Source organism: Manis javanica, chromosome 16 (assembly GCF_040802235.1).
Source record: "Manis javanica isolate MJ-LG chromosome 16, MJ_LKY, whole genome shotgun sequence".
Lineage (NCBI taxonomy): Eukaryota > Metazoa > Chordata > Mammalia > Pholidota > Manidae > Manis > Manis javanica.
Window position 1 is genome coordinate 34,937,019 of NC_133171.1, and position 247,637 is coordinate 35,184,655.

At 39.2% G+C, this 247,637-nt stretch overlaps 2 protein-coding genes, 1 long non-coding RNA gene, 1 other non-coding gene and 1 pseudogene across 6 annotated transcripts; 4 read left to right on the plus strand and 1 right to left on the minus strand.

The window, feature by feature from the left end:
• Positions 1-9,803: 9,803 nt before the first annotated feature.
• On the minus strand, positions 9,804-9,905 carry LOC118968386 (U6 spliceosomal RNA). The gene has a single exon (XR_005056022.1). It is a non-coding gene; the product is annotated as a U6 spliceosomal RNA (small nuclear RNA).
• Positions 9,906-24,955: 15,050 nt separating this feature from the next.
• Positions 24,956-197,419, plus strand: COL21A1 (collagen type XXI alpha 1 chain). Of its 3 annotated transcripts, XM_073225228.1 has the most exons (32): positions 24,956-25,084; positions 64,229-64,342; positions 66,603-66,699; positions 83,784-83,908; positions 87,178-87,729; positions 105,052-105,220; positions 105,312-105,528; positions 106,986-107,159; positions 108,257-108,334; positions 110,059-110,067; positions 110,360-110,443; positions 116,755-116,817; positions 128,452-128,505; positions 128,597-128,650; positions 139,185-139,238; positions 139,722-139,773; positions 140,806-140,861; positions 140,985-141,038; positions 158,071-158,124; positions 175,534-175,578; positions 177,624-177,677; positions 179,364-179,417; positions 182,233-182,286; positions 183,874-183,945; positions 185,574-185,609; positions 189,201-189,245; positions 192,085-192,117; positions 192,711-192,857; positions 192,947-193,001; positions 193,481-193,681; positions 194,462-194,539; positions 196,180-197,419. In XM_073225228.1, exons 4-32 carry the CDS (start codon positions 83,821-83,823, stop codon positions 196,365-196,367), a joined length of 2,874 nt encoding a protein of 957 aa, XP_073081329.1. In that variant the 5' UTR covers positions 24,956-25,084; positions 64,229-64,342; positions 66,603-66,699; positions 83,784-83,820; the 3' UTR covers positions 196,368-197,419. The 3 variants fall into 3 exon arrangements, with proteins under 3 accessions (XP_073081329.1, XP_073081328.1, XP_073081330.1); XM_073225227.1 differs by lacking the exons at positions 24,956-25,084; positions 64,229-64,342; positions 66,603-66,699; ... (5 more) ...; positions 108,257-108,334; positions 110,059-110,067 and having other exon boundaries at positions 110,113-110,443; positions 116,755-116,809; XM_073225229.1 differs by lacking the exons at positions 24,956-25,084; positions 64,229-64,342; positions 66,603-66,699; ... (13 more) ...; positions 140,806-140,861; positions 140,985-141,038 and having other exon boundaries at positions 158,076-158,124; positions 192,713-192,857.
• Positions 139,785-140,799, plus strand: LOC108395434 (large ribosomal subunit protein eL34-like; annotated as a pseudogene).
• On the plus strand, positions 158,131-165,432 carry LOC140846914 (uncharacterized). Its single transcript, XR_012126423.1, has 2 exons — positions 158,131-164,394; positions 164,993-165,432. It is a non-coding gene; the product is annotated as an uncharacterized lncRNA (long non-coding RNA).
• An 18,047-nt stretch (positions 197,420-215,466) lies between the features above and the next one.
• On the plus strand, positions 215,467-232,942 carry LOC140846857 (anthrax toxin receptor-like). Its single transcript, XM_073224953.1, has 14 exons — positions 215,467-216,902; positions 218,060-218,131; positions 219,323-219,404; positions 219,517-219,550; positions 220,547-220,626; positions 220,709-220,777; positions 221,151-221,231; positions 221,319-221,379; positions 225,589-225,681; positions 226,809-226,878; positions 227,427-227,517; positions 229,027-229,130; positions 229,713-229,892; positions 232,811-232,942. Exons 1-14 carry the CDS (start codon positions 216,727-216,729, stop codon positions 232,812-232,814), a joined length of 1,197 nt encoding a protein of 398 aa, XP_073081054.1. The 5' UTR covers positions 215,467-216,726; the 3' UTR covers positions 232,815-232,942.
• Positions 232,943-247,637: the final 14,695 nt, after the last annotated feature.

A 247,637-nucleotide genomic window follows, 5' to 3' on the forward strand; every position in this document is an offset into this window, starting at 1 on the left:
CAGTGCCTCTCTCTCCTTATATATTTTCTGTCTGGTTGATCTGTTCTTTGGAATTAGTGGTGTGTTGAAGTCTTCTAAAATGAATGCATTGCATTCTATTACCCCCTTTAATTCTGTTAATATTTGTTGCACATATTTGGGTGCTTCTATGTTGGGTACATAGATATTTATAATGGCTATATCCTCTTGTTGGACTGACCCCTTTATCATTATATAATGTCCTTCTTTGTCTCTTGTTCCTTTCTTTGTTTTGAAGTCTATTTTTTCTGATACAAGTAGTGCAATTCCTGCTTTTTTCTCCCTATTGTTTGCATGAAATATCTTTTTCCATCCCTTCACTTTTAGTCTGTGTATGTCCTTAGGTTTGAAGTGAGTCTCTTGTAGGCAGCATATAGATGGGTCTTGTTTTTTCATCCATTCTGTAACTCTGTGTCTTTTGTTGGTGCATTCAGTCCATTCACTTTTAGGGTGATTATCGATAGGCATGTACTTATTGCCATTGTAGCCTTTGGATTTGTGGTTACCAAAGGTTCAAGGGCAGCTTCTTTACTATCTACCAGTCTAACTTAACTCACTTATTATGCTATTATAAACACAATCTGAATATTCTTTTTTTTCTCCCTTCATTTTCTTCCTCCTCCACTCTTTATATGTTGGGTGTCATATTCTTTACTCTTTGTGTATCCCTTGACTGACATTGTGGGTAGCCGATTTAATTTTGTGTTTGGTTAGTAATTAATGGGTCCACTTCCTTTACTGTGCTTTTGTTTTCTCTGGTGACAGCTATTTATCCTCAGGAGCACTTCCATCTGGAGCAGTCCCTTTAAAATACACTTTAGAGATGGTTTGTGGGAGGTAAATTCCCTCAACTTTTGCTTATCTGGAAATTCTTTAATCCCTCCTTCAAATTTAAATGATAATCTTGCTGGAGACAGTATTCTTGGTTCCAGGCCCTTCTGTTTCATTGCACTAAATATATCATGCCACTCCCTTCTGGCCTGTAAGGTTTCTGCTGAGAAGTCTGATGATAGCCTGATGGGTTTTCCTTTGTATGTGATCTTTTTTCTCTCTCTGCTGCTTTTAATACTCTGTCTTTATCCTTGATCTTTGCCATTTTAATTACTATATGTCTTGGTGTTATCTTCTTTGGGTCCCTTGTGCTGGGACATCTGTGCACCTCCATGGCCTGAGAGACAATCTCCTTCCCCAGATTGGGAAAGTTTTCAGCAATTATTTATTCAAAGACACTTTCTATCCCTTTTCCTCTCTCTTCTTCTGGTACCCCTATAATGTGAATATTGTTCTGTTTGGATTGGTCACACAATTCTCTTAATATTCTCTCATTCCTTGAGATTTTTTTCTCTCTCTTTGCTTCAGCTTCTTTGTATTCCTGTTCTCTGAGCCCTCTTTCTGGTGTTTGAGGATATAGATTGAACAAGGTTCTTCTGCCTTTTCATAATCCTGGGGTGATGGCAGCTATCGCAGACATGCGGCGCTGGTTCCTACCCGAAGGAGAGCTCTTTCCTGCTTCCCAGCCACAGTGCCTGTCTCCGGTGTCAGGGTCACTGAGCCATGCTCAGGGAGCAGCCTTGGCATTAAGCCCCTAAGTTGCCCTAGGTAGGGCTGCCCTCCTGCTGGCCTGTGGCAATGGCAGGGGTCACAGGCAAGCTATGCCAGTGCTTGCCAGGAGGACAGAGCTCTTTCTTGCTTCCCAGCCACAGTACCTGGTGAGGCTGCCCCAGCTGGCCTGGAGTGATGGTGGGGGCAGCAGGTTTTCATGCAGGTGCCAGCCGGGAGGAAGGAGAGGCAGGCTGCTTATCGTGGTGGGGGGCCTGGGGGCTGTGTTGCCAGCCAGGGAGATGGAGCACCTGAAGCTCTGGAAAGTTCCCAACCTGCTGGGCTGCGTGTGCCAGGACAATTTTGTCCATCTGTTCCTTTCCCTGAGCAGCAAGCTCTGTGTAATCCTTGTCCCTTTAGCAGCCCTTTCACTGTTGGGAAGTGCTTCAAAGTGTTTGCCTTTCTTTTGTCCCAGAGCAGCTGGTTGTGAGAACCTGTTCTTCACAAGCAGCTGGAATTTCAGTCTCTGACTTTGCTTTTCAACTCCTCTCACCTCCAGAGCCCCTTGCAGTGTGGGTTTGTGCTCCTGGAGTAGATCTCCAGGGCTGGGTATTTAGCAGTCCTGGGCTTCTACTCTCTCCCCTGTTTCTCTTCCTCCTGCTGGTGAGCTGGGGTGGGGGGAGTGCTTGGGTCCTGCCAGGTTGCAGCTTTGTTACTTCACCCTTTTCCATGAGATGTTCTCTTTTCCCAGATGTATGCTGCCTGGTGCAATCTTATTTCTGGTCACCCTTTTAGGATTAGTTGCATTAGCTGTATTTTCATATTATAGGTGGTTTTGGGAGGAGATTTCTGCCTCAGTTCTCACACTGCCATCTTTTTTCCCCTCTCTCATCTCCAGCACTTGTTTATGTAACAGATGTTTTTGAGCTGGTCTTTGGACTCACCTTGCAGTGGGGGTGGGGGAGTACCATTGTCTGTCCTTGGATCAGGCCTTTGTGGCAGGTGTGGGGAGGAAGGAAGGGAAAGAGACACTGTCTCCTCCTCAGTTGCCCCTTACAGTCCTGGAGCTGTGGGTTCCTCCTTTTTTTTTTGGACAAACACTAACTACCCTCTGGTGACTCATGTACAAAAGACACCCAAATTCTGGCTCCTCATGGAGAACTTGCCTGCATTCTGTTACCTCTACTGATTCTCTAGTTAGCATCTGTGCTGGGCATTCCACTCTAGAGCCTCCTGTGCCTCGGTTTCCCATTAAGAGTTGTGGGACATCCACTTAGCCCATGACAAGCTCCCACTTTCTTGTTCTCTCCAAGCAGCTTGTGGACTATTTCGCTCCCAGCCCTGTCTTTGTCTTGCTGTCTCCCTCCGACTCTATTCTCCCCTTGCTCAAATGAGCACATTGAGTGGTACGAGACCTCCGTGTAAGCAGACATCCACTGGGGAATGAGATGCCCGTCTCCCCTTTGTGTAGGCACCTCAAATCTCTGAGTGGTTCTTTTATAGTCTCTCCCTTACTGGATTGTGAATGGTACCTTCCCTTTCCTGTAGGTGGAGATGGGAAAAGACCTCATCAACAACTAGTGATGACTCCTGGGCAACAAGCAAGCCCCCAGTCAATACCCTGTTTCAGTATCATGGGTTTGGTTAATGGTGAAGATGAAAGAAATAGATTAGAAATGTTTAGGAGATAATATTAATAGGACTCAGTTATTAGATTATTAGATTAGGTATTAGGAGTAAAGGAGAAAGGGATTTATCATCTAGAGAGAAGGAGAACATCAGAGAAGGATCAGGTTGGGGGAGTCAGGAATCACAAATTTGGTTTTTGATATTGATGAGTTCTAGGTGCTGGCATACAGATGGAAATATCACATTGGCAATTAGTCACATGTCTTCAGCCAGATTTTGAAGCAGATATAAAATTGTGAGTCACGTCAATAGAATCTTGGAAGAAAGTATAGAATGAAAAGAAGAGTGTGTCTAGGATTGATTGTTGAGGAATTTGACATTTCATTGGTGGGTGGATAGGAATAAGCATTCCAAGGAGATTGAGAAGCAGCAGCCATAGTAGCAGGAAAACCAAGAGCTGGTTTCTAAGGTGGACAAGATGCTTAAGTCTGAGAGAGGTGGGGGTTTAAGGAGTAAGTGGCAGAAGGGTGACTTGTGGCTATACTATTTATGTTGCTCCTACTGATGTCGGAGGACATTAACCAAATGGAAATGCAAGGGCAAATGGAAGCAGGATGAAACCATTGTGGATTTATATGGAATGTTCATGTGGCTAAATAAAGATTCATTTCATGCTTCCCATGTGTGTTTAAATCAGTTCCAGAGAGACTTCATTTATCATAAAGACAATGCTCTATGTATCACAAGGAAAACATTATAAACTGAAAAGCTGTCCCAGAAAGTTTAATTTTATTCTTTATAGATTTTTAAAATGTGTGTGTGTGTGTGTGTGTGTGTGTGTATGAGTGATTCTCTTTCTAAAGCCAATGTTATTAAATGTTCTTCTAAAATTTCTTATAGTATCTCTTAGGCTTTGTGCTGGGTTAATGAATATCAGGAAAAGGTTAAAATAACTGCCTGAATTGTATGAAGCTTATTGTAAAGAGAATGTTAAGCAGCTGTTTTCCATTTCTCCTGATAGAAAACAAGAACAGCTTCATCTCCAGCCATGGAGACTTGGGTAACAACAAAGAGGAACTTTTGCCTAGAGCAGAATGAATAATGGGTGGTTCCTGGAGTACAGAATAAAATATTGCTTAAGTGAACCATGATTTGGGAATATTCTGGGGCATGCTCTTGGCTTCCCTGGCTGTGGGCACTGCTACAAGTAGGGCTGTCTTTTGGAATAGGCACAGTTCTTAATTTCTCTCCAACTTCAGCATCTTGTCCTTGAAGATGGCAAAATGTCCACAATTTGATACCAATGTACTTTTTAAGTCTTACTTGCCACCACACCCCTATTTCAACCTTCCATTTCACTAAAATTGTGGTCTCCAAATGTGGCGTTTTTGCCACTGGGTCAGGCTTTTCTCTAAATCTTTGGAAAATCTAGCTCAGATGTCACTACTGCCATGGAACCTTCCAGAGCACTCTGGTAAAATATAATCTGTCCTTCCTATTGATTTCTTTATCCTTTCTTGAAATACCACTTATTTAAACCCAAACCCAAATATTCATTCGATAAATATTTATTGTCTACTATGTGTCAGACAGTATTTGTGACAGGTGCTGGGGATGGAGCAGTTCTTGCTTTTATGGAGTTTCCGTTCTTGTGGCAGCGTAGTGGAGACCACATGTTTGGGGGCCAGTTTTTCTAGGTATGCATCCTGGTTATGTTTCTTTCCCGTTGTCTAGGTAACTTTTATACTTCTGGGCATTAGTTCCTTCATCTGAAAATGAAGTAAATCACCACCACCTGAACCAGGTGTTTTGGATTCGGTTGGCCCATCATTCTGGAACCATGTCTTTGCTTTCTTTTCTAGTTGAAGCAGTCCTTGGAACAGCGTGCCTTGTTCTCTTGGGCATGAAGCCAGACTGTGGCCACTACCACAGCCCTGGGGCCTGCAGAGTGGCTGCTTCTATTCTCACTGGAGATGGGATGGACTCTTCAGAGATGTCATAGTACTTCTCCGCCTCTCTCAGAATCTCTTGATTTCCTGTGAGCACCCAGCTTGCGCAAAGCTGTGGTCAGCTCTGTATCCCAGTCCCTCCTGCATGTTCCTCTTCTTCCCTGACCCGCTGCCCTCTTCTCGCCCTCCTGCCTCCCTGGCCTTGCCCGTGTAATACAGGGCTGGCGTCTGTGCCCTCGGTTCAGGCTGTGCTTCCAAGGGAGCTTGGACTAACACACGACTTGACTGGCTTATGGTGAGGATCTAATGGGAAGTACTCAGAATGGTACCTGGCATAGAGTAGATAATAAATCATAGCTATTATTGTTGTGGGAAAAGTAAATGAGAGCACAGAAGAGGGCCTTGGTTGAGGAAGGGAGGGGTATTTAAGGATCCTCAGAAGAAGTTCTGTCTAAACTGAGACCTGAAGGTTGTGTAGCCAAGTAGGATTTGGCGGTGAGGTGCATTTGTAATGAGTATACCAGGCAGAAGGAGCATTTGAAAGCCTGAGGTTAGAAAAGAGCCTAGGTCTGAGGAATTGGATAAAATCCATCTCTACTGTATCTGGTTGTGGTTACTTGTATACATGTGTTTAGCAGTGATAATAAAAACATCCCACTTCCTCATATTCCCCAGTTCTCTTGCAGTTCTGGATAATGAAATATGAAGGAAGTAATGTGTCATTTCTGAGCTGAGGCAGGGTAAGGATCCATATTTTTCCTCTGCTACCGAGATCAGAGACCACAGGTTCCACATGGATGGAACTCAACAAGGTAAAGCTGCTGTCATCCAATTCCCTAAGCTCCTCCCTAGGCCGGGCAGAGGCTCCTGCTGGCCCTTCTGGAGTAAGAGCAATGAATAATCCTTTGCTGATTTAAACCCACCAGAACTTTGGGGTTAGCTCGTTACTGCAGCATAACCTAGCTTATCCGAATACAGTGGCTGATCTTCCAGATCACAATGCTACCTTCTGGATCAGGGCCACACCTATGGTGAGGTAAGACAGGTGCCTTTGGTACACAATTGAAGAAGGTCCTCACGTTCAGGCTTGTGCAAGGCACATTATAACCAAAGTGGACTGTGTGGGAGGAAGAATGGAGGGACTCGAGGCCTGAGAGCTTATGGCTTCAAAGACCATCACAGATCTTTGGACTGTAGTAGAACTATAGTCAGCTCCTTATTTGCTACAAAATAAGGCAAGGGAATTTCAAGAAAACCAAAAGCCAGCAGGATTCATTTAGACACTGAAAACTTGCTTTTATTATTTCAAATGTATTCTCAAAAGGGGATTCTTTGAGAAGAAAATTATCTTCCATTTCCACTTTCTAAAACTAACACTACCTCACAGTTTTCATTGAATGATTTCCACCTAAGACTTTCTTGTGAGTTAAGTCCATCGTTATAGAAGAACCACTCTATCTGGTTTAGAGTCATTTGTTGAGAGTGAATAAAAAATAATTTAGCTTAGACTAAATTTCTGAATAACATTCTCCTGTTAAACCAGCTTCATTCTGTGATTCCAACTCTCTTTTTAGCACGAATTTGAAGCATGTTGTGTGTGTGTGTGTGCTCATGGCGGGGTCACGCCTACTGGGTTAGAATCCAAATGTTACTGTGAGAAAGAATGTCATGCTCTTGCTCCTTGATAAAGAGGCTTATCTGAAAATGCCTGGAATGAATCCAGGATATTGTATTGTGGCTTGGAAACCAACCAAAATGCTGAACTGGGCATGTGTTTCTCTAGGCTCTCATTATAAGGGGTACATATTAACTATTTGAAATAATTGGGTTTGTGAAAGCTTTCCTAAGCTGCAACAATATTCTATTCTGCATCCTTTGCAGACTGGCTGTAAAGATTTGCCTTTTGGGAATTGTACATGTTTTTCTGAGAGGCTATTAACTGAATTAAAGGTTAATGCATAACTGTCCCTGGTGATTGGATATTTGCAAGACACTGCCAGAAGAGAAACAATGAGATGCATTCAGAGAAGACTGTGTATTGAATGTGCTCAGTTCTTAGAAAAATAAATGCAGGAACATCTAATCTCATCACAGTTGGATATGTATGTTTTTGCAGATGGAATGCAATTTTCTAAAAATGTCAGCTGTGTGTGTCTCATAAATACTGAAAACATATGCTAATTTTGGGCAGCAACCAAGCGCAGCTATGGTGCTTTTACTTTAAATTTAAATACACAATTGGGAAGTGAGCACCCAGCAATGAGGGGAATGTACTAGAGTGAGAGCGCATGTGGCATGGAGTCAGAGATTGACAGAAAGAAGAGCAAGTGGTGAAAGAGGGAGTTGAAGGTACTCAGCAGTCTAAGCAGAGATGCAAATGGCAGCTGTGCTAAAGCAGCCAGAGAACACAGCGGAACCCAGGCCAGGATGGATTGAATTCAGAGTCTGAGACCATCACGCTCTGATGCACAATGATTTGAGGGGTGCTAGGGCACGTTATGTCCCACTGCCCTCCTTTCCAAACCAGCTCTTGTGTGTGCGCTCTGGTCTCACTGCAGACGGGATGGACTCTGGTCAGGTTGGGGTATTCCCAGGAGTACTCTTTGGGAACCCTGCTTCTGCTGGGTGTTTTGGACATTTTTGTGTTCCTATTAAAACAAAGGGGCTGGGGTGCCAGTGGAGGTAGGCTGCAAATAACTTTGGGACACACATGAATTGAACAAAATTCAATGTGTGTCTTTACTTTTGCACTTTGCAAAGCCTTAATTATATATGCTAATATGAATTATGAGTTTCAAAAATGGAATATTGTATGCATTATCTTTCAGAATGATCCAAACACGTCTTTTTTTTTTTACCCTTGCAATATCTCACAGGACAAGTGTTTGTGAAATGTGCATGGGAAATGCTGACTTGGATGCCTGAGATCTGCCCATTAGCTAATTATTCAATAGAATTAAGATATTAAGATTCCAAGCCTCCTTTTAAAATAAATGCGAAGATATTTCTGGAAGTCCTACGGAGTGAGCCATTATCTGGTATACACACCACTGCCCTACTGCAGCAAGGTACAGGTTGCTTGTTAACGACCCTTGAGCCAGTAACAGGTGAATTAGAGGTCATGTGTGGGCTTTGAATGAGGTGCATGCATATGAGCTTTGCATGGCAAGCCTCTGAGGTTAGAGGGAAGTATCTGAGATGCTCAGCTGGGTGCAGGTAAGGTGAAGGAGTTGGAGGTGTTATGCCAGCACAGGAGAGCTGGGTCAGCCTGTACTTCCTAAGTAGCTAGGGAGAGGCTGAAGGGTGCACACGGCTGGCTGGGAGGGAAAATGTAAAGCAGACAGACTATGACTTGGGGGCTTAGCTCATAAGTATTTAATTTTAAAAACTATATGCCTCTGAAAATAAACTGTTAGCTACTGTTCTTAAAAACGGTGTTGTTTAAAAGTTATTGCTAAAAAATAGTGTGAGTTTTGTCAAGAATATCGGCAAGTCCAAAGTTTCTGAGTAATGTCTAAAGAATGAGAAAGAAATGAATCATTTCAGCCAAAAAAAGTTGTCATAAAGTATCACTTTTAATCATAAAATAACATACATATTGTAGAAAATTTTTAAAAATACAAAAAATGAGGAATAAAAGAAAAATCGTATATGTATATTTTCCATAAGACCTCAGTCTAAGAATAACTACTATAAAATTTTAGCATATCACTCAGTGTCCCCTTCCTCTCCCCACTCCCTTCCCTCTCACCTTTCTCCTCAAACTGTAATTTTATTTTTATTTTTATTTTTTGTTATCATTAATCTACAATTACATGAGGAACATTGTGCTTACTAGGCTCCCCCCTTCACCAAGTCGCCCCCACATACCCCATTAGTCACTGTCCATCAGCGTAGTAAGATACTATAAAATCACTACTTGTCTTCTCTGTGTTGCACAGCCCTCCCCGTGACCCCCACATTATACATGCTGATCGTAAGGCCCCCTTTCTTCTTCCTGCACCTTATCCCTCCCTTCCCTTTCCCTTTGGTAACTGTTAGTCCATTCTTGGGTTCTGTGATTCTGCTGCTATTTTGTTCCTTCAGTTTTTGCTTTGTTCTTATGCTCCACATATGAGTGAAATCATTTGGTATTTCTCTTTCTCTGCCTGGCTTATTTCACTGAGCATAATACCCTCTAGCTCCATCCATGTTGTTGCAAATGGTAGGATCTGTTTTTTTCTTATGGCTGAATAATATTCCATTGTGTATATGTACCACATCTTCTTTATCCATTCACCTACTGATGGACACTTAGGTTGCTTCCATTTCTTGGCCAGTAAATAGTGCTGCGATAAACATAGGGGTGCATCTGTCTTTTTCAAACTGGAGTGCTGCATTCTTAGGGTAAATTCCTAGAAGTGGAATTCCTGGGTCAAATGGTATTTCTATTTTGAACTTTTTGAGGACCCTCCATACTGCTTTCCACAATGGTTGAACTAATTTACATTCCCACCAGCAGTGTAGGAGGGTTTCCCTTTCTCCACAACCTCGCCAACATTTGTTGTTGTTTGTCTTTTGGATGGTGGCCATCCTTACTGGTGTGAGGTGATATCTCATTGTGGTTTTAATTTGCTTTTCTCTAATGACTAGCGATGTGGAGCATCTTTTCATGTGTCTGTTGGCCATAAAAATATGGAATGCTTCATGAATTTGCATGTCATCCTTGCACAGGGGCCATGCTAATCTTCTCTGTATTGTTCCATTTTAGTATGTTTGCTGCTGAAGCGAGCACAAACTGTGTAATTTTCACTGATACTAATAATGAACATAAAATTTTAATAATCATATAATTTAATTCAGGGATTGGCAAATCTGTCCCACTACCTGTTTTTGTAAAACCTGTGAGCAAAAATGGATTTTATATTTTTAAATTGTTGAAAAGAATCAAAACAATATTTCATGAAACTTGAAAATCATATAGATTCATATTTCAGTGTCCATATATAAAGTTGTACTGGAAGCCAGCCACACCCATTCATTTGCTGTTATCTGTGCTGCTCTCACACCACAGCGGCAAAGGAGCAGTTGTGACAGAGACAGTATGGTGTGCAAAGTCCCCTGAAATATCTACCATTTGGGCCTTTACAGAAAATATTTGCTGACCTCTGATTTAATGAATTTTAGAGCTTTTGCCCATTATAAATACAGTTTTAACTTATCTTTACACATATATCTTTGCCTACCTTTCTAATTATTCTATTTGGGTATTTCCTGAAAAACAGAATTATTGTGTCAAAGGGTATATGCATATTTTAAGGCCCCATGTTCTACTTCCACCAGAAGCATACAACAGCTAGTTTGGCAATATGATCTCGATAGTATCCTGCCTTAAGTTATTTTAAGTTTAATAATAAAACAGAGTATTAATCAAGTCCAACTTTGCTAGTAATGGGGACTTGCTGGAGAAGTTTCTCATGCTTTATCATTGTTATCTCTCCTTTCAATATAGCCTCAAATCTTGCAGCTTCTCTTAATACATCCTGTTGTGAGACCTCACAAAATTTGATTACTCCTCAGTCATTATAAATAGGAGTGTTTAATAGAGAAATATCTCCATTTATTATGGGAAATAGAAGACATCTCAGTGTCTGTACCTGATTCTGTGTAAATCTGAGATTAGGGCTCCTTCCCCAACTACATGAATTTCTTTATTTTGAATGGATTGATTTTTAGATTCCATGTTACCAAGTCTAACTGAACCTGTCCGCCCACACTCATTTCTCCTTCAGCTGGTAAATGTATTTGCCTCTTGAAGAGTGAAACATTGTTAGTTTCATTCCCACGTGGGACTAAGAAGGATATAGATGTGGCCCTTGAAGAGGGCCTAGTAACCCTCATTTTAATGTCACTTGGTTGAAGGAGTGGGGGAACAGATATTTAGGCTTCAAGATCGTAAGTCTAGATTTTACTCCTCCTTAACGTGGAACTCTGTGTTATGGAGGACAGTTTTGAATCTTTTCTCACTTGAAGCTTTACTTTTGACACTGCCTAGAAGTTATACCTTGTGGCCTTCATTCTGCGTATTTGCTTATTAAGCTTTCAAAGATCTAATTTGACACTAATTTAAAACTGTTCAATTTTTTTATTCATGGGGAAAATATTTTTTTTATGAAAGAAATTTCTGCTGACACAAAACAGATTTTCACCTAGAATGAAAGTGCAGGAATTAAGATACAGTCCATTAGCATTTGAAGGGAAAATACAGTGTTGTTTGTGAGATAAGTACTTTACAACGCTGCTCACATCCCTATGTCCACCAGACATAAAGGGGCTGGATCTGAAGTCCTATCAGTCACTCTTGGATCAAGTTTCCAGGTTCCTCATGAAGAGCAGGGTGAGAGTAACTGGCGCTGAAAAGTGTTAGGGGACCATTGAATGGCCTTTAATAATTTTAGCCTGGTCTTGGGCTAGTCGTCATGCAGAGAACCTCATCCTTTTATTCAGCAGCTATTTAATGGGTTAAAGTCCCTACAAAAAAATACTGAAGAGCCTCTTAACTTTTCCTTAAGAAAAAAAATTGAAAAATTCATAGAGAGACTCTAGAAGTATCTTCTTACATCCTTAGTATCCATCTACTCCCAGATGAGAATGTTGGGTGGGGATCTTTCCGCCGAGCCAAGCAGCCCTCCTAGAATTGTCCCAGACATCATCCTCTGCAGACCATGCCTCTCAGAGACCAGCTGTGGTGAGAGGACCCTTTTAAAATCTTGTTTCTTTCAGGTTCATTGTGGTTTTCTTGAATTCAGGCCTGCAGGCTTCATCAGACTTGAGTTCCTAGATGGCAGAGGAGGAAGCCAGAGCCCTCCTGTCCACAGAGTCTAGCCGGGGACTGCCACAGCCGAGGGACTGCTCCTTTTGAATAACTTGGCATCTTTGAAAGGCTGGAGTGCAGCCAGCCAAAGCCTTCCTCCCGCCCTTTGCTGCTCTAGGGGCTTCCCAAGCATGCTTCTAGCCAGGGAAAAACCTTGACAAAGGGAGAGCGAGGTATTTGTCTCCTGGTCCTTACAACAGGATGTCATGCAGGCAGGTGGCCAAATTCATGATGTCAGATTCTGGAGGTAGCATCTACCTCTAGGGGTCTCACATTTGGATCTATTAGTTTCACCTGTGAAGTGCACTGTTCAGTGCATGAAGTTAGACTAGGACAAAATCCACACAATGCTAAGTATACATTCATTCTCTCTTTTAAGATCAATGATCAATCTAGCAGGTTACTAGAAAAACTTTATACCCAGAATTGAAAGAGAAGGTGAAGGATGTAGAAAACAGTTTATTCAATTAGTTATAATTTGCAGAACATGGGAAGAAGGAAAAAATGCTGATTATAATGTCTGATTGTAACTATGACTTGACTGTCCCCACGGAGGATCAAGCATTTTGGAGCTGGAAAGGGACAACAGATAGTTCCATCTACCATTGTAAATTTTCATATGACATCTGATGAAATATCTCTTAAATCTGGCCAAAGTGACTTTTGTTTAAAGAGTATTTGGAATTAAACAGAATTAAAATATATGGGAATGAGTGCTAAGTCATTTACCTGGGTAAAAATGCAAGTTGGAAAATAAGTGACTAATTATGGTAGGAAAAAAATCTAGGTATGGTCTGTAAATTGTGAAGCCGAACAATATAGGGTTGTTTTTCTTTTTTAAAGCAAGAAGCATACTGTGGGATGTCTTCTTCAAGTGGCCATCACTGATAATTTCCTGTGCAAATTATTATTAGTACTCTGTTTCCAACTTTTGACTGTAACTCCATAAAGAACCAGTACTGAATATATGCTTTCACTTTAGATAGAACATTCCAATCACAAATGAATTAACAAAGCATTTGTCTTCCAGTTACTTTTGAAGATGCCTGTGTATAAGTGACTTCAACCTGAGGCCAATCACCTCTTAGCTTCCCTCTTCACTGGGATAACCTCAATGAAGCATCTCTTGAAGAGTTTTGTAGGAAGAGCCCTAAAAATAAATAATTGTTACAGCTGGTGAAGAATAGGGTATTTTCTCATTTCTATGTTATGGTTTAAATCTGAGGAAAGTTGAATTTGCCTTTTAGTCCTAAGATAAAAATACAAGAAATGTGACCCAAACTTTGGAGAACATGAATTCATTCAGTGTTCTCTTGACCAGAAGAACTTGGGACTCTGAAACTGAGGAAGAGAGAAGCTATGAAATTAAAGAATTATCTCCAAACTTTCTGACTGTGCTTTTGGGTATATTTGTAATTTTGTTTTCCTTTTTGGCTTCATTCTTGGACATGGTCTTTGTTAGGAAGGTGTAGGCTTATGTGGTCCTTGGAGTTCAAGATCTAAGAAAAACTAAAAAACCAATCTTCACCTCTCTTCCAAAGTCCTAGAGAGACCTCTAACTGGCCCAATTTGGGTCCTATGTACATCCCAAAAGCAGCTGCGTGGACCAGGCACTCTGCAGGTTGAGGGGTCCGGTGATGTTATTATGGGGGCCCAAACCAAGGACCATTAGAATCACTGCTGCAACATCACAGGACTCTGGATTTAGTCATCCAACTGGAGGTGTGTGTACAATCCAAGGATGTAGGTGTTGGAAAGAGCAGGAGGCGGCCCCTCAGGTAGGCTCTAAAGAAGTCCTAAGGAAATGGTATCGCTTTCCTTTCTCTGCAGTGGCTGGTTTATTTTGTTCTTCCCACCCAGCACTCATGCCTCCTTTTTATGGTATTAGCACTCTGACTTCCTTTGAGGATTCCTCTTCACCACTGTGGGCAGTTTCAGCAGGCTAGTACAGTTAGATGCCTTGTTCTCTCCTAATCTAAGGGGTTGGTAGGTGACCCAACCTAGACCAATGAAACTCACCATCCTTACAGATTGAGTAGAACGATATATAGAAGAGAAAAAAAATGTAGCTCAGTTTTACCACTGGCGGTGTCCTTTTAAGAATGCTAAGTAGTTCCTGCTTCCTCTGTAGCTTTACCTGATTTCTCTTTTCTTAAATATGTTTCTCCAACCCTTCTGTGAACTATTCATATATTTACAAAGGATTCATTTTCTTTGTGGATTACAAATAGTTTCTGTGCTTGCAACCAAGGAGTGCTAACTGATATAGAGATCAGGGCCAGAAAGAAATAGGGTGCTACAAATCACAGTGCTTAACATGTAAAATAATCTAGGCAAGGGAGGATGGAGGGCAGAAAAGACGCCTCCGTTCAGGGCTGGGAAGTTGGCCATTATTATTGTGCAATAGGAGAAAGCTTGTCAAAGTGTAGCCTGTAGTAACTTGGGGCTTAGACAATTTGAGTCTCTCAGAGATACAGTAGGAAAATGTGAAGGTATTGATGTTTTTGGCTACAACTTGCAGCCTTTAGTAGGACCCCAGAAAAAAACTGATGCACTTAAGCTGAAATACATTTTGAAAACAGGGAAAGTTAAAAAAAGATAGAGCCTTTCTAGAGATACTGATTGCCACCTACAAAAGGAGACGGCATAAAGCCTGGTACACTGGAGCCTCAGATAGTTGGAAAAGCCAAATTCTCTGCTAGTGATAAAGTTAGTGTGAGTGAGTGTAGGAGGGTGGGAACCATAGAAGATGATAAAATTGCTTCCTGGAAGAAGCCAATTCGCCAGGATCCTTGGATGTACTGCTTGTTATGCAAAGGTGATAATGACATTCACCCCAAAGATTCAGTGAGGTTAGAGTTTGGAGCAAAGGTCAGACTGGGCAAGACTCTCCACTCTATATCCCTATTCATAATCATTTTAATAGAGCCTAGGGAAATGAGCAGAACATTCTGGAAACCAGAATCCTCAAGTAGATGTCTAGATTCAAGGACAATGACTGTACAAGACATTAGCCTGAATTTCTAGCTTCTGGAATTGACCAGAAATGTCCTAGGTTTTAAAAGAAATTGTCTTCCAGATAGACCTTAATCTTGGCAAAAATGTCCTATGTTCATTGGTCCAAGGAGAGCCTCCTGGGGGGCAGAATTCAGGGCTCCCAGGAGGCTGAGCAGGATACCCACTCCTCTTTCAAGGAACAGCCTTGGCTATTTCTGTTTATCAGGATATACTATGGACAACAGTGGTGGGTGATGTGTATTGTTTATCCCCCTTTCAAGGGAGGGGTCTTTACTGTATTACTTGTTCTTTTCTCCAATATTGATATTGGCTAATTTGATCTTTTAACTATGGGTTGCTGGACCATCTAAACCTGACCAAGAAAAATGCCTGTTTTGCATTTGGAGCGGAATGCTGTAATCTGATGAGGCTTTGGGCTGTCTCCCCTGGGGAAAAGATTGCATTTGGAAGCTGGGCAGCAAAAAGTGTAAGTGTGGTGAACATTTGTAGGTTTTTGGTATCCCCATTGCTCAGGTGTGTTTCCTCTTTTTAAAAGGTTAACAGAGCCCTGATTACATTTGAAGAACCCCCATCTCTTCTAGTCTGCGGGCTCAGGGTGGGGCTCCAAGGATGGAGCATGTGACAGCCTCCCCAGGCAGCGCCCTGGCTGACCCTCGCACAGGAACTGCTTCCAGGTTGGCCAAGTAGTCAAGCAACTTCCTCCTGATCTTGGGAATATCTTAAATCCACTTGGCATATGAAGGAGTGCTACTGGGTAGAAATGACTTTATGGTCATTTTGATAAGATTTGATTGTCACCTGGCATCCTACGGTCAGCTATTTCCCCACTACCAGCTTTGGGCCTGTCAGACCTGCCCTCTTGTAGCTGAAGGAGTGGGCATGTAACCCAAGCCGGGCTAAAGGAACTCTCTCTGGACTTTGGATCTTGGGTTGAATGCTTCAAGGACAGAAAACCAGATGTACTCCAGTCTTGCAAGTTGTGGTGCCTTTTACAAGACTGATGAGCTATATCTGCTGCACAGACTCTGGTCGTACTGATTTTGTCCACGTTTGGTTCTCCAGGCTTCTGATCAGTTCCACTATCATTCCAGTATATTTCTTTGCTGCCATCCAGAGATGGTTTCTGCGGTTTGCAGCTCCAAGACCACCAGGTAACTGGCTTTTCCTCTTTCCAGACTGCCTACTATACTTTTGTAACTTCTTATTCCCTTCACATATGCTGTTGATTTGCATTTCAGTTGTATTTCATTTACATGGCATTACTGAAGGAAAGGGTGAGGCCATAATAAGGCTGGCTTGGGACTGCCTGCAATCTTAGAGATTGCATTGGCGAACTGCCTGCTTTTATAAATGGTACTTATTTTAGGGTGATTTTAGCTACTTATGATGGAGAGCGGGGGCTTGTTTTTGTTCACAACTATGTCCCAAAATTCTAGTCTGGTGACTCGAATAACATCAATGCAATCAGGACACATTGGTGCTATTCATTGTATATACATTGATGTTATTCTCCCTTGATCTTGTCATATTTTAAGAGCAATAGAAAATCATGTGAATGTTTTAATCAGGGGAGGATCATGACAAAGTCTGGTCATAAGCAATTGGATGAATGGTGGTACCCTTGGGAAAGATAGGGAATGCAGAGAGGCAGAGCAAGTGTTTTTAGGAGGGGAACAGAAAGATAATAAACTCAGATTTGACATATTTTACTTGAAGTGCCTTTCATTCATACAAGGGAAGACGTCCAGTGGACTGTTGGGATACTGGTCAAAAGTTAGAGGGAGAAACCTGGGTTGGAGATGTATACATGGGAAAAGACAAAGGGCTTTAGCTTTTTTGTAGGGTCAGAGGGTCATGCTTTAAAAATCTGGAAAGTTATGGAACATCTTCCCAGAAAATTAGTGTGTCTGTGTGTGTGTGTGTGCATACTGTGGAAATTCTAAGAATTGACAGACTCCTCCAAGGGTCAGACGTGGATCCCAGGTTAGGAGTGAAGCTCTGGAAATGGACAACATGGTGTAAGGAGAGTTCACTGGGAGAAGAAAAACTTATGGTTGGGCACCTAGGGGTGGGCAAAAAGAAAAGAAACCTGTAGCAGAGATTGACAGGTAGGCAAAATACTAATAAAGGATAGGGGAAGAAAGCATTTCAAGAAGGACAGGGTAAGGGCCCATTAGACAAAAACCACTGAGAGATTAAGAAAGAACTAACAGGCAGCCTTTGTAATAGTAACTATAATAACCTAGGAAGGGGCTTCTGTAAACTACAGAGCCCTAGGCCCCATCACCAGCATACTGAATCAGAATCTGGTCTGGTAAAATATCCCAGTCCACTGAATATAGGAGATTGTTAGCAAATTTGGCTGGAACAGTTTTAGGAAGTGGTAGGAATGGAAATGAGTTGGGATAGGAGAGTCCGAGTAGGTTCAAATAAGCTATAGAAGAGGAAGGGGTTTAAAATACCAGAAGAGATGGAACCAGCAATAGGTATGGTACTTAAGGAGACAGAAAGAGGGGTGAGACAGTGAGGGGCCCCCTTTATTTATTTATCATTTATTTATTTATTTAGATTTTAATTCATTTCATTATCATTAATCTAAAATTACATGAAGAACATTATGGTTACTAGTCTCCCCCCTTCACCAAGTCCCCCCCAACCCCCATTACAGTCACTGTCCATCAGCATAGTAAGATGCTATAGACTCACTACTTGTCTTCTCTGTGTTGCACAGCCCTCCCCGTGCCCCCCACCCCCACATTATACATGCTAATCGTAAGGCCCCCTTTCTTTTTCCATGTCCTTATCTTTCCCTTCCCACCCATCCTCCCCAGTCCCTTTCCCTTTGGTAACCGTTAGTCCACTCTTGGGTTCTGTGCTTCTGCTGCTCTTTTTGTTCCTTCAGTTTTTGCTTTGTTCTTATGCTCCACAGATGAGTGAAATCATTTGGTACTTGTCGTTCCCCACCTGGCTTATTTCACTGAGCACAATACCCTCTAGCTCCATCCATGTCGTTGCAAATGGTAGGATTTGTTTTCTTCTTATGGCTGAGTAATATTCTATTGTGTATATGTACCACATCTTCTTTATCCATTCATCTACCGATGGACATTTAGGTTGCTTCCAATTCTTGGCTATTGTAAATAGTGCTGCGATAAACATAGGGGTGCATCTGTCTTTCTCAAGCTTGATTGCTGCGTTCTTAGGGTAAATTCCTAGGAGTGGAATTCCTGGGTCAAATGGTAGGTCTGTTTTGAGCATTTTCATGAACCTCCATACTGCTTTCCACAATGGTTGAACTAATTTACGTTCCCACCAGCAGTGTAGGAGGGTTCCCCTTTCTCCACAGCCTCGCCAACATTTGTTGTTGTTTGTCTTTTGGATGGTGGCCATCCTTACTGGTGTGAGATGATATCTCATTGTGGTTTTAATTTGCATTTCTCTGATGACAAGTGATGAGGAGCATCTTTTCATGTGCCTGTTGGTGGCCATCTGAATTTCTTCTTAGGAGAACTGTCTGTTCAGCTCCTCTGCCCATTTTTTAACTGGATTATTTGCTTTTCGTTTGTTGAGGTGCATGAGCTCATTGTATATTTTGGATGTCAACCCTTTATCGGATCAGTCATTTATGAATATATTCTCCCATACTGTAGGGTACCTTTTTGTTTTATTGATGGTGTCCTTTGCTGTACAGAAACTTTTCAGCTTGATATAGTCCCACCTGTTCATTTTTGCTTTTGTTTCCCTTGCCTGGGGAGATATGTTCATGAAGAAGTTGCTCCTGTTTATGTCCAAGAGATTTTTGCCTATTTTTTTTTCTAAGAGTTTCATGGTTTCATGACTTACATTCAGGTTTTTGATCCATTTCGAATTTACTTTTGTTTATGGGGTTAGACAGTGATACAGTTTCATTCTCTTACATGTAGCTGTCCAGTTTTGCCAACACCATCTGTTGAAGAGACTGTCATTTCCCCATTGTATGTCCACGGCTCCTTTATCATATATTAATTGACCATATATGTTTGGGTTAATATCTGGGGTCTCTATTCTGTTCCACTGGTCTGTGGCTCTGTTCTTGTGCCAGTACCAAATTGTCTTGATTACTGTGGCTTTGTAGTAGAGCTTGAAGCTGGGGAATGATACCCCCCACACACACTTTATTCTTCCTTCTCAGGATTGCTTTGGCTATTCGGGGTCTTTGGTGTTTCCATATGAATTTTTGAACTATTTGTTCTAGTTCGTTGAAGAATGTTGTTGATAATTTGATAGGGATTGCATTAAATCTGTATATTGTTTTGGGCAGGATAGCCACTTTGACTATATTAATTCTTCCTAGCCAGGAGCATGGGATGAGTTTCCATTTGTTAGTGACCTCTTTAATTTCTCTTAAGAGTGTCTTATAGTTTTCAGGGTATAGGTCTTTCATTTCCTTGGTAAGGTTTATTCCTAAGTATTTTATTCTTTTTGATGCAATTGTGAATGGAATTGTTTTCCTGATTTCTCTTTTCATTAGTTCATTGTTAGTGTATAGGAAAGCCACAGATTTCTGTGTGTTAATTTTGTATCCTGCAACTTTGCTGTATTCTGATATCAGTTCTAGTAGTTTTGGAATGGAGTCTTTAGGGTTTTTGGAGTGGAGTCTTTAGGTATCATGTCATCTGCAAATAGTGACAGTTTAACTTCTTCTTTACCAATCTGGATTCCTTGTATTTCTTTGTTTTGTCTGATTGCCATGGCTAGGACCTCCAGTACTATGTTAAATAACAGTGGGGAGAGTGGGCATCCCTGTCTGGTTCCCAATCTCAGAGGAAATGCTTTCAGCTTCTCACTGTTCAGTATAATGCTGGCTGTGGGTTTATCATATATGGCCTTTATTATGTTGAGGTACTTGCCCTCTATTCCCATTTTGCTGAGAGTTTTTATCATGAATGGATGTTGAATTTTGTCAAATGCTTTTCCAGCATCTATGGAGATGATCATGTGGTTTTTGTCTTTCTTTTTGTTGATGTGGTGGATGATGTTGATGGATTTTCAAATGTGTACCATCCTTGCATCCCTGGGATGAATCCCACTTGGTCATGGTGTATGATCTTTTTGATATACTGTTGAATTCTGTTTGGTAATATTTTGTTGAGTATTTTTGCATCTACATTCATCAGGGATATTGGTCTGTAGTTTTCTTTGTTGGTGGGGTCTTTGCCTGGTTTGGGTATTAGGGTGATGTTGGCTTCATAGAATGAGTTTGGGAGTATTCCCTCCTCTTCTATTTTTTGGAAAACTTTAAGGAGAATGGGTATTATGTCTTCTCTGTATGTCTGATAAAATTCTGAGGTAAATCCATTTGGCCCGGGGGTTCTTTTCTTGGGTAGTTTTTTGATTACCACTTCAATTTCTTTGCTGGTAATTGGTTTGTTTAGATTTTGTGTTTCTTCCTTGGTCAGTCTTGGAAGGTTGTATTTTTCTAGGAAGTTGTCCATTTCTTCTAGGTTTTCCAGCTTGTTAGCATATAGGTTTTCATAGTATTCTCTAATAATTCTTTGTATTTCTGTTGGGTCTGTTGTGATGTTTCCTTTCTCGTTTCTGATTCTGTAGATGTGTGTTGATTCTCTTTTTCTCTTAATAAGTCTGGCTAGAGGCTTACCTATTTTGTTTATTTTCTCAAAGAACCAGCTCTTGGTTTCACTGATTTTTTCTATTGTTTTATTCTTCTCAATTTTGTTTTTTTCTTCTCTGATCTTTATTCTGTCCCTCCTTCCGCTGACTTTAGGTGTTATTTGTTCTTCTTTTTCCAATTTTGATAATTGTGATGTTAGACTATACATTTGGGTTTGTTCTTCCTTCTTTAAATATGCCTGGTTTGCTATATACTTTCCTCTTAAGATTGCTTTTGCTGCATCCCACAGAAGTTGGGGCTTTGTGTTGTTGTTGTCATTTATTTCCATATATTGCTGGATCTCCATTTTAATTTGGTCATTGATCCATTGACTATTTAGGAGCGTGTTGTTAAGCCTCCATGTGTTTGTGAGCCTTTTTGCTTTCTTTGCACAATTTATTTCTAGTTTTATACCTCTCTGGTCTGAAAAGTTGGTTGGTAGAATTTCAATCTTTTTGAATTTACTGAGGCTCTTTTTGTAGCCTAGTATGTGGTCTATTCTGGAGAATGCTCCATGTGCACTTGAGAAGAATGTGTATCCTGTTACTTTTGGGTGTAGAGTTCTATAGATGTCTATTAGGTCCATCTGTTCTAGTGTGTTGTTCAATGCCTGTGTGTCCTTACTTATTTTCTGTCTGGTGGATCTGTCCTTTGGAGTGAGTGGTGTGTTGAAGTCTCCTAAAATGAATGCATTGCATTCTATTTCCTCCTTTAATTCTGTTAGTATTTGTTTCACATATATTGGTGCTCCTGTGTTGGGTACATATATATTTATAATGGTTATATCCTCTTGTTGGACTGAGCCCTTTATCATTATGTAATGCCCTTCATTATCTCTTGTTACTTTCTTTGTTTTGAAGTCTATTTTGTCTGATACTAGTACTGCAAAACCTGCTTTTTTCTCCCTATTGTTTGCATGAAATATCTTTTTCCATCCCTTGACTTTTAGTCTGTGTATGTCTTTGGGGTTGAGGTGAGTCTCTTGTAAGCAGCATATAGATGGGTCTTGTTTTTTTATCCATTCAGTGACTGTATGTCTTTTGATTGGTGCATTCAGTCCATTTACATTTAGGGTGATTATCGACAGGTATGTACTTATTGCCATTTCAGGCTTTAGATTCGTGGTTACCGAAGGTTCCAGGTTACTTTCCTTACTATCTAAGAGTCTAACTTAACTCACTTAGTATGCTGTTACAAACACAATCTAAAGGTTCTTCTCTATTTCCCTTTTCTTTTTCCTCCTCCTTCATTCTTTATATATTAGGTGTCAAATTCTGTGCTTTCTGTCTATCCCTTGATTGACTTTGGGGATCGTTAATTTAATTTTGCATTTGCTTCGTAATTAGCTGTTCTACTTTCTTTACTGTGGTTTTATTACCTCTGGTGACAGCTATTCCACCTTAGGAACACTTCCATATATAGCAGTCCCTCCAAAATAGACTGCAGAGATGGTTTGTGGGAGGTAAATTCTCTCAGCTTTTGCTTATCTGGAAATTCTTTAATCCCTCCTTCAAATTTAAATCATAATCTTGCTGGATAAAGTAATCTTGGTTCCAGGCCCTTCTGCTTCATGACATTAAATACATCATGCCACTCCCTTCTGGCCTGTAAGGTTTCTGCTGAGAAGTCTGATGTTAGCCTGATGGGCTTTCCTTTGTATGTGATCTTATTTCTGCCTCTGGCTGCTTTTAACAGTCTGTCCTTATCCTTGATCTTTCCCATTTTAATTACTATGTGTCTTGCTATTGTCTTACTTGGGTCCCTTGTGTAAGGGGATCTGTGGATCTCCATGGCCTGAGAGACTATCTCCTTCCCCAGACTGGGGAAGTTTTCAGCAACTACCTCCTCAAAGACACTTTCTATCCCTTTCTCTCTCTCTTCTTCTTCTGGTATCCCTATAATGCGAATATTGTTCCGCTTGGATTGGTCACACAGTTCTTTTAATATTCTTTCATTCTTAGAGATCCTTTTTTCTCTCTGTACCTCAGCTTCTTTGTATTCCTCTTCTCTAGTTTCTATTTCATTTATTGTCTCCTCCACTGTATCCAACCTGCTTTTAATACCCTCCATCGTGCTCATCAATGATTGGATCTCCAACCTGAATTCATTCCTGAGTTCTTGGATGTCTTTCTGTACCTCCATTAGAATGTTGATGATTTTTATTTTGAACTCCCTTTCAGGAAGAGTCACGAGGTCTATATCATATAAATCTTTCTTGGGAGTTGTATTAATAATTTTACTCTGGACAAGGTTCCTTTCCTGTTTTATGTTTGTATATGGCGCCCTCTATAGTGTCCAGAAGCTCTATACTGGAGCTGCTGAGCCCCTGAAGCAATGTCGGGGGTCGCAGGGGAGCGGTACTGGTGCCTGGGGGGAGGAAAGAGCTGTTCTCCACCTCGTGGCTGCTGTGCCTGTCTCTACTGCCTGAGCCAGTGGGCTGGGTACACAGGTATAAGTTTTTGTCCCAGAGCAGCCAGATATGGATCCCTGCTTTCCATAAGCAGCTGGAATCCCAGTCTCCCCAGGAACTCTGCCTGTATTAACTTTCCAACCTGGTATTCATGCAAGTCTCATGAAAGCACCATGAAATGTAGGTTTGTGCTCCCAGCGCAGATCTCCAGAGCTAGGTATTCAGCAGTCCCAGGCCTTCCCCTCCCTCCCTGCTCCGTTTCTCTTCCTTCAGCCGGTGAGCTGGGGTGGGTGAGGGGCTCAGTCCCACGGAGCCACAGCTCTGGTACATCACCCCCCCCCCCCCCCCCCGTTCAGTTCACTGAGGTCTGCCCTTTTCTCCAGGTGTGTGCAGTCTGACGCTGTCCTCTTTCCTGTTGCTCTCTCAGGATTAGTTGCGCCAATTATATTTTCTAATTGTATCCAGTTTTAGGAGGAAGCCTTTGAGTCTCCTCTCACTCTGCCATCTTTAATCTGTCTGAAGGTCCCCTTTTCTATTTGAATAGATGAGCAGCCCAATCAGCTGGGTGTAGCTTTGGCAGACTTTGATTTCCTTTGTAAAGAGGCCATTTGCTGAGAGGCTGGGAGGTAGTCTCTTCATTAATAAAAATATGAGGATATTGCTATCCATGTCTTCACATCAGAAAATCATTATTGTATTTTCATTGATATGACCCATGGAGAAATATACTACATGACAATGGACTATAACATGGAAGTATGAATGAAAGGAATGCAGGAAATGATCCTCCCACAATATTTGTTTCTGATCTGAATTCGGTAAGATTGAGTATTGAAGGAAAGCATTTCTTTGTGAAGGTTCTCCCCTGGGGAGAAGTTAATTCAACATCCATTCAGCTGATATTTATTGAGCACCTACTATGTTCCAGGTATTGTTCTAGATGCAGATGTTAAAGCTGGGAACAAGACCAGTTCTTTGTCCTCATAGAGCTTACTTTGACACGATGCAAAACAAAAAAAGCAATGAAGAAATAATACAATTTCAAGTACTGAAAAGTGATCTGTTGAAAATAAAGAGGGGTTAGAGGATGGGAATGGTTGTAGGGGGTTCCAGTTGGATGGGGTGTGCAGAAGGGACTCTCTGGAAGTGACATTTGAGACCCCAGGGAAGAGAAGTAGACAATTATGATAAGATCTGGGGCAGAGCCTTGGAGGCAAAAAAAAAAAAGGGCAAGTGAGAGGACAACACACTAATGGGTGTAAGGGAGGGAAAGCAGGCCATGCGAGGGGAGGGGTGAGGAAGCAGAGGGACAAGGGGGGGTCAGTGAAAGAGTAGGCCAGGGGCCAAAGCAGGCCAGGGGCCAGAGCGCACCAGGCTGCTAAGCACAGGAGGGTCCACTTCCTGGCTGCTGTGTGCGTAATGGACTGAAAGGGGCAGAGCGAGAGCATCCCTTTGCTGCCATGAGGCAGTTACCTCCGTCCAGGGCGGCCCTGTAACTTATGTTCTCAAAGGCAACTGCCTTCCCGACTACTTGACAGTGACCTCCCTCAGGTTTTCTGGCAGCTTCCACTTCAGGTCAAAGGCAGGCACCTGCCGGGGTTGGGCAGAACGCAGGGATGAGCCCGGCCCCGGCCCTCGCCAGCCCCGCGCGCTGGCCCTTCCCCGCGGAGCCCCATCGGCCCTGCTGCCCGCTGCGCCCCGCTCGCCTCTCCGCAGCCGCGGTCGGCCGGGCCTCGCAGGATCGGACCCCGCACGTCTCCAGCCGGGCGCCCCCCGCGCTCGCCCCCGCGGCCCTCCGTCCCGCCTCCGCCGCCGGGGGCGCGGCCGGGGAGAACGTCTCGGGGCTCCGCCCCCCGGGCTCCGCGCGCCCGCCGCTGGGCCGCCCCTCCGCCGAGGGCCCCACAGCCGCTCCAGCCCGCCTTTCGTCCGGGGTGCGGCTGGTCGCTGCGGGGACGCCCGGAGCCCCGGGGGCGCGCGCCGCGGGCGGCGGCCGGAGCCCCACCTGGACGCCGCGCCAGGTAAGGGGCCGCCGCCCGCGCTCCGGTCCTGCCCTCCGGGGCTGCGCTTGGGCGTTTGGGGTCCGGGTCGGCGAGACCGGGGGGTGAACCCCGCGGGCGGGCTGGAGGCTGGGACACAGGGTTTGTCCTGCAGAATTCCTGGGAGGGTCGCCGGCCGCTGGGAGTGTTCGGCCCCCGAGAATGAATAAGGTGCGGCGGTTACCCCTGCGCTCACCTGGGTTCTCGGAAGGGCTGCGGCTTCCGCAGGGGGAGGGTTCGCGGGGGGGGCGGGGGGGGCCGTGGGCTGCTGCTCAGCAGGCAACCTTGGGGGGCGGGGGCCGGGCTTTAAAAAACTTCATGCCGGAGCAGCACCCCAGACCAGTTCAATCAGTCTCGGGAGGGGAACCTCGGGCATCAGTCTGAAAAGACCCACACCTGTTCTCAGGTGACTCCCACGCGGAGTAGCTGGGGAACCAGGGAGGTCCCTGGCCGGCCGCGTGGGCACGCCCGGGAGCTTTGAGAAGCGCGGACTCCAGCCGGGCTGGAACTCGGGGGGTGGGGCCGCCTTCTGTTAACGAGCCCTCCAGGTGACGTTAGTGTTTGCTCACTTTTGAGAAATATTGAGCTCAGTGAAGGTAGGAAAAACGCCTGCGAATTCTCCTCCATAGGAGGAGGAGGAAACAGACCTCTTTTCAGAAAATCATAGGAATTCACCAGTAGGATTTTACGCATATTAAATAATATGTACTGTATATATGTGTGTGTGTGTGTAAAATAATAATACTGTGGGCTTTGGGGGATCCTATAAAAGACAGATTTACCATGAATCTTTGGCTCCCAGTGAGATGATCCCAGGTCATCCTTGTCGCCCCACATCAGGACCCTTTTTTTTTTTTTTTTTTTTTAAAGCAACTGAAGCTTTAAGGGATTCATGCCAGTTCCCCAGAGTGGAAGGAGAATCAGCATTGCATGTCTCTGAGTTATGTGAAGTGGCCCTTTCTTTCTTGTGATAGAGATAGAGACTTCAAATTTTTAGCTAAAAAAAATTCCAGCTGTTTCTAAGATATTAGTACAGAAAAAGAACAACCTGGCAAATAGGCTTAAGTGGATTAGAAAATTCGATATTGGATAAGAAAAGCTAAAACAGGCATGACCCCAGCCCAAGCACATGTGTGCTGTGATGAACATAATGCCGACTGTAACAAGACTTTCCAGAGAATGTTGATTTCCCTTGCTGCTAGTTTCTGTGCCAATTTGTGATGGAGGTACATAGACTTGTTAGGCGACAGGTACTAAGCTGTGTTGAGAGAACTGAGAGATAGTAAGCAGTGGGGAGGAGCAGAAAGTAAAGTCTCAAGCCTCAGGTTCAAGACCTGCTCTTCTGCTTCTCCATCCTCATGTATAGTTGCATAATTTCTCCAAACCTCACTTTCCTTGTCTGTAAAATGGGGACTGCAGTAGTACAATGCATATTTTATAATTCTCACATTGTTGTCAGGGTTAAATAAGATAATGCCTCTAAAGTGTCTAGCATAGTAAATGTTTGTTAGCTTAGAATGTGCACACACCACACACAAACTAAAAACAAAACACAAACCTAAATCCCCAAACACCTTGAAATGAAAAATGTATTGATAACACAGTTAGATTTTGTATTTCCGTGGCAACCTCATTATTAGAATTTAGTTTTTACTCTTTACCAGAATGTTAACATATGACCACCCTCAAATTATCTTTGAAACTTTATTGCATGTTTTATATGGAACTTTCTGGAAAAAATTTTTTTAGTAGATTAGTTTCAAGGCAATAGCCTGGTATTTATTTATGTACTCACTGCTTATGGTGAAGGATCTAACCATCTGGTGGCACTTATAATCTATTAGCATACACATTTAAGTAGGCTTAAAATGGATATCTCCAGAATATCATTCCTTATTTTAAAAAAAAGTTCGAATGGTAAGAGAGCATCTGAAAGAGCATGCTGTGAATTAGAAGAGAACCAGTTGAGAAGTACTTTCGAAATTTCTTAGGTTCTTGAGAGAGAGAATAAAATGAAACCTTATTGGTTACATCAAGGCTTATTCAAGACAATGTAAGAGAAGAGAAAATGAGGACACAGAGCAAGGACAGGCCTAAACTGGCAAAATGATTAGGTGAGGTAATTTAAGAGTCCTGTTCGTCTTTAACTGCAATAATTTCAAAATGCTTCTAATCACATACACAAGAGCAATTCCTTCCACATTATTTGATTTGAACTGATCTGGATGGTCCTCCTAGGACCAAATAGTTCTAGTGAAAAAATATGTATGGTATTCTAAAAAGGATGCCAAAGGATTCTGTACTTTGAAATTAGTCTTGATTGTCTTTTAATTTCAGTGATAAATTGAATATTAGATTTCTAAGATAGAGGGTCTTTTTTGACTCTTGATTCCTTAAGTAAAAGAAGTGGTACCCCCACCTATTAATGATCTTATGTGACTTCTAGATGACTAAACATAAGGCAATTTCCATTATAAAAGCATCTCGGGAAATCAGGTGTTTCTCAGGATACTTTTGAAATTTCCATTTAATGTTAGTAACAATGTAATTGGAATTTAATGTTATTACATTAAGTTGCAATTACAATTTAATATAAAAAGGGTTTCTCTCTGGCTCACTGTATGAAGTGAATCTTAGCTGCAGGGATGCAAAGGAAATATCAGAGGCAAAAATCTTGATGGGAAAAATGAAAACATGCAGTAATCGAATTATGTGTTCTGGATAATTTAACTGAAGAGTTATGAGGGTCAGTGATGTCTCAGTTCAGAGGGACAGGATGTGACAGCACTGCTTGCAGTGAGGGACCAATTATGAATGATCAGTATTGCAAAGTTTCACAGTGATTTTTGATTCTTCACTTGTAGGCCTGGAGCAGAGACTATCCAGTGAAGGAACCTTAATTGCACTGGCTCACCTAGGTTTTGATAGAGTTACCTGGCTTTCATTTAGGTTCATTTTGAGGACCCTCTTTGTTCCAAAGTGGATGGTTTTACTATTAAGGTCAATCTGGAAAGTCTTGTGATTAACACATATCACAGGAAATGGATACATGTTCTTATTTTGTGTTATTATCTTCTGATTTTATTTCTCAGCATGCAATACTAATTCTGTAGCTTGATTTTTTGTCATTCTTGTGAGAAACAAAGTTGAAACGTTCATTTCTGGTAGGTGGTCCAATCTCAAAGAATCAGCCATGAAGGCCGAGTCCCCAGCTTTCTTCATCTCATGGTGAAGGACACACACTCTTAGACTTTCTAGCCTTGAATCCTGACTCTGTCACTTACTAATTGTTTGAACTTGGACAAGTTACATAACCTTGCCTCTGTTTCCTTACAAGTAAAATTCGGGTAATGGTACCTACTTCTGTGGGGTTGTTGTGCAGAGTAAGTGGATTAACATATATAAAGTTCTTTTAATGGTACTTCGCTGATAGTAAATGCTTAATAAGAATTTGTTATTATTTTACCTTAGACATTGATGAATGGTTTAAGCTGAAGTCTCTTTTCTGTTTTCTCCTCTGAAAATTGCATCCTAAAAAAGAAGTAGTAATTTATGTTCATTTGATGGTTTTTCTGTTTTAGCTAGTGGGAGAATTTGTTTCAGAATAAGTGAACTATGTCAAGTTTCAGAAAATAATACAACATTTTGAACTTCAAGAATCACTGCTTTAACCAACTGGCTTCCATACTTAACTGCATGTTGGAATCACCTGAGAACAATTTTTTTTTAATGTTATGTTATTTTTTATTTTTTTTTATTTTGGTATCGTTAATCTGCAATTACATGAAGAACATTGTGTTTACTAGGCTCCCCCCTTCACCAAGTCCCCCCACTGAGAACAGTTTTTTTAAGAATGCTGATGTCCAAGCTGATTAAAAATGAATGTTTATTAATAAATTAAAATCAATTTATTATGAAAAGGGGTAAAGTGATCATATCCTTTATAAAGAGAGGTCCTGTAACATTACACAGTAACCATATCCATGGGATTACTATGTACTGATAGAATTTTTAGAATGGTGAGGGGTATTAGAATTTGTCCTGTATTAATGGGGAAACAGAAGCTTGTAGACATCATTGACTGGGGGCTCAGGAATGGTGGTGGCACTAGATAACAACTCAGGTTTCCTGTGTTCCTACTGTGCACAATTTTTCATTCAACTACCTTGTCTTCTGAAAAAATCAGCTAATGTGACAAAAGCACATACTTTAAAATAAAGTGCTATTGGAATACTATAGATCTGCCTGTCCCATTTAACCAAATTTGATTGCAGGGTTATTTATTCAAAAGATTTCCTTAATGAAAATGATGTTGATGTCCAGGAAATTAATCTATAGCCATCAGTTGTGGAAAGGTTATTTTTTTTTCCCCACTAGATTCGTGTTTACTAATGATTCAACTTAGTATTCTTCTTGTTGTTTCTTTGGCATTTTGGTTTTTACTAATGAAAAACTAGGATATCTTTGAAAATTTCAGGAAACACTGACAATTTTCTCAAGTCCAAATTTGGTAACCTTCTGGGAATCCTGCCAGTTGCTTGTGTTTGATTCAGTGTTTAGTTTTGTTTGACTTGTCTTGTTTTGATCTGGTCAGTTTAGCCATGATTGCAATGTTATGGTACCCATCAGCTGTTTGTTTTTACAGTTATTGGTGTCAAGAAGTGAAGATTATGTACCAAGAAAAATTTTCTTTTTAAATTCAAAGTAAAAAGAAGTTCTAGTGAAGATTGAGTTTTATAGAACGTTTGTTCTGTAAATATTCTTTGGAAATTTCATTTTTAATTTTTTTTATTATATATCAGGTAAATAAAAACAAATTGAACATAGGTACTTTATATTTATGGTAGCTTTCAAATCCATAGGTTTCAATGACTGAAACAACTTATGAAATACGTACTTTTAAAAATTCTAAATCTTGTTGTATCTATGTATTTTGCTACTTTATTAGGAAGAGAGTGTTTGATTCCACCTCATGGGAAGTGTCTAGGGTTGTGTTTTCCAGGAGTAATAGAATTTTCTAGGACTAGATAGAATATTAAAGATAAGACAGGGTGGACCATTCTTTGTAAGTGTTCAGCCATTCACCAAATAGTGATTAAGTGCCTACCAAGTGCTTTGACATCCTAAGGGGATTCAGAGAAGTTGTTAAATTCAGTTTAGTGAGTCTATTAATAGCCGATAGGCAGTCTTCTTTTTTTAAATGGAAAACCCCTTCAATTTATTATATAAAAATATCATTTTGTAAGTATCTCTAAGCAAAAAAATGTGTAAGGCAAAAGTAGTTCTCACTTAAATTTAGAAAAACCAACAAGCATAGCGTGATGTGCCAGCTTCTTCTCAAACCATTTTTGATTCTCATTTGACCTAATACCTGCCATGTATCCGTCTTTAGGAAGGGTTGAATATGATTTGAAGGAGTATCTTGGCAAGAAGTGGAAAGGTTATCCCAGAAGGAAGTGCTGTGGAGATGGTAAACACGCCAAGATCTGAGGACACTGGCGACTGTGCTACTTCTCTGTAGAAACTCACTCTTTCCTTTTGGCGATTTGCCATTTCATCATTTTACACCTCCCTCACTTTCCTCTCCCGGTTCAAATCATTTGTGAGCTGGCACCTCAGGGCTAAGGTTTGACATGAGTGAGAGTGAATTAGCTTTAAGGAACAGGGATGACATGGTAACTGCCTTAACTAGAACAGTATAGGCAGAATTCCTACATGGGTCCCTTTGGACTGAGGAGGGAGCAAGAATAAAAGGAGAAGATGGGATTCAGAGGCCTTGAAGGGAATTAGTGGCACAAGGAATCCAATTCAAGCTCTTGTATATTTAGTGGCAGCAAGTGTGTAAATGTGTAGTTTAAGCAAGTAGGTACCTACTGTTTATGTTTCTATAGTGCCATCTAAATAATAGTAGTAATATTATTATATATATAATATATATGTCAAGTGCTAAACGTGATACATAGTATATATAATATATATGTAATACATAATATATATGTCAAGTGCTAAACAAATAGACCCTCATTATTTCCCATAAGGCTCTGGACAGTGAAATGGGAAACTTGGTTTCTCATTTCAGCCTTGCTTGAAAGTTGGTAGCTCTACAGTAAGGGAGAGCTGGGCAGGTGTGATTAAAGTCATCTTCTGTTTTGCTTATTGTATCTTTTTCTTTTTCTTGGTTGAAGGCACCATTTCAGGCCATCATGGAAAATATAAAGAGTTGCAGCTTAGAGCATCTGTATGTAGAGTTTAAATCAATGTGGAGTAGCATCCTTTGGAGATTAGTCTACTGAGAAATGTACAATGAATTCCTAAAATTCCTATTAACATACTTCTTGAATTTTTACTGAAGATGGACATTACTGTAAATGAGGAATGATGAAATAAGTAACAGACCATTTAATTTCAAGAAAATTGTGAATTCATTTTCGTGATGCCTAAACAAATTTTTTTTTTTGGCTTCCTTGTGGGAATTACATAAAAAATGTTTATTCATCTTTTCAATCCTTGAAAAAGTTTTTTTCCAGATTCTGAATTATGAGCTTTGTGAGGGAAATCATGTTTATATGAATAATCGAATTATATTTTTAAGCTCTAAATTGCATGTTTCTCAAAGTATTAACAGTTTTGTGTGGTAGGATGATATTTCCATGCCTGCTTTTATTTGTTTTCTCTATTTGCTTTTAATTCACAAGCATTATTTTTATAATGCAATATTGAATGCATAACTACATGCTTTGTAGATGGAAACATTTGAAATTGAAAATTTGAAATTCCATCCAAATGAGAACTAATGACATTACAGTGTGACTATGTTCCTATAATTCATAATGTACATACTGTGCCAGAGGTGCTCTTAAATATCAGACACATTAATTAAAGATAGTAAAGTCTGGCTAAAAGGATGCAGGAACTATTTTTTTAAAGCAGAAAATCAGTTTATTACTCATTATGAATTCCAGAAAAATATTATATGCTCTAATACACTGAGGCCATGTAAGATAATAGCTAAGATTGTGGGTGTTGTGTAGCCATGGTCCTGGCCCTTAGCTCTTCTGTAGCCTTGTGCATGGTAACTAACCTTTTGAGGCTTAATTTTCCAATCTGTCAAGTGAGGATAATAGGGTCTACTTCACAGTGTGGGCAGGAAGGTTAAAGTGAATAAAGCAGATAAAGACTTTCACATAGTGCCTGGTAGGTAAAAAGTATTCAAGTTAACTCAAATTCATTATTATCTTAAGTGTGATATTCTCCCTACTTACAAGTTTTTTCACACTTGTGATTTGGATATTATCTTTTGGAAAGTGTGTTACTTCTTTAGATGAGAACATCCTCCATACCATCTGGGTCATGGGAAAGAGGCAAATCCAGATATTCACCATTATCCATGTCGTGCCGGGGGAGAAGAAAGCGCAGATGCAGGGGAAGGATCTCCTCCTGAAGCCGGGTGTGCACTGGCAGCAATAATGGAGGCTTTTGGGAGCAACTTCAATGTGGATGCTGGAGTCCTAGAGGCCGTCACCCTGTCAACAGCCCAGTCTCAGGGGGTCACAGTGGTTGCTGGTTGGGACCGAGGGCCTTCTCAAGTCTTGCTGGCGGCCGCAGGTAGCTTGTCACGACCTCTAGGTTTAGCGATTGTACATCTCTTTGTTCAAGGCCGTAGTTAGTCCACATCACAACTTTGTGAGAATTAGAAGAAAGCCTTTTCCCTGGGCCGGGCAGCCTCGGGTCTCAGTGTCCATTCGCTTCCTCAGCCAGATGGCCCTGGGGCTGCTGCAGCCAGGACTTTTGTCCATCTGTTGAGGACAAGAATTAATTCATCATTGAGCAAATATGTAGTCAGCTCCTTCTGTAGATTAAACTAGATCCTACAGATGCAGCAATAAATAAGACATGATCCCTGTCCTCAAGGACTCATAATCTCTTAGCAAATTTCCTCATAGATGCTCTGGATGTTGGAACACCACAAACCTCCTTACCGTATTCTGTTGCTGCTCAGTGTAGAGGCTTTAGGGAGGTTAGTGAGCCTGTGTTCATATGTTAATTGCTCCCAAACCCACTAATCTGAAGGTTTATTATTATGCTCTGCGGTTGGATTTCTGTTCTCTTCAAAACTGTGGTGAGTTCTACATATATAATGTACATTGGTAAGTTTCTACAAAATATTTAAGTGAGCATGTAGTCTATGAAGCCAAAAACTAAACCAAACAAATAACTGTGATGAATTGAATTGAGTTGATTGAGGACTTGACAGAAAGAAGTTATGCAGGCACTGGGAAAATCAGAATCAATTGTTTTTAGATTATACATGTCAGAACCCTGGAAAAAAGTGTGGCTATTTTTGATGTCTGGTTAGTTCTAAATTAGCTCATTAAATGAAAAGTCCGTTACTGATAGAAGATAGAGCCATTTGTGCATCCCAGGACTTTTATGTGTTTCTGTAACTGTGCCTCTACATATTTTTAATTTTTTTGCTGGATAGTGTAATTTCACACTGGACGTTTTTTGGCCAGACCTATTGCATTATTAAATGCTAAGCTTGAGTAATGCAATGAGTTTGTGCATTTTAAATGTTTCTACATCATCCTGGATACACCTGCCAAGTTGAATTCCAAATTTTCCTTCTAGTAACCTGCCATGTTTTTGAGCTTTGGACCTAAAACAGCCTACGTAATATTAGAGGAGCAATTATAATTTCACTTTTTCAAACTTGATTTGAATATTAATTACTCAAATTTAAAAATAAATGGATGTATGCTTTCCATTTTATTTCCTCTTCTGGTTTACCCCCAAAGATGAGCATTTATCATAAAGTGATGCAGAAGAAATTTTTTCCTATTCCTGTTTTTTCATTATTTTAATATTGCCAATCCTTAGACAAGGCCCTTCTCTTTTACCCAAGACAGTGTCCTCAAGAAATCCACTTACATGGAACTTGCAGTGTTTCCCAACTGTAATGAGGGCGTAGCTCTGCCTCTCCAGAGTGCAAGACTTTGCTACTATTTATTACTCTAGACTCTAGAGAGTTTCCGATTTTAGCTTTTTTTTCCTTCAAAATTTTTCTTCTCTTGGGCTTTCTCAGCCATCTATGGATATATTCTAGGATAAAAGGGGAAGGGAAGAGGGCATATTTTATTATCTGCAAAATCTTCAAGAATGGGTGTCAGTGTCTGTAACCATTATTCTCATGAGAAAGTTGGGAAGTTTTAAATGGAAAACTACAGGAATTTTCATAGGTAAAGGTAGGGGGACACAGGAACTCCCAAGGAAGCCATTACTGTGTTTTGCATCACTTTCACAAAGAGGTGTAATTATAAAAACATTGAATATGTGCTATATGAATAAAAAGAGGAGTGATGACCCAGCAAATTTAACTTAGGTGGCAACCAGGGTGCCTAGTAGACTGGAGGTTAGGATGACCTCAGGTTGCTTATGATATAGTTGGGAGATAGGCTATTTCAATTATAATTTTTAGGAAGCAAAAGTAAGACTCTAATTGGGCTCCAAATGGTTTAATACTGAAGATAGACACTGTGGAAGGGAGGGTCTGTTTTTGTCATGATTTGCTTCACAGAAGAGGTAGGGCTTGAATTTGCTTCTTGAAGCATGATTCAGTTTGGACACACACTCTAGCAAGCATAAATTATAGGAATGGGAATTATCTTACAAATAATTGTTTATAATAAAAATATTGTTTGCACCAATAACACTTGATACCTGGACCTCTGGTGAATAGCATACCTAAGGAGCACACTCTCCAGTGCCCAACACCTCCAGTGATGGGAACTTTCAGGTTTAGGGACATCCCCACTTATTAAGAACCTTTAACTTAACTGAAAACTTCTTCCCTGGAGTTTCCAGGCATTGGTCCTAATATTGTATTCTGGGACTGACAGTGCCAAGTTTAATTTCTTTTCCATGTGGCAGTCTTGCCAGTATTTGAAGACAAGGGGAAGATCATATTCAAATACCACTTCTTTTTTGCAATGGTTTGGAGTTAATCTCCAGTCTGGTCAGTCTCCTCTGGACACAAAGATTTTTCATTCTTTTTGACCACTGGTTGCTGATAGATAGGGTATAGCCTTGTCCTTTTTCTCCCTCTAGCCCAACAGCAACCAGTTGTTGGCAGCCAGGTCACAATAATGACTTCAGTTTACCATTATCGAAAACATTTCAGTCTACTTAGACCTCCTGCTCTTAAGCCACCTGATTCCTACTGAGAAGTCGAGAATCCAGAATTTGGATCCCAGGACTTTTATGTGTTTCTTTTGAATTTTGTCTTGTTGCAGTTGGCCCATTGTTTATCCAGGTGGAATCTTTTAAAATCCAAAGTCTTTCATTCAATCAGAAATCTTTCTTAGCTTTCCTTTGTCTAAAACTTTGATTTGCCAGGCCATCACTGCCCTCACCCAAATTACCATTAGCCATTGAACTAGGTAAGGCAAATGGCAGGATTCCAAACCCTTTCACTAGAAACGTCTTACCAGGTGGGCATAAGGTGTTACTCTCCATTGGGGAGCCGTTCAGTCAGTTGTGTATTAAGTTTACATTTATCTGTTTTCATTTTTGAAATATCGTGAGTACAGTATTCTCCTGATGTCAGCCCAGTACTCCCTTAAAAGAAGTACAGGTCAGTAAGATTTCTGCCTTGCACTTAAGGGTTTTATGTGAGTTTTTTTAAATTAAAGTATCATTGATGTACAGTCTTATGAAGGTTTCACATGAACAACATTGTGGTTTCAACATTCACCCATATTATCAAGTCCTTACCCTCCACCCCATTGCAGTCACTGTCTATCAGTGTAGTAAGATGCTGTAGAGTCATTACTTGTCTTCTCCATGCCATACTGCCTTCTCTATACCTACCTATATTGTGATTGTGAATTGTAGTGACCCTTAATCCCTTTCTCACTCCCCACCCGTTCTCCTCGCCCCCTTCCCTTTGGTAACCACTAGTCCCTTCTTGGAGTCTGTGAGTCTGCTGCTATTTTGTTCCTTCAGTGTTGCTTTGTTTTTATGCTCCACAAATGAGTGAAATCATTTGGTACTTGTATTTCTCCACCTGGCTTATATCACTGAGCATAATACCCTCTAGCTCCATCCGTGTTGTTGCAAATGGTAGGATTTGTTTTGTTTTTATGGCCAAATAATATTCCATTGTGTATATGTACCACATCTTCTTTATCCATTCATCTACTGATGGACACTTAGGTTGCTTCCATATCTTGCTATTGTAAATACTGTTGTGGTAAACATAGGGGTGCATGTGTCTTTTTGAATCTGGGGACTTGTTTTCTTTGGGTAAATTCCTAGGAGTAGAATTACTGGGTCAAATGCCATTTCTGTTTTCAGTGTTTTGAGGAACCTCCATGTTGCTTTCTGCAATGGTTGGACCAACTTATATTCCCACGAACAGTGTAGGAGAGTTCCCGTTTCTCCGCATCCTCGCCAGCATTTTTTGTTTCTTGTCTGTTGGATATTGGCTATCCTAACTGGTGTGAGGTGATTTATGTGAGTTTCTTATAAGCAGAATATGGGTGGATTTAACAAAAGCACAATCTGAAATATTTGAACTCTGAATAGTAAATTTAACCCATTAAACTTTATTATGATTGCTAATACATTTGGATTTTTTCTTTGCATTTTATTTGACTTTTTGTTTTTATCATGCTTTCTTGTTCTTTCTTGTGATTATTACTATTAGTTTTCTGTGTTTGGAATTAAATTTGCTTCGTTTTCTTCCCCTACCAGTTATCTCTGGAAATGACATGCCTATTTACATAATATTAGTTGCCATTATATGTCTGTGTATCAATTACAACCTATGTTTTTCCACTAATAGCTAGTTGGTATCTACCTCTCCCGCCCACATAATTTATTTATCCTATAACCCCTTACCCATTTCCCAGTTTGAGAGCTTGTATTTTATTTCTTAAATGTTATTAACTTTTTTCAGTAACAATTTTAGGTGAAAGTTTATTTTGGGGGAATGGTTAGGGCACAGTGGCAAATTCTGTTGATTTAAAAAAAATTTCTATTCCACAACTAGCTCTTAGTTTTGTTTATTTTCTAGTAATGTTTTTTGCAGCTACTGAGTAGATAGTAAACATTTGAGTTCTTTAATGTTCAAATGCTCAAAATGCCCAAAAATGACTTTCTTTGGTTCCATATTTTCCTGCAAAACTTTGAAAATTTTGATGCATTGTCTTTTAGCTTTACTTTTGTGATAAGAAGTCTATAAACAATCTGAATTTTATTTCTTTTTAGGTATTCGCTTCCATCCCCACCTCCTCAACCACCCACATAGAAACTTAGGAATTTTTGCTTTGTCTTTTGAATTATAATTTTTCACCAATATGTGTCTAGAAGATCTTTTCCTCCCACAATTTGGTACTTATGACCCCTTTCAATCTGAAGATTCAAATTTTTATTTAGCTCTGAAAGCATTCTTCTATTATTTCTTCATATGCCTCTTTATTTTTTCCTTCTGAAAGAGTCTTTTTTAAATTTTTGTAGAATTTGTGTCATTTTGCATTGTGCTGGTAGCATTCTTCAACTTTATTTTCCATCTACTTCCCTCTTCTCATATGTATCTCTGAATATATTAATTACATTTAAGTTAGTTATCTTTTTACTATTATTAACTCTGTTTCTATGGGTATTAGTTACTCTCTTTGCTGAGTTTGTGGTCTTCCTCTGTGATGCTGGTTTTTATTGAATATTTGTTCACATCTTTGTGTTTGCAATTTCATGTTTACAACTATATGGATTTTTTTTTCCTGTTTACTATAGCTTGCCCTTAATAAGTGCGGAGTAGGGCAATGTACTAGTGTCATACCTTCTGGACTTGGCTACTTGTTCCTCTTGGGTTTTGCTAGTATGGGACCTACCTGAGGCCTCTTTGCCAGTCATGTCTCAGAGCCTGTCTATACTCATGCTTCCCATGAATATAAATAGAAGAGAGTTGCCTACTATCCAAAAGGCCATTATTCTTCCTCAGTCGTGCAAAGAGCTTTTTGCTAAGCCTAAGAAGCATTTACCTCTGTCAGGGAACTTTTCCACTTTCTGCTCTGAGAATCCTTTTTCTCCAGGTCCGAGTGATACTGTTCCTCTGACCTTCCCGGCAACATATGCCGTGGAATTGTGAAGCGATCATGTTCAGTGTTAATCTGGTGATATTCGAAAGCACCTGTAATTGTGGAAAGGAACAAAAGTCATTTTGGTGCCTTCTTTATTAATTTGGCTATGAAGTGAATATTTTGGACCAAGTGTTATGTTATGTGGATAGCCATAATTGCTCTTTGGGGCCTGGGGTAATATGGCTTTAGGGATCTTGTTTGCAATTTCTTCTGAACGGCATTTGGATCATGTAGGAAAATAAGAGCATCTCCTTTTGGATAGAGTCTGACATATTGTTATTCTGAGACTGCACTTGGCACTTGAAAGAGAAATGTCAGTTTTTCAGCATGAACGAAGTCCAGTGCAGCTGTTTCTGCTTTAGACCATTGAATTTGAAAAACTGTTTAAGAGACAGTAACCAACTTTGGAGTGAGCAATGAGTTATGAAAGTTTCCCATCTCATGAGTTCCTTGCATTGTGGATGGCAGATTTGATAATGATATTATCCTGAGTTGGTGTAGCATGATCCCTTTTAGAGCTCCTTTCTGCAACAAGTTTTATAAATATTTAATGACAATGTCACCTCTTACAATTCAGTGTCTTTATCATATTAGTCTCATCCAGCAGGGATTTGAAAATATCATTTTAAACATCACACAATGTGATCATTTGCCAAGGTGTGAACCAAGATATTTACAAACTAAAATATTTTCTAGTTCTCTTGGGTTGACTTTTTCCAGGAAAGTATTTAATTAATTACTCAGTTTGAAGTATAGTATTGCCAATTTCCAGAATGCCAGGCATAGCTTTGTTTAAATATAAGAATAAAACACATTCCACTGCCAAATTGTACATTTTCCCCCAACTCTCTACCATGTAAGGATATCAGTACTAGTTCTCAGTCACCATCCCTGTTGGCAGATACTCAAAACCTGACTGTGCTATTTATTTGCTCACATTTGTGTGTGTGTGTGTGTGTGTGTGTGTGAGAACACTGTAAAATAGTGTAAGAAACCCCACCTTTTACGATTCAGAACTATACTGCAGGCATTCAGTTGGATTTGTGTAGTAGTGTTTGTCATTTGTTTAGAAGGAGGAGCATTGTAAAGGGATTATTTTTTGAGAGTTTAGCAATAAAAACAAAAGGCCATCACCAAAAGAGAATGATCAGGATGATACTGTGCATGTCTTTGGAGCTCTCTGAATGTAATAGAAATGTTATAGATATGATAATTTTTATTATAAAATGTTAATTTATGGAAAATTTGTAATGCATCAGATCTAGTTTCGAATAATGGAAAGAAATGACTTTTTTGGTTGTTTTAAAAAGCTAATTGCTAATCTTATATATAATGTAATGAATAACTAGGTGATTTATTTCAGAAAATAGAACTGCAGCTGATTTGAAATGGAAGAGATCCTCTAGCTCACTCATTTCCTCACCCACTGGTTTTATAGAGGAGATACTGAAGTCCACCCAGGCTTGTTTTCTTGTCCAGATGGCCACAGTGTCAGTGGCCCTGCTGGGCCTGGGACAAAGATGGTCCAGCTGCCACTACAATCCTCTTTTCCCCACATCTAGCTGAATAAGTCCAGGAAGGAACTGAATGTTGTGACTCATCACTTTTAAGCAAGTTACTGTTACTGCACTGAATATAATGCTTCCTTAATTAACAAATGCAGGATGTTCACCATTTTCCATACCACTTTTTTATATGGTAAAAAAAATTGCATAGTGGTTTATTTTTGAGGATGCTCTTTTCATTTCTATTCTTTTAAACACAGTTAGTCATGTTTATTTGGTTCCCTTGAATGTCAGGATGGTAGATTTTATTAGTTCGCACTGACTCCCCCACTGCCCCCCGGGAAACCTCTTGGGCATACGTAGGAAGGGGTAGTGGAGCCATTTGGGAGGTAAAAAAAGATTCGTACTGCATGAGGCATTCTGTTGTTCTTGGCTCTTCAGCAAGCATTTTCCTTGTAGAAACAAAAGGCTGGCTTTTGATCTGGCAGTGCTGTGAAGGGTAGGTACGAAAATGCATTGCCGTATACTTGGGGGAAGGGTGGAAAACGCTGAAGTTGATTGAAAGTCTTGCATTTTATTAAGTGCTTAGAAACATTTCCCATGGATGATAGCAAATAAAGGTTAAGATGAAATTCATTTTGGCAAGGAGAAATTTGAAATTGATTTATAAAATATTGTACTTTTCCCATGAACACACACACAGAAGATGCACATTTCAAATTTGTATTTTCTTAGTTGAATATCAAAAGATAGGATATTGAAAATTGGGAATATTTAGTTTGTGACAAAGAGATGCAACTTGGGAATATTTAGTTTGTGACAGAGATGCAACTGGTATTTTGCAGTTTTGAAATGTGTGTTCTTCCCTTAAACATCAAAGCATAAGTAAACCTGATAAAAATCATCCATGACAATGTTTTAGAAGTTAATAGCAATACAAAAATAAAAAAAAATTATCGTCATTCACCTTGCTCAAGAATGCCATTTAAGTTAATAGAAGAATTATACAGATTCCTAACAAACCAATAGAATGAGGCTCTAGAATTAAGGAAAATATTTTGAAGCTTGAAATTGTTTAGTTTAAGAACTCTTTTAATACTTGGTAGGCGCTAAATATATGTCACTTCATGATATTTCTTTATTGATTTATTATTGAGGGAGCATTTTATTCAAGCAGGAGTAAAAATTGGACTCAGTTCTTTGAGATCGATTCCACAGAGGAAGATCAAGTTTTCCTGTCCTTCAGGTAGTCATAGGACATTGGATTAGAAAGGCCCAGGATAGAATGTATCTGGCTTAGTTATAGCTCCTATAGAATAATGGCTTTCAAACTTGTTTTACAGGAAGATATTTTACATTGTGACACATCTGTATTTATTGGGTAGATGTATATCAAATATTGTTTCATGATACATATCTACTTTTTCTAAAAACATTATATTCTGAATTTCCCCTTCCATTCCATTCTATTAAAAAACACTAGTTATGACCCACTAAATTGATTTCACAATCTACTGATCAATGATGGTTTGCAGTTTGAACAACACTGCCATAAACATCCCCTCTGTAGTATTTTTTGGTGGTGGTGGGGGGGTGATGAATTTAAATTTATGTTGATTGTTATCAGCTCTGCCAAATACATTTCAGGCACATGTAGGTTTCCATTTCCTGGCCCCATATTAGTTCTGGCCTATGAGTTCAGTGGAAATTGATACACATTTCTGGAATGGAACAAATAATTGCTAGTTTAAGAGTCTAAAGCTGTTTACCTCTGCCATAGCAAGTGGCCGTGCTCCTCAGAATGGGTCCTAAAATGAAGAATGAGGTGCAGAGCCCCTAATCAGTCCATAGTGGATATTTAATACAAGCAAAAGAGAAACCTTTGCCATTACAAGTCACAATTTTTCAATATATTTCTCCTCAGCATAGCCAAATCTCCCCTGGTTGATAGAGGATAAGCTGGTGGTGGGAGAGCCTCCTTTTGAAATATTAACTTTGCCTAAAAACATACAAATTTGAATATAAATTTAGAATATCTGATTTTAAAACAATATGTGTTTTTCATGGAAAAATTTGGAAAATATGAGAAAACAAAAATTACATATTTGTACTGCTGTTCCTGGAGACAACAATGTTTAACATTTCCATGAAAGATATATATTTTTACACGATTAGCTTACTGTCTAGTTTTGTGTTTTTCTTCTTCTCTTACTGTTTTTTTTTTAACATCATTAAATATTCTTTGAATACAGGAATTTCATGCCTCTGGAGTGCTCTGTCATTTAGATGACCCAGCATTTATTTAGTTATTTTTGTACTGCTAGGCATTTCAGTTTTGTTCAATACAAAGAGTTTTAATGGACTAAAATCTCAGTTCTTGGCACTCAAAAGCAAGTAGTAAGCCAGAGCAGAATCCACATTCCCTCATTCTGCTCAGCATCAGTTGCATCTGCCCATTACCCCATTCCTGGCACATAGTGGGTCCAAATATTCAGCTGTCAAGTAAACAATTCCATATGTCCACACCTCCTGGGGAGCTTAGACTTAATCTTCTAAAAACTAAAAAGCATTTTATTTCCTCCTCTCCATCCCTCAGCAAACACTTTTCCTTGTCCTTCTGGGTTCTTTCTCTCTGGCAAGGACACTGCCATCCCCTAGATGCATGAGCCAGGGACTGGGGTCACTCTCAGTTCTCCCCTCTACACTCTGATCAAACTTAGCCTGTTTTAACTTGTCTTTCTCAACTCTCCCTCCCTCCATCCTGCATCAGGCTTGTACTGTCTCTCAGTGGCCTTTCTGTTCTGTGCATCATTCTCTGTTTGCTACCATAACGAGCTTTCTAAAATGTGAACCAGAATTATGTCACTTCTTGCTTAAAATCCCTCTGCAGAATCCTAGAATGAGCTTGAAAGACAAAGTCTATTCTTCCTCATTTGATTTGAAAGGCCCTTTATGATTTGTTTCGGGAGCACCCTCCCTGTCATATTCATTCACTCCTCTCACTGTCTGTATGGATTGAGTTGTATCTCCTCCAAATTCATGTGTTGAAGCCCTAACCTGTATGTGGAGATAGGGCCTATAAGGAGATAATTAAGGTTGAAAGAGATCAGAAAGATGGGGCTGTGATATGATAGGATTAATGTACTTATAAGAAGAGGCAGCAGAGAGCTTGCAGCCTCAACCACCCAATCCGCACACCGAGAGGCGGCCTAGTGCGGACCCCCAGCCAGCAGGTGGCAGCCTGCCAACAGAGCCGTCTCGCCAGAAACCTACCATGCTGACTGCAAGTCTCCAGACTGTGAGAAAATAAATGTCTGTATTTTAAGCCAACAAGTCTGTGGACTTTTGTCATGGCGGCCTGAGCTGAGACACTGCCCCCACCCTCCACTGGTATTTCACTCCAGAAGTCTTTACTTCAAAAACGCTGTTTCACTGAGCGCATCTTGCTCTTTAATGTTTCCAGGGATAATCAGGTAATGGCTTCCTATCCTTCTCAGGTGACCTACATGCAAATCCCTGGTTCTCCTTCAAGTCACAGGCCGGGCTCTGCCTCTTCTCGGAAAGCTTTCCTGTCTCCTCTCTGCCATGTGGATTTAGGTATTCATTTTTCTGAGCTTCCCTTGCACACACCTCCATTAAACCTCTTCTCTTCTATAGTAACTGCATATTTGATGTCTTTCTACTGAATTCCGCATTGCTTGAGGCCATTTACTATGTTTTTGTCCTTGTATCCCCAGTGCTTAGGACATTGGCTGAAAAATAGTAGGTGGTGATAATATTGTTGAGTGAATAGACAAATAATAGTGGTAAAATAGTTATTTATCTCACTTATATCTCTTGAACAGTTCTTCCTCTCTTATAATCCAAATACCCACACTTCATGTTTTCTTCTTATCAAAGCCAGCTGTCAAGACAGAATTTGAAATTCAGTTATACTGAAGTATAAATAACTGATGACAGTTTATGTCTCCTAAGGGAATTTCTGTTTTAACAGGGAGATAATTCTCAATTTAAAGAGATCCTTTGTGGCATTTCAGGCTTACCAAGCATAAGGAATCGTTTTAATTGGGGGTGGGGGTGGGGTTAAAGAAGTTTTCCATCTCCAAATTCATACCCCTTAGGTTCTAAGGGTGAGACTGAGCCTGTTACCTGCTGGCTCACAGAATGAACTGACATGTCAGATCGCACAGCAAATTCATTTTGCTTTAATTACACAGCACAGATCGTAGGAAATTCTCATACGGTAAACCTTTGCACATAAGACACGCATCTGCCAAGAACTGTGGTTTCTTGGTATATCCCAGTGACTCTGAGTCAAGGTCACAAAACCAACATTGCAGACTTTTGGTGGTTTGGAATTGCATTTTGTGTTTAGTTATTGAGGAAGTTGCTCTCTCTGCTTCCTTGAAGACCCTCCATGTCACTGTTATGGACTCGGCAGAGCACTTGGATGATTCCGTTAGAAATCCATGTGCTTGTTTGTGGGCTTCCCCTACTGAAGCCATCCCACAGGGATGAGAGCTTGTGGACTTAAAAAAAAAGAAAGAAAAACCCACAGAAAGTGTTCCCCAGTTTTCCTCAGTGACCCATTTTCATGTCTGATACTCATACGAACCTAAGTCCTGCTGGATTTGGTTTTGTCACCTTGTTCTGTTCTCTGCAGAATGAGGCACATCTGATTTTCATTTAAACTGAAGAAACCAAGCAGTGCATCATTTGCTTAAAAGCAAAGCAAACTCAAGAGCATCTCAGAAATAATTCAAGTTAGATTAAGTCAGGAAAACGGTGTTTTCTGAACACAGTGTGACTCAAAGCAGACTTGCTAGTTAGACTGAAGCCTGACATTTTGGAGGGGTGTTTATATTCTCACCATCCCCAATGAATTTTTGTTCTGAAAAGCCAGACCACATTAATGTAATTGAGGAACTTGTTTGTTTTGTATTCTGTTTTAATTCAGTGTTTTTTTTCAGAAAGCAGTGAAAACATTTCATGGTGGTAATCTTTTCCCTCCAGGATTGTGAAGGAGAGGGACAAATACCTCTTGAGAAGTGGAATAATTTAGTAGATGGATCCATGTAAATTAAATGATAAGGGACATTTGGTAAAAAATTACCTTTCTCTAGTTTCTAGAAAGGAACAATATAACATTCTTATCTTCTAGGTAAGAAAATCAAAATGACTTATCTTAGTATAGACTTGATTGTACAAGCTACCTGGTTGGGGATTCAATTATGCCTGATAGCTTCAGTATTTTTCTGTTCAGTGAATGGATTAACTAATGGTGGGCATTTCTCATGTAGAGTTTAAAAAGTAGAATTCAAGACATGTGGATTCTTTAAACAATTCTGTTTCCTATTTGTTATGTTGTTGGGAAGAATATTTAAAATAAGGTGAAAAAAGAGATCACAAAATAGACATAATATTGTAGCATTTATGAATATATACATCTTAAAATGATAAGATGCTCTGTTAAAGATTAATATTGAAAAATTAAAGGCCATGAATACACTTAAAATTTTTGTGTCTGATTCCTGTTAGTGACACGTCCTTGCCATTTGAAGTCCTTTTCTTTAAATTTATTTTTTTTTGTGCTAAAGCCCTCACCAGATTCTTTATGATGTGAATTGTTTCCTTTCATTGAGTACCTGAAAACAGCACCTTCTTTGGCCAGGAACAAGATGGAAATTCATCCAGGTCGCAACCTTTGGGCTGCCCGATGCCAGGTCTGTGCTGAGTAGTTTTTGATCGCCATCATTCTCCCAATTGCCGAAGTTGAGCAAAGAATTTAGTTACATAGAGCTTTCTTGTTTCTTTCCTGATGATCCAGTAGCAATCATTAAAAGTGAAGCTCTGTAAAGTGTTTCAAAAATTTTGAGTCATTTGCCTCCCTTAGCAGCAGGTGTTCTGAATCTGTGACTGTCATTTGATCTAGTGGTTAGGTAGTTTCTTGGTAGCTCATGATCTCAAAATTATTTAAAGAAATGACTGTTTACTACAGAAGTTGTTTGCTTTAATAGAAGTCTTATTGTAATTGCATAATGTTAAAGGGAAATGGAATATCTTAACGGTTTTGTGGGGGAAGGAATTTAAATTGTGGCTCTGAAGGAGTCAGTGATGTTTAAACTAATTCAGCAGGTAGTGTGATCATTTTTAGAATTTTGAGAAAGGGGAATCTCTTTCTGATTTCTTTCCCCTGGAGGGTCAGGATTTTGTCTTTGTTTCTTTATTGACTTAAGTATTTGTTTTATGTTACAATTTTACACAGCATGGTATCTTACTCAAGAGCCATGGTCTTTTTCCTTGTCAGTTTAGAGAGTTAGGAAAAATGACTAATGTGATTTGATTCATTGGCTGTGAGAGTGAAAGCAGTACTTTTTGTTAAATACATTTAAAAAATGGGTTTACATAGAATGTGATACTGTCCAACTAATAATATTTTAACACAGTTATCCAAATGAAATCTAACTTGTCATTGTTTTCACCAAATGTTCATATTGATGTGTGTTTTTCTAGTAAGGGACTTGGTAAAACAGAACAATGTCAAGAAAACAATAGCACATACTGTCACTACCTTTATATTTTGATTCAGCTGCTGATTCTTAGAAACATAATCCATTTTCTTGGATATTAAATATAATTTTTTGTATGTCTCCTATGTTCCAAAGAGATTGAGACTTACATAGTAGCCACTTATTGAATGAAATAAGATATGTAGATATCAGAATGGAAAATACTAAAATAATCAGTATTTTAAAAAAATTGTGTCACAATTAAAAGTATAGACTGTAAAACACGCTTTTGCTGAGGAAAACTGTACATTTACATGATGAATGATGTTTAGTTCTACATAGTAACTTTACTTCTTCATTTAACATTACTGGAATTACTGTGTATCTACTGTGTTTATGCCAGTAACTGTAAAGGGTCTGAGACTTTACCTGACCTGTGCTCTAACAAGTTAGTCGGCCATGGTTTTAGCCCGACAGACAGGAGACTCTTGGGTAAGACCCCAAGGACTTTATTACTGACAACACGGCAGACAGCATGAAATTCATATTTGCCTGGGTTCCTCTTGTGCCTGGTCTTATGAAGGTGATGTGCGGGATGCAGGTGGATGCTGCATTTACAGGGGGTTATGTCAAGCTGAGGAACTCTTGGGTTTCAGAAATCCCTTTTATAAAAAGAGTTCTAGCAAACTTCTCCAACCTTGTTCTGAAGGAAGAAATCATTTTTATTTTACTGGTCAGGAAATAAATCTGCTCTCATCCCAGGAGGGAGACACAACCTCCCAAGGCTCGTTTGGCAGATCTCCCAGCATCCTTGGAAATAGTCTGGAACAAAAGTTGACTCAAGAGGCACAGAAACACCATGTGGAATTTTCCTCCAACACTTTGCAGTTGAAAAATCAATTAAAATAAAAATTTTAATATATTTTGGATGTCAGTTCAATTAGTTCTTTTCAGATGGAACCATTTTTGGTGATTGTCAAGGGGAACCATGGTACATTTTGCTGCTCTGGCAATAGCTAATAATATCACATTCTTGAGCATCTTTAATTTAAAGGGAGTTTGCCATGCATGAATTATGCAAATACAATTTTACATTATTAACTTTTTAAAAAAATAGCTTTTGAAATTAGAATTATTCCTTCACCTATGAGAAATGAATATAATAACTATACTTACCAGAAACCATTTACTGGTGGCCTCCAAAATTTTAATGTAACAGATATAAAAAAGACATAAACCTAGGACCTAAGTTCTTAGAAAAATTTGACATTTTTAATTTTTAAAGTTTAATGATTTAGTTATTTAGAAAAGCAAAGAAATTAGTGTTTCTCTGAGGCATGTTATAGAGTGAAGAATATTGGTTATGGTACCAAAGGAAAGCATGAATAAGGACATGAAATAAGAACATACGGGACTTTTCCTTTATATTGCCTTCATGGGAGACACTTTAACTTGCCAGTGGAAAGGGAAAGAAAAAGACAGTAATTCCAGAAGCAAAGAATATAGAAAAAAACCTGTTACTTTCTACTGATGTTTCTGTCAGTCACTGTCATCCTTTCTTCAAGTAAACACAACTAATACATGGACTGATTGTCATGGAAAGTAATATTGGTAGGACTCCTGTTTCTTCCGCAAGCGGCTAGCCCAATCCTAGCTTAGCCAGGGATGCAATGGTTTTTTAATTTTGAGTAGACCAAGGACACTTTTCCCTCAGTGTATATATACCTTCGTAGCATTTAATAAAAAACAAATACATGAACCACTGCATGAGATCTTTGGTAAGCAAGCAGAATGTAAAGTGGAGGAAAAAATAAAGGGACTAGACTTAGTCTACCACCTGTCAGTGCTAAAGTCACCAAGTAGGCTTTGTTTTTTTGAACCTTAGAGTTCTGACCTGTATGATCCACTTTGAAATTCACCCAACACCTCCCTCACAGTCCCTTTATTAAAGAATATGAGCTTTCAGTGAATGAAAATATATATCTGATTGATAATCACATGAAAATCCTGTAGGCTGAAAGGCAGAGAATCTTTTTGTACATGATTTTTTCTGAGCCTTAAATATAACCACATGAATTTTCTTTTTAGTGCTATTCTACTCATTTAAATGAATGATTTGTCTTTTAATGGGAAATCTGCATTTCATCATGGAGATGGATTACATGCCTTAAACTGTACTCCCTAGAGAAGCAGTAGCTCTTTTGCATTTTGTTCTTTGAATGTACTAAAGACTCAGATTATTATTATTATTATTATAGCAATTTCATCCTAGGCATGAGATCTTAGAACTTTTCAGATGTATGGATTGAGAAACATGAAAAATATAACCACTATTATCATGTGAGTAAGTGAAGTTTAAGAAAAGTCCTCATAGGCAACATTATTATAATGTTTTACAATTATCTGTCTGTGAACACAAAATAAAATGGAAAGAAAGCACTTTCAGTTTTAAAAGCACTCTGTTGTTGGTGGTGGCCAAAGAACAAAAAGCAAATGCAAGCCATGAAATTGTTTGGTAGGTTTCCTTATTTGCTCTTAAATTATTATATTTTTGGAAATATCTGATCTGCTGTTTCACAGACATTTGATTATGAAGTAGAAGCTAAACCCCAGAAACACTGGTAGTAAAAGAATAGTGCCTTTGTCAGGTTTGAAATAGAAGAGCTAACCAACAAATTCAAGTCCAATTAGTATTTTAAACAAAGGGATACTTTTTATCTTACTGCCTTATCTTTGGGCAAAGGACTTTGAACGTCTGGCTGATTCCTAGTATGAAATCTAAGACTTAACAAAGTTCAAATGCAGCTTCATTCATTAGGGTCTTCTAATTGCCAGTCCTTGAGGCAAGCCTTTATTGACTAAATCGGTGATTTTTCAGTGGAGTCAATTTTTTTCCCCAGTCATGTCTGGAAACATTTTTTGTTATCACAACTGGAATGGGATATTTTTAGTGTCTAGTGGGTAGAGCCCAAGGGTGTTAGAAACATCCCATAATGCACCAGAAAGACCCCTGTGATAAAGACTTATCTGGTCCCAAATGTCAGTAGTTGAGAAACCCTGAGCAATACACAATAGTGTATTTCATGCAAAAGAATAATTAACAAGTGGCAGATTTTTGCTTCAAGGCCAGCATTGAATTGTGTAGTCGAAACAGGAATCATACGGCCCTAGAGGGACTTGGCTAAACCTTCTGGCTCTGTTTTGTGTAACCAGCTTCCTTTAAATCTCTGGGTCTCACTATGCTATTTGTAAAGTTGAATTAAAGGTGTAGTTGCTTCTTCAAGGGCTTGTGGGATTAAATGAAATTATGTAATTGCTTAATCCATTGCCTGTTTCATACAGGGTCTCAATAAAAGTTAGCTATTATTCAGGGTGCTGTCAAGAACCTTGTAGCAATGAAAACAATAAAGATTGATGGTTTGTTGTGGAGGTAGCAAGTTTCTTGTTCTTGGATAAGTTCAAGCAGGGTGTGGACAACATTGTGTGTTCCTTCTGACTATAGTAAGTATTTAAATGGCATTCTATCTTTCTTAATTATACAGAACCTAAAATGATTGATGGTTTTGCTTGGGTCTTCAGTAACTAAGAAATTTTAGTTAAGGTTGACATCAAGTAAGCATAGATAGTGCTGATATCAGTCATTAATAAACTTGCTTTGTAATTTGGTACTAAGACATTGACTCTAACTTTTTTGCATATGTGTCCCCTTAGTTCCCTCTGCTAATCAGTTCTATCTTCTTGGACTCCTCCAGACATTTTCTGTGTTCTCGCAGCACCAAAGTTCTTTGCACATCCACTGTGTGTCCATTGCCTAATACAAGTCATGGGGGCTATTTATCTCTCCATCTAACATGACATTTTTTGAGCATCCCCTGTCTACCAGATGCCATACAATGTGCTGTGCATGTATTATATCATTTGGCAGGCAGGCAGACAGTAAATGTTGAATAAGTGAACAAATATATTAACAATAAAAGCAATATTAATTGAGCCCTTACTATGTATTACATAGTAAACAGTTAATAAAAATCAAACAAAAATATATCTTCAGTCGATCCCCTGAAAGCTCTTAATTTTGTTGGAGAAGCAGGATGTATTTATAATGAGCTTCTTTCTCAGTTAAGTGCTTTGATTAAAATTTGATTACTTTATCTTCATAATATTTCAGTGCTTATCAGCCATTCAAACAATATTAGATATTCAGTACATTAGGTATTCAATGTTAGCTCAAAAAAATGAATAAAGTGCCATTCAGCAGGTAGACAATAAAATACACATCGTAACAAAAGTTGCAATTTTAATTGTTATGAAATGTAATTTATTCTGAGCTATCACAGAGGATAGATATGCTTCATTAAAGCAATAGAGGTTTTATTGCAATTTTTGCTAATTACATTTTTATGAACCAAATCAGATTTCTTTAAATATTTTTAATTTGTAATATCTTTCATCACTTTGCATTACTCTGCTTACAAAAGATGACTTTTCAATGCAAAATTTTTAAGATAAAAAGTATTCAATGGCAACAACCTCCTTTCTCTAGAATAATTTTTTCTCGAAGAGTAAAGTGTCAGGTTTATGATCCTGGCACTAACCTTATCACTGATTTAGTCAGTCACTCATAGTACTTAAATCAGTACTTAACACTGGTTTTATTTTGTGTCTTCCTGCTTTGTGTGGACAGCTGGACACACTAAAATTTTGTCTGAGAGAATGATACCACTTTAGCTCTCATTCTAAAAATAACACTATTCCAAGACTCGAAAACAAGTATAAACAAGTATACCAGGTCAAATAACCCAAACAGATGTGTTCAATATTTTGTGATAATTCAATGTAAAGAGAGGAGACATAATACTTCAAGAATTAAAAGGCATTTCAAGAAGTTATGAAACAACCCCTATTTCATACAAGGAAAATAGAAATTATTTTAAAATGGTGCTCATGTGATAGAAACTACTGGGTGTTTTCTCTGCGATTGAAATGAACAGGGGGCACATTTTATTTCCAAGAGGGAGCTGTTACCTTGTAGATCTACAGCAATAATGACCCATGTGGTGATTTTATAACATAGTTAAGGAAAAGCTTTCAGTTTGGAGAAGTGTTGGGAAAGTACTAAGAACAAGATGAGAACTTTCATGAAGTTATTCTGATGTTTTTCTTATAGTTTCTTTTTTACAGTGAACTACTTTTATGCCTGAAGTAATGTTGGAGAACAGTTAGATTACTGGATATTCATCTAATGCATTTTCTCTGTACTTTGAAAATAAGTCACCTCAGAAAAGTTTGGGTACCTTCTAATATTTTTATACCAAGCTAGTATTCTATCAGTATTTTTAATGCATTCATCTTTAAAGAAAAAGGTGCTGAATTGTATTCATATAATTTATAGGACAGATCAAGGAATGAGTATCTTCTCATTTGGGGACACAGAATATTTAATACTTTGTATAGTGTGTCACAATATGGAAAACTCTTGAACTTTTGTTGTCACATTTAGCCCTCATGACAGATGTGAGTAGAATTGGCCTCCCATCTCTGTGTATATATTGGGGGCCCTCAGTAATCAGAGAGGCCCAGTGACCAGGAGGATCACATATCTGATGCTTTGGTAGTGCCAGGACTGGAGCCGGATGATTCTGCTCAGTGTCCAGGAATGGGTGGCATTTTCTTAAGGTGCCTTTGGATCATGGATGTGGATAGACACCTTTGCGTTCAAGCCATGGGCTGACCCCTCTGGGCTGGTTCTAGAGCAATACCATTAAACCTTCCCCTGGTTAAGGGAGGCCATATGGTATATTGGGGAGGACACTGTTTTGGGAACCAGTGGGCCTAGGTTTTGATAGTGGCTCTGTCACTGTATTTAATATTGGTAGACTACATAACCCCATTGATCTCCAGCTTATCTGTTAACGAAATCGGGTCAGAAGGGCTTTCAGTTTGGTTTATTTTAAGGGCCATTCCTTTTCTTTTTCTCTTTCTAGGGAGTTTCTTGTTTGTTAAATGAATTTAATGAATAATCTTCTCAGTCTTTGAAAAAAGTCAACCCTTCATGGTCACTGCTGTTCATTGTCCACAGTTGGTCTGGGTAACCACAGTTCAAACCTGGTGGTTAACTGAGAGAAAGAAAGCCTTGACTTCATTTGTAGTTGGGCTTCAGATGACCCAGCAGGGGGACCCCACCAAATGGATCCTCATCATTTGCTGGTCCAATTATCTAGATAGAGGACACCATTCAGTGAAACTCATATATTGTCCAATCATAGAAATTTTACTTTAAACCCTCAATCACACTTCTATCATATTTGAAAGCATTCATCTCTAACACTATTTCTTCTTATTTTCAAACGGTACATTTTATAATTAGCACTTAAATGCCGCACCTTAAAAAGTTCCTTAAAAATATGGACTGCTATATTTTTATAAGAACTCACACATTTGGAGAACATGTGTACCACTTAATATATGTATGCTTAATATAGGAAATACTGGTATGTTGTTTTGGAATATGTAATTAGGACTCACCTTCTAAATATGCAAATTAATTTTATCATGTACTTAATTTTCAGAAAGAAAAGACTAATTATCTCTTTATTTTAAAAATATAAAAGAGATTGAGGCAAAGATCTCAAATTTTTTTCAGTGTTTTATTTAAAAATGCAAACTGTGGAAAAGCCTGTTTTAGCCCTCATGTGTTATGTTTTGGCCTGGGTAAAAAGATGTGTCAAGAAAATATAACCCTAAGTCTATACAGGTGGTTAGGGATGGGAATTGAACTGAAATATTCCCTTAGAGGCGGTGAAGAATGCTGACCTGGCATTGGCTATGTGCAGCTATAGAGCTTTGCATCTGTGTGAGGTTGACTGTAATCTTCATCTGTTGACGGTTCCAGTGGGAATTATTTGGATAACAGAAAATAGAATAAAAAGAGAGAGAATGGGATTCTAAGTGCCTCTCTGAGTCATCCTAATGTGCACTGGGTTTTAAAAGATATCTTTGGCCAAAGGAAATTTATGTGTGTGTGAGCAAGGGATGAATATCTTTTTGCTGTTTTTATATTTGGTTGTATGACCTTTTGGCTCTATTTGGTTTACAATTTTAAAGCTAAAATATGAATTTTCTTAAACTATTCCCCAAATAATAATGTTGGTCTTCTCTGTGGGGTTGGGTGGTATCTGGGCTGGCCTGGTTTGCTGGTTGGAGCATGGCCTCTAGTGTGGCAGAAGGTCCCATGTGGCCACTGTTCCACAGGCACATTCTTTACACTTTGTCCTAGCCAACCATTCCACTGATCTGTGACCCCCAAAGAAGTCATCTCAGAATGAAGATAATTAGCATAAATCTATCACCATTGTGAATAACAACAACTGAATGTCTTACCAGTGCTGGGTGAGCCATCGAAATATCTACCTGACAACCTAGACCATGCAGAGCCTGGCGGGGCTTAGGGGATCAGTAGTTCTAAACTCTACCTTCTAGGAACTCACGGCTAGTCAGGCAACTAGGAGATAAACACATATACATGAATATATATTAGCTTACAGGAAAGTGATACAAGCCTGCTTAAAATTTTCAGATAATGCACAATGAATATTCAGGAAAAGGGAGTTCTTTTCAACTACAGCAATCTGTTGTTTTTTCTACACACATTTTTGAAAATCTAGGTCTTAAAAAATTTGAGAAGGAATGAGGAAATATTACCTGTTGGGTTCTTACAGTGGGTTGGAGACTTTACAAGGTGCTTTTTTTGATGCCATTTCATTTAGGATTCACGACAATCCTTCAAGGTACATAGGGTAGATTTATTCCTGATTTTAGAGAGGAGTGTGAGATACAGAGAGACTAAGAATATTGTTTTAAGTCACACAGAAAATAATAGATTAAGAATTCAAACCTGTTCTAATTGAAAGCCTGTATTTTTCCACTATGTCATGGTTTCTAGCAGTAAATTCAGGGACTTGTATTATTCCAATATATATATTTGTACTTTTATTATATATGTATGCTCCCTGAACTAACATACATATATCACTGTGTAAATTCTGAAATTTATATAGATGATATATTATTTATTTCCTTCTGGAACTTTATTGTTTTCACTTAACATTATATTGGTACACATAAATCTACAACATCCATGTGTATTGAAATAGCCTGGGTTTATTTATTCATCCTCTTATTGATAGAAATTTAGTCTATTTCCATTTTTTCCCCAGTTACAAATAATACTGCAGATACATATAGATTATATACGTATTGCCTGAGATAGAATCATGATATTATAGGATATGCTTTTTGCAACTTTACTAAACATCTAAATTGCTCTTCACAATGGCTGTACCAGTATATTCTCTCCTTAGGAGCATGAATTCCTATTTTACTAAATCCTCTTTAACTTTTGTTGTTAATGTATTTTTGGGGGTATGAATGGTATTTTACTTTAGTTTATATTTTCCTATTATGAAGATTGTTCATATTTTCATGTTGGACATCTAGGATGCTTATTTAAGTTTCTTGTTTATAATCTTCACCCAGTGTCCTATTGGATTATTTATATTTTTTCTTATTTAACATAGGCTTTCTTTATATATCCAGGGTACCAATCTTTGGTTAGACATATACACGGTAAATACTTTATTCCAGATTAGGTCTGTTTTTTTAACTTCATGATGCCTTTTGTTATGAAAATATCCATTTCCTCCTTACCCAATGTTAGATATCCTATATATATTCTAAAAGTTTTAAAGTTTTGCTTTCCACATTAAGGTCTTTGATCCATCTGTACTTGGCTTTAGTATATGGTGTGAATGAATAGCAGCACAATTGTATCCATATTTCTTCTCCCTTATATGATTATCAATTTTCACAACACATTTATTCATTAGTTCAGCTTTTCACAATTCATATATAATGCCATTTCTCTCTTATAACAAATTCCCATATATAGATGGGTTTGTTTCTGTGACTTTATTCAGACCCATTGTTCTAGTCTAAACTTTTGTTAGTACTAAATTTTTATAGTTACTATAGTTTTTCAATAAATTTTATATCTTGTAGTTTAATTTCATTCCTCATTTTTCTTCCTCAAAATAGTCTTGGCTAATTTTGGCCTGGTTTTCTTCCATTTGAATTTCGTGTTCATCTTACAAAGTTTTCATACTTACACTCAAAACATCTGGGTTTTTATGAGAGTTACATTTAATATACAGATTAATTTGAGGGAAAATCTGTCACTTTTCTGATACTCATCTTGTAATATGAATGCACCTATTTTTCCATATATTTAGAACTTTTTTGTCCTACAATTGTGATTTTGTCCTATTCACTTTAGACATGCCCTTATTTTTATTGCCATTGTGAATAATATCTTCAAAAATATATTAAAAAATTTTTATTGCTAGAATAAGAGGATGGTATTTGATTTTTAAAAGCTTAGTTTTATATGCAACAGCATTGCTGATATGTTATTTTTATGTAGGTTTTAAATTTAAATTTTTCCTAATAATACAATTTCATTTCCTTCTTAAACCTATAATTTAGGTTATCTTATTTTCTTAGATAATATCTATTACAGTGCTAAATAGAAGGGATTGTAGGCATCCTTGTATTATTTCTGGCTTTATTAAAATAAAAATTCTAACGTTTCATTATAAACTATTATGTTCACTAAAAGTTTTTGGTTTTATCATACTAAAAAGAACTTGCCTTTTTCTTTTGAAATAATGAATGGGTGTTTCATATTTCAAAATAATGAGTGTTGAAATTATCAAATGTTTCTTCTGCTTCTATTTCAGTGATATGGGTGGAGTGTGTATGAGATGATAAAGCCACAGCCTGTAACTGTGACAATAGATATAGAATAGAATCTTGAGTGTTTTGTTATTAGTTGTGAGGGAGGATGGACAGAAAACAGCTTTGGGAAGGCACTTATGGTTCTCATTTAGGATACTTGGGTAAATTGTACAGTCATTATTTGAATACGGAATAAAAAGAGAATAGCAATTTTTTAGGAGTAGATTTTGAGGTCACTTCGAGATTTGTTGAAACTGAGATGTAGGTTGGCTATTTTAAAGTTGATGTTCATCAGATCTGTTGGATATAATTATTTAAAACGGACTCTTGAATGAAAGAGTTAAGTATGCTCTGGAGATAAGAATTTGTGATTCAGTGGTATCTAAGTAGTAGTCACAACTCTAGGGGAGGGTGAGGTTTCCCAGTAAAAATTTGCGGCATAATGAAAGTTGAGGCTCTGGCTAAGCCTCAGGAACCTAAACACACACAGGACAGAAGGAGGGTCTCTCAGAGAGTCTGAAATAAGTCACACCCAGGAAGAGTGGTGTCAAGGAAGACTTAGTGAGAAAGTTTCAATTTAAAAGGCGTCTGTATGAGTCAAATGCTGGGAAGTTAAGAAAAAGTTGTAACTAGTGCATCCCCGGCACGTGGAGATCATTCGGAGCGGCTTCAATAGAGTGCTGGAGTCAGATCCTGGATGGCAGGGGGATGAAGCATTAGCAGGAGGTGAGCAAATGCAGGAAAGCAATGAAGACTGGCCATGAAGGGAAGAGAAAGGACGAAGCAAGGAAATGAGTCAAGGGAAGAAGAGCCTTTGAGAACCGAAATGTAAGTTTCCCAGTTTTGGAATTGTCATATGGATAAAGCGCAGGTGGTTGAACTTCAGTTAAGAACGAGAGTGAATGGTAGGATCTGTTTTCTTCTTATGGCTGAGTAATATTCCATTCTGTATATGTACCGTATCTTCTTTATCCATTCATCTACTGATGGACACCTTGGTTGCTTCCATATCTTGGCTATTGTAAATAGTGCTGTGATAAAAATAGGGGTGCATATGTCTTTTTCAAACTGGAGTGCTGCATTCTTAGCATAAATTCCTAGAAATGGAATTCCTGGGTCAAATGGTGTTTCTATTTTGAGCATTTTGAGGAACCTCCATAACATGGATGGAGCTAGAGGGTATTATGCTCAGTGAAATAAGCCAGGCGGAGAAAGGCAAGTACCAAATGATTTCACTCATATGTGGAGTATAAGAACAAAGGAAAACTGAAGGAACAAAATAGCAGCAGAATCACAGAACCCAAGAATGGACTAATAGTTACCAAAGGGAAAGGGACTGGGGAGGATGGGTGGGAAGGGAGGGATAAGGGTGGGAAAAAAGAAAGGGGGCATTACGATTAGCATGTATAGTGTGTGTGGGGGGCACGGGGAGGGCTGTGCAACACAGAAGACAAGTAGTGATTTTACAGCATCTTACTACACTGATGGACAGTGACTGTGAAGGGGTATGTGGGGGGACTTGGTGAAGGGGGGAACCTAGTAAACATAATGTTCTTCATTTAATTGTAGATTAATGGTACCAAAAAAAAAAGGTATATTGAAGCCCTAACTCCCTCCCCCCCCAAAAAAAATAAAAATGAGAGTGAGTGAGCCCTTGGATATGGTCCAGAGCTGATCAAGATTGCATGAATGGACCGTTCTCAGTCAGAGTTGATTGTTCAGGTATGTTTGCCGTACTTTGGCTCTTCATTTTTATTGTGTCTAAAAGCATGGGGTCATGCAAAAGAAATTCATAGGAAGCAATTTCAAGGGCTGGAGCCAATCCATTGTTAGAACACTGAGGTCCTTAAATAAGGGTAAAACCTTTAATAAATGTGAACTGTGGAACAAAATATTTTAAAAATCGTTACTATAAAGCATAAATATTTTGATGTTTTATTTGTAGCCTAACAAACATATGCTAATGATTAAATGGATCTCTAATTTGGAAAAAATTCATCGAAATGAAACAAAAAAAATAGCCTTGACTGTTTGGGATAGGATATTGAGTCTGTTTTGGTTATCATGATTCAGTAAAAGCTATTAAACCCACAGACTCTGCTAGTCTGTAACAGAGGAAGTCCTTGTCCCTGTTCTTGCTCCAACGTTAGAATCAGAGAACAACCGTATTCTAGATTCTGTTTGTTCTGGCACAATTTAGTTCATTGGATTTGTTTCCAATTTAAATGCTGTCTTTGCCAGGTGAAGTTGGTAATGATTAAAGAAACTTAAAAAGATGTCTTTAATCCAGTGAGATGCTTTCCATGTATTTAGATATTATTTGAGAATTACTTCTTGATAGGATGGGTAAATTTTTTCAGTGGCCAAATTTATTTTTGCAGTTGAAATTAACCAAAATTACCAACTTAAGTTGGGCTGCAACAAAGCAGTTAAGCTTTCCACGGAAACATGATTTCATCCCATCTATGAAACCCATTTTGTTTTTTTCTCCTTTATCATGGAACTTGAATCTCTGCAATGTTTTTCCTGTGATTCCTGCTCCAAGAAAAAGAAAACAGGTTTCCAATTAGATATTCATATTTTTCCCATTAAAGTTTATTTCCAAGAGACATTTTCTTTTACGGAGATAAACAATGGCCATAGCCTAAACTCTCTCCTGTTAAGTTACTATGCATTTTTGTTATTTGTTTTTAAATACTTTGGTCAACCTCCAGTCACAATTACTCCAAGCTATGTTAAAATTACTTCATACTTCTAATATTCTTAATACATGGTGTCTAGCTGATTAAAAAATCTTCAATGAAAGAGCCATGACATTCTTCTTTATTTTTGTTTTCTCCTCATGCCTATCCCAAACCCTGATACAGATGGTTTTCAATAAATGTTCATGGAGTCAATGAAGCAGGAAATATTTAAGTGACTTCTGTGGGCTTAGCATCATAAAGGGCTCTGTGACGTACAAAAGATATAGATAAGATACTTTGCTGTTTATAATTAGGGATCTTGGGAGGATGAAGAATGAAATGTAAGTATGCCAGAGCTTTCTTTACTCTCATTTAATCTTTATATCAGTCCTAGAGGGACTGTGCATCATACTGGTTTTTCAGATGAAGTAACTGTGGCTAACAAGGTTTGAGAACTTGTTCAGGCTAGTGATTGGTGGCCTAGGGTTTGAATACCAGCCCTGCGTTGACAAGCACACTTAACTAATTAGAGAGAGAATTCTTCTGCACATAAAACAGTGAAGTAGTAGAAGTCATTGGTTATAAGGAGTTCAGACAAGGAAAGTTTATGTGGATGAGAGTAATCATGGCTAATACAAATGAAGGCATCTTTTATTTTACTACAAGATGAACTCTATACAGTATACTTAATGAACGCTATGCTTTGGCATTTTATCTACTGGAATAAAATCTTAGCTCTTAGACGTGTTTCTTAAATGTCTACCATGTGTTTTTTAAAAAAGCAGGCTATGCAATGACACTTCAGTTTTAGAAAAAGAATACATACAAGTAGATTGATTTTACTGATTATCATATATTCACAGAATCTCAGACTGGCCAACCCTTCCTTCTAGAAACGGAAACCAAGTCCCAGAGAGTAGCCCCAAATGATTTTTTTTCTTTCTCTCTTGCTTAAATTCATATGATAGCAGAATCAAGGTACCAGCACCAAATGTAAAATTCTTTAAGCCACATAATGCTTTCACTCATTGATTTGTAGCACACATATGTGTACCTATGGATAAAAATAATTTTAGTAATTTTTGAGTGTATGTCATTTGTTTTCTCATGCTTCAATAAGCTGCTATAGAAATTTCTTGCTGTGGAAACCATGCACTTCTCATTCTTGTACAAAATATTCTTAGAGATCATGGCGAACTGTACGTACAAAAATGAATCAGGTCATAGTGATGGTTTGTATCTAACCTTTGGCTATTTTTTTGTGTCTCTTCCTTGGTAATATTTTGCTTCTCTGTCAACGACTCCAAATTTTAATTTTTTCTTACATCTTCTCTTGGGTTCCACGTGAGTGCCATGTGTTTTTATTTCTCATGATTAGTTGTTTTCCTTGAATGGGGAAAATTATCAATTCAGAAACATAATTATACTCATTATGCTGCTTAGATGTTGTCTTTATTGATGTGTCATTAGTCTTACAAATTTATATTTTCTCCTGTGAACTTAGACTACCTTAGAGTAGGAACAATTATTGTATTTGTAGCAAAATTATGCTGTAAAATCAGTTATTAAGTAGTTTGTGTTCACTACAGGAATATTATTATTTTGGGGGGAGGCTCTGTTCCTGATTAGCAAATAACATCAAGTAATATGTCAGTGGTTATTTCTCAATAGCAGTCATAGAGCCATGATAATTCAAATTAGAAAAATAATGATCTGAAGCTTTAAAAATAATTAAAGCACCCAGTATATGTCAGTTATATGAGACCCAAGGTACCATAAATCATTTCCAGGAAATCCTCTCATGTATCATAGCTACTGTTAAGAAATGTTAATGAAATGCTTATGAAATGCATGTAAATGAATTAATTTGCCCTTTTAGAACTCAGAATGGTTTAGGAGTGAATTATTCAGGTTAGACCAAGTCTCTGAAACTCTCCAGGAGGTCCTGAATTGGCCCCATCCTCTTCTCCAGTGCCCACTTGACAGTTTCACAAATTTTAGAACTCATCAAATGAAGTTAGAAAAATCAGAAAACTACTCATATAATATATGGTTCAAATTGCTGAGTAGAGGCATAAACATTGGGTTTTGATAAAAGTGGTACAGATTTTGATATTTTATTAATTAGGCAACTTTAAATTAGTTTAATTTGAAACTAGGAAATGTGAAACAGGGCAGCTTAATGAAGAAAAACAGGTAATTTGAATTTTTAGAGAATGGCCCAGTGGAACAGCATTTGTTAAAAAGGAGAAGTAGTGTCACTAATTATTTTGCATTATTATCATTATGCATATCACATGTAAGGTATATTCACCCCCTCCCCAATTTGGTTAGTTATTCTAGAATAGAAACACTGCAAACCAGGTAAGTATGTTTTTTTGAATGGAAAAAAGTTATTCAGTATATTGCTTCCTTTGCTGCCATGGCTGGGTGTTGGCATCACTATTGTCTGTGAGTGTACTGCTGCCATTAAGCCTCATGTAGGAACTTGTGACATATTTTTAGTAAACCCTGACCATTAAAAAGATTTAAAGTAAGAAAAAGACAAGACAAATTTGGTTTACTATTCATCTTAGAAAACATGTAGGATAGAAAGTTTGTGTTCTGGATACAAATTCTTGGTTGATCATACTTGTTACAAATATTTTTCTTCCATTGTGTGACTACTTTTATTATTTTTATTCCTTTTCTTCTTTGAATACTTACAAAGCTGATACAAACAGCACCACCATGCTACTGTCATACCCAGTGAATTTTTTAAAGTGGTGAATATCATCTGACATCCAGTCCATGTTCAGTGTTCTCTGATTGTCTCAAAAATACCTCTGTGGAGTTTGTTTAAGTCAGGATCCCCCAAAAGGTCCACAGTTGCATTTAATTGCTATGTCTCTTAAGTCCCCTTACTTCTGTTTTCATGCCATTTATTTATTAGTTCTACAATTTTTCCCTTTCTATATTTCACTGATTTCATCCTCGTGGTGTCACTTAACACATTCCCAAATTTCTTATAGCTGAGGTAGATATGAAGGCTTGAGTAAATGCAGATTTTACTTTTGGCCAAAGTAATTCATAAATGGAAATGTGCTTCTCCTAGTATGTCATGCTAGGAGGAACATGTGTTTTATTCTACTTTACTGATGCTAAGGTGAATGAGTGGGTTCAGTTGTGTTGAAGCCTAGTGTACGTGTCCTAACTTCCTCTCTAACCTTCCCTCTAATAATATTAGCAGCACTGGTGATCCTTGCCTAGATCCATTGTTCCATTAGGGGTTGCAAAATTTGATTTTCTAATTCGGTTATTCTTCTGGCATATGTTAACTTTTGCCTCATCAACAGTTTTATTATACTGGAATCTCTTCCTAAGTAGGATAAAGGCTTCACTCCGTTTCTTTATTTGCCCCTAGCAATCTCCAGAGGTGACCCCTGGTGTTTTGTTATATTTATCATTATGAGCTCATAGGTTTAGTAAATTGTTACACTTAAATCCATTGTAGTCATTTTAATGATCGAATGCATTCGTCTTTAGCCAACAGGAGCCCCTCAGCTTAGCTCTTGGGTCCTTTTGCTCTAGTCCCAGTGGCTTTTGAGACTTCCCTTTTTTTTAGAATGGTAAGATTTCTCCATCTCCTGTCCTCAAGATCTGGAATCTGCTATTTTCCCCAAAGAGCCCTAGTTTCCTTTTAGTGGGAAATGATATTTAGAAATCACAGTTGGGGTGCTAGGGTTGTTTATTGATGATTTTATCCATATCACTTGAACATGCATTGCTCATTTCCACCCATTTCCTTTCACCCTGACACCTCTTTTGTCTATGCTATTTATTTTGGCTTTATTGTCCTGGATGGCTGTTTGACTTTGCATGTGCTTACATTTTGTTTTCTACATAGGCAAGCAAGGCACATCGAGAACCAGCACTCACATCTCATGGGTTGTTATGCAGCACTTAGTTTGGTGTGTCATGGATAGATTAGAAGGTTAGGTGTCTGGGGAGCAATTTGACTTTGACTTAGATGTTTAAAATTTTATTTGGGAATTGATGTCTTTACACTTATGGTGCTTTATCATCCGCATGAGAGCTAAGGAAAAAGAAATAAAAATTAGGCTACTATATGTTAATATAAAAGGAATTCAGAGATAGAAAAAGGGCTACATTTGTAAGCAAAGCTTAAAATTACCAACAGAATCCCATGGCCTGATTCCAGTGGGTTTGCTGGCACAGGTGACTAAAATGAACTGTGCTACATGTTCCTTGGATAGCTTTTACTGGTCTCGTTTTGAATTACTACACAGACATGTATATTCCTTTGTGGCTTGAAGTTTAGAAGCCGCTATGGCCAGATGGGATTTTAAGCCACTTCACCAAACTACAAGATAACCTAGTTACTGCAGTTCACGTTGTCTTGTGTGGCTAGAATGGAGCTTCACCACTTAGTCATACAAAGGAGTCAGGAAAGCAGTCACCCACTGTGCAGTGTGAAAGCAAACTCTGCAATATGTCAAACAAGAGCTTCTTTGGATCCATTAGCCTCTGTCTAAGATGGAGCTTTACCTGTCTGCCTACCATACTAGATGGTGGTTTGGAGAAACATGGGGACAAATGTCAGTTGGTTACTTACCCATAAACTGTTCTGTACAGTCCAGGTGGCATTGACTGATTCATTACATATTTTGGGGAACTTGATTTGACCTATGGAATTCCAGAAGTTCTGACTGTAGTTCTGTTGTTTTAGTAACTCAAACCAAACTCTACATCATTCTTAATTCTTTCACTGGTTTGCCAGCATTTTGCCCTTCTAAATTCTGTCTCAACTGATACTTCCTTCTGCTACTGTAATGTCAGGAATATAGAACACAATAGATGTGTGTGTATATGTGTGTGTGTGCGTGTGTAAAAGTGTGGGGACCAGAATTTCATTTTCCACACCTTTTCCTGTTTTATAATTTAGTTCAAAGACAGAGCCTATAAATAAGCATGAGTGATGGTGTCTCACGAGAGGACTATTTTTATTTTTCAGGTTTATTTGAAGGTTTTATAGCCAAGCACAACAATGAGATTTTAAGATGGCATCTTTCCACACTGTCTCTCATTTTGAAAGCTCTTATTACTTTCCTGGCAATTCCTCTCGCTGATCCCCATGCCTTGACCATGGGTCCACTGGAAGAAATATTAATTTTAAGGAGACAAGGAGTTTGCTTTCATTTGGATCTACTATTCTCAGAAATTTAAGCACAAGTATTTACTTTGATTTTAATAAAATATTAGAGACAATGACAGTGGAATAGGATACAACACCTAAAAGTAGGGAAATGGAAGAGATATGAAAAGTAAAAGAGGGTAATGATTGATCAGTTTATCTCTCCTGCTTTTTCTGAGAAGTAGTTCTTAAAATTTTATAGAGCCTTTTGATTTTGAAAGTTGGATAATCTCCTTAATGTGAAAACCTGATTGTGATTCACCCACGCTTAAAACCTCCCTATTGGATTCACTTTGCATTTAGGGAAAATGGTTCTGAATTTAACATACTCCATGTGGTCCCTGCTACATTACCTGTGGTCCTGCCATTCTTCGTTTTCCATGTGTAACTAGCCACATTTACTCCATCCACAGAAGGGTAAGTTTGTCCACAGTTTAGGTGAGTGTCTGCTCCAATGGCATCTTTTCAGAGGTCTTCTCTGACCTCCAAAGCTAAAGGAGCCCTTCCTCTCTCCCTGCCCCAAGTTATCCGCTACTGTTTTCATTTCTTTGGAGCATTTACCACTCTCTGAAATTATCTCATTTATTTAGTCACTGGAACCTAAGGTACATAAAAGCGTATTTCTTATCTAGTTTGGTCACTTCTGAATTCCCAGCATCTGAAAATATGTCTCATAAGGGGCTCTTGATATGTTTTTTTTAAGATAGTGGAAAGAGTTCTGGAGTGAGAGAACCTGAGTTTAAGTTTGGGGTCTGTTGCTTATTACAATGCATTTGACAGGCAAGCCATATTACCTAAGTAAGCCTATTTTCCTCAACACTTCCCAAGATTAAATGAAGTAGTATTGTCTCAAGCACTGGAAACTCTACATTTTCATGCTCACAGTAATTCCGTGAGGTCAGATCATCATTATTTCTATACTTGAAGATTACAGATCACCAGTTTCACCTTTCTTTCTTTTTTCTTTTGAATATTAGAACACTGTAAGGAAGGTATAAAATTATATTAGTTAGTGGCAGTGTTAAATCTATAACTTGGTGCATAGCTAGCCTAGGGTATATTCCACTTTAACAGGTGAGCTTGGTTTAAATTCCTACATTCTCTTAAATGTAGTTGCCTCTGTTATCCAGTAGAAACTATCTATATAGAATTAAAAAGTTAAGTTTTTCCAAAACAATTTTCCATGTTTAAATGTGGCATATATTCCGATGTTCTTTAAAGGCCCATTCACTAGACATGAGGCAAGTGACTGTGGACTTTAAGCATCATCTGGGAGCTTGTTAGAAATGAAGAATCTTAGGCTTCAAACCAAACCTACTGAATCAGAATCTGTATTTTAACAAGAACATTAAGTGATTTGTACGCATGTTAACGTTTGAGAAGTGGGGATGCTAAAGGTCTCCACCACTCTTTGAGCAGCAAATCCTTAGAAATTTTTGCGTGTAGAGATTCTCTTGAGTTAATGCTTTCCTATTCGATGTTGCTAATTCTCGACCTGGGAACTAGGAACCATAGGATCCTTAGGAGGCTCTTTTGCTTTTTGTTTCCTTATTTTTTCATTGCCTTATACCAACATTTCTAGAATTTTGATGTACTATGATATACTAGCCTAGGGGGAGCTTTTTTTCTTTTTTAAATGTGTGGTCCCTTGCCCTACAGTCTGAAGCTGTCGGGTAGGGCTGCAGCTAGGCCATCCATGTGTTTAACAAGCTACCCAGGTAACTGACGTAAATGCTAAAACTGGATATGCCTCAGTTTATATGCATTATATTAGGCATATGTCCAATGAACAGCTATAAAACAGAGTTATGAAACATAGCTTCAGTGGTTAGATAACATGGCAGTAACATGTATTTAATGTCTTTTCCATTTCATCTATTTAATAGTTGCCAATCTAGAATGTAGTAAAGTTAAGACATTTAACTTCAGCCCAGTAATTCTGAAGGAATTAGATACTACATAGAAATAATGAGGATGTTTTTGGTAGGGGAACAGAACAACTTAATTTTGAGGCTTTGGGGGAGGAAGTTAGCCAACATTTATTAGTACACATTGTTGCCATAAACAGCACATCCTGGTGATGACTCACCAAAAATGTCTCACTGACAGTTTTTGACCTTTACAGCTCTTTGTCCAGAGGGGCCAGCCTACTTTGCAAAATGGCAGTGATGGTATTGGACTGATTGTTTTTCATTGAGGTGTAATTTACATGCAACTCCTTATATAGTTGTCCAGCCTTCAGTTAAATGGCCCAGACTGAGTATCATCACTGAAAATGTAGGATCTTTCTAATCACCCAGCAAGGTTACTTGTGTTACTTTCCAGTTGATTTCTTCCATCAAAGGCAAATATTTCCTGATTTCTAACACCATAGATTAGTTTTGTGTTTTGCGACTTCTTATAACTGGACTCATGCTCTATGTATTATTTTGTGTTTGGCTTCTTTCCTTTAATAGAATGTATTTAAAAGTGATTCATGTTGTTGAGTATAGCAGTAATTTATTATTTTTTTGTTGCTGTCTGTTATCCCATTATATGACTATACTACACAGCTTGTTTATAATAGAATGGTCTGTTGATAGAATTTGGATTTTTAGTTTGGGACAATCTAGTTTGGAACAAAACTGCTATCAGTATCATTAAACTCTATTTGTGTGTATATTTTCATTTCTTTTAGGTTAAATACCTAAATAAAGAATTGCTGTTTAACATTATAAGAAACTAAGTAACAGTTCTCTAAAGTGGTCACATCATTTTTCACTCCCATCATTAAGGTATGAGTTCTGTTTCTCTACAAGCCTCATAAACATTTGATATTGTCAATCTTAATTTTAGCCATTTTAGTGTATGAAAAGACATTTTATTGTGGTTTTAACATACGTTTCTCTGACTAATGATGATACAGTTTAATGCTTATTGGCCATTTCTGTATCTTCTTATTTAATGTGTCTGTTAAAGACTTTCACCCATTAAAAAAAAATTGGATTGTTTTCCTTTTTATTGTTGATTTCTAGGAGGTTTTTTTTTAGCCAAGAAATGATTTTTAAAAATGTTTTTTTTTTATTGTGGTATAATTGACATAATATCTTATCAGTTTCAGGTGTACATCATAGTGATTCAATATTTTTATAAATTATGAAATAATCCCCTGGTAAGACTAGTTACTATGCAAAGTTATTACAATATTATTAACCATATTCCCTATGCTGTCCATTTCATCCCATGACTTACTTATCTTATAACTGGAAGTTTGTACCCCTTCATTCCCCCCACCCCCCACCTATTTCTCCAGCACCCAACTCCTCCCCTCTCTGGTAACCAACAATTTGTTTCCTTATCTATGCGTCTGTTTCTATTGTATTTTGTTTGTTTGTTTTGTCTTTTGAATTCCACATATAGGTGAAATCATACAGTATTTGTCTTTCTCTGACCTCACTTAGCAGGATATTCTCTAGGTCCATCCATGATGTTGCAAATGGCAAGATTTCATTCTTTTTTATGACTGAGTAATACTGTAGGAGTTTAAATATGTATACATTTTGGATATGAGTCATTTCTTACAGTATTTTTTTCTGAATATTGGCTTGTACTCTTAACGGTGTCTTTTGAGGAAAAGAAATGTTTAATTTTGGTGAAAGATAATGTGTCCATTTAAAAAATTGCTACTGGTTTTTGTGTTGTAAGAAAATTTGCCTACCCATAAATTGTGAAGATATTCTCTTACGTTTTCTTCAGGAAGTCTTATAGGTTTAGCTTTTATATTTAGATCTATGCTTCATCTAATTTTGTATGTGGGATGAGATGGGGTCAAGGTTCATTTTATTCTGTTTATTCAGTTGATCCAGTATCATTTATTGAAGACTTTCCTGTCCTATTCAGTTCAATCATTTGTATTGGAGATCGAATGACCAAGTAATAGACCATGGTCTATTTCTGAACTCTATTGTGTTCCATTCTGTATGTTTATTCCTACACCAATAGCACACTTTCTTGGTTGCTATAGCTTAATAAAGGTAAAAATCAGACAGTGTAAATTCTCCAATTTAGTTCTTCTTAAGGTTGTTCTTTATTCAAGGTTATTCATCATTTAGGATTGTTTTTCTGACTCAAAACCACTTGCATTTTACATACATTTTAGAATAAGTTTCTTAATTTCTTTTAAAAATCTGGAATTTTGATTGACATTGAATCTGTAGGTCAATTTGAGAAGGATGGCCATGTAACCAGTACTGAGTCTTTTAATCCATTAATATAGAGCTTTCCAATTTTTTCGCTTCCTTTAATTTCTCTCAACAGTGTTTTAGTATACAGGTCTTTCACATTTTTCATTAGCTTTGTGTCTAGGTTTGTGATGCTTTTGATACTATTGAATGTTACATTCCACACCACGCCCAGTTTTGCTGCTGGTATATAGGTTCACTTTTTTTTTTTTTTTAAGATTTTACAAAACTCTGTATTACTCGTGTAGGAAATCGTCTTGCTTGTCAGTGAATTGATGGTATACAAATTGATCTTCTGTAAATCTGCTGATAGGCAGACATGAAAGATCAGGTTTATCATCATTTTCTGAGTTGATAATGCATTCGCCTCGGAATGGCTCTGGCAACACACAGCATGGAGCAATCTTGCTGGACAGGATAGATTGATTAGAGCAGGTGTAGTTCATAAGCTGGCTCTATAAAATATAAAAGGGAGCAGTTACTTTTGATAACTTCATTCTGAACTTAAGTATTTTTATTGTTATTGGTGGAAAACCAGAGAAAAACCTGGCATCTTATATTGTTTTATCCTTGGATAAACTGAAAGATCAAAACAGCAATTTATAGTAACTCATTCTAATAAGGAAAGCTTCTCTACTTGATCTTACACAACTATTATGAGCTCTTGTAACATCTCTTAAAGAACTTAAGGGGAGATGCACTGTTATTGTTTCCATGTTAGCCCAACAAAATACCAGTGAAGAGTTTTGTGGTCTGGCTATTGTTGTTACTGTTTTAGGATCCCAGTTTAGGAACCATTTGTTTCTGTCATTTACTATAAATATTACTATTATATTAATGTGGGGACCCAGGCCAGACCTCCCCAAGATGTGCAGCAATGGCATATTGGTCACTTTGAATTAAAACAACTGGAGAAACAGCAGAAGCAAGAGGGATAGTCTGCCCCTCCTAAAACCAGAGAACAAATCCCTGGAGAGTAAAAAATCCTCCCTTCACCTGGAAGGCAGAAGGCATTCTTATCACCTGAGAGGGAATTCAGAGTCTAGAAGTCCACATAAACCAATCTTGCTGCTTTTGTACCCACGTATTACCCCAGCCCAAGTGCTGTTTAGAATTCCTTCCTAATTTAAGATCCCAAACATAAGTCTTCTCAGTTCCTCACAGATTTATTGTTGTTTTTGTCTAAAATGTATGAAAACTTCCTGCCTTGGTCATTTCTTTAGGTGCCAGTGTCATTATTGGGCCTCCCTTCTGTTTGCAGGAGGTTAAAATTTGTTTTTTTCTCCTGTTAATATGTCTCAGGTCAAATTGATTCTTAGACCACTGAGAAGAACTTTAAAGCATAGAGGAAAATTCTTCCTCTCCAATACTACAACACTTACATATTTTACTGAATTATTATGCAAATATACACACAAATATGCTCTACTCAGGTAGAGAGTTAGGTAACAAGCAACAGTAATAATACATTATAAAAGAATTTGTAAGAGAAGTGCATATATGATATTTTGGAAGTAAAAGGAGTCTGGCAATCCAGGTTGGATGGAGGTCAGAGTGAAAATCCTGAGCAATTTAAGTTTAGAAGGACAAATAAAAGTTAGTTGTAAACAGAAGAAGAGGAAGAGCATTGTTGAATCATTCATCTTTATATATAAACAATCTTAGACGTGAGAGAACACGACATATTTGGGAAACAGTATATAGAATATTTAGAGGTTACTGAGAAAATTTAGTCAAGAAATGATGAGGCTGGCCAAATGAGTGGTTGGGTAAACTTCTGAGGCAGAATGGACAAGATTTTAATTTTTTTTTTTGAGAGGGCATCTCTCATATTTATTGATCAAATGGTTGTTAACAACAATAAAATTCTGTATAGGGGGGTCAGTGCTCAATGCACAATCATTAATCCATCTCAAGCCTAGTTCTCGTCAGTCTCCAATCTTCTGAAGCATAACGAACAAGTTCTTACATGGTGAACGAATTCTTACACAGTGAATAAGTTCTTACATGGTGAACAGTACAAGGGCAGTCATCACAGAAACTTTCGGTTTTAATCACACATTATGAACTATAAACAATCAGGTCAAATATGAATATTCATTTGATTTTTATACTTGATTTATATGTGGATCCCACATTTCTCCCTTTATTATTATTATTATTTTTAATAAACTGCTGAAGTGGTAGGTAGATGCAAGATAAAGGTAGAAAACATAGTTTAGTGTTGTAAGAGAGCAATTGTAGATGATCAGGTGTGTGCCTGTAGACTGTGTGCTAATCCAAGCTAGACAAGGGCAATAAAACATCCATGGGTGCAGAAGCTTTCTCTCAACACTAGGGGTGGTAAGGTTCTAAGCTTCACCACTGTTGTTTCCCAATTTCTCACCTGATGGCCCCCCTGTGACTGTGCCTGTCTTAGGTTGTTCCTCCCTTGAGGAATCTTACCCGTCTCTGGCTAACCAGTCATCTTCCAGGGCCATACAGGGAAATGTAAAGTTGGTAAGTAAGAGAGAAGCCATATTGTTTGAAAAGGTTAGCTTTTTACTTCTTTGCAGATTTATGCCCTGTGGCTTCTATGCCCAGCACTTGTCTCGAGGTATCTTTACCACCTGGAGGAATTATGATACTCGGTAAATTCAGTATGAGGCACAAATTCCATTTAAGGGTTGTAATTAGGAAGGAAAAAGAAAAGCTATAGAAGTAGCATATGGAAGAAAACATGGGAGGATTGATTATTTCTTTGACATATCTTCTTATAGAGTACCTTAAGTATGTATAGGTTTTAAACTACTAACTAACTTGCACACATATTAACATAATAGGAATATGGTGACATAAAGCAAATCTATAATTACCAGCCATCTCCAGTGAAGCCAAGACAACCATTTAGGCACCCTAGGCATTTGTGAAAATTAGTCTATGATATGATGGATATTGTCCAACTGTACTTGAACAATCTGAGAGAAATCAGACAAATTAAAGCAGCCCATTTCTGGAATCTGTTCACATCCCATATGTTCTTTTAACCGTAGATAGTCTATAGTCATAAGATTTTGGAGCACTACAACTTGTACCCCTCCCAACTCCTGGTTGAGTTCCAACAGTACAGATCCAGTCAAATTCGTTGTCTCACTGTATGCACATGCCAGCCTAGACATCTCCCTCCTCATTCCAATGGCAAGTCCAGGAAACGGTGGGGTGGACGCAGCCACAACCACAGCATCGCCCGGATCCCTGTGGAGGCTTTTTGATGATCATCCCCCGGCACGAGTCCTCCAGAGAGTGCTGATGCCGGAAGCTCCTCCTCATATCGTATCTTAGTTCATTTTCTGGGTAGCCAAGCTAGGCCTTGATCTTCTGCATAGAAACAAACAGACCCTCTGCCCACACTTTGACATGCCCTTTATACCACTGTGTAGAACTCATTGGAGGTCAGCACACAGGAACTGCTTTTTTTTTTTTTTTTTATTAAGAGAAAGGAATATTATCAGAAGAGAGTACCTCCATAGCTGATCATCTGACACCCTTTAAGTGATCAACATTAAGGGTATTTAAAGCATGCGTTAATATTTGATTTACCAATTGTTTTATCCTATCAAGGAGTAATCCCCCTTTTCTTTCTTTCTTTCTTTCTTTCTTTCTTTCTTTCTTTCTTTCTTTCTTTCTTTCTTTCTTTCTTTCTTTCTTTCTTTCTTTCTTCCTCCTTCCTTCCTTCCTTCCTTCCTTCCTTCCTTCCTTCCTTCCTTCCTTCCTTCCTTCCTTCCTTCCTTCCTTCCTTCCTTCCTTCCTTCCTTCCTTCCTCCATCCTTCCTTCCTTCCTTCCTTCCTTCCTTCCTTCCTTCCTTTCTTTCTTTCTTTCTTTCTTTCTTTTCTTTCTTTCCTTTCTTATCTTTAATCTACACTTACATGAAGAATACTATGTTTACTATGCTCTCCCCTATATCAGGTCCCCCCTAAAAACCACATTATGGTCACTGTCCATCAGCATAGCAAAATGTAGAATCACTACTTGTCCTCTCTGTGTTGTGCAGCCCTCCCTCCCCTTTCTCCACACCCCGATGCATGCTAATCTTAATACCCCCCTTCTTCTTCCCCCCTCCTTATCCCTCCCTGCCCACCCATCCTCCCCAGTTCCTTTCCCTTTGGTACCTGTTAGTCCATTTTTGGGTTCTGTAATTCCGCTGCTATTTTGTTCCTTCAGTTTTTCCTTTGTTCTTATACTCCTCAGATGAGTGAAATCATTTGGTATTTCTCTTTCTCCGCTTGGCTTATTTCACTGAGCATAATACTCTCCAGCTCCATCCATGTTGCTGCAAATGGTAGGATTTTCCCTCTTCTTATGGCTGAGTAGTATTCCATTGTGTATATGTACCACATCTTCTTTATCCATTCATCTACCGATGGACATTTAGGTTGCTTCTAATTCTTGGCTATTGTAAATAGTGCTGCGATAAACATAGGGGTGCATCTGTCTTTCTCAAGCTTGATTGCTGCGTTCTTAGGGTAAATTCCTAGGAGTGGAATTCCTGGGTCAAATGGTAGGTCTGTTTTGAGCATTTTCATGAACCTCCATACTGCTTTCCACAATGGTTGAACTAATTTACATTCCCACCAGCAGTGTAGGAGGGTTCCCCTTTCTCCACAGCCTCGCCAACATTTGTTGTTGTTTGTCTTTTGGATGGCAGCTATCCTTACTGGTGTGAGGTTTTAATTGCATTGTAGTTTTAATTTGTAGTTTTAATTTGCATTTCTCTGATAATTAGCGATGTAGAGCATCTTTTCATGTGTCTCTTGGCCATCTGTATTTCTTTTTTAGAGAACTGTTCAGTTCCTCTGCCCATTTTTTAATTGGGTTCTTTGTTTTTTGTTTGTTGAGATGTGTGAGCTCTTTATATATTCTGGACGTCAAGCCTTTATTGGATCTGTCATTTTCAAATATATTCTCCCATACTGTAGGGTTCCTTTTTGTTCTATTGATGGTATCTTTCACTGTACAGAAGCTTTTCAGCTTAATGTAGTCCCACTTGCTCATTTTTGCTGTTGTTTTCCTTGTCCGGGGAGATATGTTCAAGAAGAGGTCACTCATGTTTATGTCTAAGAGGTTTTTGCCTATGTTTTTTTCCAAGAGTTTAATGTTTTCATGACTTACATTCAGGTCTTTGATCCATTTTGAGTTTACCTTTGTATATGGGGTTAGACAATGGTCCAGTTTCATTCTCCTACATGTAGCTGTCCAGTTTTGCCAGCACCATCTGTTGAAGAGACTGTCATTTTGCCATTGTATGTCCATGGCTCCTTTATCAAATATTAATTGACCATATATGTTTGGGTTAATGTCTGGAGTCTCTAATCTGTTCCACTGGTCTGTGGCTCTGTTCTTGTGCCAGTACCAAATTGTCTTGATTACTATGGCTTTGTAGTAGAGCTTGAAGTTGGGAAGTGAGATCCCCCTACTTTATTGTTCTTTCTCAGAATTGCTTTGGCTATTCGGGGTCGTTGGTGTTTTCATATGAATTTTTGAATTATTTGTTCCAATTCATTGAAGAATGTTGCTGGTAATTTGATAGGGATTGCATCAAATCTGTATATTGCTTTAGGCAGGATGGCCATTTTGACGATATTAATTCTTCCTAGCTATTAGCAGGGGATGAGTTTCCATTTGTTAGTGTCCCCTTTAATTTCTCTTAAGAGTGACTTGTAGTTTTCAGAGTATAAGTCTTTCACTTCTTCGGTTAGGTTTATTCCTAGGTATTTTATTCTTTTTGATGCAATTGTGAATGGAATTGTTTTCCTGATTTCTCTTTCTATTGGTTCATTGTTAGTGTATAGGAAAGCTACAGATTTCTGTGTGTTAATTTTGTATCCTGCAACTTTGCTGTATTCCAATATCAGTTCTAGTAGTTTTGGAGTGGAGTCTTTAGGGATTTTTATGTACAGTATCATATCATCTGCAAATAGTGACAGTTTAACTTCTTCTTTACCAGTCTGGATTCCTTGTATTTCTTTGTTTTGTCTGATTGCCGTGGCTAGGACCTCCAGTACTATGTTAAATAACAGTGGGGAGAGTGGGCATCCCTGTCTGGTTCCCGATCTCAGAGGAAATGCTTTCAGCTTCTCACTGTTCAGTATAAAGCTGGCTGTGGGTTTATCATATATGGCCTTTATTATGTTGAGGTACTTGCTCTCTATTCCCATTTTGCTGAGAGTTTTTATCATGAATGGATGTTTAATTTTGTCAAATGCTTTTTCAGCATCTATGGAGATGATCATGTGGTTTTTGTCTTTCTTTTTGTTGATGTGGTGGATGATGTTGATGGATTTTCGAATGTGTACCATCCTTGCATCCCTGGGATGAATCCCACTTGGTCATGCTGTATGATCCTTTTGATATGCTGTTGAATTCTGTTTGGTAATATTTTGTTCAGTATTTTTGCATCTACATTCATCAGGGATATTGGTCTGTAATTTTCTTTTTTGGTGGGGTCGTTGCCTGGTTTTGGTATTAGGGTGATGTTGGCTTCATAGAATGAGTTTGGGAGTATTCTCTCCTCTTCTATTTTTTGGAACACTTTAAGGAGAATGGGTATTATGTCTTCTCTGTGTGTCTGATAAAATTCCAAGGTAAATCCGTCTGGCCCCGGGGTTTTGTTCTTGGGTAGTTTTTTGATTACCGTTTCAATTTCTTTGCTCGTAATTGGTTTGTTTAACTTTTGTGTTTCTTCCTTGGTCAGTGTTGGGAGATTGTATTTTTCTAGGAAGTTGTCCATTTCTTCTAGGTTTTCCAGCTTGTTGGCATATAGGTTTTCATAGTAGTCTTTAATAATTCTTTGTATTTCTGTGGGGTCTGTTGTGATTTTTCCATTCTCATTTCTGATGCTGTTGATTTGTGTTGATTCTCTTTTTCTCTTAATAAGTTGGGCTAGAGGCTTATCTATTTTGTTTATTTTCTCAAAGAACCAGCTCTTGGTTTCGTTGATTTTTGCTATTGTTTTATTCTTGTCAATTTTGTTTATTTCTTCTCTGATCTTTATTATGTCCCTCCTTCTGCTGACTTTAGGCCTCATTTGTTCTTCTTTTTCCAGTTTCAATAGTTGTGATCTTAGACTATTCATTTGGGATTGTTCTTTCTTCTTCAGGTGTGCCTGGATCGCTATATACTTCCCTTTTAAGACTGCTTTCGCTGCATCCCACAGAAGTTGGGGCTTTGTGTTGTTGTTGTCATTAGTTTCTATATATTCCTTGATCTCTGTTTTGATTTGTTCATTGATCCATCGATTATTTAGAAGCATGTTGTTAAGCCTACATGTGTTTGTGAGCCTTTTTGTTTTCTTTGTAAAATTTATTTCTAGTTTTATACCTTTGTGATCTGAAAAATTGGTTGGTAGAATTTCAGTATTTTGGAATTTACTGAGGCTCTTTTTGTGAGCTAGTATGTGGTCTATTCTGGAGAATGTTCCATGTGCACTTGAGAAGAATGTATATCCTGTTGCTTTTGGATGTAGAGTTCTATAGATATCTGTTAGGCCCATCTGTTCTAGTGTGTTGTTCAATGCCTGTGTGTCCTTACTTATTTTCTGCCTGGTGGATCTATCCTTTGGGGTGAGTGGTGTGTTGAAGTCTCCTAAAATGAATGCATTGCAGTCTATTTCCCTCTTTAGTTCTGTTAGTATTTGTTTCACAAATGCTGGTGCTCCTGTGTTGGGTGCATATATATTTAGAATGGTTATATCCTCTTGTTGGGCTGAGCCCTTTATCATTATGTAGTGTCCTTCTTTATTTCTTGTTACTTTCTTGGTTTTGAAGTCTATTTTGTCTGATATTAGTACTGCAACCCCTGCTTTCTTCTCACTGTTGTTTGCCTGAAATATGTTTTTCCATCCTTTGACTTTTAGTCTGTGCTTGTCTTTGTGTTTGAGGTGAGTTTCTTGTAAGCAGCATATAGATGGGTCTTGTATTTTAATCTATTCAATTACTCTGTGTCTTTTGATTGGTGCATTAAGTCGATTTACATTTAGGGTGACTATTGAGAGATATGTACTTATTGTCATTGCAGGCTTTAGATTCGTGGTTACCAAAGGTTCAAGGTTAGCTTCTTTAGTATCTTACTGCCTAACTTAGCTCGCTTATTGAGCTGTTATATACACTGTCTGGAGATTCTTTTCTTCTCTCCCTTCTTATTCCTCCTCCTCCATTCTTCATATGTTGTATGTTTTGTTCTGTGCTCTTTTTAGGAGTGCTCCCATCTAGAGCAGTCCCTGTAAGATGCCCTGTAGAGGTGGTTTGTGGGAAACAAAATCCCTCAGCTTTTGCTTGTCTGGAAATTATTTAATCCCGCCATCATATTTAAATGATAGTCATGCTGGATACAGTATCCTTGGTTCAAGGCCCTTCTGTTTCATTGCATTAAATATATCATGCCATTCTCTTCTGGCCTGTAGGGTGTCTGTTGAGAAGTCTGATGTTAGCCTGATGGGTTTTCCTTTATAGGTGACCTTTTTCTCTCTAGCTGCCTTTAAAACTCTTTCCTTGTCCTTGATCCTTGCCATTTTAATTATTATGTGTCTTGGTGTTGTCCTCCTTGGATCCTTTCTGTTGGGGGTTCTGTGTATTTCCGTGGTCTGTTCGATTATTTCCTCCCCCAGTTTGGGGAAGTTTTCAGCAATTATTTCTTCAAAGAGACTTTCTATCCCTTTTCCTCTTTCTTCTTCTTCTGGTACCCCTGTAATATGAATATTATTCCTTTTGGATTGGTCAAATAGTTATCTTAGTGTTGTTTCATTCCTGGAGATCCTTTTATCTCTCTCTATGTCAGCTTCTATACGTTCCTGTTCTCTGGTTTCTATTCCTTCAATGGCCTCTTGCATCTTATCCATTCTGCTTATAAATCCTTCCAGGGATTGTTTCACTTCTGTGATCTCCTTCCTGACATCTGTGATCTCCCTCCAGACTTCATCCCATTCCTCTTGCATTTTTCTCTGCATCTCATCGCATTGCTCTTGCATTTTTCTCTGCATCTCTGTCATCATGTTCATGATTTTTATTTTGAATTCTTTTTCAGGAGGACTGGTTAGGTCTGTCTCCTTCTCAGGTGTTGTCTCTGTGATCTTTGTCTGCCTGTAGTTTTGCCTTTTCATGGTGATAGAGATAGTTTGCAGAGCTGGTACGAGTGACAGCTGGGAGAGCTTTCCTTCTTGTTGGTTTGTGGCCTTCCTCTCCTGGGAGAATAGCGACCTCTAGTGGCCTATGCTTGGCAGCTGTGCGCAGACAGTGCTTCTGCTACCTGCCCTTTTGCTTTGGAGTTTATCTCCGCTGTTGCTCTGGGCGTGGCCTGGCTGGTGCTGCTCCTCCAAAATGGTGGAGCCCCATTGGAGGGGGAGCGGCTGGGAGGCTATTTATCTCCGTAAGGGGCCTCTGTGCTCCCTGTTGCCCAGGGGGTTAGAGTGCCCAGAGATCCCCAGATTCCCTGCCTCTGGGCCAAGTGTCCTGTCCTGCCCCTTTAAGACTTCCAAAAAGCACTCTCCAAACCAAAACAACAACAGCAACAACGAAAGAGGGAAAAAAAAAAAGGAAAAAACGCGCGATTTTCTTTGTCCTCAGGCGCCGGTCTCAGGCACCCGCTTACCAGTCTTGCTGCCTGTTTCCCTAGTATTGGGGTCCCTGTTCCTTTAAGGCTTCCAAAAAGCACTCGCCAAAAAAAAAAATAGGGGGAAACGCGCGATATTGTTTGTCCTCAGGCGCTGGTCTCAGTCACCCGCTCACAGGTCTTGCTGCCCTGTTTCCCTAGTATTATTGTCCCTGTCCCTTTAAGGCTTCAAAAAGCACTCACCAAGAAAAGAAAAAAGGAAAAACGCGCAATTTTCTTTGTCCTCAGGCGCCGGTCTCAGGCACCCGCTCACCAGTCTTACTGCCCTGTTTCCCTGGTATTGGGGTCCCTGTCCCTTTAAGGCTTCCTAAAAGCACTCACCAAAAAAAAAAAAAAACAAAAAAACCACTCCGATTTCTTTCCACCCGCCGGGAGCCAGCGGGAGGGGTGCTTGGGTCCTGCCGGGCTGGGGCTTGTATCTTACCCCTTTCACGAGGTGCTGGGTTATTGCAGGTGTGGATGTGGTCTGGATGTTGTCCTGTGTCCTCTGGTCTCTATTTTAGGAAGAGTTGTCTTTGTTATATTTTCATAATTCTATGTGGTTTTGGGAGGAGAGTTCCGCTGGTCTACTCACGCCGCCATCCTGGCTCTGCCCTAGGTGCACTGTTTAAAAACACTTTAACCTAGTGCCTTGAGGCCTTGCTAAATTTATTTATTAGTCCTGGCATTTTGATGTATTTCCAAAGTTTCAAATGTAGGTTATCATGTTGTCTGCAAAGAACTGCAGTTTTATTTGTCATCTTTGTATCTTTTATTTATTAATTTAAAAAATTTAATTTTGTTTAAGTGAAGCATAGTTGACCTACATATTAGTTTCAAGTGTACAACACAGTATTTCAACATTTATATAGATGTTATGAAATGCTCACCATGTAAGCATAATTGCCATTTCTCATCATACGAAGTTATTACAATATTTACTGTGTTGCCTATACTCTACTTATCATTTCCATGACTTATTTATTTTATAACTGTATGTTTGTACCTCTCAATCCCCCTCACCTATTTTGTTTATCCCCCATCCTCTTCCCCTTGGGAACCACCAATTCTCTGTATTTATAAATTTGTTTCTGTTTTGTTTGTTCAGTTGTTTTATAAATGAAATCATATAGTATTTGTCTTTCTCTGACTTATTTCACTTAGTATAATACCCTATGTTGTTGCAAATGACAAGAATTCATTATTTTCTATGGCTGAGTAATATTTCATTGAATATATGTATCACATCTTCTTTATGCATTCATTTATTGATGGACACTTAGATTGCTTCCATATCCTGGCTATTGTAAATAATGCTGCAATGAATGTAGGGGTGCATATATTTTTTTGAGACAGTATTTTCTTTAGGTAAATACCCAGAAGTAGAATTGCTAGGTCATATGGTATTTCTGTTTTTTAATTTTTTGAGGAACCCCTCCATACTGTTTTGTACAGTGCCTCACCAATTTATATTCCCATCAGTAGCCGAAGAGGGTTCCTTTTCCTCCACATCCTTGCCAATATTTGTTATTTCTTGTCTTCTTGATACTAGCCATTCTGCTAGATGTGAGGTAATATCTTGTTGGGGTTTTGATTTGCATTTCCTGATGATGAGTGATGGTGAGCCTCTTTTCATGTATCTGTTGGTCATCTGTATATCTTCTTTGGAAAAATATTCAGGCCCTCTGCCCACTTTTAAACTGAATTGTTTTTTTTTTTTCACTGTTGAGTTGTATGAGTTCTTTTTATACTTTGGATATTAAACCCTTATTGGACATATCATTTGTAAATATCTTTATTCAGCAGGTTGCTTTTTCATTTTCTGGATGGTTTCCTTCACTGTGCAAAAAATTTTTAGTTTGCTATAGTTCCAAATGTTTATTTTTGCTTTTGTTGCCCTTGTTTAAGGAGATGGATCCAAAAAAATACTCCTAAGTCTGATGTCTGAGTGTTTACTGACTGTGTTTTCTTTTAGGAGAGTTTTATGCTTTCAGGTCTTCCATTTAGGTCTTTCATCAATTTTGAGTTTTTTTTCTTTCTATGGTATAAGAAAGCAGTTCAGTTTCAATCTTTTCCATGGCCTGTTTTCCTAACACCATTTATTGAAGAGATTGTCTTTTGTTGCCTCCTTTGTCATGGATTAATTGACAAAATAAGCTTGGATTTGTTTTTAGGCTATCTATTGTTTCATTGATCTGTGTATCTGTTCTTGCTAGTACCATACTGTTTTGATTACTATAGCTTTGTGGTATAGTTCAAAATCCGGGATTGTGATACTTCCACATTTGTTCGTCTTTCTAAAGATTGCTTTGGCTATTTGGGGTCTTTTGTGGTTCCATACAAATTGTAGGATTATTTGTTCTAGTTCTGTCAAAAGTGTTATTGGTAGTTTGATATGGATTGCACTGAATTTGTAGATTGCTTTGGGTAGTATGGCCATTCTAAGAATATTAATTCTTCCAATCCACAATTGTGGTATATCTTTCCATTTGTTTGTGTCTTGGTTTCTTTCATGAATATCTTATAGTTTTCAAAGTACAGGTATATCTTTTATTTTTCATTTTGAATATGGCATTGGCTAGGACTCCCTGTATATTTTTGAATAGATGTGATATGAGTATATCCTCAACTTCTTACTGATTTTGGGGAGTAAGTGTTCAGTCTTTCACCATTCATTGGATGTTAGCTGTAGATTTTTCATAGATGGCATTCATCACATTGAAGTTCCCTTTAATTCTTTAAAAAATTTTGTTAAATACATTGCTACATAAAGTGAGATGTTCTTCTGACTTATCTTTTTTAGTCTGTTAGTATGGTAAATTATATTGGTTGAGTTTTGAATGTTAAATCAGCCTTGCATCTCTGAGATAAATGTCACTTGGTCATGATCTTTTTTTCTGTATTGCTACATTTGATTTGTTAATATTTCATTGTGGATTTTACATCCTTGTTCATGAAGAGGGGTAGACTGGCTAGTTCATGAAGAATAAATTATAGTTTTCTTATAATATCTTTGGTTTTCTATTATGGTTATATTGGTGTCACACTAAAGGTTGGGGAGATCTCACTCTTCAATTTTCATTTAATTTCACTTATTAAAGACTTTGATTACTATCATTTTCTTCCCCTTACATTTTTGGTAAAAATTAGTGATGAAAGGATCTGGACCTGGAATTTTCTTTGTGAGAAATTTTTTGGTTAAAAATTCAATTACCTTAATTTCAATTTAGACTAGTTTCAGTAAGTAGTGTGTGTATTCTAGGACTTTGTCCATTTCATCTGTCTTCTTGTTATATTTTTAATGTTTGTAGGATCTTAATGGCATTCTCTATTTCAGTATTGACAGGTAGTTTATGTTTTCTGTCTTATATCTTGATTATTATTGCTAGGATTTGTAAGTACATTCATTTGTTCAAATAATTATTGTTTTAGTTTTTAATTTTGTATTTCATTGATTATTTTGTTTTTACTTAATGGATTTAGTTTGCTGTACTTTCTCCAGCTTTTTAATGTGGAAGCTTAGGCATTATTTTTCATTGTTCCTCTTTTCTAATGTGATTTTTAAGCTAAGCTTTTTAAGGAGTACTTTAGTTGACTCAAAATTTTGACTTTTTAAAAAAATTATTGAGCTGTTTTAAATATTTTTTAATTTTGCCTCTGATTTCTTTTTTTTAAACCCATAGATTATTTAAAATTATGTTACTTAACTTACAAGTATTTTGGGATTTTCTTTCTATTTGAATTTAACACAATTTAGGTCAAAGAACAGAAACTAATCTGTGTAATTACATTTCTTTGGATTTGGGGCTTGGATTTTTCTCCAGCATGTGGTCTATTTTTGTGAGTATTCATATGCATTACAAAAGAATGTTTATTTTTAGGTTGAGTCTTGTACAAATATCAACTAGGTAAAGCTGGTTGGTAGTGATTTTAAAACCTCTGTACTATTACTAATTTTTGTCTAATTCAGTAACTACTGAAAACCAGATGTTAAAATCTCACTTTATGACTTGAATTTGTCTGTTTCTTTGTTTAGTTTTTTTTTTTTGATTTTTTGTTTCATGTATTCTGAAAAGCTTTATTATTAGATATCTACACATTTGGGATTTTTATATCTTTCTGATCTGTTAATCTTTTCATTACTATGAAATTTACATCTGAAGTTCTTATTCTTGTCCCTCTGTATGTAATATTTTTCTTTTCTGTGGCTAGTTTTAAGTATTTTCTCTTTTATTTGATTTTCAACTGATTGAGTATGATATACTTAGTGTGACTTACTTTGTGTCTTACTTGGGGTTTGTTCAACTTCTTTGATCTAATTGTTGGTAGCTTTTGTCAATTTAGAAGATTCTTGGCTATTGTATTTTCAAATATTTCTTAATTCACCTTCTTGATTCCATCTGAAAGCCAGTTACTTGTTTGCTAAATCACTTGGTACTGCTCTGTAGATTTTAGATGCTCTGCTCCTTTTGTCATGCCGTCCTTCTCACTTTGGGTTTCATTTTGGATAATTTCTACTGAATTTTTAAGTATACTGTTCTTTTGCTCTCATGTATGCATTGCATACATTCTTCTTTGGTATGTTTTTTATTGCAAGAATTTTAGTTTATATCTTTTTCATAGTTTCCGTCTGTCTTCTGATCTTTCATAGTTTTATAGTTTTCTATCTTACTCATTAGATCCTTTAACATATTTATCATGGCCTTTTTACAAACCCCATTAGATATTTGTGATATTTAGATCATCCCTGAGTCTGCTTAAGCTGGATGCTTTTTCCCCTGGCCAGAAATTAAATTTACTTACTTCTCCCATCTCGGGAAACCCATGGGATATTCCTTTCAGCTTGTCAGTATGAACCAGCCTTTTACATTTCTGACTTCTATTTTTTCTCTTGTTCTTCCTTTGGTTTTCTACTTTTTGAGATCTCTCTCTCCGTTATAGTGAAGGACTGGAGTGCCTTGGAGAGGGACATCTTGCAGTTCTCTGGCTTCTTCCTCAGACTTTAGCAAGCCAGGGATTTGTATTTGAAGAGTTCCTAAGTACCTGAATAGCGGGAGAAGTATCTCTCTAGGCAGTTTTGTACTGCTCTCAACTTCCTCTGTATTTCATATCTCCTCCGTGCATTCAGTTAAGGCTCATGGGAAAGAACTGCTGGTTGGGGGTATACTTGCTCTGTGGCTAGGGGCCCTCAGGATTCTAATTTGTCACACTAGCTTTGACTGGTTTCTCCCATGCCTTGGCAAATTCCTCCTCCTGAGGAGGAGTCCCCTTCTGCTATGGACAAAAGCAGCCCTAAATCTTCTCTATCTTATAAAGCATTAATAACTTCTGGAATGTGTTCCGTTTAAGTTTCTTTAAATTCTGTCTTTTCCACTAGGCTTAAAAAGACTATAGTTTTATAATTTATCTGGCATGTTCTCATTGTTGGGAGTGGAAAGTCTCTTGCAACTTTCCACATTCTACCTAGAAGTGGAATCCTTGGACTAACTTAGAAGACATATAACTGAATGTTTATGAATCAAATAAGATGGATCTTAATGTTTATAATTACATGCCAATAAAATAATTAAATCCTATCACTCAGCTTAATTATATAAATATTTTTACTAGATACCCTTTGTGTGTTCCTTAAATGCTAATCTGTATTTAAAAGAAGAATGTTTGCTACCACTGAGATAATGAAAAGAATCTGATAAGGCTCTAGATCTATGCTAAAAGGAGGAATCCTAGTAAATATTTTGAGCAAAGTCCAATGTGTTGGAAAAGTTTATACTTTTCCAAGATAATTATGAATTAAAAGACTTAATAGTTTTCCTTAGTTCCTGTTCATTGTCCTCTTGCATTAATATGTTAAAATGTGGTTATTTTGGACATATAAATTAATTCAAAGGATAGTAAAAACTAACTGTATTCCAGCTAGGTATCGTAATTAAAAACTTCAAACTTCTAATGACTAGGTGTTTGTCTTTATCTTTCTAATATATTTAACTTTCCTGTTTTTCTTTTTCCTATTTAGGAATCCTAAACCCAAAATACTATAAAGAAACAGGAACATGGCTCACCGTATTCCATTTCTTTGGATAGTTTTGGTTCTGCTTCTTCAGAATTCCGTACTAGCTGAAGATGGGGAAATAAGATCAAGTAAGAACTGTTATCATTGTCCCTTTTTGTTATCAATGAATTGCTTGTGGAAATCAAATTAGGGGCACTCAAGCAAGGGCCTTAAGGATCTTATTCTTATTGTCTTTATGCTATAATTCCCTAAAATAAATGAATGGCTACGTTACATATTAACTGAGAGGAAAAGCTTCTATAAGATGTAATTTTGAGAAAATTCTATGGTAATTGTTTTTTAACCCATCAGGCTTTGGAATAAACAGTCTGTCCATTTATGAGTTTTGTGATATGGAGATAAAGAAAGTACCTACTTCATAGGATGGTTTGATATCAGGCCCATCCTATAAGATTATCTCAGAAAGATAATGAGATAATGCATGTAAATGAGATAATGAATATAAATGGTTTTGTACAGTGACATCTCTTTAATGGTGACTATTATTCTGAATGCCTATAGGACAGCTTATATTAGAGAACCTGAACTATATTAATTATAGTTCTGCCACACAATCATCATTTGTAGATATCATACTTCTTTTTAAAAAGTTTGCATATATTTGTATTTTAAAGTTAATAAATTAATTATGGACTCTGTAACAGTTAAATCAGATGGTTTGACAACTTGATTCAACCTGGCTTAAAGTTTATTAAAACAATAATATTTATGTTTCTATGACACTTTTATACTTTAATCCATCCAAGGACTATGGAAGGTAGATACTCTTTTCTCTGTTTTTTGAATGAGAAGATTTCCCAAATTTAAGGGTCTTATGTAGTGTTATATAGTTGGTTAGAGATTTGAACTACGGTTTTGATCTTTAGTCCCTTCCTTCTCTGTGGCACTGGTGATTCATCTCGCCGAGAAGGAGGTCTTTTGGAGTGGTATTTTGTCTAGGGTTTATAAGTGGCAGTATTTGCTTTTGTACCCATGCTCTTGGCTAACCTTGCAGTTATGAAATATATGCTCCGTGGCTCTGGAAAGGGGTAGGAAGGGCAAGAATAACCTTATAAGAGTTTGTAACCACTGACTCAACTTGTACACAAACACCAGCAGGTTCAGGCAGTAATGAGTTTCTTAGTATTTAGGAAAGGCAACATTGAAGAGCTCTGCAAACACAATTTTCCTGTTCTTTTGTCTCTCCCACAAAACCCCAGTAAAAGCATAACCTTGCAATCCCAGTCCAGCTTCCAAAAATAACAGAACTGCATTCCTTTCATTTAGAAAATTTGCTTCTGGGTAGAGTTCCATTTCTGCTGGCCCTACCTTAAACCCTGGTGGTGGTCATTGGAATAGTGTCCCTTGTGCCCTTCTGTACTTCAGCATCACCTATTACATAGCACCTTGGGAGTAACATCATAATCACAGTTACATTTTTGAGACAAATGCATTTTGTGGCAGTTTGGTTTTTTTTGGTAACTTCTTGGCTCTTACATATGTTCAATGGACAGTTGTTTATTTTTGCTGGTTTCTGTGACAGATGAGTTGAATAACTGTAAAATTGAGGCCTCTTTATGTAAGCCTGGTCATCATCCAGATACATAAGCAGACAAAAATAGGGAAAAGAATAGAAAGGGAAAGAAGAGGACAGGAGACTGTTTTGATTAACTCATAGATTGATAGATTTACTCCTAATGCGATGCAGAAATACTGTCACTAAACAATTTTTTTCTCCAGTACCATCCTGTGCAATTATGATATCTCATTTGCAATATATACAGAAAATAAATCGTCCTTGTTATAATTTTAAATTGGGCATCTGATCACTACTGAAGGGAGACCACTAAAATGAGTAAAAACACAAGACTTAGAATTGCTATCATATTACCTTGCCTCTTCCCATCTTCTTCTAACTCAACGTCTTCAGGGACATGTGATCCTTATCATATGGGCCATAAACAGTAGTATTTTTCTGCGTTGAGTGCAGAAGTTAAAGATGGTGGCAAGTACAACTGTTCCTCCTTGTAAACCCTATTGGCTATATCAAATTATTGGGATTACCCAGACCAACCAGTCTGTCTTTTAGGCTATGTCTGTCTCTCATCTCTGGACCTTTGCACTTGCTGTTCCCTCCGATTAGAAAGTCCTCCCCTTCTGCCGGCTGACGCTCTCCTTTCAGATCTTAGGTTGCCTATCAGGTTTCCCACAACTGACTTGGCACAGTGAAGTCGCTACTCCTTAAATGTTCTCGTAATACTTTGTACTTTCCCTAAACAGCCAGTTGTCTGTCTTACTAGACTTTGACCTTTTTGAGGTAGCTTAGGTATCTTTGAAGCCAGTATTTAGTGTGGTACCAGGCACAGAGCAGGTATTCAATATACATATACTGAAAAATAAATATGGTTAGAAGCATTTTGTGTACTGTGGAAAAGAGTTAGATTTTTTTCTTTTTCTTTCCACAAGTGCTTCGAACTTGTTCAGGTATAACTTGCACCAAAGATGTTTTTTTTTTTTCCTTCAATAAAACTCTAAGATATGCTGATCATACATGTTTCCTGGTGTCTTAAAACAAGAATATTTATCTCTATGGAGAAAGAAAGGAAGTTTTAAACCTTGAACATGCATTTATTCAGCACAAGCTAATGTTTTGACTACATGATTGGCTAAAGATAAGAGATCAGATCTTTAAAAACTCATGTGTGTGTAAGAGTGACTGCTTTGGTGAGGTTGACTCATTTAACTTTTATCAACTACATCAAAGAATTTTATTAGCTAGTTGAGTCTTGAAGTTGGCAAAAGTATAATTCCTCTCCCTCATTCATTGGTTTATATATATTTTCATAATATTTATAAAACTAAAACATTTCATAGATAACTTAGAAGAATAATTTAGTATATAACTGAAAATCATACATTTATTACTTTCATTTGTGTGCTTTCATTTATTCAGTGGAAAAAACAGAATAAAATGTTGCTTTATGGTAATATCTGCCCCAACAAAGAGATATTTACATATCATATTCATATGCAGATGGACTTTTTATTCCCTACTTTTAAAGCGGAATCATTAATCCTTAAAAGAAGACAAGAAAATATAAAAAAATCAGCAAAAACTAATAGTCCTCTTTTATAAAGAATTTTCATGAGGTAGACAGTGTATGTCACTTAACCTTCATAGAGCTCCTATGAAGTGGTTACTGTTACCTTTTTCTTTTTTAAAAATTTTAGCTTTATTGAGATACAGTCGACATATGAAATTGTGAGATATTTAAAGTGAAGTCATGGTGATCAGAGACACAAATCTTCTTGCCTTTTTTACAGCCGATTTGCTCTGATGGTTTTCTTTCTCACGTAGGTTGTCGTACTGCTCCAACAGATTTAGTTTTCATTTTGGACGGCTCTTACAGCGTCGGCCCAGAAAACTTTGAAATAGTGAAAAAGTGGCTTGTCAATATTACAAAGAACTTTGACATAGGACCGAAGTTTATTCAGGTTGGCGTGGTCCAGTATAGTGACTATCCTGTACTGGAGATTCCCCTGGGAAGCCACGATTCGGGAGAGAATTTGATGGCGGCAGTGGAATCCATCCACTACCTAGGAGGAAATACAAGGACCGGGAAGGCCATCCAGTTTGCACTCGATTACCTTTTTGCCAAGTCCTCCCGATTTCTGACCAAGATAGCAGTAGTGCTCACGGACGGTAAGTCCCAAGATGAAGTCAAGGATGCCGCAGAAGCAGCAAGGGAAAGTCAAATAACGTTATTTGCCATTGGCGTTGGTTCAGAAACAGAAGATGCAGAACTGAGAGCAATCGCCAATAAGCCTTCTTCTACTTACGTGTTTTATGTGGAAGACTATATTGCAATATCCAAAATAAGGGAGGTGATGAAGCAGAAACTCTGTGAAGGTAAGCCTTTCTAGAATTTGGAAATAAATAATTGCACTTTCTTATATTTTGGTATGACCTGTTCATTTGCTCTAGTGCACATAGTTTTGTTCAATGTCAAATTACTTACGTCGTATGTATGCTGAGGACACATTTTTGTGTTATATTTATTCTGGATAAATTTTGTTTTTGAAGACAATTCCTTTCTTATGACATCTACAGTTGGAAAATACAATATTTCATTGTATTTGTCATTTGTCCTTAGAATTACATGTCTATTGTAGAAATGGTAGAAAAAAGATACAGAAAGAGTAAAAAATATATGTAAACCACACATGATCATGTCATTCCTGTTAGTGAGTTTCTGTCTTTTTCATTCCAGTCTTTTTCTTTTTTAACTTCAGTGTGTGTGAGAGTTTATTCATATGCCCAAATAAGGATAATATTGTATATATAATTTTATACTCCATTTCCATATTATTATATATTCTATTTTTATGTGTATAATTATTATACACTATGAACATGTTAGCAGACAATCTCCTAAGATACTTCATTTAATAATTTCTCTATTTTTGTATGTTTAGTTCATTTCTAAGTTTTTTTAATATAAGTAACAATGAATATTCTTGTACATAATTCTGAATGGAAATTTCTCATTTCTTCAAGAAAACAAAGGTCAAATTACTAACATTTTTAAAGCTCTGGAAAATGTTAAAAATTAAAAATTATACTTACACTTAAACTCCTACCAGGACTTGAGAGAACATTTGAAAATATAACATTTAACGATCAATTAATTATGTTTATATCATTCCATAAAATGTAACTTAATGTTCATGATAACTCCATGGTATGGGAAAGTTCCAATTTTTGGAAAGCATTAACCTTATTGGGGTTTAAATATGCTTATAATCAGATTATTTTGGGAGAGAGTAATTTATTTTCATATCTTTATTTTTCATATTATAGGCATTTAATTATACCATGTACCTAAAAAAAATAATGAAAATTGGAAAGGCTTTGCTTTAATTTACCTACAAAAGTCCAGAAATAGGTTGGTTCACATTCGACAGAAAATTTTCAAATCATTGTGGCTTAGAAAACAAATTAATTACCTTTTTCTTCTTCATATTTTTTGGGGAATATGGTAGAGAAAGATATTTAAAATTTTTCTAGATTATTTATTAAAGAAGTACAGGAAAGTAAGACTTTTCTTTGATCAAAGTTTTTAAAACGTCCTATAGTAAGCATAAATTGTCACCACAGTTACTCCTTTTATGAGTCTCCAGCAGTAAGACTGGGTTGACTTTGGTCATTTTGAACAGGCCAGAGGGATTTAGATTTTTTTCCAGTTTTACTGAGGAATAATTGACATGTATAAATGTTTAGTATGTCGTCAGATGAGGTAGAATTCTTCAGTTTTGAAGGTAGGTATATTTCATTATTAAAATTAGGCTTTTCATGGTAAAATTGTAGTTACCACCCATTTTTATCCTAAAATATAAATTTGATTAAATATGTCTGTTCTGTATTTGCTTCAGAGACTTTTTCTGTAAATAAATATTTAGGTAAATGCATTATCTCTATTTAAATAATGTGATTGTACATGAAAGAGTAACTGTGCCTAAAAGGAGTAAAAAAAGCCTTTCAGCTAAAATGTACAATCTGTAAAAGAAAAACAAATCAGGTTTGCCAAATATTCTTCATCCACACTCAAAAAAGAATGTAAGTAATGTCTGTGTCTATTCAGTTCACATGTGTGCTGTACAATAGCTATCTTTTAAAACATAGTTTTTGAAATTGTACATATGGAATATATGGACTTTTTTGCACTTGACTTTATAAGATTAATGCACTAAATTAATGCATTCTACATTACAGCAGCCTCAAACCATGTAATTTTTCTTTAAATCCTGTGGCTAACTGACTTTTTTGGGGCACAAATAATTAACATCTACTTTGAGGGGCTTAGCATATAAGATTACCATCTCCTCATACAGCTAATTTTTTATACTCTGCTATGGGTGAGCCACAACACACAAAACTATTTGCCTCTTTGTTCCACATGGGTTAGTTCATCTCTATGAATGTCTTGGTTTTTTTCTTTTTTTAAAAAATTGTAAAAAATACTGATCTACCCTATTAATACATTTTAAGTGTACAGTACAGTATTGTTAACTAAAAGTACAGTGTTGTATTGTAGCTATCTAGAACTTTTTCACAATGCATTACTGAAAAACTCTATGTCTATTGAACAGTGACACCTATTTTCCCCTTCCCCTCAACCCAGGCAACCACCAATCTACTTCCTGTTTCTATAAATTTTACTACTTTAGGTACTTCATAAAAATGGAATCCTGCAGTATTTTTCCTTCTGTGACTGGCTGTTGGGATTTTGATAGTGATTCAATTGAATCTGTAGATCATTTTGGGTGAAATGGTCATTTTCACAATATTGTGTTTTCTAGTTTATGGGCATGAGATGTCTTTTCAGTTGTTTGTGATTTTAATTTCTTTTAGCAATGTGCTGTAGTTTTCATCATTCAAGTGTTTCATCTCCTTGGTTTAAATTTATTCCTTAGTATTTTATTAGTTTTGATGTTCTGGCTCGTACTTCCAATGCTATGTTGAATGGAAGTGGTAAGAGTGTGTGTCTTTTGTCTTGTTCCTGATCTTAGGGGAAAAAATTTCAGTTTTTCACCACTGAGTATGAAGTTAGCAGTTGGCTTTTCATATATGGCCTTTATAATGGCCTATATAGCCACTTTGTTGAGAGTTTTTTTTTTTTTTTTTGAGAGGGCATCTCTCATATTTATTGATCAAATGGTTGTTAACAACAATAAAATTCAGTATAGGGGGGTCAATGCTCAATGTACAATCATTAATCCATCTCAAGCCTAATTCTCGTCAGTCTCCAATCTTCTGAAGCATAACGAACAAGTTCTTACATGGTGAACGAATTCTTACAGAGTGAATAAATTCTTACATGGTGAACAGTACAAGGGCATTCATCACAGAAACTTTCGGTTTTGATCATGCAATATGACCTATAAACCATCAGGTCAAATATGAATATTCATTTGATTTTTGTACTTGATTTATATGTTGATCCCACATTTCTCCTATTATTATTATTATTTTTATTTTTAATAAAATGCTGAAGTGGTAGGTAGATGCAAGATAAAGGTAGAAAACATAGTTTAGTGCTGTAAGAAGGCAAATGTAGATGATCAGATGATCAGGTGTGTGCCTATGGACTAAGTATTAATCCAGGCTAGACAAGGGCAGCAAGACATCCACGGATGCAGAAGATTTCTCTCAAAGCAGGGGGGGTGAGGTTCTGAGCCTCACCTCTGTTGATCCCCAAATTCTCACCTGATGGCCCCCCTGCGACTGTGCCTGTCTTAGGTTGTTCCTCCCTTGAGGAATCTTACCCGTCTCTGGCTAACCAGTCATCTTCCGGGGCCATACAGGGAAATGTAAAGTTGGTAAGTGAGAGAGAAGCCATATTGTTTGCAAAGGTTAGCTTTTTACTTCTTTGCAGATTTATGCCCTGTGGCTTCTATGCCCAGCACTTGTCTCGAGGTATCTTTACCACCTGGAGGAATTATGATACTCGGTAAATTCGATATGAGGCACGAATTCTATTTAAGGTTTGTAATTAGGAAGGAAGAAGAAAAGCTATAGATGTAGTATATGAAGGAAACTTGGGAGGATTGATTATTTCTTTGACATATCTTCTTGTATAGTACCTTAAGTATGTATAGGTTTTAAACTACTAACTAATTTGCACACACATATTAACATAATAGGAATACGGTGACATAAACAAAGCAAATCTATAATTACCAGCCATCTCCAGTGAAGCCAAGAAAACCATTTAGGCACCCTAGGCATTTGTGAAAATTTATCTATGATATGATGGATATTTTCCAACTGTACTTGAACCATCAGACAAATTAAAGCAGCCCATTTCTGGGATCTGTTCACATCCCATGTTCTTTTAACCATAGATAGTCTATAGTCATGAGATTTTGGGGTGCTACAACTTGCACCCCTCCCAACTCCTGGTTGAGTTCCAACAGTACAGATCCAGTCAAATTCGTTGTCTCACTGTATGCACATGCCAGCCTAGACATCTCCCTCCTCCTTCTTATGGCAAGTCCAGGAGACGGTGGGCTGGATGCAGCCACAACCGCAGCATCGTCCGGATCCCTGTGGAGGCTTTTTGATGATCATCCCCCGGCACGAGTCCTCCAGAGAGTGCTGATGCCGGAAGCTCCTCCTCATATCGTATCTTAGTTCATTTTCTGGGTATCCAAGCTAGGCCTTGATCTTCTGCGTAGAAACAAACAGACCCTTTGCCCACACTTTGACATGCCCTCTATACCACTGTGCAGAACTCATTGGAGGTCAGCACACAGTAACTGCTTTTTTTTTTTTTTTTTTTTAATTAAGAGAAAGGAATATTATCAGAAAAGAGTACCTCCATAGCTGATCATCTGACACCCTTTAAGTGATCAACATTAAGGATATTTAAAGCATGCGTTGATCTTCGATTTACCAATAGTTTTATCCTGTTAAGGAGTAATCCCCCTTTTCTTTCTTTCTTTCTTTTTTTTTTTAAATTTTTAATCTACACTTACCTGAAGAATACTATGTTTACTATGCTCTCCCCTATATCATGTCCCCCCTAACAACCACATTACGGTTACTGTCCATCAGCTTAGCAAAATGTGGTAGAGTCACTACTTGTCCTCTCTGTGTTGTGCAGCCCACCCTCCCCTTTCTCCCTCCCCCCCATGCATGCTAATCTTAATACCCCCCTTCTTCTTCCCCCCCCTTATCCCTCCCTGCCCACCCATCCTCCCCAGTTCCTTTCCCTTTGGTACCTGTTAGTCCATTTTTGGGTTCTGTAATTCTGCTGCTGTTTTGTTCCTTCAGTTTTTCCTTTGTTCCTATACTCCTCAGATGAGTGAAGTCATTTGGTATTTCTCTTTCTCCGCTTGGCTTATTTCACTGAGCATAATACTCTCCAGCTCCATCCATGTTGCTGCAAATGGTTGGATTTTTCCACTTCTTATGGCTGAGTAGTATTCCATTGTGTATATGTACCACATCTTCTTTATCCATTCATCTACAGATGGACATTTAGGTTGCTTCCAATTCTTGGCTATTGTAAATAGTGCTGCGATAAACATAGGACTGCATCTGTCTTTCTCAAACTTGATTGCTGCGTTCTTAGGGTAAATTCCTAGGAGTGGAATTCCTGGGTCAAATGGTAGGTCTGTTTTGAGCATTTTGATGCACCTCCATACTGCTTTCCACAATGGTTGAACTAATTTACATTCCCACCAGCAGTGTAGGAGGGTTCCCCTTTCTCCACAGCCTCGCCAACATTTGTTGTTGTTTGTCTTTTGGATGGCAGCTATCCTTACTGGTGTGAGGTGATACCTCATTGTAGTTTTAATTTGCATTTCTCTGATAATTAGCGATGTGGAGCATCTTTTCATGTGTCTCTTGGCCATCTGTATTTCTTTTTTGGAGAACTGTCTGTTCAGTTCCTCTGCCCATTTTTTAATTGGGTTATTTGTTTTTTGTTTGTTGAGGCATGTGAGCTCTTTATATATTCTGGACGTCAAGCCTTTATCAGATCTGTCATTTTCAAATATATTCTCCCATACTGTAGGGTTCCTTTTTGTTCTATTGATGGTGTCTTTCGCTGTACAGAAGCTTTTCAGCTTAATGTAGTCCCACTTGCTCATTTTTGCTGTTGTTTTCCTTGCCTGGGGAGATATGTTCAAGAAGAGATCACTCATGTTTATGTCTAAGAGGTTTTTGCCTATGTTTTTTTCCAAGAGTTTAATGGTTTCGTGACTTACATTCAGGTCTTTGATCCATTTTGAGTTTACCTTTGTATATGGGGTTAGACAATGGTCCAGTTTCATTCTCCTACATGTAGCTGTCCAGTTTTGCCAGCACCATCTGTTGAAGAGACTGTCATTTTGCCATTGTATGTCCGTGGCTCCTTTATCAAATATTAATTGACCATATATGTTTGGGTTAATTTCTGGGGTCTCTAATCTGTTCCACTGGTCTGTGGCTCTGTTCTTGTGCCAGTACCAAATTGTCTTGATTACTATGGCTTTGTAGTAGAGCTTGAAGTTGGGGAGTGAGATCCCCCCTACTTTATTCTTCTTTTTCAGGATTGCTTTGGCTATTCGGGGTCTTTGGTGTTTCCATATGAATTTTTGAATTATTTGTTCCAATTCATTGAAGAATGTTGCTGGTAATTTGAGAGGGATTGCATCAAATTTGTATATTGCTTTCGGCAGGATGGCCATTTTGACGATATTAATTCTTCCTAGCCATGAGCATGGGATGAGTTTCCATTTATTAGTGTCCCCTTTAATTTCTCTTAAGAGTGACTTGTAGTTTTCAGAGTATAAGTCTTTCACTTCCTTGGTTAGGTTTATTCCTAGGTATTTTATTCTTTTTGATGCAATGGTGAATGGAATTGTTTTCCTGATTTCTCTTTCTATTGATTCGTTGTTAGTGTATAGGAAAGCTACAGATTTCTGTGTGTTGATTTTGTATCCTGCAACTTTGCTGTATTCCGATATCAGTTCTAGTAGTTTTGGAGTGGAGTCTTTAGGGTTTTTTATGTACAGTATCATATCATCTGCAAATAGTGACAGTTTAACTTCTTCTTTACCAATCTGGATTCCTTGTATTTCTTTGTTTTGTCTGGTTGCCGTGGCTAGGACCTCCAGTACTATGTTAAATAACAGTGGGGAGAGTGGGCATCCCTGTCTGGTTCCCGATCTCAGTGGAAATGCTTTCAGCTTCTCGCTGTTGAGTATAATGCTGGCTGTGGGTTTATCATATATGGCCTTTATTATGTTGAGGTACTTGCCCTCTATTCCCATTTTGCTGAGAGTTTTTATCATGAATGGATGTTGAATTTTGTCAAATGCTTTTTCAGCATCTATGGAGATGATCATGTGGTTTTTGTCTTTCTTTTTGTTGATGTGGTGGATGATGTTGATGGATTTTCGAATGTTGTACCATCCTTGCATCCCTGGGATGAACCCCACTTGGTCATGGTGTATGATCCTTTTGATATACTGTTGAATTCTGTTTGCTAATATTTTATTGAGTATTTTTGCATCTACATTCATCAGGGATATTGGTCTGTAATTTTCTTTTTTGGTGGGGTCTTTTCCTGGTTTTGGTATTAGGGTGATGTTGGCTTCATAGAATGAGTTTGGGAGTATTCCCTCTTCTTCTATTTTGTGGAACACTTTAAGGAGAATGGGTATTATGTCTTCTCTGTGTGTCTGATAAAATTCCGAGGTAAATCCGTCCGGCCCTGGGGTTTTGTTCTTGGGTAGTTTTTTGATTACTGTTTCAATTTCTTTGCTTGTAATTGGTTTGTTTAACTTTTGTGTTTCTTCCTTGGTCAGTCTTGGGAGGTTGTATTTTTCTAGGAAGTTGTCCATTTCTTCTAGGTTTTCCAGCTTGTTGGCATATAGGTTTTCATAGTAGTCTTTAATAATTCTTTGTATTTCTGTGGAGTCTGTCATGATTTTTCCATTCTCATTTCTGATTATGTTGATTTGTGTTGACTCTCTTTTTCTCTTAATAAGTTGGGCTAGAGGCTTATCTATTTTGTTTATTTTCTCAAAGAACCAGCTCTTGGTTTCGTTGATTTTTGCTATTGTTTTATTCTTCTCAATTTTGTTTATTTCTTCTCTGATCTTTATTATGTCCCTCCTTCTGCTGACTTTAGGCCTCATTTGTTCTTCTTTTTCCAGTTTTAATAATTGTGATGTTAGACTATTCATTTGGGATTGTTCTTCCTTCTTCAAGTGTGCCTGGATTGCTATATACTTTCCTCTTAAGACTGCTTTCGCTGCATCCCACAGAAGTTGGGGCTTAGTGTTGTTGTTGTCATTTGTTTCTATATATTCCTTGATCTCTATTTTGATTTGTTCATTGATCCATTGATTATTTAGTAGCATGTTGTGAAGCCTCCATGTGTTTGTGAGCCTTTTTGTTTTCTTTGTAGAATTTATTTCTACTTTCATACCTTTGTGGTCTGAAAAATTGGTTGGTAGAATTTCAATATTGTGGAATTTACTGAGGCTCTTTTTGTGGGCTAGTATGTGGTCTATTCTGGAGAATGTTCCATGTGCACTTGAGAAGAATGTATATCCTGTTGCTTTTGGATGTAAAGTTCTATAGATGTCTATTAGGTCCATCTGTTCTAGTGTGTTGTTCAGTGCCTGTGTGTCTTTACTTATTTTCTGCCCGGTGGATCTATCCTTTGGGGTGAGTGGTGTGTTGAAGTCTCCTACAATGAATGCATTGCAGTCTATTTCCCTCTTTAGTTCTGTTAGTATTTGCTTCACATATGCTGGTGCTCCTGTATTGGGTGCATATATATTTAGAATGGTTATATCCTCTTGTTGGACTAAGCCCTTTATCATTATGTAGTGGCCTTCTTTATCTCTTGTTACTTTCTTTGTTTTGAAGTCTATTTTGTCTGATATTAGTACTGCAACCCCTGCTTTCTTCTCACTGTTGTTTGCCTGAAATATGTTTTTCCATCCCTTGACTTTTAGTCTATGCTTATCTTTGGGTTTAAGGTGAGTTTCTTGTAAGCAGCATATAGATGGGTCTTGCTTTTTTATCCATTCTATTACTCTATGTCTTTTGATTGGTGCATTAAGTCCATTTACATTTAGGGTGACTATTGAAAGATATGTACTTATTGCCATTGCAGGCTTTAGATTCGTGGTTACCAAAGGTTCAAGGTTAGCTTCTTTAGTATCTTCCTGCCTAACTTAGCTCGCTTATTGAGCTGTTATATACACTGTCTGGAGAGTCTTTTCTTCTCTCCCTTCTTATTCCTCCTCCTCCATTCTTCATATGTTGTGTGTTTTGTTCTGTGCTCTTTTTAGGGGTGCTCCCATCTAGAGCAGTCCCTGTAGGATGCCCTGTAGAGGTGGTTTGTGGGAAGCAAATTCCCTCAGCTTTTGCTTGTCTGGGAATTGTTTGATCCCACCATCATATTTAAATGATAGTCGTGCTGGATACAGTATCCTTGGTTCAAGGCCCTTCTGTTTCATTGCATTAAGTATATCATGCCATTCTCTTCTGGCCTGTAGGGTTTCTGTTGAGAAGTCTGCTGTTAGCCTGATTGGTTTTCCTTTATAGGTGACCTTTTTCTCTCTAGCTGCCTTTAAAACTCTTTCCTTGTCCTTGATCCTTGCCATTTTAATTATTATGTGTCTTGGTGTTGTCCTCCTTGGATCCTTTCTGTTGGGGGTTCTGTATAATTCCATGGTCTGTTCGGTTATTTCCTCCCCCAGTTTGGGGAAGTTTTCAGCAATTATTTCTTCAAAGACACTTTCTATCCCTTTTCCTCTTTCTTCCTCTTCTGGTATCCCTATAATACGAATGTTTTTCCTTTTGTATTGGTCACATATTTCTCTTAGTGTTGTTTCATTCCTGGAGATCCTTTTATCTCTCTCTATGTCAGCTTCTATACGTTCCTGTTCTCTGGCTTCTATTCTTTCAATGGCCTCTTGCATCTTATCCATTCTGCTTATAAATCCTTCCAGGGATTGTTTCACTTCTGTGATCTCTTTCCTGACATCTGTGATCTCCTTCCGGACTTCATCCCACTGCTCTTGCATTTTTCTCTGCATCTCATCCCATTGCTCTTGCATTTTTTTCTGCATCTCTGTCAGCATGTTCATGATTTTTATTTTGAATTCTTTTTCAGGAGGACTAGTTAGGTCTGTCTCCTTCTCAGGTGTTGTCTCTGTGATCTTTGTCTGCCTGTAGTTTTGCCTTTTCATGGTGATAGAGATAGTTTGCAGAGCTGGTACAAGTGACCGCTGGAAGAGCTTCCCTTCTTGTTGGTTTGTAGCCTTTTCCTGGGAGAATAGCGACCTCTAGTGGCTTGTGCTGGGCAGCTGTGCGCAGACAGGGCTTCTGCTTCCTGCCCAGTTGCTTTGGGGTTTATCTCCGCTGTTGCTGTGGGCTTGGCCTGGCTGGGGCTGTTCCTCCAAAATGGTGGAGCCCCGTTGGAGGGGGAGCAGCCAGGAGACTATTTATCTCCGTAAGGGGCCTCTGTGCTCCCTGCTGCCCAGGGGGTTAGAGTGCCCAGAGATCCCCAGATTCCCTGCTTCTGGTCTAAGTGACCTGTCCTGCCCCTTTAAGATTTCCAAAAAGCACTCTCCAAACCAAAACAACAACAGCAACAATGAGAGAGGGAACAGAAAGAAAGAGAAAAAAAAAAAGGAAAAAAAAGGAAAAACAAGCGATTTTTTTTTTTTTTTTGTCCTCAGGTGCCGGTCCCAGGCACCCGCTCACTGGTCCTGCTGCCCTGTCTCCCTAGCACCAGGGTCCCTGTCCTTTCAAGGCTTCCAAAAAGCACCCACCCACCGGTCCCGCAGGGAAGGAACGCTCAATATTCTTTGTCCTCAGGCACTGGTCCCACGCACCCGCTCACCAGTCCCGCCGCCCTGCCTCCCTAGCACCGGGATCCCTGTCCCTTCAAGGCTTCCAAAAAGCACTCGGCAAAAAGAGAGAAAAAAAGGGGAAAAACGCGCGATTTCTTCCGTCCTCAGGTGCTGGTCTCAGGCACCCACCCACCGGTCCCACAGGGAAAAATGCGGGATATTCTTTGTCCTCAGGTGCCGGTCCCAGGCACCCGCTCACCAGTCCCGCCGCCCTGCCTCCCTAGCACCGGGGTCCCTGTCCCTTTTAGGCTTCCAAAAAGCACTCGCAGAAAAGAGAAAAAAAAAAGGGGAAAAACGCGCGATTTCCTCTGTCCTCAAGTGCCGGTCTCAGGCACCCGCCCACCGGTCCCGCAGGGAAAAACGGGGGATATTCTTTGTCCTCAGGCGCCGGTCCCAGCCACCCGCTCACCAGTCCCGCCACCGTGCCTCCCTAGCACTGGGGTCCCCGTCCCTTCAAGGCTTCCAAAAAGCGCTCGCCAAAAAGAGAAAAAAAAAAAAAGGGGAAAAACGCGCGACCTCCTCCGTCCTCAGGCACCGGTCTCAGGCACCCGCCCCCAGGTCTCGCAGGGAGAAACGCGGGATATTCTTTGTCCTCCGGCGCCGTTCCCAGGCACCTCCTCACCGGTCCTGCCACCCTGCCTCCCCAGCAATGGGGGCCCGTCCCTCTAAGGCTTCCAAAAAGCGCTCGCCAAAAAAAAAAAAAAAAAAAAAAACCGCTCCGGTTTCTCTCCACCCGCCGGGAGCCGGGGGGAGGGGCGCTCGGGTCCCGCCGGGCTGGGGCTTGTATCTTACCCCCTTCACAAGGCGCTGGGTTCTTGCAGGTGTGGATGTGGTCTGGATGTTGTCCTGTGTCCTGTGGTCTCTATTTTAGGAAGATTTTTCTTTGTTATATTTTCATAGCTCTATGTGTTTTTGGGAGGAGATTTCCACTGCTCTACTCACGCCGCCATCTTGGCTCCGCCCTCTTCTTTTCTGTTGAGAGTTTTTATCATGAAAGTGTGTTGAATTTTGTCAAATGCTTTTTCTGCATCTGTTGAGATGATCATATGACTCTTTATCCCTAATTATCTTCATTTGGGATATCATATTGATTGATTTCATAACTGAACCATTCTTGATTCCCAAGGATAAATCCCACTTGGTCCTAGTGTATGATCCTTTTTATCCTTTTGAAATGCTGTTGAATGCTAGCATTTTGTGGAGGATTTTTGCATGTGTGTTCATCAGGAATAGTGGCCAGTAGTTTTCTTTCCTGGTAGTGTCTTTTTCTGGATTTGATACCAGGGTGCTGCTGGCTCATAAAGAGTTTAGAAGTATTCAGTTTTTTTTAGAAGAATTTGAGAAGGATTGACATTAATTCTTAAAATGTTTGGTAGAATTCACCACTGTGGAGAATTGGTCCTGAGCTTTTCTTTGTTGGGAGGTTTTTGATTACTGGTTCAGCATCCTTACAGATGTGTTCAGATTTTCTGTTTCTTCATGATTCAGTCTTGGTGGGTCATATATTTTGGACATGTATCCAATTCTTCTAGCTTATCAGATTTGTTGGTGTATAATTATGATCTCTTATGGTCCTTTGTGTATCTGTGGCATCAGTTGTAATGTCTCCTCTTTCATTCCTAATTTTATTTGAATTTTCTTCCTTTTTTTTCTTAATTTAGATAAGGATTTGTCAGTTCTGTTGATCTTTAAAAAAAAAACCCAACTCTTATCTTAATTTTACCATTTTTTTTTGTTTCACTATGCTCTACTTCATTTATTTCTACTCTAATGTTAATTTTTGCCTCCTTTACACTAATTTTGGGCTTAGTTTGTTCTTTTTTGTGATTCCTTGACACATAAGGTTCAGTAGTCTGAGATCTTTACTCTTTTAATGTAAATGTTTATCACTGTAAACTTCCATCTTAGTACTGCTTTTGCTGCATTCCGTAAGTTTTGGTATGTCATATTTTGGTTTTTGTTTCTCTCAAGATATTTTCTATTTTGGTTTTTGATATTTCTATTCTGATATTTTCCCTTCTGGTTTCTTCTTTGATTCAGCAGTTGTTCAGGAGCATGTTGTTAATTCCCACACATTGGTGAATTTTCCAGTTTTCTTCCCCTGCTATTAATTTCTAGTTTCATTCCACTGTGGTTGGAAAATAAACTCAACATTTTCATTCATTTATCATTTTGTGTATATACGCTTTATAGATAATTTCTTTGTGGTTACCATGGGAGTTACATAAAGCATCACACTGTTATATAACAATTTCTTTTAAGCTGATAACAGTGTACCTTCAATCACATAAAAATAGTCGACATTTTTGTTTCTTCCTGCCCCCCCTCACACTTTATTGATGTCACCAGTTACATCCTCTTATACTTTTACAATTATGATTACTGTTTATACATTTGTCTTTAACTTCTATATCAGAATTAAAAGTGATTTGCATATCACCCTTACTGTTTTACTGTTCTCATAAACTGGGCCCGTGTGAACAGTTTCTTAATTAGAGGCTGATGGGTTATTTTTCAAGAGCTCATAATCTCACTCCCTTTGATGTCTGCCTGCAGCATTTATATTCTCTTGTTCTTTAGCTACAAGTTTCCCTGCTCTCCCTTGTTCTCCGTGGCCACCAGGTATCCATGCTTGTTCCTTGTCATCATCCTGGGCCAAGACTGATATCATTCCCTCAGTCAGCCCTTTGAAAAGCTGGGATGCTGGATACATCCTCCATTCTTTTCTCTTCCTCCTGTGGTCCTCAAGGTTTGTGTTTTTTCCCGATCATGCTGAGCCATGCCATCCACAACATGCCACCCACCATTCTTCTTTCTTCTCTGCAGTGCCCAGGCATCGGCATAGTTCCAGTTCCTTTAGTGCCTCCAGATGAAGTGAGGTAGACACCGGTCTCTTGGGCAGCCCTCTGAAAAGCTGGAGCATTGAATACATCACTGTTCTCTTCCCGCCTCCCGAGGAAGAATGCCACAAGCCAGGGCATTCTCTTCTGGCACTTATTTGTTCAGGCTTGGAGGAGGGATAGAAATGAATGAAAATGTTGAGTGATGTGGGTAAAGTGAAATTATTCTTATTACCTGTTCAAATGTGACTGTTCTTGACTCTGTGCTCACCTGGCATACCTCAACTTGCTAAGTGGAATTTGGAGGGCTCATAAAGGTATTTTTGTCCATATATTATTGTTAAATCAGTGTTTCATTGGGAGAATGTGGGCTGGGATTTCCTATTTCACCATTTTGCTGATGTTATTCGTTCTGTTCCTTTTTTGAGTCAACCAGGCATGGGTTTGGTGCAACAGAATTAAGAGGGTGAAAGTCATTTCCCTTGGTGTCCTAGAAGATACCTTCCTCAGGTGTCTTGAAAGGCTTCCACCAGCCTGTGGCTTGAAGTGCTGGGTCTCAGGACCCACATTTTGATTCAGGTGTGTTGAATTTCCCTGTGTGCAAGTAGTGGGTAGTTAACAGGCTCTAGAAAATTGCCTGTATATTCTTACTGTTTCATTTTCCATGTTCCTGTTTCCATGTCCCATTTTGACTTTTAGATGAAGTGGTATATTTATGTATTTCTTAAAAGAGTATATGGTGTTGACTTGCTCAAGAGGGGCAAAGCCTGAAGGTCAGGAGGCTACTATCTGAGCAACAATACATGACTTCTGGAGAAGAGTGACATGCAGACAATCTGGCAATGTAGAAGTGGATTGAATAGGATGGAATAAGCGAGGTAGATAAGATATAACATGTTCATTAGTGCTCCTGTGACATTAACTTATAATTAGAAAGGTGTAGCTGGACACATTTTATTGCCCTACTTAGACTTAAGATATATAGTTTTCATGCCCCTGTCCTTGGCAGGATTTTAAATAAAACTCATGTTGTATGCTCTCAGTAAGGCTGAATTATACTAATAAATAAGCCCTGAGATTTAACAGAAAAGTATTTTTGGACTGCATTGCTTAAAATAAACGGAGTAATCTGTACTCATCCCAGAAAGCATTCCTATTGCAAATACTCTCTGAACCTAGGGGAGCAAAATGTAATTATAACTGTGTAGTCTGTGTAGAAAACCATTTGTAAACTTAAATCTGTGGATTTTTTTTGTCCTTGCTCCTGCATGCACCCCTTTAACTAACTCGGTTTATCTCAGTTGTTCTACTTACCAGTTGTAGGTGTTCTGGCAAGTTCCCAACTGAATCTCTCTTAGCATTTGATATTCCTGGTACTTATAATTCTAACTTTCAAGTTCCAATTTTTATTTTCAGTTTCTTTTCTCCTCTCAGAATGTGCTTGTATACATATTCATCTATTTCTTTTTCCTACAGAATGGAGAAGTTAATTATTTACCTCTGTTTCCCCGGAAGTTTGTACAAAAATTGTTGATTAATAAACAAAGTAGCATTTTACATATGGAAACTTTCTTTTACCTGTTTCTCATAGCTAGGTAAAATGCAAACATACAAATTTTATTTGAGCATCTTAACTACATTTTTCTTCTCAGTTCCCATGTGTAGGGATATCTTATTGTTCTCCTTGTAGGTGAGCAAATTGGGAAGAAAAATTGTTCCTTCAAGAAATTAGAATTTTTAAATACATTTTTCCCTAATAAGATGTGCCAGGTAGTAATGAAAACACAGCTACATTGTGACTATTAATTTATACTCCTCATTTCAGAAATGTGCTACACTGTTTCCTCTAAAATTTGGGGGATTAGAATATAGTGTAGAGGATTTTATTTAGAAAAAGAACACAATATTGGCTTTATTTGCCACTTGGTGTGCCATTTCGGAGTTACAAGGCACTTTCACATACATCATCATTTTTGATCTTCAGACAAACCCCGTGAGGATCATTATTTTTGCTTCACAGAGGAGAGTCCAGAGGTTCATGAAAGGTTAAGAGAAAGGCTTAAGTTCTTGTCTAAGTCTGGACTTTTCATCCAACAGCTTATAACTTATCTTCTGTAAAGCAAATCAAAGCAGCAATTCAAATATGAATATTCTTATGATGGAATGTGTAACATTTTCTTCTCAGAAACATCTTTCTTTTGCAGCTTTAAATCAATTGCATTTGAAGTGAGGCATCATAGATTGTTCCATATACCTCCCCGTACTTCCCCCACCACCAAAATAAGAATGTGCATCCTAATGACAGGGAAGATTAATTTTATTCATTGATTTATGATTCAAAATGTTACATGTGGTGTTATTGACAGCTCTTACCCTGTTTCTCATGTCTTCACGTGGAGGGACCTCGGGAGACAAACTCCTCCCCTCGCTCTCTCCCCACCTTTTTTCACTCCTTACCACTGAATGAGGAGATATATTTCGGATTAGTAGGTTTGATCAAAGTAGCTGTTTATGGTTGGCAAAGTGTCTTTGGCTTCCTCTCCTTTGGATCACTGGGTCTGTGGAGCTGGTATGTTCTGGTTCCTCTCTAGACCATGTGTGAGCTTAGTGGCTTAGTGGGTAGGCCTTGCTCCTGAGGTGGGGTGGAGAACAAACCAACCCTGCATTGCTGGGAGGCTGTGGTTAATTATGGTGTGCAGTTCATGGAAGTCACTGAATCACAAATCTAACCAGCATCTTCTGTTTGCCTGAGTCCTATATTTCCCCATCAGTTACCTCCAAGCTTACCAGCGGAAGAAGGGTGTAATTGACTGGGTCCCTTCAAAACTCAGCATCTTAAGACCTGAAGTGAGAAATATCCCTCCATTCCTAGGAATTTATCTAGTTTCATTTATATCAACCCTTTATTTCCAATATTCTGTGGTACAAATGATGATTGTATGTGTTGAGCTAATGAAATCCATTTCATGACTTTTTATTGTGTTATAAATACATGTTTTGTAAGAGAGTGATTATCTTAAAGTACACGTAGTGGAATTTTTGTTTTATTCTCTTAGCTACTTTATAAAATATAAGCAGTCATGTTCGGTCTGTATGTTTTTTAAGGGTCTTGGAAAAATCTGAAATATTGCAACATTTCTGTAGTATAACAGCTTAGTAACATTTCAGCCATATAAATTTTTCCATATAATTTGAGACACAAGTTTCCCAGGGAAGTTAAAGCATGTTATATTCTTATAATTTATATAGATATGGATGACTGTATAATGGAAAACTTAATGATTCTTCTTAAGAAAAGTCTTATTTATAAATATGTTTAATATAATAATAATATGATTAATCATGGATGAGATAATAGGCCCATTTGAAGAACTTCTTTGACAGAAAGGACCCACAGTTAAGCTTTTTTCCAGAGTGATAGAACCAATATTTGAGCTGTAAAATTATAAACTGCTAGAATTGGAAAGAATATCAAGAACAACACATATTTTTTTATCCTTCTAATTCTGGGAATGCTAGAAAGGAATCTTAGAGTTCATCTCCTAGGTCCAAGAAATTCAAGAGAGTTATCCAAAGTCATGTGACTAATAGCAAATCCTGGATAAGAATCATGAATCCTGTCCCAGTGTTCTCCTTCCCCCCAGGTATTAGGTTGCTTCACATTCAGTATTGTGAATTATAAGCTTCAGCAGAGTGTTACCCTTAAAGCAATCCATTAACAAATGTTCTTCTTACATTTCTTTTTTATTTTTAGGGACAATAAAGACGAGACTTCACTTTCAATTGTCAAAAACACTCCCTACCTGTTGTGTCAGAAAATACATTTACATACATTCGTATACATTTGCATGCATATATAGATTTTATGATTCTCACGTTCCCTAGTATTTCTCCCTCGATTTTCTTTTGTTGTTGAAACAAGCCACAATTAGTCAACTTTTACTGCTTTTGCTTTTGCTTTATAGAATCTGTCTGCCCAACACGAATTCCAGTGGCAGCTCGCGATGAGAAAGGGTTTGATATTCTTTTAGGCTTGGGTGTAAAGAAAAAGGTTAAGAAAAGAATCCAGCTTTCACCAATAAAGATAAAAGGATATGAAGTTACATCAAAAGTTGATTTATCAGAATTCACAAGGTAAATGTTATGTATTGGTACAGTCTTTTTTTAATATGTCTGTAGACGTGTTGAGAATTTTTTAAGCTTACACGTGTTCTTCTTTTTCTAGCAATGTTTTCCCAGAAGGTCTTCCTCCATCATATGTATTTGTCTCCACTCAGAGATTTAAGGTCAAGAAAATGTGGGATTTATGGAGAATTTTAACCATTGATGGAAGGCCACAAATAGCAGTTACCTTAAATGGCGTGGATAAAGTGTTATTATTTACAACAACCAGCATAATTAATGGCTCACAAGTGGTCACCTTTGCTGACCCTCAAGTTAAGGTAAAGATGCTCAAGTATGATAATGGTGTTAATGGGGAAATCACCATCAGGTTTGTGTGTGTTGGGGGAAGAAAGCCGTAATTTTAACTTGACTTAAAAGATAGGGACTTCATATTTTAATGTTGCTTAACTGACAAGGACGGACAATTGTTTTTTAGTCCATATTGGGATTAAGGATGGAGGGAACTAAACATTTTCAGTGCCTACTACTAGGTGCCAGGAACATTTAATTATAATAACCACCCATGGAAGAAGCTGTTGCTCTCATTTCACAGATGGAAAACCAAGGTTCAAGTATATTACGTTCCTCTCAAAGTAACAAAATTAGTAAGTGATGACATTAGAAATTGAATTTAGTTCTGGACAGTTTTAATGTCCATGTTGGTCTGATTTGCACTGCCATGTCATACAATATATTGAGATAATAGACATATTTGTGAGAACATTAAATACAGGTAGATAATGGGTCAAAGTTCACATTTGTTAAGAGGACATTTTATTTCCCCAAAAGGAGCATATATTTAATAAAATTGATGAACTAAAAATAGTGGTTTTTGAAGTCAAATGTTCAGAATATAGATAGAACAATGAAAACAATCATATTTTGGTCATTACTGTAATTATAGTCAAATAGCATATTATATAATTTAGGAAATACATAAGGTTATATATGAAATCATGCATTTATGCAACTGAGGGAAGAGAAGGGGATAAAGACAATTGTTATGGTTTACAAAATGAAGATACTATTATTATCCAGGGGAAATTGGGAGAAGGAGAAAAATTGGTATATTGTTAATTCTATCAGGCTGATTATGAAATGTACTGGTAGAATTATTCTAGCCAGTATTAGAATTATAGGTCCCATATATAGGAAAGAGGTCCAGACATTCATGTAGATGTGGGAGTTATTCCACAGAAGTAATAATTGACCTGTAGGAATGGATGAGATGGTCAATGGGAAGAATGAGAAAGATCCAGGACAGATTTGGGGAATGATCTCACATGAGGGCAGGTTGAGGAATAGAAAATAGAGAATGAAATTGAAAGAAGAAATAGAAGCAGAGAAATAGAGAATGAGTTGAAGATGATCAAGATGGTTGGAGTCATGCAAGGTGAGTGAGAATATCAAGCAGGATAGGCGATAGGGTTCAAAGCTGCAACGAAGTGAATAGGATGAGGAATGAGAGAGGCCACTTGGATTCAGAAATTAGGAACTTATTTGTGAGGAGGTTGTTTCAGGAAATGGTTTGATACAACTTTTATACATAATGGAAACTCCACTAGGGATTTAATAAAATATTGGTGAGTAGCATTTGAGGCCCAGGTTGGGTCAGGGTGAATTAGTATCTGATTCACCCAGTCTGTGTGATGTGGATTTATGGCGGGGGCAAAGGAATGGGAACAAATAGAACATTTTTAGGAATTTATGTCTATTCCGTGCTTTCTTCCTCTAGACATTATTTGATGAAGGCTGGCATCAAATTCGCCTTTTAGTAACAGAACAAGATATAACTCTGTATATTGATGATCGACAAGTTGAAAACAAGCCCTTACATCCAGTTTTAGGCATCTTCATCAATGGCCAAACACAAATTGGAAAATACTCTGGGAAAGAAGAAACTGTTCAGGTAGATAAAGAATGATTTGCTTTTTGCATTACATAAGATGGACTTTTGCTGTCCTTTGTGATAATATTTATCATGTTTAACTGTAGTTAGCTTAATTGTGAATTTCTTTAAGATAGATACTTAATCAAAAGGTAATCAGTTCATTAGCAAAATTTGTGTTTGTGTGTGTGTGTATGAAAATGCACAATTGATCAGTTTTATAAGAATTCTTAGAAATTTTCTTTGTTCCCTTGAGTTCAGGATATGGTTTTACATTCTTATGAAACATTAATTTCATATTCTGAGGAGATGTGTAGATTAAATAATGAATTTGGAAAAGAGGAAACGATTACAGCTGTGAGTGGGAGTTACAGAAATTTCTTTGCAGCTGTGAGAATAAAATAAATGCATGTCAGAGTTCTTCATAAACAAAACTGTGCGTTTTTGGATATCTCTGTAAACTAGAGTATCTATGTGTGAGTTGAGAAATGTGTATGTAACATACAGCCATTTCTTGAAAAATCATTGATTTGAAAAGGTGTGTCTTGCCCATTCTGTTTCTATGAAGGGAAGACTCGGTGACATTCAAATGTGTGGTCACCTGGATGGTTGCCTTAGATTAATGTAACATGTCAAATTGTAGTGAATGTTTAAATAGTAACAGGTGCTGGGTCTGCTCATCACAAAATATTGCATGATGGTTTCTAAACGTCCAAAACTAAAGATGGCCTCTTGAGCCCCACTCTATGCAATCAGGAATTCGCGGAGATTTAGGATAAACGCAGAAAGCCTGGGAAAACTTTTTAAGTGGCCTAGAAAATGCTCTCTAGACTGACTTCTAATACAGGGATACTGAAAAAGCTCCATTGGGTTCCCAAAGGAAACTGGAGGTTTCTTTTGGGTGCTGGGGAAGGTTTTTTTTAGAAGTTATGTTGCATCATACCTTTATGCTACATGTTAGGTATTCAAATTTTGTATTTTTATTGTTTTAGCTCAATGCTGTGATCTAAACCTTAGACCATTGTTAAACATAGTGGCTACTTCTGTGTATCTGAGTTACTCTTATAAAACTGTTAGCTTGTGCCTCAAATTTAACTCAGTTGGTTTTATGTTCCTAGTTTGATGTCCAAAAGTTGCGAATCTACTGTGACCCAGAACAGAACAACCGAGAGACAGCGTGTGAGATCCCCGGATTTGTGAGTAGGATGAATTATTTTTCCCCAGGTGTTGCTTTATTCAGTACTTCCAAAGCAATAAATAAAAAGAGATAATATGCTTAAATTACTGTATAGTTAGTTTCTTATTCATTAATGCAAATAAAGTTACATTGATTAAAACATCTTTTGGAGTTCAAAATTGAAATAAAATTATAATGTATCCCTGTGCAAATGTGAAAGACGGCAAGAACTGTGGTTTTTCCACATTATCTTGGGTTGTGATTGTTCCAGTACTTGAGTGAAGCAAGGCTAGACTTTCCCTAGAAAAACACAGGATTCTTTGAATATCCAGGGTGTAAACTACATTTCTATACATAATTTATGTGTGGATAGAACACTTCATATAATTTTGAAGAGTGGAAGATGATTCGTTTTCCTGTTCACCAGCATGTTTTCTCAAATCGTAATGAGTATATAGTTTTCTTTCTGTTGTTCTTACCTAAGTAAGATGTTCTTATAGTTCTAGGATATAAGCAGCTTTCTATTTATGTAGCTATTTTCATTATTGTGTTAGGAGGAAAAAACATTATATGCTAAAGTGTCACAGAGTCTGATTATATATGTGTGTGAGAGTGTGTTTGTGTGTATGTGTATAATCAATCTCTTTTCCCCTGTGCAAAAAAGAGTATATATTGTTGCTAAAGGAAATAAGGCTGAATGTTGTAAAACTTTTTGACAGTGTGGATTCCCAGGGATATTTGAGCCCTACATGGTTCATATTTGAGCTCTTGTTCTGGTTCTTTCCATTTGTATAGTCATGCTGTCATCATCTGCTTTCTTCTGATCAAACTGAATAACTTGTGAATCCACATGTTCTAAAAACTTGAAGACATAGAGCAACGCTTTTAAGGGATCTAGGATAGTGTCAAAGATGCAACCTTTTAGCAGTCGTTCATTCTGAGTTTTCTAGATAGGTGATTGTTTAAGTATTATGACTATTAGATACTTGGTAATTTGGAATATAAATCTTGCTTAAAAAGAATAAGTTACTATATTTTGGGAGGACATTGTATATGCTTTATTTTGATATTTCTGTGACAACATTTGACCATTACTATTCTCCCATATAATAAAAGACAGCATTGGATTATAGATTTTGAGTTCTCACATCCACTTTTTTGGTCTTTTTATGTCTCCTTCCTTACTCTCAGGTGTGACTTCACGTAGCTTGTTTACCTTTTGCTTCTTCATTTCCACCATCTCATTTTCTGATCTAATTTGTTATTGTTTGGAAAGATTATTAACCTATGTAAAATTGTGTATTTTTTAGTAAGAAATAGATTGTTTAGTGCGAAGCTCTCCTTAAGTAAAGAGCATAAAGTTTAAGGCTAATGGTTTGTGACTTGCTTAGATGCATTTTGGCTTTATTCTCTGATTCTTACATGTTCAAGTGAGCATGCAGATCCCACCTTGAGGTATTTTTGTTCGTGCATGGCCATTCTATCCACAGCTTTGGCATTTTAATTTTCTCCTTCCGCTCTTCCTTGTTGTGAATTTCCTTCCTTTTATCTTACTATAAATATAGTGCTCATCAATATAAGTGAGTAATTTTTTTAGCCTCATTGCAAGCAAATGTTTTAGTTCTTGCTGGTTTTGATACTTATATCTTGAATCTGGACAATGAAATATCTGTAAATTAGGAAGATGGTTTAGAAATTTAATTAAAAATGTGCTTAAAAACACATCTGTTATTTTTCTTTCAGAATGGTGAGGTAGGCCTGGATACTATTATTCTCCTAAGGTAATATTTACATTGTGGGACTGTTTAGCTTGCTTCTATCAACTGTAAGTATGTTAGACAAATGGAATCCATTGTTATGTAATTGGAGAGCACAGTATTCATAGATTTTTGTGATTTGGAATTTCTTATTGCACTGGCCTAAATAAATTGGAAAGTAAATATAAGATATCTTTACTATTTCACACAAACATAAGGACACGTACACATACACATACATAAAAGTACATCTGCCCATGTGGTTTATTTTCATTTTGTTTTTATAGTGCCTCAATGGTCCCAGTGATGTAGGTTCAACTCCAGCTCCCTGTATTTGTCCTCCGGGAAAACCAGGACTACAAGGCCCCAAAGTGAGTGAAAATTAACGCTCTATTTGTTAAAACGCACAAACAAGAGCTAAGCAAATGCACAGATTTCCTAATCACCTTTGACCCTGATCAAATTTCAACCCGATGCCTTAGAACTGTATAAACCAGAGTTTTAGTGATATTTTAAAAAAGTGTACCTACCTCATAACAGCCTTTGAACCTGAAGTTGATACTCCGTGCTCACAGTAGAGTAAAAGAGCATTGCCAGTCTGCTTGCTTGTTGGTTTGTTTTTCCCAAATAATGCTGCTAGGTCCCAAGAATGGTACCTCCTTACAACCTGGTAAAAAAAAAAAAAAAAACGGAGAAAGGGCATCGGTTAAAATATGTTCTAAATTCTTAAATGTCTAAATTATTACTTTGTGAGAATGATTTTCATATAGAAAAATGAAGTAAAGAATTTAAAATTGATTTAAATGTTTTGTTTGTCTAATTCTAAAAATAGAGGCATATATATATATATATACATATATTTCACTCAATCGTGTGATAAGTACTTTTGAGGAGTATATTCTTGTAGTCATTTTCATATATACGCATGTTCCATGTGCAGACGTCTATTTGTGGATATGTATATATATTATTTGTGTGAATGTGTATAAACATTTACTTAGTTGTGGACATATTTTTATGTGATTGGAACTATGATGTGCATATTATTTCATAACCCATTACTTTTTATATGATAAAATATTCTGAATATGTTCCTATGCTTTTAAATATGAATGAGTTTTTAAGTAAGTTGATAACTATTGTGGCAACAGTTAGACATGTCCTAGGCTGTGAGACTGAGATGTTAAGTGGTTTGTCTGCTGTAGACAAATCTTGTTCATTTAATATTATTTGAAACTATCACCTAAAAGAATAGTGTCTAATTTGAAAGCAAGAGTAACTCCTTAGCCATAGAGTGTTTATGTGTATTGATCATCTATTACTTGAGATGATCATGGTAATTTTTGTTAAGTATGAATTGTAATGTTCATTTAGATGAAATTTTCTCACTGTGGAAATCACCATGACTAAAAAAGTTTAGTTTTTGGACTGCTGATCTCAGAGAATTTAATTCTTATCTTTTGTGCAGGTTTGTCTCATCCATTTTCATGCAATAGTTAATGATGCACTTTGAGCCTAGCTGTTAAAATCAAGAAAAATGAAATTTAAGAAGTAAAAGTATACATTTAATATTTCATTTAAAGTAAATCTATTTGGCTTGGATTTTAATGCCAATATATATAATCAATTTACTATTGTAAATTCTTTTTAGATTGTATTTAGGGAAGTTAATCCAAGTTTTCTTTAAAGTAACTACATGTTATTTAGGCTTCCTTGACCTAGAGCAGAAGTACCTGTAAGGTGCTCTGGGAGAATATACCTTGTTAGACAACTTGGTGTGACCTACCAGCAGACTTCTTTCAAAAATGTATTTATATAGTTTATTCAACTTGGAACATTGTACATAAAAGTGATTTGAACTACAAGAGATAGAATGTGGAAATCAGGGTCCCGTAATGTCTGACCTTGCAAAGCTCGGAGTGCCTTTCTAACTCTTATTGAGGTTCAGGCCACCCCCTGATCTCCAAAGGTCTTTCTCCTTTTGGGAGGCACCAGATGCCTTTAATGTTTTCTGATTGTTCATTAGTGAGTGGTCCATTAGGTGTCTTATAGAGTGACACAATTTTTATTCACATATGTTTCTACAGCAAATTTTTAGCAGCCCCTTTCTCTTATCTGGAAAAACCTCTGATTTCAATATTTCCATGTTTCATGTGTTCTTCATTTTCATTCTCTGTTCTTAGTCATAATCTTGCCCTGTTGCCACCTACTTCTTTAAGTGAAATTGCAGTTTCCACCATTCTTCAAGTTGGCATGCCTTCTTGGTCTGCTTTCCATTTAATTCAGAAAATCTGGCAGGAAGATGGGAACACACACACACTCTTCCATCCTCTTAGGGCTCTTTTCCCCTGGAGGTGGTTCTTTACCCACATGAGGGACCTGGATGTGAAAAATAGAATCCCTAGCAACCCTCCGAGTTGTACTCCCTTTAGAGAATTTCTGGCTTAGAAAATTGATAGGGTTTTAATTAAAACAACAGACCAGCCCTAAAACAGATGAGGTGATTTTACTATACATCCAGCTGAGGCTTCCTGGCCATTTTTGTTGGATGCTCTGCAAAGTGTTGCAGATTTCTGTTAGACTCACCTGCCAAGCACAGATCTAGTCATTCTATTAGCCAGAAATAGAGTTCTAAGTGACAGTTGAGTCATGCGACTGAAACAGAGGGGAAATTCTGTGTGGATTGGTAGGTAAGTGCTTATTCTAAGACAAAGTCATCTGTTTTAGGTTCTCTAAATTTTCCCCCAAAATATGACAACCGTATTGCAAAACCAAGTCAAATGAATTATGGTATTGCACACTTAGACTTATCATGGTATTTTATGATAACTCTTCAGTTAGCATAGAAAAATATATCTGTCACTGGACTGTGAGCCCCTTAAAGAGTAGCTTATTCATTTTGTATCCCTACCATCAAAGATAAGGAGTGATTAAATTAATGAATCTGTTAGAATAATTTCTATATACAAGCATTTTACAATGGACGTTAATACAAACTAAATTCTCCTTTAGACTTCTGGTGTCTAACACAGTGCTTTAATAGGAATAATTTTCTATTTAATGAATTATAAAAATCATTGAAAAAATAAGATTCATCCTTGCCTCCGTTAATCTATATTGAATATCTTTGTTTTTTATATGAAAGAGCCAGGCAATCCCCAGTTTACAAACAGCTCCTTTTCAGAAAACCTATACATGCCCATGGCTGCTGCTTCCCCCGCTTCATTAGCCACAGGAACATCTGTGGGGGAAAAACTCCCCACATTTGATTTAAGCTTATATGTTAGATCTGTTAGTTCAGAATAAATGGAAAGAAAGCTTTTTTTAAAAATTTTTTTGGAAGAAACTATTTCTGACCAACTCCTTTTCTCTGAAATACCACGCTCTCTACAACCATGTCCCTGTTGACATTCTTTGTTTCCCTCTAATGTTGCCACTGATGTAGAGATTTATTTGAATTATCAAAGCCTTTGGAAAATTTCAGGGGCCACTGGACATTCACATTTTTATGGTAATTTTTCCAGACGAAGTGGATCCTTTCTAGCCCAAGAGTGAGTGTTTGAGTTTTGAGGGAGGGGAGAGGTTGGTTTTAGAGACTGAAATAGGTCTTAGGTCAGATGCTCCAGACGAGGCCAGATGGTAGCATGAAGGCCCAAGGAGTTGGAGAAGAGGCCTTGGAAACATGGGATTTGTTTTAGATGAGCAACTGAAACTATTAGCTTCCGTCTGCAAGCACACTGTTTAATTATTCATATTTGCTCTGCTTGAGAGGCCATATTCAGAGATATTTTAGCTTAGTCCATCACATTTCCACTCCTGTCAACAACTCAAAAATCCTGTGGCACAAACTCAGTTCAACATAAGTATTGCTTTTCAGCTGAATACATTTTTTGAAATTCAAAATGTGCAAGTGTTCAACTAAATTAGAAGAAAGTGGACTGGGAATTTAGTCACAGTGGTACAATAATAAGTCATATATCTAATGTATTTGGAAGTGTTTTTCATGTTAAATTTGCTAACAGTCCCAGGTGTGGTTCTGATCAATATACACATTTGAATGTGGACGGGGATAGTAGTGTTTAGGAGCATGGGCTCCTGGGACTGAATTGGCTGAATTCGAGTCTGATCTCAACTGCAGCTGTGTGACCTTGATCAAGTTAACCTAATCTTCCAGGGCCTCAGTTTTCCTTTATATAAAATGGGCATAACAAAATTACCTGCTTCATGGGATTATTATGAGGATTAAGTGATATAGTATATGTAAATCTCTTAGAACTGTGCTTAGCATATAATAAACATTTGAAGACTGGGTGTCAGCTTTTCTCACAGTATTCAAATTGAATTTTTGTTCTAATTGCCCTTCTCTCCAAAGTTAGGGTTTTACTATATTTTTCTGTTTTTATGAAATCAACACCAAACATGCCTGAGTTTTTGCAAATAGTAGGGCAATCATCAAAATAACCAGGAAAATTGACTAGCCATCATTGAATCTGCAAAAGAGATCATTTTCCCTCTTGGGGCTATTGACCATTGTTAAGGGTCTTAGGAAAAGTCATATTGGTTCTATCTTGTGGGTGATTTTTTTTTCCCTTGGAAACTTAGTTTTGATTCATTTAAAATGTTACTGTTAAGTGTGTTTTGTACTTTTACACGGCATAAAAAACACAAATCCATTTCTTTTTGTGCCAAAGGTTTATTTCTGCCTCATCACAGAAGTGGTGAAACCCTCACAGATCCTTCTGAGGTCCTAGATTTTGATGATAATTTCTATTTTGTAAATAAAGGGGTCATCAACAGACATTTTATTTGAAATAAATCAATCAGCAAATAATTCCTGAATACCCAGCATTGTCCAAAATGAAAAAGAGGAAACTATCGACCCTGTTTCCTAGGAGTCTTAATCTAAACGATAAATGAAGACTAATCAAGGAAAAACTCTAAGAGAATTCTAGTTATGTACACGCAATCAGTGATGTAAGAACTGCCATAGCATTTCAGTACAGAAAGACTTCAGGAGAAAATGGAGCCCTGAGGATGGTGCAGTGATAGAACATTTTGTCGTATTGATTGTTAAGTGGAAAGGGAAGAAAAACTCCTTTCCAGGGGAAATAAATGATAGAAGGTGTTGAAAGGCAGTGAATCCAATCTGGGCACAGATAAAGAAGGATGCCAGGGAGGCTAGGGATTCGTCAGGACCCTCTCAGAAGAAGAAGAGAAAAGCTCTGACTCCTTAGAGAACCAGAGCATTGCTCCCTAAGGCCCCACTAGCACGGAAATCCTTGGACCAGAATTATATCTAGACAGATTATGTCTCTTCAGCAAGACATCACATGTTTCAGCATTAGTTTTCTCCCTGCATTTAGAGCTATTCTTTCTCTATTTATTTTTTAAAAAATGACATTTCCCTTCTTCCCAGCCTTTCCTCATGCTAAGCCTCTTAGACAGCCCCTAAATGGGAAGCCCATCCCTTTTTCACTGGCTTCTTAATTGAGTTCACATAGTTCTTTCCATTTTTCCTGTTATGTTTCAGGAACAAGTCTCGCTCGCCAGTAGCCTGAAGTAGTATTACAGACCAGCCAATTTGTTACTCTGAAAGTACGCTTGGCCTTGGTGTTTAGTTAACGTATCATCACTGGGATCTTGTGCGAATGATTCCTTGATGTGAATTTGTGAAGAATTGGTGAACTGAAATCAGGTGACTCTGTGTAGGAGTTTACTGATACTGATGGCCAGGACTTCATGCCCCACATGGACCTCATGGACTCAGGGATAGGGAGATGAATATGATATTATTTTTGAGGGATTTCTTAGATTTAAATTATAAAACATCCTAAAAAAATGTTGCTTTCATTGCTTTTTTCATGGGTGGTGACCCTCTGATGGTCACTACTGGCCATTGGACAACATACCAGAGTTCCCTAGAATGTGCCTGGGATCATTGCCGTGTTGTACAGAATTATGTTCTTTGAAGATCTCTGGTTTGAAGGGCAAAGGCCATTTCTTCATTTCTTGGGTATTACGTGTGCTCAAGGGCTGTGAGTGTTGGGCAGAGTTGTTTGGCTTGGACGTCCCTCTCATGAAAATATTTGAACTTTAGAATTTTAACATTATATTAAAATGAGATTATAAATGCAGGCAAAGACACACATTGACTGGATTGAAAGTAATGACTGTGGTGCAGCTTTAAACTTAACTCCTATGTGTAAGATCACATGGCCTGTGGGCAGTTTTTTGCAATAAATAATTATGAATTGACTGCATCATAAGTCATTGATATCTGTAGTGTACCATTTAGAGCAGAATTCAGTCTGTAACTTATGAGTGTAGTATTGCTGTCACTGAAGCTGTATTTGCTATGACACTGCAAGGTTTGTTCAGAACTCTGAAAATTATCCTGCCGTAAATATTTTGCTGTGATATTTTGCATCACTGAAAAGAACTTTATTTGTTACACCTGGTATGGTCACAGAAATAAATCATTGTAGGTTTTTCATAATAAAAAGCATGTATTTGTTAAGCTAGACATCTAAAATATGACACTTTTCAACCCCATTTTGGGACTTTTGTTTGTTCGCTTTTAGTATACAAAAAGCTGCCAATAAGGAGTTGGCTTGAACCTTGATGGCTCTTGACTGCACCAGTGTGGTTGATTGTTTTGTACTGAGTTTTTTTTCCTCTACAGGGTGAACCTGGACGGCCTGGGAACCCTGGCTACCCTGGACAACCTGGTCAAGATGGTAAGCCTGTGAGTACTGAAAGCTTAGTCATCTCCAGTACTGGGATTATAGTGTCAAAGTAAAAATTTCACTGGGCAAAGTTAAACAGGCAAGGAAGATTTTATTCAAGACGATTGTAATGGGAGAGAGACTGAACTTCAGTCAGCCGAAACAAAGGGAGGGAGGGTTCTTCAGTGCTGGAATGAGCTAACGGGAAAGTACAGGAAGGCTTGAAGGGGAAGGTTGATCGATAACTGATGGAGCAAACTGAGTTATTCTGAGTTTGGCAAATATTTTCTTCTGTCATGAGGCCCTCTCTGTTTGTTAACTGGCACCCACCAAGGTTAGGTTCTTACCCTCACACAGAGACTGGGGCGCCTGGGTGCATATTTTCCTTAATGATTACATTTCAAAGGTATGGCTCCCAGGTCCGTGAAAAGGACATTCCTGGGTTGTAAAATGGCCAGGAGACTTTTTAAAAGATTTATATCTCCAAGGGGCAGAGAAGGAATTTAGAATTGCAAATGTTCTAAAGTAAATGCTCTAGGAAAAGGGAAGGTAGGGACCCAGAGTTAGGAATAAGGCTGTCTAAATAAGTCTTCTTTAAAGCATTTTAGGCAAATGTTTACAGGTAAGTCACCTGTCGGCATGTTTATAAAAGTAATTAAACATTAAGAATTAGCTCTTGAATGTTAAAGAATAATTGTCATCCAGTAAGGTACTTCCTAAGAGAGTTTCTAAATCATGCAACATTAACTCTTGCCATAAAGGATGGGGAGGTTTGTATTATGAGACAATAATGTTCAAGGAATGAAAGAAACACAGGACTAACATTAAACTGCCAATACCCCAAACATCAGGATAGAGGAGGAGCTTATTAAGTCCTTGAGAGAGGTTTGCTGAGAAATTTAATGCAAAAAACATAAGCAAGTTTGAAAAAGATAGTGATGTGCTGGGGCCTTTTATACCAGTGTTGCATGGGAAGTGATCAGATATACACAGGTGAGCCTCTCTAAAGAGAGGGTGTCAGCTCTTGTTACCTGGAGAGGTGACAGTATGGTGGCAGCTGGAGCTGCAGAGTGCTGAGGCTCCTGGCTGTTCAGGGCAGTCCGTGTTCAGCTTACCCAGCAGGCTTCTTTCTGGGTGTGATGGCCGTCCGTTCAGGGATTTTGAGGAAGGGATTGACTTCATCTGGCATACTGTTTAGAAGGATATATATGAATATTATGTGGAGAGTAAATTATATGGGGCAGGAGTGGGAGCAGAAAGCCACGTGGGAGGTGGTCTGAACATTCTAAGTGGACTGGGGCAATGTGGTGAAAGGGAAGGGAAGAGGTCAGATTCTAGATTCTTTTTTATTGTAAAGCTGATGAGAATTGCTGTCAAACTAGATGTGAGGGTGAGAAAAAGAGTCAGAGGACACTCAGAGGACCTTAGCTTGAGCAATGGGGTGGATTGTGGAGCCATTAACTTAGCTGGGCAACCCTGGGAGATGTGAGGTTTGAGGGGGAAATGGAGAATGCATTTGTGGACATGCTGAAGGTGTCTCCTTGGATATTAGAGGTAGGAAATTGGAGCTCAAAAATAAGAAAGAAAATACACAGTTGGGACTCTTTAGCAATGGATGTATACAGAGCTACCAGAAAGGATGAGGTCATTCAGCAAAAGTCAGTGCAGGTACATGGAGCAGAGGTCGGGCAGTGGACTGGGCTGAGGGCTTTGTTACAGAGGGGACGAGTAGGACTCACTCCAGGAGGCTGAGAAGGATGGTGACTGTGCAGGGGGAACCCTAGGGGAGTGTGGCATCCCAGAGGTCGAGTGAAGAAAACGTCTCAAGAAGGGAGTGATCAGTTGTGTCTCTGTTGCTCAGAGGTTGAGAAAAATGAGATTTATGCCTAGACCCCTGGATTTGCTGTATGGCTGTATGTAACTGAGGACCTTGATTCATGTGGTTTTGGGAATGGTGGGTACAAAAGCTGGATTACAATGGGTTCAGGAGAGAATGGGAGATAAACGGTGGCAGTCAGTGTAGATGCTTCTTCTGAGGGATATAAGGGGATCAGAGAAGTGGAGCAGTTATATGGGGTAAAGGAGAGTTTTTTAAAATATGGGGGGTGTTATAGCATGTTTTTATGATGAAATAGAGGCAGAAGGTGGAATTGATGATTTAGGAAATAGGGATATTCGCAGGAAGAAAACCCTTAGGTATGTAGGAGGGCATTGGTTCTGGTCACAAGATGAGAGTTTGGCCTGGTTAAGAGTATGGATAGTTAGGCCTTTATATGGAAATAGAGGGCCAAGCTGGTAAGCACAGAAACAACTAGGTAGTGTATATCGGGACAGAGGGTGAGAAATGTATCATCAGACTGTTTCTATTTGAGTTGAATAAAATGAATAGATTCTAATCTAACATCCCCCTTTTTGTGCTTATCCTTAACCCCCGTTACATGCCAGCATTTTCTCGAGTTTCTCTTATAAACCATCCTTTTCTCACTATCACTTAATGTTTCATTCCCTGACTGCAACTCCTTACGGCCCCTGAAGGGGACCCATGTGAGCTCTGCCCTACTCACACTGGGTGGGATGAGCTGCACAGATGTGAGCCCTCCACTTCCTGGAGACCCCTTCCCTGCGATGTTCTCTTTCTGTTACTGGCAGTGGCGGCACCGCCCCAGCTCCAAAGCCAATACACACCACACGCTGAAGTGTCATCTGCCGACACCTGGCAGTGACATGGGGTCCCCGACAGCACTCCTGAATTGTTTAGGCTGTTGTTTTTTTCAGTGGTCAAAAGTCCTGGGAAATATTTGGAGGTGAGTGCTGAACAGGCTCTCCACAGGCTATCAGCTCTAGTTGATTGTTTTTCTTTGTAAGTATGTTGGTGTGAATGAGATACTGGAAATGGGTTCTATAATTAGCCCGATAAAATAATTATGGATATTACTCTGTGACTCTTATTTAAGCTATAAGAGACGTATTGTCTCTCTCATTTGGTACATGTATGTGTTTTTGGTATATGTGTATGATTTTATGTTGAGATAGAGCCATCTAGCATCTGATGTAAGGTGCTAGATGGTCTTAGATGATATGCGTTATTAGAGAAAAAAATAAACCATTTATGGTAGACAGAATAATGTCCGCACCCAAGCTCTAAGAGCTATGAATATGTTACCTTACATGACAAAAGGGACTTGGCGCATATGATTCAATTAGGGATCCTGAGATGCAGGAATTATCTCGGTTTATCTGAGTGGCCCAGGGCAATCACAAAGGGCCTTACAAGAGGAAAGGGGGAGTATCAGGCTCAGAAGGAAACACCATGATAGAAGCGGAGATCTGAGCGAGATGCCACGAGCCAGGGAATCTAGGCAGCCTCCAGAGCTGGAGAGGGGAAGAAACAGACTCTTCCCTGGAACCTCTAGAAGGAATGCAGTCCTTCTGACACCATGAGTTTATCTCCCTAAGACCCGTTTTGGACTTCTGACCTCCAGAACTGTGAGTTTGTGTTGTTTTAAGCCACTATGTTTGGGGTAATTTGTTAGAGCAGCAATAGGAAACTGATACACTAACCCAAATCCTATTTACCCAAACGTAAGACTATTTTTGTAAATAACCCTTTCCCCCTCCCCCACCTCTTTCTGCAGAAACATGAGGTTGGGTGGCCAGGCAGGAAGAGAAAGTGAGCCTGGGAGCCAGAACAGCTGAGGGTCATTAGCGTGTGTCCAGGGCCAGCGCAGTGGGAGTGGGAAGGTGTGGGTGGAGCCTCTGGCTGGCGATTGAAGCCATCTGGAGCAAGGAAACTTGGATGGAGTAATATGAGGGGAATTCTGCTTTGTTTGGAACTGGTTCTGTGCAACCCCCCCCTTAATAAGCAATTTGAATCTCTTTCCCATTATAACCAGGCCAAGTCAAGTAAAGCTTTAAATGGGGAAATTATTCCACTCTGGAGAAATACTAATTTTCATAAGGAAAATACCTTCACCCCAAATTAAAGAGCTGTTTTTCAAATCTTTCCCCTCCTTTCTCATTTCTCTATCAGTTAAATAACTTCTGTCAGCCCAGTATCTGAAGATACTCCTATTTTACTATTTTTTCATTATCAGACGAGAGGCAGGGGGGAAAAAAGTACTTTTCTGAAACTGAAGCTCTAGCTGGCTTCTGGAGAGAGCTGGGGCTCTTTTGCCCTTTGCCTTGTTTTTCCAAGTTGCTTTACTTTCATGGGCCTCAGTTTGTTTACCTGGAAAATGAGAAGATGATGCCCGATGAGGCCAGGTTCTCACCAAAGCTGATTTGCTAAGATTCCGTGAAGGCCGTCATACTTGCCAAGAGAGAATGGTGAGCTAGACTCAGCTGTGGGCTTCTGGAGATGATTTTCCATATGAATGACCTTAGGAAGTGCTTCAGAAGGACTGATGGCCACTCCGACCAATAGACAAAAGAGTGGATTGGCCCTTGGGTTACACGCAGTGATGCAGCGCCCCCCTCTGTCCTCGCTGCCCGCAGTGTGCCACTGAGTGGTCTAGAGGTTCCAAAAAGGGGCCAACTTTCTATGGAGGGTAAAACCTTGGTATAAAAGGGATCGGCATCTGTGAAGGGGCTGCCTAAAGGGCTGGTACAATTTTTTGGCATAATTAGTAAATATATCATGTCTGTATTAAGAAAGACAACTGTCTTACTTTTGGATTGTTGGGTCTGGTTTAAGATACGACACTTTAGGAATATGTAGGATGTGGAATTCACTCAGAAGAGAGCAACCAGGAGAGAGTAAGAACTCAGAAGGCAGTGGGAAAGGATTTACAGAACGTACGTGCAATTCAAATGAGACGCTGTTGTAAAATCCTCAAGACCGATGGTAGAGAATAGGAGGAGAGGAAGGGAAACCAGCTCTTAGGCTTGCAGGGGGTGAGCACTTAGCAGTAGAGCGTGGGACCATGGGACAGGTGTCTCTGGTTTCCTTCTTTCAGACTCTTAGCCGAATACGGTGCCAACTGTGGACTCAACAGCCTAAGAACTGTGGGAATCTGGGGGCTGAGTGCCATGAAGATTAAAGGCCCGAACAAGAGGAGACATTAGAATAAAAGCCAAAGGAATGACAATTGGAAAAGAGAAGTCCAAGAGGCAGTCTAATTATAAAGTGCATGAAAAAAAAACCATCCTTCTGGAGAGAAAAGTTTCAGCCTGAACTCTCACTTCACCTCAGTCTGAGCTCCTTAGCGAAAAGTTTTATTATCTCACTGCCTCCTACTCCTGTAACACGCACGCGCACGCGCGCACACACACGCGCACACGCACACACGCACACGCACACACACACACACACTCTCTCTCTCTCACACACACACACACACGCATACACACACACACACACTCTCTCACACACGCACACACACACACACACACACACTCTCTCTCACACACACACGCACACACACACACTCTCTCTCTCACACACACACACACACACACACTCTCTCTCACACACACACACACACACACAAACACTCTCTCTCTCACACACACACCCACTCTCTCTCACACACACACACACACACACACTCTCTCACACACACACACACACACACACACACTCTCTCTCTCTCACACACACGCACACACACACACACACACTCTCTCTCTCTCACACACACACACACACACACACACACACACTCTCTCTCTCTCTCTCTCTCTCTCTCTCTCTCTCTCTCACACACACACACACTCTTACCCCTCATGAGAGGCTCACTGATAAACTAAAATATGGGCCATTTATGGCGGATGAACCGCCCTACACTTGAGCAGTTGATCTTCCTTTTCTGTAATCATGTTATTTAACAGCTATCTCTTCTGTAAAGCTTTCCTAGACAGTGCTTAGTTGACTAAATCCTTTTTCTCCAACACACCTCTTATGGAAACCTCACATATGGATTTTTCCATGTTTTTCTCATGTGTCTCTTACATAGGTTAGTTACATTTTATATGTCAGAGATAGTAAAGAACAGTAACAATAATGCGTCTGTATACATTATATATGTACTAATGTTATTTGTATATTAAATTCTTCAAGGAATTGTTTGGTGGCACCTCGAGCATTTGTGATTTTAAAGTCATGCTTCTAATGGGTCTTCTCTTGATGATCATCTGTATGAATGCAGGGCTGTTTCTACTATTATTTTCAGAGCCTTTAGTAGTAGTGAATGGTTGGGCTCAATAACTATTTGTGTGCTTATTTATTCATTCTTTCATCCTCTCTTCTATCTACTTTCTGCTGGATAGTCGTTGTGTTCCTGGCAGTCTTCTAGGCTAAGGAAATACACAATGAACAAAATAGACAAAAATGCTTGCCGTTTTGAAGCTCACATTCCACTGGGGAGAAAGGGATAAAAAAATCCACAATAATGAAAAAAAAACTAAATAATAATTTTAAAATAAATAATTAATAAATATTAGATGGTAAATATAGCAGGACTGCAAACGCAGGAAGAAGGTTCATTACTGGTCACTTACTGTTGAGTGAAGCATAATTACTAGACATTTAGGTTGGGAAGTAAGAACTATTAAAAGAGTATCTGTTACCTTTAAAAACTGTGCATTCTCCTTTGGAAATAAACTCAGTGCAACTTTAAGCATAACCTTACTTAGGGAAGGAATCAGTTGACCTAAGTTAAATTAAATTCTGTGAATCTAAGAACTGAGTTGTATCTGCAGAGACTGTCAAAGGTAGGCCATATTTTTCTTTCGTGTGCTTTGCTCAAGGCAAATTCTTATAGGAAAGTGGATGAGGTTGCTTTGTATATTCACCACCCATCCACTTTAACTTGAGGGAGGCTTATATTTAGATTAAATGTCATTTACAGCAAATGTAGTTCACTTCATTTTGAAGTAGAAATTCTTGTTTTCCCACCAAGCATTTAACTTCTCCTTGTCAAATATAAATAGTTTATCTTAGTCCCTAAAAATAATTTTAAAAATTTTGTGCTACTTCTTATTTTACAATCAGTTAAACTGTGCTTTCCCCCAGAGTCCCTCTCTCAGTCAGTGATATCATCAGCCATCCTATTGCACGACCCGATTCCTCACCTGTAATCCATCATCACCTTGAATGGAGGCATGTTCTGCCTACCATTCTCTGCCCTCTTCAAGGACCTCTCACATGTCTTCATGCTTTTCCTTGTCCTTTGTAATCTAACCTCCACAGTGTAACAAGTGAGTTTTTCAAAGCTCAAGTGTAATTATGTGACCCCCTCTTTTACTGGCTTGGATTAAGATCAACATTCTTCATAAGACTCAAAAGCTGGCCATGTAACCTCCGGTGTACCATTCCTTTCTAGTTTTGCCAGTCTTCCCTAGCTCACTCTCTTCTTTGTGGATATGGCTCATGCACTCGAGTATTTAAAGGAAACCAATTACTCTATCCTCTCCACTACTTAAAAAAAATCTATATATTTAGATAGGTAGAATATTTCATGGTATGATTAGAGTTGGGTTCAGAAGAGATTGTGACCCTTGCACATGTGATGATTTTATTTCCTTAATTTCCATTTCAGTGCTATATACATCTTTCCTGGAGCATTGTAGCTATGAATCATGGAAGAAAGTTAAATGGATTCTCTATTCTTCAACCCTACAATTTGGCAATGGGAATATTTTTTCCCTAAAAAATGACTCATTTACAAAGAGACTTTCTGTGAACATGGAAAAGACAAATACTGTCAGAAATCTTGCAGAAGAGGGTAGGGTGGATATTTGGTCCTAATTATTGCCAAATGTCAAAATTAAGTTAAACAGTATTAATCAGAATTCACATGAAAGTTATGGTTCTACAGGAAAACACAAAAACTTGTATATTCAGAAAAATAAAAGCTCAGTAAGCTATATGAAAAGCTTATCATTTTTCCTGTTTCAGGGCATTTTTATTGTCTTAGTGTACCCTGCTATGAGTCAACCAATGTTTTATATTTTGCTCCTCTTGGAAATTGGAATATTCCTCCCTGTTAACCTTTATTTTCCTGATTTTTTAATCCAGAATTTGTTTTTCCAAATTTCATCCAATTTCTTCTGGTGATTTGCCCTGGGAACCCCCAGCTTGGATGTGATTTTGGTTTTCTTTATTTTGTTACTAATTGTGCTTCCATTAGCTTCTAAAGTGATCTCTGAATTTCTTTATGCAAGTAAGTTTTCAAGAATTCATTTCATTGTAAGTTACTCACAACAATAAAACCTGGTTTTCATATTGTGGGAAGCATTTATTATTCCTGTACTGAAGTTCTTCCAAAGACACAAACAAACAGGGCCGTTTTAAAATACACTGAAGCATTGTTCACACGTTCCGCATTAAATCTGAATGAGTGATGAAAAAGGGTTAAATCACTGTGATGGTCACTGGACTCGCTCATGCTCTACTGGTGGCTCTTCAGAAGTGTTCTCATGGTTTTGTACAGTCTTCACTGAGTCTGAAGAGAAGAAAGGAACATTTATTGAGTTCCTAACATCTTCCAGACGTTTCAGACGTTTTCATCTTTGACTCCATTTGTTTCTTTTCAGAAGTGAAGTGGGTATTATTATCCTGGTTAATGTAAGAATCAAGGTTAGCTGGGCAAAGTGACTTAGCCAAAATCCTGTAGAAAGTAAAGGGAGGAACACAAATTCAGCCCAAGATCTTGCAATTTCAAAATTCATTGTCTTTCCACTTTTACTATGTTGCCGCCCAGGATTTGGGAATTTGATCACTGCCTGAGGTCACATTATGAGTCAGAGGTGAACTGGGAACACAAGCCTGGGGTATCTCCACGTTGCTTTAATCCATTAAAATGCAGTGTGTCTTCTCTCACAAATGCATCACACTAACTTCCTCGCAGAGGAGAGACCGCATGGCAGCTTTTGGACTTCTACAAGAGATTAATTTTCTGATAAAAGTAATAAAGCATATATGACATATAGCTTAGCTTTTGAAAATATATGAAAGAAAATTAATTTATTAAACTGTACTTTGCAGATGACTAACTGTTTTGATGGGTAGCCAATCTCCATGGTAACTTTCTTTTGAGGAATTTTATGAGCATTCCTTTCCTCTGGGCACTGAGAATTCTAAACAATTAAAACTAGTCTGGCAAAATGGGGTCTTGGAATCTGATTCACTGTTTTAGAATCACAAGATGTGATCTATCATGAAACATCTTCAGACGGTGTTTCCATTGGCTCGGTTAGCTTACTAGCTATGTAACTTTGGGTAAGTTACCTGAACTTCTGTACCTTAGTTTCCTCATCTGAAAATGTGGAAAATGTAGAACCTACCTTAAAGGGGTGTTGTAAGGATGAAGTGACTTAGCAGAGGTGAAGAAATTTATCTGGAACATGGTAAGTGCTATATAAATCATTGCTCTTATTATTTCTTTCTGTTGTACATCATGTAAGACTATCCAAAGAATGCATACAGGGTTTTAAAGAATCTGAGGACATCCTAGTATACTTATAAATATATATGTATTTATACTTATACATTTATAAATAGCCTAGTTCTGTTTAGGCTTGTGCTAGTAGTGCCAGAATTGAAATCCAGTTGCAGGCTGGTTGAGGGATTCTAAAGTGGTTGAGGGAAGGCTATTCAGTGATAATTAGAGTGGTAGAGATATAAGTCTGAACAAACTCTGAGGAGATTAACTTCTTTTTCTTGACTGATCTTGAGAACACAAACCACATGGTATTGCTAAAAGTTTCAGTTTACTCCTGGAAGCAGCACCAATGTAATGTGGGTCCTTGGAGAAAGAGATTTTTCACATTTGTGTGCAGTGTGGATGACCTGAAAATAAATTCATCCAGTATTTGATTAACAAAAAATGTGTCAAATGTTCTGTTCAATGCTAGAAATACAGAAGTGCATTAGACCTGGTCCTTTATTTCAAGGGGACACATAATCCAATGAGACAGAGATGGTGCCAGCGCAGAGAGCCTAAGATGTGTTTGAAAACTGCAGGCTGTTTTGTTTGAAGTATGGAAAGATTAGTTATGCGATTGATTCACTGATGAAGTAAAATACTGAAGGATTGGACGAAGGGACTTGAGAAAAATTTGAGTCTGAGAAATCCTGGAGAATGTGTAATGATATGTATGTACTCTGTGAGGAACTGGATGGGGTAGAGGGAAAGGATATAATGGTTGGTGATAGAAATTATATAGTCATCACCATATGGAAGTAACAGCATTTTACACAATAAGTAATGCAGGTGCGTGTAAAAGGAGAAAAAGCTAGCACTGCTCTTTCTGAGACAAACGTCATGATTATTGTTGTTAGATCTAGCAAAGACTAGCGAAAGGAATATTTGAAAGTGGGAGTGGAAAAGCAGGGATTTTGATATCACTAAAGTTGCAGCTAAAAATGCACTTACCAATGAGTGGGTAAATACAAAGATGGGTGAAGACAACCATGGAAAGCCACATGGAAGTGAAGCTTTTGGATTTAAGAATGAAAATGTAATTGGCAGCATTTATAAGACCTGTTGACAACAGAAAGCTGTACCCAAGCAGTAAGATCTGAGAAAGGTGGAAACTGAGCAGAGAGTGGGAGAAAGATGACATCTGAATGAGAGGCAAATGTGTTTGCAGGTGCCAGGTGGTTAAATCAACAGGACATTGACCCTGAGGGATCTGGGTAAATGTTCAAGGCCTGGAAATTTGGTTTGGAGTTTAGTCGCCATGTGCTCAGTGAAGAATGAACATTTTGTCTCTGTCTGAAAAAGTTGTGCTGTTTTTACCAAGGGTCCAATTCCTGGAGGGATGTGTGAAAAACAGTGGAGCTGAAAGTGACCCTCACCTCAGGGTTGAGAGGTGGGAAGGACACGATATGGAACATTTATGCGGTTAACACCAGCTTTCCAAAATAAGTGATCCAAAGGCTGTTATGGATTTAATCTGAAAAATAACATTTATCAAGGCTTTAATTTATTTCAGGGATTAATTTAGGTGGCCACTAATCAGGTAGTTAAAGACTGCATTACACTTGGCTAATCCTCTAATCTTAAAGTGTTCTTCCCTTGAAAGTGTTGAATACATTTCTAATGAGCAGAACATTCTTCCAAGGTGCTGAGAACATTGGCTCTGTGTTTCCATCCCAAAGCCTTCCTTTTCTTTTTCTAACATTTTAAATTTGAACTAGTTTTAACTTACAGAGAAGTTGCAAAAATAGTGCATAGCTCCCTTATATCATCTATCTAATTTTTTCTAAAGTCAGCTTCTCATAAAACTACAGATATAAAAAAAACAAGCAGTTAACATTGGCATCAGTTAACTAAACTACAAACTATTCAGATTTTACCAATTTCTGCACTAATGTCCTTTTTTCTGGTCCAGCGTCCTATCTGGGACCTCACATGGCAGCTTTTACTTATCTTTTGTGACCTTTCCTGGTCCCAAAGCCCTCCTTTTAGTGGAAGCATTTCTGGATATTTTTATTAACCTAGAGATATTTAGTGCCTTCTTCCTAAACACTGAAGGATCTGAATTCCTTATTAAGCATTTGACAAGTTTGTTATTTTGGTTTCTGAAACAGTTTTGCTAAGTGAAGTCTTGAGTGTAAGAAACTTGAGACAGGAGTGAGTCCTGAAATGGAGGGCTGTTCTTTGTTAATGTGATGCAATATTAATTATTTCTTGTTTGCTTTTCTTTAGGGATATCAGGGAATTACAGGATCACCAGGTGTTCCAGGATCCACAGGAATACAAGTATGTGATCCATTTATACACATTTTGGAAATAACCGTTTCTAGTGAACAAAAAACTTAATTAACCAAATTTTGTTCTGTGGTTAATTTAGGGAGCTCAAGGACCACCAGGTTACAAAGGAGAACCAGGGAGAGATGGTGAAAAGGTAAATGCACACAAACAAAACTGCATCCAGTCTTTTGTGTCCCTCATTGAAGACAAAGGACGTTACCTGTGTTGACTCCCATTCAATAGTGCTCACTTTGGTGAATTCCAGGATTTGTGGGCTCAGAAGTTTGTCAGTGGCCATTGGCTAATAAAGCTCACAGAAGGCTTTTATCACTGGAATATCACCAGATGACCACTGTCAGATGGAACAGGTATTAGCATTGTCCCGGGGCCCAGTTCTCTCCCTGTGGTTAAGGTCTGCAGGGAGCTTCCTTCTTAGAAGGGAGAAAATTAGGTGAATGGGGTGTGTTCCCATATTAGCCACAGACAGCCCCGTACCCACATGTTCATCTCCATGTTATGCACCTATTTGGCAGGTGGCCTGCTGGCTTAGCCTTACTGGATTTTCCCTTCAGGGCTTCAGTGGGTACAGACAACATTTGTACTGCTGACTCTGTTTTTACAACTGAGATTTGGTAAACTTCCTACTGAAGTACATTTTCTTTAAGTATGTTTAGTGTGTTAGTACCTGTCCATGGATTTCATTAAGGCCTACCAGCCCTGGCAGCTGGTCCACATCCAAGACGCCCATTTGTATTTGCACAGAACCAGTGTTGATTTGTTAGCTTAATTCCTAAAGCACAGTCTTAAAGTTCTTAGAAGGCATTTTGCTGTTTGCTCCTGATAAAAACCTGTACTAATTTTCTACCTACAATCCTTGCAAAACTATTCCTTTTTAAAATAATGTGCACTGCATTCCTATCTGAGAAACACTGATCTGAACTATATCCATTTTATGGTTTTATGGTTGCTCATGTTGGATGCAGAAAATTGTAGCTGCTAACTTGCTATCACTGGATGGACAGATCTCTAGCAGATCTCAACGTGGATATGCCACTTTCAAGCTATTTGACCTTGAGTGCCTTAACGTCTATGAATCTTATTTTCTTCATTGACACAATGGGAATGTCTATATAGGTTTATTGTGAGGCTTACATGAGAGAATATATGAGTAATACTTACATGGCTCCTGGTACAGGGTTTTTCTTAAATGGATGTTGTTCAAGCAGCACAGTTGATCTTGGGACGTAGCATGATATGGGCGGGCATATATATGTCAGGGGCAGGACCTGGGCGAGAGTGGTCGTCAGGGCAAAAAGGAGGGTTAGTGACTGGCAAAGAAGCAGATGGAATAGGTCAGTACAGCATTATGATGTGGGGACAGTTAGACAAGGTAGAGCAGCAGTAATCGTCAATTAATTCCTGAAGTGGTGTAAAATCCTATTGGTCTGCTGAGTGGCCCTGAGCCTCTATGAATTTTTTATGCACCAAACAATCTCTGTTTATTTTGAATGATGGGGGTGCATCTCAAGGGATGATGGAGAGCAGGCCAGGCCCACATGAATGAGAGATGTCTGATATTTTTGTGCTCTGGGGCCGTCGTGAGAGACAGCCTGACTTCCTTCAGGTTAATGAGGGATTCTCCAGTGAAGGACACCTGTTCTGAGCAGACCATGTGCTAGGTCCCTCATCTACGTTCTAATCTATAGGATCATTGCTGTTCCTTTGCATTCTCACAAATAGGCCCATGTTGGGGTGGTGACGATGTATGAAAGTATGCATGGATCAATGAATATATCTCTGAATGGGTAAATGAATAAACTTATTTTTTGTTTTACTTGGGTTTTAGAGACCAAATGTAAAAAAGGCTTTTTATTTTTCACCTTAAAAGAATTGGAGTAAAGTGCTTATTCAAAAATAAAAGAATAACAATAATTTTGTAAGTCACATCTTAACCTAACTGCTCTATCATTTTCTGTCTGTACAACAGAAGTGTGTGAATTTTACAAAGCCATGCCTTCTGTTGAATAAGATGAAGAAGCTGTATGTTTAGGTAAAGGTCTCTGTTCTCATTCAGTTGGTTGTTTTCTGAAATTCATTTTTGGGCATAAATGGATCTGACAGAGCCACATGGTCTTAAAGTCACCGTGTGCTCCCATCTAAGTTCCCTCATATTCTCTGTGACTTCCGAGAGTTCTTTGTCTAGAATTGCAATAATTTACTGAGCTAAAGACTTTTCCTTGGTTCTTCCTGTGTCATACTGCTTCTTACTGAAATGGGAAGGTTAAAAAATATACCCTGAAATGGCCCTGACCTGTGGCAGTGCCCAATCTTTTTTCTGAGGCATCAGAACAGTGGCCCTTGGGAGAGCTTTCCACACAGTACAATTCTCCATTAGGGTATTTTCCCAGCATGATTTCCACTTTGTGGGTTTCCTCTGAAAATTCCCATAGTAGGAGTTACCACATAATTAAAAAAATATGTTCTTTCTTGTGGACTTTAACATTTTTTCCTCACATATCAGAAAATAAAACCTGTACAGATTATGCAGGGTTTTTCATTTTTTCCCTGAATTTACAAAATTAAAAGGAGCACATATCCATCAAATGGTCTTCAATTGGTAACTCATTTTACATGGTTTAAAGCTATTCTTTGGAATCTAAGAAATAAGCTTGAAGTACTTTAAGTACTTTAAAACACATCCTCAACTTTAAAGAAACCTAATATATTTAAATCATGTGAGAAATAGATTTTGTTAAAATTTGTATTAGGATGCTTTGGTTAGTTGACAAGTATTTGTAGACTTTCAAGTTTGAGTATGAAACTTTTTTATGGCATATTTAATTCTGGACACACAGGAAGTATTAATAATATAAATATTCTAACCTATCCAGACTTTACATGAACTTATCCTGTGGTTTTACTGGGCTTAAGAAATAAAATACATTAACTGTATCTAAGGTGTCATTATGGAACAAATTATACGTTTTTGTTTAATTTCTTCATTAGGTCATTTAACATTTGAATTGTCCTTCAAGGCCTCGCTTTCCCATTGTCCTAGCGTGCATAGATGAGTGTCGTGTGATGGGCGAGGCTTCCTTACTTCCATTCTTTGTGCCTCCAAGTTGTTCCAGTGGTTTCTATATATAGTCCGTCATAATCAGGGAACTCCAGTATATCCATGTTGAGACGACGGTAATAAAGGACCAAGCTAAAAGGGTTATTAGGGAATAATGTTAAAACCAAGTCTGTTAGTGATTTTACTTTTTGCAGTGTTCCTAAGACAAAAAAGGGAAAGATTTGAAAAAATTAAAGCCAATAGTGACATACGAGGGGGAAATAGTTAGAATTGACTTAGTAAGGTTGCCTTTTCCTTCTTTGTCAAAAAGGGAGTGTGATCTACTTTTGTGGCTTTCTGATAGTACAGAAAACAAAGGCCCAAACAGTTGTGTGTGCGTGTGTGTGTGTGTGTGTCGGTGGGGGTGGCCAGGCGGGTGGGGAAAAAAGGAGGTGAGGGGCTTAGCGCAGTTACAGGTCACAGGCCGGGCTCTGGATTCATACTGCTGAACTCCCTAGTCATGCTTCTTCATCTCTTTAAACTTGGTTTTTAAAATCTGAAAAGTGAGCGTTATAGTATTTCTTCAAAGCCTTGTGATTAAGATTAAATAAGGCTACAAGTTAAAATAATTTTATGCTTGGTCAAAATTAAACATTTACAATAAATCAGTGATGATGATGATGGTAATGAGGACAGTTTGCTTCCTGGGACTACCATCCTGCTGATGACCTAAAGTAAAAGTTTCGGAAATACCTTTGGTTTCTCCTTTGTTATTTCTCTAAATGTTGAAGTGCTCTCTCTGAAGCAGCCAGACAGGAATTCCCCACACTTCTAATTATATCTACCTTCATACCTGTGTGTATATATCCATATTCCACGCTCTGTCCTGTTAATGTGGATGAACTGTCCAAATAGGTTGCCCACCCCCCTGGTGCGCTGGATCCCAGTATTCTCCATTACTTTGTGTTATTAATTAGCCTTTCTCATCTGTGTCATTAGTGCTTTTTCTTTTTTAGTCAAATCTTCCCAATAGTGCAAAGGATGACCCATCTGAAACCAGCCAAGCTAAACCCCGCTTCCTCACCCATGTCGCCTCCTCTAGCCACCACCCCACTTCCTCCTCCCGTCGCAGGGTGTTTTGCTTTACGCCCTCTGCACTTTCTCACTTACTTCTCTTTGACCCACTCTGTAGGGCTCCCAGCCGGACCTGCTGCTGCGTATTTGGATCACCGATGTCTACCATCTTTGAAATCCAGTGGACGGAGTTTTCCAATGATCTCCGTTTATCTCCTTATATGTCCCAGCAGCACTTGGCACAACTAACTATCCTCTTCTGGGAACTTTTCTTCTCTTGGCTTCTGGGACGCCCCATGTTCCTAGATTTTCTCTTGCCTTCACTGGTTACCTTTTCACAGCCTTGTTGTCTTCCCCGATTCTATCCATTCTCTAAACGTTGGGGTGTGGCACGGTTCTTTCCTGTGCCCCTCCCTTCCTTAATAGAGTCTCTTACTATTATTTATATTTATATGTAATTTATGTAATTATATATGCATAATTGTATGATTTATAATTATATAAATTTATATGACTGTATTCAATATACATATTGGTAATAAGTATAAGTGACTAATATATTGATATAATTAATGTTAGAATTAGTATAATAAATAAAAATATAATTAGAATACACAGACATATGCACTGTTTTCCACTAAAATATTTTCTTCATCTGAATCTGGAGAAACTGGAATTGTTCTTACAACCAGGATTATCAGAAAATCTTTACTTTTTATGAAAGAGATGATACCACATTTGCCTTCTTCTTTACATCCTTTCCTCAGAGGCTTTTCTTCCCAAGCAGCATGAGTGTGCTTATCGTAATACTCTGTGAATTCAGGCTTTGTTGCGTGTCCTGCCTGTATATTTGGTGCTGCCCTGTACATGCTCAGGTTTTTACTACTTCTCTGGATACTTTTGCCAAGTCTTGATTGTTTTCCTGATCTTTCAACCCCTTTCTTTTTAAGGCTCTCAAATGAATTCAGCATCTCAGTTTACTATAAAGGATCATGAATTCCATGTCCCACCTAAATTATTGGCTGCGATGCCTTTTTCTGTCCTGTTTTCTTTTTCTCTACAGGTGTCATCGGGAAACTTTAATGACTTTTACTGATTTTTATCGATATTTTGTTGGATCTGAACTCCACCTCATCTTCACTTTGAATGCACTCTGTTCTGCGGTCACTGAGAAGCCATGGCAGTGACTGTGTAGTCGGGGCTTAGGAATCTACCTTTTTCTAGGCTGGAGGAGTCCAGTGGTGATCTCCACACTGAAGAGGAGTTTCCGTGAATGTGTTAAAGAGAGGAAACATTTTGGTAGGTTGAAACAGTTCCTAGCAAGTCCTTATTGTCTGGGCTTCAGGAGGAGGTAGCGTTTGTTCTTATCTGAGAGGAGAGAGAACAACCAATATTTGTAAGGCTTTGGACGTATTGGCTGTTTGAAGGATTTTACTGTTGCATGTACATTTTTCTGTTGCATTTTTGGACACATTTTACATTGGTTTTATACATAGGCATTCTTTTCCACATGCAACTCTCACAAAGAGTCCTATGAGGTTGGTAGAATTAGTGATATTATGCCCATTTTACAGTAATTATGGAGTAAATTATCCCTACTTTACCATTTGGAAAACTGAGAAATGAACTTGAAGCATTTGTCTGATGTTGTTCAAGGATCAGGGGTTTGAAATAAGGTTTTGATCTCAGTCTGGCTTTCTTTTCCCCATATTTGTCTGTTTTGGCCCAAACAGTGTTTGACAGTGTGATTTGTTCTTGTTCCACTCTATTGCCTGCTCTGGGAGAGGATCCCAAATGCCTGTCAGTAGCCAAATAGGAGGAGGAGGGAGCTGGATGGACAAGTTCAGGTGTGTGGTGGTGCAGGAGAGCAGATTCAGTCTGCATCTCTCTCCAGGGAAGGGGTGGTGCCGTCTAGAGCACAGATCATCACACTTTTAAACTGCAAAATCTTTGCAGTGTAAGACTTTTGGGCATGCAGTCCCATATCTATGTATGAACTATATGTTTATGCTACTGAACAAAACAGTGTGTGCATTTAAAACACATACACACTGAGAAATTTAAAAAATATTAGTTTTCATATTCTCTTACTATTCAAATAAATAGTCATGACCTGACTTTGGGGACTGTGACTCTAGATCAACTTATGGTGTGGACAGGCTCCTCAAAGGCATATTCATCATTCAAAAGTGTTGGACGTAGCCTGTGGGAAGTGGAACCATTTTATGGTAAATTCTAGATTCTCTTTGATTAGAATTTGTGGTCAGTTTGGATGCAAACAGGAGTGCAACTGCTTAAAGTAATTGTTTCCATTGAAATTTTCCTGGAGGGCTCAAGTGTTTGCCATACTTTACAAAATGAAAATATTTTATATGTTCAACAAATAATCATTGATCACAAGTCAGGCGTTAGTTAGGCATCAACTAGATATGGATAGTGTAGGCTGTGAGGCCAGCACAAACAAATCCCAAATGCCTGTGGCTTAAAACAAAAAAGATTTATTGCTTGTCAAACCACACATTTATTAGTAGCAGTGAGGGATCCCCCATCCTCCTCCCACAGAGACTCAGGCTAACAGGAGATTCACCATCTAGTTTATAACTAATTGTTGTAGCAGGTGCACGGAGAATCAAACAGTGGCTCTTAAACCACTGCCCTTCACCTTTAATTAGCCAGAGCAAATTTTGTTAACCACCTCTACTTCAAGAGTCAGGGAAGTGTGGTTCCCCTATATGCTTGGAAGTAGAAAGAATCTGGATATGGATAAATAGGAGTATATCTACTAAAAAAAAATAAGAAGGAATCAAGAATAAATTATTTTTCCTCAAAGAGGTCGGTATCTAATAAAACACATGACACATACAAAGTAACTGTATGTCAAGATAATCAACATTAAGTGCCAATGAAGAGAGTTGAGTTTAGAGGAAAGTTGAAATTTCAAAAAGCCTTCATGAAAGAAACTGTAAAGAGAAGGCTGATCATAGCTACTCACTATAGGGGCTGCTTTTGCCTAGTTTAAGAAATCTCTTAGGAACGCTGTGGTTCTTTATTGTCCTTTTGGGTTTTTCTTTGGTGTATTATCAACAAGACTGTAATGAACATCTCTGTATATATTTCTCAGTCAGTCATTCTGGGTGTATCTATAGGAAAACTATTCAGAAGTGGAATTGGTGGTAAGGGTTCAAAGGGTTAAATTCAGTTAAACTTTGATACAAATCACCTATTTTTACCTCCCAGAAAATTTGTACTCCCCCAACAACTATGTGAAAATATCTTTCCTTACACTCTTATCAGCACTGGTTTTCATTATATTTTTCCAATTTTCACCTGTGTAAGTTTAAAATGGTACTTACTGGTTTGATTTGCGTTTCTTTATTGGTCAGTGAAGTACCTTGTGATTTTTGGACACTGTTACTCTCGGTAACCTGTTTCTTACTCAAATCCTTTTTCATCTACTGGGCTGTTCTTTCTAAAAATTGTTTTATATACATGTCATAAATTATATGAAAATGTATCTCCTGGCTTCTATTACATGTTTTGACTTTGTTTTTGGAATTATAGCCATACAGAAAAAAAAATACATATATGTATGTATTTTTTTTCTTTTTTTATCCTATGCTTGTGGAAAGGTTCCACATTCTAACATATTGAATATAATTACTCCTGATTTTATTTTTAGAATTTTATTATTTTCTGTTTTAACCTTTAGAATTTTGATATTTGGAGTAAAGTTAGATGAGCATTCATATTTTTTCCTCTTTTCCTAAACGGATAGCCAGTTGCCACAACAATGTTTATGGAATATCACTTTTTTCTCCATTTACTTGAAAAATCAGTTTTGTTGCTAACTTTCCATTTTCATCTGGGTCTAGTATTTTGGCTTTCCATTCTGTTCCATTTATTTGTCTACATCCTCTCCACTGCCAAATTGTTTTAATTGTTGTCACTTCATAATATGATTTAATATTGGCAGGGCTAGTCCTTCCTCATTATTCTTTATAATCAAAATTTTCCTGGCTGTTCTTGCATGCTTATTTTTCCAGATAAAGCTGAGTATCTTTTCCTCAATTTCTTAGAAATTCCTATTCATCCTTTAATTAGGATTCTTTTGAATTTATAGGTTAATTTTAGAAACATTAACATAATTTCAATACTGAGCTTTCCTCTTCAAGATTATAATTTATCTTTATTTATTTTTTTCAATCTTTAAATTCAGTGGTTTTTTTTCTATTAGTCCACAACCTTGTTTTTTATCTAGGAAATTTGATCTCTTTATTCCAGTTTTAAATGGAACTTCTTTAATATATTAGACCCACCTTGATTGGTTCAAGACTCTGGTGTAAGTCTTGAAAGTCTCTTTCACCCAAAAAGGGGAGAGGCAGGAAGGAACTAGCAGTCCCCCCAAATAGCTGCTCAACCCACTCTGCCAGCGCAGCTGCTACAGCTGGACCGGCTCCTCTTCCCAGAGTCCCACTGTAGTAGGAGCCTTGAGAAAAGTGTAAACCACTGTCAATGCCCTGGGTGGCATGTGAAGTCCTTCCCTTTGATCCCAAGGGGAGCTCACTAGCATCCCCCTGGGTAAGGAGGGAGAATTAAGCCTGTCCTTTTTTTTTAAATTAAACTATCATTGAAATACAATCTTATAAAGGTTTCACATGAGCAACATTGTGGTTTCAACATTCACCCTTATTATCAAGTCCTCATCCCCCACTGCTGTCACTGTCTATCAGTGTAGTAAGATGCTGTAGAGTCACTGCTTGTCTTCTCTGTACTGTACTGCCTTCCCGGTGATGCCCCTATATTATGTGTGCTAATCATAATGCCTTTTAATCCCCTTCTCCCTCCCTCCCTCCCACCTGCCCCACCTCCTTCCTTTTGGTAACCACTAGTCTCTTGGCGTCTGTGATTCTGCTGCTGTTCTGTTCCTTCAGTTTTGCTTTGTTGTTATACTCCACAAATGAGTGAAGTCATTTGGTACTTGTCTTTCTCCAACCGGTTTATTTCACTGAGCATAATACCCTCTAGCTCCATCCATGCAACATGTTGCTGCAGATGCTACCCACTACTTTTAAACTTTGGACATAACTTGGCTAAGTATGTGTTTGGGTCATACTTTCTTCTGTCCTGTCTTTTGTGGATACTGTCTTAGTATCCCCCAACCATTTTGCTCACTGCATTTCTCTACACTCTTCTCTCTTCTGCCACTTAACTGCTGTATGTTAACATAGGTGCCATACCTTCTTTATTTTTACTTAAAAATCTTGTTTATGCATGTGAGGGTAACAGTCCAGATTTTAAATGCTTTTGTCGCATTGTGGGTGAGTACTCCTGGTCTTCTCGCTTCACCTGAGATCCGCTTGTCATCTCCAGTAAAGTAGATTTTGAAGAGTATGTCTTCTATAAATGTAGAATGAGAGGCAGAGAATGAAGTTGTGGCTGGGACGTCACTCAGCCTGAATAGAGAATCCTGATTTGCGCCTTTCTGCTGTAGTGTTACCAAGGATTCATTGCCCCCCTAAATTCCCTTACCAGGAGTGAAATCTTAGTCTACCCTGGCCTTCAACTGATTATCTCATATCAGTCTTCCAAAGAGTCAGCTCATATTGTCCCCTTTTAATCTATTTTCTCTCTGTAGGAACTGTTACCAGTCCCTCCTGCCCCAAGAGATGGGGAGAAAGTAAATGCAAAAGGTAGTTTTGGTTCTTGTATTAGAGGGTCCACATGATAAGGGAAAGATGCCTCTTGGTCACCCCTACATCCTATTTTTTTCTTTTATCCTCTGTTTGGCTAAATTGTTTAATTTGGGAGTTAATAAGTTGTAGAATGACTATAGTGGGTCTTCTCTATCTCTCTCTCTGCTTTTCTGTCACACACACACACACACACACACACACACAGATTGTTTTTTACTCTTTCTTGGAAAATTGAGGTAGTTAAAAGGAAGCTATTGCTCTTGAGAAAGACTTTTCATTCTAAGCCAACAAAATACTATTCCTGTTGAGGCTGGAAACAAAGAGATCCTAGAATGTAGCAGTGTAAATGAGAAAGAAAGTTATTTTTCTCATTTAATCAGTTCTCTACGTACTCATTCAGGGACTCACATTTTCCCTCTTGCTCTAGTGTCCCTTGGAGTGTCGTTCTGTTCTACATAGTCCAGGCTGCATAGCTAGTTACCATCTTATCTGCCTGCTAATCCGATGGGAAGGAGGGAAGAGAAGTCATAGCACTGTCATTAATGATGTGAAAGTTACACGGCATCGTCCCCCACACATTCTGCGAGCAAGAGCTTAGTTATGTGACCATGAGTTGCTGAAGAAGAGCCTGGGAATTATAGTGTCTGTACTTCTATATGTGAATTCTCAATTACATAAGTGAATAGGTTAAAGACATTTTTGGATAAAGTCTTGGAGTGTTGTCTTGGGGTTTTAACATTGATATGCATTCAACTCTACAGACTTATTTCCAGTGGATTTTGACAAGGGTGAGATTGAAGAATATAAGATGATGTATTTTTAGGCTGACATGTGTTTTCTTTACTTAATTTCAGTTTTATTTTCAGGGTGACCGTGGACTTCCCGGTTTTCCTGGGCTTCATGGAATGCCAGGAACAAAGGTTGGAGAAACATGGTCTCTTAAAATTCAGCAATACTATATTCTGTTTCAAATTGAAAGTACTTTATGTTTCAAATATGTTATAAATAAATACTTATAAATAAATTAAAGCATATTAAAGTAAGTGATTAGGTTATGTTAGTATCATAGTTTATATTTACATAATGCTTTTACAAATTTCCTTTTAAATTTTCATAAATCTGACAGTATTTTAAAAATTGATGAGTAAATTTGACTACATAGAAATTCTCTTAACTATAATTCCTGTACTATAGGCCCTGCCCTGTTATAATATCTGCTGTCCTTATTTTTCTTTATAAAGCCTAGAAAATAGGACTTTTGTAAACGAACTTTGAATTATTTTATTCTATTTATTTTAATATTGGTAGTATTAAACTTTGTTGTTAGTAATTAGTGCTATTTTTCCTTTGCAAGGGGCATATTCATATTTCTCTAAACTTCAATCTTTGTATTTTGTCTTTAGGGTGAAATAGGCCCCAAAGGAGATAAAGGATCACCTGGATTTTATGGCAAAAAGGGAAGTATGGATCACAAAACATTACATTGAGCTTTCAATGTAATGGAAATAGAAAACTTGAATTTCAGTCCCAACCCAGCATTATAGCAATTACCTTTGTTTACTTTTCTCAAGGGGTTTATTCAGAACAATGAAAAAAATGGAAAAATAACCAGGAACTGTTATGTATGGTATTCTATAAGAATATGTTGTATTATTAATTATTCTGAATTTTAAAAAGATTTACAAAGATTCTCTGGGAGTGGTAGCTGCTTAACAGGATGTTCACAATGTTACGAGCCTTCTTTCTATTTCTTCATGTTGAAGGAACATCATATTCTCCATATATTTAAAATACTCATTGCTTTTTAAAATTTTGCCAAGTTGTGTTTTTTCTTTGTTAGATATTTGTAATAATTCTGAATCCATCCATATTGTGAATAACTTATATCCACTGGTCTGGTAAAATAATGTTTCGCCAAAAGTTTCAAATCCAATATAAACTATAGTTCCATGAATTCTGTCACTATATATTGAAGTTAACTTACTTTCCTAGTTAAGTTGGAGTTGGAATTCTAAAACATTATTGTACCTCGTCCTTGGGTAGTGCGTAAAGGCATTCCAAATGGTCCAGCATGTGTCACACCATGGTAGGCTATCTCACCTTACAGCCTCTAATAAAACTAGGCTCTCCTGAACCCTGGTACTAGAACTGTTTACCTTTATACCTAGAAGGTTGGGAAAACACCAAAATCCACATGTGGCATGTACTTAGGCCAACTCTGAGGAGTTCCTGCCATGACCTAAAGTTCTTATGACATTGTCTAAAATGAAAAATATATGTCAGCAGGGTCAGTGGTGGTTCCATGTGTGCTAAATGTGTCTGTGTCGGGGTCAAGAGAGCTCTCCTTACTGAGGTGCACAAAATATTTGTGAAAGTGTTAAAGGGACAAGCACAGAGTCAGAAATCTAAATAAAATATGAAGATTTCCTGAGTAATAAGCAAAATGTGATTGTAAGAATTGTTTTTTTAAGTGTTCGTTTTTAATACAGGGTGCAAAAGGTGAAAAGGGGAATGCTGGTTTTCCTGGCCTTCCTGGACATGCTGTAAGTTTGATGGAAAACGTTCTTGAGTATTTTACTTTAAGTAAAAATTATCTTGTACTGTCTTCCTTTAAAAAGAAAAATTAGTGCAAATAATGTATTAAAATACATGCAATTATTTTTCAGGGAGAACCAGGAAGACATGGAAAGGATGGATTAATGGGTAGTCCTGGATATAAGGTATTTACAAAAACCCCCAGAAAGATTTCAGTAACTTGTGAGTAAGCATGAGAAAAATGTACCAATATGACTTATTCATATGACATGGGTATACAATAAATGAGCTAAAAGTTATTTTAGTGTAATTTAAAAGTGATACTAAATTTCTTCTAAGTTCTATTGTGAAGTCTTATGTGTCAGAAATAAAATCCCACGATATTAGAAAGTGGAGCTTCTGTGATAAGCCATTCAGATGGGTTTGTTGGTGGGTTAGAAGTAGAGGTATTTGGTCCTATCTCACAGGGTATTTATTTTGGAGTGTGGGGGTACTGCACCCTGAACCCTGACAACCTCTTTATCAGTTGCATGGTGTGAGAGAGTTAGAGGAAGAAGAGCTGCGAAGTGCCAATCATTCATCACCCCTGAAAAACTACGAGGCATATGTCTTTATGATGGTGGGTTAGCACTATCGCTCATATACAGAAACTATTTTTGATCAATTATCAAATAGAAATGGGCTTTTTATGATGTGCCTTGTTAAATACAAGGGCATCAGGCATGTGTATGTATTCAAGTCAGTGCATCTGGAAGGTGCCAACAGCCTATATTACTGTCCTACTGCAAGTGTTTTTGTGTACGTAAGGAGAGGATTTGTGTAATCCAGCCAGCCAGTGAGGCCACTTGGTAACACATTGGATTTAGAGATGTCATCATGTTTCTTAACCGTCTGCGCTCTGAAGGCTAAACTTGCTCAGAAATCCAGTCCTAATTTTCTTAGTCTGTTTTCTCTTCCTTTGGAAAAATTGTCCATTTATTTGCTTAAGTGTTATGAAAGTTATCCACATTTTATGGCATTTTTGAGTTTGTTCATGTGTCGTTGATTATATTTCACTGGTTTTATATTTTATTTCCCATTTGTTCATTAAACAGATGTTTTTTGATCTGTTAGGTACTAGACATACAGAAGAAAATAAAACCACAACGTTTACTCTTAGGGAGTTCATAATCTAGTTTTTCTTTATTAGAGAACAGATTCTTCTCCTTACCTGCAAATTAGGCATCCCCCTAATTTAATTTTTCATTGTCTTCGGTTATCATTGGCCCATGTGCCCCCGAGAAATGAGATTATACTTTTTGGGGTGGTAGAGTTTAGAGAATAGAACTGAGTTGGAGTTCCACCGTTCATGACTTCTTACAAGTAACTTATATTTTTTGGCAGATTTTTTGACCTTCAGTTTTCTCATTTCAAAATTGGAGTAAATGTTACCTCTTTAGAATCGTATGGGAAGGATTGAGTAAGATAAAGCACCCAACACAATACTTGTCAGAGAATTAAGTGTTCAAGAAGGAGTTGGTTTCTTTGCCCATTTTTTGATTTGAATATAGCTTTGTAAACATCATTGATATACAATATTATACTGGTTTTGGATGTATAGCATAGTGATTCAACAATTATATACATTATTAAATGCTTACTACAATAAGTGAGGTTACTGTCTGTCAACATACAAAGAAATTACAGCATTATTGGCTATATTCCTATACTTCCATCCCTGTAACTAATTTATTTTATAATATAATGTTTGTGCCTCTTTATCCTATTTCACCATCCCCAACCCCCTGCCTTATGGCAGCCACAGATCTATTCTCTGTGTTTATGAATCTGTTTCTGTTTTGTTTGTTTTGTTTTCTAGATTCCATATTTAAGTGAAATTGTATGGCATTTATCTTTCTCTGCCTGACTTTTTTCACTCAGCAGATTACCTTCAAGGTTCATGCATGTTTTCACAAATGGCAAGATTTCATTTTTTTACATGGCTGAATAATATTCCACTATTAAAAACCACTTTATGGAGATATGATTAATACAAAGAGTTGTACATGTATAATGTATACAATTTGGTGAATTTGTAGATAAGTGTATACCCGTGAAGCCATCATTGCATTCTATGCCATAAACAGAAACATCTAAAGCATCATCCCTTTATTATTTGTTATTTTTCATAGTAAGAATACTTAACATCTATTCTGTTAGCAGAAGTTTACAATACAGTATTGTTAGCTATAGGCACATGCTGCACAGGAGAACTCTAGGACTTACTCATTTTGTATACTGAGACTTTGTAACCTTTGACCAACCCTTCCCTGTTTCTCCCTCCATCAAGTCCTGACAACCACCATTCTACTCCACTTCTATGAGCTTGACTATTTTAGATTGTTCATATAGACAGAATTTGTCATTTTGTGTCTGGTTATTTCACTTGGCATGTATACTCCAGGTACATCTGTGTTGTTCCAAATGGCAAGATTTTCTCCTTTCTTGAGGCTAAACAATATTTCCTTCTGTGTATTTATATATCTGTATCTATCTACATATCTATATTTCACATTTTCTTTATTCATTCAGCCATCAGTAGATGTTTATGTTGCTTTTATGTCTTGGCTATTGTGAATATTGCTACAGTGAACATAGAACTACAGATATTGAGCTCCTGATTTCCATTTCTTTTGATATATACCCAGAAGTGAGATTGCCAGATCATATTGTAGTTCTATTTTTATTTTTTTGTGGAAACTTCTTTCCATATTGATTGCATCAATTTGCATTCCTACCAACAGTGTACAAGTGTATCAATTTCTGCACCACCTCATCAATGCTTATCATCCTTTTTTGTTGTTTTGACAACAGCCCCTAAGAGGTGTGAAGATATAGTTCACTGCCGTATCTCTTTTCAGATATTTGGTCATTTGTATGTCTTCTTGGAAAAATGATTATTCAGTGCCTTTTCCTATTATTAAAATAGATTTTTTTGTTTTTTGCCATTGAATTGTAAGAGTTCCTTGGTATTTTGAATATTAACCCTTTATCTAATATATGACTTGCAAATGTTTTCTCCCCTTCTATAGGTTGCCTTTTCATTTCGTTGTGCAAAAATGTTTTTATTTGATATAATTCCACTTGTCTACTTTATCTTTTATTGCCTGTTCCTTTGGGTCATGGATTGACCATACAAAATTTAAGATTTTTAGAAATTTCTATAAAAAAGTGCCATTGGAATTTTGGTAGGGATTGCATTGAATCTGTAGATCGTTTTGGGTGTAATAGACTTTATATTTTAATATGAAGTGTTCCATGGAACATTACAGAGTTCGATGAACTAGGGTTGCCTTTCCATTTATTTGTCTTTAATTTCTGTCATCAGTGTTTTGTAATAATTTTCAATGTATTAGTCTTTCATCTCCTTGGTTGAGTTTATTCCTCTTTTGATGCTATTTTAAATTGGATTACTTTCTTAATTTTGTTTTTGCTTAGTTCTTTATTAGGGTATAAAAATGCAACTGATTTTTGTATGTTGATCTTGTATCCTACAACTTTACTTAATCCATTTGTTAGTTGTAACAGTGTTTTGGTGGAGTCTTTAGGGTTTTCCGTATATAAGATCATGTCATCTACAGAGAATTTTCTTCCTTTCCAATTTGAGTGTCTTTTATTTCTTTTTCTTGCCTAATTGCTCTGGCTAGTATTTCCAATACTACATTGAATAGTAGTGAAAGTGGGCATCTTTGTCTTGTTCCTTATCTTAGAAGAAAAGCGTTCAGTTTTTCACCATTGATTATTATATTAGTTATGGGCTTTTTATTGCATGTATGTATTCTTATTGTGTTTAGGTAAGTTCCTTTTATACCTAATTTGTAGAGAGTTTTAATCATGTAATGCTGTTGAATTTTGTCATGTTCTTTCTGAATCTATTGAAATGATCATGTGGATTTTATCTTCATTTTGTTTATGTGGTATATCACATTGATTTGCATATATTGGAACATCTGTGCATTCAGGAATAAATCCCACTTGATTATGGCATATCATCATTTCACTGTGCTGTTGAATTCAGTCTGCTGATTTTTGGTGAGGATTTTTGTATGTATGTTCATCAAATATATTGGCCTATAGTTTTGTCTACTTGTGGTATTTTTTCTGGCTTTACTATCAGGCTGATAGTAAATGGCCTCATAAGATGAATTTGGAAATATTCACTCCTATTTTTTGGAAAATTTTAGGAAGGATTGGTATTCTTTAAATGTTTGGTTGAATTTACTTGTGAAGTCATCTGTTCCTGGGACTTTTTTATTGAGAGAGTTTTTAAATTACTGATTCAGTCTCCTTATTTGTTATTGGTCTGTTCCGTCTCTTTCTTTTTAATTCAGTCTTGGTAGGTTTTATATTTCTCAGAATTTATCCATTCTGGTTTGTCTAATTTGTTGGCATAAAATTTTTCATAATAGTTCCTTATGATTGTTTTTATTGCTGTGACATCAATTGTAATGTTTTTTCTTTTGTTTCTGATTTTATTTACTTGAATTTTCTCCTCTTTAGTTAGTGTAGCTAAGGATTTCTCCATTTTTTAATTTTCAAGAAAACCAACTCAGATTCATCTATTTTTTTAAATTGTTTCTCTGTGCTCAATTTCATTTATTTTGACTGTAATAATTTCCTAACTTTGGACTTAGTTTAGCTTTCTTTTTCTAGTTCCTTTCCCTTTTGATATTAACTTGCATGCACATACCTACAAGTATAAACCCCAGGTCACTCAGTTTTAAAACTTTATTGAAAAGTAAATCATATCTCATACAATTTACCCATTTAATGTGTACAATTTAATTTTTCCCCAATAAGTATAGTTACAGAGTTATTCAGTCATCACTACAATCTCATTTTAGAACATTTTTATCACCTCAAAGAGAAACCCTCTACCCATGAGCAGACACTCCCTATTTCCTCCCAAACACTACCCCTGTATTTCCATCCTATGCTGTCTCTAACCTACTTTCTCAATGGATTTCCCCATTTTGGGCATTTCACATAAATGGAATTGTGCAATATGTAGTATTTCATGGCTAATCTCTTTCACTTACCATAACATTTTTGAGATTCATCTTTGTTTTGACCTGTATCAGTACTTTATTCCTTTTTATTGCTGGTGGTAAATAAAATACGTTTTATTTATGTATTCATCGGTTGAAGGATACTTGGGTTGTTTATATTTTTTTGCTTTTACAAATAGTGCTCTTATGAATATTTGTGTACAAGTTTCTGTGTGGATGTATGTGTTTTCACTTCTCTTGGATATATTCCACTACTACTATTTATAGTGGAATAGCTGGAGTATATATGACTACATTTAATATTTTGAGGTCATTTCACTATTATTTGTTTTCTTGATAGATTCATGCCACTCTTCATATTATAATTGGATTGTGTCTCCCATTTTTCAGCTAGGTTGGATTCTAAAATAATTAGGTTCATTCTTTCTTATCTATTTGTGATTTTTTTTTACTAGAATCATTTGCAATAAAAAAAAAAGCCTATTAAAAAAAGCTTTATTTTGTAGAGCAGTTTTAGGTTCACAGCAAACCTAAACAGAAAGTACAGAGTGTTTCCATATACCCCTTTTTTGTCCCAATACATAGCTTCCCCTAGAATCAACTTCCCACACCAAAGTGGTAAATTTGTTATAACTGAGAAAACTATATTGATATATCATTATCACCCAAAGTCCATAGTCTGCCTTAGGGTTCACGCTTGGAGTTGTACATTCAATGGGTTTTGATAATGTGTATTGGGATGTATCCATTATAGTGTCATATTGGATTCATTATAGTATCATACAGAATTGTTTCACTGCCTTAAAAATTCTCTCCTCTCTGCTCTTATTCTTTCTTCCCTCCCTGTAACTTCTAGCAACCACTGATCATTTCACCATCTCCATAGTTTTTTCTTTTCCAAAATGTCGTTTAATTGGAATCATATAGTATGTAGCTTTTTCAGATTAGCTTTTTTCACTTAGTAACATGCATTTAAGGTTCCTCCATGTCTTTTAATGGCTTGATAGCTCATTTCCTTTCAGTACTGAATAGTATCCCACAATTTGTATTTCCTTTTTAGAATCTTTGAATCATGATCAACCTTACTTTTATTCTGACCTCTTAAAAATCTATTTTCTTCCTTCCACTCAGCTTTTTGTTTTGAAATTTTTCAATTCTACAGAAAATTGAACCACATAAATATATGAATATTTATTTCTATAATTTTTTTGTCAAACCACTGGGAATCATAGAAACCATACTCCTCTCCTAAAGCCTTATCTCCTAAAAACTCTTTAAATTCCATATTACACCCAAGAGATTTAATATCAATACAATAATATTTTCTAATATGAGCCTATATGCAGATTTGTCCAATTGTCCAAACAATATCCTAAATAAATAATAATTTTTACATGAATACAATAATATTTGTATTGCATTGGTTGTGTATTAGGGTTCTGCAGAGAAACAAAACAAATAGGATATGTATGTATATGTATATATTATTTTTAATATATATGTCAAATATATAAATATATTTATATATTATATATATCAAATATATAAAATGTGTGTCTGTATATGTATTATATTTAGACAGAGAGGGTGGAAGGGAGGGAGGGAAATTGATTCATTCAAAAGAATTGTTTTATGAGATAGTGGGGACTATGCTTTCTGTCACTGTAGTTTTACTACTCTTATAATTTCAATTAAATATAATCATACAATATTTAGTCATAATGGATATATGATGGTTTTTTTCATTCATCATTTAATGAACATACAAATTGTTTCTTACATTTGGCATTTATGTTGGTGTGGATCTTAAACACATGTTATAAAACGTGTTGGTGTACATACAAATTGTTTCCTATATTTAGCAATAATGTTGATATGGATTTTCTTAAACACATGTTATAAAATGTATTGGGCATATTTTCATTTCTCTTGTGTTGATACTGAGTAGAATTGATTGGTTGTATGGTGAGTATATATTTAACTTCTTAAGAAACTTAGTAAACTATTTTCAAAAGTGGCTGCATTTTTCTCTCTTTCCATAAACAATTTATGAGAATTCCAGTTTTACCACATCCTGATACTAATAGCATCACTCTTTTATATTTTAGCTATTTTAGTTGATGCGTAATGGATTTTTTTGTGGTTCTAGTTTCATTTCCCTGATGACTGACAATGTTGACATCTCTTTATGGGCTTATTGGCCATTCGTATTTCTTCTTTTGTGAAGGGCCTTCTCAAGTGTGAAACACTTGACCATTTAAAAAAATTTTGGGGTTGTTGGTCTTCTTACTAATTCATTATAAGAGTTGTTTATATATTCTGGATGTAAGTCCTTTATCAGATATATTTTTGCAAATATTTTATTATAATCTTTGGATTCCCTTTTTGTTTCCTTATGTTGTCTTTGGTGGGAAAGTATTTTTAATCTGGATGAAATCAATTTCTTACAATTGTGGTTCATGCCTTTGTGTCCTATTTTCAAAGCTTTACCTAATTTACAGCCCCCAAATTTTCTATCTTTTTTTTCCTAAAAGAAAAAAATTTCAATTTTCCTAAGCATGTATTTAGAACATTATATTTTCTAAAATTTTGTCATCTTCACTTACAAATGTAGGTCTATGATACATTTTGATGATTTTAATTTCTATATATGGTGTGAGGTAAAAGTCAAGGTTCACTTTTTATTTGTAGACCCAGTTATTTGAGCATCATTTATTGAAAAGACTATCATTTCCCATTGAGTTACATGAATATTTTTGCCAGATGTCAACTGATAAATATATGTGTAAAATTATTTTTGGACTCTTGATTCTTTTCCAAAATTCTACACCACTTTCCTTTCATTAACAACACACTACCTTGTTTACCATAGCTTTAAAAAAAGTCTTGAAATCAGGCAATGTAAGTTTCTAAGTTTGTTTTTCTTTTTTGAAATTGTAATGAAGGTAATTTATATGAATTCCATTTCAGCTTGAAAATGTTTTACAAAAAAAAAAGCCTTCTGAGGTTTGTTGAATACACTTTTTAGTCTGGAATAATTTTAGATTTACAGAAAAGTTGCAGATGAAGTAGTTTCTTTATGTGTTTTACCCAGTTTTTCCTGATGTTAACATATTATATTACTATGATACATTTGTCACAACTGGAAATCAATATTGCCCGTTGCTATAACATGGACTCCATACTTTATTTGTATTACATAAGTTTTATCATTAATTTCCCTTTTCTATTCCAGGATCCAATCCAGGATATGCGATACTGCATTTGTTTATCCTGCCTTCTTAGTCTTCTCTAATCTGTGATAATTTGTCAGTCTTTTTGTGTTTTTCATGACTTTGGCAGTTTTGAAAGAGCATTGGTAATTTGTAGAATGATACCCAATTTGGGTTTGTGTTACGATTTCCTTATGATTAGACTAGTCTTATGCTTTTGTTTTTTGTTTTCATTTTTTTTGGGAGTGAGGGAAGGATGACAGGGGTAAAGTGCCCTTTTCATCATACCAGAAAGTATATGCCGTCCATATGACTAATCATTGGTTATATTAACCTTGATTACCTATTTATGGTAATATTTGTCAGGTTCTCTCTTTTGTGAAATTCTTTTTTCTTTCCACATTCTCTTCCAAAGTGAATTACCAAGTCTATCCCCTACTGAAAATGGGTAGGTGGGGTTAAGCTTCAACTCTTAGAGGGGAGAGTATATATATATGTATATGTATATATGATTACATTTATTTGGGGAGAGTTGTGGTTGTAACAGTATTGAGTTTTCCAATCCATGAATATGATATATATCCTTCCTCTTATGTAGGTTTTCTTTACCTTAGCAATGTTTTATAATTTTCAGTGTACACATCTTATATATCTTTTGTTAAGTTCATATCCAGGCATTGTATTTTTTAATAATCTTGTGAATAGATTTATTTTTGATTATTATTTTTTGTTGTTAGCATGTGAAAATACAATTAGTTTTGATATATTGATCATATATCCTGTAATACTGCCAAAACCAATTCTTGGTTCCTGCAACTTCCTTTGCAAATTCCTTTTCTTTTTCTGCACAGTTGGTCATATTGTTTGCAAGTCAAGACTATTTTCTCCTGCTGTATTAATTTCTATGAATTTTACTTAATAATTTATTGCACTGACTAGGCTCTCCAATATTCTGTTGAATAGAATATTGAGTATTCTATTGAAGTAGTGAGAGCACACATTCTTGCATTGTTTCTGATCTGAAGGTAAAGAGCCTCAGTATTTCACCACTGTTAGTTGTTGGTTTTACATAGAAACCTTCATCAACTTGAGGAGATTCCTTCTGTTTCCTAATGTCTTGAGAGTTTTTTCTTTCTTTTAAAATTACGATTAGATGTTGAACAGTAAAAAACATTTCCTCATTTACTAAGTTGATTATATTGTTTTCCTTCCTTATTTCCCTATAATAGTTTTGGCATTAATAGTTTTGGTATCTTACACTAACTTCACATTATTGGGATAAACCCCAATTGGCATTCTTATATTACTCTTTTTATACATTACTGGATTCAATTTGGAAATATGTTTTTAAGGACTTTTGTATCTATGTTCATGAGAGATATTGGTCAGTGGTTTTCTTGTGACATTTTTGTGTGGTTTTAGTATCAAGGTAACATTAGTTCTTATTTTCTGAAAGGTTTGTGTAGAATCGGTATAATTTTCTTCTTATTTGGTAGAATTCATCAGTGAAACCATCTGGACTCAAGCTTTGTGGATATAAGGAAGCTTTTAGTTATTAATTAAATTCCTTTACTAAGTATTGGGCTATTTAGAGTTTCTATTTCTTCTCAATAATTTGTAATTTGGACCTTTTAAGGAATTTGGTCATTTAATTTTAAAATTTGTTGGCATATATTGTTTATAACATTGCATTATTCTTGCCCTCTTTGTGTAGGGTGTATGATTTCTGAGCTTTCATTCCTGATAGTATCTGTTTTGTAATAATGATGTATTACTGTTAATGATCATATGAAATTAAGTGATAGTGATTTGTCATTGAAATCAAGCGCCACAGGAGTTTCCCCATCTTCTCCTTCGTGATTTGGGCTTTGGGCTTTGGTTGTTGTGTGGTTCCTTCATAACTTTTTCTTATTTCTTACATGGGAATTGGTCAACTTAAGCATTCTTTCTCTCATAGGGTCAATAATAGTAAACTTTATTTTCTTAGGAAATTAGACATACCGTCTAGATCTTTCAACTGACTTGCATAGAATTGTACAAATTCATCTCATGATTTTGAAAGTTTTCTGTTTCAGTCATTATTTTCTGTCATTTCTTTGAACATTTATGCTTTTACTTTCTATTGTTTGTGTGTGTGTGTGTGTGTGTGTGTGTGTGTGTGTGTGTTATGTTTGGTTATATGACCTTTTGGTTTTTCTATTATGTTGTTGCTGGGTTTTTCCCCCTTCCCAAATATCCAACATCGCAATTTCATTATTCATCGATTTTTGTCGATTTTTGTTTTTGTTTTTTACTTTTATCTATAGTACTTCTTTCTTTCTTCCTTCATCTTTTTTTTTCTAGCTTTTACAGTTAGGAATTAAATTAATTTATGTTCATTTTACTACTTTTTTGCTTTTAGTATTAAATTTTAAATATTTTTCTCATTATTGCTTCAATTGTATCCCCTTGATTTTAATGTACAATATTTTGATTAATATTATTATTTTTTTAATTCTGCAATTTTGGTTTTATTTCTCTTTTTCCTAGAGGAGCGTAAGAGTTTAAAAAGCTTTTTAGGTTGGAAAACCTTTAATTTTGATTCTGTTGTCAATTTCTGATTTTACTGCACTGTACCAGATAATATTAGCTGTATTATTTCTTCCTTATAAGATTTATTGAATTTTTTTCTTTGACTTATTATATGTTCAATTTTTAGGAATGTTTCCTGTGCACATGAGAAGGTAAATCTCTATTTTGAGAGTGAAAAATTCAATGTACAGTCTTCAGATCAACTTACTGAGTATCTTCTGTAGATTATCTTAATTTTCATTTGTGTAACACATCGTCTTGAAGGAGTGATGTGTTTGTGTGCTCTTAGCTCATGGCCATCTATTTTTCTTTCTATATTCTGTTTTATGAAGGTGATTTGTATTTATTTTCTGCATAGATATTCATAACATTAAATCTTCATTTTGAATTGTGGCTTTAGCATTATAAAATGTCATTTTTTTGTCTCCTTTAAGTATTTTTATTTTAATCCTTGTCTTATTTGAGGATTACGTTTCTCCTTCCTGATTTTTTTGATTGGTTTGCTATACTTTTGCCCATCTGTCTGTTGTTTGGCTTGTAGCTTTTTGTATCTCTTTGTTGTGTTTCTCTTGTATCAAGCATAGAATTGGTCTGGTGTTTAAAACAATCTGAAATTTGTTTCTTTTTAGAGACTGAGTCTGTTTTTATTCATTGGCTAATAGGTTTGGTTTTACCTCTGTCATAATGTTAATGTTATAACTTTGTTATACTTACCATGTGCGTTATGCAGTGTTTACTGCGTTTCTTAATGTGGTCTGTTGTTTTTCCTTTTTGGATTTTATTTTCTTTCGATTTAGGAAGATTTATATATTTTTCAGTGGTCCTTTTTTCTTCCAGTTTTATTGAGGTAATTAACATATGGCACTGTGTATGTTTAAGGTATGCAGCATAATGACTTGCATGTGTTATGAAATGATTACTACAGTAAGTTTGGTTAGCATCCATCATCTCATATAGGTACACATTTTTTTTCCCTTGTGATGAGAATTCTTAAGATGTATTCTTGTAACTTTCACATTTACCATATAGTTCAGTTAACTATTAATGATCTTTATAGTAATACCTTTGGTAATCTACAAAAATACATTTTAGAATTCCTTTAATCCCCCTTTGCCTTACTTCGGCATCTATGCTTTGTTAACTTTAAATAGTTTCCTATCGTCTTTGTGACAGTTAATGAATTTATTATTTTTCCCTTTCTACTTTTCTTCTTGTTTAATCATAGCACTTCTGCTTTGTCAGGTCTTATGATATTTATGGAACATTTCCCACTCCTTCCCCATCTTTGTTTCAAATCTGCAATTAAATATTTTCAGTGTTCATCACCAGCCCCTTCACCAGTATTCCATAGTGGTCATTTGGGTTTGATAAATCTCCTCCTCTAGTATATTACTTAGGAAGGGCTTGTAAATACAATATTCTCTGAATTATTGTATTTTAACATGTTTTCTTATGTTCTTGTTACTTGAATGACAACTTAGCTGTTACTGTCTTGTCACTCTCATTGTTACTCTAAACCCTGTCTCACTGCTTTTCACTGCCTTTTTAAAAAATTTATTTGATATGTTGCTCCACTGCTGTCGTGTATATTGCTGATACCAACCTAATTGTGTTTCAAGTGTAAGTGGCTTTGTATTTTTGTATAGAGGCCCAGAGGGTTATAAAAAGCCTTTATGTTGCAAGTCTAATAGCATAACTTATGTCTCAGAATTAAGAATTCCAGTTACCCTGTAATCCTTTCAATAAGTAGATTCAGGACTTAGTTTAATTCTGGAATATTCTCTTTGATTATAGTTTTAAATAGAAGTTCTGTCAGATTCATCTAAGGACTCCAACTATGGATATGTTGACACTTCTTGAACTGTCTTCTACCTTTTTCAATTTCTGATCCTTTTAATCTTTTTTAGAATTTCATTTTTATTGTACATGCTTAGTTTTCCATTTAATGCCTTCTTAAATTTCAAGTTAAATCTGTTCTTCCTTAGTTTCTAGTACTTTAGTCAAACTGAGATTATTTAATGTTTTCAAGTTATTTCCTGAATTAATTTACTTCTTATTTCAAATTTCATTTTTTTACATCTGAAAATGTTTGTATAATGTTAATCCAGTTTACAGCATTTTATTGCATTTTTCTTCATGTTTATTTTTGTGTGAGGGAAATTTACTGAAATGTTTTGATTCCCATTTTCTGTTTTTGCTTTTAGGAATTTTGTTTGGATGCTTTCTCCAAATTCTGTTTCAGTTTGAAATGTCTTATATATATACTTAGGCCCACAATAATAGGCAGGGATATACAAGTTTGAGTGGATTACTGGGCTTCTTAGTTCTAGAGTGTCTCCTTTGTTATGTATGGTGAAGTTAGATGTTTCTTTAATCAATGAAGCTATTTATTGGGAACGGATTATGTCTTCTTCTGTGGAAATGGAGAAATGAGAAGTAAGATTCTTGTGGTATGTCCAAGAGTAGATGTCCATGGTATTGGTTTTTTTCCTCCCATAGCCATATTTAGAAACCCAAGCATTGGTCTGAGGATGTTTTCAGCATTATTTACTCATAAGCAAATGCAATAGATAAACAGTGAGGAAAAGGGGTAAGAATTTTAGTTAGCAGTTGAAATTCTGAAACATGGTATTTAAACTGGATAGGAAAATATGTGAACACAAAGACAGATTATAACAGAAAATGTAATTTATTGGATACTTACTACAATGCCTGGCTATTTTCCCTGTACTTTATATGCATTCTCATTAATCTCATATATTATTATTATTAGTTACAAGTAAAAAAACATTCACTCTTTTACAGATAAGGAAACTAAGGAATGGAGAGATTAATAACTTGCTCAAGATCATATAATAGCCATAAATTAATAAACAAAGAGAATTTATTACACTGAACTGTTGAACAATCAAGTTATCTTCAAATAACCTTAGTGAAATGTAGAAAATGATGATGAAACTATTGACTCTACTGTTTTTATGAGAGTTTAACTAGGTTAAAATAAAGACTGACATTTTTTTAATTACTCATTTTCCCTAAATTATAATGCCAAAAGATAGCAATACAAATGTAAAAATAATGTACCATTTGAAACTAATGCAGCTTAAAACAAATCATAAAAGTAAAGGATTGTTTAAATCCTAACTTTTTGGTGGCAGTAGAGCCACTGATATTTATGGATCTTCCAGTCTGTGCTGAGAAATGTGTAAGGCACTTTCACAAAGGCTCTTATTTTATTTCCCAAAAAAAAAAACTGAAACTGTGAAGTTGGTAGTATTAATGTCATTTAGGCATTAAGATCAGATTAAGGGAGATTAAAGACTTTACCCCAAAGTGCCATCAGTTACATGGCAGGGCTGGAATTCCAGGCTCAGTTCGTGTGATCCCTTCTATACATGATGGCCTCCAAGCTCCTTGTCTGTTTATTTGGTCAGCCAGGAGAAGCTTCCCCAGTTTTACATCTTCAAAATACCCTCTGGCATGCTAGAGATTTGTTTACAAACTAGAATAAACCAGGCAGTGAGATCAAAGTTAAAATAAAGTGTTTAATAACAAAGTAAGGATCATCCTCAAAATTTGGTTATATTTTAATGGTCACACACCTGATTTGGAGGGTTGCTATGGCCACAAACTAAACTACTCTGCATCCTTTTGTTTTTATGGGTAAGTACCAAAGACCACAGCATGAAAGGAAATACACATGCAGTGCAAGCTTCACTGTCTGCTTTTGGTTCAATTTCCTTGTTAAAAATAACAGGTTTGTTGTGGAATAAATCACCTTTGACATTAGCTGTAGAAATGGGGTCGAGGAATAATGTTAAGTATGATATTTTCACAATTATTTTATACCATGGAAGGAGTTAATAATAAAGTAGCAAAATGACAAGTTAGAGGTAGACACACGCTCTATGCCTTTTTCTGCCAGCCAGGTCGTGAAGGCAGTCAAGTGATCAAGTTCTTGTTACAATACTGAACTTCACAGGTCAGCTGTGTACTGCATTTGTTTTTTTTTTTATGGAAAATAGCCAAGTAGAAATTACCTTGCATCTCCCAAGGAAATGTTATTAAAAGAATAAAGGCAACACTCCGAGGTAAAGATTATTGACCATCATCTTGTGGTGACTAACAAGGACTATCAGTAACCCAAAGACCTCCTGGGAACCTGTTAGAAATGCAAGTTCATAGAATCCGCCCCAGACCTGTTGAATTGGAAACTGGGGTGAAGTCCATAATCTGCAGTCTAACAAACCCTCCAGGGGATTCTGGTGCAGCTCATGTTTTGAGAATCACTGCTGTAGATTATAAAGAATAGATGATATTTTGTTCAAATAATTCTGTATCATTCTGATTATGTGTCCTAACAAGAAGTAGGAAGAATAAAATAATCCTCAGATAACTGTGGAACTTTATCATTGGTAAACCTTGCTCGTGGTCAGTTGCTTTTTAAAAAAATCTCTTGCTAAATAGAATCAGACTGGGTCAAGGTCAGAGAAGTAAAAGGAGAAATTTTCTAACCAAAGTAGTCATGTAATACAAATTAGTCATTTCTACTCTTTGACAACTGCCCTATCCCGCTTTGTATACAGATCTGAACTGCAGATTTGTTTAATGAGTCACACATGACAGGCCCCGGAGACGGGGGAAATTAAGTGGTCTAATGATTGACTTGCAACTATGCAATAATCCTCAAATCATCAGAATCAGCCAGAGATTTGTTCAAACATATCCTTGGGCTCTACCTTCCAGAGTTTCTGTTCTGGAAGGTCTCCAGTAGCCCTTGAAGTTTTGCATTTTGAAAAAGTTCCTGCATGAAGTGAAGCTGACCTGGGTGGTGTGGGGACCGTACTTGAGAACAATGAATCTCCCTGATGGTTCATACAAGTGTTGGGTTCAGGTTTCACCATTGCATTATCTCCCTCTTGTATTAGGACCTAACATAGCTCTTTTCTCTATAAATTTTCTGGCCTTTGAACCAAGTAAATCCAAAATACATTTTGTTTGTCTGTATTATTTTCATAAGCTTTTCTGTAGAACCATTGGGTCAACAGAACCTCCCCTTCCCCCAGTTTGGTTAATTTACAGGAAAACATTATTCTTTGTTTCCTCTATCATCGACTGTCAGCTAGTGTTTGTAAATAGAACTGAAACATGAAATACTTGGCATTTCACTGTGCTAATGAAATGCCAGAACTCATAAAAGAAGGGGAATCAGTGTTTATATGTGGTATGGTTGAATTTTTCCTGTGAGTGCTGAGTATGTTCTCCAGTTGTTACTGGTTCTTCCCTCTGTGGTTCACTGTCTATAATTTTGAGAAATTCATTAGAATATGAAACTGTGGAAACGAGTGGTGGCATATGCTTCAGAACATGTATTCTGAGAGTCTTTCCCCCTCCAACCTATGTAACTCAGGCATTTGAGGTATTTACAAGAAAAAATGCTTTTGTTTTACTTTCTCTGTTGCTCTCAAGTAGGATAAAATATTCTCTCTGGTGTGAAACAAGTGTGGCATAATTGTTTGCAGAGAACTTGCCTTGTTACGACAGAAACAAATTCATGGCTCTTAATGACTCTTAGGTTTCAAAAAGCCTAAATGTTTGAGGGGGGGTGTGTGTGTGTATTTCAGAGGCTCTCCTCCACTGCTCTTTATTTGGTTTAATCTGTGTGGATATGATACATTTTAGGATTAATCTAAGGTAATACTTACGGTTAGTAAGTATAGTGTCAGATACTTTCATATATACTAGCAATTGATTCATTTGGGAAAAACTGTTAGGGTGCTAAAAGGTGGATGTAAAATAAGATGCTGAAATAATCTGAACACAGTAATTTAAAGCTATATAACTGAAAACTATTATACTTTTGGCAGCTAGCAAAAAATATGCATTTTAGATATTTATTTTAAAAAGGGCGATACTAAATTAAGATGCCAAATAATTTCTAGTAATAATCCGTAAACAACTCCATTCTTAATGAAAGCTTTATTTTGGGTTTAAAATGCAATTCTTGGGAAGCAAGGTCAAATTAGGTGAAAAGGATGATCAATTTTAAAGTAAAAATGAAAATACAAATAAATATGAAAAGGATTGATATAAACAATGATCAAAGAAGATAAGAATGATATCCTATTCTCTTAAGAGTATACAGTACCACTTATTTAATAACAACTTATCTACTGTCATTTATAGATTTGATATTTATATAGTCACTTGATGAATTTCAGAATAAGTTATTTGCTGTCAAGAGAAGTTAATATTAATAATCTAGAAATAGTTTTTAAATTTTCTGTTTGTATCTAGTGGCTTTACTATTTTAAGTTGTAACAGTTATTTTTATTTAATAAGCATGCCTGAAAATGGAATTCTCTATTTCTTTTTATCATTGAAAGGGAGAAGCAGGACCTCCAGGCGCCCCAGGGCAGGACGGATCAAGGGGAGAGCCTGTGAGTACTTTCTCAATTCTTTTCTAAAGGTGAAGTACTTTTCCTGTCATGAATTCTTTGACTATTTAAAGTCTCCTCCCAGAAGCCCTTGTCCAGTCACTTCCCGTCCAGATTTGGATATTGTAGAAGCTCTCTGTAGAACACTATAAAATACTGAAATATTTAATCCTCTTTGCATACCAGGAAGAATTTTGCTAGCAGGAAATGTTTGTGCAGTATGAATCACAATCACAAATACTCATGCCCACGCAAACCGGTGGCCACACAAGCACTAGAGTCTGTTGCTGAACCTTTAGTCAGTGTCAGTTTGCCACTGCATTGTTTGGTAGTATGCTCTGTGTGATCATGTGTTCAATAAAAAAACAGGGAAAGAAACATGATAGAGAAAGTACTGAGTCTGAATGTTGTGTTTTAATCAAGTGTTCCAGATGACTCGACTTTAGATGAGTTTTGGAAATACAGTTTTCCCTACCTTTTGTTCCTACAGAGCGTGGCCAGCATTGGCCAGCATTTAAATACCAGCAGATCTTATTTTATTTGTCAAAGTTTCCTGTCTTAAGAGAATTTATAATTTGTTTTGGAAATTAAATAATAGCCAAGATATATTGCAGTTTAGCACAAAATGTTCAGTTGAGTGCTCAGAATCTAAATATGGGAGGTAAGAGGGAGAGAGGAATCCCCAGGGCTTTTTAAATGGGGTGAGATTGAACTACTTTTAGAATCAGTTGTTATGCCCGAATCACGGCGAGTCCCAAGAACCACTGGAGGACTCAGATAGCATGCAAAAACAAAGAGCCTTTATTAAAGCAGTACAATCTCCAGTTTGGTCACCCAACCGGCCCGATGTAGCGGGACTTGGTTCGGGAGCCCCTGTGAATGTTACAACAGGATTTTTATGCATTCAAGAGGGGCAGTTAGGGGGTTTCCTCCCAGGCAGAACTGGGATTGGTTGACCTTTAACTAGGGCTAACTTGTTTCAAGCTGATTGGGTCATTAGAGGGTTAGCTCTCTCTCTCTGTTCGTGTAACGCTCTTAGGGTTCTTTCCCGCCCGAGTCTGATTGGCTGAAGCGGGCGTTTGTGGTTTTTCTTAGTAACTGGCTCTTGGTACAGTTATGGGGTAAGACTCTTGGTAGGGGCATGGGGTAAGAGTTTAACTTCTGTAAGATGGAGTCTCTTTGGTTAAGTAAGTTTAACTTCCCCAAGATGGAGTCTCTTTGGTCAAGTCTCGCTTGGTTCTCTCACAATCAAATATTAATGAATTCCCATTTTGTGTATTATCATGCACTGGGGTAAGTTCTCTACACAGCTACTACCTTCAAAGAGTTTATAATGTAGTTTGCAAGAGAGCAAAAAACGATGCAAGTAATTGCCAACCTGGGGCAGTTTATAGTAAATGCCAAATATGGATTTAACATGGAGTCAGCAAGCTAGGGTTTGAAGGTAGTCTCTGCCACATTCCTGCTGCATGAGCTTGGATAAAGGACTTCACATCTGTGAAAACCTTTCTCCTCATCTGAAAAGTGTACATACTTGCAATGCCTGTTTCATAGGGCTGTTGTGAGGCTTACATAGGAAACATGAAAAAAAAATAGTGAAAACACTGCTTTTCGGCCCCTTGCTTACCTGTTTTTTGGAACTTTCCTGGGGTCTTCTTACATGCTGAGGGAGTATAGGAAGGAGATCTTGTATGGTGAGGTGATTGAGAAGTTTTTACCAAGGATTTGGGGCTGGCTTTGGTCGTGAAGTGTGGCTGGAAAGGAAAGGAAGACCAAAGGAAAAACTAATAGGAGTGAAGACACCCAGGTGAGATGGTGAAGCCTGTACCCAAGAAATAATGAAATAGCTTTCATGAGGTTCTAAGGCTGCAGCGAAAGGTTGAGTGGCAGGAAGTCAAGTTGGGAGGGTGGTTAGGGTCATACATGGAGATCCTTCGCTGTGAATTGGGGAAGCAAACTTTATTCACTTGCCATGGAAGGTTTGTGAACAAATAATATCATTATCCAAAGTAGTGCTTTAGAGGCAGTTATGTGCTCCTAGTATATGCAGAATGGATCGAAAGGAGAAGAGACTGGAATCGGACTAACTAGCTGACTATTTTGGGACGCCAGGCATGGAGGAATGTGGCCTCACATAGGGTGTTATTTGGAATGGGGAGAATTCAGTAGTAAAGTCTGAACTCAATATATCTGACCCATAATTTTTGTTATTAAAGAATTCGAGGACTTGGCAGCTGGATATGAGACTGGATGTGTTTATTTGTTTATGTTCCTCTTTCTGAAAAACATAGAAAGCGTGTGTGTGTGCATGCATGCGTGGAACGGGGAATGGGGAGGGGAAGACAGGTGAGAGAGAGAGAAGCTAAAGGGAAAGAGAAGAGAGAAATAAGGGACAGTGTACATGAAAGCAGGTTATAATTTGAATTAATTGTGTTCTAAATGTTTGAGTCAGTTACTTGGAATTTGACCCTCATTATTCCAGAGACACAATTACGTAAACTGCAATACAGTGTGAGCGGGTGTATTTGCTTTGAAAATAATACTATTGTGCTGCTGATACAATCAAATAAAGTAGGAAAGGAGGTCTTGAGGGAGTGTTTTCTCTCCCAAAGCTGTCTGTGCCTTCCTGTCACCCAGAAGCAGGTGCTCATTTGCATTTTCCCTGCCCTGCCTGCTCCCACTTTATGCAGGATTTACCCATCTAGAGCTTTTGCATTGGCATTCATTTCATCCTGGGCAGCTTGGCCCTGCAGATTGCAACCTTTTCGTTTATTTTCTGCCACCCTCCCAGCATTCACTGCATTCCCAGAATTGGGTTTGCGGCGGGTAGACACATACAGACGGCTCCATGGCTGCTTGCAGCCTGGCTGAGGAGATAGACAGTAAAAGAAGAAAGCAAAAACTAACTACAAAGTTCGAAAAAACAGATAAGCAAGGTGCCGAGGCAAGAACGGCAGTGGGGTAGTGGAGGTTGTTTGGAACATCATGTCCTCTGTACCAATCAGACAGAAAACTGGGAGTTACTCGGCCAGACGCTTCAGCCGCGCCTACTCCATCCCTCCAGGTCAGGGAAGGCCAGAAAGGGCCCCTTGTTCCTTTCCTCCCACTCCCGTCTTTCCTCCTAAGAGGAAGCCAGGTTCCTATGCCAGTAGACATAATCTCTTAGGAAAGCAAATAATAGATTAAGCATCTAAAATTGGCCCATGTTATCTGGGTATACTTTTGGGGTCTTTATTCTCTCCCAAGTAAGAACATACAGCATTACACACTATTCTGTTATTCTGACAATTAATGAAAACTTGGTTGTTAGAAATAACATCCTGTGAAGACTGATGTTTGCCATTTGTGGAAGAGCTTGGAGAGCAGGAAGAAAAGGAAAGGTTATATACTTGGTGACACAAAGACTTTTCCACTGCATGTGGATGCTGGTCTTAAGTATTTATAATGAGTGATTTGGCCCCACTAAAAAGGACATGCTCACTTTATTTGTTCTATAATGTGGCAGCCAAGAAAATGGAACTTAAGTTGGAAAGACAGAAGCTCTTAGAAAAATGCTTTAAAGCTAATTAAACACAGCTAATAGCAGCCAACTGATGATTCATCCCTGTAGGCAGGTTGGTAAGTATTAACCCTGACTCCTGGAATTCAAATTGAGGACAAAGACTGCATTTCATTGTGATATTACATTGCTTTAAAGTACAGTTACGTTCATATGCCTATGCTTTGAATTTTAAGGCTAGTATTGGTCAATCCTAATACGAATTCATCCCGAAGGTAATTTACTTCCTAAGTGGCAAGTTATATCCATTTAACATCAATCCAGGTGACTGTAAACTCAGTTCTAACACTTGCTGAATTATTATAATTGGTTTCAACGAGGTAGTACTGTGTTTAAAGATTATAATCTTTCAGCCACCCATTCAGCAAGCATTTACTGGGTGTTTTCCTTGGGCCAGACATTGTGCCAGTTGAGGAGACTGTGAAGATTAATTTTTCATGGTCCTGCCCTCAAGCAGTCAGATGAGTCAGCAGATCATAGCATAGTGTAACTGTTACGGAGGGAGGCACAAGGAGTCCTGAAGAAGACGGTATGACACCGAAGGAGTATGGGACATCACCAGAGTAATGCATTCTTTTTCTTTTTAATAGCATTACTGAAATATAATTCACATACTATACAGTTCACTTATTTGAGTGTATGTAGGGATACATTTTTAAACAAGGTATTCTCTTGGCCAAATTCTGGAAGAAAAATAAGAGCTGACTAATTGTTTGGCTTAGCAAGGCATAAACCTGTAGCATGTTGCAAAACATGGAAGTAAAAGAAATCATGATACTTGGGGAAAAGCTGTCACTAGTTCAGGCTGCTTGGGATACATGGAGGGGATGGGGTAGATGGGACAGTCTTACTGCATGGGTAAGAGGCACAGGAAGACCAGACAAGAAACAGGAAATAAGAGCCGGAAGAACCATCTTGACTGGGGGAGGTGATCCTGAGATATTTTTCAATGGAGCTCATCTAAATAATAATGAAGGCATTTAAACAGGAGGCCTATGCTTTGGGTAATTGGAAAAGATTACACATTTTTAAATGGGGACAAATACCATTCCAGTAAGATATAGTAGGTCACGTTCAAGAAATTTTAGTTTTATGAATGCTAAGTAGAGTAGGTTAAAAAATGCCCCCCCTTCCAAAGATATCCAACCCTAACACCTGAAACCTGTAAATGTTATCTTATTGGAATGAAGGGTCTTTACAGATATGATTAAGTTAAGATCTTGTGTTGAGTAAATTATCCTGGATTACCTGAGGGGAGGCTGAGCCAATCAGTTGGGCCTAAAGAGCAGAACTGAAGTTCCCCAGAGGAGGCAGTGAAAACAGAGTAGCTGAGATTGGAAAGATGGGGCCACATGTCCAGCCCTGCTGGAAGCTACCAGAAGTTAAAAGTGGGGAGTATGGCTGACTTCAAATTTCTGGTCTCCAGGACTGTGAGAGAATAATAGTCTATTGTTTTAGCTACTGAATTTGTGGTAATTTTTTTTACAGCAGTCATAGGAAACTAGTACACTGGGTTTCTCATTTAGTCTAATCCTTAATTAGTTGTGTAATAAACCTATGTAAAAAGGCATGTGAGTATATTATGACATCTATCAAACTCTTAGTAGCACATGTATTGATCAAAAACATAGGGGTTTAAAGCAGGTACATGGGTTCAGTTTTCCCTGACAATTTGGTTAAAAGCAAGGCTCCTCAATCAGTATTTACTGACTGATCAATTTTGCTAAACCCTGCTGTGTTTTCATAAATGTATTTTATCAACATGGACTTTTCTACATTCTTATGTTCTATTTGGTAACTTTTAGCCCATATGTCCTCTCTGTACTATTTATATTGCAAAGTTGGAGCAATTTAAATGTCTGATACTTAATGTATTATGTATATAAACCATAGTTTAAAAATGTGATACTATATGAATATATATAAGAATCGACATGGTAACTCTATGGCTTAATCATTTTTCAGTTATTTTGCTTATTTTTTTCCCCAGGTTAGTTTTTGATGTCTGCCATGGTCCTTTTTGCTTGTCTGTATTTTATTTATTGCCCTCCCGTGAAGCATGCTATTGTTTCTTTTGTAATACATTGTAAAAAACAAAATCAAGGCCTGTTTTAGAATGTTTCTTTCTTTTAAAACATGTTAAACTTGTCACACTGCATTTTCATTTTTGTGCCAAGGGATGAAGAACAATCAGATTGTTTCAAGGAATCTTCAATTGTTGGAAGTGTGTTTTCCTAACTTCTTACAAAACCCCTCTGAATTTCTCTTGGGCAGTTAGGTGGATGTGGGACAGAGCGATATAGGGACAGCAGCACACCAAATTTACCAGTAGTTGAAAAAAGATAACTGGAAAGATTCAGCTTTTACCAAGTCAGCTTTTAGACCAAGTTATCATGTTGCCCAGCCACCTTTCTTTGGAGAATTGCTCACCAAACTTCCTGAAGGATCAGTGTTTCCACTGCTTCTTGTCTTAGCTGTTCTTGTCCTGGTGCCCCATCCTGGTGTTGTTTTTATGTAGTGTAACATTCTTCCTCAGGCAGTTTGAACCATTCGCTTGCTAGTGGTCTGCTCACCAGCCAGGCCCACTGCGCCCAGGGGGCCCGAGGGCTTCTGGTGGATTTGTAGGCAGGGCTTGGGTTCCACAGTTTGAGCCGAGATCCCTGGAACTCCATGAGGATGAGAGAAAGGACGCCACGCTTTCTCCACGGATGGAGGTGAGCACATGATGCTTACTTAAGGATGTCTTAAGCCTTTTTATGGAAATGTTGGCAGTATCGCTTTCCCAGGAATGAAGGTGTAGAGATCGCTGAGCTATACTTGAGGACATTGACTCATAGGAGCTTTGTTGTTTCCTTTCCTCATGCCTTTTGAATTCTTTTAAACCTCATGTTATGCTAGTCTTGATGGTGTAAAGTTAACTGCTCAGCTGGCCCAAGTCCTCGTTTACTTTAAAGACAAGTAGGTCTTTTGTTTAATCACTTTTTCTGTGGTTGATTATTTGACATGCCAGTTTTTTGCATATAGGCCAAAGACATGCGTACAATTCTTGGGGAAAGTTAATGTTGAACTGCTGTTATGGTTTCCCATATGGGATAATCCACTTTTATTACACTAGTAATGTTTTAATGTTTTATTACACTAGTAATGTCTTTATTTACTCACTTGACTTTTAAATTTAGATTGAGAAGAAACATAAGAGGAAAAAACCTCACTAGTTCTGTCCTTGTTCTTATTCAATTTGTGATTGTATGGTAAGCTTTTTAAAGACCTCTGTACAAATTTGTAATATTTTTTTCCCCACTCCTCTTTCAGGCACCAGGAATGGCTCGTCCTTGGTCTGTGTTGGATTAAACAACCTTAACCTGATTTTCTGCAGTTAAGAATGTCACATGGCACTTCTTAGTGTGAAGGCAACATTTAACAATTCACAAAAATTTGGAAGTTCAATTGTATTTATTATTGTAATAATCCCCTGCTAGTTTTAGGGTTATGTTTTAAAACTGGATTGAGAGTAACTTTTAGAATGTATTTTGAAGTAAGTTTTATCTAAGTTAAGTAATATAACTGTCTGATTTATCTACAGGAATAACTAAATTTGTAAGCAGTATCTACAGCTTTTTGGTCTCCCCAAATAAGGCATTTGGCATTGTAATGACTGTGGAAATATTTTATCTTTTTCCTTTACCACAAAGCAAATGTTGACTCATTATCTGGACAAATTAGTTAATAAAGTCCTACCAGGTTTAATCATGGATCTGTTTGATTCTTTCCTATTATAAATAGTTTCACTGGCATAGTAAAACCAGACCACCATTAAACAATTTTACAAAGCAACATTGTACATTTAAATTTAGAGGCTCTGTACCTATAGTACTGATACTTTTGTTGTTCTGAAGAAATCTTTTAAAACAAGGTCATTGTAAGGCCGTTAATAAGCATTAAAAGATACTTATTTGAATCTTCCTATTCTTTATTCATTTATTTATAATTTGATAGCAGCTTTATTGAACCCTGAAATGACAAGAGGAGTAGATGCAATTAATCATATGAAACGATGCATGATTAATTCTCAAAATGGATAACATATCCTTTGGGAAACAGAATCTTACTTATGTAGTTGCTTACATAGATAGGCTCAGTAATCTCACTGGCGATGGTGATCGTTTATATCCATCTCTCTTTTGAAAATAGTAAAATAGTGAGTGAGAGAAACACTTCACGGGACAGTCAGTCTAGATTTGAAGGCTTTCAGGACTTTGACTTTAAAATTATGTCCTTTAGTCATACAGGGGTGAGGGTAGTTTTGCATACTTTTCATTAAAAATCTTTGAAGTAAGGTACTCATATGGTATTCTTGAATTAGTCCAAATGCATTCTCCATTTTTGAAGCATGAAAACACAGAATTAACAAAACATTGTTACTCAAGACATTTATTTTAGTACTGAGTTCATGATCCATATACACAGCTATTTTAGCAGAAGAGATGAAAATATTTTATATTCATTCTACTTTCATGAGTGCATTTTTATATGATACATCTTTTATGTGATCAGTAGTATGCACTTTGGTAACTAGATTATTTCATTCTAAAGATCTCTTGTATTTTATGTTTTAAGAAATATTTTCAAAATACTTGAGTGTACTTACTACATGAACACTAGACAGATGTTTAATGCTGCCGAGAATTCATACCAGAATGTCATTTATGTTCTGGGTGTGTTTAAGGGATGTTAAAACACAGATGGGAAATATCTGAGAAAAAGAGCACTTGAAAATAATTATTTTGTTTATTTCAATATGCATTTTTATTTCTGATAATCAGGAAATAGGTGATTGCCAGAAGTTCTAGGTACTTAGATGGCTTATAAAAATAAATTTTGTAAATTTTAATATTGGTGTTCTATTTGAAATAGATATGCCTAGTTAAGTCATAGTTAGCTGTTTTGCTGTTTTAATTTTGGTTATTTAAAAGATTGTGGTTTTGAAATATTTTTTGGCATAGATACATACTTTGTGGGCTGTAGGAAAAAAAAGTTATGTTTTCACAAAAAACTATGTTAATATGAGTATTTATAAATACATTCTAGAAGTCATGTACTACTTTAATGTTTCATTTTGAATGTAATCCAGTAGAAATTATCAGCAAAAGATATTAGGATATAAATTTATTTTAAGCATTTTATTAGAACATAGGGACTAGGTTTTTTCAATAAAAATTTCCTTCTTGGAATTGAAGTATAAAGAGTAATATTTGATAACCTAATATTAAAATTGAATCATGGCAGAGGAGTCCAATGATGATTTATTGGTTCTAAAAACTGAATAATTTCTTTGTTGTGAATTTTCTGTCTGCTGTGTACATACAAAGAAGGCCTTAATGAGACTTAGGTGAAATAGGAAGAACTTATGAATAATAAATTTTAAAAATGAAATGATTAATCACAAAACATAAGAAACCACTACTAGAGAGCTTTAGAATTGTTGCAGATTTTTATTGAGACACACAGTTAGGTGCTAATATTTGTTGAGCAATCATAGAATGTACAACATTGTACCAGGTGGTTTTAGATGGAACATTTATTCTCCAGTTAGGAAAATAAAAAGTCACTCAAAAAACATACTGTGCAGAAGTATATATATTCTGTGGTGGGTTAAGACTTTTAAAAGGTATTAGAGACAAGTATAGTTAATCATGAAAGGTGAGGTATTAAGAATTTGGATGAAAAGTTATAGATTGGTAGGAAAATGATCTGTGATAATTTTTAAGTAGAGAGGCATAAAATGGATTATATGAAATTTACTTGATAATCATAAATCAGATAAAAACTCTTGATAACTATTCTAGCTTAATACCTCAAATACAGATAAATTTCAAGAGAATCTTTTTTTATTTTTAATAGAGCACTGTTTCTCTAACTGTGATGTAGAATTACCTTAATCAGAATCACCAGAGATGGCTATTAAAATTCAGTTTCCTGGGCCCCAGTCCTAATGAATCAGAATCAAAGGCTGACACCCTGGAAACTGTATTTTCTGGCTGCTATATGTGGGTCTGATATAAAGTTTGATAGTGTTATAGAAGTTATGATTTAGATTGATCAAAAAAGAGGAATATAAAGGTAATAAAAAGACAAAAGTTACCTACTCTAGGAGAACAATTAGTTTTAGTGACATTGGTAAAGGGAAATGGAATTATGACATTTTATCCTTTTAGGCCATATGTGCTTAATATCTTCCTCTGACTAAATAAATTTTAATATTACCATGAATGATAATATGAAAGTACATTTCCAAATAAATTCAGTTCTCTTGGTGTATTTAAAATACTTTATTAATTTTTGACAAAGTCTTAGAAACAAATCTACCTTGCAAAACAAAGAGGCATCTAGATGCAACTGAACAAGAATAAACTTGTTCATGTGATGATAGACATACCCTCACAAAGACAGGAGTTCATTCATTTAAATGTACTTGTTTTATTATATTCTCAATGTCACATGACATATTTAGGCTATTTTCTGAGAAATTTACTTTGAAGATGTATATAGTATTTAAAAATAAAATAATTTTATCTGATGTATTACCATTTTTATTTTAGAAAAGCTACCTTCTATTACTGTGGGAAAAAAATGGGGCAATACTCCCTGGTAAGGCTAATCTTGTCAAGTGCAAATTTATCAAAGAAACTGCTTCTTGAACGCAGTACTGTTCTTTCCTAAGAAGTATAGGTGCCTTTGTCTAGCAGAATATCCTTAAAATTATCTGTGAGAATAACCTGCCCAGGCCTGAAAACTACACAAATGTGCTACCCTTTGAGGTCATGGCAGTGAGTCGTGTAAAGATCCTTCCAGAATTGATCTTTTGAGTTTGCAGGGTACTTTTTTCTTGTTTTACATTTTTTTAACCCAATGATAGCTACAACTGTTAATATCTTTCCTTTTTAATTTTGAAAGATCAGTGTTGTGACCTAGATTTCTTGGATGACCTAAATATGAGTAGAATTGTTTGAAATATAAAAACCTCAAAAAAAAGAACCCCAACTTTTTATTACTTCTGTACATTTTAAAATTTTATTAATATGTAATTTTTGTTTGTAATTATTTATTTTATCTAATTTCTCCTAAATGGGCAAAAAATATAGAAGTTGTGGTGTAAGTTTGAAAATGTTTCACTTACCCAAATCCCATTCCTATCCCCAAAGATAGTAACTGTTACTCATTCAATGAGATTCTTTCCAAACTTTTTCTTGCATACACAAGTACATAAGCTAGTTTTAAAATACATATTTTAAAAATACATATCTAGTTTTAAAATAAAAAATTATGTCTAGTGATTTATTATTTATTTAGCTTCACAATATTATGGATGTTTTACCATACCTGGTTATCAGAATAGAAAATCTATCTCATTTCATTTATAACTTGAATGTATTTTATCTAACTTCCCCTACGAATGTTATAAATAGTCCCACATTCTTATGCAATCTTTTTTAGGAAGAATGTATTCCTGTAAGAGTAATTATTACTTCAAAATATAGCCTATGCTTTATTCCTGATTTTAGACAGAAATGTTTAGCGTCTCACCAAATGTGACATTTACAATTAGCTTCTAATTGACTCAGATACAGATTTACAACATTCTAGTCCTAGATTAGTAAAAATTTTTAATAAATAATGCATGATAAATTTTACAAAATACATTGTTAGTATCTTTTGAGATGATTTTGTATTTTTCTTCCTCTGTTACTATAGTAATGTCCATGAACATAACATATTATATGGATATATTTCTTCATGTTGAACACTCACTGCATCCTGATACAAGCCCCACATAATCATGTTGTTCCTTTGTTCTAAGGCACTGCTAAATTTGACTGACTTACATTATAGTAAAGCCATTTTTATTAACAAATTTGATTAGCATATAGATTTCCTTTTTAGGTATTATCCTTGACTGGTTTTGTTATTAGGATTATGATGGCTTCATAATCTGAGTTTGATCTCCATCTTTTTAATGTCTTGGAGAAGTTTAAAAAACAGAAAAACTATCTGGTCCTTTGATATTAGATAATATTTCTATGGCAGGCAAAATAATGACTCTCCACCTTCCCTAAAAAGATACCACATCCTAGTCCCCAAACACTGTGAATATGTTACTTTACATGATAAAGGGACTTGGCATTAATGTTAATGACCTTGAGATGGGGATAATATCCTGGATTCTGGGTGCACCCATCTAATCACAAGTAATAAAAAGTAGAAGAAGATGGATGAGGAATGGGTCAAGAAGATTTGACTTGGGAAGGACCTGACTGGCCATTGAACATGGAGGAAGGGGGTCATGAGCCAAGGATCATGTGACCTCCAGAAGCTGAGAATGGCCCTCAGTTTACAGCCAGCTAGAAAATGTGGGGACCGTGGTCCTTCAAAGAATTGAATTCTGCCAGTAGCCAGAATGAACGGGAAATAGATTTCTCTAGAGACTCCATAAAGGTGTGCATCCTTGCTACCCTGAATTTAGTCCATTGAGACCCATGTTTTACATCTGTCCTAGAGACCTGTTTTAAGGCACTGTTTGGTGATTTGTTGTGTGTCAATGGAAAACTAATGTAATTTCCTTTAAATTTTTTCCTTTAGTGAATGCTTATTCATCTATCTAATCTTACAATTTTTCAATAGAAAAATGGAGATACATTATATAAACAGACAATTCATAATGGGCTGAGTTACAATAAATAATACAATGATTTAGATGTAAAAGTATATTAGTATTTTAAAATATGAGATTATAAATAATATAAATTAGATGCAATTTTCAAATAAGGAATTATTTACTTTTTACCTTGTAAATTAAAGTTAAAAATTAATTTGTTTTCTTCATGAAACTAGCTTCAGTTTGATTTGGTGTTTTAAAATATTTTTGTTTGGTGACTTCTATCATATATAAAATTTCAAAAATACAGTTTTCAGATTTCTCTGTAAAATGGTGCCTAAATTCTGTTCAGCAATGAATCAGCTATGAAGGTCTTTGAAAAACCCAGTTTCAGTTTTCTTCTTAATGAGAAATTCACCAGTTTGTTTTGAGTTACACAGTGACATTCCATGTACCCAAAAAGTATGGTATACATTTTTTAGGTTTTCAGAAGATCAGAGCTCATTTTAGAACAACTCTGGTATTATTTGGAAATTTGTTTTTCAAATGCAATCAGTTTCCAGGTTTACATATGTGTATATCTTTATGTTCCTTTTAACTCAATAATATATTTCACGTGCATGATCCTCACTTTACTCGCTGATGTAAAGGGGCAGGTTATTTTCCCCAGGATTTGGGGATTCAGGGTGGTTACATGACTTTCCCAGGATGTGGTACTGCGGAAACTGAGCCTGGGTCTCTTAATCCCGCCGTCCTTCTTGTCCTCTGGGTTTTTAGGTATGTTATTGTAATTTGCTAAACATTTGTCTTTTTGTTTTTGTCCTGAAAAAATGATACTCTTACAATAGTAAAATTGTTTAGAATATCTTCTTGTCCTTTGAAAAATGTTAAGATGCTTTTAGGTACTGAAGAGATGCCAATAAAATGCAGCAATTTGCAAGAGTCCCCAGATAGCTTTTCCTTCTCAAGATATCCTTGGTCTCTGCAACTTATTATGTCAAACTGTGACATTTTCTGTTGTATGTAAATATGAGTAGCCCAAAAATATTCAAAGCCTTTTCTACTGAAATTATGTGTCTTTGAGTAATTTGGGTCCAGTTCCCTGTGGGTCCTGGTCTGTAGGCTAGGGAGAATATATTCGTCTAATGTTACTTAGGTTATTTTTTTTTCCCCCTTAAAGATATAAGGGAGTAGTAAAACTGGTAATTTCCTTATTAAGGGTTTAGTGTAAGTACTTCTGTATTGGTTTCTTTCAGGTCTGGCAGCTTATGATTGTGAGTTACTTCTCTTTGGAGTTACTTTACCACCAAGTAATCTTTTGTGTTTCATAATGGTCTGCTGGTTAGTGTGGAATTTTTAAAACAGGATTGAAAAACACTGTGAGGTTCAGCTGCAAATACATTTGATCCTTTTGGGCATACCTTTCTGAAAGAATAGTGACAATATTTAAAATGTTCAAAAAAGCAAAAATCATTGTAGCATTTTTCTTTAATCCAGGTCAGCCAAAGGTGAAAAGGCAAAGGTCATAAATGAGGAGCAATGCACACTTGCTGGCACCCCGCTAACGGGAAGCCTTAGATTGCCAGAGTTATCTTGGATACAGTGGAAACATTTGGAGATCAGGGTAGAGAAAGGCGAGGTGGAAAGACAAAAAAAGATATCCTCAAAATGGAGAAAGAGGACAAATTTTGAGACATGGAAGAGAATTGACTTACGTACTTCACAGTGTTCCACAGTCAAGGAGGAGCTGTGAAGACAGTGGTGAAAATTTGTTCATTAGAGTATCTGCACTGAGCTAAACACTTTTGAGAATTAATTGATAATGTACCAATCCTAGGAGGTAGGTTTGATTATCTGTCCCGTGTATAAAATGGGGATACTGAAATTCCACATTTTAAAAACTCATCAGCCTGGAGCTGATCAGCTGAGTCCATAATCATTGTAATCTTTGTAGCTAGTAAGAATTATACTTACAGCATATGTGTTTTTCTTCATTGAATATTTAGGAATGAATAAATCACTTCTTGATATAATAGAAGAAAAACAATGTGCTTTTAATATTTTAGTACCTGTATGCTGTCAGATCTCTCTACCACTATGTGGAAAAGTTGAACATTTTTATTTTAAAGCATCATTAATGGATTAGATTTGCTTTTAGTACATTTAAAATATTACATTACTTAAAAGCAGATTTGATCCAAGATGCTCTAATTTGAGGACCAAGGGAAGTGCATTCATTGCATATGGGAAAGTATAAAGTGATAATTTTTATTTTCTAAGTCATGTATAATGTATATATTTCCTTCATTGAAAAGTGCTCTTTAGGAAGTAGGGGTCAAACCCTTTATTGTAAGTTTTGTATTTTTATTCTTAATGACATTTTTGTTGCATAGCAATTGTTTAATGGTTATAGAGAAGCTTCTGGAACATTTTTTCATGTCAACATTCTTTCACCACAGCAGTATGCAGGCTTTTCCAATTGACTTTCTGCTCTTCCTCAAGTCCAAACTGAAATCACAAAAGTGGAAGAAATATATCCCTTTACTCTTACCAAATAAAATACTTGTCTCTTTACTTACACATTTTCAGTTGCCTGAACCCAAAACCACACAGGCTGAAAATGAAATATAAAACAGTATGCTTGGAAAAACATTTGCTCTATGAAGTAATTGTTACTGAATACTTTTTGATCAAGAAACTGGTAAATTTCAAATGGCGTTGAATAATTCTGCTGATGTAAAATCGACAAAAGGTTAGCACATTTCAATAAACAAGAGCCCAGGAAAATATGATCTGGGGGAATTTTATAGACTAATATAGCTCTGAATTTATGGGAATTTTATCCCATGCAAGCTCATGGTATTATGCTACTTTTGCCAAGAATTGGTTTTGTAAGTCAGTTTTCCTTTTTGTTTTTTAGTATTATATAGCTTTATATATTTTTTGCTTGATATTTGTAAAATACATAATAATTCTTGGTATAATTGGACATAAAAAATCTTATGATTCCTTTTCATATCAATGAAATGTATTTTAACATTTTACTACCTTAAGACAGAGACAATAGGAAAAGGGTTCTTTTTTCCTAATACAGAATCCCCTCAAAGTACTCTCAATATCTGATATGTTGAAATAATGTAAGATTTGTGGCTATGTCCAAAGATTTTCACCTTTGGCTGACCTGGATTATAGAAAAATGCTACAAAGATTTTTGCTTTTTGAATATTTTAAATATCGTCACTATTCTCTCAGAAAGGTATGCCCAAAAGGATCAAATGTATTTGCAGTTGAACCCCACAGTGTTTTCAATCCTGCGTTATTCAAGCTCAATCTTAGAATTATTCAGATGAAAGGGTGTTGAATGCAGTCCAGGGAATGAACGGTCAGGGCCCTCAAGGATTCCTGGGGGGTCGAGGCAGTGTGCTGCTCAGGGATGCCTGGGGATAATTCTGTTTTTTCCCCAGAGTGAGAATATAGCCTTGTTGCTAGGGCGATTGGCTCCAGAAACAGGACTAGAGTCAGGTATCTCTAATTCCTACAAATATCGCAGGTTGTGAATTGGCATAGGGACTTGCGGAGTGACAGAACCCTGAGTAATAAAAGACTGTGTGCGGCAAGAAATTCTGCTTCTCAGGTCTGACAGCATCATGAGCAATTGCATGACTCCTTTAGGAATTCCTGGGGCCAAGAGACACTGCATTCACATAGGTACACCAGTTTCAGCTTAGAACAATGTATGGCCGGTTTACATCTGATAATATTTTATAGACAGACACTTGATTTAAATTTAGAACTTAATCTAAACGTTTAGTGAGTTGGTGTGTGTGTGTGTATTTGAATGAGAGTTGGTTACAGGTAGTTTCATGCCAACTATTGAAATGGAGGCCTTTATTTTAACAACTTGATCTTAATTGACTGCACTGTGAATATGCATTTTCTGCTTCAGTTCATATCTATTATACTCATAATTCAATTACTTCTGCTTGGTGTTTTAGAGTGCTTATAGGGTATACTGTACTCATTTTATAATACTTTAAAATTTTATGTTGTTTTATATTATGCTCTAGTATGGTTATGTGTTTTTAACTCGACTGAGCCCCTTGTTAAGTCATTGCTCACAACTTTTGTTCTCTCCAAAGATTGTAACCCCGTGGAAAACCAAGTTGAGCCAAATAGAATCAAATTGACTTCCACTTTATGTTTCAAGTTTAGAATTTAAAACTGGAACTATGTGTATCCTGCACTATAATTGTGACTAACACATTGATCGGTATTGTATTAATAAAGTCAAAATGTGGAAATCAAAACAGTGGAGACCCCCCAGAACAGAAGGTGCTGATCTCGTCGGCAATGGCCTCTCTCCCCCTGGCCCTGGTTTCCTGAGAGGCACTGCTGCCCTTTGAAAGCCCTGAGAATGCAGAGGGCTTTCAAAGAAACACTGATAGGGCCTCATTTCCTTGTCTTTCTAGTTTCCTTTTCTGCCAGAGCCAATACAAATGTACAAAAACAAATGATGTTAACTATTTAAACTGAAGTGTCATCAAGAAAAGAGCTAAGAAAAATGAATAAGTGAAAATTAATTATACCAGCACTGTTTGTTTTGGGTGATTAGTGATCATTTTGATAATTGCATTGAATCACTGATAATAGGTCTGCTTTCCCATGAATGAAAGTGCTACTGTTATTCTCAAATTTATAAATTAACATTAATTTTCTCTGAATCTTACCTAGCGATTCAGACTCCTTTTGTCTCTCCACAAACCGTGGTGTTCATATTCTTCCCGATTTTGTCAGCAAGGGATCATTGGGAGAAAATTGCCATATCTTCCACCAGAGGTTAGATTCTTGGGTGTTCAGAATTCAGTTTGGAGGAATTGATTGGTGATTGGTTTCATTAGTTTTTAATTATGGTTGTGAGATGGTGAAGGCCTTTGGAACTGTTGTACTGAAGCTGAGCCCCTATTATTTGACAGGTTTTCTTGCATTATTGATTGTAAGTTACATAAATATGTTCAAACGAAATATCCTTGTTTTATCACTTTTGTTGGTCTGAAAGAAGAACTAAGGTTAATATCTTCATATTTTCTCTTCTAGAAAGCCTTTTTAAAAAACATTACCAAAAACCCAGTTATGACCTATGATTCTCTAATGATACCATCTACAATTTTTTAAATTAAAAATCTCCTTTCTTTCTTTTTAGGGAATCCCAGGATTTCCCGGAAATCAAGGATTACTGGGACAAAAGGTGAGTTTTCATGAAAGTTGAAGATTTTGGCCTGAATCTGCCGATTAACAGGGTTAAGTGGTGATGTGTCTTCATATAGTATACAATTTTACCACATTCTTGGTAACAGTTAATTGTTCAAATATGACATAATTTCAGATGCTACTATTTTGCCCTCATAATTATTTTTTGTTATTTTATACAGATAATGTGAATTTATATACAGGCTTTTACTTGGTTCCTTCTGTGTTTTGTGCTCTTAGCCTATCCTTTTGGGATAATTTTAGTACTAACTGAATTATATCTTTAGAAGTTCCTTTAGTACAGTCATCTTGGTAATAAACTTCCAGTTTTTATTTAATTACAAATATATTTTACTCTTGCTTTTGAGGTAGTTTTGTAGGGTATACAGCTCAAGGTTGCTATTTTCTGTTAATACATTGAGGGTTATCTTTTATTGTCTCCTGACTTCCATTGATAACTATGAAAAAATCTGCTCTGATCTAAGTATCATTTTTTGTAAATGATCTGCCCTTCCTTTGGAATTCTATAAAGGTATTTTGTTTTTAGTGTTCTTAAAACCCACTAGAATGTATCTAAATGTGGATTTCTCTTTATTCATCCTGGTGGAAATTCATTTTGCTTCCTGGATCTGTGGAATTATTTCCATTACTCTGGAAGATTTTAGCCATTATCTCTCTGTTACATCTATTCTATTCTCTCTGTTCCCTCTTCCTGGAATTCTAGATAGATGTATTTTAATCTTTCTATTTTTATCTTCTGCATCTCTAAACGACTTTTATTTTTTATATCCTTGATTCTTAATATTCTAGTTAAATTTTTTGGATATATTTTCCGGAGGACTTATTTTTTCGTTTACTATGTCTAATCTGCTGTTGAAACCATCAATTGATTTAAAAAATTTTTTAAAAAATCAAATTTCTAATTTCCAAAAGTTAAAATTTTAAATGACATCTTTTTATTTTTCATAGTCTCTTGTTTTATTTTCAGTCCAAACAGTCTTTCGTGATTCTATTTTTTGATTTGTTTCATATGTAGTCTGCAATTCCTTTGCTAACACGATTCCAATATATGCAGATAGTTGTTAGTCCTGCTAACTCTCGTTCTTGTGGCTTGCTGCCTCCTCTTTATTTATTGTTGATTTTGAGCTCATTGCTTTGTCTTAGTTGGTGGGAGTCCTGTGAGCCTAACTGGGGCTTGAAGAGCTGCCTGCTGCTGGTAGCCGTGGCTGCTGTTTCAGAGTATATAGCATATTCTATACTGTACACTATGCATATTCAGAGTATAGTATATTCTCAGCCCTCTTCGAGAGTCCTGAGTCATCATAGGTATGAAATATTGCTGCCCTTTTCCCATGATGGGCACCACGGTCAGCTTCCCAAGAGCTGTGCATGTGTTCAGACACCTCGAGGCCTCTTGGCTCCTGCATCTCTATCTCTGGCAGGCTTTGGGCACAGTTCCAAATCCTGAAAAATATAGCCCCAACCCATAGTATATTTTATTAAAATAAGAGATTTTTTGAAGACTTTTCCTGTTTCTTAATGTGATCAGCACTTTCCCACAGAGGTTGCTCTTTCCAAGGTTTTTTGTTCTGGATTCAGAGAATCCCTTGGAGCATCTGGTCAGCAACAATGCCAGAAATCGAAGTCCAAATGATATTATCATGTACCTGCATTTTTCTTAACTTGTGTTCACTCTCATAACTCTTCAACTATGACAAATAAGATTGTTTAGCCCCGGTTGTCTCACCTCAACAACCCTGTGTGAATGGCTAGGTATTCTTTTGAAAGAATGGCAGAGTCCCTCTTGGTTTCCTAATGAAGATCTTTGACTTAGTAATCCATAGACCCTAGGCGCAGGTCTTTAAGGTTTTAGATTCTTGGTTTTTCTACCTTGGGTTGCTCCTGTCTTATAGTAGAGGAAGGGAAGGCAGACACCCTGGGTACATTGGTATTGACTTTTCATTCCATAATGGTTTGGTGGGAAATTTATGGAAATGAATCAATAATTTACAATGTTAAATGTGACCTGTATTTGATTTTTAGGGAGAGATTGGGCCTGCAGGACCACTAGGGAAAAAAGGAGCTCCAGGGATACCTGTATGTTAATATCATTATTATTTATTATCAGTTTGATATATTGTTACATCGTACTAGGAGTTTTTATTCTGGAGATCACATCCAGCAATGATATTTTTGGAGTCCACAAATTCCATCTATTTTATGAAAAAAGATTATATTTATGTCCATTTTTCTAACAAAGTCCAGATTTCTTTAGATTCTCAGAAAACTGGCCACCCAAAGAAAGATCAGGGACTCTTACTCTTGACAAACCAGACAACAAATATTCTAGCTATTCGTCACAAACAAAATACCCAAATGTCATGAAAAAGTCTAAAAAATCAATGGTTATTCTTTTTTCATTAAAAAAAATTACAAATTTATTACTCTAACGAGAGAGCATATATTCAGAAGAGGTAGTATAGGAAGGTCCTAAATAAGTGAACAGTTTGGAAGTTTTGGGAGTGAAACGTTACATGTGAGTCTGATATTAGAAATTATGAGACTCCTTTTGTGTGTGTAAAGATTCCATAAGAAATTCCTAAGTATATTGCTTGAAGTGATGTTGATGTTAATCTATAAATCAAATTGCCTATGTAATGGCTTTTTCTTTAAATAAAACTGATCACTTTCATGTTTGATAGTTTATGACTTCTCATTTAATCACATGAGTTAAAAAACCAAATGTTTTACCCAGTGCTTTGAAAGATTTGGTGAATTTGCATGTAAGAATAAATAGGAAAAAATATTGTCCATTAGATATGAATTCAATTTTGGGGAGATGTAGAAGAAGATTTTCCCTTTGAAATGAAATATTCTTCCTCTGCCCTCCACCATTACTACCAAGCTATTTTTTCATTGAAATAGTAAATTACACTTGGTTATTTATTGGTGTCTAAATTAACCTCCAGAAAATGAAGGTATTGAACTTCAAGAATATCTATATTTAACATTTCTAATGTTTTATACATTATACGATAAACTAGTATGTTTTACATTTTATAGTTGCAATAACATCCTAAATTGGCAGCAAAGCACATAGTAGTGATGACATGGTATGTTCAATGTGGCCACATTGAGATTATGTTTTCTGATAATAGTAATTGAATGTTTTTTTGCTCACCACATTTTCTTTGCTATTTTTAAGAGAAAGTACATGTTTTTAATATATGTAATGGTATTGAGAGTGGAATTTAAGTTAAATCGGTTCCTTGTTGCTAGAATAGTTATCATTGTCTTATTTTGAATCTTATGGTTAGTTAAAAGTATGGCTATTTTATAACTTGAAGAGAGATTATTATATTCAGAGAATTATTAGGTTGTAACTTTCAAAATATTCTTCAAGAAAATAGAAATTGTAAGTAAAATTGGCAAAGATAATATCTATGAAGAAACCTAATTCTTAGCCATCATGACAAAAGAAAGAAAGTATGATGCAGAAAAACAATTAACGTTTGTCACTGTCTTATATTAGCCACCCAGTAATTGTTGCTATTTGTTGGTTGTATGACCAACCAAGTTATCAGGGTTTTGCTGGCCTTCATGCTATCTGCATAGTTTGATTCTTTGTTATCCTTTATTTGGATGTACGTAGGCAACTTTCTCAAATAGTGCATTATTTTTTGGTGGATTAATTATTATGAGAATATGTAATTTGGAAATAGATTTAGAATTTCATAATGCTCTTCTCTAAATTACTTTTGAAATTCCCACTTAAAAATGTAGGGTTTGATGGGAAGTGATGGCTTACCTGGTCAACCTGGAACACCAGGATCTAAGGTAAATAAAAAAAATTAATTAGAGTGAGAAGTTTGTGAAAAATGACCTCTATGTACATCAGTAAGTTTTAACTATACTGATTTTATTTTGTATGTGGTTTTAATTCTGTAAACAATCAGTTGTAAGAATGAAATCTTAGGCAAAAACTAAGCATATTAAACAAGCTAATGTAATGCAGATCTGGTTTAAATCAGACAAAGTCCAGAATTCCTCAGTACTCAGTCCCCTCCTCCCTTATTGGCGTCTCCGAGTATACTGCGGAGTATGTTCTACAGAGTTCTGTGGGGTGGGTGCCAAACCCACCAATCTCCAGTGTTAGTCATTATGACTGAGGATAACTTTACCAACTTTCAAGTCCTCTTCTTGGTATTTTTATTTAGTGAAATGTATATGGAATTTTTATTTGCAAAATGCCTTGCAGTGAGTTTCATTAGGCAGTCCCTCCCTTAGGACTGTGGGTAAGAGAGCATGTTATGTTTACTTTAAAACTTAAAAAAAGTAAACTACACTCGACAAATGTATTTAGGATGTCAGGTTATTCTCAAGGTAGAACTGAAACTGTTTGAATTTCATAATGCTCTTCTCTAAATTACTCTTGAAATTCCCACTTAAAAATGTAGGGTTTGACCGTTTTCTACGTGTATGGGATCCCACACTAAGAGAATTTTTTTTTCTTGTTTTATTAGAGGATCAAATCAAGTACATTATGGATAGACTCAAGAAACTATTCTCAACTACATAATGAGTAGGTTCTAGGACAACCTTCCAAAAGGAAGTGATAGAATCACTGTTTTAAAAGTATTCAATTTTAAGTAGACATTATCCCAGGAGAATAGAGCCGGGCATACAAAATAAGTAGATGACTTAATCTACTTTTCATTTCTAAGGTACTTAGAGAAATAGATAGGATAAAGGGTCATAGGAGCCCCCAGTGATTAAGGAAAAGTAGCTATCCTTTCACCAGTGGTGGGTCCTTATGAGTCCTTGGAGCACTGGGTGTCCTGGCAGCAGTAAGTGTCTACGGAGATGGTAGACAACTCTTGAGTGACTGGGCCAACCATGTGGAGAGTCTCCATAATTTCTCCAGGTCATTTTGTAAGGAGATAGCCTTATATTCCTTAAATAACTGGGGATACAGTGGACTCTCCCAGGGTTTTCTAGATGCTCTAATAATTAAGAATGCTGCCTAAGATTTCATCAGCTGTTTAAAATTAACCACTTCTCATTTTTGGCCTGACAGTGAACTGGAGGTCAGTTAATTCTTTTAGATTTTCCATAGAACATTCTAGAACAATGTATTTGTGGCGGCCACCACTTGAGTAGATTATGCTGCTATGGCTGGGGAGGCAAGTGGATGTTGCCAGCATCAGAGTTATTTTTTCATGAATTACTATAAAATTTGGTTTCCCTCATCTTATACTTGTACAATTATTTTGTTAAAAATAGATTTAAGATGTTAAAATTGTACCTTTTTAATGCAGTCTTTTCAATGAAACATTTCCACTTCCTTTCATGCAGTATATTAGCTCAGGTGTTGGAATCTTTTTCTGCAAAGGACTAGATGAGTGTGTTTTATTTAGTCTTTGGAGGCCATAGTTTACTTACCTCTATATTAGCTTACCTCTGCCAGTTTTGTCAACTAATATTTATGCTTTCAATATCAATGGTGCAATTTTTAGAGTGGGAGAAAAAAAGCTGTATTAAGCAGAAAAGGGATGAGGCTGAAACTCTGTGGTAGATCTTTAAAAAACTTATTATTTAGCTTATACCACCATTTTAAAAATAGCTGCTGAACCATAGATAAGTCTCCCATACCATATTGTATTCCAGTTTTTAAAAATATTACCTAAATGATAAGACATATTAACATAATCAAGTCATGTAACTTTCAACAAAGTCTAGTCACCTCTGAGTTTCAGCTTAATCACTTGTCATATTAGAAATTTTAAGAGACCACTCTTCCATGTTTCAATAATGTTATGTGCCAATGTTTTAATGAAGACCAACTATCACATTCACATGTTTCTTAACACAAGCAGCCTAGAAAAATTTCAGAACCTGAAAATGAAGTTGGTCTCCCTAACTTGTTAGTGAAGCCAGCGTGACTTTGGGTAATCATCACCGCCCCACTTCCGGGTGCTATACCTCTCTGTTTAATTATGGACTTTTGCCAGATACGGACTAGGTTGTGATTTCAGGTATCAAAATATATTTGAAAACCAGACCACCTTTGACAGTCTCTCCTTATTACCCAACACATGTAGTCTCTCTTTTTTATATCCAGTTCTCTCTTCTTACCTTACATTCTCTGCTTTGCCAACTTGGTCTTGCTCTCAAAGTTTCTCTCTGTTACAAGCTAAACATTTACTAATTCATACTTCTTCAGAAAAGCCACTCTACATCTGAAGCCAATTTTCTTTCCTTCAATTGCATACTGAAGGTGAGTTTAACTGAGAAATAAAATAGCACAAAGATGAAGATTCTCAACTCATAGGATGCTGTTACAATACATGGCGGAAGAATGTGTAGTAACAAGACCTAACTAATTAGTGCTGGTCTCTGAAGACTTGAATCTCTTCCCTTGCTTGGAGCTGTCAGCTTTAAAACATGCTTTTAGAAAGCTTTGTAAATCTGTGGATACGCTTCCTTGTTTAAAAGAATTTTTTCAGTAAGTAGGCTTAATACACCGAGTCTATATGTCAAATAATTGGAAAGTTGAAAATGTAAAAATTATTTTAAATATATTCCCTTAAGAGTATAAAATATATTGCAACTACATTAAAAAAATAATGTAAATGGTTTGATGCATTGACAGGGAAATAAAGGTGAACCTGGACTCCAAGGGACACCTGGGGCTCCTGGGCTCAAGGTAATAATGATTTGATGCATTTGGTAGTATTTTCAAAGAGTTATGAATTCCCCTTGTCATCTGAGATTAATAGTTTTATAACCCTAAAGAGAAAGATACTTGAAATTAGGATAACTTATTTCACAAAATTAAGTTATGCGAAAGGAATTGACTAATGTGGGTTTTCATTTCTGTGTTTTGGATACTATCCTAGTTTGGATTATAAACATATGAAATATACCTTTGGCTCAATTTTTCTAGACATGGTAAAAGTTGTGTGCTAGTATGAGCATGCTCTCTGGTCTGGAGAAGATCACTCTGGTACAGGGCTGGAAGCAAGACTGTGTGGCTCCCGCAAGTGGTATTATTTGTTTTCAGTGTGGGGACTCATAGCTGCTTTTTTCAGTTTCATCCAAACCAAGTCGTTTATGTTTATTTCTCTGGGATTTTTCAACTCTCTTTCAGGCTATAAAAATCTGGAGTAATATTCAAGAGCTCAGGAGTGGGCACAGTGAGCAAAGAAAACCAAACTTAATTTCTGCAAAGAGAGCACTCTTTAGTTAATGTGATAGTTTTGGACTAATGGTAAAACACAAAATCATGAAGCAAGTTCAAGGTTGCGTCCCATCTCTTACAGAAATTACCTATGTCACTGGCATATCATTGCTATATACTTACAAGAACTTCCTTATTTAATACTTTTAAAAAACCTTTATTTCATAAAAGAAATAATGTCTGTAGTATAATGGAGAGTGGAGAACCTGAGTTAAGCTAACTCATGGAATATTACCTGTACTGAAATAGCTCAAGAATTTGCTTCCAAGAAAATTAATTTCCATATGTATAAAGAAAAAAAATAATTGTGCATACAATTTAAGTTCAAAGAGGTTTATCCCAATGTTTGTAAATAAAAATATGAAAACTAATATTTAACAATTGAAATTTCAAATAAAAGATAGCAAATCAATACAGTCGAATACTATTCTGTAATTAAAAATAGTATTTTCTAAAATGGCATGTAAGTGGCATATAAAGAACTTCACAATATTAATACATCATGAAGTAAAAGACAAAGTTATGCATACATAGTGAGCACATTTTAGTAACTAAATTATGTGTGTTTGTGGGAGGTAGATTGAAAATATATAACAAAATAAAAATAGTAGTAAGATTTTCATTGATTTTTATTCTATTTCCTTCCAGTTTTGTAACAATAACTTCTTTAAAGTAGCAATAAAATGAGAATAAGCAATTGCAAGGAGAAACAGAAAGTGTTGGTAAATAAAACAAGAGATACCTGTGTTTATTATCTTCACTACATTATTATTTATTGTTGAAGTTATAAAATGTAAAAATAACAAATATTTATAAAAATTTTTAAATATGTGCTATCAGAAATTTTTTAACTAGCAAAGAGGAAAAAATAGCAAGTTTTATTGGGACTCCTTTAAACTTTTCATTCTTTACTATTTCTGTAATAGTAACTCTAAATATCAACAAATTTTTTAACCATTAATCTAAAATTTGAGATGTGTGTAGAGATAAAAAGACTGGTGTTATTCATAAGCAGTAGATCTTGAATCTTTATGTAATTTCTGTGTTACATAGGGAGAGCAAGGAAGAGTGGGTCCCCCAGGAGAACCAGGATACCTGGGTTTACCTGGAATTCAAGGAAAAATGGTATGCATTGTTTAGGAGCTATTTATTCATTTTTAACCAGCTATTAATGTATAGTTTTCCTTCTGTGAAAGTAGCATTGTAGTACTGATTATACTTTTAATGATAAACTAACCTATATATTTAGTGTATGTATAATGTGTTCAAACCCCTGCTAATAATGGCTGTGGCATCCTTCATGTCCCTCGATGGATTTGGTCTCCTAGATGAAGACCTTAGAAGAAGCATGGAATCAGAAAAAATAAATGTACAATTAAATAATATCCTGTAAGTTCAGATTGTTTTGCAGCCAATCCAGGAGAGTCAACAATTTTTTAGAAGTATTCAGTGTCAGGCCCTCTTAACAAAATAGGAGTGTCACTCTTATCAGAAGTCTGAAAGGATCAAAATTATACCCAGAATGTTTGACCCTGAAGTTCCTATCCATGAGATAATTGTATTACATGGAATTTCATTTAAAACTAACCTAAGGAGTTTGAACTACAAATCCTGTTTACTGATACAAACTGTTTTGGTGAGATAAGATAGCAACAGATTCTTCCTCTGTCAAGTAAAGGAGCCCTGAGCTATATAGGTATAAATATTATTATTTGTTTAGAGGTTTTAAGCAATAACTGACTGCCCATTTGTCAAAGTCCATGCCACTGCAAATAGATACATTTCAGGTTAAAAATAAACTGGCTTTGATTCTAGAAATGATACAAAACTCTTACCTGTCTGTCTTCATATCCCTTGCTTTTTAGTTAGTCTACAATTTCACTTTTTTGTTCTTCATGTATTACCTACTTGGTCCCTAGATTATAATACCCAGTATGATTCTTGCCCTAGTCAGCACTTCTGAGATGGGGCGACCCTTGTAGCAGCAATTAAGTTTTAGACTCTTAGGGAATATCAAGAAAATCTGTTGTGAATATGTATTTGGACTTAGAGAATTTTCTTGTTCAAAATCTTGCCTTTTAAAAGGAAATCTGTATTTGTTTTTTTCTGTAAACATAAAACTCTACTTTCTGTGCTTAGATAGAATGATGAGATAGAGAGGAAATTTGGGAAGAGTGTTAAAGTTCAACTCTGAACAAGTACTTACCTTTCCTGATCTGTGGGTTCAGTATCTTTAAGAACAATGAGAACATTGAACTAGCTGGTATCTGTTCTTCTAGCTGAGAAATCATAGGAAACGTTTTCCCCAAAAGTTCAATATTGAGGTGTATTTTTTTCTACAGTATCATTTCAGTGTTATCTTTCATTTGTTTCCTGTAAATCTGTGGCTATTCCTAGCTTAACGGAAGATTTTCCGTTTGATTCCATAAAACATTTGTCAATGTAAGTCCTTTCTTCTTTGTTTAATCTCAGGTTGTGATCAATATAGAAAACTTCTCTTCCTGGTAAAATAGAAATTGTAGTAAATTTTCCTTTCAAATGTAAGAACACAAAAAAGCGTTCATCTAGAACATCATTTGACATGATATAATTTTACTCTATTCCCCAAAATTGTGTTAGAGCCAAACTCTATATATAAGGCAATTGTGGGATTTACGTGAGACCATATATTTTTCTTTGCTAAAGTAAACTGTTTATTTGAAAGGATACAGAATATACTAGGTTATGATATATACTAAGCTTCCTTTTTGCAGGGCGACAAAGGAAATCAAGGTGAAAAAGGCATTCAGGTATGTTGCTGCCTTCTTCTTTCGCTGGGCAATAAAACCAGGGCTTTGTTCTTTTTAATTCTTGTATTGTTTTTTCCAGCTCCTTCCTGTTTCACCATCAATATCTAATTAATCCCAACTTTTCCCTTTGCTGCTAAACTCCTCAGGCAACATCAAACCTAACTTTAAGCCTCTTCAACATTTTACTATTGTAGAAAACTTGAGAGCCAAGTAATTTAACAAACCAAAGATACGGATTTTATGTACTTCTAATACCTATTTTTTGTCTATTTATAGTATACATGTTTCTAAAAATGATTTGAAATAGCTTATAGCTTATGACACAGATAAAGTTGATAAGAAACCATTAACACCAAACATAAGACATATTCAAACTAATAAATGGGAGAAGAATTATACCAGAAAAATTTATCAGGCTCAGGAAATCTAGGGAGGTTAGAAGGACGTTTTGTTTTAGTGCCTTAGCAACAAAAGCAAAGAGAAGACCATGCCACCTCCATGCGAGATAAGAATAGTTTCAATTCAAGTGGCTACTGAACGTGTTGTTTTGCTAACAGCATGGACCTAGAAATATGAAGCCATTAGCTGAATCAATGATATACTTAATCAGGAATAAATGATATCTGTTGGCCTTTCAATCTTCTAGACTTTAGAAATGTAAGACTTTTCCAACTAGAAATTACAATCCATAGTCCAAATAGTTTCTTGATGTTTTAACATTACAAAGCTCAGTTATAGTGGCTGAGTTTTGCCGTGGAGAATAGCTTAATGTACAAAAGAAAAAGACTTTGCAAAATTTCACTGAGTTTTAAAAGCTCTGTAATTTCTGGAGCATTAAAAGGAATTTCAAATTGAAATAATAATACAGTCAGATCTGCTAGGTTCAGACTCAACAGTTATTTTCACACAATTTTTTACTAAAGATATTTAAGCATTTCTATGATTCCTTTAATTTTGAAATTAGGAGTGAGGTAAATTTTAAGTGTCTGTAAACTCTAAACCCATATGTCCCTCAACATGTCCAAAACAGAACTTGTCATCTTTCCCTAAAAACCATCTTCTACTCATAGATACCTGGTCATAATAATTAAGAGCACCACAAAATCACCTCAGGAGAAGACATCTTGGAAGCCGTCCTTGGACTCAGTCTCTTCCTCTTTATTCACATGCAGTTTCACACCTGAGTGTCTCTTCAACTTGGCCCCTTCTCCCTGTACCCATTGTCTTAGTCATTTGCGGGCAGAGGCCCCAGGTCACCGCAGTACCTTCCTGCTTGTTCCTTGAGTCCCATCTACTCTCTTCCCCATGCTTTTCCGGCATGCAGTAACTAAGCACACATCTCCCAGAGAACCCTTCCATGGTGTCCCATACATACATTCCACGACAAAGTCTGTCCCGTCAAGTGCCTCCTGGTCTGACTGGATCTTGAGTTTCACCTCTTGCCATTCTGCCCACTGTACGCCACTCCTGCCCTGCTGCTTTAGCCAGAGGCAGTCACTTGCCTTCACCCTGTGTCTGTTCTCCTGCGCACACCCTCCTGTCTTTTCTCCTGTTGGCCACCTTTTCACTCATCAAGGCAGAATTATTTTCCCTACCTTCTCTGTCAAATGCCCCTTCCTATGTTCCAGTAGTATCCAGCCCAGACGTTGAATTGTACATTTTCATCATTCTTGATTTAGTTGCTTATCTTTCTCACCACACAGTAAGGAACTTAAAGGTGACAATGATATCTTTGTTTTGATGTCCCTAAGGGCCAGCCAATAGGTGTCACTCAATAAATACTGGGAATTCACTAAAAAAACTAAACAAATAAATCACTATGCAAATGTGATTTAAATTTTTAGTCACTAGGTGTCTCATTGATTATACTATCTAGCTATATATTTTCCTAGAAACTGCTGATTATCTTGACCAACATAGGGATGAAGTAGTGTTCAGGGTCAGGCAGAATATCTTATATATGATAGACATCCAAAAGTATTTATTGAATGGGCAAGTGCGTTTAAATCTTGATTAATTTTTTCTGTTTTTATGTGTCTTGATTTAATGATCTTCATTCAAAAACACATTTTATAGTGTTTTTGAATTAAGATATAATTAGCATATAACAATATATACTTTGAGTTGTACAACATTATTCAATGTTTGAAATACACTGTGATATGATCACAAAAAGTATAATTATCACCCATTACCATATGTAGTTACAAAATTCTCTTTTTCTTGTGATAGGAACTTTTAAGAATTGCTCTTAGCAACTTTTAAATATACAGCACAATATTCTTAACTATTGTCACCATGATGTACATTACATCCCCATGACTTACTTATTTTATAACTGGAAGTTGTAGCTTTTGACTCCCTTTACCCATTTCACCTGTACCTCATTTACTTTTCTCTGGCAACAACCACCAGTCTGTTCTCTGTGTCTGTGAGCTTGTTTTTTCTGTGTTTTTGTCTTTGGTTTGGTTTGGTATGCCTCTTCGTTTTAGATCCCACATGTAAGTAAAATCATATGGCATTTGTCTTTCTCTGTCTGACTTATTTCACTTAGTATAATGCCCTCAGGGTCTACCCATGTTGTTACAAATGGCAAGATTCTGTTCTTTTTTGTGGCTGACTAGTGTTCCATTTTATAGTTTATTTTTAATTTTTGAAAATTTGTTTAGAGAGGTCTCCTTTTATGTTATTCAGCTATAAAAAGAAAACAAATCCTGCCATTTGCAATAACATGGATAGAGCTAGAGGGTATTACACTCAATGAAATAACCAGGAGGAGAAAGACAAATATCAAATGATTTTGCTCATTTGTGGAGTATAACAACAAAGCAAAACAGAGGGAACAAAACAGCCACAGACTCCCAGAAGGGACTAGCAATTACCAAAGGAAAGGGATGGGGGAGGGTGGAGCGGAGGGAGGGAGAAGGGGATTGTGGGGCATTATGATTGGCACACAAAATATAGGCAGGTCACAGGGAAGGCAGTATAGCACAGAGAAGACAAGTAGTGACTCTACAGCATCTTACTACGCTGACAGACAGTGACTGCAGTGGGTGGGGAGGACTTGATAACACGGGTGAATGTTGAAACCACAATGTTGCTCGTGTGAAACCTTTATAAGATTGTATATCAATGATACCTTAATTTAAAAAAATTATGATCAAGGCAGTATAAAAATAAATAAAGAGGTCTCCATTTCCTCACATGCATATAGTCAACACTGAACATAATTATGTCATTGACATTAAAAAAATATTTTTTGTCTATGGTCATTGACTTTTTAAATTATTTTCATGTTCATGTGGAGTCAGCACAATATCATCAACTATCTAAAATTATTTACATGTTCCCCAAAAGTCAGTAGTTTGTTCCTTGTCTCTATCCATTTTAACTATAAGATTAAATTGATTCTCCTCTTCTTTTATTCTCTGAGAGACTAACTTCCACATCTCTAACATCATTTTACATATTTGCATCACTGCTTTTGTGACTTTTTTTCCCTAGACTGCAGGATAATGTGGAGTTTGTATTGTGCATGTGATGCCATCACAGGTATGCAAACAAATTAATACTGTTTATTACATTTTAAAGGGTCAAAAGGGAGAAAATGGAAGACAAGGGATTCCAGGGCAACAGGTATCTTTTTTCTTTGATAGAAAATGAAATAATGAATTACATGACTGGACAATGCTGAGAGACGGTTACTTAGAAATAAAAATGGGCGGAAAAAAGGGCCGACATCATGTGCATTCTAAGCATGCAAGGATGAAAATGTTAGGCAGTAGTGGTGGTAACGGGTTGCATTATACTTTTATTTTCCCCTGCTGACACTGTTGGTGGCTATGAACTTGCTTTTCCGTGCTTTTATCTGGCAAGTGAATGACTGAAGGTAGGTAGGTCCACCCATTTCTTAGTTATTTGCCAGAGGCAGCCTTAGAGTTGCAGCATCTCCTGTTTAGTCTTGATTTGCGTCTTGGATGTGAGCAGCTGAGGACGTATGGAGTGGAGGAATGCACTTGTTTCCCTCTAGTTTGTTCAGAGAGAGAATTTGCTGTGCTAGAGACTCACTAAAATGCCCTCTTGAGGTGCCGTGTCGTGGAGCTGATGCACAATACGCTTCTTTTGCTCCTTCCCGCCTTAGCTCCCCTCATTAAGCAGGGTTGCAGTGAGAGTGCCACGTGGCACGTAAGGTCAGTCAGAGCCAAACGGGACCAAAAAAGAAGAGCATTAAAGTGAAGACTTACTTACATAGCATGTTTGCTGTCACACCGGCTGCACTTGAACTCACTTCCAACTTGGCCTACACCAGAAAGGCAAGCTGTACAAGTGAGTCCTCCCAGGAGTTCAATCTCTTGAGTGTGGGTGAGAGAAGGATTCAGGAATTACACCAGTTCTGGAGATACAGGGATAAAACTGTGTAATGATGTCCTCAAGGACAGGGTGTCTGTGTCCCTTAGCTCACCTGCAGAAATCTGAGAGGTCCCAGAGGAGAGTGTTTGGAAACAGATGGCTGAAAGGTTGTCTGTGATGTAAGGTGGAAGGTGAGCTCTAGATATTAAGAAGAGTTGAGGGTTTAGAAGCTGACGAGAACAGAACTAACTGAGAGGGGAAATGGACTGAGTTTGCATGTGTACAGTTACGTCCAATCAAAGCATGTCTTTTAATTTAGCGCTGCTGCAAACCCACTTGATGACACACCCTTCGCTGCCCCAATTCCCACCCTGGCAGCACCAACCCCCTCAGATTCCCATTGTCACACAATATCTGGAAACAGCTTTCTCCACCATCTCCCTCCACCTTCACCCCTTCATCCGTCCAACCTCCTTAACCCAAGCCTTTCACCAAAAACTGTTACTAATAATACTACTCTGAGAAGAAAGAGGTTTCCTTTGGGATTTGAGCTCACAGCCTAGCTGGCTCACTGGCTTACACAGGGCGCTCTTTCCAGGGTTCCCATAACTCGTTCTTACTCCATTCTCAAGGAACAGTCAAGTCTTCTCCCTGCCCCAAGGCAGGATCTGGGTTAGACTTGTTGGAAACAGCATCTCCAACCACCAGAAGCTGAGCTTATTAGGGGTATGGTCATCCCACGCTCTTCAAGTAAACAAAGTCTTAGTCATCTGTTGTCCTACCAAGTGCTGCACGTGTGTTACGTCTACCTGATTGTTGTTCTCAGGAGATCATCTTAGCGTATATTCAGATGATAGCTGTTTTCAGTTTCAGCTCCAGTAATTCTAGTCCTGAGAAGTTCCTATTTCACCTTTCCTGTTGCACTGGCTCTAGTTATAGGATTATGTCTGGTAGGGAACCCCCCAGCATGTCTTCAGAAACCTCAATATTTAAAGAATGGCCTTACAGAGAGTGTTTTACTCACTGATCAGTTTTTACATGAAAACTGAGTTAGGGGTTTTATGTTCACATTTTAATTTGAGAATCTATCTTTCTTTACCATGCATTGATTTTTTTTCTTTCCTTTTGTCTAATTTTTATGTCCATGTTTATGGAACCTAGAAATAAATCAAATATTTAAACTCAAAATTATTTTGTGAAATGTTATACACTAAATTTTATATGAATTGCCGGACATGAATTTTTAATGTTCAAGTTGAATAATGAAATCCTACCTCTGTGTATGAAAGCCAGACCAATTTTTCCTGAGCTGGTATTGGGTGATTTTAGAGCCTGAGTGTACAATGAATTTCAAAAATGGAAAATTTAATGTCTTTCCTGAAAGTTCTTATCACCTATAATATGCCATTGGAATGAATATGTGGAAGACATGGGTGGGAAATAATTTAATAGTCTTCCAGAGGTAACCAGTGATTATAATGAGTAAGTTACATGCATGGATTCCTCAGGGTTTGTATCACTGGGGGAAAATACCACATTGTACCTCACATTGCTTCTCTAATCTGGTTCCCAGCAGTGAGTGGTTTAGGCGTAGGACGAATGAGTATTAAAAGTGCTCTGTTAATCATTTTTAATGGTAATTTACATTAGCTCATTTTGTGTCAATAATAATCAAAATTTAATTTTAAGAACACAAACTTGGAAAAACAGAATATTCATTTTATCACAAAGTAAAAGAATAAACATACCTTAACTGATTTGAGTTTTAATTTTCATTAAAATTGTAATAGTTTAAAAATTCAGGATTGAATTTAAAGAGAATTCAGGTAGAATCCCATTCTAACCTACATATATGACCTGTAACATGTAAAAACATTAATATCTAAGAATGAAAGTCATCTAAATTAGAATTTTTAAATCATCAAATTAGCATATTGCCTAGTCATTCATTTCCTTTAAAAGACAAAAAAGACCTTTTATATATGTAATTTTATCACTAATTCTATCAATTATTTTCTGAACCAAAAATTAAAGTTTGGTTAAGTATATGATAAAAGGTGCATACCACAATACTAGGACTACAGCTTGCACATTTATCATCTTTTTTTTTTTATTAATTTCAAAGGGAATTCAAGGCCATCATGGTGCACCAGGAGAGGTATGTTTATGTATTGTGCTGCTCTGTTTGGTCTTTATTGTTTGGATTTCAAATACTGTGTAAATCTAGCTATTGACATCAGACACAGAAAATGTCTTCCATGTTCATCAGTAGTCTTGAATAGTGATTTTCAGAATATATATTCATGGAATTAGGTATGAAATGTTGTGTATTTGCCTGTATTATTGGTTCTTCTTCTGGATTAAGAGCTAAATTTTTCTGCATATTTTGCAGTGAAGAATGTTATGTTTTCGTATTTGTCTCTCTAGAATTTAAACTCCTTGGGAACAGACTGTGTGGCGTTCCTCCTATCTGTGGCTCTCTACATACTGCCTATATAATATGCTCAGGAGATTGAGTGGATATTTATCGGGTTGAGTGGATGGGTGGCTGGATGAATGGATAAACGATAGTTTCACATGATATGAAACTTCCCTCGTGATCAATAACAGTGTTTCCCAGTTGTTTCCTATATAGCTTGTGTGTGTGTCCATGTGCGTGTGTATTCATCCATATTCTTAAGGACTTTTATGATGCAGTTGTAGTTTCTGAAATATTTCAATAAAAATTTTGAAGATTCCTTTTGGTTTTAGAGAGGTGAAAAGGGAGATCCTGGTGTCAGAGGTGCCATCGGACCGAAAGGAGAATCTGGGGTGGATGGGCTGATGGGGCCTGTGGGTCCTCAGGGGCCACCTGGGGAAACGGGGCCTCAGGGACCGCCAGGACTGGACGGGAAACCTGTATGTATTCTGCTTCTTTCATAGTTTTCATATTTGCATGTCTTTTTACTCGATATGTACATCTTATAACCCCTAATTATTTAATGCAGGGGAGAGAATTTTCAGAACAGTTTATTCGACAAGTTTGCACTGATGTATTAAGAGGTAAGTCTCAAACAGATTTCTAATAACATTTTTCTAATTACAAAAGTAATGCAAATACTTGGGAAAAATTGTAAAAGATGTAAGGAAGATAAGAAAATGAAGGACATTTATAAATTCTGTTTTATTCTAGGTATTTTTATAAAAATAAAATATAGGCACCCTTTTGTAATCTTTTATACAAAATTTATTATTTCACCATTCAGTAAATTTTTTTCCTGACATAATTCTGATCATTTAATCAATGAATATGGATGTCTATAATTTAATTTACCAATTTATTTTATGGGGAGCAATTTCACTTTTCCCCCTATTTTAAGCAATTGTTACAGTGAAGTTATTATACAGAGCAATGACTATTTCTATAGTTAAATTCCTAGAAGTGAAATTATTGGCCAAGGTCTGGAAAGTTTTACAAACCATTGGAGCTAATGCCCATGCACCATTTAATCCAAAGGGTGTGGGCTTTCTTTGTTTTTAAGACCAGTTACCAGTCTTACTTCAGAGTGGAAGAATTCAAAACTGTGATCATTGCCAGTCCCAACACGGTTCCCCTGGAATTCCTGGGCCACCTGGTCCCATGGGCCCCGAAGGTCCCCGAGGATTTCCTGGTTTGCCAGGAAGAGATGGTGTTCCTGGATTAATGGGTGCTCCCGGACGCCCAGGTGTCAAAGGATTAAAAGGTAAATAATTTGTGTGCACAAGCAGATGAACAACAAAAAAGTATTTTTGGTACTTATACCCTAAATTGATTTAATCGGCAAGAGTTCATCTTTGTTTTTATGTTGACAAAAGATTTTTATATCCCTAAATCTTTAATTTGTCAACTGAGTTAAAGAGCAGTTACTCTAGTTTCTGGAAGTAATATTCCAAAGTAGAGACAGAAAGATTAAAGTTATGAAGCATATGAAATTACACATTAAAAAATGTTGACAATGCATTTAGAAAATTTTACTGAGTATAAGGTCTTTCAGTAGAAAATCACAGATACCATTTCCTTTATTTTGGTTTTGGTAACTCCTGTTACCTTATTCAAAAGAATTTTTTTCTATTATAGGAAGAGTTATGTCTTGCGGCCAAACTTCCTAATAGCCTACAACTTTGCCTTTGAATGTTTATGTGAAACGTTGGTTGATAATTCTTCCCTTTTTATTTAATGGTATATGAACAATTTCGGTGTTTCATCAAAGTAATAAAAGAACAGCTATGATGAACAGGAAAAGCTAATAATCCCAAACTACTCTCCTTTCTTAATATTTAATCCCCATTCAATCTTTCTAGATCACTGATAATTTTATAAATTTTTGCTTCAAAAATTCTGTTCTGTGCTACAAAAAGGTGGTAAGCTATTTTTAAGAGATTTTTTTTCTTTCAACGTGTGTAATAATAGCTTTGAAAGAAACAATCCAGGAGGAAGTTGTTTTATAGGAAAAGTAAGCTTTCCCATCTTTGACCCTCTGCAGGCCTACCAGGAAGAAATGGGGCAAAGGGGAGCCAGGGGCCCGGGTACCGTGGAGAGCAAGGTCCTCCTGGTCCCCCAGGTGAGAGCTGATAGATGTTCATCCGTATTGCCGCGCATTTTACTCAGAGAAAAACATCATAAATCTGTGTCAAAAGATTTGAAATGAAGACGTTTGTTTCATTTTTTTGAGTGATTCCCATTTAACACAATGAGCTTTAACTACAGTTGACCCTTAAATAACACGGGTTTGAACTACTCACATTGGGATCTTTTTCAAAAGATATATTAGAAAACCTTTTGGATTTGTAACAATTTGAAAAAACATTTTCTTTTCTCTAGTTTACTTTTTCTCCCTCTTTGGTAAGACTACACCATATGTTACATATAACATACAAAATGTGTGTGAACTGTTGGCAGTACTGGTAGGACTTCTGGTCAACAGCAGGTTATTAGTAGTTAAGTTTTTAGGAAGTCAGAAGTTATACGTGGATTTTCGTTGTGTGAGATGTCAGCACCCCTAGTTCCTACTTGGTTCAAGGGTCAACTATACTGGAATTCTTTTCCTATGTTACATTCATAAATCCTTCAGGATTCTCTTTTACTTATCATTTTTCCTTAGAACACAATCCTTAAAATAGTTTTTGAATGGTTTTAGTTACCCCTGCTTATCTAGCGTGTATCATAATTTGATTGTTATGATTCTCAGGGAAGCCAACAGTTCTGAAAAGGACTCTTAAGTCAAACTCTGCGAGCTGTCATTTAACTTGGCTACGCCTCGTTTGTAAAATGCTGACAAGATGTTATCTGCATCATGACATTACCAGAAGATTAAATGAGTGAATACATGCAGTACTTTTGAACCATGCATCACACTCATAGTTACATTTTCCATGAATGTGTACTATTATTATTATTTTAAAGGTTATTACTTCATGAAGCTTTTGGGTGGATTAAATGATTTAATGCTGTTTATGTAAGACACTTAGAATTATACCTACAATTGTAGCTAAATGTTAACTAAATGTTCAGTAGTAATAGGGGAAGCAGAAAGTGTTACCAGTAGGAAGTGCCCCAAACACTGTGCTCCGCCCCCAAACCTGAATATTTCATTTTTGTTATTTTGAGTCATCAACTTTAAAATGCCAATATCCTGTTACTCTCCTATCTTTGAGTGTGCTAATTGAACAAATTAGGCTATGATTAACAAATTAGTGCTAAAACACCTTGGGTATTGATCAGTATTAAACTGCAATAATGACAGTGTGTTTAGATGTGAAAACTAAAAAATATGTCTAACGAATAGTCATTTTTACGACGAACATGGCATGTATGTGACTTTTTTACAGTTTTAGCTTACTGATATATCACTTATTTATAATAATATTGGCAAAAGATATAGTTAGAAAAAGAAATAAGTTTTGGTAACTACAAATTAAAATATTTGAACACTAGCTCAATGTCTCAATCAGCAGCATGCATGTTATATTAATATAACTTAGCCTCATTTTGCAAAAATTACCGATTGCTTTTGGATCAGTTCTCAAACTGCAAGGCCTGTGAATTAGCAAGAGAAGACCCCCTCTTTTGATATTAATGCAAATATATAAAATTTTCAAGAGCACTTTTTTTTTCAGTTTAAGTGTTTTACAGAGTCAGCTGTATCACCCACCATCAGAAACCAAACTGCTCTGTTCACATATTGCTAATGTCCCATCTTAGGTCCAGAGGGCCCTCCGGGGATAAGCAAAGAAGGTCCTCCAGGAGACCCAGGTCTCCCCGGCAAAGATGGAGATCACGGAAAGCCTGGAATCCAAGGACAGCCAGGCTCCCCTGGCATCTGTGATCCATCCCTGTGTTTTAGTGTAATTGTCGGGAGAGATCCATTTAGAAAAGGACCGAACTATTAGTGTCTGATGCCTCATTCAGCAGTGCTGGCGTGGTGCTTTTCTCCTGCGGTCTCACAGTCTTATCATCTCAGGAAGATAACAGCAATAATCCTTTGAAAAGAAACTAAAGTACCTCGGTGTTTTTTATTTTTCCTTACGGAAAAATATATAAAAGGTCACATATACTGATTTTAAAGGCTCCTCGGTCATTCAGAGCCTTTAGATTGGTAGCATTAACTAAATCTCAAGGGTTCCTTATACGTCAATTCATTTTAATCAACGTTGAATATAAAACCACCATTGCCTGTTAGTCAGTTTCAGTCACTGTGAAATCTTTCACATCCAGCCTCCATGCAGCAGAGTATTTGAGTTTAATTTCATGTCTGTGTGAAGTTCATGTTTCATATCTCATTGCACGTTCTTCTACATTCCCCCAAACATGTATCTGGTCATTGGAAATAAGATCATGGCTGATACTCGAGTGGCAGAGACCAGTCATTTGCTCCAGTGTCCGTGACTATTGGATAAGGACAGTGGATGGCTGGTTGTTCACTCTTTCGAATATCACCTCTGAATGAAATTATTGTGTTTCTTGTTACATTTGCAAATCCTCACATTTGATTAATAATTATTGCTAAGAAAGCAAATAGATTACACTGGGAACAGTCAAAATTATGTAACGGTAGAAACATTTTAGAAAAAAGTTTCATTGTGTCTGGTCAATATGCTCAAAGGAAATGCAAGCTCAGAAATACTAAAAAGACTTTATTTTTCATACTGCCTTGTTTGTTGCATGACATCATTTTCCATCTCACTTATTATATGTGTATGTTCATGTATGTTAACTTTCACTGTAACAAAGCTAATGGGAATAAATGCTCTAGTGGAAAGGTAACTCCACAGATGCTACTAAGTTTTGATATTTTTTAGCAGACTTTAAAATATTACAAAGTCTTTGTGTACTGTATTTAACACTTTTATAAGGAATATGATTTGAGATATTTCATCTTTATGCTCTAAATTTTGTTACGTGCTTGTTATTCAAAGTGCAATAAAGTTTTGTACAGGCCTGATTGTAGTGTCTTTTTTTTATACTTAATTAACTGGTTATTGTGTATATGATCCATATCACATGGTCATGTATTTAATGGATGTAATTTATTAAATTATTTATCCTCTTCTTAAATAACTGGTTCATAGGAAATGAGAACTTAGATATTCAGTAGGTGTGCTAACTCACCTAAATAAGTTCCTGGCCAAGGAGTGGCTGTTGAACAAAACTGAGCCTCACTGATGTGTCATTGTATCACTTTGATGAGGACCTTCAGGGAGAGCAAAGTGCATGATATTTCTTAGCTGAATTTGCATTAAGCTTGTTTTGGTGTTCTGTCTCCTGCAAAGTCCCAGGTATCTGCTAAGGCCTAACCATCCTACTATCCCTGGTAATTTTGGCATTTGTGGTTGAAATCTGGTAAAGGAGCAGAACAGGGCAGTTGGTATTGTTTCTTTATTCATTCAACCAGCATTGCCTATGTGACCATGCAGTGCCAGATACTGTGCCGGGGATGCAATGGCTCTATAGTCACATTGTCTGACTTGAAGGAACTCACGTCTAATGAGCAGGTGAGTCCAATACATCCATTCTCAGAAGGGAGAAAGTGCTATAGAAATGTATAGGATGATGCTATGGATTCAATTGTGTCCCGCCCAGACTGGTCTGTTGAAGCCCTACCCCCTATGTGCGTGTATTTGGAGACAGGGCTTTTAGGTGGTAATTAAGGTTTAATGAGGTCATAAGGATAGATTGGTGGCTTTATAAGAAAAGGAAGAGGGAAATTCTCTCTCTCTCTCTCCCCTCATGCATGTAGGAAAGGCCTGTGATGGCATAAAGATACGGAGATTGTCAACAAGCCAGGAAGGTAGCCCACCCTGATCTTGGACTTTTGGCCTTGAGAATGGTGAGAAAATTAATTTCTGTTGTTTAAGTTACCCCTTCTATGGAATTTTCTTATGGCAGCCTGAGCTGTAAGGCAGATAAGAGTAGGGAAACTTCCCTGAAACAAAGATTATAAACTGAAATTTGAAAGGCTACAAACCATTGGCATAACCAAGTCATGTCAAGACAATGAAAATGAGCAAAGGTTGGGGATTAGAAAAATCACAGAGCATTCTGAGAACAACAAAACCTCTGAAATGAAAAAACATCTTCACTTTCAGCCTCCTGCTTTTAAAATTAGCATCTCAAGATGAAATGTTTCTTTAGTTTATCATGGCATATGTTATTCCTAACATTTTTGCCTTGGACAATTCGAGATGAATCTCTAAAATGTTGACTTTTGAGAATGAAAAGGTGAACAATTTTGTCCTACAAGTTGCCTAGTGACGCATTAGCGCCATGTTACATGGAAGGCCTTTAGTGTGGCCTCTGTCCTGAGGTTGCCTTGGTTCAAATCCCCACTTTCTTTTTCTTGTATGAATTCAGAAACTTTATTTACCTCTTTGTGCCTAAATTTCTACATATGTTGAATGGGGACTATTAATAGTTCTTACCTCATTGTAAGGACTAGGATTGTGAAGAGTAAATGAGATGAAACAAAAAGATTAATCTATGGAGTCAGATAATTTACCAGTGCCGCACAGAAAAAGGTGGGATTAGCATATCCTGAGATGAAACATTTAAAAAACGTATTCAGGACATTTTATGACTAATTACTGATAAAGTTAATCTGCTCCACTGACATTCAGAGTGAAACTCTCAGTCGTAAAGGTAAAAATAATTCTCAGTAAAGGCTGACTTTGCTAGATTTTGATCATCTTGGTCTAAAATGTATAGTAAGAACAATTTAGGGAAAAGAATCAACAAACAGTTTATACTCTCGGGGTATTTCATCTCTATTTTATTATCTGTGTTTTTTTTAATTGTATATAATCTTGTTTCTTTGAACTTTATCAGCTAATTATCTCATTTCCATGATGAAGAGGTCTGCAATTGAGATGGGGTTGCACATGATTCATTAATCTCCAGTAGAGGGCAGCAAAATACGTGTGTGTGTGTGTGTGTGTGTGTGTGTGTGTGTGTGTGTGTGTGTGTGTGTGTGTGTGTGTGTGTGTGTGTGTGTGTGTGTGTGTGTGTGTGTACATATATACACACACACGAAGAAACAAATGACAACCTTTTCTCATTATACTAGTCATATAAACTATCACTATATACATTTAACCTAAACATGTTCTCAATTTTTTAAGTATGGTTAGATGTATGTCCTTAGAAATTGTTTCAGAGAAGAAAAATCAACACTTTCCTAAGTTATAGACATAAACTAATGAAGCCATTTATATTTTGATGTTTTGCCTGTCTATCTGCTTTACCTTTGTAAGATTCAGTTTATCCAATGAAACAGCTCCAACTAGGAGATTTGATTATTTCTCCGTATTGAAACTTTATTGTCAAAGGAGAGGTTCGAAGCTCACTCCTGGAATGCCTCAGTTACAGAGCTGACTGCGGGCTGGTACCTTAGCTCTGTTATGCCTGGGCGTTGCAGAAAGCTGTCCTTATCATTATGTAGAGTTTACAGTGAAAAGTCCTATAACCTAGTACATACAGTGCACTGTGTGAAATGTCAACACAAAAGATCAGCAGCTCTGAGGTGAAAGCATTGAGAGCGTGATCTTCGAGGAGGTGGGGCATGATAGGGAATGCATAGGGAAACCCAAATTAGAAATCTATAATTTTGAGGGAAAAGACTGAAATAAGCCCATACTTTAGTTAAAATGAGCTGCAAATGTTTCTCTGGTAGATCTTAACAAAACTGTCTTAAAAGATATATAGAAAAATATTATTTTGCCCCCAAATAACATCTGTAGTAAGGAACTGTTCCTACTCACTAAATTATTTCTGGGTTCTGCCTTCCCCACTATAGATTTTCACAGAGGATATTGAACAAATAATTTCAAAAGTCCCATACTGATATCTTAGATGAAAATAACCATTTGGAATTGCTGACGGGAGTATCATTCTGAATGAGGAACTGAGAAAGTGTTTTCCCACTGTCTTCAGTTCAGTTGCCATTTCAAAATACTGTTTAAAAACTCCAACTTGAAAAGTTGTCTATAGTTCTCACAGAGTGAATTTTAAAATAATTTTGACAACAAAAAGCAAAGAGAGTCCTATACATGTGACTTTGGATGAATCTGATACTTTTCCTGAATTTGTTTTCTTATCTGTAAAACAAAAGGTTTAAGTTACTGTGTTTTACAACCCTGGCTATACATTAGATCACCTAGGGAGCTTTTAAAAAAATTCCCTGGCTTGGGCTCCACCAGAGATTTGGTGTAATTGCTTTGTCTTCCAGGCAGAGGAAATAGCTGTACCAAGGCCTGGAGTCGGAGAACACAGTTCAGAGAAAGTGGAATTTATTGTGTATTTTAGGTTTTGCAAAGCTGGTGGTAGAAGGTGGCAAAAGATAAGAGTAGAGATAGTGGGAGGGGGAAGAGGGATGGAGAAGGAAAGGGAAGCTTTCAAGGAATATTATAGGATTTTAAGGAGGAAATAGCATGAATAGATTTACACTGCAGAGAGATCACTCTGGCTGCAGTGTGAATAGATGAAACGAGGCAAAACTGGAAGTGGAGCGGCTCATTAAATGCCATTACAGTGGCACTGAGGATAAAGAGGGAGATAAGGGCAAGGCAGAGGCAGAGGGCGTAGGGAAGTAAGAGACTATTGTTACTGGGGAGGAAGAGTTTTCCTCTTACCTTTAAGGTTCTTCTAGTTGGTCTAAGAATCAAATTGACATGAGACAGCGTAACAAGAGAAAAATCAAAGCTAAATTACATCCACATGAAGCATCCACAGACTCATAAGATTCCAAAGAAAGGGAAAATGAGGCATGTATGTCATTCTGAACTAGGAAGAAGGGAGTAGGGGTCTGGGACTTCAAAGGAAAAGAAGCAATTCAAAGGAATATGAAAGAGTAAATGTTGGGTAAACAAATATTTGCTGGGCCACACAGAAACAGTGGCTCATAGAGTAAAATTTTAATAAACAAGATTTGGCTAAATTCCTCCTTTTCTGCTATATGTGCTTATGTTTGGTGATAGTTCTCTTCCAGGAGCAGGTCCTTTATCTACATCCTTTTATGCAATTAGGGGGAAGGTCAAAGTTTCTTTCTGAGTCTTTTGAGCCTTGATTGTTTTCTGCTCAGAATAATCCATATGCTAAAATGATACATCTTGGTGAGGCCTGTCGTTTCCCCTTATACCAACAATTTATTAGTTCTGCTTAACTCATGGGTAGCTTCCCGTATGTACCCCCAGCATCCTCTGACTCCAGGAAGGTCAGGGCTACTGTTACAGTGTGAGATGAGGTATAAACTGAACTCCTCTGGCTTCCACCTGGTGCACATGGGATGAGTTTGCTGGCTAGGCTCAGGGCTGCACCTTCTAGAGGCCTCTCCTGAAAGTCTTGGCAGGTTCAGAGTGAGAACTGGAGTGTGAACAGAAAGGCTTCATTTGCTGCCAGCCTGACTCCTGATGCTAGCCCAGATAGAGATCAGAGTCCTCCCCGCTCAGGTCTTATTCACACCAGTCTTTTACTGATATCAACAGTGAGATGTATCTGTTTTTCTTTCTCTCTGATGCCTATGGATTCAAGAGAATATTATTTTACTAATGCTGAGATTCATAAGGAACACCTGATGGTATAAATGCACTGGCATTTATCCCCTGCACAGTAAGAATATGATGGGTAAGCTTCATTTTTATGACATGGGGTCGTGTATTGATTTGATGCAATTTCAAATCCACTTGTTGAAAATATATATTTTAGAACTTGTTTTGATATAAGAATGAAGTAAATCGTGTCAGTGAGATGGAGCAGGGAAATGGGACAAGGGTCAGACTTGTAAAATCTACTTAACCTGTGAAAAAGGACCAGCTTATTCTTTACTCTATATGCTGTTCTTCTTCTGCCAGTCCCTTAATCAATTAAGTAACTAAGTAACTAGGATGAGAGAAGACCTCCAAAGTGAAAACACACCTACCTGGGTAAAGAATGTGAAGATATGGATCAACATATTCTTAAAACAAAACTTCAAAGGAATTATTAATCACCTGTATACATCACGCCTGAGGCAGACTCTTATCCAAAAGTCCCTGTAAAACCCCAGACCCTAAACCCTTAGGTGCACCTCCTCTCTGAGGTTGCATACACTGCCTTCTGAGTGTATACCGTCTTATCAAATAAACTTGCTGCAGAAACCTATTGCGCTTCATTTCTGAACTCTTTTTCACGATAAAGACTGAGCTTGCTCACCTCCACCTCCCGGGGTGTCTTTGCTCTTTGCATGGCTGCTACTATTCACAACTGCTCTTGCTTTAATAAGTTCCTTTCTTGCTGGCACTTGTTTGACCTGATAGTGCGTTTTTTCCTGATCAGAGTCAAGAATCTTCCCCCAGAGAGGTTGAGGTTTCATCTACTGCTCAGGGAGAGACCTCCGCAGATGCGGCTGCACAGCAACTCATACAAAGGTCCACCTCAACTAAATTTGGACTTGATTCCTTTCATCTCTCTTTGCATGGAACAATAGTGTGATTCATCTGTCATGGTTTTCCAGTATGTTATTTGTTCATTGGCTTCTGAAGAGATATTACTCTGTATGCGGTTGGCTTGTAGAATCTCCACAGTGTACCTGTGTTAAAAAAATTGCATGAACAACTCTGTCTCTTGAGCATCAATTTGCCTCCCAAAATAAAATGCGTGGATGCTAAGGTAAAGTAAACTGTTTGAAAGTCTATGACATGGGTGTCATCTTGTCTGGAAATGCTTAATAAGCCAAATCAGCTGATTAGATAAAAAGATATACTCCAGTGTCCCCAGGTCATCTGCAGTCAGCTGACAGTCTAGGAGGAAACACCTTCCAGAGGAAAAAGCCCTTTAACCAGAAATGGTAAATGGAAGTTTTTTAGAGCCAAATCCCAGCAATTGTTAATTATTGCCTAGAGGAATTAAAAATCTAATTTAAATGTGATTTTATTTTTCCTTGCCTTAGGCTGAAGTGGTAAGAATAAGGGAGAGGGAACAAGAAAGTGAGGATCTGTGCATGTGGGTTAGATTTAGGGAGAAATCGATTTGAAACTTTTTTCCATCTGTGACTTCTCCTGGGGATTTTCCAGCAGCAGACTTGAATTCTGTAAACTTTAATACCTTTATTAATCCTGGAATTAACTGTATGAAGTATGTACACTTTATACATTTTACATATTGAACAAACCCAGGTGCATATTTTTCATGGTTAGGTTATGTAGAAATTAGGGGAACAAGAAAGATTTGAACCTAAGTCCTTCTGTCTCCAAACACTACGCCATGTTTGTTTGTATTGTCCTCTCCTATGAGAGCTAAAAACTAGACAAGTGGTTATTTTACTCCTTTGTTTAACTGATTTCTCCTGTTTCTCCTCATGATGAGTTTAGTGACAACAGAAATCCTTACAATAAAATTAAGCTCTGAACTATCCTTAAGAAATATTACAAAGAGGAGCTGGGACAACGGTGTCTAACATACATATCAGTCGTTTGTGGTATAAAAAAGTAAACCGAGGCATCATAAGTTTTAAGTTTTTAAGCAAAAATAGATCCTAACTGGGCAGTACCAAGCCGGAAGTGGTCAGGAGCGCTATTCCTTCAGGGGCTGGGGTGAGACTTACGTAGAGAAGATACTCAAGCAAAGAAAAGAAGTCATCTGATTGGCTGTCACTTAAGTGGTTGCCTTGTTAAATTAATGTCACAGTGGTTACTTTCATAAAGCTTCTAGTGAGAACTTCTTTTCTGTCAATTTAATAAAACAATTCTAGATCTGGAGATCAAGAAATGTGTTTGCGGGGTAAATGGAAGTTTTCACCCCGAATGTCAACCGTTTCCCACCTGGCTTTAGTCCGTTTATATACCAGTAGATGTTTACTGCAGCAGAGCTTCTGGTTGATCTGGGGCAAGGAGTGGAGGAAAAGGGCCCTTCTCTCCTCCTCGCCATTCCTGATACCTGATTTGTTTGGTGCTTGCCAATCACCAAGATCCTGCCCATGGAGTTCCTGCCCAAAGTCATGGGCAGGGAGAGGAGCGGGCAGCGAAGGGACCTGGTTAGCAAACTCGAGGAAGCTGTGAGCCATAAAAACTCTTTCTCCCAACTTGCCCTTCCCCTTATCCTCCTTCAGTTTCACTGGATTCATAGGGAATTTGTCCCGGGAGGGGAACCCCCTTAACCCCTGTAGCTACAGTATTTAATAACTCTTTCTAAATGACAAGTGAAGAAGTGATAGAAACTAAGAAAATCAGAATTATTAGATGTAATTTCAGAAATACTGACAGAAATGCATTTCCTTTTCTCAAGACTTACTAAGCTTTTGTACTAGAACAAATTGAACCTTTCAGAATTGCTCAGTGTTTTGGGAAAAAAAAGATGGGTCCTTTCACAACTTAGAGGCAAAAGGAAAATGGGGGAGCTTGATTGGTAGGAAGTAGCTTAGTAGAAAGAACACAACTTCAGAGGTAACTTGGGCGAGTCTTAATCGCAGTCGGGAAAGATACACTTCAAATGTTCAGAAAGAACTAGTGAGAAGACAGAACGCAGCGGCGGGCGCTGGAATGGGACGCTGGGGAGAGTGGGTTTTCATCCTAACAGTGGACTCGCATGTATTCAAAGTGTTACTGGAGACAGGTTATTGGTTTCATTGTGAGAAAGTATTCAAGGATGGATACAAAAGTCGTTGAATTTTAGGAGTTCATTGGAAAATAACAATTTAAAGGAATGAGAAAGGACATGCCTGAGAGTTGAGTGTGGCCAGACCCAGAGGGAGTTGGATTTCCTCCAAGTGGCCATGGGTTTCAAAGGGAACAGGATGGGGTCTTCTTGGAGCTCGGGCTTGCTTCACCCTCGTGCCAAGGGGGGGAAGCTTTTAGCTATATTTGGTTCTCATTGGAACTGTCATGGCATGGGGAGGCTGTGATTTTTACTATGCTAATGAGGGTATAATTTATTTGGGGGAGAAGTTTGGGTCAGCTTTCCCTGTGTGTTGGAATGAGCCAGTTATGGCTGGTCTGTTATCTATTTTCTTACTCCCCACAGTCTGCAGGAACAGCTTACACAGAATATGTAGAATGTAGGCATCCCACTGAATGGAAACAGGCATCCACTGTAAACAGCAGCTCCAGTCCCCACCCACCTTCCCTGCTCATGTCTGGCTGTTTACCTACTCAAACAAAAGGGTGAACCTCCTTCTGCTCATATGAGTGAAAAGACTGAAATACAGTTAAAATTTCTCCATGTTTTGCTTCTGTAATTATGGGTCCAGGGAAACAAAGGGTCTAGTTTAAAAAAAAAATGGGAGTATACAGAAGGGTAACTAGCAGTGTAATGTTGGAGGATTACCTTTTATCATAGATCCTGTGAGTTAACATCTGATGCAAAATGTTAATGCTAATTAGCATTTTGTTTAGGCAAAGAAGTCACATGGAAGAAAAAGTCTGTGGCTAAAGATGGTGTTTCTTTAGGATAAAAGAATGTTAAAGACCCAGCAGACCTTTCTCAATTTCTTTAAAATTTCAGAAACATCTAAGATTCTTTATTTCTAATCTACCTGCCCTGGGAACCCCTTGATATATTTAACTCTGCTTAAGAAAACTTGCTTTTGCTTTTTAGCTTCTCTAAATTTAAGTGTCAGCAGCTATTCTGGCTTTCATTTAACTGACAGATACTTTCACACCTTATCAAGAAACGGGAAGTGTACCCATGCAGGAAAAAGGGGAAAAAAGATAGTTGGCTCTGATCAGCTTTATGTCACATCATACCACGATTCCATTGTTCATTTTCAGTCCGACTGGTTAAAATTTAAGAGGCGTCAGCTCGCATAAGGAATGATCATTATCTCCAATAACACCCAGAGAGTAAAAGATGAAAGCTGTTGTGTGTCCCTATGAAATGTTAAGGGCCCAGGCAGGTGTTAGAGTCCTTGTAGCCAAAAAGGGAAGAAGCAGGGACCTGTTGAGTTCTTGAGTCCTGCCACAGAGGACAGTTAACACGAGGAAGCCGGAAGGGGGACATTAATAAGAGCAGCTACTATTGATTCGGTGATTTGAAAAACATCCCTCCTTTACAGCTTCTTTAGGACTGGGTAATATTATTTTTGTTTTATAAATGAAAATAATGAGCTTCATTTGGCTAGACAGTGATGAATCCAAGATTTAAACCCAGAAATCCCAGGTTTAAATCCAAAAGCTCCAAAAGCTCCAGAGCTCATTTTCAGTGTTAATATAACTAAAATATACTCTCTATGTGGTCTATGCAGTCATACGATGTTTAGTTGGTGCCTGCAGGCCATCTAATCATTCCAGGTCGGGCAGAATTTTACACGGACGTACAATGTATCTAGTTCAGTGGGAAGAGGTTGCACGGCTGTTCTGCCCTTCGGACTGTCATTTGCAGGTTTCATTTCCAGGTCAATCAGACCCACTGCCGCAGGTCAGTCTAGGGCCATTCCTGGGGGTTCCATCCCAAGCGTTCCACCAACATCTTATTCATTCCGCCATGATGGCATTTTTGTTTTTCACAAAATGCCGCCGCCGCCGCCGCGCCCCTCGAGGCCCGGCGCCGCGCGTGAACGGGTGCCCGTGAGGCCGCACTTTCTCCGCGCGGCGCTGGGAGGACCGCGGAAGCGGCGTCTGCTCAGCTCCAGCCGCAGGCCTCGGGCGCAGCGACGGGGCCCGGGCGCTTCGGCTGCGGGGCCGCTGAAGGCGGTCGGACGGACATTTCCAAGTTGACGCCTCTGCCGCTGCCGCCGTTCCCCTCGAGGTCCCCTGCCGCGCGTTCACAGGCTGCGCCGCGAGTGCGAGGGCCCCAGGGCGGGGGCCCCTCAGTGTGGCCCGCGGTGGTCCCCAACCGGCCGCGAGCGCTGGCGGCGGAGGCTGCACCGCGGGGCCCGCGTGGCGCCCGAGAGCCCCGGCCGGGACGCGGGGCTGCGCGGCGGGCGCCTGACTCCAAAGTTGACACTTCGGATGCTCCAGCTGCACCTGCTCCAGGCGCTGCTTCAAGGTAGGACGGGGCGCGGGCGCGGGGTCCCCCCGAGGAGCGGACCGGTGGGTTTACTGGGACGTGGCCGCCAGGCGGGGGGTCCTGTGAGTCTGCTGCTGTTTGTTCCTTCATTTTTTCTTTGTTGTTATGCTTCACAAATGAGGGAAATCATTTGGTACTCGTCTGTCTCTGCCTGGCGTTTTTCACTGAGCATAATACCCTCCAGCTCCATCCATGTTGCAAATGGTAGGATTTGTTTCTTTCTTCTGGCTGAATAGTATTCCATTCTGTGTATGTACCACATCTTCTTTATCCATTCATCTACTGATGGACCCTTAGGTTGCTTCCATATCTCGGCTCTTGTAAGTAGTGCTGCACTAAACATAGGGGTGCACATGTCTTTTTGAATCTGAGAAGTTGTTTCCTTTGGGCAAACTCCTAGGAGTGGAATTCCAGGTCAAATGGTATTTCTATTTTTAGTTTTTTGAGGAACCTCCATACTGCTTTCCACAATAGCTGAACTAGTTTACATTCCCACCCGCAGTGAACATTTAGCTCCTGTGTCTACCAGAGTTGGGATGTGTTGAATATTCACTGGGTAGCGATGAATTGATATTTGCACATGTGGCCTCTGGTCCCCACCTGGTTCCCCAAGGTGTGTGCCTTGACCCTCCACTCAGTAAAACTGTATAGTCCAATCAGCTTCCCGTGTGGGTTCAGGTGAGGATGGTTCACTGTCTAGCAGGCAGTCTTGCAGGCTCCTCCTTTCCTCCAGTGACAATCGTCCCACATGAGGCTGCATCCCCACAGTGAACCAAGCCTGGACACCTGCCGGTGATACCCCAGAATTAATCCATCCCCAGCACCACCATGCACCTGGGAGTAGCGTTTACTGCAGCCCACGCTGTGTTTACAGCAGGGTGTGCCCTCAGAGCTGTGTCCCCCTCTGTGTGCCCATGCCTGCACCCATTAGGGGGCACCTTGGCATTTCAGATCAGAAACCCATGGCTGGTTTTGCCCCTAATGAGGAAAGTAGGCGGGGAGCCTGATGTTCACTGGTAGGACTAGTCCAGATAGCAGATGCAAATCCCTCCAAATGTATCTGCGTATTTAACTTTATTTTGCTAAAATACTGAGAGAGGTTTAGGTGAGTGGAGAGTTGATGATATGATTCCAAAATTTACATGGAAGAGCAAGTGGGTTTTCCATGGAGGAAAGTCAACCCATGCCCGCTCAGACATCTCTGAATTTCTAGTCCACAGAAGCTGTGAGCATATGGAATTGTTCTCTTTTATGTTCCCAGGTCTGGGATGTTTCAATACACAGCAGCAGGTAGCTGGAATGTCCCTCATTCACGAAGGACACTGGCCTGCTTTCACAGCCTTCTTCTAGATCCTCGTATCCCTTGGGTGACTTCAGTGTCCCTACAAACAAACGTCAGAGCACTCCTGTCTCCACCTGCTCACACTCAGTGATGTCCGTGTGTGGGCCTCCTCAGCTGCCCGCTGTCAGTTTACCAAAGGGCTGGCTTTCCCTGAAATTGTAAAGACCCTGGAGGTTTGGGGATAAGGGACAAATGGAGGCCTCATCTTACCACCCCTGCAAACTCCTGCCTGGGGCTGCCCACAGGGAGAGCACTGGGCAGAGCTGCAGTTCACAAGGGCACCATGGCAACCTCTTGTCCATCATAATAGACATACCTCAGCAGGGCGGGGCAAAGGTGCATAAATACTGGGCTCTCACCACACAGCCAACCACTTGCTACTTGGACCCCCAGGGCAGGTATCAGGTGGCTGCTTGCAGGTGCAAGATATATTGATTAGAGCGTGAGTAGAGCTGACCGTTGGGAGTGCCGAGGACCCTGAGCACGGGAGGAAGCAGAGGAGGTGTTGGCTGGAGGTGGCCTGCAGGTTACGGGCCCCAGGATGCTGGGGCCCACGCTCGTCGTCTTCCTGCTGCTGCTGCTGCTGCTGCCATCTCCGCTCCTGACCACCAGCAGCACCCCCCACCCCTACCGCACCCAGGACCAAGGTCACCACCCCAGCTCCAGGCTCCAGGAGAGCCCAGCAGATGTGGAATCCTGCTGGAGCACTTATGACGTGTACTTCATCCTAGACTCGTGAGTGGCCCACCTGCTCTAGTCAGTGCCATAGAATGTCCCTGGGGTCAGTTTGGGGCCCCAGGCTCTGAGAGAGGGAAGCAGGGACTGTCTTGGTCACATTCAAGCAAGAGACTCTCTGCTGCCTCCCTGTTCCTGGGGCAGAAAGAATGCCCCAGGCATTTGTTCCCTGGGACTTTTTCTCCTGAAAAGGATTAAAGGCCCCCATCTGGTTTCTAGGTGACTCAGTCCCTTCAACCACATGGCCCAGATCTGTGACCTGCAGGCCCTTAATCAGCTGGCAGGGAAACTCCTGGGGGCAAACTTCTCAGCAGTTAGCGCCCTCTGGGCTTTGGCTGTTGGTTTTTGTCTGTTGGCATGTTTTGTTTTGTTTTTCACACTGATGACTATTGTGTAAATGGGCCCCAGGGACATGGCCAGGTGGCTTTTGGGCATCCCCAGTGTCACTAATTGAAAGTCCTTTGCTTTCATGCTGCCAAGTGCTTTGCTTCTTTCTCGAACACCTTGGAGACCCAAGGTACAGTGTGTGTGTGCACCTCCAGGGCACTTTGGTTAGTCCAGAGCCTGGGGGAGCTAGGCTGTGGGGTAGGCCCCTGCCAGCCCTCAGAGAAGGATGGGGGTTGGGGGTCTCAGTCTTTGGGGGAGATGACCTTGCGTCCATATTCACCTCCTGTGTTGGGATGGGATAAATGCTACTTATTCAGTGTTGACAGTGGTGTTGAAAGGACTCTCGGGTGTCCAAGAACGTTCTTGGCCTCTCTGACATCCTCAGAACCGTCCCTGGAGGGAGAGCAGGGCAGGCCTGTGATGTGCAGTCTCCTGAAAGGGGGCGGCTCCTAGGGGCTGGAGGAAGCAGCCCAGAGGCTGGAGGGGCTGCAGGACCCAGGCCCACTGAGCTGCCTCATTCCCTCCCAGGCGGGACGGACTCTGACTCCCCCTAGTGTCACTGGAGCCTACTGGAAGCGGAGTGCAGGCCCAGCTGAACCGGCAGTTCAGGGCCTCCCCTGCCAGGAGGAAAGGTCCCTCCACACTGTCTCGGGGAAGGACTCTACGTTGCCCTGGGCATCTCTTGCCTCCCTGATCCTCTGCACAGCCCAGGGGCTAGTGACCCCCAGCTGTGGCGTGGGTTGGCGTCTGAATGGTCCTGGGGGACTGAGAGCCTCCTTGGGTCAGTCTTCCCAGAGAGGGCCAGTGAGCACAAAGGGGCCTCTCAGCTGCCATGCTGTTCTAGTGCCCCTGCCTGCACCCTGCTCTCTGCTGCTGGGCCTGCTCAGGCACATCTAGGCCCTGGGGTGCATGGGGAATGGCTCAGGGTGCAGGAGGGGCATGTGTAATAATAATAATTGGGCATCATGTGCCAGGCAACGTGCCCTCCCATGTAGGCCTCCTAAACCTTAAGGCAATGGATCTTTCCTTATTTTGGGGTGATGGAACTGAGGCTGAGGTGCAAGTGATTTACTCAATGTCAGCTGAGCTAATTTGCTTCCAAACACTAGACTGTGGGAAGATAGTCCCCTCTCTTCCCCAAGGAAGTGTGACATGGGCGTGTGAGAAAGGCACTAGAGAAAGAGCTTTTGAGCCAGGACCTCCCCACTCCTGCCCCTCTCTTCACACTGCCTCCTTTGGCTTCTTTTTTTGATATTTTATATTTTATTATTTATTATTAATTTTTATTTTGGTATCATGAATATACAATTACATGAAGAACATTATGTTTACTAGGCTCCGCTTTCAGCAAGTCCTCCCCACATACCCCATCACAGTCACTGTCCATCAGTGTAGTAAGATGCTGTAAAATCACTACTGGTCTTCTCTGTGTTGCACAGCCCTCCCCGTGCCCCCCCACACTATACATGCTAATGGTAATGTCCCCTTTCTTTTTCCCTGCCCTTCTTCCTCCCTCCCACCCATCCTCCCCAGTAACTGTTAGTCCATTCGTGGGTTCTGTGATTCTGCTGCTGTTTTGTTCCTTCAGTTTTCCTTTGTTCTTATACTCCACATATGAGTGAAATCATTTGGTACTTGTCTTTCTCTGCCTGGCTTATTTCACTGAGCATAATATCCTCTAGCTCCTTCCATGTTCTAGCAAATGGTAGGATTTGTTTCTTCTTATGGCTGAATAATATTCCATTGTGTATATGTACCACATCTTCTTTATCCATTTATCTACTGATGGAACATTTAGGTTTCTGACATTTCTTGGCTATTGTAAATAGTGCTGTGATAAACATAGGGGTGCATCTGTCTTTTTCAAACTGGGCTGCTGCATTCTTAGGGTAAATTCCTAAAAGTGGAATTCCTGGGTCAAATGGTATTCCTATTTGAAGTGTTTAGAGGAACCTCCATACTGCTTTCCACGATGGTTGAACTAATTTACATTCCCACCAGCAGTGTAGGAGGGTTCCCCTTTCTCCACAGCCTCGCCAACATTTGTTGTTTGCTTTTGGATGGTAGCGATCCTCACTGTTGTGAGGTGATATCTCATTGTGGTTTTAATTTGCATTTCTCTGATGACAAGCGATGTGGAGCATCTTTTCATGTGTCTGTTGGCCATCTGAATTTCTTCTTTAGAGAACAGTGTATCCAGCTCCTCTGACCATTGTTTAATTGGATTATTTGCTTTTTGTTTGTTGATGTGTGTGAGCTCTTTATATATTTTGGATGTCAACCCTTTGTCGGATCTGTCATTTATGAATATATTCTCCCATACTGTAGGGTACCTTTTTATTCTATTGATGGTGTCCTTTGCTGTACAGAAGGTTTTCAGCTTCATATAGTCCCACTTGTTCATTTTTGCTGTTGTTTTCCTTGCCCGGGGAGATATGTTCAAGAAGAGGTCACTCATGTTTATGTCTAAGAGATTTTTGCCTATGTTTTTTTCTAAGAGTTTTATGGTTTCATGACTTACATTCAGGTCTTTAATCCATTTTGAATTTACTTTTGTGTATGGGTTTGACAGTGATTCAGTTTCATTCTCTTACATGTAGCTGTCCAGTTTTGCCAGCACCATCTGTTGAAGAAACTATCATTTTCCCATTGTATGTCCATGGCTCCTTTATCGAATACTAGTTGACCATATATATTGGCTTAATGTTTGGAGTCTTTGTTCTGTTCCACTGGTCTGTGGCTCTGTTCTTATGCCAGTACCAAATTGTCTTGATTACTGTAGCTTTGTAGTTGAGCTTGAAGTTGGGGAGCGAGATCCCGACCACTTTATTCTTCCTTCTCAAGATTGCTTTGGGTATTCGGGTCTTTGGTGTTTCCATATGAATTTTTAAACTATTTGTTCCAGTTCATTGAAGAATGCTGTTGGTAATTGATAGGGATTGCATCGAATCTGTATATTGCTTTGGGCAGGATGGCCATTTTGACGACATTAATTCTTCCTAGCCAAGGGCATGGGATGAGTTTCATTTGTTATTTTCCTCTTTAATTTCTCTTGAGTGTCTTGTAGTTTTCAGGGTATAGGTCTTTCACTTCCTTGCTTAGGTGTATTCCTAGGTATTTTATTTATTTTGATGCTATTGTGAATGGAACTGTTTTCCTGGTTTCTCTTTCTATTAGTTCATTATTAGTGTATAGGAAAGCCACAGATTTCTGGGGGTTAATTTTGTATCCTGCAAGTTTGCTGAATTCTGATATTAGCTCTAGTAGTTTTGGAGTGGAGTCTTATGGTTTATTATGTACAATATCATGTCATCCGCAAATAGTGACAGTTTAACTTCTTCTTTACCAATGTGGATTCCTTATGTTTCTTTGTTTTGCCTAATTGCCATGGCGATTACCTCCAGTACTATGTTGAATAACAGTGGGGAGAGTGGGCATCCCTGTCTTGTTCCCGATCGCAGAGGAAAAGCTCCTTTGGCTTCTTAAATGCTGGCAGGCAGCCCTCAACCCTCCGACCACAGCTGGCTCTCTCGGCATGTCAGGGTGAGGAGTATAGGCCTTGTCCTGAAAGTAAAGAAGGAAGGAGAGGAAAGGGAGCCACTGAAGTTCCTGGTACCCCACTCAGGCTCCAGGACGAGCTGTGCCACAGCACTGTGCCCCCCCACACCCCATCATGGCCTTTGCCTTGACACTTGCCGTTTTCGTTGGCCAGGACTAAATCCTGCCAGATTGTGCAAATAGGAGGAGGAGCTGAGGGTGCCCCAGAAAGCATTTACACACACAGTTCCCAGACCTGGGCCACCAGTGGGGAATGTGCCCAGAGTGTTGCTGCAGTGGCCAGGCCAGACCTGAAACCACAGCAACCTCAGCCCCAGGGCCAGGATTTGCGCACACCCAGACAGGGCCCACTGGGTGAGAAGTGCTTAGAGAGAGAGAACATCCTCCCTCCTGGGGCTGCTCCCTGCCCTTCCCGGGGAACGGGCAGTGGGAGGCAGCCCCAGCCCTACAGTCAGGCAGTCTCCATTCACCATCAGGGAGCCTTGGGCCAGTTGCTCCATCTCTCTGAGCCTCAGTGTCTCCATCTGTACAGTCAAGGTCTTCATACCCATCTCACCATGTTGCAATGAAGGGGAAGGGGAATTTGTAGGTAGTTTGCTCAGCACAACATCACACGTAGTCATGGAAGATAAGTATAAAGTGACCTGGCATTTAAGCCAAAATCACACCTACTGGGATCTCCCTGCCCCACGGGGGCCGCTGACCCAGCCCAGATTCCCTGACTCGGCTTTCTTCCCATGTGCCCTCTGGAGTGGGGGATGTGTGAGCCTAATGTCTCTGCTGGGAGCCCTCCTGAGGTTTTCTGGGCGCTGTCACCATGTGATGAGTAGACCTGTTCATTCATTCTAGGCCGGGGGAAGTCAAGTAGGATCCCAAGGTGGGTGTGCCCAGTGAGAGGATAATGGAGAGTCAGAATCCAGGGGAGCACCCACACACGTGACAAAGGTGGAGGAAGAGGGGATGGCCTAGGGGAGAAAGCAGAGCTTCTAGATCCGTCCACTCCGGATGCAGGATGCTCATTACCCAGCACCTTGGCACCAACCCCTGTGGGACAAAATGGGCAGAAGTAGGATTAGGTGGAGCTTCATGCGGGTCCGACAGCCTCAGCTGGCACTCAGGGTTGTCCCAATCTGGACCAGATGTTAGGGCCGCCCGTCACTGCCTGGGGCTACCTCGGGAAAGGCGGGATGATAGGTTCTCAGAGAGGATGACAGCTGAAGGGGCGTCGTCAGTGAGGCATCTGGACTCAGCATGTGTGCGTCCTGCCCAGCTTCCTCGTGAGTTCCGGTGAGTGGAAGGGCAGAGCTGTGCAGGCCTGGCTGTGGATCTGCGCTCCCCATTGGATGGGCCGTTCCGTGTCTTTTGTTTCTTCCTGCTCAGGGCCCTTCACACGTGTTCCTCTCCGAGCGAGCCATGGCTTCTGTGCTTCTCAGGGACAGAGGCTACTGAAACTTGTATGAACAATAACTCCACATTCACCCCTCCCCAACTCCTGGCAACCTCCTTTCTGTTTTCTGTATCTACGAATTTCCCTGTCCCAGACACTTCATATAAATGGAATCATAGGACAGTTGGCATTTTGTGTTTGCCTTGTTGTGTGAGGTCCACCCATGTTGTAGCATGTATCAGATTTAAGCCTCCGTTCAGTGCTTCTTTGTGGAATTGAAGGCTTAGAGCTTCCAAGTCTGCCATTTTCATACTTCATGCCACTAGTTTGTAATTTCCTTTTTAAATTTATCAAGAAAACGCTTGAACATAAATTTAAGATGGAACACTATTCCAAATACACACACACACACACACACACACACACACACACACACACACACACACACACACACACACATATGGACTCTTGCCCCATATGGCCCCACTTCTGATCCTGTTCTTCAGAGACAGCCATTTTCAAGTACTTCAGGATTGTTTTTTGACGTTGTTACCATGTATCTCATAATGTGTTCACACGCTAAAACATATTTATACTTTATGGTAGTTCTTGCTGCTTGAGGTTACATATTCTCAGTTAACTTCTTACCGTGGAGGAAGAGTATTTAGCTTAGTTACATCTCAGCTCACTTATATGATTCTGCTCTGTGCGTCCATTCTCCCAGAATAGTTATATCACCAGGATGTCTTGGCCTCAAGGTTTAATTGTGGAGCTGTCTATGGATGCCCATCTCTCCATGCTCATTTAAGAGTGGGACACTGTATCATGGCTGGAGCCCTGAGTGCCAGAAGCCCACGTGTCTGCTGGGTTCCCTACTGCCTCCTTGCTGGGAACTGTAGGTCCCTGTGGTTGCCTATGAGCTCTCATATTCTTGTGTAAGAGACTCAAGAGTTTCCTTCCAAATTATCATAAATTAACAGCTATCCCAAAGAAGATAGGTGGGTTGAAGACTCTTGTTTCCTTTAAATTGTCTTTGGAGTGTCCTTTTCATTCAGTGGGATAACAGGAGAGAGGTAATGGGGAGGAAATGGAAAGTGTTAGTTAGGAATGGAGTTGTCTTGCATGTCAGCGTGGGTCTCAGAGTAAATCTCTACTTAAGCAGGTTGACAAAGTCTGCTGCTTTGCTTTCCAGCAGTTGTCTGACTCAGTGTCATCCTGACCTGCCAAGTGCAATGGGTAGAGTGTGGGGTTTGCCGCCAGGGCTGGGTTCACATCCATGCTAGCTATTGAAATTGTATCACATTCTATGACCTGTGGAATCCTGTTTCCTCATCTCAAAATTGGGAATAATTACCATCATAGGGGTTGTTCTGGAATCAGAAATCATATATGTAAAGTGCCTGGTAGATATGTACCCACTGGAATCTTGATGTTCATGTCATTTGTCCTTAGTTTCCTCACTATTCATGATGGTTTTAGATGTAGCCATGGAGGCAGAGGGAATGGTGGGGAGGAAGAACCGAGAGCCACGACCCACCCCCGTGTTCAAGGGGTGGACGAGGAGCAGAGAGCTGGGAATGGTGATTCCCAAGGGGAAATGGGGCAGCAGGAGAGCCAGCATATCAGAATTTCCGGAGGCTTTACTGACCAATGCATCCTACCTCATTTCCTAACATTCCCGTGTAGGATGATCAACCGTCCATGTCTGCCACCAAAGGCCCCTTATCTGAGAAGTCCCCCATCCCTTCCACACAGGTCTAATCGGTCAATTGCTGCCACTCACATTGAGTAAAGTCACCACGAGGGTAACCCACTGACCTCAGTCCGGGAGCTGTGCTGCCTTTAGCTATTTCAGGAGCTGGGGGCTCTCATGGAGGAGCTTGCTAAGGGCCTGCAGGAAGGCAGGGAAGGCAGAAAGTATGCTCACATGATACATGCACCTCTGTCTGTGACTCATATCTTCTTCTTTTTCAGATCCCGCAGTGTAAATGACACCTGGGAGTTCACACAGCACTTTGTGCAGGATTTGGTGAACAGATTTAAAAAGTACGGCTTCTCAGCTCTGTGTTGCAGGGCATTTTCCTCTGACTGAGTACATTGCTATTTAGATGCAGTGGACCTGGGACTGCCTCAGGTCCCAAAGCTCAGGGCAGTGTTCTGAAGCAGGGGAGGACAGATCCCATTTGTTTCCTAAGATCTCCACAGCCCTGCCTGGCTCCTTCCTGGGGGTCAGGCCTTGTTCTCAGGGGCACAGTGTTCCCGGGAGGACCTCACAGACTAGGAAATAGGCAAACTCCTTAACACTGTAACTAAACATCTGGATATGGAAATTTTCTGTAGATCCTGAAGGATGAGAAATACAGGGTAACAAGAACCATGAAGGTCGTTTGAGCAGGAAGGGGTCTATTTGGCTGAACATGGTTAACATGGGAAGGCTGGCAGATGAAGCGAGAGGTCAACTTGTGGCCAAGGCAGAGAGGCAATAATGCCAGGAAGCAGGTCTTGGATTTCCTGCTGCAGGCCATAGGGAGCTATGGATGATGCATGATCAGAGGGGCTGGTGGGACTTCAGAAAGACAGGGCTCCAGTTGTACTCCAGGCAGAGAAGTCTCATAATGGTGGGCAAGAGCCAGGACCAGTGGGGAGCTCATACAGGGAACTATGGGAACAGTGTAACTAAAGGATAATGAGGGCCAGGTGATCAGAAGAGGGGCCAGAAGGTGAAAAGGGAGGGGAGAATATGAATGGTGATGAGGGAGGAAAATTTGTTAGAGATGAGGGGAGGGAGTTGGGGAAGATGGTCCAGAGAGGAGGAGATGTGAAGTTACAAAGAATTTGTCAGGAGAGGAGAGGCCAGCTTGGGAGGGCTCTCGTGGAAGAGCATGTAGCTGTCTATCTCCTTGTGCATGCAGCCGCCCTGTGTGCATGTGTGTGTGTGAGAGAGGCAGAGAGAGCCAACAGACTTTTGGGATTTGGGTCTACAGGGTGCCATGCCGCACTTTGACAAGAGGGCAGCACGCCTTCCAGGCCTCATAATCCTTCACTAAAGTGATGAGAACTCCTGGAGTCCAGGAAATGGACTCCACACTAAAAGAGACAGAATGGAGAACAGAGAAGTTGGTGGGCACCCCCTCCCTGTTGCACATCAGCATCACTTTCCGCCTGTGTGTATAGTTGCTCACAAGCCCATGTTTCCTCCCAAGCCCCACACAGCGTATGTCGTTCATTACCTACTCGACTCATGGCCACGTCAATATGCAGCTGACCTCGGACAGGTAAGTGTTTCACTGATCCCCTAAAGCAGACCCAGTGGTCAGGCCACAGGGATGGCCAGGGAGCAGAGGGGGTCCCTGAGCCCGCACCGAGGAGCCCATGGGTGTGCAGGCATGGCTGTGCTGGACCCTCCCCTCACTGCCCACCCTGACCTTCAGGCCAGCCCCCGGGTCCCTCATGCCGCCTCTGCACTGGCACTGGCTGGACCCTGTGCTAGTAGACAGACTCCTCCCCTCCTAGCCCAGCCCTTCTCCTGACCCAAGTCCTTCCCTCCGTGCTCTACCCTTCCCCTAGAGCAGGCTGACTGTGAAGATTCCCTGATCAGGTGGTGCAGTTCTAGGTGGACATACCCGGCACCTGCTGTTGTGTGTCACTTTGTGCCCTGGGTGCTGGGGAAAGGGGGAGACAATCAGAACCAGGGAGGAAGGGATGGGTGTCATCCAAGTGTGGGTGCTTCAGTGGAGGGGAACATGTTCCCAGTGAGTCTGGTCAGGTGAGCCCAGGAGTGGGTCCTGAACCCCAGACGGACAGGGTGCTGGAGGAAGGCCCTGTGGGCCTGCATCCCAGGAGGGTCTAGGTGGGAGGTGGGACGTTATGGAGGTTCCGAGTAGCAGGGAGGTTAGATTCTCATGGAGGAAAATGACTGGAACCCCCCTGAGAGTGGGAGGAGCACCAGGCAGAGCCCGAGGACGCTGCACTATAGGGTCCCAGGGCCTGTGGACAGGAGGGGCCAGGGTGAGCCTGGTGACGTTTCCAAGCTCTGCCCTAAGTGTGGGGGTACAGTGTGCCCTCTCCAGGGCCCCCGAGGGGCGGTCGTGCTGCCAGTCACTCTGTGGTGGAATCACCGTTGGGATCTCCCCGTACTCACCATGAACAGTCAGGGTGTACTCCTCGGGGGTCCCCAGTTCTGCACGGCTTAGACAGAGCTCAGCGCAGACACGGCCAGGCCACACCTATGGGGCTAGAAGGCAGCGTCCCCTCACCACCCTGCTCACCCGATAGGGGACTGGGAAGGTGGGAACCAGGCCATCCAATGCCAAAGGCACAGGACAGAGGGCCGGGACCGGGCTCCTTGACGTGGTCCTCCCCCGTCCCGGCAGGGCTGCACGTGCAGACGGGCAAGGACAGCCTGGGGCTGGTTGTAAGAGGCAACCCCTCATTCCATCTCCCACCTGCTCTGATTTTTTTTTCAGAAAAAAAATAAACAATGCTCTTGTCGAATTGCTCCATGTACTACCTACTGGAGCCATAAATATGCAGCACGGATTGGAAAAGGTACAGAAGCTAAATTTCTGAGATGTGGCTCTGCTTTATCAAGTGCTCAGAGGGTCATCATTGGGTCATCTCACTGTCCCCCCGACACACTTTTTCCTTCATTTTGTTGCAGGCCAATGAGCAGATCAAAAGAACACGTGCTGCAGGTAAGTGAGCTGCTTCCTGCCTTCTTGGTGATGGTTTCCCGGCAAGAACCAGGCCTGGGCCTCAGTGAGGTCGGTGCAGACCGTCCCAGGCCACATCCACGCTCTGACTCCTGGAGCCAGCTGCTTGCCCTCTCTGAGGGGCAGCCTCCTGCTCTGAGCAGTGGCGATGACAGCCACCCCGTGATGTTCCGCAGCACAGGAAGGGGTCGCGTGTGCAGCGTCACGGTTCTTGGGAAATATGGGGTGCTGGACCTGGAGCTGGGCTGCCTGAAGAAGAAATGGGGAAACCCAGCGGGTCCTGGAGCAGTGTGGCCTCCTTGTAAGAAGGGAGCCTGACCTTCCCCCTTGCTGAGCTCACACTCCTCCCTGACTCCTTCTCCCTTCAGCTCCTTCCCTTGGCTTGATGCTCCTGCTCTGTGTCTCCCGCAGTGTAAACAACTGTGCCTGTCCCAGAAACATCTTCATCTTGGCTGTAGGGTCTAGGGAATATGTGTGGCCCAGGGAAAGGCATTGAGCTGGGGAGGGGGTCTACTGGTCACCTGCCTCTGACCTCAAGCCCTGTGCCTGGGTCTACAGGTGCCCACGGGAGAGCTGTGGGTGAGGCCCAGAGCTGGAACAGGCCTGCATGGACCTGCGGGATTCTTGCACAGGGGGTGTGCCCACTCCTGCTTTTGCTCATCTGGAAGGCTGATGCTTAACCCGTGTAATTGCTGGCATTGCCTTTCAGGGCCAAGGTTATACCTTCTGGTAGAAGTGACAGTTCTGTAGGAAGAACCCTAAACTGGGCTCAGTCCCCTCATCTGCAAAGTGGGTCTTGGGCTACGGGCCCTTCTTGTTGCATAATAAACTGCAAAGCCTTCCAGGCATTTGGGTGGCAGGTGCTCAGCTCTGGGTGGCCTCTCCCCAGGAGGGTGAGGTGTGGCGAGCAGTGCTCAGGTCCTGGAAGCCTGTGGCCATTGCTCTCATTGACCCAGTCATTCCCTGCATCTCCCACAGGACAGAGGGTTCCCAGCCTCATTATCGTGCTGACAGGTGGAGAACTGCTGCCAGAATCGTTTGCACAGACACAAGTTGAAGTGAGTCAAGCCCATTGTTACCAGCCTTTGGGTCCACATATTTGGATGAAATTTATTATACCCAACATTTCCTCTTTCTCAGGCTGCAAAATCCAGGCAGTTGGGGGCAACTCTGTATTTCGTGGGCATGCAAGATTATCAGCTATACCAGGTAGTTCTGAGCAGGGAACAAGGGGTCACTTGTGAGCCTAGGTGGAGAAAGCTTCAAAGATGGCGGGTCTCTCAGGGTCACCCAGAGGATGGGCCTTTACTCACCAACAAGTGCCTGGGGAGTGGGGTCGGGGCCCTCTCTGCTTAGGGTGGGCCCACAGAGTTGAAAGATGTGCAAGGTGGCCATTCAGAATGATTAACAAGTGTTGTGTAAGACCTACCCAGCAGAGGTGAGGGTGGAAGAGCTTTCCCTCCCCTGAGGGTGGGCTGCTGGCGGGTGCCAGGGTCTAGCCCTCGGTGTCTGTCCCCTGGGATGGGGACCTCTGAGTCATCACCCCTGGCTGTGTGCCCAGACTGTCTCCTCTCCATTTCAGCTACTGGAAATTTCTGGTGAAGAGGATCATGTGTTTGGAGTGGACAATGGATACAGTGGACTGGAAGACATCGTTGGTCCCGTGAGTGAGGGCGGATGAAGGGGGCTGCACACCATTCCCCCCGCCTTTCCCTCCCATGACCCTGCCACTCCTCTCTCTCTATTTCAGCTCATAGCGAGGTCATGTGTGCAGATTACATCTGTCGATTACTCCACTACCTGCGCTAGAGGTAATTAATGGAGTCACTGTTGTAAACACAGGAGTGTGTGTGTGTGTGTGTGTGTGTGTGTGTGTGTGTTTTGTGAATGTGCCATGTGTGTGGTGGGAGTCGTGTATGTGGTTCCATTTTGTGCAGTGTGTTTGAGCGCGCTGTGTGTGTGTGTGTGTGTGTGTGTGTGTGTGTGTGTGTGTGTGGAGCATGCGTGTGAGTGTGAATAATGTGGTGTGTGTATGTGAATATGGTGTCTACGGATGCATTGGTCTGGAATGCGCATTGGGTCCATAGAACGTTCGTGTCAGGTACATATGTAAGTCTGTGTGAGGTACGGGTGCCTGGGGATGTGGAGGTGTGGGTATGTGATGGCATCTTTGCCCAGGATTGTAACGGGCCCCCTATCACTTCAGAACCCACTGCACAAGGCCTTGGTGACCATACTGCAAAATGACTGCCGCATAAGTTTAGTGTAATTGCTTTCTTTAATCTCACAACCAAAACATTGATTAGGAAATTTAAAAAACTGTTTTAAAAAACCTGAACGACACTACCAAATGGGACCCAACCACGTATAACCAGGACAATAGGCCAAACTATTTAGAAACCACCCCAGAAATCCAAGTCTGATTAGTATTTGAAATGTAATTTGAGTGGGTAAGGGACCTCCGGGATGATGGCTTCCATCTGAGCCAGCTGTTGGGGGTAGCTGTCTGCGTCCCCATCTTCTGAACATGCAGTGTGGAGGGTGCTTAGCAACCCCACACACGGGGTCCTTCCCTGCCCCTCCTGGGTTGAGCGCCCAACCATGCAGCCAGTTTGACATCTTCATTTCTGTGATTATGTCTGCTGTACACACCGGCCATGGCATCTGACCACCATGACAAGCCACAGGTGAGGGTGCCAGTCACCATTCGTCCCTCATGGCAGCCAAGACGAAGTGGCAGGTGCCTGCCACATGCCCTCTACCAGTGTGGCCCAGAGTTTTGGCTCTGATCTGTTAAACTGCTGCCTTCTTGTCAAAGGCCACTACACAGAGTGACAGTCACTTGGAAGTACAAAGCAGAAACCTGGAGCCCAAAGGAAGTAAAAGAGCCCGTTTCATCAGGCTGCCCTGGGGAAGCAATCAGGGGACCCTGAGGAAGCAGGCAGGGGCTGCGCATGAGGCTCAAGGGCTCCTCCCGGCCCCTACGCCTGTGCTCCAGCCCGTCACAGGTACAAGTGCTCAGAGAGGCCACTTACTCACCCCAGGCTGACCACAGAACCTGAGGTCACTAGCTGACCACCTGCAGGGCAAGGACCCCTCTGCTCTAAACCTCATTTGCTGCAGAGGTGGGGTTGGGTAGCGAGGCTACTGTAGGCCCTGCCTCAGTTTCCCACCCATCCTCTGAGGCCCAACTCACAGGAGTCTCACCCTCCAAGCTGCTTCTGGTAGAGCGCCCCCTCGGCCTCCCTCTGCCATTGGTCTCTGCCTCTCATTAGTCACTTGTCATCCAAGGTGCACCATGACTTCTGCTGGGCTCTGTCCATGATATTATTTCTATCAGGCAGCTTTCTGTTTCCAGTCTTTTATTATGCAAAGCTTAAAATCTTCAGCATTGGAAACAATTGTACAATGAACCCCCATCTCCACTAACTGGTGCTCAGAATCCCTGTGTGACCGTATTTCCTTATGATGAATGGAGCTAGTCCTTGCTGGCTCTCCCTCTCTCTCCTTCAATGCCCCATCTGATTTCTGAAGCATCTCACAGTGAAATACTGGCATCAGGCTACCTCCCATGAAACCCTTCAGTCTGCATATCTCAAACTAGGGACTAATGATCGTTGAGAGTTCTCTTTCTGAAATGCAGAAATGGTAACGGTGCCATTTGACAAGACTGAGAATTGTAAGACAACCCTGTGTAAGTCAGCCCACGGACATTCAGAATTGAGCGCTGCCCCAGGAATACCCCCTGGATGCCCTCCCAGGCAGTTGCCTCCAGCCCGGCCCCTGGGGGCAGCTCCCCTCCTGGCATTTCTGCCACAGGCAGTCCGCTGCTTTGCACCTCTCCTCAGAGGACCACGTTCTGTGAATGCTGGCTCTGGCGTGGTGCGCTGGGCACAGGGGTCTGACATTCATCCCGCCTGTGTATTTGCTGGGGATGCTGGGGCTGTTCACCCCCAGGTGGCCATGCTGGAGGTGGAGCCTTGAATTATTTTACTTATGTGACTGGCCATTGCAGGACCTTCTGTGCAGCATGGGTCCCTCCTGCCACCAGCTTGGGTAGCCACTGCTCCTCCACTTTGATGAGGGTCCCCATTGGTCCCATCCAACTCTCTCCCAGAGAGAACTACTAGGAGGACTTGACTGCATATGGCACATACCTGTGTAATGAGAACTTGATTACATGTATGCACACCTATCTGAGTAGACTTGACAGGGATATTTCCATATTAGTGGGATTGTGCACTACATAATATTTTCCAGCCATCTGCACACCAGTCTGTTATGTTGAAGGAGCAAGTTAATTTCACTAGTGTCCCTGGTTCAACGGTAAGATTGTTCTGAAGGAGATGATATTATGAGCCGCCCTGTGGCGCTTTCCCAAGCATCCCTCTCTGTAGGCGTGGGGCAGGGGTCTCCTGGGATCAGTCCCCGCAGTAGAATAGCTGCAGGCAGGGGACACACAGGTCAACAGTGGGGGAGCAGTGTGCGAATTCTCTCCACGAGCCTGTGCCGGGCAGCACGTGGTGTCCCAGCCCCTCCCTGGCCGCCCCAGAGTGGGCACCTCCCGCCTTACTCCTGCCAGTACTGGCGGTCAGCCACCCTTCCTCACCGCCCAGCTCCACCTGGACTTTCCAGGGAGCTGCCCACCTTCAGTCCCCTGTCCTTGGGTCCCGGGCAGCCTGGTGTATAACTTTTCTCCCAGAAAGAATGCCCTCCCTTCCAGAAAGGATCTGCCTCCAGTCCTGGGCTGCAGGTCCCTCTGCGCTCTCAGAGCTGGTGGGCAGGGGGAGTGTAGCTGGGGAAGCGCAGCTGCCTGCAAGCTGGCTCTGCTCACTCTCCGATTCACTTTCTTCTTGGGGTTTTTGCTGTTGGAGGAACAGGGTGCGGGCAGGTCGAAGGTAAAAGGAGCAGCTCTCTGGGCAGAGCGGAGTCCTTTAACTCAACCTCTGTTCTGCTCAAAACCCCATCCTGGCCCCACTTGGCTACAATTCCCAGAGTAAACCAGACCCCTGAGAGCTGTAGTTCCTGCAAGAGGACAAGTGGCCAAGAGCAGGGCCTGAAGGGCAGCAGGGACACAAGGCAGGGTACAACGCATGGAGCAGAGGGGCGCTGTGCACCATTCGCAGGAGTGCCAGGGCCTGCCGTGCTCCGGGCTCTCAGCCCTGCCCTGGGCTGCCACACTCCCTGCGTGTCACAGACACGGCAGTAGAGGCTGTTGCCAAACTTCCCCACGAGGCTCAGGACAGCCAGTCCCCTCTAGGGTTTCAGGCTCAGCAGTCACAGCCCCATGAGTTGGAAAGCAGAGCGCAGGGCATTGCAGAGGAGCTGCGTGGTAGCTATTCAGCTGGGTGTAGAGCAGAGGCGGCATCCTCTGTGGTCCTGGATCGGTCACTGACAGCAGGCCCTGACCCTCTGACTGCCAGGTGTTGGGGGAAGCCACATAGTCTTTTGAAACTCCACATTCTCTTTCCGCAAGAACATGCCTGGCTTCTCCGGTTTCCATTCTGCTATAGGCCCCCCGAAAGAGTGGGGGGGCAATAAAGCTTTGACTCCAGGTGGCAGAAAGTCCCCAGGCCCCCAGGTGTGCGTGTGCAGCTCAGACATGACCCAGGGCTGACTCACCAGGATGTCTTGGCTCCTCTCTCAATTGTGTAAGGTTGCCTGGTACCTGCCTGTGCCCCTTAGGGGGACCTTGGGATTTCAGAGCAGAAACCCACGGCTGGGTTTGCCCCTATGGAGGGAACTAGGCTGGGTGCCTTTAATGGATGGATTTCATGGGTCATGGGAAGTGGGAAGCAGCCTCTGAGTGCCCTGGGCCTAGCCCAGGCTCCTGAGAGTGGGCCCTCAGTGACCCCAGGGGAGGATCTGGCCAGAGGATTGCCCAGATGTTGGTTCAGCTACAGCTGCTTCCTCCCAAGAGTTCATGGGAATTCTGTTTTGGGGGCAGCCTCCCATAGTTGTCATCTGAGGAAAATAAGTCAGTGCTACCTCACAGAGACATTTGGATATTACTCTTGCAGGTAAGAATGAAGTCAAGGTTATTGGGAAAGGTTTTGAAAACACACAGAAGGAAGAAGTCGTCTGTCAATTTCGAATTGGAAAGAAAACCATCCGTAAGTAGCCCCTCCGTTCCTCCAGTGACGGCTGTCCCCCAGCAAACCAAGCCTTCAAAGCCGTGTTGACCATTCGTTATGTACACACTGAAAACAAGCAACACGGACAGTGGAAGGGGTAACTGGTTGGGCGCCTGGGCACCTGCCACTCGTGCCCAGGACTGAATCGATCCGCAGCACCATCACACCCCTGGGAGAGCCTCTCCTGCAGCGCTGGCTGGGTGTGGGGTGGGTGTGCCCTAAGAGCTGCACCTCCTCCCTTTCCTGGGCTGTCCCTTCCCTTGAGAGGCAAGCACTTGATTCCATTAGTTTGTGGGAGGGAAGTCGAGGCAGCCCCAGGGCTCTGAGTCTCGGCCAGGTCTCCCAAGATGGTGCGTTCACTTGAGACTGAAAGATGATGCCTTTAAAAAATGCTAAAGAATCCACTCCAAAACTACTAGAGCTAATGTCTGAATCTAGCAAAGTTGCAGGATACAAAATTAATACACAGAAATCTGTTGCATTCCTATACACTAAGGATAAACTAGCAGAAACAGAAATCAGGAAAACAATTCCATTCACAATTGCATCAAAAAGAATAAAATACCTAGAATTAAACCTAACCAAGGAAGTGAAAGACCTATACCCTGAAAACTACAAGACACCCTTCAGAGAAACTAAAGAGGACACTAATAGATGGAAACTCATCCCATGCATGTAATATTGGTTTGAAAACTCCTTTCCAGTCAATCATGCTTGTCCAGACCCCTCTGCATGCCGGGCTGACGTCACATCATTCTTCTCTCGCGACTGTGAATATCCAATGGGAAAGTCAGTTTGCACCTTTTTGGGGATTTTTTCCTCATTTAATCCTAACCATTCTAGACCCCAGACACCAATCCTTTCCCCTAACCATATAGTTTTCATTATGAGCTCCAACAAAGGGGTAAGAATGGTCAGAAGGTCGTAGCTAATCTGACAGTCTGGTCAGCAGCAGTACTTGGTGTGATGTAGGTGCTCTGGTGAAGGCAGAGAACAGAAGCCGACATCTGCCAAAGGGTGGGCTCTGCTTGCCAAGGGCCACAGGAGGGGAGACGGAGATGTGGGGACATGTCCATTCACATTATTTGCGTGTAAATTTCTTCCAGGAATGAAGGCTGTATCTGTGGAAGATACCTCCATTACATGCCCAGGACCCAAGTTAAATGATCGGGGCCAGTAAGTGAAAAGCTTTAGGCACTATGGCGTGACCAGCGTCGGAGATGCCTCCTCTGGCCAAGCTGCTCACACCTGTTCTGGGAGGGCTCAGGGCTTCCTCTGCATGCACCTGTGCGGGTGGTTCCCTGAAGTGCTGTGATCCGCTGTCACACCGGTTATATCAAAGAGGGCAGGATGTAGGAGGTGACAGGCCCCAGGGATGGTACCTTTGGCCCAGGCAGCCTTTCAGGGCCAAGCCAGCATACCCTGTCATAGAAAAGAGTTTGCATGGTAACAGCAAACAGCCCGCCTGGCTACTTGGCCCATGGCCACGAGGGCATCTGGGCCATGCAGGGCTCCTCACGGCCCGCTGAGCCTTCATTGCAGAGGGTGACCTCATCTCGCCTGGGGTGGGCTCTCCTGTTCCGTGCTGCCTCCTACACGGTGTCCTGACTACCCAGTGATCACAGCCATTACATCGAGGACCACTGTAGGGCTGCAGTTTGAGCCAAGTGCACGCACTGTGCCGTCTGAGCTGCTGGTCACCATCTGGCCTTTCTGTTCTTTAGGGCCATCTTCATCGATATCAGCCTGAATAATGGCCTCACCTTCTTCAAGACGGATTTAGATGTCAGCAGGAGGAACTGCGTGACTTCCAGGGTGAGACTGCAGCCTCCCTCTGGGACTCTACTCAGTCCATTCACTGGACAGAGACACACACACACTGGGAAGCACCAGGCAGGAACAGTGTCCAGGGCAGGCCCAGCAAGCAGCTTGTGCAGCTGGGCACCTGCGCAGCACATCACAGCCACTGCAGCCCCTTTGCCCTTACCTGCGGAGCTGTGACCCACTCAGGCTTCAGAAGTGCCCTGGGGGTCCCTCTGTGAAAGTGTCTGGGGCCACGCAGCTTCTCTGCTGTGTTGCAAGCCCAGGCTCCCTGAAGGCACATGGCACCGACCACTTGGAGCACTGAGCGGACTCCGGAACAATGCTGAGTCCGGCCCCTTGACTCCCACCTTGCCACCTCCCTGGCCTGGTTCTCCTGGAGGGGAGTTCAGAGCTCCATCTGGGTCTGGCTTAGGTGAGGGGTGGAGGCTGGAGGCTGGAGGGAGCTAGAGTCCAGGCCCTCAAAACTGGGGCCCCAGAGCCAGGAGCCCTGGAGGCCTGGACCACCTGTGGCCCTGCACAGTCGAGGTGAATTTCCACTGCCCTGGTGCTTGGGCCCCTGCCCCCAAGCCTGGCTTGCAGCAGCCCTGACACTCCTGTGCATGTCTGTTTATACTGATCCCTGGGTGTCCGCTCACAGATCAGCAGACAGAACTGACCCGTTTGCCAATCAGGAGTCCCACCCGGTGACGACCGCCCTTCAACAGGCACATTGGGAAAAGAACTCAGGAGCCAGCTGGTGTCTACTCCCAGCACAGTGGCTTCTCCCCCAGCCCTGGCCTGGCCTCTCCTCTGCCCTGCCTCCTGGGCACTGAGTCACTCTCGCCCCGTCCCTCTCCCACTTGTCTGAAGCATCTCACTTGGTTGAACGGTTCAGGCCTTGCAGCACCTGACTGCACAGATGCAGTGAGCTTCTCCTTGGCTATGACTAACAACAGGACAGGAGCCCCCATTCCTTACGGGCCGGCCCTGTACCAGGACAGGCTATGAACTCTGAACCTCACAGGTGTCCCCTCACTCGCTCCCGCAGATGGGGAAGTGCAGGCTCAGAGGGCTGAGCATCTCTGTGGAAAGGGGCAGGGAGGGCGAGGCTATGCGGAGATAGACCCAGGGTGCCAACCTGATCCTGCAGTCCCCCTTCCTCCCGGCCCCAGCAGCCGCCCTGCACCCCCTGTGTGCCGTCACTGGTGTGCTCCTCCCCAGGCCCCTGTGCTGTCAGCCCAGCCGTGCCGTGGGGGCTGCCTGTCGCCCAGCACGGAGGATGCCAGACTCCCTTATGGGGCTCTGGGGCGGAGCCTCTGAGCGGGTTCTGTGGCCCGGGGCTCTTCAGGGGCCCCCAGGGTCCAGCCCTGCGCTCCTAGTCCTGCTGTGCCGTCTCAGAGTGGGGCAATCTGAGTGTAAGGGGGAAAGGGGATATGGGGGTGTGGGCTGGGATGCCAAGTGACAGGCACCACAGGAAGCTGCCCAGGTGCACAGAGGACTTAACAAGTGTGCTTTCTTCAGGAGGGGTCCCCACCTGCCGTGACACCAGCTATGCCGCTATGTGCCCTTCTCGAAGATGAGCCGGAGGACACGGAGGATACTTACCAAGATAAAGAGTCTCCCAGGCTAGCGTTCCTCACCTTCGAGCCTATCTACTGGCTTGTGCCTCTCCTGTCGCTGCCCTTCCTCCTGCTGGCGTGCTGTTGTTTCTGCCCATGCTACATTCAGTGTGTGAGCGACCCCGACTACACAGCCCCGTGGCCCAGGCCCTCCCTAGCCCCCCGAAGTATCAGGCCTCCTGGCTGCCCCAGGAATCTGCCTGTTGGAAGGTTCCCATCAGTTCCGAGGTCATCACCTGAGCACGTGGAGGCTCAGAGCTGCCCTCCCATTCCTGGGCACGCAGTCTGGCCTCTAAGGAGTGCCTCAGGCTTGCCCCAGAGAGGGGACCTGTGAGCTGCCCTACCCCTGAGGAGAAGGGACCCCAGGCCCTGACTCAGGCTTCTGATGGACTCAAAGGGGCAAAGGCCAGGGAGAGGCTCTTCTGTGGATTGCATTATTTGTTGTACCAGCTTTGTATGTTCTAGTATAGTTTCAAAAACTATGAACATACTGAAATGGAAACATGAAGTATTAGAAATCAGAAACAACAAAGGGATGTGGTGGTCAACAGCATAGCTTCTATGCACCTCACCTCCCCATTCCCACAGGGACCCACCATGGGGCCTCTCAACGGTGCCGTGGTCACATTCCAACAGTCCGTTTTGGAACAGCAACCTAAGGCCCAACGGAGCCAGGCCGTTCCACCCAAAGGAAGGCCAAAGGAAATGGGGCGCGGCCGTCCGATGCCGGCTGAGGCGCGGCGCCCTCGGCAAGAGGTTTGCCTGCAGGTCAGTACTGAGAGCTGTGCTGGGTCTGGGTATCATCAAGGGTCTGCTGGAGCTCCTCATCTTCAAACCGCCCCTGCAGGCTTGGGATGGGCAACAGACCCTGCCTGGGCAGCAATGGCCCCAAAGGGAGGGCCAGGTGCCCCAGGATTCCTCTCTTCTGGGGCAGCTGTGCCTTTACAAACAGACATGGCCTCTGCCCATCTCTAGAGCCCTGTCCTTCCTTCCCAGTCACCACTCAGGACCAGGTTGTGCTGGGCCCCATGCTGAGCAGGGGACAAAATGAAGTGGCCCCATTCCTGCCATGTAGGTCCAGGTTTGGTGTCTCGACTGGCCTTGGTCCCTTGGGTACTGGGGGAAAATGTCACCTTCATGGCACGTGGCCAGTGTCCTGCCTAACCAGGGCAACAGCAAAGGGCAGAAGCAGCTCTGGGGAGGGTGGGCGCAGAGACCTGGCTAGCTGGGCTCCCAAGGACAGGTGTGCGAGCACGGCGGAAGGAAGGACCCCTGGGGGTGTGAGAGGGCAGCACCAGCAAGATGCCTGCAGGCCTGAGGTCTGCAACCTGTGGGCCTGAGGACAGGAAGCCAGGGTGCTGGGTGGACTTCCCTGAGGGCCAGGCACAGGGGCGGTTCAGGCTGTGCGAAGGAAGGGGAGGGAGGAGCAGGAAGGGAAGGGGAGGATCTCTTATCTTCATGAGACATACAGGCTGCTGATGAAAACGACCTGGTTAGACACCTGTACCAGCACCAGGCATCCCAGGCTGAATGTCTCCCAGGGACCCACAGGGAAGGGTGGGCTCAGCTCAGGCAGGGGGAGCCAGCTGGCCACAGACCCACACGCAGCGAGCACTCAGACGGACACGCAAAGCCCTGTTCTGTTCCTCTGCTGCAGAGCAGGTCCCTCCTGGGGGCATGGCTGAGCCAGAGCCGTTTCACCCTGTGTTTATCACTCCATCTTTCTATGTCCCGGAAGCCGCCACCAGCACCAGCCAAGTGAGGTCATGTTTGGTTAGGTTGCGGTGGTGTCCGAGCCTGAGGGCACACACGCCTTCACAATGAGGCCTCCCTCAACCTAGGTAGATCCCCCCGCACCCTCCAGCCCTCATGGCCTGAGCAGAGAGAGCTGGCAGAAGAGGGTGACAGGGGCCTGGTGGGCCCCCTATAAGATGTGGGGCTCCCAGTGTCACACAGAGGACACCCTTCTCGTGCTCCCATCAGAGCCTGACCAAGGGACTCGGTCATCGAATTAGCACCTCAGGGTCCTGTTTCTGCAACTGCTATGATTCCCCTTGAAACAAAGGGGCTTTTGTGCAATCCCCAAGGGCCTGTGTGTAGTAGGCTCTTCCACAGAACTCAGAGGAGTTATGGTAAAGGGGCTCAGGTTTCAGGACCCGGTCCCCTCCTCTGGGCTCTCATGTATGTGGCGCTGCATTTCACAGGCCTTCATCGCTGAATCCTGTCTGAGAGACGGGCTGCGGTGGGGTTGGCCTTTGGGGTTGCAGGGCTGGGGAGAGTGGAGGGCATCTTATGTGGCATTAGGCTGTGAGGGAGGCCCAGCCCAGGTGCACACAGAGCCCAAGTATCAGGTGAGCAGGCAGGGCTTCCCTGGGGTGGGTGTCCCGAGACAGGAAACGAGGGTCTGGCGTTAGTGGAAGGTGGGCCTCCCTGCCCGGGTCAGTACCCTGTGTGGAAGCAGGTGGCCTGGGGAGACCCATCTGCCAGGGTCTCGTGAGCACAGCCCTGTCCTTGCGAATGCTCTCACCCTGGCCACCCTCTCGGTCACAGAGTCCCAGGACCGGGTCTCTTGAAGGAGAGGTGCCTCTGGAACGAAGGGGATATGATGGAATTTCCTGCCCTTTCGGGGAACAGCCTTATTTGCAAACTAAGATTTTGCTGGCTTTTCACCAGGACGGCTCAGTCCTAAGGGACAGGGTGCTACTCCTTGGTCCTTGGGTTTCCCAGCAAACATTGCGGACTGGCCAGGAAGTGACAGGTGCAGGGCAACAGCTGCAGTGTCCCTGCCCCAGGAGCTGCCTGGGAGGAAGCAGACACTGTTTTCTCTTTCTAGTACACAGCGTTATCGAGACAGAAGGACCGCACGGTTAATATGTCGTATTATAAAGAATACGAAATGACAATGCAGGTGAGAAGGGCACTGGACACCTGGACAGGTGCTGATACCCCAGTCTGGGCTGAGGGAGAGGCAGCCGGCTCCTGCCCCACACCAGAAGGCCTGCCTTCCGTGGTGGTGAGGTTATAGGTGCTGGGCTTTGATCACCCGGCACCACAGTAAAAGCCACCATCCCGGCCCTCGAGGCCTGGGAGAGAGAAAAGGCCTGAGAGCCTGTATTCCCCGCCCCCACCAGGCAGGTCCCAGCCCCTGGGGCTCCCCCTTGGCTCGGGCCCAGGCCTCTGGGTGCGGGGGCTGCCTGACAGGTGCCAGTCCGTGGTTCGGACAGATCTTGTCATCCGCCCCAGCAAAGCTCGGGCTTCACTGGCCTCAGGTGGATCGCGGAGAAGAAACTGAATGGCACGAGCCCGCGCAGGGCAGGGAAAGGCAGGGAAGTTCTGTGCCAAGTTCTTTCTGCCATGAACACTCCCTGGAAATATGAGTGCCACCTACTGCTCTTGCAGAAGTCCCCTCCGCAGAGTGAGGGAGAGAACTGCAGGGTCCCTGTGACCCACTGAGAAAGGGTTACATGATGCAGGAAAGACAGGTTCTCGGAAGCCTGGCGTTAGCAGGGTGCATGGTGCCCCTAGCAGACCTGGCGAGCAGATAAGTGGGATAAGGGCCAGCAGGACCCGGGTGGGCTGGAGGGGACACGGGACCTGGCCAACCCCAGGAGTGAGGGAAACTATAGCCTTCAGCCCCCAATACCAGTGGCTTCTCAGTGACTTTCCGTCTCTCCTCTTCCCCACAGGTAAATTATCATGATGTCCACCTACAGATGCCCGTAGTGGATCATCCTGCTGTGCAGTGCACCAGCCCAGCTACCATTCCTCCATCCTCAGCAGCACGTGCTCATGGTGCCAGGGTCCCAACCCAGTCGCTGCCCATCTGAATAATGCTACTCATAACTCTGGCAGCCTGGACGCTCTGGAAAGCCCTCTGTAACTCTCACCCCATATAATACGATCTCTACAGCACCAAAACCCCAGTATTGTTTTTTGTTTGTGTGTGTGTGTGTGTGTTTGAAATTTTGGTATGATTCTTATATACTTAAGTGAGCAACATTGTGGTCACTAGATTCCCCTCTTTATCAAGTCCCCCCCACATACCCCATTACAGTCACTGCATCTCAGTGTACTGAGATGCGATAGAGTCACTACTTGTCTTCTCTGTGATGTACCGCCTTCCCGTTGCCCCCCCACAGATTATGTGTGCTGTTCATAATACCCCTTTTCCCCCTTCTCCCTCCCTTCCCACCCATCCTCCCCAGTCCCTTTCCCTTTGGAAACTGTTAGTCCATTCTTGGGTTCTGTGAGTTTGCTGCTGTTTTGTTCCTTCAGTTTTTTCCTTTGTTCTTATACTCCACATATGAGTGAAATCATTTGATACTTGTCTTTCTCCACTTGCTTATTTCACTGAGCATAATACCCTCTAGCTCCATCCATGTTGTTCCAAATGGGAGGATCTGTTACCTTCCAGTAGCTGTATCAGCCCCTTAGGTATCATCTCAGGTTTCTGTGGGACTTGGTGTAAGTCCCTTTTATTTATTTTATTTTAAATTTTTGTTAAGGTATTACTGATATACACTGTTATGGAGGTTTCACATGAAAAACAGTGTGGCTACTACATTCCCCCATATTACCGAGCTCCCCCCATACTCCATTGTAGTCACCGTCTGTCGGTGTAGTAAGATGCCACAGAGTCACTATTTGCCTTCTATGTGCTACACTGTCTATCCCGTGATCACCCCGACACCATGTATGCCAATCATTATACCCCTCAACCTTCTCCTCCCTTGCCATTGTCCCGTCCCTACTCCACCCCTTTGGTAACCACTAGTTCCTTCTTGGAGCTGTGAGTCTGCTGCTGTTTTCTTTCTTCAGTTTTGCTTAATTGTTATACCCCACAAATGAGAGAAAGCATTTGGTACTTGTCCTTCTACACCTAGCTTATTTTACTGAGCATAATGGCCTCCAGCTCCATCTGTGTTGTTGCAAGTGGTAGGATTTGTTTCTTTCTCATGGCTGAATAATATTCCATTGTGTATATGTACCACCTCTTCTTTATCCATTCATCTACTGATGGACGCTTAGGTTGCTTCCACATCTTGGCTATTGTAAATAGTGCTGTGATAAACATAGGGGTGCATAGTCTTTTTGAATCTGAGAACTTGTTTTCTTTGGGTAAATTCCTAGGTGTGGGATTCCTGGGTCAAATGGTATTTCTATTTTTAGTTTTCTGAGGAACCTGGATACTGCTTTCCACAGTGGTTGAACTAACTTACATTCCCACCAGCAGTGTAGGAGCGTTCCCCTTTCTCTGCATTCTCACCAGCATTTCTTGTTCTTTGTCTTTTCTGTGGTGGCCATACTAACTGGTGTGAGGTGATATCTCATTGTGGTTTTGATTTTCATTTCCCTTATAATTAGTGATGTGGAGCATCTTTTCATGAGCCTGTTGGCCATCTGAATTTCTTCTTTGGAGCAGTGTCTGTTCAGATCCTCTGCCCATTTTTTAATTGGCTTATTTGCTTTTTGTTTGATGTGGCATGTGAGTTCTTCATATATTTTGCACGCTAACCCCTTGTTGAATATGCCATTTACAAGTATATTCTCCCGTGCTCTAGGATGCCTTTTGGTTCTGCTGATGGTGTCCTTTCCTGTACAGAATGTTTGTAGCTTCATGTAGTCCTATGAGTTCAGTTTTGCTTTTGTTTCCCTTGGTGTTAAGTCCCTTTTAGAGCATGCAGTGCACTCCTGCTGGGCTGTGATGACTTGTTCAAAGGTTAAACTCCAGGCCCTGCTGAAGGGCTACAGCCCACATTGGCTTTTGCCCCGGATGCAACAAACATTTTTGTAACCATTGGGTCACATCAGAGTCAGGCTTTCCTTCAAGCCAACATACCTGGGCCAATTCATCTGCTTCATCAACTCATGGAGATGTCAGCAGCAAATGGGGCCTGCTCTTCTTCAGAATTTTGACCAGAATTTGGTAAGTTGGTGAGTCCATTCAAGCTACTTCCAGGGAACCCAGCCATAACTGTCTTTGGTCACATGGACATCCATTTCAGAGGGTCTTGACAGGTGTAGCGCACTCAAAGGCTAGAAGGCGTTGACTGCCCATTTTGCAGTGGTGAAAGAAAATGCACATGTGTCATCGTAGGCCCACCTGATGCCCTTTCATACCACATGGTATAAGGGCTTCATCATTTGTGCCATGTGCAGGATAAACAGTCTCCAGTAGCCTAAAAGTCCCCCAAACTCTTGCAATAGCATGACGGATGTGGGGGTAGGATAAGCCTGAACTTTATCTATAATCTCTGCTTCTGGGATAACAATATGCACACCAGACCCCAGAAAGTCACTCCGTTCTTGATTGGCTTATGGCTGGATATACAGGTAAGGCTATCAGAGTGAAACAAGCCTGAATCCTGTTGGGAGTAGGGCATCTATGCCCGAAGGAATATACTGTGTATATCTCTCCCACCCCTAAATATATTTTGGGGATAGATATCCAGCGGGGCCTGTGCTTGCAGACCACTGCAGGTGAGTTCAGACTGAGGATATGTGTGGTAAAAGCACCTGCCTGTAGCTTTTCTTGTGCATCAGAGGACTTAACTATCCTCTCCCACTAGATGACAAACATATGCTGAGCTTCAACAGGTGTTATGGGAGTTAAGCATGAAAAATGCCATCCATAGTCTATAGAATTATGCCCTTATGAGGAGCCTGTTACTGCAGGGATGAGAAATATGGTGCTTCAGATGGCTTCCATGTCCCTCTTTGGGTTCCTAGTGGCCATTCTTGTCCCTCACTTAAGGCAACCCATAAGTGAGATTATTCATATGGTAGCAGACTTGGGAGAGGTTGAAGCAATGATAGCACAGAAGGTAATATGGTCTGCTACTCAAAGGAAGAATTTAAAATTCCCAGGGACCCAGGTGTGGGTTGATTTGATAGGGGAAGGAACAGAGAGAAATTAGGTGTGTAGTCAAATAGAATCTTCCTGGAGCTATGGCAACAATTGAAACTGGAGCAGCAGTTCTGGCTGTTGAGGACCAAGAAGCAGAGGCTGGAGATAGAGCCACAAGTCTGACCTGTGTGTTTGCAAGACTTCCTGCTAGGGAGTGAGCCAGCCTCACCTGAACCCACACAGGAAGATCATTGGAGGACTCGGTTTGACTGAGGGGGCGTTGAGGTACTTGGCCTGAGGGACTTGGAGGGGGACCAGAGGTCACATGTTGAAATATCAATTTATTGGTACCTAATGAGTGTTCAATACATCCCAGCTCTGGTAGACACAGGAGCTGAATGTTGACTGATTTATGGCAACCCTGAGTGATTTTCAGGGCCCCCCACTGTTATAGTTGGATATACAGGTAAGGCTATCAGAGTGAAACAAGCCTGAATCCTGTTGAGAGTAGGGCATCTATGCCCAAAGGAATATACTGTGTATATCTCTCCCACCCCTAAATATATTTTGGGGATAGATATCCAGCGGGGCCTGTGCTTGCAGACCACTGCAGGTGAGTTCAGACTGCGGATACGTGTGGTAAAGGCAGTTCTGAGTGGACATGCTAAGCACCTGCCTGTAGCTTTTCTTGTGCATCAGCAGGTGACTAATGCCAAGCAATATAAATTCCCTGGAGGAAAAGAAAGAAATTGAAGAACCCCTCCAGGAACTGGAAAAGTGGGTATTAAAAATGCCACCCATAGTCCTTTCAGTTCTCTAGTGTGGCTGTTAGAAAAGTAGAATGGGTCCTGGCACAAGACCATGGATTACAGAGAATTGAAAAAAGTCATTTTGTCTGTTGCATATGTGATGGATACCCTGAATCATGAACTAGTAACATAACATTATGTTGTGGATCTTGCTAATGTCTTCTTTTCCATTGAAATAGAACAATAAAGTCAGGAACAATTTGCGTTCATGTGGGAAGGGCAGCAATGGACTTTCACTGTCCTTCCACAGGGATACCTCCACAGCCCTCCATCTGTCATGAGCTTGTAGCCAAGAACTTGCAGCATGGGAGAAACTGCCAATGGTGCCGCTGGGCCATTATATTGATGATACGCTAACGTCTGAATCTGTTTCAGATATGGAAGTTGCAGCACCTAGTCTGCTGCAACATGTACAGCATAAAGGATGGGCTGTGAACAGCACTAAGGTTCAGGCACCTGCTTTGTCTGTCAAATTATTGGGGGTGATCTTGTTGGGAAGACTGAAGTTTTCCCAGAAGTAGTCATAAGGTGAAGTCCAGGCGTTCCCTATCCCTACAATGTGGTGTTGTTACAGGAGTTTTGAGTCTTTCAGGGTACTCGAGTGTTTATCTTGCCCCTGGCACAAATTCTGCAGCCCTTGTACCTTTTCATTTAGAAGAGCATCTGGTGGGAGTGGGATGAGACATTTGTGTCTGCTTTTAGCGCTTCGAGGAAACTCCACCCGCCACCAGTACCCGACCCCAGAAAGTCACTCCGTTCTTGATTGGCTTATGGCTGGATATACAGGTAAGGCTATCAGAGTGAAACAAGCCTGAATCCTGTTGGGAGTAGGGCACACGCGTCTCCACATCTCGAGGGTCCTCGACCTCAGCGAAGGTGAAGGGTGGCCCCCCGTGGCAATTCTTGAGGTCGGAGTCACGGTGAGCGCGGCATTTGTAGAACACATGCTCAGTGCCCTTGGTTCACAAGTCTGGTGGTAAGTTACCTGCGTAGATGTGGCAATCGGTGCGCGCCCTGCTGGGCTACGAATCACACCACCTCCCGTCATGGCGGCCACGAAAAGCGTGGACCCGGGCACCGGCCTTCCCACCCAGTCTGGCGCTCCGTGAAGCGACCCCGCAGGACTCCACGTCTGCCCTGTGGCAGCGTGTTCCTGAGATTTATCCTTGGTGCCTGTATCAGATCCTTCCTTTTTTTTTTTTTATCAGGTAGTGGCATGTTAACATGTGGATACATCCGTTTGGTCATCTGTTCTACTCATGAACATTTGAGTTTTTCCAGTTCACGTACAATATTTCTAAACCAGAATTTTGTTCATGGCATTTACCAGCTTTAAAGTGTTTGTCATCTGGTCATTGTCAGATGCATAATGCGATTAACCCAAACTTGAATTTCTTTTTTTTGTTAATAATACTTTCTGGCTTTCCATTAGAATCATCTGGGGTGGTTAAAAAACAAAACCCAACAATCAGGCCACACCTGAGACCAATTAATGAGGATCTCTGGAAGTGGGGCGCAGAGGCAGTGGTTTTGAAGCTCCTCGGGTGAAGGTACTGTGCGGCCGGTCGGGAGAGCTCTTACATGGTCTTCCAGAGACTAGGTTGGAAGGTTGCTCGCTAGTCTTTCACTTCCTGTAGTGACTGCTTCTCACTCCTCTTAAGTCCGGTATTTTTTTTCTTCTCTTGAATTTGATGACATTCAGATTTCAACTCTCTACTTGTGTTTTTTCTTTAAGGGCTTTAGTTTTCCTTCCTAAAGTATTGTTAAGTTCCTTCTTACAGGCTTTCCATGTCTCCTTTACATTCTCTTCTCTCTCAGTTCCCCCAGATAACAGGTAGTTTTTCCTTGCACTGACCCTGAAGCCTTGTAGAAGATTGCATTTTAAAACTCAGGCACCTCTTCAGGTAAGTTCTTCTTTTATGCACTGATTTATTCAAAATATGTCTTCTAATAGGTGGAGCATCTTCAGGCTCATCCATTTACGGTCTTGTTCTGTCTTCTTCTGTGCTGTCTTGCTGTTTCTTTGCTGGGCCATGACCCTGACATTCTCATTCACCATAGCTTCAGTTCCAGGGTCTTCTGGGTTTGGCTGCTTGCTCCTGTATGGATCTTGGGAAGCGGTCAATGGGGCATCTTTCTCCACTGTCGTGGCTGTCTGTCTGTACCTGACCCAGAGGGCATTCCCTCCAAGGGTGAGTACTCCCCCACCTCGCTTCTGTGCCTCCCAGCTGTGGATGTAGAGCAGTTGAATTCCAGGGTCATAAAACTAGGCAGGAGGACTGAGAGGTTCCAGTGTTGGACTGGGGCAGGGTAATGGGCATTTAGCCCCAGGTCCTGGCAATAAGGCAGCGCTTGATCCATGGAGATTTGTCGTCGTAACATTGCCTTGTGTTTATTTAGGTTGTCTAGCTTGAATATCTAATATAGATTGTTTTCCCTGTTAAATGATTTCCCACCTTCAATCTTACATCTGTGGCTTTTTTCTTACATTCCTGCAAGGTTGCAAAATGTAAAATTGATGAGACAGATGTAGAGAATTTAAGAACAATAATAAAACTTATTAGCTTCTCTGTTTTTTATTATAAAACCTTGCACTGGCAATCCTAAAACATGGCAGTGATAAAATGCTCCTCGCACTGTCCCCCAAAATCTTTTGCTACAATTGCTTTGGTCATTGCTGAATTTCAGTTAAAAAACAAGTCTATCTGTGTGCTTAAAATTAGCACACTTCTATTATTTTTCCTTTATAGTGTGCATGGAAGCTAATTTGGAGAATCCCTGATATGTACAGTAGAAAAACTCCCCCAACACAGGCACATAAAGTCAGCTGTATGGGTTCTTTTGGAAAGTACTTCCTTAAAGGTTTGAAATCCTACAAGCTCACGTCAGTTGTACTTTTTTTTGTGTGTGTCTGTGTTTGACTGTGTTTTTCAATTTTAGTATCATGTACAATTACATGAGCAACATTATGGTTACTAGACTCCCCACATCATCAAGTCCCCACCACATACACTGTTACAGTCACTGTCCATCAGCATATTAAGATGCTATAGAATCACTACTTGTCTTCTCTGTGTTGTACAGCCATCCCCGTGCACCCCAGCCCAACACATAATGTCTCCTTATTGTAATGCCCCCTTTTCCCACTTGTCCCTCTCTTCCCATCCATCCTCCCCAGTTACCCTTTGGTAACTGTTAGTCTATTCTTGGGTTCTGCAAGTCGGCTGGTGTTTTGTTCCTTTAGTTTTTTTCTTTGTTCTTATACTCCACAGAAGAATGAAATCATTTGATACCTGTCTTTCTCCGCCTGGTTGATTTCACCGAGCATAATACCCTCTAGCTGAATTCTTGTTGTTGGAAATGGTAGGATTTGTTTTCTTCTGATGGCTGCATAATATTCCATTGTGTATATGTACCACATCTTCTTTATGCATTCATCTACTGATGGACACTTACCTTGCTTCCATTTCTTGCCTATTGCAATAAACATAGGGGGGCATATATCTTTTTCAATCTGGGCTGCTGCGTTCTTAGGGTAAATTCTTAGGAGTTGAATTCCCATGTCAAATGGTATTTCTATTTTGAGATTTTTGAGGCACCTCCATACTGCTTTCCACAATGGTTGAACTAATTTACATTCCCACCAGCAGTGTAGGAGGAGTCCTCTTTCTTCCACATCCTTGCCAACATTTGTTGTTGTTTGTCTTTTAGATGGTGGCCATCCTTACTGTTGTGAGGTGATAACTCATTGTGGTTTTAATTTGTATTTTTCTGATAATTAGCGATGTGGAGCATCATTACATGTGCCTGTTGGTCATCTGAATTTGTTCTTTGGAGAACTGTCTGTTGAGATCCTTTGCCCATTTTTTAATTGGATTATTTCATTTTTTTTTTGGTGAGGTGTGTGCTCTTTTATATATATATTTTGGATGTCAAGCCCTTATCATTTATGTCATTTATGAATATATTCTCCCATACTGTAGTATGTCTTTTTGTTCTATTGATGGTGTCCTTTGCTATATAGAAGCTTTTCAGCTTGATATAGTCCCACTTGTTCATTTTTACTTTTGTTTCCCTTGCCTGGGGAGATATGTTCATGACGAAGTTGCTTGTGTTTATGTCCAAAAGATTTTTGCCTCTGTTTTTTTCTATGAGTTTTATGGTTTCATGACTTACATTCAGGTCTTTGATCAGTTTTGAGTTTACTTTTGTGTATGGGGTTAGACAACAATCCAGATTCATTCTCTTACATGTAGGTGTCCAGTTTTGCCAACACCAGCCTTTGAAGAGGCTGTCATTTCCCCACTGTATATCCATGGCTCCTTTATCATACATTAATTGACCATATATGTTTGGGTTAATATCTGGACTGTCAATTCTGTTCCACTGGTCTGTGGCTCTGTTCTTGTGCCAGTACCAAATTGTCTTGATTAGTCTGGCTTTGTAGTAGAGCTTGAAGTTGGGAAGCAAGATCCCCCATTTTATTCTTCCTTCTCAGGATTGCTTTTGCTCTTCAGGGTCTTTTGTGGTTCCATATGAATTTTAGAACCACTTGTTCCCGTTTGTTGAAGAATGCTGGTATTTTGATAGGGAGAGCATTGAATCTGTAGATTGCTTTAGGCAGGATGGCCATTCTGACTATATTGATTCTTCCTACCCGTAAGCACGGGTGTGTTTTTATTTTTTGGTATCTTCAGTTTTTCTAATGAGTGTCTTGTAGTTTCATGGTATATGTCTTTCACTTCCTTGGTTAGGTTTATTCTAGGTATTTTATTCTTTTTGATGCAATTGTGAATAGAATTGATTTCCTGATTTCTTTCTCCTAAGTCATCAATAGTGTATATGAATGCAACAGATTTCTATGTATTAATTTTGTATCCTTCAAGTTTGCTGAATTCAGATATTAGATCTCGTAGTTTTGGTGTGAATTCTTTATATTTTTTTATGTACAATATCATGTCATCTGCAAACAGTGACAGTTGAACTTCTTCCTTACCAATCTGGATACCTTTTATTTCTTTATGTTGTCTGATTGCCATGGCTAGGAACTCCAGAACTATGTTGAATAAAGAGGGGAGAGTGGGCATCTTTGTCTTATTCCCAATCTTTAAGGAAAAGCTTTCAGCTTCTCTCTGTTAAGTATGATGTTGGCTGTGGGTTTGTCATATGTGGCCTTTTTTATGTTGAGGTTCTTGCCCTTTATACCCATTTTGTTGAGAGATTTTATAATAAATGGATGTTGAATTTTGTTGAATAGTTTTTCAGCATCTATGGAGATGATCATGTGGTTTTTGTCCTTTTTGTGGATATGGTGGATGATGACGATAGGTTTCGAATGTTGTACTGTCCTTGCATTCCTGGAATAAATCCTACTTGATCATGAGGGATGATCTTTCTGATGTATTTTTGAATTTGGTTTGGAATATTTTGTTGGGTATTTTTGCACCTATATGCATCAAGGATATTGGCTTGTGATTTTCTCTTTTTGTAGTGTCTTTGCCTGGTTTTAGCATTAGAGTGATGCTGGCCTCATAGAATGAGCGTAAGTCCCTCCTCTTCTACTTTTTGGAAAACTTTAAGCAGGATGGGTATTAGGTCTTCACTAATGTTTGATAAAATTCGGCTGTGAAGCCATGAGATCCAGGCCCTTTGTTCTTAGGTAGTGTGTTGATTATGAATTCCATTTCATTGCTGATAATTGGTATCATCAGATTTTCTGTTTCTCCCTGGGTCAGCCTTGCTAAGTTGTATTTTTCTAGAAAGTTGTCCATTTCTTCTAGGATATGCACTTTGTTAGCATATAGTTTTTTATAGTATTCTCTAATAATTATTTTTTCTGTGGTATCTGTAGTGATTTTTCATTTCTCTTTTCTAATTTTGTTTATGTGTGTAGATTGTCTTTTTTTCTTGAGAAGTCTGGCTAGGGGTTTATTTATTTTATTTTGTCGAAGAAGCAGCTCTTGCTTTCACTGATTACTTCTGTTGTTTTATTTTTCTCTATTTTATATTTTTCTGCTCTGATCTTTATTATGTCCCTCCTTATGGCTTTGGCCCTAAAGTTTTCTTCTTTTTCAGTTTAATTTATTGTGAGTTTAGACTGTTGATATGGGATTGTTGTTCTTTCCTGAGGGAGGCCTGTATTGTAATATACTTCCCTCTTAGCACAGCCTTGACTGCATCCCACAGATTTTGTATTGCTGAATTATTGTTGTCATTTGTCTCCATGTATTGCCTATTGTCTGTTTTTATTTGGTCATTGATCCATTGGTTGTTTAGGAGCATGTTGTTAAGCCTCCATGTGTTGTGGGCTTTTTCATTTTCTTTGCATAATTTGTTTCTTGTTTCATACCTTTGTGGTCTAAGAAGGTGGTTGGTACAATTTCAGTCTTTTTGAATTTACTGAGGCTCTTTTTGTTGCCTAGTATATGATATATTCTTGACAATGTTCCATGTGCACTTGAAAAGAATGTGTATCCTGCAGTTTTGGGTGTAGAGTTCTGTAGATGTGTGTTAGATGCATCTGTTCTAGGGTGTTATTCATTGCCTCTGTGTCCTTACTAATTTTCTGTCTTCTGGTTGATCTGTCATTTGAGTGCTGTGTTGAAGTCTCCTAAAATGAATGCACTGCATTCAATTTCCCCCTTTAATTCTATTAGTATTTGTTTCACATATGTAGGTTCTCCTGTGTTGGGTGCATAGATATTTATAATGGTTATTTCCTCTTGTTGGACTGACTCCTTTATCAATATGTCAAGTCCTTTTTTGTTTCTTGTTACTTTCTTTGTTTTGAAGTCTATTTTGTCTGATACAGGTTCTGCAACACCTGATTTTTTCTCCGTATTGTTTGCATGGAGTATCTTTTTCCATCGCTTCACTTTTGGTCTGTTCTGTGCATGTCTTTGGGTTTGAAGTGAGCCTCTTGTAGGCGGCAGCATATAGATGGGTCTTGCTTTTCTATCCACTCTGTAACTGTGTCTTTTGGTTGGTGCCTTCAGTCCATTTACATTTAGCGTGATTACTGATAGATATGGACTTAGCTGCCATTGCAGGCTTTGGATTTGTGGTTACAAAAGGTTCAAGGGCAGCAGTACCTGCAGGGCCTGCTGCACGTCTCTAGGGGGTGAGGCTTTGCGGGAAGCCACCTGGGCTTGCTGGTGTGTGGGAAATTCCAAGCGGGCGGGTCAGTGAGTGAGAAAACAGGCGTGGGGTGGGGCGTGTGCAGGGCCCATGATGCCCTTCTCTTTGGCCAATCAGCGCCTGCTGCGGGTGCCTGTGAGGCCGCACTTTCTTCTCTGCACTAGGCGGCGCAGACGACGGAAGGGGCATCTCCTCAGCTCCAGCCGGAGTCCTGGGGCGCAGCGGCGAGGCCCGGGTGCTCTGGCTATGGGGCCACTGAAAGCGGTCTGATGGACATTTCGAAGCTGACAACTTTGCTGCTGCCGCCATTCCCCTCGAGGTCCACCGCCACCCGTTAACAGGCTCCTCCGCAAGCCTCTGAGGGCCCCAGGGTGGGGGCAGCTGGCGGCGACTCCTCAGTGTGTCCCGCGAGGGTCCCCGCCCATCTGTGAGCGTTGGCGGCGGCGGCCGCTGCACCGCGGGGCCTGCGCGTTGCCCGTAAGCCCCGGCTGGGACCCGGTGCCACGCGGCGGGCGCCTGACTCCAAAGTTGAGCGCAGGCCGGCGGTGCGGGTGGTGGCCGCTCTGGATGCTCCAGCTGCACCTGCTCCAGGCTCTGCTTCTAGGTAGGACGGGGCGCGGGCACGGGGTCCCCCTGAGGAGCAGGCCGGTGGGTTTACTGGGACGAGGCCGCCAGGCGGGGAGTCCTGTGAGTCTGCTGCTGTTTGTTCCTTCATTTTTTCTTTGTTGTTATACTTCACAAATGAGGGAAATCATTTGGTACTCGTCTGTCTCTGCCTGGCGTTTTTCACTGAGCATAATACCCTCCAGCTCCATCCATGTTGCAAATGGTAGGATTTGTTTCTTTCTTCTGGCTGAATAGTATTACATTCTGTGTATGTACCACATCTTCTTTATCCATTCATCTACTGATGGACCCTTAGGTTGCTTCCATATCTCGGCTCTTGTAAGTAGTGCTGCACTAAACATAGGGGTGCACATGTCTTTTTGAATCTGAGAAGTTGTTTTCTTTGGGCAAATTCCTAGGAGTGGAATTCTGGGTCAAATGGTATTTCAATTTTTAGTTTTTTGAGGAACCTCCATACTGCTTTCCACAATAGTTGTACTAGCTTACATTCCCACCAGCCGTGGAGGGTTCCCTTTTCTCTGCATCCTCACCAGCATTTGTTGTTCCTAGTCTTTTAGATGTTGACCGTCCTAACTGGTGTGAGGTAATACCTCACTGTGGTTTTAATTTGAATTTCCCTGATAATTAGTGACGTGAAGCATCTTTTCATGTGCCTGTTGACCATCTGAATTTCTTCTTTGGAGAAGTGTCTGTTCAGATACTCTGCCCAATTTTTAATTGGATTATTTCATTTTTGATTGTTGAGGTGCGTGAGCTCCTTATATAATTTGGATGTCAACCCCTTGTCGAATATGACATTTATGAATATATTCTCCCATACAGTAGGATGCCTTTTTGTTCTATTGATGGTGTCTTTTGCTGTACAAAAGCTTATCAACTTGATATAGTCCCACTTGCTCATCTTTGCTTTTTTTTCTCCCTACCCAGGGAGATATGTTCATGAAGAAGTTGCTCATGTTTATGTCCAAGAGATTTTTTCCTGTGTTTTTTTCTCAGAGTTTTATGGTTTCATGACTAACATTCAGGTCTTTGATCCATTTCTAGTGTACTTTTGTGTATGGGGTTACATGTAGCTGTCTGGTTTTGCCAACACCAGCTCTTGAAGAGGCTGTTATTCCCCCAATGTTGTATTTGCTGTATTTTCAGAATATATATGGTTTCAGGAGGAAATTTCTGCTGCCCTACCATGCCGCCAACTTGAGAAAAAAAATGAAGATGTCTGTTTTAATAAGAGAAATATAAGGAATGGAAATTCCTTTTGTTGAGGGTAAAGAAAGTAATTGTTCCAAAATGCAGCTGTTTACTTAAAGAGGAAGAACTATAAATGTAAAAAAATATTGTAGAAACTTTGTGGAAGAATTAGAAAACTTTTTGCAATTTGTCAACATTAACAGGAAATTGAAATTTTGTTTTCAGTGAAAAGGGCAAGTATTTTTAAACTGTTAGTCTCCTCTTAATGTTGAAAAATTGCAGAAATTTTTCTAATTGTTTTATCGAAGCAGTTTCTCATGCTTAAAGTCTCAATGAATTTTATGAGCATTTGAGAAAATGTGATCTCCATATTAAAAGGACTAAAAGCTAAACTTTGCTTATAACTGTGTGATCTTCTGTATCTGCCATTGAAGTATTTTGTTGTCATTCTAGTTAAATGAATAAGTATTGCTTCATGGCAACCTATAATCATATTTAAGCAAGTGCCAAAGAAACTTTCTTCTGACAGCTTCCCAAAATCAAATTCAAAAAGGTGCTTTTACCTCTAGTTAACTCTGATACTTTCTAGAGGGCCCCTGAAACACGTCAGAGGAATTTTTCTCCTCATTGGGGAAAATTTTTAGCTAATTTGGCTTATTTATCTGATATATATTTACCTGGAAAGCACTGTCAAAGGGAATGGTGCTATACTTTGTTACTGAATGTTTTGTGTTACAGAAATATTCTAATTTCCTTATGTCAGCTGTCTTACAGTAAGCTCTCATCGCATATTTCACCATAGTCAGTTGTAAGTCTTTTGTCACTTATAGTAACTGTTTTATTACTCCTAAACTAATAAAGAACTAGATTTCAGAAGAACAGGTATTGGTTACATAGGATTAAGTAAACTAAGGAAAATGATTTTGTGGCTTTATGTTTCAAATGTTGCTGATAAAGTGTTTTAAGCTTTTTCTCTTAAACTGACAGCAGTTTAGTAAATGACAATATCTTTATAGGCAGAATTGAAACAATTATCTTTCTCTCTACCTGATCCCTCCACACACAATTTAAAAACTCTCAGTGAGTATTTTCATATTTCAAGGCAGTATGTTTATTTGCATAAGTTCAATAAGGATCTGCTTTCCTTGTAAGAGGACCAATTAAAAACACAGGCGATATTACCAACGCTGTGACTGGAATGTCATACTTGAGAGACACGTGCATAAACTCAGATATGAACAGCTTTAAGGAACTAAGGTTGACTTTATAAAGCCAACAAATCCCCGTGGAAGAACTGGCCTGGTACCTTGCTTACAGGGTTCCCAGCAGCCTTACCAGGTGAGTAAGGAAGGTCACTTCCTGGCAGGTGTGGCAGGAGGAATTCAGCCAAATCTACAGGTACTGCAGGCAAAACCTGAAGGCAAGTCTGGCTTGGCTTTCTGGCCTGGAGAGGCCTTTCAAAGTCCAATCTGCACTTCCTTATAAAAAATTCCTTCAAAGCACATTTAAAGGATTCTGTGTAATCAATTGCTCTTCTTGCTGCACTTATGCAAATAGTCAAGCCAAGTGTTAATTAGTTTCTTAATGTAGGTACTTCTAATAAAAATGAGGGTGATTTTAGAGAAAAGTATTGTTTCAATCATACAGCCTTATCTATACTAAATCCTAATACTAGTCATTGAGACGTAGACCAGATCCAGAATTCTCGTTTCCGCAAAATATCTAGCTATGGTTCTCCAGATGTTTTAGTTTTCTCCCATCATTTCAATTAAAGTTTTACTATTTCTAGTTCTCATATTCAGCCATGCATTCTTTTTTTCTTTGTTTGTTTTGTTTTGATTTTTATTAAGGTATGATCGATACACACTCTTCTGAAGGTTTCACATGAAAAAACAATGTGGT

What these genes read in the sequence shown, in the direction of transcription:
- COL21A1 (XM_073225228.1), top strand. Translation starts at nt 83,821, where the DNA reads ATGGCTCACCGTATTCCATTTCTTTGGATAGTTTTGGTTCTGCTTCTT. An exon ending in AAGGGATTCCAGGGCAACAG is followed by an intron (nt 189,246 to 192,084) that starts GTATCTTTTTTC and finishes TTAATTTCAAAG; the next exon opens with GGAATTCAAGGCCATCATGG. An exon ending in AGGTGTCAAAGGATTAAAAG is followed by an intron (nt 193,682 to 194,461) that starts GTAAATAATTTG and finishes GACCCTCTGCAG; the next exon opens with GCCTACCAGGAAGAAATGGG.
- LOC140846857 (XM_073224953.1), top strand. Translation starts at nt 216,727, where the DNA reads ATGGAGGAGCTTGCTAAGGGCCTGCAGGAAGGCAGGGAAGGCAGAAAG. An exon ending in CAAAAGAACACGTGCTGCAG is followed by an intron (nt 219,551 to 220,546) that starts GTAAGTGAGCTG and finishes CATCTCCCACAG; the next exon opens with GACAGAGGGTTCCCAGCCTC. An exon ending in TTGCACAGACACAAGTTGAA is followed by an intron (nt 220,627 to 220,708) that starts GTGAGTCAAGCC and finishes CCTCTTTCTCAG; the next exon opens with GCTGCAAAATCCAGGCAGTT.